Genomic DNA, 232,232 nt, shown 5'->3' with positions numbered 1-232,232 from the left:
TCGTGACTGGAGGACAAACAATGCTGAGTTGCATCCAAAGAACACCATACCTACTGTGAAGCATGGGGGTGGAAACATCATGCTTTGGGGCTGTTTTTCTGCAAAGGGACCAGGACGACTGATCCGTGTAAAGGAAAGAATGAATGGGGCCATGTATCGTGAGATTTTGAGTGAAAACCTCCTTCCATCAGCAAGGGCATTGAAGATGAAACGTGGCTGGGTCTTTCAGCATGACAATGATCCCAAACACACCGCCCGGGCAACAAAGGAGTGGCTTCCCAAACACACCGCCCGGGCAACTGGAGTGGCCTAGCCAGTCTCCAGATCTCAACCCCATAGAAAATCTTTGGAGGGAGTTGAAAGTCCATGTTGCCCAGCGACAGCCCCAAAACATCACTGCTCTAGAGGAGATCTGCATGGAGGAATGGGCCAAAATACCAGCAACAGTGTGTGAAAACCTTGTGAAGACTTACAGAAAACGTTTGACCTGTGTCATTGCCAACAAAGGGTATATAACAAAGTATTGAGAAACTTTTGTTATTGACCAAATACTTATTTTCCACCATAATTTGCAAATAAATTCATAAAAAATCCTACAATGTGATTTTCTGGATTTTTTTTTCTCATTTTGTACCCATGATGAAAATTACAGGCCTCATCTTTTTAAGTGGGAGAACTTGCACAATTGGTGGCTGACTAAATACTTTTTCCCCCCACTGTATATGGGACGGCTGTCAATCCTTTGGTCCTTAAATTAAACTGGAATACTTTGTTATTTATCACAGTTTTCTTTAACCAATTACGTTCTTTAATGCAAAGCTGACAGACATGTTCCTTACATTTTCCCCTTTCCACTTTCCTCTTACATTTTTGCGGTAATGCTGCAATTATTTGGTTGTAATTTTGGGTAGAGCAGACATTTCCATATGTTTTTGTTAGCTGCATGTGCGACACAACTCCACCAGTCCTACCAATGATATAATTTACGAAGATTATACCTTTTTTAAACATTTTGTCAAAAGAAAAATGTTTTTTATTAATTAGTATATTTGAGTTTAACCACAATATTTGTTGCATTATTTGTTCTGTCGTATCTGGAGGATTACATTGAAATTGCAACCAACTTTCGATGGCTTGTTTTAGAAATAGTGATATTTGGGAGATGATTTCCTTTTCAAATAACTGAAATTGTGAGGTTGTAATCTGAATAAAGAGAAAGGGGCCATTCTTGAATATTGGGTGAGACAATCTTACTAATTTGTTCGGATTTAAGTATAACTTTTGAATGACTGAAGCTTTTAGTGATAGGTCTAATGCTTTAATATTTAATCATTTCTGTCCTCCGAATTCATATTCATTATATAAATAGGCCCGATGAATTTTGTGTGGCTTGCCGTTCCAAATAAAATGGAATATTATTTTCTCATATAATTTAAGAAACTGTTCGCTAGGCGTAGGCAAGACCATAAGCAAATAGGTAAACTGGGATAATACTAAAGAGTTAATCAAGGTGATTTTTCCACAAATTGACAGGTATTTACCTTTCCATGGTAGCAAGATCTTATCTATATTTGCTAACTTTCTATTAAAATGTATTGGAGTGAGATCATTTATTTATTTTGGGATATGTATTCCGAGTATATCCACATCACCATCAGACCATTTTATTGGTAAACTACATGGTAATGTAACATTTTAATTTTTTAGTGATCCAATACGTAATATAGTACATTTATCATAATTTGGTTGTAATCCAGAGAGGTTAGAAAATGTATCTAGATCCTCTATGAGGCTGTGGAGGGATTCAAGTTGTGGATTTAAAAGAAAACATGAATCAATGACACTTTTGTTTTTAAGCCCTGGATTTCTAATCCTTTGATATTATTGTTGGATCTGTTTAAATAGCTAACATCTCGATGGCCATAATAAATAGATATGCCGATAGTGGACAACCTTGTTTCACTCATCTTGACAGTTTAAAACTTTGAGAAATAGCCATTATTTACTATTTTATACCAAGGGTAATTATAGATGAGTTTAACCCATTTCATAAGAGATACTCCAAAATTGAAATGCTCCAGGCATTTATATTTAAACCACAGTCGTACTTATCAAATGCCTTTTCGAAGTCATCTATGAATAGCAGGCCTGGTTTCCCAGATTTTTCTTAGTGTTCTATTGTTTCCAGTACTTGCCTTATATTATCTCCAATGTATCTTCCATGTAAAAAACCTGTCTGATTAGAATGAATAATGTCGGACAATACCTTTTAAATTCTATGAGCTATACATTTTGCTAGAATTTTTGCATCACAACACTGAAGTGTAAGGGGCCTCCAATTTTAAAAATGAACTGGATCTTTGTATTTTCCACTTGTATCCTGTTTCAGTAATAATGAAATCAGACCTTCTTCTTGAGTGTCTGATAATCTACCATTTACATAGGAGTGGTTAAAACATGCTAATAATGGTCCTCTGAGTATATCAAAAAAGGTTTGGTATACCTCGACTGGTATGCCATCCAACCCTGGAGTTTTCCCGGACTTTAATTGCATCCAGACGTTCCTCCTCTGTAATTTCACCATCACATGAGTCTTTCTGTATGGCTGTTAATTTGACATTATCAATAGAAAAAAATCTCTACAATTAGCTTCAGTTAGAGGAGATGGAGGCGACTGAAACGAAAACATATGCTTAAAGTACTTTGTTTCCTCCTTCAAAATATAATTTGTTGAATCATGGGTGACTCCGTCATTTGTAACCAGTTTCAGTCAATTCTTTTTGGTAGCATTCCTATGCTGTAGCATTTTCCCCCATATTCCATCCAGTTTGCTTTATTTTTATTATATATTACACTTGATCTTTCTTGAATAAGTTTCTCCATTTCTTTTGGTTTTTCCTCTAATTTATTCTGAGCCTCTATGTTACAGTTTTTATTGCTATCTATTAGTTCTGTTAGACCTTCTATTTCCTTAGTTAGTATGGACTCTTTTGACCTAAATTGCTTTTGTTGAGTACTGAATTGCATGGCCTCTAAAGGCACATTTAAAGGTGTCCCATACAATAAGGGGATTTGCTGTACCTATGTTATGTCGGAAAAAATCAGTTATAAATTCCTCTGTCCTAGTTAAAAACAAGTTATCATCCAATAGGCTTTGATTAAATTTCCAATATCCTCGCCCATGTGGAAATTCAGTAAGAGTAATGTATATGCCAATTATATGATGGTCCGACCACATTCTGTCCCCTATCAACACTTTTTTAAACTTTTGGTGCCAACGAGAATGACATAAGAAAGAAGTCAAGACGACTAGCTTGATTGAGTCCCCGCCATGTATATCTCACTAGATCAGGATATTTAAGCCTCCATATATTATTATTATTATGATTTATTTTTTTGTAATTTAGCAGACGCTCTTATCCAGAGTGACTTACAGGAGCAATTAGGGTTAAGTGCCTTGCTCAAGGGCACATCGACAGATTTTTCACCTAGTCAGCTCGGGGATTAGAACCAGCGACCTTTCGGTTACTGGCACAACGCTCTTAACCACTAAGCAACCTGCCGCCCCCATATATCTACTAGTTCTAATGTATCCATGACATTCATGATTTCCTTAAGAGCATGAGGTTGATTGTTTGTAGTGTGATTTCCTTTACGGTCCATTGAGCTATTTAAAACGGTATTATAATCTCCCACCATAATAATAGAGTCTTGAATTGCTTGCATGTCTGATAATTTATTATATATATTGTCAAAGAAGTGTGGATCATCATTACTTGGTCCGTAAAGGTTAATGAGCCATATCTGTTTATGGTCCAATAACATATTTAAAATAATCCATCTACCTAGCGTATTTGTTTGGACAATTTGCACATTCGGATCGAAATTACTGTTAATTAATATCATCACCCGTTTAGAGTTTCTTTGCCCATGGGAGAAGTATATTTCGCCCCCCCCCCCCCATTCCTTTTTCCACACAACTTCATCTAGAATTGTTGAATGAGTTTCCTGTAAACAATAGATATTATATTCCTTCTCTTTGAGCCATGTAAATATTGTTCTTCTTTTGTTATTATCTGCTAAGCCATTACAATTATAACTGGTTATACTTATTTCACCATATACCATAATGAGATACAAGTTTACATTTACATTTTAGTCATTTAGCAGACGCTCTTATCCAGAGCAACTTACAGTCAGTGAATACATATATATATATTTTTTTATACTGGCCCCCCGTGGGAATCGAACCCACAACCCTGGCGTTGCAAACGCCATGCTCTATCAACTTAGCTACATCCCTGCCGGCCATTCCCTCCCCTACCCTGGGCCAATTGTGCGCCGCCCATGAGTCTCCCGGTCGCGGCCGGCTGCGACAGAGCCTGGATTCGAACCAGGATCTCTAGTGGCACAGTTAGCACTGCGATGCAGTGCCTTAGACCACTGCGCCACTCAGGAGATAAGTTTCAAAACTATTTATCATTATATATGTTTGTAAATTTACCCATAAAAAATACCATAGTGATTGAGTGTCCATATAGCTGTAAAATGATATTTGCATTGCTACTAAGTAACCCTCCAATTGTTCTCCACTAATTCCCCCGCTAATGCCCCTCCCCGTCGGAGCCGTCATCCCAGTGATCGGCATACCACCCCCGTCCCTCCGGATTCCTAGGCCCCCGAGAGGCCAGGACCCATCCATCGAAAACAGCCCACAGTGCCACCCACAAAACAGAAGCAGGTCAACCGCCAAAACCATTTCCAATGCTCTCACCTCAATAAATATATATATATATATATAGCTATTTAAAAAAATATATCTATTCAAATATCTTGCATATCTTATTTTCCAGCATTATCAATTAATATGCGTAATAATGTCGGCAGTTCATGCGTAGGATTTTAACCTATAACCCGGATTGCCATTGTATTACATTTCATTTTTGACAAGCAATTATTATTTTTGCAAACAATTATTGTGGTTCATCCTATATTCTCCCTAACATCCTTACCCCCTTGCAACAGATGTGGGATAAACACACACGCACATACTCTAACACACTCAACCCCTTTCCTCCACAATCAACCATAAAATCAGATGCTCAACGGTTGATACATCCCAGAGCCCAACTCAAGAAAGGACCTGATTTACGAATGCATATACAGTTACAGCTGTTTGAGAAAGCATGCAAGATTGAGCAAAAATTAACAACAATGTGAGATTTTATTAATCTATTTAATCTATGTCAAGTCCTAGGTGATGGAGATCAGATCCACTCTCTTCACCTGAGACACAAACACTTGTAACCATTTTTCCCAAGCATCTCCGTGCAGTCAGACCTTTGATTATTTTGTGCCACCTGGGCCACAATGATAAGCCCCCTCTCTGATTGTCCGAGTGTGACCCCCTCCCCATGGATTACTGCAGCCAGTGTTGCCAGCACTGCCACTACCTGGGTGGGGGTACCCCACCGGAATCCCCACCGGCTAGGTACAAGTTCGTCAAGGTTCTCATTAGCAGCTTTGAGAATTTCCTTGTATATTATGCTCTCCCATCAGGGGGCTCTGGCTTTGTAGGACCAACCCTGCCAGGCAGGCTCAGAATCTTGAGGGGGCGGTGCTGCTCAAGTAGGTCTCTGACCGCATTTATTTTTCTGTTTTGGCTGCATATAGTCAACTCACAGCAGGTCCATAAAACAGATGGGGACTTCTCTTTGGTGTATGGGTCGCTCAGGTGGGTGTCTAGGATATAGGGTTGGGGATCGTTCCATCATGATAGGACAATAAAAAAATATATATATTACATCTTATGTATATCCCTCATCTGCACAAAATTGAAAGCTCTCTCACAACCCCTGCTCACAAACACACGTTGGTTCTAGGATATGCAACCATTTCCTTTCTCAATCACTTAAAGCCACACTTATTCAAACACAAAAACACACACCACACCTTCCATCACAATTCATCCACACATACCCACATACTGTGCCTTCTATGTCTTCTGTTTGCTATGTTTTTATCTCCACTATGTTGATTGAGTACTTGTGTTCTAATTTAGTTGCATTTGAAGATGTACAGTCGTGGTCAAAAGTTGAGAATGACACAAGTATTGGTCTTCACAAAGTTCGCTGCTTCAGTGTTATGAGATATTTTTGTCAGATGTTACTATGGTATACTGAAGTATAATTACAAGCATTCCATAAGTGTCAAAGGCTTTCATTGACAATTACATTAAGTTTATGCAAAGAGTCAATATTTACAATGTTGACCCTTCATTTTCAAGACCTCTGCAATCCGCCCTGGCATGCTGTCAACTAATTTCTGGGCCACATCCTGACTGATGGCAGCCCATTCTTGCATAATCAATGCTTGGAGCTTGTCAGAATTTGTGGGGTTTTGTTTGTCTACCTGCCTCTTGAGGATCGACCACAAGTTCTCAATGGGATTAAGGTCTGGGGAGTTTCCTGGCCATGGACCCAAAATGTTGATGCTTTGTTCCCCGAGCCACTTAGTTATCACTTTTGCCTTATGGCAAGGTGCTACATCATGCTGGAAAAGGCATTGGTCGTCACCAAACTGTTCTTGGATGGTTGGGAGAAGTTTCTCTCTGAGGATGTGTTGGTACCATTCTTTATTCATGGCTGTATTCTTAGGCAAAATTGTGAGTGAGCCCACTCTCTTGGCTGAGAAGCAACCCCACACATGAATGGTCTCAGGATGCTTTACTGTTGGCATGACACAGGACTGATGGTAGCGCTCACCTTGTCTTCTCCGGACAAGGTGTTTTCCGGATGCCCCAAACAATCGGAAAGGGGATTCATCTGAGAAAATGACTTTACCCCAGTCCTCAGCAGTCCAATACCTGTACCTTTTGCAGAATATCAGTCTGTCCCTGATGTTTTTCCTGGAGAGAAGTGGCTTCTTTGCTGCCCTTCTTGACACCAGGCCATCCTCCAAAAGTATTTGCCTCACTGTGCGTGCAGATGCACTCACACCTGCCTGCTGCCATTCCTGAGCAAGCTCTGCACTGGTGGTGCCCCGATCCCACTGCTGAATCAACTTTAGGAGACGGTCCTGGCACTTGCTGGACTTTCTTGGGCGCCCTGACGCCTTCTTCACAACAATTGAACCTCTCTCCTTGAAGTTCTTGATGATCCGAAAAATTGTTGATTTAGGTGCAATCTTACTAGCAGGAATATCTTTGCCTGTGAAGCCCTTTTTGTGCAAAGCAATGATGACTGCACGTGTTTCCTTGCAGGTAACCATGGTTAACAGAGGAAGAACAATGATTTCAAGCACCACCCTCCTTTTAAAGCTTCCAGTCTGTTATTTTAACTCAATCAGCATGACAGAGTGATCTCCAGCCTTGTCCTCGTCAACACTCTCACCTGTGTTAACAAGAGAATCACTGACATGATGGCAGCTGGTCCTTTTGTGGCAGGGCTGAAATGCAGTGGAAATGTTTTTTTGGGATTCAGTTCATTTTCATGGCAAAGAGGGACTTTGCAATTAATTTCAATTAATCTGATCACTCTTCATGACATTCTGGAGTATATGCAAATTGCCATAATCAAAACTGAGGCAGCAGACTTTGTGAAAATTAGTATTTGTGTCATTCTCAAAACTTTTGACCACGACTGTATTATTTAGCTTGTTATATTTTCTTGTAATACCGTCTTTTCCCTTTATAAAATACTATACCTACTATAAATGTGCTTTATTATTACAATCCCTACCATGGCTAGTATTGGTGTTCTATTATTCGACTCCTCTATTAGAACTTTCAGAATAGCCATGGAATAGTCTTGCTGCGACCAGTGTAACAGAACAATCTAAAGACACTACGCGAGATGGGAGACCACGACCAGTCCGTCACATCATTCCTTTTGATCTTTCCTGTGAGCAGTGGCAGTCTTTCTGAATTCATAAAGTACAATCTGGGTCGGCCATCGGTTAACGACCAATGCGCGAGACTGCTCTCTATACAAAAACAAAACTGAAACTATAGAACTGCAAATGAGCCGTCGTGAGGCAGTGTGCCCACAAAAGCCTGGGACTTGGTTGGAGGCAGTATAGGGTCGTATTCACTAGGCACCAAACAGAATGAAAACGGACTGAAACTGCCTAGGGACTACCTGAACTTTAGTTTTTCATTGCAAGGGAGTTTTGCTACGGTCCACACCAATAAATACGACCTAGTACTTACATAGGTTACAACAGAGCTACCTAACCCTCTTCCTGGAGATCTACCCTCCTGTGGGTATTCAGTCCAACCCGAACCTAACATACCTGATTCAGCTAGATGAGGATCATGTTCCAGGCCCTGACCAAATTGCATATAATGCAACCAATAGTTGCATAGCACGTCATTTGCATGCAATGTCATTGACTGCGCAGTCAGGAAATAGATTGCTATACCATATGGGTCGCATTCCTGCTTGACTATGTTGCAGACGGCTGCCAGATCTCGCAAAGCTTGGATAGGTGTTTAACATATCAGCTAATCACATAATATGATATAGCAGTGTAATGCCACACAGTCGATGACATGGCGCACAACCATTGGTTGATGCAATGCAACGTCTTCAACGTAATCAGGCAGGAACACCACCAATATGTGGTTGGTTGATATGTTCAACACTAGCCTTGTATGGCCATCCTTCCAAATCTTGTCTCGTTGAATTGTGTTGGAAATCTTGAGAAATCCAGTATAGGATTCTGGGTTTGATTGGGAGTGTAGGTTTTTCTTCAAACCCTTATCTAGCACACCTAACTAACTGGTTGATAAGCTGAATCACGTTAGTTACTACTGGGTTTGGAGCAAAAACCTACAGGATGGTAGCTGTACAGGAACAGTGGTAAGCTCTCCAATAGTGATTTGGGATTTGTAAAAAATTCAATAAAAGTAGAGGCCAATAAATCATCAAATAATCTGAACTAATTATGCTAATGTGTTATGTTAACTATCCAAACTTTGTAATACACCCATAAATTAAGAAGCAATGAAGTCCACCTGGAACGCACCCGTGTCGACCTGCAACCGCAGCCTAGCAATGAACGCGCCCGCGGGCTAGCAATGTGGTGATTGTTGTCTAATCGGGTAAACCAGAAGCCAGCTGGGCCACGAGTTGACGTTTTACGTTTGAAATGTTTTTATTAATTAAGGTACTGCAAATGCAATGCTCACTCATTATTTATTAATTACCATTTTGCTTCCTATGGCAGGCAAGCGAGGTCTGGTTTTCGGCCATGCTGGAAATGTGATCTCGCGTTATTGTGTCATTGTCAATACAGTACATGTACACAACGATTTGAACCTTCTGAACAACTAGTGGGTCAGGCGGCGCTCCACTGTCTGATTCATATCGCGTGATTTCTGAAGATTGTTCTCGATTATATCGACTGATTGGTTCTGTATGGGGTGTTATTAAAATGGCCCGGGTTAAACCGGCCTATTGCCCGTCACGTGACTGGGTGAGAGAGTAGCGCCCTGCTCAAATCGAACAAATCTGCACCGCTTCGTTATGTTATCAACAAGGCAGCATTATCCAGGCTTCAGAAACATGGCTCACAACCACGCCCGGGAATCGAATGCAATAAACTTTCAACCAGTGCAAAACACGCCTACATTGATATTAATCGAATCCCCGCATAGATACGAGTAAGAATTCAACCTAATTGGCTGACCTATATTCTGCCAGTCAATCTGACGATTCCCATTGGTCGTCGGGGATTTGTTTTGTAGCTGGTGACGTATTTGGTACCGCCTCCTTAACCAGCGTTGTAAACAAACCCCGAATAATATTGCAAGTTTGTCCCTGCACCACGAAAATATCCTATCTACAAAAAACTTAGTGGGAGTAGCTATAGTTCTTTTAATATTTTAACTACAACATACACGAAACTGTTTCATCTCAGAGAAAAACTTGTTCCTGTTGTCAAGTGTGAGAGACCGAGAGAGAACAGCTGCAAGGCAAATCTGCACCACGATTCTTCTTGTTTGTTTGGATCCATTCGTCCGATGGTTTCTTGCTGAAAAAGTGACCCAACAAGCTATCCCCTAGACGATTGAGCAATTTACTGATGCATCTCAGTTGACCTACCCAACGGTAGTTTGCTGGTCATATCTTCGTTAAAATTAGGTCTTCCACTGAAAATCCGATAACTACGTTAGGTGAGTCCAGTCCAGAGCTATTTTCTCTTGCGCTTGTATTTCCTTCCATGTTGCTAGCTGAGCCTGAAATGGCTGGTTTACAGTAAACATATTCAACGTCTCCTGTAAACCCAGATTATGGTTCAGTTGCTAGCTAGCAAGCTAACGTCACTCACGATAGCTAGCTAGAGTGGAAGACTGACGATGAATAATTCACTGTAGCAATCGTTTTGGGGAATTCTTGGCTAGCTACCTAAGTAGTTAGCTAACGTTAGCTGTTGTCTTTGTCAGAATGTGGAACGAGTCAGCTAACGTTAGCAGGTCAGCAAAATTACTGGCGTGCTAATTGCACATGGGCATTTAACCGTTTTAAATGACCCAAGACTTTTGAGTAAAAAATGAACTAATTGTCCCATCCATCTATGGAGCGCTACTGACTCTGACCATACATAGTCGGGTTTAGCTGGTACAGTTAAGTAGGTCAATGCATGTTGTGTTCTGTCTGGTGCAATGGTCAGCGTTATCGGGATCCTTGCGACGTCTCAACCCAAAATGTAACCCCTAACCTTAACCCTTACTTAAATCATTTAAAATGTAAACTTCAATGGGGTAGGGACGTTCCAATGATCGTGGATAGCACGGAGGATCGCTTGATGGCACGGACCCTGCTGTAATTGTACCAGGAAGTGAGCTGCGAATTAATAATAATAATAATATGCCATTTAGCAGACGCTTTTATCCAAAGCGATTTACAGTCATTAGACATGCATAAAATAAAGTCACTAATATGTGCCCAGACCTGTTTCCCACTCCTAATAATACAGTTAGTTCATTATTGTGTGATTCATATTCCTTCTGACATTTTTTGTGACACTCTTGTACTTGTACCATGACAAGGTGTGACCTGTCATGCCTAAATGGAGAGGAAATTAACATTTGAGTGCATACGTTTTCTACAATGCTGGCATTACTTTTATATAATGTTGGACAGACAGCCAAAAGTTATTGAACTTGTTTCTTACATTTGCATTTTATTTTTCCAGTTTTCATTTGAAAGCCATGGTAATCATATGTTGCTCTTTGTGTTTGTGTTGTTTACCCAACTTTGCCTAACCCTATTTGGCAAATACGCTTACAAAATGGCATTTTCTCATAGTTACTACACTACACAAATAGTGAAGTTTAGGGTTTACTACAATCACATTTAGGAGTAGCCTAGCATTATGAGCCCCTGTAATGCCCAATATCCTCTCTGTCTCCTCTCCTGTTTTCCTGTTAAACGCTAAGTCACTCTATTTTCCTCTATCTCCTCAGACATGGTGAAGCTGACGAAGGCTAAGACGTTCCAGGCGTACCTAGACTCGTGCCACCGCAGGTACAGCTGTGTTCACTGCCGAGCACACCTGGCCAACCATGATGACCTCATCTCCAAGGTGAGACTACAGGGACCATTTATGGCTAGTGGGTTAAATAAAATAAAATACAATTTTATTGGTCACATACACATATTTAGCAGATGTTATTGCGGCTGTAGCGAAATGCTTTTGTTCCTATCTCCAACAGTGCTGTAGTATCTAACCATTCACAACAATACACACAAATCTAAAAGTAAAAGAATGGAATTAAGAAATATATAAATATTAGATTGAGCAATGTAAATTCCATATAGTTGAATAATAAGCCTGTGTTGGCTGCAGGGGTTGGAACCGGTTCAGGGAACAGAACCGAAAACTGGAAAATAATGACATTTTTCAAGAAACGGAACCGGGAACGAAAGTGATCCATACTGTTCCAGAACAGAACCGTTATTTTAAAAGCATACATTTGTTTTACGTTCCAGGCATTTTTTTGAAGTCCCACAAAAAACGCAACAAAGCGCGTATGCAAAACCCTCTCTATCACTCAAACTTATTCCAGCGTCTGCCTGCAAGTTGAGAATCTTTGCCTGTGCGTGTTTAGGCTTCCTTTTTTTTGGTTTGAACCGGTTCAGAGCTTTATTTTGCTGGTTGGAACAATAACAGAACCAAACAAATAGTGATTTTGTTTAGAACAAAACTATTGGAAAATAATTTCGCTTCCTGATTGGCTGTGTGAAATGTAATTACATTTCAATAACAAGTAATAACATTGTAATAACAAGAGAAACAACAGCCACAACCCTCTGTTGCATTGTAAGCTGGGAAACGTTACCTCAATGTCCCACTTTCCTTAAAACTCCTGATTTGTATTTATTTGTTTTGCATTGTCTCTCTCTCTGTCTTCGTGGCACATTTGAGTTCATTCTCTCTTGTATATTTTTTTGTCAAGTCTTTTCAGGGTAGCCAGGGACGTGCCTACCTCTTCAACTCTGTGTGAGTATCTTTACTTGTCATCCGGTGTATGGCCATATAGCCTACACAGTGTACCCATAACTAATGAACAAAGTAGTATCCCTTTTAAGTCCCTAAAACACAGTGCTACCTTAGTTACCGCTCAAGCCTCAGTACACTGTAATTATCATGCATCTGCCAGGTTCTCCTTATGCCATTTCATTTTGTTTACACTAGTCCTGTGAGCCATACAATGCACCATGAAGCCAGTTCACTATCCTAACAGTGGAGGTCACATTCTAGTTGATTTATATTTACCTTCTGTTTGCTGTAGTTTGCATTTAATAGTTAGCATGTCGTTTCTCAACTGGTGCATAGCAAACTCCCCCTGATTTGGGGCTAAATATTAGGTTCTGGGTAGAATTATCACCTTTCTTGTTCAAAAAAAGAAATATACACTACCAGTCAAAAGTTTGGACACACCTACTCATTCAAGGGATTTTCTTTATGTTTTACTAGTTTTTTCATTGTAGAATAATAGTGAATATATCAAAACTATGAAATAACACATATGGATTCATGTAGTAACCCAAAAAAGTGCTACACAAATCAAAATATATTTTATATTTGAGATTCTTCAAATAACCACAATTTTCCTTGATGAGAGCTTTGCACACTCTTGGCATTCTCTCAACCAGCTTCATGAGGTAGTCACCTGGAATGTATTTCAATTAACAGGTGTGCCTTCTTAAAAGTTAATTTGTGGAATTTCTTTCTTTCTTAATGCGTTTGAGCCATTCAGTGGTGTTGTGACAAGGTAGGGGGGTATACAGAAGATAGCCCTATTTGGTAAAAGACCAAGTCCATATTATGGCAAGAACAGCTCAAATAAGCAAAGAGAAACGACAGTCCATCATTACTTTAAGACATGAAGGTCAGTCAATACGGAACATTTCAAGAACTTTGAAAGTTTCTTCTAGTGCAGTCGCAACAACCATCAAGCGCTATGATGAAACTGGCTCTCATGAGGACCGCCACAGGAATGGAAGACCCAGAGTTACCTCTGCTGCAGAGGATAAGTTCATTAGAATTACCAGCCTCCGAAATTGCAGCCCAAATAAATGCTTCACAGAGTTCAAGTTACAGACACATCTCAACATCAATTGTTCAGAAGGGACTGTGTGAATCAGGCCTTCATGGTCGAATTGCTGCAAAGAAACCACTAAAGGACACCAATAAGAAGAAGAGACCTGCTTGGGCCAAGAAACACGAGCAATGGATATTAGACCGGTGGAAATGTGTCCTTTGGTCTGGAGTCCAAATTTGAGATTTTTGGTTCCAACCGCCGTGTCTTTGAGAGACGCGGTGTGGGTGAACGGATGATCTCTGCATGTGTAGTTCCCACCGTAAAGCATGGAGGAGGTTGTGTTATGGTGTGGGGGTGCTTTGCTGGTGACACTGTCTGTGATTTATTTAGAATTCAAGGCACACTTAACCAGCATGGCTACCATAGCATTCTGCAGCGATACGCCATCCCATCTGGTTTGGGCTTAGTGGGACTATCATTTGTTTTTCAACAGGACAATGACCCCACACACCTCCAGGCTGTGTAAGGGCTATTTGACCAAGAAGGAGAGTGATGGAGTGCTGAATCAGATGACCTGGCCTCCACAATCCCCCAACCTCAACCCAATTGAGATGGTTTGGGATGAGTCAGACGGCAGAGTGAAGGAAAAGCAGCCAACATGTTCTCAGCATATGTGGGAACTCCTTCAAGACTGTTGGAAAAGCATTCCAGGTGAAGCTGGTTGAGAGAATGCCAAGAGTGTGCAAAGCTGTCATCAAGGCAAAGGGTGGCTATTTGAAGAATCTCAAATATAAAATATATTTTGATTTGTTTAACACTTTTTTGGTTACTACATGATTCCATATGTGTTATTTCATAGTTTTGATGTATTCACTATTATTCTACAATGTAGAAAATAGTAAGAATAAAGAAAAACCCTTGAATGAGTAGGTGTGTCCAAACTTTTGACTGGTACTATATGTGCGTATCTGGTGGGTCACCAGAAAATCTGATAAGTTTAGGTCAGGTCACAAAACAGACATTTGTGGCGGGGAACCATGGCGGTAATTGACCTGTGGTTTTTGTTCCTGGTGTTTTCAGGGTGAACGTGGGCTGTGGTCCTGCCGAGGAGAGGCTGCTACTCACCGGGCTCCACGCTGTGGCAGACATCTACTGTGAGAACTGCCACACCACACTGGGCTGGAAATACGTAAGCGCGCACACTGTAAAGAATGAAGAACTAAAAGAATATCCTAAATCCCCATCCTCAGACAATGTAGATGTGTTTTAAGCTTGTCCTACTACGCACTCCCGCCTCTTATCACCCCCCTCTCTCTCTACAGGAGCAGGCCTTTGAGTTGAGTCAGAAGTACAAGGAGGGAAAGTTCATCATTGAGCTGTCCCACATGATAAAGGACAACGGCTGGGACTGAGAGGTGAAGGGAGATGTTTTCATTGATTTTTCATCCCTCATCCGTTGTTCTTCCTGGCCTGGATGTGTGCCAGTGTGCCCCCTCACCCTGCGTAAGGGCCATCGGCTCTGCCACTCCGTCACTTCATACAGCTTTGCCAAGAATAGCATGTGATGTTTGTTTTTATATATATATATATATATATATATATATATACACACTGAGTATACCAAACATTAGGAACACCTTTCTAATATTGAGTTGCACCCCTCCCTTTTTCCCTCAGAACAGCCTCAGTTCGTCGGGGCATGGACTCTAGAAGGTGTCGAAAGCGTTCCACAGGGATGCTGGCCCATGTTGACTCCAATGCTTCCCACAGTTTTCAAGTTGGCTGGATGTCCTTTGGGTGGTGGACCATTCTTGATACACACAGGAAACTGTTGAGCATAAAAAATCCAGCAGCGTTGCAGTTCTTGACACAAACCAGTGCACCTGGTATCTACTACCATACCCTGTTCAAAGGCACTTAAATATTTTGTCTTGCCCATTCACCCTCTGAATAGCACACATACACAATCCATGTCTCAATTGTCTCGATGCTTAGAAGTCCTTCTTTAACCTGTCTACTCGTCTTCATCTACACTGATTGAACAAGTGACATCAATAAGGGATCATAGATTTCACCTGGTCAGTCTGTCATGGAAAGAGCAGGTGTTCTTAATGTTTTCGTGTACTCTGTGTGTGTGTGTGTGTGTGTGTGTGTGTGTGATCTACAGTACCAGTCAAAGGTTTGGACACACCTACTCATTCAAGGGTTTTTCTTAATTTTTTACTATTTTCTACATTGTAGAATAATAGTGAAGACATCAAAACTATGAAATAACACATATGGAATCATATAGTAGCCAATAAAGTGTTTAAAGAAAAATTTAAATATATTTTATATTTGAGATTCTTCAAAGTAGCCACCCTTTGCCTTGATGACAGCTTTGCACACTCTTGACATTCTCTCAACCAGCTTCACCTGGAATGCTTTTCCAACAGTCTTGAAGGAGTTCCCACATATGCTGAGCACATGTTGGCTGCTTTTCCTTCACTCTGCGGTCCAACACATCCCAAACCATCTCAATTGGGTTGAGGTTGGGTGATTGTGGAGGCCAGGTCATCTGATGCAGCACACCATCACTCTCCTTCTTGGTCAAATAGCCTTTACACAGCCTGAAGGTGTGTTGGGTCATTGTCCTGTTGAAAAACAAATGATAGTCCCACTAAGCCCAAACCAGATGGGATGGCGTATCACTGCAGAATGCTGTGGTAGCCATGCTGGTTAAGTGGGCCTTGAATTCTAAATAAATCACAGACAGTATGACCAGCAAAGCACCCCCACACTATTACACTTCCTCCTCCATGCTTTATGGTGAGAACTACACATGCGGAGATCATCCGTTCACCTACTCCGCGTCTCACAAGGACAGATCTAATGTCCATTGCTCGTGTTTCTTGGCCCAAGCAGGTCACTTCTTCTTATTGGTGTCCTTTAGTAGTGGTTTCTTTGCAGCAATTCGACCATGATGACCTGATTCACACAGTCTCCTCTGAACAGTTGATGTTGAGATGTGTCTGTTACTTGAACTCTGTGAAGCATTTATTTGGGCTGCAATTTCTAAGGCTGGTAACTCTAATGAACTTATCCTCTGCAGCAGAGGTAACCTTGGGTCTTCCTTTCCTGTGGCGGTCCTCATGAGCGCCAGTTTCATCATAGTGCTTGATGGTTTTTGCGACTGCACTTGAAGAAACTTTCAAAGTTCTTGAAATGTTCCGTATTGACTGACCTTCATGTTTTAAAGTATTGATGGGCTGTCGTTTTTCTGCTTATTTGAGCTCTTTCTTGCCATAATATGGACTTGGTCTTTTACCAAATAGGGCTACCTTGACCAACCCTACCTTGTCATAACACATCTGATTGGCTAAAACACATTAAGAAGGAAAGTATTTCCGCAAATTTACTTTTAACAAGGCACACCTGTTAATTGAAATGCATTCCAGGGACTTCCTCATGAAGCTGGTTGAGAGAATGCCAAGAGTGTGCAAAGCTGTCATCAAGGCAAAGGGTGGGTACTTTGAAGAGTCTCAAATATAAAATATTTTTGATTTGTTTAACACTTCTTTGGTTACTACATGATTCAATGTGTTATTTCATAGTTTTGATGTCTTCACTATTATTCTACAATGTAGAAAATAGTAAAAATAAAGAAAAACCCTTGAATGAGTAGGTGTGTCCAAACATTTGACTGGTACTGTATATATACACACACACTCGTAGGTTTTACGAGTTTTATATAAAACCTACCCCACTATTACGGGAGCACCTTTGTCAATATCGATATATCCCAATGTTTAGTTCTATCGAGGTAGAGTGAGCGAGTACAGGCTGTGTGAGTGAAAGTGAGTGTGTGTGTGTGTGTATACACTCAGGCATGTGTGAGTTGTGTGTTTTACGAGTGTGTGTGTGTGTGTTGCAGTGCGACAACATACTTAGCAACTTCACTATATCCTGCTCATGTAATCTGTGTGGGATTGTAGTCAACAAAAATCTAAATTATCTCTCATTAAGTGCAATTCACAGGGTTGAGACAATTAGACCTTTATGCAAAAACCTAGCGGCCCGAAGGCTGTGCCTGTTTTTTGAGTTTGTAGGTGAATGTGTGAAAAAGCAAGTTACCTTGCTTTGTGTGTGTGTGTTTTAAGACTTCATACTTAATGTTTGATGGTACAAGCAGAGTTGAAAAAAAGTAATATTATGTTTAGTACCGCTCCGTCATGTTAAGTGTGTGTATCTCAAATGGAGTATCAAGTGCAATACAGTAGGGTGTGTCTGCGTGAGTGCGCGTGGTTAAAGTTCACTTTAAAATGTCAGCAATATAACATTGGTCATGTTTTTTATCCTTTAAATGGCAATCAATGTATTTGGTTGTTAATTATGTCAAAGGCTGCAGCATTACACAGTTTGTAAGTGTTTCTGTGTGATTGGCCCGTGTGAGTTTGAATACTGTGTGTAAATGTTTGGCGTATGGGTGTTTTCTCTGTATGCTGCCTGTGGGTATGCATTTTATGGTTTGTGTGTGTGAGAGTTTGTGTGTGAGTGTTTATACTGTGTGTATGCAGTGCAAGTGTACAGTGTAAGATTGTATGATCAGATACAGTACTTGCTAGACAGTTAGCAAATGCTTTAGTTTGGGGGTCAAATCAATTGTTTCTGATGTTTAATTGGATATCCATTTTTACATTATTTCCTTTTGAGATCAATTTTGTAAATACAGCTTAACATTGAGCAGCATGTACATAAGCATTTATTTGATCATATTAGAGAGCAATGTGTAATATCAAAAAGGATTAATATATCTATAATTATGTAGCAGATGGTGACTTTATGTAAGATTTTCCATTAAAGTGTTTAATTTTAACCTGAACTCTCACATTAAAGTATGTGGTAAATATATCTGCCTGTTGTTTCTATTACAGTAGCTAGGTTTCCATCCAATTGGCGACAGATTTTCATGCGAATATTCCAAAATCTGCATAAACACAATATGCGCATTGTTCAAACAGTGGTGTGTTTCCACCAAATGGGCCTGTTACGGATAAAAAGCAGTGCGTGATGACGTAGTGCACATAAAATGTACTTTTTCACTTAAATTGTCATGTACCGAAAAAATCGAAAGTTCAATGTGTTTTAATCACACTTTCAACTCGCACTTTGAACTCTACCGATAGTTTTGCAAATGTGCCCACTCCGGTCTTGGCACGTGCGCTCTAGCCAACAGCTCGCAGATACAGTGCGGGTAGGCTTGCCTACATGATGAGATTATTATGGATAAGAGCGACAATATTTTTATTTGTCAAATGGCACCCAATCATCGATCATCATGTCACCAGAATAAGCCCTAGTTCAAACACCACTCCATCGACGCACCGAACTAAAAACTGTCACTTTCTCTTTGGAAGAGCGGGGATAGATTGCCGCCTTGTTGGACTTCTGAGGATAGTTCGGCAGCCTCTGCCACTCTTTCGGCATGGTGCGGGTGAAGCACGCCTCTGTTTCACGCAGCGCGTCAGAGCAGTTCCTCAACTGTCTGGAGAAATGGTAATGCATATTAATATATGTTAATTGCATGCAAATAAAGGTTGCTACGCTACCACACACAACTGAAGCGCAATCATGGCTTCGGATTCGCAGGTGTTAGAACAGACCAGAGGAGAACAACTGCCCACTCTCATTGAAGCCACGGAAGTTCTAGGCCGACTGCGGTACTGCAGGTATTGTTAGCAGAAAACAGTATCCCCCATTACAGTGAATGGAAAAATTGCAATCTTCGTGGTCAATCTTCGTGTAAATAAAGACACACCAGATGTATGTCCTTGAACCGATTATTTTAAAATCGAACACAGAACAAGTTATAAGGATAATGTAGTGGCTAATGGCAGCCTGCAGTACCCCGGTCAGCCTTAAAATGTAGTTCCTCAATGACAGGGGGCAGCACTGAGTTAGCCTGCAACGTCACTTCCTGGAGTAGATCAAACTATGCTTGTCTCCATGATATGCCTTCTTAATCTTAACCAACTTTTCTTGGCTTCAATGCGCTATTGAGTCTTCACATAAGAATGAATGCTGTCACGTGATCGATGGCTTTTGGCTTTCCATTCATATACAGTACCAGTCAAAAGTTTGGACACCTCCTCATTCAAGGGTTTTTCTTTATTTTTACTATTTTCTACATTGTAGAATAATAGTGAAGACATCAAAACGTTGAAATAACACATATGGAATCATGTAGTAACCAAAAAAGTGTTAAACAAATCAAAATATATATATATTTTTTGAGATTCTTCAAATAGCCACCCTTTGCCTTGAGACAGCTTTGCACACTCTTGGTATTCTCTCAACCAGCTTCACCTGGAATGCTTTTCCAACAGTCTTGAAGGAGTTCCCACATATGCTGAGCTCTTGTCGGCTGATTTTCCTTCACTCTGCCGTCCGACTCATCCCAAACCATCTCAATTGGGTTGAGGTTGGCGGATTGTGGAGGCCAGGTCATCTGATGCAGCACTCCATCACTCTCCTTCTTGGTAAAATATCCCTTACACAGCCTGGAGGTGTGTTGGGTCATTGTCCTGATGAAAAACAAATGATAGTCCCACTAAGCCCAAACCAGATGGGATGGCGTATCACTGCAGAATGCTGTGGTAGCCATGCTGGTTAAGTGTGCCTTGAATTCTAAATAAATCACTGACAGTGTCACCAGCAAAGCACCATCACACCACCTCCTCCATGCTTCACGGTGGGAACCACACATGCAGAGATTTAGACTCATCAGACCAAATGACAGATTTCCACCGGTCTAATGTCCTTTGCTTGTGTTTCTTGGCCCAAGCAGGTCTCTTCTTCTTATTGGTGTCCTTTAGTAGTGGTTTCTTTGCAGCAATTCGACCATGAAGGCCTGATTCACGCAGTCTCCTCTGAACAGTTGATGTTGAGATGTGTCTGTTACTTGAACTCTGTGAAGCATTTATTTGGGGTGCAATCTGAGGCTGGTAACTCTAATGAACGTATCCTCTGCAGCAGAGGTAACTCTGGGTCTTCCTTTCCTGTGGCGGTCCTCATGAGAGCCAGTTTCATCATAGCGCTTGATGGTTTTTGCAACTGCACTTGAAGAAACTTCAAAAAGTTATTGAAATGTTCCATATTGACTGACCTTCATGTCTTCAAGTAATGATGGACTGTCATTTCTCTTTTCTTATTTGAGCTGTTCTTGCCATAATATGGACTTGGTCTTTTACCAAATAGTGCTATCTTCTGTATAACACCCCTACCTTGTCACAACACAACTGATTGGCTCAAACGCATTAAGAAGGAAAGAAATTCCACAAATTAACTTTTAACAAGGCACATTGAAATGCATTCCAGGTGACTACCTCATGAAGCTGGTTGAGAGAATGCCAAGAGTGTGCAAAGCTGTCATCAAGGCAAAGGGTGGCTACTTTGAAGAATCTCAAATATAAAATATATTTTGATTTGTTTTACACTTTTTTGGTTACTACATGATTGCATATGTGTTATATGAGGAGGAATAATGGTCTGGGGCTGTTTTTCATGGTTCAGTCTAGGCCCCATGCACAAAGCGAGGTCCATACAGAAATGGTTTGTCGAGATCGGTGTGGAAGGACTTGACTGGCCTACACCGAGCCCTGACCTCAACCCCATCAAACACCTTTTGGATGAATTGGAACATCTATGCCCGACCTCACTAATGCTCTTGTGGCTGAATGGAAGCAAGTCCCCGCTGCAATCTAGTGGAAAGCCTTCCCAGAAGAGTGGAGGCCGTTATAGCAGCAAAGGGGGGACCAACTCCATATTTTGGAATGAGATGTTCGACGAGCAGTTTTCCACATACTTTTGGTAATGTAGTGTGTGTATATATACAGTGCCTTTGAAAATTATTCAGATCTCTTGACAAAGTAATGAGTAAAGGGTCTGAATACTTAAACCTTTTTTTGCTTTGGGGTATTGTGTGTAGATTGATGAGATTATAAAAAAAAAATTCATTTTAGAATAAGGCTGTAACTTACCAAAATGTGGAAAAAGTGAAGGGGTCTGAATACTTTTCGAATTACTTTAATGTATGACTGTTATTTATCGAATCACCTAACTATGTTTAATTGTCACTCGATGAAATTAATCATGTAACAATTAACTCATTAGGAATTTGGGGCACCATGGAAGAAGTTGTTTAACGAGTTACCATCTCCCGAATTAAACTCTTAGATATATATATGTTATATATCGATAACAGTCACTCATCAAATAATGACCTTTTATCAGTCTCATTCTGAACGTCGCATAATCCTTGAACCTGCAAGAACCCTAACCTTATTGATGAATCAGCAATACACAAATTGGCTTAATTAATGATTCACTAACTAACTAAATAATAACACAATACAAACACACACACACACACAGGTTATTGATTACTAACGTAATACAATGAAAACAGTTCCCTAGTGGACTGGACTAACAATAGCATGAATGCTTGGGTAGAAGGAGGGTCAGACTGGAAGGGAGAGACAGAGATTCAAACTATCGTGGTTACTTTGGAAACTACGCTCACGGAAATACAAATGCTTAAAACCCCACTAACCGCTCATTCGGATTAGAAATGCAACATGTTTTACGTGTAGCTGTCCTCGTTTTTGAGTTGATGATGTAGGACTCTGGTTTGCCCACCAGAGATCCCAATGTCCTGGGTAGAGTTTCTGGTCGTAGTGGTGGTTAGAATGGATACTTCAGCGTACCCTGTAGTTCATAGAGTTGATCTGTTAGAATAGATACTTCAGATGTACCAATGATTGTCGGAGAGGGATTGTCCTTCCCAACTCGTGTCTTTAGTGAAAGTTCTCTAGATGACTATACATGCCAGCTGCAGACTGGTAATGCTAAGGTCTAGTGCAATGTCTTCTTCTTCACCTCGTGTAGAGGTTGAGAGTTTCAGAGTTGAGGTTGAGAGTTTCAGAGTTTCACAATTTTTCCATATTCAGCTCGCGCTGCATGTCGGCTGGTCTGTAGAGTTTCAACCATTTTAAGCCGTGGGGCTTCCTGGTCTTCTTGATCTAACCATTTTAAGCCGTGTAGCTTCAGCTTCACGCTTCCTGGTCTGGTAGAAATTCAACAATTTGCAACAATATACCGTAATCTGCTTGGTCTGAGGTGAATTTCGTCACGAGGGGTTTTATACTTGAGTAGAAAAGGGGGCGTTTCATCATGTTTGTGCTCATCTGGGCGTGGCCACTGACTGAGAACAAATTAATATGGAAACAATCATCTCATCTAGAATGCTAAAATCACATTGTTATCTTCACAAAAGTATTATTATACTTAATCATTCGTTTTATACAACAATTAGATGCAAACCTCATAACTGGTAAATGTACACCCCCAGAGATACAGTTAATAACATTTCTGCAAGGAATTTACGACCGGTCATAAAACTGGCCCCCAGGAAAGGGGGTGTTCAAACCTTTGCCTAGCCGACATCATTGATCCTCAGCCCATGAGGGCAAGTCATGACAACTGAATCCATCTGTTAGTCACAGATACCGTATAAAAAATGTAGGGGCGTGGATCAGAAAACCAGTCAGTATCTAATGTGACCACCATTTGCCTCATGCAGCGCGACACATCTCCTTTGCATAGAGTTGATGAGGCTGTTGATTGTGGCCTGTGGAATGTTGTCCCACTCCTCTTCAATGGCTGTGCGAAGTTGCTGGACATAGGCAGGAACTGGAACACACTGTCATACACTTCGATCCAGAGCATCACAAACATGCCCAATGGGTGACAGGTCTGGTGAGTATGCAGGCCATGGAAGAACTGGGACATTTTCAACTTCCAGGAATTGTGTACAGATCCTTGCGACATGGGGCTGTGCATTATCATGCTGAAATATGAGGTGATGGCGGCGGATGAATGGCACGACAATGGGCCTCGGGATCTCATCACAGTATCTCTGTGCATTCAAATTGACATCGATAAAATGCAATTGTGTTTGTTCGTAGCTAATGCCTGCCCATACCATAACCCCACCGCCACCATGGGGCACTCTGTTCATAATGTTGACATCAGCAAATTGATCGCCCACATGACACCATACACGTGGTCTGTGGTTGTGAGGCCAGTTGGACGTACTGTCAAATTCTCTAAAATGACATGTGTAATGATCATGCTGTTTAATCAGCGTCTTGATATGCCACACCTGTCAGGTGGATGGATTATCTTGACAAAGGAGAAATGCTCATTAACAAGAATGGAAACAAATTTGTGCACACAATTAGAGAGAAATAAGCTTTTTGTGAATATGTGAAATTTCAGGGATTTTATTTCAGCTCATGAAACATGGGACCAAACCTACCTTGCGTTTATATTTGTGTTTTTTTATGCCATTATAGCGTCTGTGACAGCATAGACTTGTTGGACACGTGCAAAACCATGGGGCAAAACAGATGAGGTTGGCTTAGATTGTTGACAACATGTAAGCTGTATTTCGTCTTCAATGTTTATTGAAAACATAAATAAATTAGCACAATGACCACTTGTTGTTTCTCAAATACAGTGGGGAAAAAAAGTATTTAGTCAGCCACCAATTGTGCAAGTTCTCCCACTTAAAAAGATGAGAGAGGCCTGTAATTTTCATCATAGGTACATGTCAACTATGACAGACAAATTGAGAAAAAAAATCCAGAAAATCACATTGTAGTATTTTTAATGAATTTATTTGCAAATTATGGTGGAAAATAAGTATTTGGTCACCTACAAACAAGCAAGATTTATGGCTCTCACAGACCTGTAACTTCTTCTTTAAGAGGCTCCTCTGTCCTCCACTCGTTACCTGTATTAATGGCACCTGTTTCAACTTGTTATCAGTATAAAAGACACCTGTCCACAACCTCAAACAGTCACACTCCAAACTCCACTATGGCCAAGACCAAAGAGCTGTCAAAGGACACCAGAAACAAAATTGTAGACCTGCACCAGTCTGGGAAGACTGAATCTGCAATAGGTAAGCAGCTTGGTTTGAAGAAATCAACTGTGGGAGCAATTATTAGGAAATGGAAGACATACAAGACCACTGATAATCTCCCTCGATCTGGGGCTCCACGCAAGATCTCACCCCGTGGTGTCAAAATGATCACAAGAACGGTGAGCAAAAATCCCAGAACCACACGGGGGGACCTAGTGAATGACCTGCAGAGAGCTTGGACCAACGTAACAAAGCCTACCATCAGTAACACACTACGCCGCCAGGGACTCAAATCCTGCAGTGCCAGACGTGTCCCCCTGCTTAAGCCAGGACATGTCCAGGCCCGTCTGAAGTTTGCTAGAGTGCATTTGGATGATCCAGAAGAGGATTGGGAGAATGTCATATGGTCAGATGAAACCAAAATAGAACTTTTTGGTAAAAACTCAACTCGTCGTGTTTGGAGGACAAAGAATGCTGAGTTGCATCCAAAGAACACCATACCTACTGTGAAGCATGGGGGTGGAAACATCATGCTTTGGGGCTGTTTTTCTGCAAAGGGACCAGGACGACTGATCCGTGTAAAGGAAAGAATGAATGGGGCCATGTATCGTGAGATTTTGAGTGAAAACCTCCTTCCATCAGCAAGGGCATTGAAGATGAAACGTGGCTGGGTCTTTCAGCATGACAATGATCCCAAACACACCGCCCGGGCAACGAAGGAGTGGCTTCGTAAGAAGCATTTCAAGGTCCTGGAGTGGCCTAGCCAGTCTCCAGATCTCAACCCCATAGAAAATCTTTGGAGGGAGTTGAAAGTCCGTGTTGCCCAGCGACAGCCCCAAAACATCACTGCTCTAGAGGAGATCTGCATGGAGGAATGGGCCAAAATACCAGCAACAGTGTGTGAAAACCTTGTGAAGACTTACAGAAAACGTTTGACCTGTGTCATTGCCAACAAAGGGTATATAACAAAGTATTGAGAAACTTTTGTTATTGACCAAATACTTATTTTCCACCATAATTTGCAAATAAATTCATAAAAAATCCTACAATGTGAATTTCTGGATTTTTTCCCCTCATTTTGTCTGTCATAGTTGACGTGTACCTATGATGAAAATTACAGGCCTCTCTCATCTTTTTAAGTGGGAGAATTTGCACAATTGGTGGCTGACTAAATACTTTTTTTCCCCACTGTACATCGTTACAGTTGCTGGTTAGCTAGGTAGCGAATTTTAGCCATAATAGCATTGACATGAAATCAGTCAAAACACTTCAAAACAAGACATGGTATCAATAACAAGATGAAACAAGCTGAAACGAGCCACTTACGATTCCCCACATGGCAGTTTCTTGTCATTCTTGCTAGCAATTTGGCCATCCAGAATCACAACAACAGGCTGACTTCTGTCCCATGGAAGCACGCACATTGTTTTCGTGACATTGTTTGCCAAACCATCTATGGGCAGCGCCATTAAGGCTATCTCCATTTTAAAGTAGTCCATTTTCTTCTTCCATGCTAAAATGGGTTATATTCATAATGAGTCCTATTATCTATCTATGGATCAGTGACATAGCTTTTTTTCTGTTTTGATGTTAAGGTTATAAAACTGTCATAAATAATGCACTGTGCCAAATTGATGTAAATGTGCGTACTATGTACTAGTGCATAAAAAAAAAGTATGTTTCAATTTTGTAATTCATTCATTTATTTACAGTGAGGGAAAAAAGTATTTTATCCCCTGCTGATTTTGTACGTTTGCCCACTGACAAAGAAATTATCAGTCTATAATTTTAATGGTAGGTTTATTTGAACAGTGAGAGACAGAATAACAACAAAAAAATCCAGAAAAACGCATGTCAAAAATGTTATGAATTGATTTGCCTTTGAATGAGGGAAATAAGTATTTGACCCCCTCTCAATCAGAAAGATTTCTGGCTCCCAGGTGTCTTTTATAAAGGTAACGAGCTGAGATTAGGAGCACACTCTTAAAGGGAGTGCTCCTAATCTCAGCTTGTTACCTGTATAAAAGACACCTGTCCACAGAAGCAATCAATCAGTCAGATTCCAAACTTTCCACCATGGCCAAGACCAAAGAGCTCTCCAAGGATGTCAGGGACAAGATTGTAGACCTACACAAGGCTGGAATCGGCTACAAGACCATCGCCAAGCAGCTTGGTGAGAAGGTGACAACAGTTAGTGCGATTATTCGCAAATGGAAGAAACACAAAAGACTGTCAATCTCCCTCGGCCTGGGGCTCCATGCAAGATCTCACCTCGTGGAGTTACAATGATCATGAGAATGGTGAGGAATCAGCCCAGAACTACATAGGAGGATCTTGTCAATGATCTCAAGGCAGCTGGGACCATAGTCACCAAGAAAAGGAAGGACTGAAATCCTGCAGCGCCTGCAAGGTCCTCCTGCTCAAGAAAGCACATATACAGGGCCGTCTGAAGTTTGCCAACATCTGAATGATTCAGAGGAGAACTGGGTGAAAGTGTTGTGGTCAGATGAGACCAAAATCGAGCTCTTTGGCATCAACTCAACTCGCCGTGTTTGGAGGAGGAGGAATGCTGCCTATGACCCCAAGAACACCATCCCCACCGTCAAACATGGAGGTGGAAACATTATGCTTTGGGGGTGTTTTTCTGCTAAGGGGACAGGACAACTTCACCGCATCAAAGGGACGATGGACGGGGCCATGTACCGTCAAATCTTGGGTGAGAACCTCCTTCTCTCAGCCAGGGCATTGAAAATGGGTCGTGGATGGGTATTCCAGCATGACAATGACCCAAAACACACGGCCAAGGCAACAAAGGAGTGGCTAAAGAAGAAGCACATTAAGGTCCTGGAGTGGCCTAGCCAGTCTCCAGACCTTAATCCCATAGAAAATCTGTGGAGGGAGCTGAAGGTTCGAGTTGCCAAACGTCAGCCTCGAAACCTTAATGACTTGGAGAAGATCTGCAAAGAGGAGTGGAACAAAATCCCTCCTGAGATGTGTGCAAACCTGGTGGCCAACTACAAGAAACGTCTGACCTCTGTGATTGCCAACAAGGGTTTTGCCACCAAGTACTAAGTAATGTTTGCAGAGGGGTCAAATAGTTATTTCCCTCATTAAAATGCAAATCAATGTATAACATTTTTGACATGCGTTTTTCTGGATTTTTTTGTTGTTATTCTGTCTCTCACTGTTCAAATAAACCTACCATTAAAATTATAGACTGATCATGTCTTTGTCAGTGGGCAAACATACAAAATCAGCAGGGGATCAAATACTTTTTTCCCTCACTGTAGTTGTCCCACTTTACCAACCATAGCTAGCTAAAGTAGGACATCATGGAGTAGCTAAAGTGGGACAATCTTATAGGCTTTTCCAATAGAGGAAAGAGATCCAGTTTACATTAGGGACCCCCTGTACCTAGGTTAGGCAGGGCTCTGGTTCTTGTTGTACTATTTTCCTGTTTAATTTACATGTATTGCAGAGTACAATGGCACCTAACAGAAATATAGTAGGGTGAATTTAGAGAAAGTGAGACACTTCTTTCGACATCTATCCAAGATATTAGTCCAACACATGATACAGTTCTGAAATCCTCAATATTATCATCTATATTATTATCATATAACAACAAAGTGTGAATTGAATTTTCATTGGGGTACAATTTTATTAGGATCCCCATTAGCTGTTGCGAAAGCAGAAGCTACTCTTCCTGGGGTCCACACAAAACATGAAACATGACATAATACAGAACATTAATAGACAAGAACAGCTCAAGTACATAACTACATCAATTTTGAAAAAGGCACAGGTAGCCTACATATCACTACATACACATAAACTATCTAGGTAAAATAGGGGAGAGGCGTTGTGCCGTGAGGTGTTGCTTTATCTGTTTTTTTTAACCAGGTTTGTTGTTCGTTTGAGCAGTATGAGATGGAAGGGACTTCCATGTAAAAATAGCTCTATATAATACTGTACGCTTTCTTGAATTTGTTCTAGATTTGGGGATTGTGAAAAGACCCCTGGTGGCATGTCTTGTGAGGTAAGTGTGCGTGTCAGAGATGTGTGTAAGTTGACTATGTAAACTATTTGGAATTTTCAACACGTTAATGTTTCTTAGAAAAAGAAGAATAATGTTGTCCCACAAACTGAAAATATGGTTTTGACTCCTGTGAATATTAGATCAACATTTTGCCTTTTTGTGTGATTAGGAAACATCTTGAGGATTTCATAAATGTATCATATGTTGGGATATTATAGATAGATGTCGAAAGAGGTTACAGAAGACGGAAATGCATAGTGTCCCACTTTTTCTGAATTCACCCTATGTAGCCTACACAGCATTATCAAACAAGCAAGACACAGACAGGCAGTCAATAGTGATTTAATGTTATTTTTCCATCATCATTGCAACATTGGCTAAACAGGAGTCAGACTGCTGGCTATATGGCAGCATAACTATACAGATGACATCAATGGAATGTGTAGACTGTGTCTTGCTTGTGCTTTGGCAATATCAGTTTCAACAGACAGAGAAGGTTGTAGCCTTCATATATGTTTTTGGAACATTCGTTCAAATTGCAGCTGTTAAGAAATATGAGGCTGAGAGATAGACTACATCATCATATCGATCAAATTGGTTGAGGGTTCAGAAGAGGGTGAGTAAGGAGAGAAATGTGAACCCCATGAAGAATAGCTACTGTTTTGGCAAAAGCTAATCAGACCCACGGGGCGGGGGCAAAAACGTTGTATTCGTAGCCTCAGCCTTTTTTTATACAGTATGACTTTACTCTAATAAAAACTGTGGATGGAATTTGGGTTAACTACATTTTAGACACCGTTCTGGACAGGTAAAACCACAAATACATACTCTACAAATACAGCAATTCAAGTTAAAGTTCAAATTGTTATTGTCCATTCTATTTAGGAATGGAAATGTGTCTGGCTTACAGGCCTGTGGCTCATACACATAGCAAACACACAGACAGAAAACATAGAAACAGCAGTTTCACCATCCTTTCTACAAAATTAGCAAAATATTCATATTGTGTTAAGGCTTGTGACAAGCCTTAGCCTTGCAGATCCAGGGCCGTTCATGGTTGACACAGGACAGGTCATTCCAGCTCTCCAGGGGGTCTAAAGGATTGACCAAGATCTCCACAGAGTCCTCCGCCACCTCTTCTCAGTGGTGGAAAAAGTACCCAATTGTTATACTTGAGTAAAAGTAAAGATACCTAATAGAAAATGACTCAAAAAAAATTACCCAGTAAAATACTACTTGAGTAGAAGTCTAAAAGTATTTGGTTTTAAATATACTTAAGTATCAAAAGTTCATGTAATTGCTAAAATATACTTAAGTATCAAAAGTAAATGTATAAATAATTTCAAATGTCTTATATTAAGCAAACCAGACAGCACCATTTTTTTGTTTTTGTTTACAGATAGCCAGGGGCACACTCCAACACTCAGACATCATTTACAAACGAATCATTGGTGTTGAGTGAGTCTACCAGATCAGAGGCAGTAGGGATGACCAGGGATGTTCTCTTAATACTTTAAGTGCGTGAATTGAACAATCTTCCTGTACTTCTAAGCATTCAAAATGTAATGAATACTTTTGGGTGTCAGGGAAAATGTATGGAGTAAAAAGTACATTATTTTCTTTAGGAATGTAGTGGAGTAAAAGTAAAAGTTGTCAAAAATATAAATAGTAAAGTAAATTACAGATAACCCACTACTTAAGTAGTACTTTAAAGTATTTTTACTTAACTACATTAACACCACTGCCTCTTCGTAATTATCAGGAGCCCTCTCCCTCCAGTAGCTACAAACATCATAACAAATATCTGATGTTAAATAGGCCAATCCCAAATCGATCCCTAGATCCAAAAGGATTGGATAGGCAATATGGTAGTAGCTCCACCTTGTCCTTTGATAGGCTAGGTGGACAGAAACAAATATCTTACTCTGTGGTCAGTGGGGTTCCATCCACCCAGGTCCATTTGGTCAGGCTGGCGTCTTCAGCAGCCAGACCAATCTATGCCTTATTAAAAGCACTGAGAAATAACTAATGCAGCACAACACACATATAATGACAAAATGGTATGCATGCATTACTACACATATGTAACTAAGTCTTACATTTAAAAAAAAATAAAGAAGTCTGGGCCAATATATATTAAGCATGTCAGAGTAGAAGTGCTGATCTAGGATGAGGTCCATCCTGTCTATAATAATCAGATTCAGTATGAGCTAAAAGCCAAAACTGATCCTAGATCAGCACTCCTATTCTAAAAAGCTTGATACAGTGCAATGTGAAAGTCTACACACCCCTTGCACATTTTGCTGCTTTAAAATAAAATCTTAAAAGGGATTAAATTCGATTTTCCACCTACTGATCTACAAAACCTGCTCCACATTTTCAAAGTGAAAGAAAAAGTATAGAAAATGTTATTTAAAAAAATAAATAATAATAAAGATGTCTTGATTGCGTATGTCTTCACACACCAGAGTCAATACTTGGTGGAAGCACCTTTATCAGCAATTACAACTGTAAATCATTTTGAATAAGGTTCTACTAACTCTGCACAACTCTTAGTTCAATATACACTGAGTGTACAAAACATTAGGAACACTTACAGCATTCATATAAATTCATTTGTATCAGTTATTTTTATATTGAAAATGTGTCAATAAAACTCATGAATGCAACTGTTGATGTCAAATTGTTTTGTGTTCTACTTGTAGCCCTGGTTGTCCTGAAAATAAAATGGTAAAACACTTAATTGTGAGGCTAAATATAAGAGCTGGACATGCAGATAAATGAAAGTCAGATAAATGAAAATCAGAATTTTGCTGGGGTCTCGGGACTGATAGGGTTAATGATATTCTCTGCTGACAATTTGGCCTTTATCCCCAAATCTGTGACCTCATCGTGCCCATTAAAATAAAAAGAAATGTATGATCACTCATGATTTCAGCAGAGCTGAAAGTAAATTTGGATAGAGCATTGTACTTACACTGAGTGTACAAAACATTAGGATGACAGCAGACCAGGTGAATCCAGGTGAAAGCTATGATCCCTTATTGATGTCATTTGTTAAATCCACTTCAATCAGTGTATTTGAAGGGGAGGAGACAGGTTAAAGAAGGATTTTTAAGCTTTGAGACAATTGAGACATGGATTGTGTATGTGTGCCATTCAGAGGGTGAACAGAAGACAAAATATTTATGTGCCTTTGAACGGTGTATGGTAGTAGGTGCTAGGTGCACTGGTTGGAGTGTGTCAAGAACTGCAACCCTGCTGGGTTTTTTAGGCTCAACAGTTTCCCCTGTGTATAAAGAATTATCCACCACCCAAAGGACATCCAGCCAACTTGACACAACTGTGGGAGGCATTGGAGTCAACATGGGTCAGAATCCCTGTGGAAGGCTTTCGACACCTTGTATTGTCCATGCCCTGACAAATTAAGTCTGTTCTGAGGGCAAAAGCGGGTGCAACTCAATATTAGGCAGTTGTTCCTAATGTTTTGTGCACTCAGTGTATATCCATTGTTTTTGTAAAAAATATATATATATAATTTTAAGGCAGCATAATTTGACAGCTGTGCAAGGGGTGTGTAGACTTTCACCAGGCACTGTAAATATGGGCCCAGCTCTCATTTAATTTCCATCTATGACCAAGTCTTTCACCTGTTCCTATCTGCTGTTGATGATCACAAGGGCAGCTCCTTTCTCTAGGCAGCTCTGTCTGCTGGCTCTCCAGGACTTCTGCTCAATGGAAATAAAGTAAGAGCTGGAATCCATCGTCCACCATTCCTGGGTACAGGTTGGCCCTGTCAGAGAACACATTAGAACAGGGATCATTCATAGATGAATTTACACGCAACAAATACTAACCTGAACTGAGAGTGTTTTGACCTGTAACAGAGTGAATGAGAAAGACTCTAACAATCTAGTTTTAGTCAGGTTGCGACATGTTGTCATTGTTCAATCCTATACTTACAAATTGTGCTAAGTTAGGATGTTATACTGAATTGAATCAACCAGACTCGGAGGTAAACTTCAACATGTCTTTACTCTATCACTGTCCGTGTAACAAGCCCCGCATTCCTTTACTGACGTGGTGACGTCATATATCAGTACGCAACATCAATACACGACAGTCATACCATTGGTAAGGTTGTTGTAAGAGATCTGTGGTGGTTTGCTTTCTCCGTAACTGTAGACTTGAAGAAGAGATACGTTTTGGTTAGGGTAAAAAGGGGGTGAAAACTGTACCCAGCCACAAGCTCAGTGGAACACTTAGTCCATCTGTAGTGTTTAGACCACATGCGCTTGTGGTAGTTTTCTTTTGTCAGTGGTTAGTGTTGGGGAAGCTACTCTGAAAATATAGTTTACCAAGCTACCAATTACTTCACACTGGAAGAAGTTGAGCTACAACAATGCTACCCTTAAAAGTAATATAGTTTGTTTACCGATATCTAAAGTTACTTTTCAAAACTGTCTCGTGAAAAATTATCTATAAATCTGAAATGTCATTCAATACAAAGTTATGGAACATGACTGTAAAAACAGATCAATCTGGAGTCAGATGTTACTTTAACAGAATGCTTGTGCAAAAAAAAAAAAAAAAATGCTAAAAGAATTGTGGGTAAAAAAAGGTTATTAACCATGAAAACATAACGATTTGAATTTAGTTAAACTAGCACCAAGCTACTGCAAAATGTAGTACAATTACTAGTTGAATAACTTGTAGCGGAACTACTCCCCAACACTGTCAGTGGTGGCACTATTTTTTAAAAGGGTAACACTTTATAATGACCAAATAATAGGCCATTGCCACACTGTTTATAAAATGTGAATGAACAATTAGTGAATATTCCAGCATTTAAACATAAATTAGCATTACAGGCATTTGTAATAGATTATTAATAAAGGTCATTGCTACCAGGATTATACACTGCTCAAAAAAATAAAGGGAACACTTAAACAACACAATGTAACTCCAAGTCAATCACACTTCTGTGAAATCAAACTGTCCACTTAGGAAGCAACACTGATTGACAATACATTTCACATGCTGTTGTGCAAATGGAATAGACAACAGGTGGAAATTATAGGCAATTAGCAAGACACCCCCAATAAAGAAGTGGTTCTGCAGGTGGTGACCACAGACCACTTCTCAGTTCCTATGCTTCCTGGCTGATGTTCTGGTCAATTTTGAATGCTGGCGGTGCTTTCACTCTAGTGGTAGCATGAGACGGCGTCTACAACCCACACAAGTGGCTCAGGTAGTGCAGCTCATCCAGGATGGCACATCAATGCGAGCTGTGGCAAGAAGGTTTGCTGTGTCTGTCAGCGTAGTGTCCAGAGCATGGAGGCGCTACTAGGAGACAGGCCAGTACATCAGGAGACGTGGAGGAGACCGTAGGAGGGCAACAACCCAGCAGCAGGACCGCTACCTCCGCCTTTGTGCAAGTAGGAGCAGGAGGAGCACTGCCAGAGCCCTGCAAAATGACCTCCAGCAGGCCACAAATGTGCATGTGTCTGCTCAAACGGTCAGAAACAGACTCCATGAGGGTGGTATGAGGGCCCGACGTCCACAGGTGGGGGTTGTGCTTACAGCCCATCACCGTGCAGGACGTTTGGCATTTGCCAGAGAACACCAAGATTGGCAAATTCGCCACTGCGCCCTGTGCTCTTCACAGATGAAAGCAGGTTCACACTGAGCACATGTGACAGACGTGACAGAGTCTGGAGACGCCATGGAGAATGTTCTGCTGCCTGCAACATCCTGCATGACCGGTTTGGCGGTGGGTCAGTCATGGTGTGGGGTGGCATTTCTTTGGGGGGCCGCACAGCCCTCCATGTGCTCGCCAGAGGTAGCCTGACTGCCATTAGGTACAGAGATGAGATCCTCAGACCCCTTGTGAGACCATATGCTGGTGCGGTCGGCCCTGGGTTCCTCCTAATGCAAGACAATGCTAGACCTCATGTGGCTGGAGTGTGTCAGCAGTTCCTGCAAGAGGAAGGCATTGATGCTATGGACTGACCCGCCCGTTCCCCAGACCTGAATCCAATTGAGCACATCTGGGACATCATGTCTCGCTCCATCCACCAACGCCACGTTGCACCACAGACTGTCCAGGAGTTGGCGGATGCTTTAGTCCAGGTCTGGGAGGAGATCCCTCAGGAGACCATCCACCACCTCATCAGGAGCATGCCCAGGCGTTGTAGGGAGGTCATACAGGCACGTGGAGGCCACACACACTACTGAGCCTCATTTTGACTTGTTTTAAGGACATTACATCAAAGTTGGATCAGCCTGTAGTGTGGTTTTCCACTTTAATTTTGAGGGTGACTCCAAATCCAGACCTCCATGGGTTGATACATTTGATTTCCATTGATAATTTTTGTGTGATTTTGTTGTCAGCACATTCAACTATGTAAAGAAAAAAGTATTTAATAAGATTATTTCATTCATTCAGATCTAGGATGTGTTGTTTAAGTGTTCCCTTTATTTTTTTGAGCAGTGTATTTCTGAAAATGTTTTACTTTGTTTCTGCTGAGGTTATGATTAATAAACTCACAGTAGACAGGTAGGGAAACATTGAGAGTCACTTGTATAACACACAGCATTCCGAAGCATCCTCCCAGCACTGGCAGTTCCTGAAATCAACACATTTTACAGGTTTCCAAGTCAGATCACACCTTGTTGGGTAAGAATAAGTACATGCGTATGTATTCAACATAACACACACAAGGGCATCTGTGTCTGTACAGTATGGGGTTGTTGTGTTGTCTTACCTGAATGAAGAGCTGCCCCAGACTGGCCCTCTGTGTCGATGTTTGCACTGTTGGCATTGTCAGTCATCTCCAAGGAGGACTGGTGTTTATCATGAGTCCTCAGCATTTTCCTGATGTTTGAGATATTAATTGTACTGTGAAATGCGGATGTGATGTGAATAGCGTCATTGTTACCATTCCCTGGTATGTCCTGCTCTGTGTTTGAAACGTCCTATATGTGGACAGTGTTTAATAGTAACCAACCACCAGTAGACAGGAACCTGTGGTCCAAGGAGGACATTGAAGAGAACGTTTTATGAATAAATAAGTGGTTTGTATCGTAGACATGAAGGGGCTGTTTGCTTACAGAAATACTGCGTATTGCATGCACCTAAGGGTTTTCTAAGGGTTCTAGAATATTTTCTCTGTATGCTGCCTGTGGGTATGCGTTTTATGGTGTGTGAGAGAGTTTGTAACAGTTATACTGTGTGTGTGTATGCAGTGTGAGTGTACAGTGTAACAGTGTAATCATTTCTGATAAGATATAGTAAATGCTAAACAGTAAATGCTTTAAACAGTAAATGCTTTAAAAATGATGAATATATCTATATTATGTAGCAGAGGGTAACTTTATGTAAGCTTTTCCATCAAAGTGTATTATTTTAACCTGAACTCTCAGATTAAAGTATGTGGTAAATGTACAGTATCTGCCTGTTGTTTTGGTTACAATCCCACTCAATCAATGTCTATATTGTCCCATTTGGGAAATGTATGCAGTCAGAGTATGAAAAACAACAACATACAACATATACACACCAAACAAATACATACAAATGGTTATGTAAGATCCATGTGTTAAGCGCTATGTACATACTGTACATATGGTAAATACAGAAACAATATATAAGAAACTACAATTGCACCAACATAATATCAAGTTGTCACATTCTTAAAACATTTATTTAACCGATTGTCCCATTGAGGTCAAAATACATCTTTTTTTAAACACACCACATGAAGTTAGGGACCGCATAAGAGTGAGACTGTTGTTTGAGCGCCATCTTCTGGCGGCAAATTGGTAAATTACCATGGCTATATTACGGTTTTTAAATCAGTGAAAGAAATCAATTTAATTCAGTACAAAGAATATCAAATCCATCATTGTATCGGCACTCCCATAACAAATCAAAATACACTCATAAATTAAATCAAATCAAATCGCATTTTATTGGTCACACACGGTTAGCAGATGTTATTGTGGGTGTAGCGAAATGCTTGTGTTTCTAGCTCCAACAGTGCAGTAATATCTAACAATTCACAACAATACACATAATACACACAATCTAAAAGTAAAAGTATGGAATTAAGAAATATATAAATATTAGGACGAGCAATGTCGGAGTGGCATAGACTAAAAGAATAGAACACAGTATATACATATGAGATGAGTAAAGCAAAAATATGTAAACATTATTAAAGTGACTAATGTTCCATTATTAAAGTGGCCAGTGATTTCAAGTCTATGTATATAGGGCAGCAGCCTCTGAGGTTGCCCTGTATATTAACATGGGTAACCTTATAAGCATTTACATTATCAGTGTATTATTTATTTACAATTTCTAGTGTAATCCCATGATGTGTAACCTTGATAATAGCATTTCTTAATTGAGAGGAGAATGTTTCGTTTAGTTTGCTAAACTATAAATCTCCACGACACCAGGCTGGTCTGCAGGCTTGCCAAAGGAGAATCCTGTTTTAGATTCAGGCTTGCCAAAGAGGGATAAACCTGTGTTAGATTCAGGCTTGCCAAATGAGAATCCTGTGTTAGATTCAGGCTTGCCAAAGGAAATACCTGTATTAAATGCAAGCTTGCTAAAGGAGAAACCTGTGTTAGATTCAGGTTCGCCAAAGAGGGATGAACCTGTGTTAGATTCAGGCTTGCCAAAGAGGGATGAACCTGTTTTAGATTTCAGGCTTGCCAAAGAGGGATGCACCTGTGTTAGATTCAGGCTTGCCAAATGAGAATCCTGTGTTAGATTCAGGCTTGCCAAAGGAAAGACCTGTATTAAATGCAATCTTGCTAAAGGAGAAACCTGTGTTAGATTCAGGCAAGCCAAAGAGGGATGAACCTGTGTTAGATTCAGGCTTGCCAAAGAGGGATGAACCTGTGTTAAATTCAGGCTTGCCAAAGAGGGGTGAACCTGTGTTAGATTCAGGCTTGCCAAATAAGAAACCTGTGTTAAATTCAGGCTTGCCAAAGAGGGGTGAACCTGTGTTAGATTTAGGCTTGCCAAATAAGAAACCTGTGTTAGATTCAGGCTTGCTAAAGAGGGGTGAGCTTGTGTTAGATTTAGGTTTGCCAAAGGAGAAACCTGTTCAATGCAGCCTTACAAAAATCATCCATGTCAACTGCTGGCTTACCACAAACACCGACAGGCCAATTGGAAAGGCTGCTACTTGTAGTAGCAGGTGTGGTGTGAAGGACCGCTATACCAGCTCCAGATGCAGATTTGGTCAAGAAAAGGTTGTCAGTGGTGGACAAGGGTTTGGTGATGAGGGCCTCACCGCTAGCAGCAGGTTTAGTGACATTTGATGGCCCTTTTTGGTGAATAGGATCGCTTTGCCAGTTGGAGGTTTGCTCATGGAAGAGCCCTTCAAGATAAAGGACTTTGTACAGAGAGAAGGGGGAGTATCGCAAGTTACTGCAGGTTCCCCTGTTACCAGGGCGGGCTTGAAGGCTGGTGGGCTCCCATTGGCTTGACCAACTGTCTTTGGTGCTGAAACAAAAATAATTGCACAAACATTTTAGCTCACATAGGCTACTGTATTTTGTGTTTTTTCTTCTGGAAAAATTCTGCATGCTGAGATTATAAACACACTTACATTGGCTGGGCTTTGGTGACTGAAGCATATGGATGGCTTTTACTGTGGAAATGGACACCGATACATTTCTTACAAGCTTTTAATACCCACTCCCATGGACTCCCAATTCAAGGGTTTTCAAAAGATATACAGTAACCTAATTCACATCTCATATGCAGTCTTAGTCTGTGTGACTCTTGTTTTCATGAATAAGACATGACCCTCTGGGCACACACTGGTTGAATCAACGTTGTTTCCATGTCATTTTAATGAAATTACGTTGAACCAACGTGGAATAGACATTGAATTGACTGTGCCCAGTGGGGAACCTCTGAAATTCTACCTGTGTTCGATATCCTCTTCATTCCTCCATCGCAGAAGCATTCCAATTGCTCCTTGAAATGAGTGTAAGATCTCTTCACTGTCCCAAAATCACACAGCGGGTCAATGTTGACGCTCGGCAGGTCTTCAGATACAGGAGAGCTACTGGGGTCTTGGTAAAGCTGGAAAGATTGAAAAAAAAACGGCTTCACATATAGCTGAACTCCAGGGCAGCCGTGCTGCAAACTATGTCTGTTTATTTATAGATATCATTCTGCAAAACCAATTAGCCTCAAGATAATCCAGTTTTCTACTTCTACTACTACTACTACAAATACAGTATGTCCTGCAGAATGTGCTGTCCTTTGGTCTGATATGTGTTTGGAAACATGTGAGCGCAAGGCCAAGCTTCAGCGCCTGATCAAGACGGTGGGAAGGATCATTGATAGTATGGACCAAGAATCAGCTGCTACCAGCCTGTCCACAAAACTCATCCTCCAAAAACTTGACAACATTTTACAGGACAGTACACATCCCCTTCACCCAAAATTCAGTCATAGCAGTCATAGCCTGACTAGGGGAAGAATACTTCTTTAAAAGAAGCTCAGGACAAATAGATATAGGGACTCTTTAATTCCAACAGCCAGTAGGCTGTACAATGGATAGTCTATGGATAGTATAATTGGACTCTTGACTAGTTGACAGGTGTGTACAGTAAATATGTATTGAATTTTCACTGTAAATATGCAGCCTATTGTACTTTCATATAAAATGTATTGTGTATTATTCTGTGTTTTTATGTATTATATATTTTGTTTTTTAAGCAAATGACCTAAAAAATGTATACCCGGTGGGATAATAAAGTTGATCTAATCAAATCAATCTAATCTAATTAAAGGGGTGCTATTACTTTAGAAAGCTAATAAGATGGAGATAACAGATTCAATGCAGTACAACATGTGTACAGATAGAGTTATGGCAGATTAAGTTCACTTCAAACAACACCACCACCACTCCCTCTCTCTCTCTGACCTTGATTATCTACAGAAGCCTATCTGTTGAAAAACAACATCATAGCTCCCCTCAGCCACTCCACCTCCCCTTCCTTTTCCTTGACTTCCGGTCGACATGATCCTCGTTTGGCTTCTGTCTCTTTCTGTGAGCAGAGAGAAGCCCCACACAACTCAACATGAGCGTTCCACTTTCTTCACAAACAAATTCACTAATAACACCAAAGGAAATATGATAAGTAGAGCTGGACAGAGAGTGACACACATGATACTATACAGTGGCTTGCGAAAGTATTCACCCCCCTTAGCATTTTTCCTATTTTGTTGCCTTACAACTTGGAATTAAAATTGATTTTTGGGGGGTTTGTATCATTTGATTTACACAACATGCCTACCACTTTGAAGATGGAAAATATGTTTTATTGTGAAACAAACAAAAAAACAGAAAACTTGAGCATGCATAACTATTCACCCCCCCCCCCCCCCCCCCAAAGTCAATACTTTGTAGAGCCACCTTTTGCAGCAATTACAGTCGTGGTCAAAAGTTTTGAAAATGACACAAATAATAATTTTCACAAAGTCTGCTGCATCAGTTTTGATGATGGCAATTTGCATATACTCCAGAATGTCATGAAGAGTGATCAGATGAATTGCAATTAATTGCAAAGTCCCTCTTAGCCATGAAAATGAACTTAATCCCAAAAAAACATTTCCACTGCTTTTCAGCCCTGCCACAAAAGGACCAGCTGCCATCATGTCAGTGATTCTCTCGTTAACACAGGTGAAAGTGTTGACGAGGACAAGGCTGGAGATCACTCTGTCATGCTGATTGAGTTAAAATAACAGACTGGAAGCTTTAAAAGGAGGGTGGTGCTTGAAATCATTGTTCTTCCTCTGTTAACCATGGTTACCTGCAAGGAAACACGTGCCGTAATCATTGCTTTGCACAAAAAGGGATTCAAAGGCAAGGATATTGCTGATAGTAAGATTGCACTTAAATCAACCATTTATCGGATCATCAAGAACTTCAAGGAGAGAGGTTAAATTATTGTGAAGTAGGCGTCAGGGCGTCCAAGAAAGTCCAGCCAGCGCCAGGATGTCTCCTAAAGTTGATTCAGCTGCGGGATCGGGGCACCACCAGTGCAGAGCTTGCTCAGGAATGGCAGCAGGCAGGTGTGGGTGCATCTGCACGCACAGTGAGGCGAAGACTTTTGGAGGATGGCCTGGTGTCAAGAAGGGCAGCAAAGAAGCCACTTCTCACCAGGAAAAACATCAGGGACAGACTGATATTCTGCAAAAGGTACAGGGATTGGACTGCTGAGGACTGGGGTAAAGTCATTTTCTCTGATGAATCCCCTTTCCGATTGTTTAGGGCATCCGGAAATCACCTTGTCCGGAGAAGACAAGGTGAGCGCTACCATCAGTCCTGTGTCATGCCAACAGTAAAGCATCCTGAGACCATTCATGTGTGGGGTTGCTTCTCAGCCAAGGGAGTGGGCTCACTCACAATTTTGCCTAAGAACACAGCCATGAATAAAGAATGGTACCAACACATCCTCCGAGAGCAACTTCTCCCAACCATCCAAGAACAGTTTGGTGATGACCAATGCCTTTTCCAGCATGATGGAGCACCTTGCCATAAGGCAAAAGTGATAACTAAGTGGCTCGGGGAACAAAACATCAGAATTTTGGCTCCATGGCCAGGAAACTCCCCAGACCTTATTCCCATTGAGAACTTGTGGTCAATCCTCAAGAGGCGGGTGGACAAACAAAACCCCACAAATTCTGACAAGCTCCAAGCATTGATTATGCAAGAATGGGCTTCCATCAGTCAGGATGTGGCCCAGAAGTTAATTGACAGCATGCCAGGGCAGATTGCAGAGGTCTTGAAAAAGAAGGATCAACACTGCAAATATTGACTCTTTGCATAAACTTAATATAATTGTCAATAAAAGCCTTTGACACTTATGGAATGCTTGTAATTACAGTATACTTGGTATACATAGTAACATCTGACAAAAATATCTCATAACACTGAAGCAGCGAACTTTGTGAAGACCAATACTTGTGTCATTCTCAAAACTTTTGACCACGACTGTACAGCTGCAAGTCTCTTGGCGTATGTCTCTATAAGCTTGGCACATCTAGCCACTGGGATTTCTTCCCATTCTTCAAGGCAAAACTGCTCCAGCTCCTTCAAGTTGGATGGGTTCCGCTGGTGTACAGCAATCTTTAAGCCTTACCACCGATTCTCAATTGGATTGAGGGCTTTGACTAGGCCATTCCAAGGCATTTAAATGTTTCCCCTTAAACCACTTGAGTGTTGCTTTAGCAGTATGCTTAGGGTCATTGTCCTGCTGGAAGGTAAACCTCCGTCCCAGTCTCAAATCTCTGGAAGACTGACACAGGTTTCCCTCAAGAATGTCCCTGTATACAACTTTCCCGAAGCAGATCCTTTGTTTGCTCTCCCCAGGGCAACTGAACTGATTCCAGCGGCTGACACAAAACATCGCCGGCGGAGGAGAGGAACTTGGAGCGGCCTACTGGTTCGACTTAGGAGGCGCGCACACCACCCACCGCTTCCAAGTATACTACTCGCTAATGTTCAGTCTCTGGTTAACAAGGTCGATGAACTCCGGGCAAGGATTTCTTTCCAGAGTGTCATCAAGGCCTGTAACATACTTTGTTTCACAGAAACATGGCTCTCTTGGGATATTCTGTCGAAATCGGTCCAGCCAGATGGGTTCTCAGTTCATCGCGCAGACAGGAATAAATATCTCTCTGGGAAGCCGAAGGGCAGAGGTGTGTGTTTCATGATTAACGACTCATGGTGTAATTGTAGTAACATACAGGAACGAGTCCTTTTGTTCACCCGATCTAGAATATTTCACAATCAAATGTCGACCGTATTATCTCCCAAGATAATTTTATTTGGTTATAGTCACAGCCGTGTATATCCCCCCTCAAGCCGATACCATGACGGCCCTCAAAGAACTTCACTGGACTTTATGCAAACTGGAAACCACATATCCTGAGGCTGCATTTATTGTAGCCGGGAATTTTAACAAAGCAAATTTGAGGACTAGGCTGCCGAAGTTCTATCAACATATCGAGTGTTGTACTCGCGCTGCCAAAATCCTCGACCATTGCTATTCGAACTTCCGGGATGGTTATGAGGCCCTCCCCCGCCCTCCTTTCGGCAAATTTGACCATGACTCCATTTTGCTCCTCCCTTCCTATAGGCAGAAACTCAAACAGGAAATACCCGTGCTAAGGACTATTCAACGCTGGTCTGACCAATCGGAATACAGGCTTCAAGATTGTTTTGATCACGCGGACTGGGATATGTTCCGGGTAGCTTCCGAAAATAATTTAGACGAATACACTGAAACGGTGACTGAGTTTATCAGGAACTGTATAGGTGATGTTATGCCCACTGTGACTATTAAAACCTACCCTAACCAGAAACCGTGGATAGATGGCAGCATTCGCGCAAATCTGAAAGCGCGAACCATGGCGAGGTGACTGGGAATATGGCAGAATACAAGCAGTGTAGCTACTCACTCTGCAAGGCAATTAAACTGGCAAAATATCAGTATAAAGACAAAGTGGAGTCGCAATTCAACGGCTCAGACACGAGACGTATGTGGTAGGGTCTACAGACAATCACGGACTACAAAAGGAAAACCAGCCACATCGCCGACACCGACATGTGAGGATAACACAGTGCCACTGACGAGGCCCACTAACAAGGACTGTGGCCTCTCCTTCTCCGTGGCCGACGTGATTAAGACATTTAAGCATGTTAACCCCCGCAAGGCTGCCGGCCCAGACGGCATCCTTAGCCGCGTCCTCAGAGCATGCGCAGACCAGCTTGCTGGTGTGTTTATTGACATATTCAATCTCTCCCTTTCCCAGTCTGCTGTTCCCACATGCTTCAAGGTGGCCACCATTGTTCCTGTACCCAAGAAAGCAAAGGTAACTGAAATAAATGACTATCGCCCTGTAGCACTCACCTCTGTCATCATGAAGTTCTTTGAGAGACTAGTTAAGGATCATATCACCTCTACCTTACCTGTCACCCTAGACCCACTTCAATTTGCTTACCGCCCCAATAGATCCACATACGATGCAATCGCAATCACACTGCACACTGCCCTATCCCATCTGGACAAGAGGAATACCTATGTAAGAATGCTGTTAATTGACTATAGCTCAGTATTCAACACCATAGTACCCTCCAAGCTCATCATTAAGCTCGAGGCCCTGGGTCTGAACCCCACCCTGTGCAACTAGGTCCTGGACTTCCTGACAGGCCGCCCCCAGGTGGTGAAGGTAGGAAACAACATCTCCACTTCACTGATCCTCAACACTGGGGCCCCACAAGGGTGCGTGCTCAGCCCCCTCCTGTACTCCCTGTTCACCCATGACTGCGTGGCCAAGCACGCCTCCAACTCAATCATCAAGTTTGCAGACGACACAACAGTAGTAGGCTTGATTACTAACAATGACGAGACTGCCTACAGGAAGGAGGTGAGGGCTCTGGGAGTGTGGTGCCAGGAAAATAACCTCTCACTCAACATCAACAAAACAAAGGAGATGATCGTGGACTTCAGGAAACAGCAGAGGGTGCACCCCCCTATCCACATCGACGGGACCGCAGTGGAGAAGGTGAAAAGCTTCAAGTTCCTTGGCGTACACATCACCGACAAATTGAAATGGTCCACCCACGCAGACAGTGTGGTGAAGAAGGCGCAACAGAGACTCTTCAACCTCAGGAGGCTGAAGAAATTTGGCTTGGCACCTAAAACCCTCACAAACTTGTACAGATGCACAATTGAGAGCATCCTGTCGGGCTGTATCACCGCCTGGTACGGCAACTGCACCGCCCGCAACCGCAGGGCTCTCCAGAGGGTGGTGCGATCTGCCGAACGCATTACCGGGGGCAAACTACCCGCCCTCCAAGACACATACAGCACCGATGTCACAGGAAGGCCAAAAAGATCATCAAGGACATCACCCCCTGGAGCCACTGCCTGTTCACCCCGCTATCATCCAGAAGGCGAGGTCAGTACAGGTGCATCAAAGCTGGGACCAAGAGAATGAAAAACAGCTTCTATCTCAAGGCCATCACTGTTAAATAGCCATCACTAGCACATTAGAGGCTGATGCTGCCTATCGAAATCACTGGCCAATTTGATTTGATTTGATTTAGAGCCATCCATCATTCCAGTTTACCATTCCCTGCCGATGAAAAACATCCCCACAGCATGATGCTGCCACCACCATGCTTCACTGTGGGGGTGGTGTTCTAGGGGTGATGAGAAGTGTTTGGTTTGCCCCAGACATTGTGTTTTCCTTGATGGCCAAAAAGCTCAATTTTAGTCTCATCTGACCAGAGTACCTTCTTAAATATGTTTGGGGAGTCTCCCACATGCCTTTTGGCGAACACCAAATGTGTTTGCTTATTTTTTTCTTGAAGCAATGGCTTTTTTCTGCCCACTCTTCTGTAAAGCCCAGCTCTGTGGAGTGTATGGCTTAAAGTGGTCCTATAGACAGATACTCCAATCTCCGCTGTGGAGCTTTGCAGCTCCTTCAGGGTTGTCTTTGGTCTCTTTGTTGCCTCTCTGATTAATGCCCTCCTTGCCTGGTCTGTGAGTTTTGGTGGGAAGCCCTCTCTTGGCAGGTTTGTTGTGGTGCCATATTCTTTCAAATTTTTAATAATGGATTTAATGGTGCTCCGTGGGATGTTCAAAGTTTCTGATGTTTTTTTGTAACCCAACCCTGATCTGTACTTCTCCACAACTTTGTCCCTGACCTGTTTGGAGAGCTCCTTGGTCTTCATGGTGTCGCTTGCTTGGTGGTGCCCCTTGCTTAGTGGTGTTGCAGACTTTCAGAACAGGTGTGTATATACTGAGATCATGTGACAGATCATGTGACACTTAGATTGCACACAGGTGGACTTTATTAACTAATTATGTGACTTCTGAAGGTAATTGGTTGCACCAGATCTTATTTAGGGGCTTCATAGCAAAGGGGGTGAATAAATATGCATTCATCACTTTTCCGTTATTTATTTTTTAGAATTTTTTGAAACAAGTTTTGTTTTCCATTTCGCTTCACCAATTTTGACTATTTTCTGTATGTCCATTACATGAAATCCAAATAAAAATCCATTTAAATTACAGGTTGTAATGCAACGAAATAGGAAAAATGCCAAGGGGGATGAATACTTTTGCAAGGCACTCTATGTGATAACCAGTATAGATAATGGTGTGATTTATTAGATTTGGCTAATTGGCAGAACTAAATCACTGTGGCAGAGCACTTCAGATTACCTTTTACATAAAGCTAAATTATGTTCCCCCAATGAGTTTTAGCCAGGCCTGCGTAGTAACCTAGTGGTGCCCAAAGCCCTGGTCTGCTCTAGGGAAAGCCTATGTAAATTACAATCGCCAGAACAGCCAAACAAAACCAAATTATACGGCCGTTTTGGGCTCTAAAATTAGATAAATTAGATGAAGTTTGATCTCCACGATTAACTATTTTAAGTAGTGATCCATTCTGACTACTACATTTGTCGTCACACAGGACCGTGCAGCGTTGGGTTGACTCTCTCAGGCAGGATGAAAATGACTACATCGACCATGATCCTTTGCTAGTTACGGCCACTTTCACCATGATCCTTTTTTGGTGCCATTCAGCCCCATTCAGCAATATAGTGCGCTTAAAATTCTAATACTTCCAGCTTCATCTGCCATCGGGAGTTTTCCATAGGAAAACATGGATGACGTCAGCGCTACCACTATCTACTGGTTTTAATGTCTATGGTTTTAGCACCTACCTGCCTCTCCATTCTTGCAGCTGATGCAGGGACGGTGACATGGCCTTTGTGATCATACAGTGCACAACTCACACACACACACTGTGGCGCCGGAGAAGATGGCTGCCGTTTTACAGCCCTCTAACCAATTGTACTATTATGTGTGTTTCTTTGCGTTATTTGTAATTTATTCTGTACATAATGTTTCTGCCACTGTCTCTTATGACCAAAAAGAGCTTCTGGATATCAGGACAGCGATTACTCACCTCGTATTGGACGAAGATTTTTTCTTCAACGAGTCGGACGCAAAGGATATTCTACAGACACCCGACAAGGCCCAAATCCCCGTGATTCGCACGAGAAAGAGACAGAGATATCGTGGACGTAGGTCGGGGTGCCTTGTAAGGATCTGACGGAGAGCGAGTAAACTGCCTCTTCCATCCATCCTATTAGCCAATGTTCAATCATTTGAGAACCAATTGGAGGTTAACCTACCAACGGGACATTAAAAATCTAATAATAAGGAAGTCTCGAGGTTTTGCTCGCCTGAGGTAGAGTATCTCATGATAAGCTGTAGACCACACTATTTACCAAGAGAGTTTTCATCTATATTTTTTGTAGCTGTCTACCTACCCCCACAAACCGATATTGGCACTAAGATTGCACTCAATGAGCTGTATAAGGCCATAAGCAGAAAGGAAAACGTTCATCCAGAGGCAGCGCTCCTAGTGGCCGGGGACTTTAATGCAGAGAAACTTAAATCCGTTCTGCCTAATTTCTATCAGCATGTTAAATGTGAAACCAGAGGACAAAAAAACTCTAGACCACCTTTACTCCACACACAGAGATGCATACAAAGCTCTCCCTCGCCCTCCATTTGACAAATCTGACCATAACTCTATCCTCCTGATTCCTGCTTATACAGTGGGAAAAAAATTATTTTGTCAGCCAGAGAGGCCTGTAATTGTCATCATAGGTACACATCAACTATGACAGACAAATTGAGAAAAGAAAATCCAGAAAATCACATTGTAGAATTTGTAATGAATTTATTTGCAAATGATGGTGGAAAATAAGTATTTGGTCACCTACAAACAAGCAATATTTCTGGCTCTCACAGACCTGTAACTTCTTCTTTAAGAGGCTCCTCTGTCCTCCACTTGTTACCTGTATTAATGGCACCTGTTTGAACTTGTTATCAGTATAAAAGACACCTGTCCTCAACCTCAAACAGTCACACTCCAAACTCCACTATGGCCAAGACCAAAGAGCTGTCAAAGGACACCAGAAACAAAATTGTAGACCTGCACCAGTCTGGGAAGACTGAATCTGCAATAGGTAAGCAGCTTGGTTTGAAGAAATTAACTGTGGGAGCAATTATTAGGAAATGGAAGACATACAAGATCACTGATAATCTCCTTCGATCTGGGGCTCCACGCAAGATCTCACCCCGTGGGGTCAAAATGATCACAAGAACGGTGAGCAAAAATCCCAGAACCACACGGGGGGACCTAGTGAATGACCTGCAGAGAGCTGGGACCAAAGTAACAAAGCCTACCATCAGTAACACACTACGCCGCCAGGGACTCAAATCCTGCAGTGCCAGACGTGTCCCCCTGCTTAAGCCAGTACATGTCCAGGCCCGTCTGAAGTTTGCTAGAGTGCATTTGGATGATCCAGAAGAGGATTGGGAGAATGTCATATGGTCAGATGAAACCAAAATAGAACTTCTTGGTAAAAACTCAACTTGTCGTGTTTGGAGGTCAAAGAATGCTGAGTTGCATCCAAAGAACACCATACCTACTGTGAAGCATGGGGGTGGAAACATCATGCTTTGGGGCTGTTTTTCTGCAAAGGGACCAGGACGACTGATCCGTGTAAAGGAAAGAATGAATGGGGCCATGTATCGTGAGATTTTGAGTGAAAACCTCCTTCCATCAGCAAGGGCATTGAAGATGAAACGTGGCTGGGTCTTTCAGCATGACAATGATCCCAAACACACCACCCGGGCAACGAAGGAGTGGCTTCGTAAGAAGCATTTCAAGGTCCTGGAGTGGCTTAGCCAGTCTCCAGATCTCAACCCCATAGAAAATCTTTGGAGGGAGTTGAAAGTCCGTGTTGCCCAGCGACAGCCCCAAATCATCACTGCTCTAGAGGAGATCTGCATGGAGGAATGGGCCAAAATACCAGCAACAGTGTGTGAAAACCTTGTGAAGACTTACAGAAAACGTTTGACCTGTGTCATTGCCAACAAAGGGTATATAACAAAGTATTGAGAAACTTTTGTTATTGACCAAATACTTATTTTCCACCATAATTTGCAAATAAATTCATAAAAAATCCTACAATGTGATTTTCTGGAATTTTTTTCCTCAATTTGTCTGTCATAGTTGACGTGTACCTATGATGAAAATTACAGGCCACTCTCATCTTTTTAAGTGGGAGAACTTGCACAATTGGTGGCTGACTAAATACTTTTTTCCCCCACTATATCTGCATGTCCAGCTCTTATATATACATTTTTTAAGACAACCACGGCTACAAGTAGAACACAAAACAAATTTGGCATCAACAGTTGCATTCATCAGTTTTATTGACAAATTGGCAATATAAAAATAAGGTCTGCCAAAGAAAAAACCTGATAAAAATGAACTTATATGAATGCTGTAATTACAGAAATGGTTTGCTCAGTGGGAAATTAATATCCAACTAGTCAGTGACAACTGTGTGGTTCGGTGATTGTGACAGCAACTATGTGAGTTTATTACAGTATTATAGACACTATGTCCTGGGATGTCCTATGATCTTCTAACGACTCTTGAGTAGCTTTTGAGCGTCATAGAGCAAAACATATTAAATGTGCTTTTTATAGATTGCTTATAGATTGTAACTCAAACCATTCGTATCAACTTTTGTTTTGAAAGTTAAATTTCAACCACAGGATTATGTCATCATGTTAACCACATTTTTACATAGATAAACCTTGTATAAAATATGTTGAATTTGTACCTTTAAAACAATGTCAGATCTTCAACATTATATCCACTATAAGAAAAACAAAACAATAGGCAGCACCGTGATCTGGTATCCCATCCAGGGTTTTAACCAAGCCCAGCCCTGCTTAATTATGATATTTGTCAGTGACTATTGCCAATGTGCTATCGTGAGAATGATTATCGAAGCCATTCCAAAGGGTAGGTTTAACAAAGAAAATGAAATGTGACCATACTTTATAACTCAAATAATCAATGATGATATTTAGGCCTAGCATTTGCAAAGTCATCAACAGCTATTGTTTCAATTCAACCCAGATTTAAACTAAAAATAGAGAATACAACAGGCCTAGGGTTTCAAGATCTGGTTGATTTCAAATGTAATTATATTTAGTAGGGGTGTAACGCACAGCTCGGTATGTATTGCGGTTTTGGGATCACGGTTCGGGTACAGAGGGAAAATGAAATGCTAACAGTTACTGTAGTTATCTTTTGTTTATTTGGCAAAAGGCACAAAACTTAAAAGCACCCGATTTGCGGCCCATGTCCAGCTTCTGTGACATCATTCACAATGTTCCTGGCATTGTCCGTTGTGACAGGGATTGTTATGTTATGTCAAGTAGAGGTCTTAAGTAAAAATACATGAAAGTACTACTTAAGTCGTTTTTGGGGGTATCTGTACTTTACTTTACTATTTATATTTTGGACAACTTTTACTTTTACTTCACTACATTCCTAAAGAAAATAATGTACTTTTTACTCTATACATTTTTCCTGACACCCAAAAGTACATTTTGAATGCTTAGCAGAACAGGAGAATTGTCTAATTAATAATATTATAATAATATGCCATTTAGCAGACACTTTTATCCAAAGCGACTTACAGTCATGTGTGCATACATTTTTACGTATGGGTGGTCCCAGGGATCGAACACACTACCCTGGCGTTACAAGCGCCATGCTCTACCAATTGAGCTACAGAGGACCACACACTTATCAAGAGAACATCCCTGGTCATCCCTACTGCCTCTGATCTGGCGGACTCACTAAACACATGCTTCGTTTGTAAATTATGTCTGAGTGTTGGAGTGTGCCCCTGTCTATCCGTAAAAAATAAAAAGAGAAAAAAGAGAAAAAAGAAAATGGTGCTGTCTGGTTTGCTTAATATAAGGAATTTGAAAGGATTTATACTTTTACTTTTGATACATTTGAGCAATTACATGTACTTTTGATACTTAAGTATATTCAAAACCAAATACTTTTAGACTTTTACTCAAGTAGTATTTTACTGTGTGACTTTCACTTGAGTAATTTTCTGTTAAGGTGTCTTTACTTTTACTCAAGTATGACAATTGGTTACTTTTTCCACCACTGATTCTCATTGAGCAGTGGCGACATACTGTTAACGTTTTACCCACAACTCTCCGTCCATCACCATTGTAATCTACTGTGAAGCCAAAATGTTCCCAAACTGGAGATTTAAACGATGATGGAGGATCCTCCAATTCTTGTTTATTGACCACACCACTCGCCATCGTACAGAACTAGTTCCAGACTGTGCCTCACAAAAGGATAGTTTGAAATGCGCCAGTTAAGATTAGAATTTTGATTACAACGTGCGCATATGCTATAGCTCAGATTTACTCAAGAGGCAATGGTATATGCAGCGTAGGCATAGCCTATGCCTGTGATTTTACAGTACCAGTCAAATGTTTGGACACACCTACATTGTAGAATAATAGTGAAGTCATCAAAACTATGAAATAACACATATGGAATCATGTGGTAACCAGTGTTGCTTGCCTCGAAGCGAGCATAAAAGGCATTTAGCTTGTCTGGTAGGCTCGCGTCACTGGGCAGCTAGCGGCTGGGTTTCTCTTTTTAGTCCGTAATAGTTTGCAAGCCCTGCCACATCTGACGAGCGTCAGAGCAGGTGTAGTAGGATTCAATCTTAGTCCTGTATTGACGCTTTGCCTGTTTGATGGTTTGTCTGAGGGCATAGCGGGATTTCTTATAAGTGTCCCGCTCCTTGAAAGCGGCAGCTCTAGCCTTTAGCTCGGTACAGATGTTGCCTGTAATCCATGGCTTCTGGTTGGGATATGTACGTACGGTCACTGTGGGGTCGACGTCGTCGATGCACTTATTGATGAAGCCAGTGACTGAGGTGGTATACTGAATCCCGGAACATATTCCAGTCTGTGCTAGCAAAACAGTCCTGTAGCATAGCATCCGCGTCATCTGACCACTTTTGTATTGAGTGAATCACTGGTACTTCCTGCTTTAGTTTTTACTTGTAAGCAGGAATCAGGAGGATAGAATTATGGTCAGATTTGCCAAATGGAGGGCGAGGGAGAGCTTTGTATGCGTCTCTGTGTGTGGAGTAAAGGTGGTCTAGAGTTTTTTTCCTCTGGTTGCACATGTGGCATGCTGGTAGAAATTAGGTCAAACGGATTTAAGTTTGCCTGCCTTAAAGGTCCCGGCTACTAGGAGTGCCACTTCTGAATGAGCATTTTCTTGTTTGCTTATGGCCTTATACAGCTCATTGAGTGCAATCTTAGTGCCAGCATCGGTTTGTAGTGGTAAATAGACGGCATATAGATGAAAACTCTCTTGGTAGATAGCGTGGTCTACAGTTTACCAAGAGGTACTCTACCTCAGGCGAGCAATACCTCGAGACCTCCTTAATATTAGACATTACGCACCAGCTGTTATTGACAAATAGACACACACACACCTACCCCTCGTCTTACCAGACGTAGCTGTTCTGTCCTGATGATGTACAGAAAACCCAGCCAACTGAATATTATCTGTGTCGTCTTTCAGCCACGACATGAAACATAAGATATTACAGTTTTGAATGTCCCGTTGGTAGGATAGTCTCGAGCGGAGATCATCCAGCTTATTTTCCAGTGATTGCACGTTGGACCAATAGAACGGATGGTAGAGGCGGGTTACCCACTTGCCAACAAATTCTCACAAGGCACCCCGATCTCCGACCCCTGTATTTCCGTCTTTTCTTCACGCCACTGACAGGGATTTGGGCCTGGTCTCGGAGAAACAGTATATCCTTCGCGTTGGACTCATTAAAGAAAAAATATTCATCCAGTTCGAGGTGAGTAATCGCTGTTCTGATATCCAGAAGCTCTTTTCGGTCATAAGAGACGGTAGCAGCAACATTATGTACAAAATAAGTTACAAACAATGTGAAAAAACACACAAAATAGCACAGTTGGTTAGGAGGCCGTAAAACGGCAGTCATCACCTCCGGTGCCATTATATCAGTCTGGATCTGGATCCAGACTGGAACTCTTCATGTATACTCTCTTTGGGAAAAGCCGTATACCATCATCTTTGCTGTATCACACTTACTCGAATCCGTCCTGTTTGCGCTAGTAGGGGCTAACCAAGTCAAAAGTCCCTTTTCCATTGTTGCATTGCTGGCATCTACAGGTAACTGGCAAAATAAAGGAAACACCAACATGTAGACCTCTATTTGAACAAACCTAATGCAATGGTAAATCTAAGCGCTGGCGGTAGCGCTATAGATACACTCGGGTGTGCCAGAAATATTTTAGCTATTTCCACTGCAGGAATTATGGGCTCAGTAGCTGGTGGTGGCACGAAAGGGCTGGGTTTTGATGAATAAATAAGTTATAGGTGTTTCGAGGCTTGACCCCTCACTGGCCAATCAGAAAATGCTTCATGGCGAAATGTGGTTGCCTAAAGTTATGTATTTAGGGTATTTTATGTATTGCGTTGTCATCAACTCCAATTTGAATGTTAGTCTGTTATAGCCTACCCACTGGGCACAAACTGGTTGAATCAACATTGTTTCAGCATAATTTCTCAACGTAGTGTGAAGTGGAATCTACGTGTAAAACACATTTGGATTTGCAAAAAGTCATCAACCAGCACTGTTTTCATCTAATTTCAACCAGTGTCAGGGGCGGACTGGGACAAAAATTCTGCCCTTTTCATGACTTCCTCCAAAGCTGCCTCCTCTCCTTGTTCGGGCAGGCTTCGGCGTTCGTCGTCACCGCTCCTCATATCTTTATTCCATTTGTTTTGTCTTGTTTATTACATATCCCCTCATCAGTACCTGTATAAGTGTTCCCTCTGCCCCCTTGTCTTTGTGTGTGATTGCTTACTGTAGATGAGATTATAGCTCGGTGGAGCTTGATTATAATGTGTTTCGTCGGGTTATTCACCCGTGTGCCTTATTACCCCAGTGCGCCGTTTGTCCGTACTGGTGTGCATTACGCATTGCTGCGTACCTCTGTTTATTGATTAAACCATTTATTCCGTGATTTACTCTCCTGCGTCTGACTCCGTCCAACATCCCCCGCTACAGAATCACACACCCAAATACATGGAGTCAGCAGGAACAGGGAATATGTCTGGAGTCGTGGACCGCGTCCAGGAGCATTCGAATATGCTAGCCAGCTTGGGCGAAGCAATTGATCGGGTTATCCAGGTCGTCCAACGCCTGGAGAGGGGAGGACCCGACCCTTCGGGACCAGCTGAGCTACCGGATCCAGCCACCCACACCCCAGCACCCAGAGGGATTCACCTTTCCCGACCGAGGGAGTACGATGGGACAGCGGCCCGCAGCCAGGATTTCCTCCTGCAGCTGGACCTCTATTTCTCCACCATCAGCCCGGCTCCCTCAGAGCGGGAGAAGGTGTCCGCCCTCGTCTCCTGCCTCTCGGGCAAAGCCCTGGAGTGGGCCAACGCAGTCTGGAGTGAAGGAGGAGCCGCGTTGGACAACTACGGGGAGTTCGCTCGCCTCTTCCGGGCCGTCTTCGATCACCCTCCTGAAGGGAGAGAGGCAGGCTAGTCCATTTGAGGCAGGGGACGAGGACCGCGCAGGACTTTGCCCTGGAGTTCCAGACTCCAGCGGCTGGGTCCGGGTGGAACGAGCGGGCCCTCATCGACCACTTCCGGTGCCACCTGCGAGAGGACATCCGAAGGGAGCTAGCCTGTGGGACACCACGTTGTCCTTCAGTCAACTGGTGGACATGGCCATCCGGTTGGACAACCTGCTGGCTTCTAGAGGACGTCCTGGAAGGGGCCTGCCCGTTTCACCCCCCCCCCCTCCCCCCCCAACCCGGATCACGAGATGATGGAACTGGGTGGTGCGGCGATCTGGGAGAGCGGAGGATGACAGCGCCAGTGTCACTCTTGTGGCACGAGAGGACATTCTATTGCACGCTGTCATTGGCGTTCTTTTGGGTCTGGAGGCGACAGGCAGGGCACTCTCGCATCACCCCAGGTATCGAACACCCACACTCGTTCAGAGCCCTCTGCTGCACACTGTACCCTACACATCCACTTCCCTGATTACATGGGAGTTCCCCAGTGTAAGGCGCTGGTCGATTCAGGCGCAGCTGGGAACTTTATGGACAGGTCGTTAGCACATAGTCTAGGTATTACATTGGTTCCCTTATCCATTCCACTGCCCATCCAAGCACTTGACAGTCGACCATTAGGGTCAGGGTTAGTTAGAGAGGTTACAACACCAGTCACGATGGTTACACAATAGACCCATAGAGACCAAGTCATTTTTTTTGAGTCTCCTGATTTCCCTGTTGTGTTGGGTCTTACCTGGTTAGCACTACACAACCCCACTTTTTCATGGCTGCAAAGGGTTCACACGGGGTGGTCGCGAGAGTGTCAAGGTAGGTGTCTGGCTGTTTCCGTTGGTGCAACCACGGTGGAAAGTCCAGACACTACCTCCATTGTGCGCATTCCCACCGAATACCTCGATTTGGCGCACGCGTTTTCCAAAACGCAGGCGACCAAATTATCACCTCATCGGGCAGGGGATTGCGCGATAAACCTCTGGGTAGACGCTGTGCCTCCCAGGAGTCATGTATATCCCCTGTCGCAGGCTGAAATGGAGGCGATGGAGACATACGTCCCCGAGTCCCTGGGCCAGGGGTTTATACGTCCCTCCACTTCACCCGCCTCCTCAAGTTTCTTTTTTGTGAAGAAGAAAGACGGAGGTCTGCGCACTTGCATTGATTACCGAGCACTGAACAAGGGGACTATTTGTTATAGTTATCATCTACCCCTCATTCCATCTGTGATCAAGTCAATGCATGGGGCGCGCTTCTTCACAAAATTAGATATCCGGAGTGCGTACAACCTGGTGCGCGTCCGAGAGGGGGACGAGTGGAAGACAGCATTCAGCACAACCACGGGGCATTACAAATACCTGGTGATGCCGTACGGTTTGATGAATGCTCCATCAGTCTTCCAGTCCTTTGGAAACAAGGTGTTTCAGGACATGCTTGGTCGTGGTGTGATGGTCTACATCGATGACATTCTGGTGTATTCCGCTACATGCACCGAGCATCTGTCCCTGGTTCGCAAAGTGCTGGCCCGACTGTTGGAAAATGACCTTTATGCCAAGGCAGAAAAGTGTCTGTTTTTCCAGCAGTCCATCTCCTTCCTCGGATACCGCATTACCACCTCAGGTGTGGAGATGGAGGGAGATCGCATTTCAGCCGTGTGTGATTGGCCGACTCCAACCACGGTAAAGGAGGCGCAGCACTTTATTGGCTTTGCCAATTACTATCGGAGGTTTATCCGGGGCTTTGGCAAGGTCGCAGCTCCCATCACCTCTCTGTTGAAGGGTGGGCCGTCCCGGCTCCGCTGGTCTACTGAGGCTGACAGGGCTTTCAGTAACCTGAGTGCTCTGTTCACCTCAGTCCCGGTACTGGCCCATCCTGATCCATCACTACCGTTTATAGTCAGGGTGGATGCTGATGTGGAAAATTTCGTCCTTATACTAATCAAAGAATCAAAGTATTTCAGAGTTTTTGTAGAATTAAGATAGACTTTATTACAAATAGACAAAGCCTAGGTGATTTGCAAAGCATCTGCTTGTCCACCTCCCAGCTCTCAGTTTATATAGTAATTTTCACATACATCTCCGCTTAATGCCCCTCCCTCTTGGGTTCCCCCACCACCATCCTCAGTTTCCCCCTCTCGACTGCTCCGCCCACTTCTTCGTCTATGATAGCGGCTAAATTTGACTTCTATTCAGTTTAGAATCAATAGTAGTACAATCAATCAAGCCCTTGTCATTCAAAAATAATCATGTTCAGTTTAAACTCTGTTCAACCCCGGCTCACCCTGGCTTGACCTGAAGATTGATTGTTGGACATGTCAGGTCCACACTCAATCTCTCAAACATACCCAAACCAACTCCTCTCTTCCCTCCTGTCATGCTGTAATTACTCATGATTAGTCTGAACTCTGTTCAACTCTGGCTCCGCTCCCAAGACTTTGTTTGAGGAGAGAGGCAAAAGGCAGTCTGGTTTCAGTCTCTGATAAGGTAGGACAGTCATGGATTAGGTAAGAGTGAGGAATTCGTGGAATTTGTGGAAAAATCACCCTGATTAACTCTTTAGTATTATCCCAGTTTACCTATTTGCTTATGGTCTTGCCTACGCCTAGCGAACAGTTTTTTTAATTATATGAGAAAAAAATATTCCATTTTATTTGGAACGGCAAGCCAGACAAAATTAAACGGGCCTATTTATATAATGAATATGAATTAGGAGGACAGAAATGATTAAATATTAAAGCATTAGACCTATCACTAAAAGCTTCAGTCATACAAAAATTATACTTAAATTCGAACTGGTTCTCTAGCAAACTAGTAAGATTGTCTCACCCAATGTTCAAGAAGGGACTTTTTCCCTTTATTCAGATTACAACCCCTCACTTTCAGGTATTTGAAAAAGAAATCATCTCCCAAATATCACTATTTCTAAAACAAGCCATAGAAAGTTGGTTGCAATTTCAATTTAATCCTCCAGAAATGACAGAACAAATATTGCAACAAATTTTGTGGTTAAACTCAAATATACTAATTGATTAAAAAAAACGTTATTTTTTTAGGAAATGTTTAAAAAAGGTATAATCTTCGTAAATGATATTATCGGTAGGAATGGTGGAGTTATGTCACACATGCAGCTAACAAAAACATATGGAAATGTCTGCTCTACCCAAAATTACAACCAAATAATTGCAGCATTACCACAAAAATGGAAGAGGAAAGTGGAAGGAGGAAAAAGTAAGGAACTTGTCTGTCAGCCTTGCATTAAAGAACATAATTGGTTAAAGAAAATTGTGATAAATAAAAAAGTTTACCAGTTTCATTTAAGGACCAAAACATTGACAGCCATCCCATATAGATTGCAAAATAGTTGGGAAGAGATTTTTGACGTACCGATTCCATGGCATAGTGTTTATGAACTGATACGCAAAACAACGCCGGATTCAAAACTTAGAATTTTTAAATTATTATATAAAATTATTGCTACCAATAGAATGTTATTTGTATGGGGGATACAATCTTCCCAGCTCTGCAGATTTGGCTGTGAAGAGACAGAATCATTAGATCATTTGTTTTGGTACTGTCCATTTGTAGCTTGTTTCTGGACACAGGTCCTGGAATAATAATAATACGCCATTTAGCAGACGCTTTTATCCAAAGCGACTTACAGTCATGAGTACATACATTTTTGTGTATGGGTGGTCCCGGGGATCGAACCCACTACCTTGGCGTTACAAGCGCCGTGCTCTACCAGCTGAGCTACAGAGGACCACATGGCTGAAGGATTGCAATATTTGCATGGAGCTGACCCTGCAGATAGCACTACTGGGTGATCTGAAAAGTCATAGTCAATCGATCAATAATATAATAATACTTTTAGCAAAAATGTTTATTTTCATTTCACAAACTGTAGAAACAATGAGAATAGAAAGGTTCAGAACTTTTGTAAAACATCACAGTACAGTTGAAAAATATATGGCAAATAGAAATCCAATATTTCTATAATATGGATGGTGTTAAGAGATAAATGGGAGGTGTTGAATGGAGCTGAAGGATGGGACTAATAACAACAACTAATAACAACAAGATAACTAGTGTAAGACATGCTGTGTCCATAATAAGTATATAGGTTATATATTGTGAGCTTTTGTGAAAGAGCACAGTTAGAAAGATATGGCATATAGAAGCATACCAAATGGACATCATGAAAATGATCGGAGGAAGTTCAGGAGTAAAAACAAACAAAATATAATTATTGACTGTGTCCATAAAATGTATATAGTATGCATAAGCATGAAGTAGAGGCCTAAGCATTGTTGTTCACTAGTTTACTCCAATTAGGGAAGAGATGGTGGGGTTGGAAAGTAATAAAGGGAAATATATATATTTTTAAAGGATATGTACATTTTACATTTACAGTCATTTAGCAGACGCTCTTATCCAGAGCAACTTACAGTGCATACATTATTATTTTTTTTCATACCCCCTGTGGGAATCGAACCCACAACCCTGGCGTTGCAAACACCATGCTCTATCAACTGAGCTACATCCCTGCCGGCCATTCCCTCCCCTACCCTGGACGACGCTGGGCCAATTGCGCGCCGCCCCATGGGTCTCCCGGTCGCGGCCGGCTACGACAGAGCCTGGATTCGAACCAGGATCTCTAGTGGCACAGCTAGCACTGTGCTGCAGTGCCTTAGACCACTATATATATACATGTATGTATATGCGTATATGTATGTATGTGTATGTATATATACAGTGGGGAGAACAAGTATTTGATACACTGCCGATTTTGCAGGTTTTCCTACTTACAAAGCATGTAAGTAAAAATTACAGTGCTTTGCTTTATCTTGGCCAGGTCGCAGTTGTAAATGAGAACTTGTTCTCAACTGGTTTACCTGGTTAAATAAAGGTGAAATAAAAAATAAATAAATAAAAGTATCAATATATATACAGTGGGGAGAACAAGTATTTGATACACTGCCGATTTTGCAGGTTTTCCTACTTACAAAGCATGTAGAGGTCTGTAATTTTTATCATAGGTACACTTCAACTGTGAGAGATGGAATCTAGAACAAAAATCCAGAAAATCACATTGTATGATTTTTAAGTAATTAATTTGCATTTTATTGCATGACATAAGTATTTGATACATCAGAAAAACAGAACTTAATATTTGGTACAGAAACCTTTGTTTGCAATTACAGAGATCATACGTTTCCTGTAGGTCTTGACCAGGTTTGCACACACTGCAGCAGGGATTTTGGCCCACTCCTCCATACAGAACTTCTCCAGATCCTTCAGGTTTCGGGGCTGTCGCTGGGCAATACGGACTTTCAGCTCCCTCCAAAGATTTTCTATTGGGTTCAGGTCTGGAGACTGGCTAGGCCACTCCAGGACCTTGAGATGCTTCTTACGGAGCCACTCCTTAGTTGCCCTGGCTGTGTGTTTCAGGTCGTTGTCATGCTGGAAGACCCAGCCACGACCCATCTTCAATGCTCTTACTGAGGGAAGGAGGTTGTTGGCCAAGATCTCGCGATACATGGCCCCATCCATCCTCCCCTCAATACGGTGCAGTCGTCCTGTCCCCTTTGCAGAAAAGCATCCCCAAAGAATGATGTTTCCACCTCCATGCTTCACGGTTGGGATGGTGTTCTTGGGTTGTACTCATCCTTCTTCTTCCTCCAAACACGGCGAGTGGAGTTTAGACCAAAAAGCTCTATTTTTGTCTCATCAGACCACATGACCTTCTCCCATTCCTCCTCTGGATCATCCAGATGGTCATTGGCAAACTTCAGACGGGCCTGGACATGGGCTGGCTTGAGCAGGGGGACCTTGCGTGCGCTGCAGGATTTTAATCCATGACGGCGTAGTGTGTTACTAATGATTTTCTTTGAGACTGTGGTCCCAGCTCTCTTCAGGTCATTGACCAGGTCCTGCCGTGTAGTTCTGGGCTGATCCCTCACCTTCCTCATGTGTCACGGTTTCGGCCGAGGCTGCTCCTCCTCCTGGTTCGGGCAGGCTTCGGCGTTCGCCGTCCCCGGAGTACTAGCTGCCACCGCTCTATGTTTCTGTATTGGATTGCTTTTGTCTGTCTGTCACACCTGTGTCTGTTTGGGTGTTGATTACGTGTCTTATAAGTTCCTTGTTTTGCTCTAGGGTATTGTGTGTTGTTATTTTGTTGCCACTTTGTCGATGCTACGTGTTTGTATTCCGTTTTGTTTCATGTTTAGTGTTTTACGCGTGTGCGTAATTTTTCCTCGCCACTTCGTGTATTTTCGAGGTCGGGGTTTTCTAATCGTGTGTTTTAGACGATTAAAGTCTTGTTGGACTAAACCTCTGTTTCCTGCGCTTGACTCCTCCACCACATCCACGTCGGTTTAGTGACATCATGATCATTGATGCCCCACGAGGTGAGATCTTGCATGGAGCCCCAGACCGAGGGTGATTGACCGTCATCTTGAACTTCATCCAATTTCTAATAATTGCGCCAACAGTTGTTGCCTTCTCACCAAGCTGCTTACCTATTGTCCTGTAGCCCATCCCAGCCTTGTGCAGGTCTACAATTGTATCCCTGATGTCCTTACACAGCTCTCTGGTCTTGGCCATTGTGGAGAGGTTGGAGTCTGTTTGATTGAGTGTGTGGACAGGTGTCTTTTATACAGGTAACAAGTTCAAACAGGTGCAGTTAATACAGGTAATGAGTGGAGAACAGGAGGGCTTCTTAAAGAAAAACGAACAGGTCTGTGAGAGCCGGAATTCTTACTGGTTGGTAGGTGATCAAATACTTATGTCATGCAATAAAATGCAAATGAATTACTTAAAAATCATACAATGTGATTTTCTGGATTTTTGTTTTAGATTCAGTATCTCACAGTTCAAGTGTACCTATGATAAAAATGACAGACCTCTACATGCTTTGTAAGTAGGAAAACCTGCAAAATCGGCAGTGTATCAAATACTTGTTCTCCCCACTGTATATATACAGTGGGGGAAAAAAGTATTTAGTCAGCCACCAATTGTGCAAGTTCTCCCACTTAAAAAGATGAGAGAGGCCTGTAATTTTCATCATAGGTACACGTCAACTATGACAGACAAAATGAAAAAAAAAAATCCAGAAAATCACATTGTAGGATTTTTAAGGAATTTATTTGCAAATTATGGTGGAAAATAAGTACTTGGTCAATAACAAAAGTTTCTCAATACTTTGTTATATACCCTTTGTTGGCAATGACACAGGTCAAACGTTTTCTGTATGTCTTCACAAGGTTTTCACACACTGTTGTTGGTATTTTGGCCCATTCCTCCATGCAGATCTCCTCTAGAGCAGTGATGTTTTGGGGCTGTCGCTGGGCAACACGGACTTTCAACTCCCTCCAAAGATTTTCTATGGGGTTGAGATCTGGAGACTGGCTAGGCCACTCCAGGACCTTGAAATGCTTCTTACGAAGCCACTCCTTCGTTGCCCGGGCGGTGTGTTTGGGATCATTGTCATGCTGAAAGACCCAGCCACGTTTCATCTTCAATGCCCTTGCTGATGGAAGGAGGTTTTCACTCAAAATCTCACGATACATGGCCCCATTCATTCTTTCCTTTACACGGATCAGTCGTCCTGGTCCCTTTGCAGAAAAACAGCCCCAAAGCATGATGTTTCCACCCCCATGCTTCACAGTAGGTATGATGTTCTTTGGATGCAACTCAGCATTCTTTGTCCTCCAAACACGACGAGTTGAGTTTTTACCAAAAAGTTCTATTTTGGTTTCATCTGACCATATGACATTCTCCCAATCCTCTTCTGGATCATCCAAATGCACTCTAGCAAACTTCAGACGGGCCTGGACATGCACTGGCTTAAGCAGGGGGACATGTCTGGCACTGCAGGATTTGAGTCTCTGGCGGCGTAGTGTGTTACTGATGGTAGGCTTTGTTACTTTGGTCCCAGCTCTCTGCAGGTCATTCACTAGGTCCCCCCGTGTGGTTCTGGGATTTTTGCTCACCGTTCTTGTGATCATTTTGACCCCACGGGGTGAGATCTTGCGTGGAGCCCCAGATCGAGGGAGATTATCAGTGGTCTTGTATGTCTTCCATTTCCTAATAATTGCTCCCACAGTTGATTTCTTCAAACCAAGCTGCTTACCTATTGCAGATTCAGTCTTCCCAGCCTGGTGCAGGTCTACAATTTTGTTTCTGGTGTCCTTTGACAGCTCTTTGGTCTTGGCCATAGTGGAGTTTGGAGTGTGAATGTTTGAGGTTGTGGACAGGTGTCTTTTATACTGATAACAAGTTCAAACAGGTGCCATTAATACAGGTAACGAGTGGAGGACAGAGGAGCCTCTTAAAGAAGAAGTTACAGGTCTGTGAGAGCCAGAAATCTTGCTTGTTTGTAGGTGACCAAATACTTATTTTCCACCATCATTTGCAAATAAATTCATTAAAAATCCTACAATGTGATTTTCTGGAGAAGAAAAATCTAAATTTGTCTGTCATAGTTGATGTGTACCTATGATGAAAATTACAGGCCTCTCTCATCTTTTTAAGTGGGAGAACTTGCACAATTGGTGGCTGACTAAATAATTGTTTTCCCCACTGTATATATGTATATATATATATGCAGGAAAAAAACAACAAAAAAAACATATGGTGGATTGGAAGTGATGCAGACAATTACATTGATGGAAGTTACAATCTAGCTGCAATATTAAAGCTGATCTACTCCCTAAAAAGAAGATACAAAAAAAAAAAAAAAAGAAGAGTGTGGAATTCGACCCGAGGTCAGAACCCCATTTCACACACACACAAACCCAGTGAAAGGAACCAATTAAGTTCTTGCCCAGTGTCACGCTCGTCGGGAACAGAGGAGGACCAAGGCGCAGCGTTGAATGCGAACATATTTATTTAATTAATGATCACACGATCAAAAACAACAAAACGATGACGTGACAGTCAATGGTCAAACACCAACCAACACGAACAAGAAACCACACCCAATGAATGCCTAACGGCTACCTAAGTATGACTCCCAATCAGAGACAACGAGCTACAGCCGTCTCTGATTGGGAGCCACCCTGGCCAACATAGATATACAAAAAACTAGAATACCCAAAGGAAACTCACACCCTGGCTCAACATACAAGTGTCCCCAGAGCCAGGGCGTGACAGTACCCCCCCCTAAAGGCGCGGACTCCGGCCGCGCCAACCAAACACCACAGGGGAGGGACCGGGTGGGCACTCCACCTTGGCGGCGGATCCGGCTCCGGGCCTGATCCCCACTCCCTCTCCAACCCCCCAAAGTACCCCTGGTCCGGCGTGAAGCAGCTGACCGGTGCTGAACCAGGCACCAGTGGAACAGGCACGGGCTGTGCCGGACTGACGACGCACACCACTGGCTTGGTGTGGGGAGCAGGAACGGGCCGAGCCGGGCTGACGAAACGCACCCCTGACTTGGTGCGGGGAGCAGGAGCGGGCCGGACCGGGCTGACGAAGCGCACCACTGACTTGGTGCGGGGAGCAGGAGCGGGCCGAACCGGGCTGACGAAACGCACCACTGACTTGGTGCGGGGAGCAGGAACGGGCCGAGCCGGGCTGACGAAGCGCACCACTGACTTGGTGCGGGGAGCAGGAACGGGCCGAGCCGGGCTGACGAAGCGCACCACTGACTTGGTGCGGGGAGCAGGAACGGGCCGAGCCGGGCTGACGAAGCGCACCACTGACTTGGTGCGGGGAGCAGGAACGGGCCGAGCCGGGCTGACGAAGCGCACCACTGACTTGGTGCGGGGAGCAGGAACGGGCCGAGCCGGGCTGACGAAGCGCACCACTGACTTGGTGCGGGGAGCAGGAACGGGCCGAGCCGGGCTGACGAAGCGCACCATTGGCCTGGTGCGGGGAGCAGGAACAGGCCGGACCGTACTGGGGACACACACCACTGGTCCTACGCAGGGATCTGGAATGGGCCGGACCGGACTGGTAACACACCCCAGTACCTCTCACCGTGCCTCTACACCTTCCATCCCCTCTTCGACCAGTGGCCCCCGTAACCTGGCGGCCTCCTCTGCCAACCCGCTGGGCCGCTCTGCCGCGGTCTCCTGCTGGCCCGTCGTCCACGGCGTTAGCCCCCCCCTAAAAATTTTCTGGGCGTCTCTCCTACCCGTGGACCAGGTCTCCATGTCCCTCGTCAGCCTTTCGCCCTTCTGCTTCCATGTCAAGCCCTTCTCTTCCTCACCCGGCTTGACCCAGTCGAGGAGGCGAAGGAGATCTGCTAGAGATCTCCCTGGCGATGGCTCCTGGACACGCTGCTTGGTCCAGTCTTGGTGGTTTCTTCTGTCACGCTCGTCGGGAACAGAGGAGGACCAAGGCGCAGCGTTGAATGCGAACATATTTATTTAATTAATGATCACACGATCAAAAACAACAAAACGATGACGTGACAGTCAATGGTCAAACACCAACCAACACGAACAAGAAACCACACCCAATGAATGCCTAACGGCTACCTAAGTATGACTCCCAATCAGAGACAACGAGCTACAGCCGTCTCTGATTGGGAGCCACCCTGGCCAACATAGATATACAAAAAACTAGAATACCCAAAGGAAACTCACACCCTGGCTCAACATACAAGTGTCCCCAGAGCCAGGGCGTGACACCCAGCAACAGAGAGTACCCATGTTTAATTCTGACTCCATGTTCGTCATGTTTGTGATAAACTCTGTTTATCTCATAGTTTACAGAAAAATCTTCATCACATCCCCCCTCTGGGACTTCATTGGTCCCAAATCCTTACAAAAGTATATAATGATTAATATAGTAACTAACATAAGAATAATTATGTTTAGGATATCAAGCACAATCCTTGCATTTAAGGGTATACTCACAATAAAAAAAAAAAGCGTTTCTACTCAAAACAATACCAATATACGTGTTAGTATCCTAACACATTAAAACTAACGTAGCGTTGTTTAAACCATAATATCTAGGGCATGTTGAGAATAGTGTCAGCATCTTTAGCTCACATAACTTCTTTACCCATATCACAAGTAGTATAACAATCAAAATAATCAATATCAATATCTAATTATAATTGCAGTGTCAACATCTTTAGTTATTAACATATTAATAACTTATTCAAATCAATCAGTCAGCTTACAACTCATATTCATAATCAAATAATTACCCAAAACAAATTTAGAATGACAATTCTTAGTTATTCACCTTGGTCCCATCACTCAAAGTTAAAACCCTCACCTTAGCACCCATTGACACTGGCAGAATATATATTTATATTAACATACAGTATAATTATCCATAATTCCAGCATTAGCTTCCTCATAAGGAGAATAACTACAGATCAGTATCTCAATGCATTCTTAGTCTAAATTACCATAAATTTAGCAGTGTGTACACCTCCTTAATCAACATAATACCCCAAATAACAACCCCTTCCTCCCCCGGCACTCAATCTTCTGGCGTGTCTTCATTATGTTCTTCAAATAGCTTCATAGTTCAACTTGGATTGCCCATGACAATGTCCCAATTCCAATGTCTCACCTGAGCCGCCCCACCTCTACCCCCATTCTGTTTTGTCCATTTGCCAACCAGTATACCAGCACCATGAGATGTTGCATTTGAACAGATCTCTTTTCATTCCCACTCCACATGGACTTCTGTCACACTCTTGAGAGAAAAGGCATAAGAGAAAAGGCAGTTGCTCATCAGTAGCATTCCCATTGCCATCCTCCCCCATCTCCTGATTCTCGCCAGCTCCAGCATCCTCAGCTCCCTCATCTCTAGGTCATCGGTTTCCTCGTGGTACTCTGGTACAGCGGTTTAGAGGATACCAGGTCGATCTCCCCTCTATCCGTACAGCCGTTGGTGTAGCCTGGATGACGATGTATGGTCCCTTTAGGTCTTAACCTTCTTCCGTCACTAGGGTCTCTGGATCAGCCAGAGTCCCTCTCAATCCATCGACATCGGTCTGTGGAGAGTGTCCTTCTGGCAGCTTACCAATAGGGAAGCTCGGAGTCACTGCTGCAAAGACACATAAACACAGACTTCCTCTCCTGGGGTTGGAACACTCCTACAGTGGGACACATGGATCTAAGTATCTGTCTCTGCCACTTTCACCATCATTGAGGTAGCCAACAACACCTGGTATGGGCCCCTCCACCTAGGGTCTTTCCAGCTCTTTCTTCTGTAGTCTTTTACCGCCACATAGTCTCCAGGGCGCAGAAAATGCTCTGATTCTCCTGCTCAGCTGGGCAGAGTTGCCTTCACCCATGGGAAGAAAGTCTTAAGAACATTGTTAGGTTAGGTGAGACACAGGATGCTACTGTACCCTGTCTTCTTGTCAGTCAGGAGAAGCCTTGAGATTAGGAAGTGCACATTCTTGCAGCTTGCTGCAGTCCACTAGTTTCATAGACAGGCCTTGTCTACACCCTGCCTCCTACCACAAATACACTTACACATAAAACATTTAACCTAACCCATAACACATTAATTACTACTGATCATATACTTAATACAATTTGCATATTGACCAAAAAGCCCCATGCGACCAGTACTTCCCCCCTTTGGACTCACATCGTTATTAATGCGTTCAAAAAACAAAACAACAACATTGCCTGTTAAACTAAAATAATTAATGAAATTAAAATGACAACCTTTGATAATATCTTAACTTAATTGTATCCCATAAGATTATTAAAGGAATAGCAAAATTAGGTAGCGACAGGTATCCCTCATTCAGGACTAGCTCTTTCACTCTGTCTTTGTCATGGTTGGAATAATATATAGGACTATTGCCAAATTATAAACTTCTTCATAATTATCAGTATTATAAATGACCCTCAACTCGGGATAATAAATTACCTTAAACTCATCATCCTATGTCACTCGGTTTTCCAGTGTGGGTGATCAAATCACACTAGAAAGTCAGGTCAGAGGTCATTCAAACCCTTCAAATAAGTGTTTCATTCTATAGTAGACTAATCATTAACAACAGTCAAAACATTTCATAAATGTTGTATCCCAAGTGTACAGTAAGTCCTTAGTGCAGCTCTTTTCAAAATAAATCACATGTAATTACGTAAAACTCACTCAGTAAATAAAACCCTCAGAAAATTCCATGTGTGTGCCCCTTTAAGATATATCATTTCTAACCCGTGAAAATAACCCTAAAATCAAAATAAACACCATATACAACTAACGTTTCATAATAAGTGGGTTGTCTGTGGTTAATTGAAAAGCATATAGTAAAACAACAAACCAAAATGGCCAGGCCTTATTTATAGTCTCTGGAAACATTTCAAAGAAAGAGAAAATCACTCCCCCCTTTTTCCTGGAAGAAAAAGTGCACATTTCTTTAGTTTCCATTTTGATACCTCTTAATCAGTCCAAACAATTCAAATTCGAAATTCTCACTTTCCATTGAATTTACCAGTCCACATCTCCGCCTCCCCCAACTCAGAAAACCCTCAAGAACATCACTTGTGACTCCTCCCCTCCCCCGTCAATTCCACAATCCAGTGTAGATAAAACAAAATAAAGTCTCAAGAGATTAAACCCCTAGGCTTTTCCTGAGTCGCACTGCTCCCACTCGATCACGCCAAACATGCTTTGTGACTTCGAAAACTCAAATCCCCAAATATGCTATCTCTTGCCTCACTGGTTGTACTTTCCTGCATGCCTTGTTGCCCCTCTCTACCAAAATAGTTTACTAATGTGATGATGGTCTGGCCTATCAGTGTTCTCGTCATTCGACACCCATAACAATTTACTACAACACACAACCATAAAATTCACCCCCTTCAGCGATTGTTTAAATGCAGCGTGATACAACATTTGACTATTTGTAACCATCATTCGTGCTGTTGCCCATACATACTGCCAATTTACATGTCACCTTTCAGAATCCATTATCTTTGACTATCGGAAGGATTCTCTAACCCCACTAAATGTAATACTTTTCCCTGTCGCAAATACAGTAAATTTCTCAGTGTAAGGAATCAGTGATATTTGATCCCAAGCATTTATTAAAATGTTGTTTGAGACGTGGTCTCCTACATCTCCCTTAACATTCACACTGTAGGGGACTTCCATCAATCCTAGAAGACTCCCACTCAAGACACATCAGATATTACCACATTTCATTAAGTGGAATATACACCTATAAAATAACAAACACATAACTACTTTCCGGTAATCTAATCATTTCAACCTGTTGCATTGATTTAGTAAAATATAAATTTGTTGTTTAATCAATCCAGAACCTACAAAAAGTTGGTGCTGCCCTACCATCTTAATAGTCAAAACTACCTGCCATCCACTGTTCAAAGTAACAGAAACAGATTATCGTTTTAGAATTCATTAACTGTTTGCATAAATCACCAGTGTTACTCAAACTCTAGCACTGAGTAATAATAATTAGAAATTGTCAAATAACTTTTCAGATTCACCTATTCAGACCTCTGCTTCAAATATCCCACTGCGTACCTTACATCTCTACATAGCTCAGCGAGCACAACTCTCTTTCACACGCACACTAAATCATGGCATTAGTAAAGTCTATCCACAAACCACCAATAACTAATAACATATTTGCATTCACATTACTAGAAGGCATTATTTTAATTCCAGTCTACTCAAACACTTTGATTCGACACTTCTTATTTCCCAATTAACCTACTTTTCTTTTAACCCAGAAAGCCCTCTACAATCTATCATCCTCTACTTCTGTTTTTCAATTTAACGCTACTTTAGCAGGTGAACAGCTATTTTTCAATTATAGTCAAAACAAACAAAATATCTATTCACAGGGAGGCCACTAATTACTATGTTACCCTAGGCCGCCATGAGTTGGTAGGACAATCCCTTTCAGATAATCTGTCACGTTCGTTGTATAAAGGATCGGTCCAAGGTGCAGCGTGGTATGCGTACACAGTCGTTTATTTTAATAAACACCGACAAAATCCAACAGAACGTGAAGTTCATGAGGCTAAACATCAAACAAGCCAAACAGAAACAAGATCCCACAACATAGGTAGGTGATAAAGAAATGTGTGAGTAAGATATGACTAAAATGTCACACCCTCAGTTAAACTAATAATGTATGACTAATTAGTAGACTAGAGCTTAGAGAATTAATCAAATGTGTTTATATCCCAGCAACAGAGTATAGACTGGTTCCCAAAACACACAGGGAAAGGGGAGTGAAAGGCTTGCAGGATATTGTGAGGATGCGATAACTGAAGTATGCAGCCTGCCCGAGCAAGGAGTAGGAAATGATAAGAACATGTGTGTATGTGTGTATGTGTGACCTGATGGTCAGGAGAGCAGAGGAAAATCACATGAGCTGAACCCAGGTGTGTGCTTACAAGATGTGTACAGTGGAAAAATACAGCCCGCCTAGAGCGGGGTGGGATTTTTGTATGACGTGTGTGTATAAAATAATTGTACGACCATTTTGTTGCAGAACGTTCTCATGAATAAAGCCTGATGATTGTATGCTGGGCTACTTGGTCTGATTATTAGATATTTACAACCTCTGGGATACAGACTGAGTAATAAGTTCATTTTTGAAACATTGAGATAGAAATTCTCGTGACAGCTTGGTCCTTCGAGCCGGATCTCAACACCCGTTGTCTGTCGTCCCAGGGAACCCCGAAACCGTGCACGGGCAGATCTAGGATCCGTGGGACAAAGTCCTGACATCTAAGATTGAGGGTTAATCCAGGCCGGCGGTGAACTGGTTCACGGCAGGAACGGTGACGAGATCCAGCCAAATTGAGTCCCAGCTACAAGAATAAGGTCAGTAGTCTTTATTCATGGCTTTGGGGGAAATTATCTGAACTTGCAATAACGGTTGTAATTCTTGTAAAGGACAGAGAATGATTACCAAAATCCTCAAGGAAGTCTTGCCATCGTGTTTTTAGACACTTATCTAGAGAAAACCCAATGCGCCACTATTCTAGATAAGTAGAAAATACAAGTGGTGTAGCAAAGGGGGGGGGGGGGGGTCCGAAATAGACTCTGGGTAGAGAGGCCATTACCAAACATAAACTAGCCTTGTGTTGAGACAATCAAAGATTGTCAAAAGTATACAAGAAGGGAGTAAACCTTAGCGTTTTTTAGACGTTTATCTAGAGAAAACCATGCGCCAGTATTCTAAATAAATTGAAAAACGGGGGTGAAACTTCAAGGGAGTGGGAGTGTGATAGTGGTGATATTGAGACAGTCTGGGATCGTCAATAAATATCAAGTAAAGGGAATTTAAAATAGTATGTGTGAGAAATAGAATATTATAAGTCATAAACAACTGTAGATTAGCAGTAACTCTATCCGTTCCATGAAACTGGAGCCGTAATTTGTCTTAGTACAAACTCCAAGTCATGAAACTGGAGCCGTAATTTGTCTAAGTACTGTAACGACCCTGTATTGTGTTCTGTGTTCATGGGTGTGTTATCGTTCTCATGGGTGCTAGCAGGGGTTAAATATGCCAGGACAGATGGAAAGGTTGGGGGGGTATGATGGGTAATCCCGCGGGGTTTTGAAAGGCTTAAATAGGGGTTACGGTCTCATCTCTCTTCTCTTCTGTTCGGGACCCTTGATTTGACATGTTCTATTTGTGTATGTTCGAGGTTTAGCGGCGTGGGTTGTGGCCTGAACAATAGCCCATTCAGGAATAAACCTGTGTTCTGCCTGTACACCTGGTGCCCGTCTCTCTTTTACTTTATGACCCAGCAGGGTCATTACATTGGTGTCAGAAGTGCTTTCGAACGACGGGATAGATCGAGATTAGGCGAGTTAGCTGTTTCAGTATAGGCCGTGGTTAGCTTTAGCGTGACTCGCATCTACGGTCATGATGATCGGGGCGAGGCGGAAAGTTAAGGAAGAGTCGGACAAAGTGTCCGTTGTGGGCTCGGGTGTACCCGGTCGGGAGGGTCAGGCGATGACGGCTGTAGAAGAGCTGGAGAGCCACATGGCGGGAGTTAAATTGTCAGTCAGCAAGATGGCAGAACGGGCGGGTTTTCCTTCAAACCGCTCGACCAGAACAGACGTCACGGCGACGGAGATATCGACGTCACCGCGTGCGGAAATGGCTGGGCCCCCTTATGTAAACAGAGATGGCAGCGCCCTATTGCCATTAGCCACGGTAGCGGCTAAACTTCCAAAGTTCAATGGACAAGGTAAATGGGAAGTTTTTTTCACTCAATTCGAGTTGTTGGCTAGAGCCGGGAGGGGGTCTGACGAGACGAAAGGGTTACAGCTTGCCCTGAGCCTGTCAGAGGAGGCGTCGGAATGCCTGCTAACGCTAGCCCCGGACGAGAGGGGCGACTACGGTGCGCTAGTGGAGGCATTGGGGGGCCGTTTCGGCAGCGATGCACAGCCCAACATGCTGCGGATTGAACTGAATAACAAAAAGAGACTTCAGGGGGAATCATTAAAGGCGTTGGCAAGTGATATTCTGAGCCTGACCAGGCGGGCTTATGCAACTATGCCGATTGGGGTGCAAGACGAGCTGGCACGGGACAGTTTTATTAGAGCGCTCTCCCCCACCAAGCTGGGTAAGCATGTACAGATGTCGGACCCAGCATCTCTGCGGGCTGCAGTGGAGATAGCCAGGAAGAGGGAGCTGATCTGGGGTGAGGGAGTGAGAGTGGAGGTTGCCAGTCAACCAGAGGTGAGAGCAGCAGCGGCCGGGGTGCCGGGGGTCACCAAACCAGAGTGGGTCGACGAGTTGGGAGGGTTAGTCAAGACCGCTTCGCTTGTCATTGAGAGGGGCTCCAGACAACATCGCAGTGTCAGCTCAACTTCCATTGTCTGCTGGGGTTGTGGCCAGCCTGGCCACATTCAGCGGGAGTGTGGCAGATTCTCCAGTCAACAGGGAAACGACAGCGGGTTCTCGCGCAGGGGGCAGCGCGGGCCCATTCCTCCGCCCCCGAACCCACAGTAAGCAGAAGAGGTACCCAGCAGTGCAAGCAAGAGGGTGGGGACCTGCTTCCCCAGGGTGTAGCTGCCACCGTGTTTCCTAGTCCGGTAGTTGTGGTGGGACGTACCACCATTGGGGACTTCTGCAATGTCATCGTCAAGGTAGAGGGGGTGGAATGTTTGGCCCTGGTCGACACGGGCTCTACAGTAACCCTGGTGAGACCAGACATACTACCTGTTGGGGTGCGGGTGGAGCCGACCCTTGTCCAGCTACGGACTGTCACGGGGTAGCTAGCCCCCATGTTAGGGAAGTGTCGGTTGTCTGTGACTGTGGGGGGGAGAACTGTGGGGTGTCCGGTGTGGGTAGCAGCGGTACAGGACCCCTGTATACTGGGAATGGACTTTTTGAAAAACTGTGGGGCTCAGTTGGACTTAGCTTCGGGCACTTTGAGGCTGTCGGGGGGGCCCACAGTGGGAATGTCGCCTTCGGGAGGGCCAGCAGGGGGCAGGGCTGTCCCTCCGTCTTCCTCCAAGCTTGCCGAAACTCCACTGGTCGTCCCGGCTGCTCCCTTGGTCGTTGTGCCATCCCAGCAGCTGTCTCCGGCGGCAACGACCTTCACTCCCCATAATGGTGCAAGCACAGGCATCCCAGTAGCTCAAAACACACTGGCTCCTTCACCCCATCAGCCCGACGGGGGGAAGGAGGAAGTTATCGACGCCGTTGAGGCTGTGTGGCTGAAAAACTGTCAAGGTCTGGACGAGAGACAACAGAGACAGTTAAAGCAGCTGCTGTTTGACTTTAAAGATAGCTTCGCTTGGGGGGAAGATGAGGTAGGGCAAACGCACCTGGTTCAGCACGACATCGACACTGGGGACAACCAACCCATTAAAATTCGGCCCCGTCGCATTCCCCTTGCCAAGAGGGAAGCAGCAGCCACAGCTATTGCTGACATGTTGCGGGCTGATTTCATTGAGCCATCAGATAGCCCATGGTCCGCGCCGGTCGTCATGGTGCCTAAGAAAGGGGGTAAACTTAGGTTTTGTGCGGACTACAGGGGCCTAAATTCTGTCACCATTAAAGACTCTTACCCCATACCGAGGATCGATGAGTCGCTAGACCACGTCAGAGGGTCCTCGTGGTTCTCTTCCCTTGATCTGCGCAGTGGCTACTGGCAGGTGCCCCTCTCGCCTGGGGCACGTGAAAAAACGGCCTTCTCCACGGATAGGGGCCATTGGCAGTTCAAGGTGCTGTGCTTCGGGCTTTGTAATGCTCCTGCCACCTTTGAGAGGCTCATGGACAGAGTGCTGGTGGGGGTTCCGAGAGACGAGTGTGTCGTGTACCTAGACGACATATTGGTACACGGCACGTCGTTTGAGGGGGCACTGGGGGCACTTAGGCGAGTGCTGGAGAGGATCTCGGGGGCGGGGCTAAAATTACACCCGGAAAAGTGCCATTTCATGCAAAGGGAGTTGGCGTTCCTGGGTCATCAGCTGGGTGGTGAGGGTATCAGCACGATGCCAGACAAAGTGGAGGCTGTGAGGGGGTGGCCAATTCCAAGGGGAAAAAAAGAGGTTAAGAGCTTCCTGGGTCTGGCATCCTACTATCGTAGGTTTGTGAAAGGGTTTGTGGGGATAGCAGCTCCTTTGAACCACCTTCTCAAGAAGGACACTGTTTTTCAGTGGACCGAAGAGCACCAGCGGGCGTTTGAGGCCCTCAAACGTGCCCTGGTGGAGGCCCCTGTCCTGTCCTCACCAGACCCAAACCGTCCGTTTATCCTGGACACCGACGCAAGCAATGAGGGCTTGGGGGCCGTGCTGGCTCAGCGTGGTTCTGACGGGGAGCACGTAGTAGCTTATTACAGCAGAACTTTTGATAAGGCTGAAAAACGCTACTGCGTGACAAGGAGGGAGCTTTTGGCTGTCGTGGCAGCAGTACGCCATTTCAAGTACTACCTGGGGGGCCTGCCGTTTGTGGTGCGGACGGATCACTCCGCCCTGCAGTGGCTTCTCTCCTTCAAGGAGCCAGAGGGTCAGATCGCCCGCTGGTTGGAGGAGCTGCAACCCTACGACTTCCAGGTGGAGCACAGGGCCGGCCTTCGCCACAGCAATGCAGACGCCTTGTCCCGCCGCCCGTGTGCTGAGGACGGCTGTGGGTACTGCGCCAAACGGGTGGAGCGAGAGAGGGAACTGTGCATGGAGGAGGGAGTCACCGCCACGGTGAGTCAGCTGAGTGTGACAGAGTGCCGGGAGCTTGAGGCTGTGGACGTCGGGGAGTGGAGGCGTCGCCAGGAGGAGGACGCAGAGCTGCGTCCTGTGCTGGGGTGGGTGGAAGAGAGAAGACAACCGCCATGGGGGGAAGTAGCCCCTCTATCACCAGTCACCAAAGGACTCTGGGCTAAATTCTCAGTCCTTAGAGTGGCTGAGGGAGTGCTCCAGAGGGGGTGGAAAAAGCCAGCTACTGGAGAAATGACGTGGCAGGTAGTGGTTCCCAAAAGGCTGCAAGGGAGCGTGTTACAGCAGCTTCACGGGGGAGTAGGCGCAGGGCATTTTGGGGTCTCCAAAACGTTAAAGCGCGTACGTAAAGGCTTCTATTGGGCCAGGCACAGGAGGGATGTGGAGGACTTTTGCAGGCAGTGCGATGAGTGTGCTGCTAAGAAAGGACCTCCAGGTCAGTCACACGCCACGACTAGAACAGGCAGACATAGAAGTAGAAGACACTCTAGCAGAACATATGAGGAGACTGTTCATTAACCAAACACGTATGTCAAAGATTTTGTGCCCAACAGGAGAACTAAAGGAGAAGGTAACCCACTCAATCCAACCAGGTGACTGGGTGTGGATCCAATCCTTAAAGAAGAAAGACTGGAAGCAGCCCGTTGGGAAGGTCCATATCAGGTCCTGTTGGTGACGGCCTTCGCTGTAAGAATCGCCGAAAGATCCACCTGGGTGCATGTCACACACTGCAAAAAGGTAAACCCAGCTACAGCTGACGAACAAACACAGAGTTAGGAGAAAGAACCGATCACCACTAGGGCTCGGTGGTTGGCTCCTTAACGAAGATTCCCCTACCCTGTCTGATCATCCCTGTGTGAGTTCAATAGAAGGTAAAGGAATGGGTTGGCCTCTGGCATCTGACATGTTCGCAGGGCGAGTGTGGGGATTCACAGGTATTCTGACGGTAGGTGGCTGTCTGATTGTGGGGGCCATACTCCTAGCACACTCAAACCCGCCCGACCAGCCAGAAGTGGTAGTTAATCTAACTCAAGTCAGTAAGGACAGGCCCGAGAAAGGTAAGAGCAGGCAGAGAAGTCAGCTTGACGTAGGGAAAGGGGAAGTACTAGTGACTGTAGGAAAGGACATCACCTTTGAGGTCTTTGCAGACCAGTTGGGGAGTTGGGGACTACTGGCTGGTAATATTGTAGGGGATGGTAGGTATATATGTATGTCACCATGTACCTCTTGGGATCATGTAGTTGCTCTAGAGCGGGGTGTGATTTTTGTATGACGTGTGTGTATAAAAGTATTGTACGACCATTTTGTTGCAGAACGTTCTCATGAATAAAGCCTGATGATTGTATGCTGGGCTACTTGGTCTGATTATTATAGATTTACAACCTCTGGGAGACAGATTGAGTAATAAGTTCATTTTTGAAACATTGAGATAGAAATTCTCGTGACAGTAGGCAAAATGGCTGCCTAAGTATGATCCCCAATCAGAGACAGCGATCGACAGCTGCCTCTGATTGGGAACCACACCCGGCCAACAATAGATACACTAGAATGTATCCAAATCATACCCTGACCTAACCAAACAGAGAATACAGGTGATCTCTAAGGTCAGGGCATGACAGTACCCCCCCCCCCCCCAAAGATGCGGACTCCGGCCGCAAAAACCTGACTCATTAGGGGAGGGTTCGGTTGGGCATCTAACCTCAGTGGCGGCTCCGGCTTCGGACGTGACGTAGGCAGTAAACTTTTCTCCCATCCTGCCTCCCCTTTGCACGCCCGGTCCGGTCTGGACCCCGGCGCAATGCTCCCCCTCTCAGTCCTCCCACAATGCACCAAGTCCTGTCTGGACCCTGGTGTGGGAGCCCTCGACCCTGGAGAGGGGCTGACGTCTGGTCCCGGCCCAGCAGTCCTCCCGCGATGCACCAAGTCCTGTCTGGACCCTGGTGTAGGAGCCCTCGACCCTGGAGAGGGGCTGACGTCTGGTCCCGGCCCAGCTGTCTTCCTGTGATGCGCCAAGTCCTGTCTGGACCCTGGTGTGGAAGACCCCGACCCTGGAGAGGGGTTGAGGTCTGGCTCCGGCTTGGACCCCGGTGGAGCGGATGGCTCCGGCATGGGGGAAGAGTAGGCGACCGGACCCGGACTGGGCACCGGTGAAGCGGACTGCCCCGGCTCTGGTAGGGAGCAGATAACCGGAGATGGACTAGGCACCGGTGGAGCAGACTGCTCTGGCACAGGAGTGGAGCAGCTGACCGGAGCTGGACTAGGCTCCGGTGGAGCGGACTGCTCTGGCACTGGATTAAAGCAGCTGACCGGAGCTGGAGACTCTGGACTGCAGACCTTCACAGAAGGCTCTGGACTGCAGACCGTCGCAGGAGGCTCCGGGCCATGGACCATCACTGGAGCCTTCGTGCCATGAATCATCACAGGAGGCTTTGTGCCATGGATCATCACTGGAGGCTTCGTGCCATGGATCATCACTGGAGCCCGGCAAGTGCGGGGCGCTGGCCCATGACGCACTGGGCTGTGGACACGCACCACTGGTTTGGTGCGAGGAGCAGGTACGGGGCGCACCGGGCTGGCGACACGCACCACTGGTTTGGTGCGAGGAGCAGGTACGGGGCTTACCGGGCTGGCGACACGCACCACTGGTTTAGTGCGAGGAGCAGGCACGGGCCGTACCGGGCTGGGGACACGCACCACTGGTTTGGTGCGAGGAGCAAGTACGGGGCGCACCGGGCTGGCGACACGCACCACTGGTTTGGTGCGAGGAACAGGTACGGGGCGCACCGGGCTGGCGACACGCAGCACTGGTTTAGTGCGAGGAGCAGGCACGGGCCGTACACGACTGGAGACACGCACCACTGATTTGGTGCGAGGAGCAGGTACGGGGCGTACCGGGCTGGCGACACGCACCACTGGTTTGGTGCGAAGAGCAGGTACGGGCCGTACAGGACTGGAGACACGCACCACTGGTTTGGTGCGAGGAGCAGGTACGGGGCATACCGTGCTGGCGACACGCACCACTGGTTTAGTGCGAGGAGCAGGTACGGGGCGTACCGGGCTGGCGACACACACCACTAGTTTAGTGCGAGGAGCAGGCACGGGCCGTACAGGACTGGAGACACGCACCACTGGTTTGGTGCGAGGAGCAGGCACGGGCCGTACCGGTCTGTAAAGGTGCACTGGCGGCACAGTCGTAAAGCCGGCGCATAGCCTGGTGCCTGCACGGTCACACGCTCCTCAAAGCGAATGCGGGGAGTTGGCTCTCTTCTGAAACCTGGCTCCACCAGCCTCTGCTCTAAGGACTGAGCTCTCTGCTGCTGGAGGGTTAACTCCTCTCTCAGCTTCTCCTGTTGTCTGGCCAGCTCCTCTCTCAGTACACTGAAACTTGCCTCCTCCAGCCTCTGCTCTAAGGACTGAGTTCTCTGTTGCTGGAGGGTTAACTCCTCTCTCAGCTCCTCCTGTTGTCTGGCCAGCTCCTCTCTCCGTGCATCCACTGACTCCTTCTCCCTGTGGGCCTCCTGCAGTGCCTCCCTCTGAAGGGAGCTCTCCTGCTCTCTCTTACCTAACAGCCCCCGTAAGGTAGTCATCTCCTCTCTCAGAGTGCTGAGCTGCATGTCTTGGAGGGCCTCTATAATAGCGGCCTCTTCTTCCTCCACAGTCAGCCCTTTCAGGGCCTCCTTCTGCTCCGTGTGAATCAGGCCTTCATGGTCGAATTGCTGCAAAGAAACCACTACTAAAGGACACCAATAAGAAGAAGAGACTTGCTTTGGCCAAGAAACACGAGCAATGGACATTAAACCGGTGGAAATGTGTCCTTTGGTCTGGAGTCCAAATTGTTTTTAGTAACGAATATTGAGCTGATAAGCCAGCACCAACTTTTTGAAGGACCTAGCAGAAGTGTTAAACAACAGGTTTCATATTTTGACTAGTTGATGTCACAGGGACAGTCAGTGCAGGACATATGTCAATGCAACTTGTCAAAATGATAAGATTACAAGAAAGGGGCTCTGGGATTGTTTACTTTAGAGGGTGCCTATTCCGCTTAATGGGACACTGTATCATCTGATGTGTCTGAAGTATGATTCTGTATACGCATGGTTTTATAAAAAGTAATGTCAACCATTTACCAGTCCCCTGGGGCCCTTTGGTAAATATGCAAATAATTTTTTTCACATACCTGCCTGTAAAAGGAAATAATATTAGTAATGGTTGACAGTTACTCCAAATGAATTGACGTTTTCCCCGGGTCAAACACTTTCTTACAAATAGCTAGTAATGTCTCTGTACTACAGAATGTATCAGATTGTTGGGTTTGTGGATCATAACCAGACAGTGCTGAGAATTTGCCATGTGGACCAAAGCAAGTAACCTTACAGACAGAGCGCTTGATTGGGTAAAGGATAAGGTGTTTTATATTTGTATTTGTATTTATTATGGATCCCCATTCCTATGAAGAAGTGTATTGCTGTTGTTGTTTTGTTTGTTTTGTTTTTGTGTTGTTGTTTTGTTTGTTTTGTTTTTGTCTTGCTTCAACACAAAATCTCACCAGATTGGGTCTGCTGGATGGTCGGGATTTCTCCCTAAGGATTAGCCTTCAACTGCCTGACCCTGTAACTCTGTGGTGAGGTCACCAATGTGATAGGGGAGTATAAGCCAAATGGTTTCAAGAGTGTGTTGTTATTCTCTTTGACATTTGTCTTAGAAATGTGTATTAAGAATATTGGTAGTAGTAATAATTTGTCATACAGTAAATAGTTTGACTGGATTTCCTGAATCAGAAATTCTCTAAACTGTTGTTCAAGTCTGTCCTCTCTCGAGGTTATGGCGAAGGTGACTACAGATGGTATCTAGACGCATGGAAGGGATATTTTGACCGAGAACAGTGTGAGCCTCACCCCCTCTAACCGGCCTCAGCCCCTCCTTCACCACTTATACCTGAGACTTGAGTCCGAGCCAGCAACCTGTACACAGCATCCAGTCGAAGCTATCAACTGCCTTTTCTCTCATGCCTTTTCTCTCAGGAGTGCGACATGAGTCCGCGTGAAGTGAGCATGGAGAGAGATCCCATCCAAACTTCTCTCATGCTGCTTGTGTACTGGTCGGAAAATGGACAAGACATAATGGACCGTAAAGAATGGTGGTGGCGGCTCAGGTGAGAGATTCGTCTGCTTGGGAAAATCAGATTATTCCCCAGATATTGAAATCGGGACATTATCAAGGGCCATCCACGTTGAACATGTGCCATTGGGAGGACGAACTGAAACACTTTAACAGAAGTATTTTGATATAGTTTAAGCCATAATCTAATGCTTACCATAAAATGTAACGATGATTATCACAGAGTGATAAAAGGAGGGAATCAGAGGCATTGGTCTGTCACGTGCAGAAACCAAAGTTAATGATGAATAATTAATAATGTAAATCATGCTTATATGATTTTTTTGTATAGCCGTATACAAGAGAACTAACAGGACTGCCCCTGCAGAGCTCCCGACCGACGTGTACTATGGTGCGTTAAGTTTGTTGGAACCTCTCCAGCTTGCTTATAATAAAGAATTATTCATTTAATATTGACTTCAGGTGTCCCTGGATAGTGGTAATTTCCACGACAAACTGATGTCACGTCTAGGCTAATATGGCTCAAATTCGCTATCTAGCTAATCAACAACTGTAATTATGTATTTGAGAGACAACAAGTGCTCATTGTGCAAATGTATTTATGTTTTCAATAAACATTGTCTGTTTTGCTGTTTTGCTACACACTTTGGTTTTGTTGCTAAACAATGCAGGCAAAGATATTAATAACTAACTTAAGATGAATTGCATAGTGGACAGTGAATTGTGAATTGCATAGTGGGCAGAACACGCAAGAAGGTGGGAAAGCCAAGCACTAGCTAGCAAGATCCTATTGGCATGCATTTGCATATTTCCGTTAGGGAACGCCTCTTCTGTGAAGTGCGTGTGTGTGCAAACTCAATTCAACCTTGCACTCCTTATAAACAATGCAATTTTTGAAAACTTTGGCAAAGCATCAAGTCTATAAAACGTAGTGCACTGGGCTCGTAATAGATTCTAGTTTTGTGAACAGAAACATTTATTGAGATCAGATGTTTCATCGATGATAAAATTAGCAGCATGTCAGAATGTCAGCCCAGTTTCACCTAGTTCCATCCTCTCCCACTACCCGCGACTGGACTTCCTCTCACTACCATATTTGGTAGTGAAAAAACCTTCTAAATGGATGCTTCAGCTTCATAGCCCCTGTGATGTGTCTGGATTACCCCATCTGTCTGTTATGCAGGGGTGTCTAACATATGGCCCGCGGGCCAGATCCATAGACATTAAAACCAGGCCGGATCCGGCCCACTAGTGGGTCCAGAGATATTAGAGAAAGGAGGAGATAGAAATCCCATCGGGCAATGAATGGAGAAACGTATAATGCCCCGCCCAGTAGACTCTTGACCAATCGCATTCACATTGTCATGCACGTTAATACCATTCCAATGGAGTTTCCCATCTCCTCAACAACAACAAAAATATGTATACTTTCAAATGACTAAAACCAAATCGAAACTGTGTAGAAATGATAATGGACCTATATTCATACAGTTTCTTGACTGTCCAGCTCGCTAATAATCACTAGACAGTTAGGGAAAATGTGATTAGTCCTATTTAGATAACTCTTTGCTGCTACTATTTTTTTAAAAATGGTTGGCTAGGAGGTTTGCTAGCAAGCTATCAATGTGCATGATACCTAACAATGTCGAGTGAGAAGGAAAAAAAACATTGCTCAAAAAAGCGTCCTTTTCAGAAATAGATTCTAAGGTTTCTAAAGCATATACAAGCACCTACAAACTCTCAAAAATAAGTGCATGGACTATGTTTCAATATATCACTTTTGTCCCGCGACACTAGAGTTGTTTGGGAAAAATATTATTTATATTTTATTCTGTTATATTCCAATATATTCTTATTATAAAATATATGTGTGTTGACTGTTATCAGGGCAGGGGAATGTAAGTGTGTCTTGTCTATTAAATTAACAAAATAACAAACTATTGATTGCATTTGCATGGCACAGCCATGTAGCCTATAGGCTGCACAGACCAGTAACATAATTAAACTCAAAATTACTATTATATTATTTTGAAATACATTTTCTCAGTTTCATAATGTTTCTTTCTGCCTAAACAAATGTATAATGGGTTTCTTTGTGATGGTGTATAGTCAATGGATTTATTAAAATAGATGCCCACCCACATCGGCAAACCCCTACACCAACCCCTCACCAGTGCTGGCTAATCACCTTGATGTATAAATGTGACTGTTTAAATGTGACTGTTTAAATGTGACTGTTTAAATGGGACTGTTTGAGAAGGGATCATATAAACGTTGCCAGATTTTTAAAAAGGCAAAATACTGTGAATTCTGAGTCAATTAGTTATTATATGGATAATCATGTTGAGCTCATGGACTGTCAGTAATATGCAAATAGTTGTCTACTTATGAAATTGACAGTATAGGTTTAATTTCCCCAGCCCCATCATTTACCTTATTGCAAACAAGGTGGCAGGAATGCTGAAATTACAGATTGTGCCTTTAAATGAACTATACTGAACAAAAATATAAATGCAACATGTAAAGTGTTGGTCCCAATCCATCCACCTGACAGTTGTGGCATATCAAGAAGCTGATTAAACAGCATGATCATTACACAGGTGCACCTTGTGCTGAGGACAATAAAAGGCCACTCTAAAATGTGCAGTTTTGTCACACAACACAATGCCACAGATGTCTCAAGTTTTGAGGGAGCGTGCACTTGGCATGCTGACTGCAGGAATGTCCAACAGAGCGGTTGCCAGAGAATTGAATGTTCATTTCTCGACCATAAGCCGCCTCCAATGTTGTTTTAGAGAATTTGGCAGTACATCCAACCGGCCTCACAACCGCAGACCACATGTAACCACGCCAGCCCAGGACCTCCACATCCGGCTTCTTCACCTGTGCTGAGGAGTATTTCTGTCTGTAATAATGCCCTTTTGTGGGGGGAAAAATCATTCTGATTGGCTGCGCCTGGCTCCCAAGTGGGTGGACCTGGTTCCCAACTGGGTGGGCCTACAGTATGCCCTCCCAGGCCCACCCATGGCTGCGTCCCTGCCCAGTCATGTGAAATCCACAGAGAGGACCTAATTCATTTATTTCAATTGCTTCACATTACATTTTTTTTTACATTTTAGTCATTTAGCAGACACTCTCATCCAGAGCGACTTACAGTTAGTGAGTGCATACATTTTTCATACTGGCCCCCCGTGGGAATCGAACCCACAACCCTGGCGTTGCAAGCGCCATGCTCTAAGAACTGAGCTACAGGAGGCTACTCATACAGCAGATAAACTCATACTAAGGGTTGTTGTTACTTGTGGCATCAAGTCAACAAGGTGAAAAGTGTTTACACCAATAGGTGTAGTCTGCCATAAAACTTTGAAGAAGAAGAAGAAGAAAAGTGTTCATGGGAAACGTAGTTTAGACGCGGAGTCTGGGGTCGCCATCATCATCACGCGTGGTTTCCCCCCGATGTTTAACCAGTGACGATATCCGCAGGCACTAGGTGTTTGCTTTACGAAGAAGTACTTGAATTAGATTTTCTTTTGTTTCGATTGTCGTTTTATTTAGGCTTTTGCCCGTGTATTTGCTCCCTTCATTGTCTCCGTTCGCGGGGAACTCAGAGGTAACGCTAGCTAAACGTTGGCTATCTGGTTAGCATGCTAAATTGGCTTGCTAGTTGTGAAACATTGTACGTTAACTTAGCTAGCTAACGTAACGGTAGTTGCTAGCGACCATGCGGGGTTGAAATATTTCGAGTTCGATATCTAGTTAACAAAAAAAAATGACCTGACTGCTGTCCAAATAACGTTAACTACCTATATTGTTTTGATGCATTCCACAAGTATGCATTGCTCGGTAGTTAGCTTGTTGCTAGCCTAGATCGAAGGCCGCTTTTGGGCCAAAGTTTGGCCCGTAATGGCAGGGGGCTCGTTCCAAGCCTCGGGTTCTTTCCTTTTTCTGGTCACTGAGGGAGATGGCGCGCATAAAAGTAGTCTGTGCGTCAAAACGTTATCTTTATAAGTGCACCTAGCTAGTTAGTTAACAGTTAATTTCGACATAATGCCTGCTGGTTCGCTAACGTTAGTTATTTCGCTAGCTAGCTATGCACGGTTCATTGTAGACCGAACTAGCCGGTCATTTGTCCCTACTAGTTTAGTGCGTAGCTAGTTAGCTTCTTTAGCAATCTCAGCGTCTGACCAATCTCCTACTACTAGCTAGCTAGGCTTGTTCGTCTATTTCCTGCTGCGTAGTGTTGTGGCCTGGTATAGTAGCTAGCTAGTTGGTTACCTAGATAGTGGTGTGTTCAAAAGCTAGCTATCGGTATCTATATTCTGCTCTACTAAGCTAACTGTTGTAGGTAGCTAGCTATATGTTTTATTCAGCAAGTAAACTGAATTCCAAATGTTGATCATAGATAAATACTTCCTGAATAAAAACATTATTGACCCAAACTTGCCAACTAGGTGTTTGGGGTTTTTGGACTGATAAACTGAGTTTATCATCAATGTGGTGTATAGGGGAGGGTTGTTATAATTAACTATTTGTGCATTGTACATACCCAATTCACTCCCATTTAGTATTTATTGACATGCCTAACTCCATAGTGCAGAGTGGATGGCTTAAGATACAATTGCCAAACATGTTTTACAACAGGGTTGTGGGAATTGAAATGGAATTGACCCCATCCCAGGTCTGCCAGCCCAATGTGATTGACTTTTGTGACCTGGTTGTAGGCTGTCAATTCTGGTCTGTTCGGGACTGACAAATAGGCCTGCCCTCTACCAGTCCAGGCCCAATTGCTGTAATACTCACACTTATCTGACCTTTGTCCTTTTCCCTCCCTGTCTGTCTCCACAGAGGAGCCATGTACAACGGCATCGGTCTGACCACGCCGCGAGGCAGCGGCACCAACGGCTATGTGCAGCGCAACCTGTCGAGCGTGCGGGCCAAGCGTCCGCGGGACGAGCGTGGCGGCGAGCGTGACGAGAAGGACCGTGAGAGGCTGGAGAGCCAGCTGAACCGTCAGCCCAACGCAGAGATCCTGGAGCACCAGAGGAAGAGGCAGCTGGAGGTCAAGTGTGCAGAGCTGCAGGACATGATGGAGGAGCAGGGGTAAGAGAGAGAGGGGGATGGATGAAAGGAGCAGGTGTAAGAGAGGGGGATGAGGGATGGGTAAGAGAGAGGAGGAAAGAGTAGGGGGTAAGAGCGGGGATTTGATTAAGCTGGCCCGGGTTGCACTGGGCTATGGCCCCTCACGTGACCGGATGAAGCCGGTGAGGAAGGCGTGCCCTGCTCAAATCAGTAATCTGCACCGGTCTGTCATATTGTCAACAATGCAGCATGTTGCGTTATTTAGAAACATACATCGCTTTTCCATAAAATATATATGAAATACATTTTCAAACTAGTTTCCATTAGGAAGGCAGATTTAAGCATTTTTTATCAAAACCAATCATTTTCGTATGTGAACACAGAATCCTACTCATTACAGCACATGCTTAACCAACTTAACTTGGGGCACCCGGCTCCAAAACAAATGCAATCACTTTTCACCCGGTGCAAACTCCAGGCAGCCGGGCCATCTTAATCGAATCCTCTCTGAGGGGGATGGGATGGGAGGGTGAAAACATGGGGTGCAGAAGGAGAGAGTTAGGTGTCTTAACTGTTGATCTAACTAACAGGTACTCAGCTGAGGAGATTGAAGAGAAGGTGAACAGCTTCCGCATGATGCTGCAGGAGAAGCAGGAGCCGCCTTCAGCCCCCACCGAGAGACCATCGTAAGTACACACCACCACAGATCACTATAGAGTAATGAAACTAGTGAAACCACCCCAGATCTAGTGATCACTACAGACTAGTGACATTTCTACTACAGACCACCACAAACTAATACAGACCAGCATGGCTGCACAAACCTTTTACATCAAATCAAGCTTAATTTATACAGCACATTTCAGACATGGAATGCAACACAATGTGCTTTACAGGAAAAAACTAATAAAAACAATGAAATATTTACAAAAATAAAAACATGAAAAAAATATATCAATAAATAGAATATCAATAAAAACTGAACCACTAAAAAGCACTCTTAAGGAAAAGCAAAGCTAAAAAGGTGTGTTTTAAGAAAACATGTCCACAGTTTAGGCCCCCCTCAGGTTCTCTGGCAGGCTATTCCAGAGGCTGGGGGCATAGTAACTAAAGGATGCCTCTTGCTCCTAGGCTTTGGGATAGTTAAAAGGCCAGTGCCAGATGACCTGAGGGACCTACTGGGTACATAACTTAAAAGCATGTCTGACATGTTGGGGTGCACAATCGTGGATTGATTTAAAAACCAATAGAAGAATCTTAAAATTAATTCTAAAACTCACAGTCAACCAGTGCAGAGACCTTAAAACCAGTGTAATGTGTGCTGTCTGGTCTTGGTCAGTACCCGTGCTGCAGCATTCTATATGTTTTGCAGTTGACCAATCGCTTTCTTGGGTAGACCAGACACGAGCGCATTACAATTGTCAAGCCTGCTTGTAATAAAAGCATGGATGAGTCTCTCTGTATCAGCCTGAGAGAGAAACGGCCGCACCTTGGAAATGCTCCTCAGGTGGTAAAAAGCTAGTTTGGTCACATTCCTGATGTGTGATTCGAAATTGAGTTCATAATCTTAAATAACGCCTACGTTTTTTACCTGGTATTTTATCTTTATTGACAATTAAAATGTGCAGCCAGATTCTCGCTCTGTGCTTTGGCTCCAACAATATGTACCTCGGTCTTGTCTTGATTTAGCTGGAGGAAGTTGTGAGCCATCCAAGTATTTAAATCACTAATACAGTCTAATAATTTATCCGTGGAGCTAAAATCCTCTGGTGACACAGAAATGTAAAGTTGTGTATCGTCTGCGTAGCAGTGAAAATCAATGCTGTGGTTTCTGATAACGCTATATCAACTGAACAGTACCGGACCCAAAATCTAACCTTGTGGAATGCCACGTAATATGTATTTTCTGAGTTATGTTCACCAAGGGTGACTAAAAACTCTCGACCGGTTAAATATGTCCTAAACCAGAAGGACATCATGGTCAACAGTGTCGAATGCAGCACTTAAATCCAAGAGTACAAGGACAGAGCTGTTTGGCATCTGTGTTGGCTCACCAAGATAATTTACCACATTAACTAAGGCTATCTCTGTGCTGAAAACCAGATTGAAATCTTTCAAAAATACAGTTGAAAACCAATTTCTCCAGAATTTTGTTTAAAAATGGAAGGTTGGAGATTGGCTGAAAATTACTAAGAGCTGAAGAATCTAGATTACTTTTCTTCAGAAGGGGTTTCACCATAGTAGCTTTTAGTGCAGTTTGGAAAGTGCCTGTGAACAGGGAGTGATTAACAATAGCTTGCACTTCTTCAGATATGCAATTAAAAACTGTTTTGAAGAAGGTGGTGGGTATAGGATCGAGAAAACAGGTAGAAGGCTCTGATACCACTTTCCTGAGCATGTCTGTGTCAACCAGGGAAAGTAAATCCATAGTGCCTTTGCATGGTAGGCTAGGGCACATATCATCAAACTTCTCATCAGGTCTTGCTTGACTGATACCCAGCCTAATGTTTGTTATCTCTGAAATATGCTGCAAACTCATTACATTTTGATGTGGAGGAAAGTTCACAGGTTTGCGGGGTATGATTTATCAGGCCATCAGTGGTTGAGAACAGCAGTCTCAAATTATTCTGATTATTAGTGATCAACTTAGAAAAATGAGCCCGTCTGGCATTTCTAATTGCCTTGTTATATATGCCAAGTTGCTCTCTCAGAATATCATAATGGACCTGCAACTTTGACTTTCTCCACTTCCGCTCTGGCTTTTTTTCAATTTCTCTTTAATTTATTAGTTTCCTCACGTCTCTCTCCGTTTGGATGTGGCCTTTTAGAACTTTACTGGAGCTATGGCATCAATGGTTGCCCTTAATTTGCTTTTAAAGTTATCAACTAAATCATCACAAGAGGAAGGCAGAATAGGTGATGGAGTATTGTTCATACACTCAATAAAATCTGTAGGAACTTCAGAGAGGTAAGATAGTATTTCTTAATGTCTTCAGTATTACCCTGTGCTATGGGCAACAAGGTAGTAAAAAATACACTGGTGATCAGATAAAGCAACATCAACAATGGAGGATATGTCAATAGAAGGCTCCTTGGTAATAATCAGGTCCAGAGTATGGCCGTGGTTATGGGTGGGCCCAGTAATATGTTGGATGAAGTCCATAGAGCTCAAAATATTCAGAAATTCAATGGCCTTGGAGTCGGTATCTGTGTCAACATGAATATTAAAATCACCCAACACATTGATTTTTATCATAGTTCTCAAGGACAATATAGAACTCGGTAAAGAAAGTGGGGCAATGCTTTGGTGTCCTATACAGGGTTATGGCCAGCACTGGTGGCTGACATTTCAACCGTATAGCATGATTCTCAAAAGACCCAAAGTCACCAAATGAAATGTCCTTACAGCTGAGAGCATTATTAAAAATAGAGGCTGTCCCTCCACCCTTTTTCCCTATGAAAAGCTGTAGTCCGGGGGGAGGCTTCAATAAGAGCGGCACTACAGTCTGAAGACAGCCATGTTTCAGTGAGAAACATGCAATCAACTTTGCGCTCAGTAATTAGGTAATTCACAAGAGGTTTTACTAGTGATTGTGCTAACATTTAAGAGTGCCGTATTCAATGAGTGTGGACCACTCTTCCCCTGGGGCATCTGCCTAGAGGTAACCAATGGAATAACAACCAAATTATTAACATTAGAACCGTGTTTTCTGACACTCCAATCTATCAGAATGGTAGGAGATGACAGTTTGTATAAACTCACTAGAAGGCAGAGTCAAAATAACATAAATTAGTTTACAATAACTAAGGTGCCATTTCTATAGGAGTTGATATGGTTTCCAAGTCCTCTGTTGCTTATTCTGACAGGGAGAACTGGAGCACTACCAGACCCTACCTGTCAGTCTCTAAAACAGTTTGGAAATTGGAAACCCTGCGATTAGGGTGAATCCCGTCTCTTTTAAAAAGTGCTGGTTGCGCCCACAGCAAATCAAAGTTGTCACAGAGACATTTCTGCCGTTGCAAAGTTTTTTCAGTTACTCGTTTAAGGCAGCATCGGCTGAAACGGTCCAAGCCCCTTCGGTAGCACGGGAGGGGGCCAGAGATAATTATTATCTTCCCTGTGCTAACGAGGGTCTTTAAAAAAAAAATGTCTAGTCCTCCCTCAGATCGCCTAAAACGAAGGTCGTTAAAACCTACGTGAGTGACGGTGTCAATATTGGAGTAGTTGGCCAGAACCGTGGGCAGGAGAGCGTTGACGTCATGGACACTGGCTCCTCGGTAACAGTGGACCTTAGTCGGTCCACAGACCATAGGCAGGCCAAACTCTCTCACCATCGAGCTGCCCACAATGATTGTGGTAGTGATGGAATCCGATGGGGAAACGACCTGCTGAACTGTGATTGCTGTGGGGGAGGGCTGTTAGTATACACCCAGGATCCGTGCTGACTCCCGGGGCTGCTAGGTCCGTCTCAAGCGAGGCAAAGCTGTTTGATAGCTGGATCAGGTCTTTTTGGACAGATGGGTGGCCAGACTGCCTCCCCGATCTCATACGCCTGTGTCCAGTCTCCCATGGGCTGCGGAGTTGAGCTTAACATCTGTCCGTTGGATTGGGACAGATCAACGCCGCCCGACTCATCAACAGCTTTGCTATAGGAGGCATTTAAAACAGAGATTTGGTTTGTCTGGGTTACAGCAAGGTTGGTGTACTTACAAAGCAGGTTTTTATTATCTCGGAGCCGAGCTAACAGCCGGAGGATCTCATCCCTAATATGCTTGATGGTGGTGCATTTAGGGCAGACAAATCCCTGTCCGTTTTCCAGTTCCACCTTATCTTCATCTTGTGATTGTGTTGAAATCCTTTCACACCAGAAGCATTTGTAGCCGTGGATGAAAACACTGGTGGGCTAGCACTGCTAATGTTCGCCTGTTCCATTTTCATGATGGCTAGCAGCTAACTGGAATCAGTGACACAAACTTGCGGTCCCAGCCGTGAAGGCTGACGCGTCGCGGAATCAATAGCAATACAAACTTCAGCTATGACTTAAAACATATTTAATTAAAACGATCTCATAAAAATAAGTGTAGGCAGTACACTATTCTGTTGCGTGCTCTGATGACGTCTGTTGCGTGATGACGTGGCTCTTCCCACAGTTGCTGGCTATTGAACAAGGTGGTGAAACACCACTGTTCCACTCTTTGGGGAGTAACCCAGCGTGACAATAATAGAACCTATTGAACAATGCCCCCCCCTCCCTCCCTCCCTCAGGGCGACAGAGACTCACGCCCTGGCTGCAGCCAATCAGCAGAAGAACGACCGGCTAAGGGCGGCGTTCGGCATCGCCACGGACTACGTAGACGGCTCCTCCTTCCACCCGGAGCGCAAGGAGCGAGAGAAGGAGAAGAGGGAGCAGGAGAGGCTGGAGAGGGAGAAGCAACAGCAGCAGAAATACGTGTGAGTCAAGGGGGGAAAAGTGTGTGTGTGTGTGTGTGGTTCTCCTAGCTAGCCTTACTCATAGAACTCTGGTTTTCCTTTGTTTATCCCCTCTGTTACTTACCTTCTCGCTCTTCCTCTCCGTCTCTCTCTCAGGCTGGTAGAAGAGTCAGAGGGCTCGGACTCCCCGGCCCGAAAACAGAGCCGCAAGAAGAAAAGGAAGAAAAACAAGAACAGAGACAGGTGAGAGAAGAGGGAGAAAGAATGAAGGAATGAGACACTCCTATTTTGTGTGCGTGCGTAAAAAGAATGCATAGCTTATTTGATTGACAGATCACTTTACTCTCCTCAGCTCAGAGAGCCCCTCCCCCTCTCCTAGACGGGTGAAGAAAACTAAGAAGAAGAAAAAGAAAAGGTTTCCATTTGTTTTTCATTTTGCTGTCAGTTAATGGACTTCATGTCCAGCGTAGTGTCATAACATTGATATTGTTATTTCAGAACATCTAACTTGTAGTGGATTAGAACCTCTTGTTTGAAGGATGTGCATGCTTACAGCTTGATGATCACCTGTGCTAGCGAGGACTCCTTGGGGCTCAGATACACCAATAGAGTTTGCTGGCCCAGAGTACTTAGCAACTCTGAACGTAATTTGCGAACCGAGTGTGCACCGATTTTACATGTAGAATCATGTGAAAAATTACATCTACAGCGGGTGTGAACGATCGACAGACAAACGCTAAATTCACGATCGGTGTGATTTGTGCGAGCCTTTACCTTTTTTCAGCTTAATGAACATAGACTCTGTGTTCTCTGTTCTAGGGACGGGTCAGAAGAAAAGGATGACAAAGAGAGGTGGGTCCTACATAACGTGGTTCATTGTGTGTGTGTGTGAGTGTGTGTGTATGTGTTTACTGAAAGACTTTGTTTGTTCCCCCTCTCAGCTCCTCAGACGAGAAGCAGGCATCCAAGAAGAAACGCAAGAGAAGTGAAAATGAGACTCCGCCCCAGAGTAAGACACGGCGCCACAGGACTGGGTCCTCCAGCTCTGCTCACAGGTACTTCCGGGTCACCAGAGGTCATGACTCACAATTTAGACTCGTAACTTACCCTAAATTCCCAGGTTTTCCACAAATCCTCTTCGAAGTTACAGAAAATGTGCAACCCTACTCGCGTAGTTACTCAATTCTAGTCATTCAATTCAGTAACTTCAAAGTCAAGGCAGAGTTTTAAGTTGCACCCCATGCTGTTATTCCATCTCTCATGCAATATCTCCATTTGATCAGCCAATCCCCTGCCCTGCTGAAAGAGAGGCAGCAGAACCAGCCAGTCAAGAGAGCAGAGGAGGGAAGAAAGGGGCTGTCTCCTGACAGGAGGGGGCGTGGTCGCGAGGATGGGAGTCCACAGCGTCCGGGAGGCAGAGCGGTAAGACCACCTGTGATTGGTCCGGTGATCAGCTCCCTCTACCATTTCAAAACCTTCTATCCTGTTTTGTGTCAATTGGGCATAATCAATAGCCTCCAGCACTCTCGCTCATTCTCCTTTTCCCTCTCACCTCACTCTCCTTACCTCCTTTTTCCTTCTCTCCCTCTCAGAGATCTCCCAGGTATCCCAGCTCCCCTGAACGTCGACCGAGGGCAGACAGGGAACGGGAAAAGGAGCGACTGAAGGACAAAGAGAAAGAAAGAGAGAAGGAGCGTGAGAAAGTGAAGCCTACGAGAAAGAGACACGACTCCTCGTCCCCCTCTCCTCCTCCTCGAACGGAACGAGAGAAAGCCAGGCGCTCCAGAAGTGGAGAGAGGGAGCGAGAGAAGGAGAGAGGAAAGGAGAGAACAATGCTGCAGAGGAGCAGACACGACTCTTCTTCATCCCCCTCTCCACCCCCGAAACAACCCGACACCAGGAAACAGAGGAGCGGAAAGAAGGACAAACCAGAAAGACACGACGACTCCTTGTCTCCATCTCCAGAAAGAGAGGGGGCAAGGAGAGGAAGGAGTGGAGAGGGGGAGCGAGGAAAGGAAAGAAATGTGTCTCCCCGAGCCCCAGCTGACAGAGAGAGGGGGAGAGGGAAGGAGAAAGAAGGATCTCCCCCTAGTTGGAAAAGCGATGGAGGCAAGGGTAGAAACTCATCCCGTGACTCCACATCCCCTGTCCCTCAATCACCTCTCACCAACGGACGGCAGAAAGAAAGGGAGCGCGAGGCAAGGAGGGAGAAAGAGAGGAAACCGGAGGAAAGGGGTAAAGAGAGGCAGAGGGAATTGAACAAAGAGAGGGAGAAACAAGAGGAGCGGAGGAAGCGGGAGAGCGAAAGGGAAAAGGAGAGGGAGCGAGACCGAGATGGAGGGAGAGCGCGAGAGAGGTCCGGCAGACTGTCTTCTTCTACTCAACAACATCCGTCTATCGGTTTGTCTGAAGACCTCCGCGCGGAGCGAGAGTGTGAGGGGGAGAGGAGGGACAGAGAGAGGGGGGCAGTAGAGAGGGAAAGAAAAAGACAAACGGAGGAGGACAACAGGCGGGAGAACAGAGACCGTAGCCTGCTGGAAAAGGAGCGAGAGAAGGAGTTGGAGAGGGCAAAGGAAAGAGAGAAGGAGAAAGCGAAGGAGAGCAGCAGTAGCAGCGGGAGTGACAGCAACAGCTCTTCCTCATCTTCCTCATCCTCCTCCGGCTCATCATCATCCTCCTCTTCTTCCTCATCCTCCGATGACGAGGGAGAGAAGAAAAAGGGAACCGTGGCGAAGAGCGGCCCAGCGAAAAAAGCCCTCCCCTCTCTCATCTCCCCTCCCGCTGTAGGCGCCGCCTTCCAGAGGTATCTGGCTAATGGGAGCAGAGAGAGCGCTTCAGAGAGTGACGGACAGGGAGCTATAGGGAGAGAGAAGGAATGCGAGAGAACGGGAGGAGGAGGGGACAGGATCACGCTCTCTGAAAGGGAAAACCCGCCCCCTGCTCCCCAAAAAGCAGCTGCCTCCCACCGGCCCCCTGCTGCCAAGCACAACCCCCCCACAGACGGAGAGAAGGAGCGAGGGAGGGGACAGGAGAGGTACAGCCCCACGGAGGTAGAGAGCTCCAGCCCTCCACCCTCTCCTCCCAGAAGAGGAGCCCCCCAAGGCGGAGGTGAGAGGTACTCCCCCACTGAAGTGGAAAGAGAGAGAGAGGGAGGGGTGAAGAGCCAGGCCAGGAGGGCAGAGAGGTACAGCCCCTCTGAACAGGAGAGAGAGTGGGAGAGGAGGAGGGCGCCTTCTCCGAAAGCCCCCGCAGCAGTTGTCCCACGGCCCTCCCCCCCTCGCCGCACCCCCCCACGGCAGTACCAGGACCCCCCCACTCGCTCCTCCAGCCCCCGACGACAAGCCGCCACCCGGAGAGCCTCCCCTCTGTCCCGCTCCCCGACTCGCCACTACGCCCCACGGCGGAGCCGCAGCCGGGAGCCAGAGCACAACCGAGAGAGGCAGAGAGCGAGGGATAGAGGAGGGAGGGATCGCTCCAGAGACAGAGGAGCCAGGAGGAGCAGGTCGAGGAGCCCCAGAAGACGCAGCCCCCTCTACAGGTAGGAACCCGGACCTATTCACACCAAATCAAACGCAACTCAACTATACACACATCAATCAAACATCACACACAGTGGGACAACTTCCTGTGTACATGAATCAAAAATAACTCAATTGAAATCTGCGAAGACCTCAGAATGCCAAACCAGATTCTGAATTGTTTATTTAATTGGTGTATTTTTCTCGTCCCTCAGGTCCCGGCGATCCCACTCTCCCATTCGACAAAGGAGAAGCAGCCACTCGCTATCCAGAGAAAGGCAGAGAGACCAGGAGAGAGAGAAGAATAGAGAGCTGGAGAGAGCGAGGGGAAAAGAGCGGGAACGTGAAAAAGAGCAAGATAGGCGAGAGCGCCAACCTCTTAAAGAGGTCCCCCCGCCCCGTCGCTCTGCCTCGTCCTCTTCCGGTTCTTCTTCCTCATCCCCCTCTCCGGCCCGAGAGAGGAAGGAGACGACTGCAGAAAAAGGGATGAAACCAACGGCAGAGAAAGATGGAAGAAGTGATAGAGAGGAGCGAGAGAAAGGGGGAGACAGAGGAAGGAAGGCTCGTTCCATCCCCTCACCGCTCCCCTCCAAGGAGACCAGTCCCCTTCCCAGCCAATCAGAAATCAGAGCCCACCCCAAAGAAATACAGCACTCTGACCCTCCCCGCTCCAGGTCGCCCCAGGCCCTCAGTCATTCAGAGACCAGAGTCTCTCTACGAGGCACCTCGAGGACCCAATCACCTGCGGTGCTCCCCTCGCGCGGCGCTGCCCACCCCACAGACCGACCAGTCAGGACTGAGAACTGTGTGAGCGAGAAGGGAGCCAAAGAGAACAAGAAAGGAAAGATGGGTAGCCCCAGCTCTTCATCATCTTCCTCCTCCTCGTCAACTTCCTCCTCGTCTTCATCAGACAGTTCTGACTCTGAGACAGAGCAGGGAAAAGGGTAAGGAGGAGTGTTAAATGATTGACATGTGTTTTACATTTGGATCACCATATATTGAACATTGCGGATAGAAATGCCCTAAATAGAGCTCTCTTTACAATGTCCCCCTGCTCTCTCTCTCTCTCTCCCAGAGATGCCAGGATAGCGGCTGCCCATAGCTCTTCCTCCTCCTCCTCATCCTCTTCTGAAAGCGAGAAGGAAGACAAGAAAAAGAGGTAACCAAAAAGACTAGGACCACCAGAATTGATGCTGACATAATGTTAACAATTTGTTACAGATCTATTATTTCCATTGATTCGTGACCCAGAACTCCAATACTGTAATGCTTCTCGTTATGATGTACATCTAATTGAAGTAATGTTATTACAGAAGTCTGGAATATTTCTGTAACATACAGGAACCAGTTGATCTTTGACATTGGACACCTCTGTCATTGTCTCTTCCAGCCTGGCGCGACCTCACAGAGTGCCAGCTGATTCGCTGAGAGACTCTCGTTCCCTCAGCTACTCTCCACCCAGACAGAGGCGACCTGCACATTCCCCACCCACCCGCAGGTCAGTAGCCAACTAGGCAATTTGAAGGCAAAATATGTTTGTGTTCCTATAGGACAAATCAGCTCATCTTTAAAATGATTGACTCCAACAGAAGGTACAGGTTTTGAGAAATAAGTACATGTTAATGTTTAATTGAGGGAAAATATACTTGCTACAACTGATTCTCACCTAGCCATCTTAAAATGAATACACTAATTGTCAGTCGCTCTGTATAAGAACATCTGCTAAATGACTAAAATGTAAACAAACTATTCTAGCAACTACTGTATGTCAATCATGATTGTGGCGTTGTCTGTACCGATTTATTTGGTTATTTTCCCTCTCTCTTTTCTAGGAGTGGCAGCAGACAGTCCCCAAGCCGATCTCCAAGCAGTAGGAGAAGAAAATGATCCTTCACTCTGAAATGTAACTGCCACTTTCCCTCCCCCTCGATCCTCAGGTTTTTCCCAAACACTTCTGGCCTGGTTTGAACTGGACTGTACCATTTGGATATTAAAGGGAGGGGTAGTTGAGGACATTTGATCTGTGAATGACTGAGTGAATTAAGCTTTGTTGTTGATTCTGTGGCATGAGGATAGCGCCACAGGAAAAGAAGGTAGGCAGAATTTGAAACCCAACAGAGACCACGAGGTCTGCTTTTAGTCAAGGGTTTCTGTACATTTTGTTTTATGCTGTACTGTAAGGAAGAAATGTAACTAAATGGTTGGTGAAGGAGAGTCCGTTACAGAAAAGTTAAGCACAGTAACATCTGTGCAGACCCATACAGACTGGAGCGAAGCATTACAGACTCAAAACACACACAGCGTGTGCACACGCACACAGTCCTATTAAATTATCTAAAAACAACAAAGTAACGTTCACTGCGCTTTTTCTGCCCCTCTGTATTTGCGCGTTATTCTACATGTAGATATGACCCATCTGTATTTTGGTTATCGCCGAATGGATTACGTGCTGTTTCCATGTATGTTGATTAGAAACTGCAACTCTTGGTTTGTTTCTCTTTGTGAAAATAATGAATGATAATAAAAAGTTGTATCTTCATTTGTGTTGGTTGTGATTTGATTTTCAACCATGCAATCATTTGTAAGTCATCTCCGCAACCTAGATCTAAAATCTCGTGCCAGTTACCGTTTTGTTTTTATGCGGATTTTAGAACATTCTCATAAAAATCTGTTGCCAATTGGATGTAAACCTAGCTACTGATGGTTCAAGAGTAAATGCAACTTCTTTCTTATAGTATTTCTGGTGCGACCACAGCCTCTACAAAGATTTTTTATAACTAACCCAAGATAGACCAGAGCCTGTCGTTTCCAATGGGAGCAAATCAATCATAGTGGGCAGAACAAGCAAGGAGGCAGAGCCAAGCACGAGCTAATGAGAGCCTATTGGCGTGTTTTAGCATTTATTTGCATATTTCCGTTAGGGAACGTGTTTCTGTTGGGCAGAGGGAGAAGGCACTCAGAGTTTAACAAATGGGGGAAAGAATTGTGAATTGTTTCGCTCTCAAGAAAAGGGCGCCATTGAAAGGAGTGATTACTGGGGAAGCAGTAAATGTAAAAGTGGACCAACTGAAGGGGAAGTTTCCCGGTGTTTGTGATGCTCGTCGCTTGGTGTGACGCAAACAGGGTGGCTAGAGTGGGGAAACAAGTCATAGTCTGTTCTTTTGAGTTTTGAAGTTAAGTCTTTGCCTGAAAAAGTGAAGTTAGGATATATAAGTTATCCTGTACGAGCTTATGTGCTGAATACATTACGATGTTGCAGGTGTCAAACTTATGGGCATGTGGCAGCAGTATGTAGGAGGGAGGTTCCAAGGTGTGAGAAGTGTGTAGAAGGGCATGAGACAAAGAAATGTGTAGCATTGGGGAAAGTAGTGGTATAAAGCCAACTGAGATATATTCCTGATTATTATTTGACCATGCTTGTCACTTATGAACATTTTTGAACATCTTGGCATGGTTCTGTTATAATCTCCACCCGGCACAGCCAGAAGAGGACTGGCCACCCCTCATAGCCTGGTTCCTCTCTAGGTTTCTTCCTAGGTTTTCGCCTTTCTAGGGAGTTTTTCCTAGCCACCGTGCTTCTACACCTGCATTACTAGCTGTTTGGGGTTTTAGGCTGGGTTTCTGTACAGCACTTCGAGATATTAGCTGATGTAAGAAGGGCTATATAAAATAAAATTGATTGATGATTGATGTGCTAATTGTAGGGGTGGCCATGGGGCTGGGGATCAGAAATGTCCCGTGCGAGAGAAGCAGGTTGAGGTTTCCAGGGTAAGAGTAGTGAAGTTGTCATATGCGAAGGCAGTGAAGAAAGTAGAGGAAGAGGGGTCAAAGGGGGGGGGGGGAGGAGGAGGAGTGGTGAGAGTAGTAGATATGTACCAGTACAGAGGGATAGGCCAACAAGTGTTTCAGTAAGATTGGATTTTTAGCGTTTATAGCAATGGTTATTAATTGTACTGCAGGGATGGAACGTAAGTCAAAGAAAATTGAGGTTGTGGTGGCAGCTGCAGAGAGGTATTTGGGTGTGCGAGACTTGACATCAGAAGAGTTACAGGGAGTGTTAAGCGGTGATGTCCCATCATTTCAGGTTGAGGGCATGAGGTAGGAATGAATATATTTAAATAGTGGAGAAGGGTGGTGTTAATTATGAATAATAATTTTGAATTTGTGAGTGTAGTGTTAGATGGTAGGGTATTTTTTTATTGTATTTTTCAAGCAAAATATGAGGGAGTTGTACTCCAATGTAGTAGGTGGCGGTAATGCAACAAATTGGATGCCAACCGCCGTTAAACCTCATTGAAGAAGAAGGGAACGTCTACTATGTGAAGTGCATGTGTGGAATAACTCAATTCGCCCTTGCACTCCTAAACAAAGCAATTTTTAGAAACTTTGGCTAAGGGTAAAGTCTACAAAACGCAGTCCACTTTGTTTGTTACATATTCTAGTTTTGGAAACAGAAAACTGATTAAATGTTTAACCGATAAGAAAATTAGCAGAATGTCGACCAAAATCCATCTCGCTCTATCTTCTCCCACTGCCGGCCACTGGGCTTCCTCTCATCACCATATTTGGTAGTGAGTGGAAACGCCAACGGGATGCTTCACATTTATACATCCGGTGAAAGATCTGTCTCATTGTTCTATCTGTGGATTCAGTGACGTCATGTCCCAGAATGCTTGTAAAATGTGCTCTGACGTCATATTCTGGCGACTGTTTGGTTTAAATGGGAAACACAAATTCGCGAACAGAAGTTGAGCTCAACAATATTTATATTTTCTAACGCTTAAAACTGTATATTCGTCTGCACAATGGGTCCTGTCGAGGTAACAGTTTCTACCAACTATGCATTTACACTATTCTCTTCTGAACATATCAGGAATAGTAATGTAATCAACGGTAATCAAGACGCCTGCTCAGATAGCGAAGTAACACGATTGCTAGCAATGTGATCGTAGCTAGTTAGTTCGTTTGCACTAGTTACATGAACGCTTACATACATATGTTATTAGTCATCTGTCTAGCTACATTTGTTAGTTAATGTTACTGTAACGTTAAACATCTAGCTAGCTGTATCATGCCCATTCAATATGTTTTAAAATGCTGCTATTGCTTTTATAAGTCTGATATCTTAATTACATTAGCTATGTGTCACTGTGTTCTTCGTCCAGCAACTCCACATGACCGTGTTCTCCCAGAGTTTCTCTCCCTGTGGTCGCTTCCTAGCCGCCGGCAACAACTACGGCGAGATAGCGGTGTTCAGGTGAGACCAGACATGCAGTTTACTGGCTGCTTGCACTTTGACTAGTGCCAAATACAATGATGTAAACAGAGATGATGTAATCAGCCTGTCCTGCAATAAATATTGGTCATTTAAATGTTTGAATGGATAAAGCACATTTTTATCTGAGGCGCACAAGTCCCATGTATCTTATTTACGTTGGTTCTTTACAGTAAAATGCTATTCTGTTCATGTTATCATTTTCCCCAGTCTCTCCTCAGCACTTAGCCCAGATGCTACAGATCTGAGCCAGAAACCCATCCTCACATTTACTGGTCAGTCTCTTGCCGTTGATGTGTTCAAACCTTCTCTATTTGCTTCTTTATGGTAGAACACCAGTGTGAAATAGCTTTCAAGACATGCTGTATCTCATCCTTCATCCCTAGATTAAGTGGGACACCTGTCTCTCCCAGGCTGCCCCTCTTAACCCTCTTCTATTGTTTAACTTTCTCTGTCTTTCTTCCCCTCACGCGTTTATTCTCTCTCAGCTCATGAGGGGCCCGTCTTCTCTCTCTTCTCCACGGACTCTCACCTCCTGAGTGCCGGCAATGGCGAGATCAGCGCCTGGAGCTGGGCGGAGCTTATCAAGCGGGTAAGGCCGTTACAAGATAAAGCAAGCATACCAAAATGAATGGCTGTTTATTGTGAACAGTATGTATTTCTATACAGTCTATGACGGTATGTGACATGGACCAAGTCTTTGTGTCTCTCTCCCAGAATACCAAGGCTGCTTGGACAAGGAGGCCAAATTACAAGTAAGGCACCAATCAGCCGTAAGTTTGTTTTGAGAAAACACAAGAAAGTGTGTCTGTGTGTGGACTGTGTACATGTGTGTTGGTTATTTTATCTCCAGATGTTTGTCTTTGCTGTCTGATGCTTGTAGCCAACAAGTGTGTTTCATAAATGCTCCTCTTTGCAGATCCAGCCTGGAGATCCCAGAGATCAATGCCATGACCGTCAATCCCACAGTGAGTACAAAGACACTTTCATTAAGTACCTCACTCCACTGAGACAAGTTCTCTATTAAATTAATGTCATGAGTCATATGAGTAATATCTCTCTCTCTCTCTCTCTCTCTCTCTCTCTCTCTCTCTCTCTCTCTCTCTCTCTCTCTCTCTCTCTCTCTCAGGAGAACAGTCTAGTGATTGGTGGAGGGGACAATAACATCCACATAATGGATCTGGAAAGTGGCGTCTTTAAGGTTTGAGAAATATTAATCGCTGCGATTCTGTCTCAAGATTTAGCCATGTGATGTTGAACATTGATATAAATATTATTTGTTGTTACATCTCTTTTAATTTCTCTTCCTCTCTTTCTTCCAATTCTCTTTCTCTCTTCATCCCTCCCTCTCTCGCTATCCCACACTTAACCTTTATGTTCAATCTCTTTATTGCTCTCTCTCCCTCCCTCCCCCAGTCAGTTCTTCAGGGTCATACAGACTACATTCACTGTCTGAGTGTGAGAGAGAGGGAGGGAGAGATCCTCTCTGGGGGTGAGGACGGCGCTGTCAGGATATGGGGTGAGTGACGGATGTATCAACCCATCACTGCCTCAGGTTCCGCTGTCAGTGACTGACACATTTGGAATCAATGCATGGCTGTATTACATTATACTGTAGTGTTGTCATGTATCTCACTCTCTGAACGCTTCCTCCAGACTGCAGGACCGGCCAATCCGTGCACTGCATTGAGGTCTACAAATATGAGGTAAGGTATTGGGATGGGTGGGTGCCTGCCCCTACCCTCCATATGTACAGAAGTTATAATGTAGCATCTTTCATAAATGCAAAAGTCATTTTGTTTCACCAAAAACATGTTTATATGTAGGCAGGGCAAACCTGTTTTGGTGATTTCTGTTATCATCAAAATAAATACATCACAGCATATTTTTGTACTCATGAAGGAGTTGTTACCTGATTTAAGTACAATACCAATGGAAATTAATGTTGAAAGTTCAATTGATATATTCCTAAAATTTAAGTTGAAAATGATGCTGTTGTTGCTTCCTGTTGACAAGACATATTAATAAATAGCACAATGTCAAAAGTTTTAAATTGTCAAAATCAATAATCAATATGCAGAAACAGTGATCTATTGAAAACTTAAACAAAAAATGTACTATCTACAGATACATGTGCAACAATGGTAATCATATTACTTGGGGGGGGGGGGGGGGGGGGATGCGCTGTTGAAACTACCAAGGCTCAAAAACCACATGGAAACTGGATATATTTTTACATCACTGGTTAGAGGAAAACCTGCAGAACACAGTCGGCTACATTTTGGAATGTTGCATTTTGGTACATGGGTCACCAAAACAGACAGACAAACTACAGTCGTGGTCAACATTTTTAAGAATGACACATATTAATTTTCACAAAGTGTGCTGCCTCAGTTTTCATGATGGCAATTTGCATTCCAGAATGTTATGAAGAGTGATCAGATGAATTGCAATTAATTGCAAAGTCCCTCTTTGCCATGAAAATGAACTTAATCCCCAAAAAAACATTTCCAACGCATTTCAGCCCTGCCACAAAAGGACCAGCTGACATGTCAGTGATTCTCTCGTTAACACAGGTGAGTGTTGATGAGGACAAGAATGGAGATCACTCTGTCATGCTGATTGAGTTAGAATAACAGACTGGAAGCTTTAAAAGGAGGGTGGTGCTTGAAATCATTGTCCTTCCTCTGTTAACCATGGTTACCTGCAAGGAAACACGTGCCGTCATCATTGCTTTGCACAAAAAGGGCTTCACAGGCAAGGATATTGCTGCTAGTAAGATTGCACCTAAATCAACCATTTATCGGATCATCGAGAACTTCAAGGAGAGTGGTTCAATTGTTGTGAAGAAGGCTTCAGGGCGCCCAAGAAAGTCCAGCAAGCGCCAGGACCGTCTCCTAAAGTTGATTCAGCTGCGGGATCGGGGCACCACCAGTGCAGAGCTTGCTCAGGAATGGCAGCAGGCAGGTGTGAGTGCATCTGCACGCACAGTGAGGCAAAGACATTTGGAGGATGGCCTGGTGTCAAGAAGGGCAGCAAAGAAGCCACTTCTCTCCAGGAAAAACATCAGGGACAGACTGATATTCTGCAAAAGGTACAGGGATTGGACTGCTGAGGACTGAGGTAAAGTCATTTTCTCTGATGAATCCCCTTTCCGATTGTTTGGGGCATCTGGAAAACACCTTGTCCGACGAAGACAAGGTGAGCGCTACCATCAGTCCTGTGTCATGCCAACAGTAAAGCATCCTGAGACCATTCATGTGTGGGGTTGCTTCTCAGCCAAGGGAGTGGACTCACTCACAATTTTGCCTAAGAACACAGCCATGAATAAATAATGGTACCTCCCCCGAGAGCAACTTCTCCCAACCATCCAAGAACAGTTTGGTGACAAACAATGCCTTTTCCAGCATGATGGAGCACCTTGCCATAAGGCAAAAGTGATAACTAAGTGGCTCGAGGAACAAAGCATCGACATTTTGGGTCCATGGCCAGGAAACTCCCCAGACCTTAATCCCATTGAGAACTTGTGGTCAATCCTCAAGAGGCGGGTGGACAAACAAACAACCCAGAAATTCTGACAAACTCCAAGCATTGATTATGCAAGAATGGGCTGCCATCAGTCAGGATGTGGCCCAGAAGTTAATTGACAGCATGCCAGGGCGGATTGCAGAGGTCTTGAAAAAGAAGGGTCAACACTGCAAATATTGACTCTTTGCATAAACTTCATGTAATTGTCAATAAAAGCCTTTGACACTTATGGAATGCTTGTAATTATACTTCAGTATACCATAGTAACATCTGACAAAAATATCTAAAAACACTGAAGCAGCAAACTTTGTGAAGACCAATACTTGTGTCATTCTCAAAACTTTTGACCACGACTGTACAATGTTTTGTCAATCACTCCTATCGATTATCACGTTGAAATGAATTGCGCGAGAGGAGGGAGATGAGGTTGTTGGTAGAGCATAGCGCTTCCAACGCCAGGGTTGTGGGCTCAATTCCCATGGGGGACCAGTACGAAAATGTTTGCACACACTACTGTAAGTCACTCTGGATAAGAGCGTCTGCTCTTGATGACTAAAATGTAATAGTAATGCTGAATGTCCTGTTAAAACTAACACAGCTCAAAAACCACACGGAATCTGGAAATAATGTGTGCATCACTGGTTAGAGGACAATTTGTAGAATACTGCTACATTTTGAAGTTGTATTTTGATGCAAGTGAGTCGCCAACGTGATAAGTGTAATGCAATACTTTTTTGTTAATCACTTCCATCGATATCACGCTGAAATCAATAGAAAACGTTGGGTGTAGCGCTGTTTAAACTAACACTTCAAAGGCCACATGGAAACTTGGAATAACCTATACGTTGTTGGTTAGATGAGAATTTGTAGATGGCTTCTATATATATTTCGGGAGGCTGCCATCATGGAGAAGGGGAAAAAACACTTTCAACTAATCACGACCCTCCATAGGATATCAACAGTGACAACGGTTGGTTGCTATTTAAGTCTGTGTATTGGTGTGCTGCTAGCGTCTTTTATAGAGAGAACCCCCAAATTATCCATGACATTTGAGAAAGAAAATGATGGCTGCCTTCTAAATCCTGCGACCCTGATGATATAATCTACAGTACAAAACTGCAATTGAACTTTTGTCATCGTGTTGAATATAAACTTTTATACTAACATCACCAATCTGAGGTAAAAGGATAGGTAATTCCCCCCCCCAATTCGATGTGGTCAAAACGTTAGCTTGTGTAATGTAGTAACACACATACTGTCCATATCATGGAAATTGTATAATAGACTTTAATTAGAGATGGCAAAATAATTATCTTAATTTAAGATGATAGTAAATTTAAGCAAACTAACAGATTTTTTCAATTATCACACATTTCTCACTAGTTTAACCATTTAGAGATTAAAAAATGCTCCTAAACACAATTTAACCAGACAGGCGGTCTAAACTAGAGTGTTCATAGGGCCTGTGCAGCAGGCTGAACATTTGACATCCCTATTATATGGCACCTTTCTGCAGGTTGCGGAACAAAATACACATGAAACTACTCTCTCACTTCTGTCTCACGCCCTCTCTCTCTTCCTAGGACTGTGCCCGCCCCCAATATGGCAAGTGGATCAGCTGCCTGACAACCGACTCTGATTGGATGGTGAGGAAAGGGCAGCCCTTGTGTTTAGTTGTTTTTTCCTTCTCCATTAACAGTCCCTTCCCCATAGGATGAGCTCTATCTTTCTAGACATTGTCCAGACTTGTTCAGTACCTCAGCCTGAAATGCGGCACTTATGTTGTTATCAGTGTGGTTGCCGTGGCGTTATATTAGAGCAGTCGCCAAGGTCGACTCCACCTGTGGAATGTCTCGCGCTGTTATCTTTTACTCCTTCAGGAAGAAAAGTCGAGATGCCTGAAATGTTTTTTCCCCCAATGCAGATACTGTAACATTACTCAGCATTTCCTCCTGCAATTTGATCTCCTTTAATGTAATTAAATAATTCTCCCTAACCCCTGTCCCTTATTCTTCCCCACCAGCTCTGTGGAGGAGGCCCATCCCTCTCTCTGTGGCACCTCCGCTCCATGTCACCCACCTCCATCTTCCCTCTCTCCGGATGCCAGCGACAAGCCAACTTTTACCAGGACATGGTGAGACAAGAGTGTTGGTGGGTCAGACTGTGTGTAGGAAGGGAGAAAGAGAGTTTATGGGTTTTTCTTCCTCTCAGTGTGTGTATTTGTGACCTCTCCCCCCCGCCTGTAGATCTTGTCGGTGGGTGAAGGCCAGTGTGTGTCCCACTGTCTCCTGGGGGGAGAGGTAAAGGCTCAGATCCCCTGCACCCCCCACTCCCTCAACACGCTGGCACTGAACCTCAACAGCACTGAACACAGGGTGAGAGTCGTTAGACAGACCATCTGAACACTCTATATTACTCATCCAACCCCTCAGGTTAAATGTCCTCCTTCGCTCATCGCCCTTGTTGTCTTCCTGTTCTCGTTCATAAATCCTGTGTGGCTCAGTTGGTAGAGCGTGGCCCTTGCAACGCCAGGTTTGTAGGTTCGATTACCAAGGGATACCAGTACGAAAAAAGTATACTAATGACTAAAATGTAATAAATTGTTTTGTCCACATCACATCGACGCCTCAGTACATGTTGTCTTCTGTTGTCTTTGCTGTTCCAGGTGCTGACAGTAGGTGGAAGCAGTCACCAGATAGACGTATTCACCAACCTGTCCTACAGAACCTTCTCGCTGTCTTTCTGAGGACACACATATAACCCGATTTTAAGCTCATAATGTGGTATGTCTTGATTAATTGTACTACACAATTCTGTACATAAAACGCATGCCTCTCTTGTCCAAAGGACGCCCATTCCAGGATTCATCCTGATGTTTTTTATGATAATAAAATATTTTGATCACTTTTCCATATCTGTGCATCAGTCTTGATGATAAACTAACCCCAGCCTTATGCTCTGAAGGAAAAAGTTGTCTGAAATATCTGTATGTCTTGTCTACATAAAGTCTTGGCTTGATCAATTTAGATTTCTAGAATATTGGGTTACCTCCCCCAGTGTTTCTATTATATATTTGTAGAGATAGTGTAAGTAACCCAGCCTACTACTATAATAATCCCATTAAACAAGTATAGTACAAACAGCCCTATTTATTTAGTTTTGTGTATGTATTGATGAGACAAGATAAAGCATTGGGGGAGATGGGGTGAACAGAGAGGAGGGAGAAGCACATGATTTGGATGTGACTCAACAACACTCAGGTGAGGCCTGAAGACGTCGGACCGTTGACCAGTCTCAGGCTCCGAACTTTCCTGAGTCATCCCCCCGGAACCAAGACGTCTGTAACGGTCAGCAGATCCTCGTATTTCTCCTTCCGACTGACCAAGTGCACAAGTCATTGTTTTGGTGATCGCTATTGATCATTTTGTAGCACGACGCGTTTCAAATACGCATAGAAACTTAGTTACTCTCGATGAATTATTCCTATACCGTTATCTAGCTGAGTTGTGTTTTGCGTTTATCACATTTTTATGAGAAAGTAACTTAACTTCGTCTGTGGGCGAGCTGCTAGCTAATATAGCAATCCCCGAAGATCCCGGATACAAACGAATCTAGCCTCCGCTAAGGCAGTCACTGCAGATCCTAGCGGGTGATAATGTCCCCTGGTTACATGGGAGGTAAGTGTGTTCAACCCACATTTCTATGGTTTAAACTAAATCAAACGTTGTGGTTTGTGTCATCAACTGTTTTTGAGTAGTTTGCGATTGTAGCTAATTTATTGTTGCGACCTAGCCAGCTTGTTTTTCTCACAGACAACTGACGATTGTAGGTTTGGGTAGGGACTAGGGAGGGACACTCCCAGGGTTTTCAGTAATGTTTTAACTTAATGTAATCTTTTAACTTTGTACCAATGTGTCAGCATTCAATTTCAAGAACTAGCTTGCCCGCCTCATGTACTCTTTCCTGTTTTTATTATGGAACAAAAAACAGTCCTCAGTTCTTTTCATTCTTTCGCCTTAAATCGGTGACGCGGACAGATTTGAGTGATTATTGAGCTGGCCCTGAAAATACTTTGGTAACTTAGTCAATATCAAATAAAAATTATGTTCCTATGTTACCTATACCCTATAACCTTTCCCCCAACGTTTGTTTTAACCTCTTCCCAATCCATTTCACCTTCAACCATATATATGCAGGCTGATGTTTCATATAGGTGTGGTTCATATAGGCCTGTATTTAATGAGTGTGTGGAGAGAGGGCAAACTGTTGGAAACGTTACATTTAGAGACACAGCTGTTCTAGTGAACAGGGAGGGGAGGGTGCATACAGGGACTGGGTTGGCATATGGTCAGGGAATTTATGACAATGACAGACTACAGGTTAATGTCTCCTCACTCTGTCCCTGTATATTGTCATTGATAAATGTGCCATACAGACTTTCTTTTTCAGGGTAAGGTCCAAACAAGGGAACTGAGGAAAGTCTGAAACAAACCAAAAACTGTGAGGTGCCCACCATTTCTCCTCCCATAGCTCAGAGAGGAAGTGAAACCAAGGGATTGAGACCGAAGCAGTTCAATGGATGAAAACGTTGTATGGACTGTAGATTGAAAGAGGAAGAACCCTCTCAGATTTTTTCGATCTCTGCTTGTCCAACCCTTAAGGCCCCTCTACTTGTTATTTTGTTCCTTGTAAGAGGTGTGTGATAACTTGACGCAGAGATGACAGCGAGACTGTGGGAAAAGCAAGAGCGGTAACTGAGAAGAGCAGTGACGTGAATCCTTACATCCATAGGCTACCCACTGGAATATACTAAGTATTAGCTAATCAAGCAACAACAATCAGTCTACCTTGGACACATAGACCAACAACTATGAGCACTTTCAGACGCTCATGGAGGAAGTGACTGACTGCCAGACCGCAATGTGATGAGGATAGTCTCTTTGCCCTTGTGTAGAGTTTCAAGTGTCAGAAGTCCTTCACGTCTGTCACTACAGCCCAACTTTAAGCGGGGAAAAACACATTTCTGCACTGGACTGGTGGAAAGAACTTAGGTGAACCTGTGATGAGTCGGAATGTGGTGCTGCAATGAACTGGGAATCCCCTACTGGAGTTAGTGGGAGGAACTGGAACTGAGGTGGAACCAGAACCAACAGAGGCCTTAGCATGACAATGGAATTCCATGTACTAAACTGGAAATACGTTTTGAAATAACTGGTAATTATTGCACTTTGGCGGTAACAGGAATAGTTTGTAATATTGAATACGAATTCTGGAGTGGACTGGATCTGATCTGGGAAATCAACTGGAAATAAAATTGCAATGCAAGTGTTATTGAGGATGTTTTCTGTACAAAATCTTCTTCCATTCTGAACTGGTAGCATTGGGGGGGGGGAAATACTGTTTCATCCTGGGATTTGGGAACACTGGAATCTGTTCCTGTGGAACTGCATTTATTGGGAGAGGATTACTGAAACCAACAGAGTACTGTCTGCAGAAATGGCGGGGCCGGGAAAGGACTACAACCATCTCTTCAAACTGCTCATCATTGGAGACTCCAGTCAGTGCATCTTAACTTCCTTCTTCATACAAAGTTCCTGTGGTCCCTTAGTGCTTACTCTGTCTGTGTTAAAATAGTAGTGTAATTCAAGTGTAGCTGGTAGCTGTGCTGTGACACTGATGTTTAGCAGGCAACTCATATTGTGTGATTTGTGATTTAAAGGATTAGGCTAATATTACTGCTTACGCTCCTTAGTAACACAGCAAATATCAGTCAATCTGCTTATCATTGGGTGATTATGATGAACATGCCTCACTTACTCACCAAGCTTACAGCTCTGATGACTGATGACTAAAACATTTACCCATGATGTAGTAATATGGCTTTCCGTATGTAGGCTACTAGTAATGGGACAATAAGTAGCCTGATACTCAGAAGTGAATGAAGAGAGGCCTAATCACCTTACCTCTCATCCCTGTCTGACCTCTGTTCTAGATGTAGGGAAAAGCAGTCTACTATTACGATTTGCAGATAACTCCTTCTCTGGTGAGTTGCCGTTCTCTATCTGGTCAATATATACTATTAAACGATGTAAATGTGTGAGTGGTTAGGAACTGTGTTTCCTATATTTTCTTCAAGAGTGTGTTTCTAACCTCTCTGCTTTGGCCTGCAGGTAGCTACATCACTACGATCGGCGTGGACTTTAAGATCCGTACGGTGGACATCGACGGGGAGCGAGTCAAACTGCAGATCTGGGACACGGCGGGCCAGGAGCGCTTCAGGACCATCACCTCAACGTAATCCATAATCTATATCAATAATCTATCTACATGTATAGAAGCTAGACATCAATATGTCAATACAAACGCTGTTTATCACCACAGTTGGTTCTGAAACCCACTGTCAGATTTAGGCTCAATTTCAGTTTCTTTCTTTCAGTTTTATAGTCATTAACTCAGTTAAGTGCTATTGATACCAGCCCTGGACAGAGTGCCAGCCAACGATAACTGTCCCCCGAAAAACAATGCAGCGATTTCCTGTTTTTATACAGTACTCTTTACAATCCTTAGCTATTTTCCCCTTTCTCCCTCTCCCTGTTTCTCCTACCAGGTATTACAGAAATACCCACGGTGTGATTATTGTTTACGACGTCACTAACCCAGAGTCGTTTGTGAACGTGAAGAGGTGGCTTAATGAGATCACTCAGAACTGTGACAACGTCTGTAAGATCCTGGGTGAGTTTGGTGTGCTGAGGTGATGGATGAAGAGAAAAATAGATTGCTAGATGGAGTAGATTTGATGAATGGATAGAAAATTAGGAATGAGGAAAATTCACTGAGGAATGACTGATTTACAGTCCAATGTGCTAGTGTTATGCCTGATTGTGAACTGATATACATACACTATATATCCAAAAGTATGTGGACACCCTTTCAAATTAGTGGATTCGGCTATTTCAGCCACACCCCTGTTGCTGACAGGTGTATAAAATCGAGCACACCACCATGCAATCTCCATAGACAAACATTGGCAGTAGAATGGCCTTACGGAAGAGCTCAGTGACTTTCAACGTGGCACCGTCATAGGATGCCACCTTTCCAACAAGTCAGTTCGTCAAATTTCTGCCCTGCTAGAGCTTCCCCGGTCAACTGTAAGTGCTGTTATTGTGAAGTGGAAACATCTAGGAGCAACAACGGCTCAGCCGTGAAGTGGTAGGCCACACAAGCTCACAGAATGGGACTGCCTAGTTCTGAAGCGCGTAATAATCATCTGTCCTCGGTTGCAACACTCACTACCGAGTTCCAAACTGCCTCTGGAAGCAACGTCAGCACAATAACTGTTAGTTGGGAGCTTTATGAAATGGGTTTCCATGGCCGAGCAGCCTCACACAAGCCTAAGATCACCATGCGCAATGCCATGTGGTGTAAAGCTCCCAGCCATTGGACTGGAGCAGTGGAAATGGGTTTTCTGGAGTGATTAATCACGCTTCACCATCTGGCAGTCCGACAGAATAATTTTATCATGGTTTGGGCTAGGCCCCTTAGTTCCAGTGAAGGGAAATGTTAACGCTACAGCATACAATGACATTCTAGACGATTTTGTGCTTCCAACTTTGTGGCAACAGTTTGGGGAAGGCCCTTTCCTGTTTCAGCATGACAATGCACCCATGCACAAAGCGAGGTCCATACAGAAATGGTTTGTCAAGATCGGTGTGGAAGAACTTTACTGGCCTGCACAGAGCCCTGACCTCAACCCCATCGAACACCTTTGGGATGAATTGGAACGCCGACTGCGAGTCAGGCCTAATCGCCCAACATCAGTGCCCGACCTCACTAATGCTCATGGCTGAATGGATGCAATGTTCCAACATCTAGTGGAAAGCCTTCCCAGAAGAGTGGAGGCTGTTATAGCAGCAAAAGGGGGACCAACTCCATATTAATGCCCATGATTTTGGAATGAGATGTTCGACAAGCAGGTGTCCACATACTTTTGGTCTGTAGTGTACTATGCTGTCCAAAACATATTTAATTCATCCCCACTTGTCTCTCTTGCCATCCCTCAGTGGGGAACAAGAATGACGACCCCTCCAAGAAGCAGGTGGACTCCCAGGATGCAATGTGTTTCGGGGAGTCGGTAGGCGTCCGGGTGTTTGAGACGAGCGCCAAAGAAAACATCAACGTGGAAGAGGTGAGCCTAGCAGCCATGTTCTAAACCCAGGGTGCACCTCAGTCACTTCCTCCTAGTAATAATAATAAAATAAAAATAGTCCGCTCCATCAAAATAAAACTAAAGCCTCAAATCTCCCGGATGTCTTTGGGAAAGCTGAGCTCGGGACCTGATATGTCACAGAATTTCTAATTACTGTTGTGTGTGTCCTTTTATAAAATGGTTATCTTATTTCACCTTAGTCATGGCGGTCACTCCCTTTCCAAGGAATAGCACTTCTGTGTGTACTGTTATGTATCAAGGTGTGTATGTATTTTACAGTCATTGCCCTGTCTCTCCTTTGCCTTCTACCTCTCCCGCTCCCCCTCTCTCTCTCCCTCTACCCATCTCTCCTTCCTTCTTTCAGATGTTTATGGCGTTCACTCACATGGTCCTTCGGACAAAGAAGCAGAGTCAGAGTCGTGCAGAGAGAGAGCGGGAACGAGAGAAGGAAACGGTCGACATCAACTCTCACAGACACAGAGAGAGGAGGAAGAGGGGGAAGAAGTGTTGCTGAGGGAGAGAGGGAGAGAAAGGGAGGAGCTTTTCTAAGAACAGGACAGACCAATGGAGAGTTGAGCAACCAATGTCTGTCTGCACTCATGGGGAAAGAGCCAGGACATTACATGTTGACATTGCACTGAGGCAAGATTCCAAGATGTTAAGGACAGAGAACCACTGTTACGTGCTGAATTTTTACCTTAGCAGTTATTTTTTATGAATGTATATTAATGTCATTTTATAATTAAAAGGGAAATTGGATCCCCAAAGTGTCAAACTGTCATTAAAACCCCTAATTTAGGAAATACACTAATGACTTCAAAAGTGACTAGAGTGATGTATCTATCTTATTTGTAATGAAAAATATAACATGTATAAAATAAACAGTGAGCAATAAAGTCAATCTGTGTGTGCCTTTATATGCAATCTGCCATTGCTAACACATTGAAAGTGTGACATCATTTTCATGATGTCCATCCGGTTTGCTTCTATATGCCATATCTCTCCAACTGCTCCTTCACAAAAGCTCTCAACCTATAACCTATATACATTTTAGTCATTTAGCAGACGCTCTTATCCAGAGCGACTCACAGTTAGTGAGTGCATATATTTTCATACTGGCCCCCCGTGGGAAACGAACCCACAACCCTGGCATTGCAAGCGCCATACTCTACCAACTGAGCTACAGGGGACTACTATTTATAGATATGTGTTTGGGTAAAATATACTAATTATGGACACAGCATTCCCTACATTAGTTATCTTGCTGTTATTAGTCCCATCCTTCAGCTCCATTCAACACCTCCCATCTATCTCTTAACACCATCCATATTGGATTTCTATTTGCCATATATTTTTCAACTGTACTGTGATGTTTCACAAAAGTTCTGAACCCTTCTGTTCTCATTGTTTCTACAGATTGTAAATTGAAAATAAACATTTTTGCTAAAAGTATTATTATATTATTGATCGATTGACTATGACTTTTCAGATCACCCAGTAGTGCTATCTGCAGGGTTAGCTCCAGGTAAATATTGCAATCCTTTAGCCATTCCTGGACCTGTGTCCAAAAACAAGCACCAAAACAAATGATCTAAGGATTCTGTCTCCTCGCAGCAAAATCTGCAGAGCTAATCGGCAATAATTAAATTGAAAAATCCTAAATTTTGAATCCGGCGTCGTTTTGCGTATCAGTACATAAACACTATGCCATGGAATCGGTACATCAAAAATCTCTTCCCAACTATTTTGCAATCTATATGGGACGGCTGTCAAACCTTTGGTCCTTAAATGAAACTGGTATATATTTTTATTTATCACCATTTTCTTTAACCAATTATATTCTTTAATGCAGGGCCGACAGACAAGTTCCTTACTTTTTCCCCCTTCCACTTTCCTCTTCCATTTTTGCGGTAATGCTGCAATTATTTGGTTGTAATTTTGGGTAGAGCAGACATTTCCATATGTTTTTGTTAGCTGCATGTGCGACATAACTCCACCAGTCCTACCTATGATATCATTTACGAAGATTATACCTTTTTTAAGTCAAACTGTGTGTGCCTTTATATGCAATATGCCATTGCTACCACATTGAAAGTGTTGAGAAGATGAAGAAGAATAAAAAAAAAACAGTATTTAAATGCTGAACCCCATTACACACTTGTTTACCTTTCTTTTTTGTTGTGTGGTAAATTAACACAAGATTCCCTAGTGTGTATAATACACATTATCCAGTATATCCATCACTTAAAGTCAGTTTTTGCCAGTGCTTCAATGTTGACAATTAGGGCACTTGCCTACAGCCCACTTAAGGAAAAGAAGAGGCATAAAGCCATGTGAAGACAAATTTGGGTTATGTTCAAGATCACAACACTTTGAATTAGTGTTATATATTGAATATTCCATGGGAGAGGCTTAGCTCCAGAAAGATAAATGTATTATTACTTTTGAATCTCCAAACCTATGCTCCAAACTTAATGTATTTAAGACCTCAACATTCACTATACCAGGCCGGCAGATGGCGATATTGAGTCGTTTCATCTCACTGTCCAAAGGGTATGTATGCAGTCGGCTATGTACTTCTATCCCCGTGGACCGGTTCATACATAAAACATTCTGCATTCAGGCTGCAAAGACGTCGATAACCTCCTTAACTCAATTTAATGGCAACAGGGGGGAAATATGCGTACTTTATGAAACACCATAACAAAATGCTAGTCCCCGATGTTGCATATCGCATTTAGCCAATAAAGTTGCAGCAGTCTGTTATTTACCCTTGGTCTGAATGCTGTACGCAATGTCAGGAAGTAGCATTAGCAACCCTAGAATGGTGGTGGAAAATGGTGTTTCATAAAGAAAGTATGCATATTTTCCCTGTTTTTTTCAGCCTTCTCGCCATTAAATCGAGTTAAGGAGGAAGTCCACACTTTTGCAGCCTGAATACATTCCCTTTGGACGGTAAGATGAAACGACTCAATATCGTTATCTGCTGGCCTTTGGGCAACTATACCAGTTGTTTATTTGCAAAGCCATAGGTGATGCAAAATATGAAAATGCAAAATAGACAGATCTATTGTAATGCAAGACTATGGTAATTTATTTCTTTTTTTACACAACTATGCATCTTGTGCCTCTGTAACACCAATGTTCAGTAACTATTTACTAAATTATCTTGAATGCATTCCTGGCTGCTCAAGCGGTTTGAGAAACACTCTTTTCACGCCACTTTGATACGGAAATGACTTTTACACAGCAGGTCATGAGAATTAACATGCAGGTTAGGAGGCTGAGGATTAGGTCAGGAAAAGGGTTGGGGTTAGCGAAAATGCTCTCCTAATCTGCTACGAAGGTTTTGCGAGCATGGAGAGGCCAGAGATAGCCAGACTAGTAAAATGGGCTAGGGGCGGACTGGCATTTTATCCACACCAGCCCACATCACTGCGAGCGCCGCCAACTTACCCCCCATACACACCCTACTAAGACAGGCAGTAGTGCTGACACAACATTGGCAGTACAGTACAGCGTTTCTCAACCATTTCTGTACCAGTGACTGACGAGACATGGTCCTCCTCCTCTTTTTTAACCAGCTCATGTTTAAAACAAATACAATATATAAAAGCACCACTGGAGATACAACTCACCACTATAACTGTGCCTTTGCTCTAGCCCAGGGGTGTCAAACTCATTTTAGCTCAGGGGCCACATGGAGGAAAATCTATTCCCAAGTGGGCCGGACCGGAAAAATCATGGTATAAATAACTTAAAAACAACAACTTCAGATTGTTTTCTTTGTTTTAATACGATCAACATACAACATAAAGCTGGAGCCTGAGGACAGTGTGTCCAAAATAGTACAAGCACAACATCACTATTAATCATAAAACACGTCAAGTTTATTTGAAAATTCTAAAGAAAAAGAACACACAAACACACAATGCCTCAGTGATTAACAGAACTGTTTCACAGATCACAGAACTATATCAGGGTGTCATTTCTCAGGCAGAAATGTAGATAAAAATAATGAAATCCTGTTCCCCAAACAAGTGCAAGAACCACAGAGTCAAGAATAGGTTAAATATACAAATCAAATCAAATCAATTAAAAACAATAGCACATCAACATAAAAACATATAAACATAAATCTGAAAGCGTTGCTCAAACTCCCGTAACAGTCCCGTTATTTTATCTTTGAACCGCTTCATGTCTGCCACATGTTGGGTCGCGCACACATTTTTCAGACAGGGGTAGTGAGCTGCATCACCACCGGCAAGTTGCGTCTCCCACAATGACAGCTTCAACTTGAAAGAACGTATGCTGTCATAATACTGCGTGACAACTTTGTTGCGCCCTTGCAGCTGTTTGTTCAAGTTATTCAGGTGCTCTGTAACATCCACCATAAATGCAAGGTCCTGCATCCATTCTGCGGAATGAAATTCTAACACTGGTTTGCCCTTTTCTTCCATGAACTGTTCAATTTCTTCTCGTAAATCAAAGAAACGCCTCAGCACAGCACCTCGGCTTAACCATCTTACCTCAGTGTGGTATGGCAGGCCATAGATGTGGTCTTTCTCTCTGAGAAGGCTGTCAAACTGACGGTGATTCAGGCTTCTGGATCGGATGAAATTAACAGTTTGGATGACCACCTTCATGACGTTATCCATCTTTAATGACTTGCAACACAAAGCCTCCTGGTGCAAAATACAGTGAAAAGTCAAAAAATCACGTCCTCCATTTGCAGATTGCACTTTCTCTCTGAACTGTGTCACAACGCCTGCTTTTTTCCCGATCATTGAGGGCGCACCATCTGTAGCCAGGCTGACAGCGCGGGACCAGTCCACTCCGACCCTGTCCAGCGCGCCGACGAGTGCGGTAAAAATATCAGCTGCTGTCGTTGTATCTGTCATCGGCACCAACTCCACGAACTCCTCGGTGACGGTCAATGTGTCATCAACTCCGCGGATGAATATGGCCAGTTGTGCAACATCTGTAATGTCCGTGCTTTCATCAATTGCAACCGAAAACGCAATAAATGACTTTACTTTTTGCTTCAACTGGCTGTCCAAATCCACTGAAAGATCGGAAATCCTGTCTGCAACTGTGTTTCTTGTCAGGCTGATATTTGCAAAAGCCTGCCGCTTTTCAGGGCACACAATCTCCGCTGCCTTCATCATGCATGTTTTTACAAATTCACCCTCACTAAATGGTTTTGAAGCCACTGCGATTTCATTAGCAATGAGGTAGCTAGCTTTCACTGCAGCATCACTGATGTCTCGGCTGTGAGTAAACACAGACTGCTGTTTCTTCAGACCCGCCAACAGTTCATTCACCTTCTCTCATCTCCGCTGTCCTTGAAAGTTGTCATATTTGTCAGCATGAAGACTCACATAGTGGCGACAAAGGTTATATTCTTTCAGCACTGCAACATGCTCTGAACGCACCAAACATACAGCTTTCCCATTCAATTCCGTGAATAAATAGGATGACCATTTTTCTTGGAACACTCTGCACTCTGCGTCCACTTTTCTCTTTTTTGACAGAGACATATTGGGGCAATGAGGGTGCCAAAGCACATAATGTTAAAAGTAGAAGCCGTAATAAATATCGCGGGCAAAACAAAGTAGCTCATTGGCTGCACGTGCTTGACCTACTTGCTCTGCCCCAGTATAAACAGTTTGCTTGCTTAACACAATTGCTATTGCGCCATCCAGTGGACGCAATTGGAACAGCAGTTTATTTTATAGAAAAATTGCAGCGCATTTTTATACTTTACAAATTATTATTATTTTTTATTTTTTATTTTTTCAAAATCATCTCGCGGGCCGGATTAAACCCGTTTGCGGGCCTGATCCGGCCCGCGGGCCGGACGTTTGACACCCCTGCTCTAGCCATTTTGTTTGCCTCCCTGTTGTGCTGTCGATCTGTCTCAGCATCATCTCTGCTGTCAAGTCAAATCAAATCAAATGTTATTAGTCACATGCGCCGAATACAACAGGTGTAGACCTTACAGTGAAATGCTTACTTACAAGCCCTTAACCAACAATGCAGTTTTAAGAAAGAATACCAACAAAAAAAATCACACAAAAATGCAATATAAAATAATACGAAATAAAAGTAACAAATAATTAAAGAGCACAGTAAAAATAACAATAGCGAGACTATATACAGGGGGTACCGGTACTGAGTCAATGTGCGGAGCACCGGTTAGTCGAGGTAATTGGGGTAATATGTACATGTAGGTAGAGTTATTAAAGTGACTATGCATAGATAATAAACAGAGAGTAGCAGCAGCACTCTGCTTCTTCTTGTTCTCTGTATGTCTGTCTGCTTAAGCCTTATACGTTATAAAAGCCAAGCTAACAACTTAAGCTATATTGCAAATTCCCCTGTTAATTACTATCACAGGGCTCTACATTTTCCCCTGGCTCCACACTAACATTTCCCCCTGGTTTCACTGGTGCCACTAACTTTTACAGTTGGGTCGCACCAAATCATGAGTAATCATCTTAGAAAGTAATTTTGGATTGACAATTAGACTATAGTTCTTATTTTACTGTCAAAATAGGACCAGAATTTCCAGATATATGAATATATCTGAATTACATACATCTTTACATGCATCTAATATCATAGGCTAATTAATTTGGGGAAGAGGATGTGGAAAACTCAAAACACATTAACTACATCGTTAACTTTAACTACACAAAAAAATATATAAATGCAACATGCAACAATTTCAAACATTTTACTGAGTTACAGTTCATATAAGGAAATCAGTCAATTGAAATAATTGCATTAGGCCATAATCTATGGATTTCACATGTCTGGGAATACAGATATGCATCTGTTGGTCACAGATACCTTAAATTATGTAGAGGCGTGGATCAGAAAACCAGTCAGTATCTGGTGTGACCACCATTTGCCTCATGCAGCGCGATGCACGTTGCACGCTCCCTCAAAACTTGAGACATCTGTGGAATTGTGTTGTTTGACAAAACTGCACATTTTAGAGTGGCCTTTTATTGTCCCCAGCACAAGGTGCACCTGTGTAATGATCCTACTGTTTATTCTGCGATATGCCACACCTGTCAGGTGGATGGATTATCTTGGCAAAGGAGCAATGTTCACTAACAAGGACGTAAACAGATTTGTGCACAAAATTCTAGAGAAATAAGCTTTTTGTGCATATGGAACACTCTGGGATCTTTTATTTCAGCTCATGGGACCAATACTTTACATTGTGCGTTCATATTTTTGTGCAGTGCCTTGCAAAAGTATTCATCCCCTGTTGGCGTTTTTCATATTTTGTTGCATTACAACCTGTCATTTAAATTGATTTTTATTTGGATTTCATGTAATGTACATACACAAAATAGTTCAAATTGGTGAAGTTTAAAAACATTCTAAAAAATAAATAACTGAAAAGTTGTGTGTGCATATGTATTCACCCCCTTTGCTATGAAGCCCCTAAATAAGATCTGGTGCAACCAATTACCTTCAGAAGTAACATAATTAGTTAAATAAAGTCCACCTGTCTGCAATCTAAGTGTCACATGATCTCAGTATATATACACCTGTTCTGAAAGGCCCCAGAATGTGCAACACCACTAAGCAAGGGGCACCACCAAGCAAGCGGCACCATGAAGACCAAGGAGCTCTCCAAACAGGTCAGGGACAAAGTTGTGGAGAAGTACAGATCAGGGTTGGGTTATAAAAAAATATCAGAAACTTTGAACATCCCACTGAGCACCATTAAATCCATTATTTAAAAATGGAAAGAATATGGCACCACTACAAACCTGCCAAGAGAGGGCCGCCCACCAAAACTCACGGACCAGGCAAGGAGGGCATTAATCAGATAGGCAACAAAGAGACCAAAGATAACCCTGAAGGAGGTGCAAAGCTCCACAGCGCACCACTTTAAGCCATACACTCCACAGAGCTGGGCTTTACGGAAGAGTGGCCAGAAAAAAGCCATTGCTTTAAGAAAGAAATATGCAAACACGTTTGGTGTTCGCCAAAAGGCATGTGGGAGACTCCCCAAACATATGAAACAAGGTTCTCTGGTCAGATGAGACAAAAATTGAGCTTTTTGGCCATCAAGGAAAACGCTGTTTGGCGCAAACCCAACACCTCTCATCACCCCGAGAACACCACCCCCACAGTGCAGCATGGTGGTGGCAGCAGCATGCTGTGGGGATGTTTTTCATCGGCAGGGACTGGGAAACTGGTCAGAATTGAAGGAATGATGGTTGGCGCTAAATACAGGGAAATTCTTGAGGGAAACCTGTTTCAGTCTTTGGGAGATTTGAGACTGGGATGGTTCACCTTCCAGCAGGACAATGACCCTAAGCATACTGCTAAAGCAACACTCAAATGGTTTAAGGGGAAACATTTTAAATGTCTTGGAATGGCCTAGTCAAAGCCCAGACCTCAATCCAATTGAGAATATGTGGTATGACTTAAAGATTGCTGCACACCAGCAGAACCCATCCAACTTGAAGGAGCTGGAGCAGTTTTGCCTTGAAGAATGGGCAAATATCCCAGTGGCTAGATGTGCCAAGCTTATAGAGACATAACACCATGAGACTTGCAGCTGTAATTGCTACAAAAGGTGGCTCTACAAAGTATTGGGGTGGGGGGGGGTGAATAGTTATGCACGCTCAGGTTTTCTGTTTTATTTTCTTATTTCTTGTTTGTTTCACAAAAAAATATATTTTGCATCTTCAAAGTGTTGTGTAAATCAAATGATACAAACCCCCCAAAAATCAATTTTAATTCCAGGTTGTAAGGCAACAAAATAGGAAAAATGCCAAGGCGGGTGAATATTTTCGCAAGCCACAGTATAATACCCACTGCTAGTAGCCATTTCCTGGGTGACAGTAAATGTAAAGCCGTTGTAGGCTACTACTCATGAGACCTACAGTATACTGTAGGCCTATGCCCTCACAATGGCTGGTACCCATTTTGTGTGCACATCGCTCCATATCTCAAAGCCATGTCGAATATCTTGGCTGTAAAATAGTTGCTATTGAGCTGAATATTGAGAGTTCGACAGGGACAAGGGTCTGAAGCTTCCAAAGCTGTGTTTTTCCTGCAATTGCATTCTGAAATGTTATATAATGAGAACGCATTTCTCTCTTGAGTGCATGGGGGAGAGGAGAGTGGCTCGCTCATCACAGCAGCAGGCCCCAGCGAGGGGCACAGGCACAAGGCAGACACTTTCATTACAGGAATCATGAGGATCATGCACTTCACTGTTTGATCAAATCATGGTTTTAGCTGCCAAAAAAATAGGACGTTCTGAGGTGACAATGTAGAATGTGCTCTTTCTACGTTTATAGGCACCGTTTCTGTTTTTCTTATGAGCCATGATCTTGGCTGTCTAGCTGATGAAAGAGTGGGAGTCAGAGCAGGTCTATTTGCTGATGCTGCGTTTGACTTTGAATGTGAGTTTGCGTGACCTCAGCTCAGCCTATCAGAAAACTAGGCCAGCCCATCTTGGTAGGGGAGACGGCCGTAGCCCACTGATCAACTAAAGGATCATTATAGATTGGTATAACCAGAGAAATTGAGAAAATAAAAATTAACAGGCCCATGGGCCACCGGCTATGTCATCTTTTTCATTGTTTTATTTTTGTGTGTGTCAATTTTGACCAGCCCAACCAACAAAGAAATTGTCCAGCCCATCTGACATTTGCCAGAATTGCCAGATGGCCAATCTGCCCCTGAATTGGGCTAAGGAACATAAATTGGGTATTGAACAGTGCCTGTTCTGCAAACAATACAGCTGATGAAGGCGCGGCAGAGCGTGGTATACGTATAGACAGGTTTATGGACAGCAAGAAAGAACAGCTGAGTGCAGAGCACTGTGGTATAATAACATATGCAGAGGGAAGATGTGTGCTGAGGTGGGGTTGGGAGGCGCGAGCCTGAAGGCAAGAGGAAATTGTGACTGTGCTTCAATCTGAAAGTGCGGCAAGTGAAGTGTGTGACAATGAATGGAAAATAATGTAATCAAAGAATGGAACCAAACGAGCAAAAGTTGTAGTAGAAGACAAGGACCGGTCCAATAATGCATTTCTTATTGGACTGCGTTTTTTGGACAAGGAGATTCATTTGTGAAATCCATTTGTAATATAGAGAACTGTGAAGAAAGCAGTGGGAAAGGTGGATTCAATCAAGATGTTGTTGAAGAACAGAAGAAGCGTGCACTGGATCTGGGAAAAGAGTCCACGTCAGAAGTAACATGTATTGGTCTTCGGAGCAGGGCGCCTGCAACGGGAGTTATAGCTGGAGTATCGTTGGATATAGATGACGAGTACATTAGTTAGAAAATCCCAGGAGTTGTTAGTGCACACGTCGCCTGACCCATATGGTAAATGGAAGGAAGGCCTGTCGATACTATTGTTGTTTGAGGAGACTCTACCTGAATATGTGAAGCTTGGATATGTGAGGTATGCGGTGAGAGCATTTGTATCCAAACCATTACAGTGTGGGAATTGTAAAGGATATGGTCATGTGTGAAATGTTTGCAGACGGGAGAAGTATAGTATTGAAGAATATGTTAATGGGAAAATGTTGCAACTATGGTGGGGATCATACTCCGGACTTCCTTGAGTGCCCTGTTATGGTGAAGGAGGTCGAGGTGTCAAGGATCAGGGTTGTGCAGCAGATCTCCTATGTGGAGGCGGTGAAGAGAGTCGATGGGGCAAGAGGCAACAGTGTTGAAGATATGGCGGTGGATGCATTGTAACCAGTTGCTAGTGTTTTAAGTCAATCGAGTGATCTGGATACACTCGTGAAGAAAGTGGACTTTGTGGCATTTATAGCCACAGTGATTAATTGTACAGCACAAGTGTCCAAGAAGCTGGACATCATATCTGCAGCCGATAGGTTTTTGGGGCTCAAAGACCACGGCAGAAGCACTGCAAGGACAATTGTCGCTTATTAGGGACCTGATTAGAATTCGTTTTTTTTTTTTTTTTACAGAGAAGCAGGTTCATTTTGTTTTAGTTAATTTCTTTTTTGATCGTTTGTATGATATTTTATTTATTTTTGCCCACATTATTTATTTTTTGGGGATCCTTATTATTCACCCACACAGTAGGTGGCGGAATGCACATCACATTGTTGCGAACGCCATTATACCATAGAAGAAGAAAATATGCACGCTGAGGAAGTAGCAACGTGTATGCCCCGCCCACCTGAGGATCTCTCTTTTTCAGCCATCTGATAGGAAATCCTGTATGTGTTTAAGGGGTGCAAAATTCAGTTGTCACTTAAATCTCGCTGGATTGATTGCTTTCATTTTACTCCTGCGACTCTTTTATACTCTTACTTGTGCCTGTCGTTTTTTCCCCCTTAACTTTATGACCGTGGAAATGTTTGTAATGACCTGTCAAACACACCCCGGTAATGGCTGAAATGGGCTGAATGGAATACATTGGGCTCATTTGAGTGGTAAGGCAAAAGCAACTGACAGTAGACAAAAGTTAAGAATTGAAGTCGGGGAAGGTGCGTCTGTGACAGCCGAAAGATGGACACTTTGTGGTTTTACAACAGCTAATCTCAGTGCAACATGGCAGTGTTGGCATTGTTTATAAAGGTTTTACTTTATAATGTCAAAATAAACATTTCCCCAACCCCCATATCACTCGCAAACTGAAACTATATACAGTACCAGTCAAACGTTCGGACACACCTACTCATTCAAGGGTTTTTCTTTATTTGTTACTATTTTCTACATTGTAGAATAATTTTGAAGACATCAAAACTATGAAATAACACATATGGAATCATGTAGTAACCTAAAAAGTGTTAAACAAATCAAAATATATTTTATATTTGAGATTCTTCAAATAGCCACCCTTTGCCTTGATGACAGCTTTGCACACTCTTGGCATTCTCTCAACCAGCTTCACCTGGAATGCTTTTCCAACAGTCTTGAAGGAGTTCCCACATATGCTGAGCACTTGTTGGCTGCTTTTCCTTCACTCTGCAGTCCAACTCTTCCCAAACCATCTCAATTGGGTTGTGGTTGGGTGATTGTGGAGGCCAGGTCATCTGATGCAGCACTCCATCGCTCTCGTTCTTGGCCAAATATCCCTTGCACAGCCTGGAGGTGTGTTGGGTCATTGCCCTGTTGAAAAACAAATGATAGTCCCACTAAGCGCAAACCAGATGTGATGGCGTATCGCTGCAGAATGCTGTGGTAGCCATGCTGGTTAAGTGTGCCTTGAATTCTAAATAAATCACAGACAGCGTCACCAGCAAAGGACCCCCACACCATAACACCACCTCCTCCCTGCTTTACGGTGGGAACTACACATACAGAGTTAATCCGTTTACCCACACTGCATCTCATAAAGACATGGCGGTTGGAACCAAAAATCTCAAATTTGGACTTTGGACCAAAATACACATTTCCACCGGTCTAATGTCCATTGCTCGTGTTTCTTGACCCAAGCAGGTCTCTTCTTATTATTGGTGTCCTTTAGTAGTGGTTTCTTTGCAGCAATTCGACCATGAAGGGCTGATTCACACAGTCCCCTCTGAACAGTTGATGTTGCGATGTGTCTGTGACTTGAACTCTGTGTAGCATTTATTTGGGCTGCAATTTCTGAGGCTGGTAACTCTAATGAACTTATCCTCTGCAGCAGAGGTAAATCTGGGTCTTCCATTGCTGTGGCGGTCCTCATGAGAGCCAGTTTCATCATAGCGCTTGATGGTTTTTGCGACTGCACTTGAATAAACTTTCAAAGTTCTTGAACTGTTCTGTATTGACTGACCTTCATGTTTTAAAGTAATGATGGACTGTCATTTCTCTTTGCTTATTTGAGCTGTTCTTGCCATAATATGGACTTGGTCTTTTACCAAAATAGGGCTATCTTCTATCAAACGCATTAAGAAGGAAAGAAAATCCACAAATTAACTTTTTAAAAAAGGCACACCTGTTAATTGAAATGCATTCCAGGTGACTACCTCATGAAGCTGGTTGAGAGAATGCCAAGCGTGTGCAAAGCTGCTGTCGTGTATTGAGATTATGACGTTGTTAAATGTTTTTTAAGTGGAACTGAAAGAATGTTGATTTTAGTATCAAGAGGGAATGTTTTAGTGTAACGTCACATACAACAGACAGGAAGTGTGTTGTAGACAGGGGAGACTGGTGATTGGCCAGAAGAGGGAGCATCTTTTTGCATTGTTTATAAGTAGGGGGAAAACCGAAGGAGAAGGCAGAACGGCCATTGCAATCTGGGACGCCGTTCTCCAGACACCGCGGGTCTGTAACTTATGCTGTAACCTTGTGATATTAATAAAAGCCTCTAATCATTGTGCAGCATAAGCGGACTCTTGGTTGACAGCAATAATTGCCACCATTCACCCGATACGACACTGCCTTCAAGGCAAAGGGTGGATATTTGAATAATCTCAAATAGAAAATATATTTTGATTTGTTGAACACTTTTTTGGTTACTACATGATTCCATGTGTTATTTCATAGTTTTGATGTCTTCACTATTATTCTACAATGTAGAAAATAGTAAAATAAAGAAAAACCCTTGAATGAGTAGATGTGTCCAAACTTTTGGCTGGTACTCTATATGCTGGGAAAAGTGGAGTCTGACAGAGTGACCAGGAGTGGTCTTATTTTGATTAATTGTATTTCTGAAGAACAGAGGAAGATTGCAGTGAGCCTCAAAAGAATCCGAACAACGGAAGTTTTGTGTTTTGAACTTCGGAGTAGAGCACACGTCAAAGGAGTCATCTCAGGGGTGACGACGGATGTTCAGGTTGAATACCTGAAGAAAATTCCTGGTGTGGTTGGTGCCCGGCGTCTGACCCGCTGGGTGAATGGAGAAAAAGAAGAAAGTCTGTCGGTCCTGTTTTTTTTTGTTGAAAAAGAGCAAATACCTATGCATGTGAAGCTTGGTTATGTAAAATACGCTGTAAGAGATTTCATCCCCAAACCATTGCTGTGTAAGAATTGTAAAGGATTTGGCCATGTTTCAAGTGTGTGCAGACCGACAGAATATATTGAAGAACGGTGTGTAGAAGGACGATGGTGTTGCAGTTGTGGTGGGAATCATGTTCCCGAGTTCCTGTAGTGCCCTGTAAGGGTGAAGGAGATGTTTAGTTAAATTTTGGGTGATCCTGTTTACATCCCGCACAGTAGGTGGCGGGATGCACATTAAGTTGTGCGATCGCCAATATACCATTGAAGAAGATTAAGAAGTCCCGGTCGGTGGAACGAATATGGCCGCTGAAAACGAGTGAGTTTGTTGATGAGAGCGTGTAGGTGGAGAAAATGTTTCAAATGCCTGTACAATACGTTAATTCATATTCAATACGATTTCATTGAAAATGTATATTCGAATGATATGTACTTTGTAGATTGTGGTTAGCTATGTGTCGCTTGCTTGTGACGACACTTGGCTAGCTCCAGCAGCTAGCTTACTAGCTACACCAAGTTACCCAACAAGACCGCTGAGTGCAGGGGATGATGCAAGCCAGCTGTTTGTTCAACATTGTACATACAGTGCTAGTTAGATGACATCCATTTAGGAAAATACACAAAGCTTATATCTGCTTGAACCAGAATCTGGCCTTAAAGGAGGCGTTGAACATGGCGAGGAGAATCGCGATGTTCAACGTGTCCCGTAAGGTCCGATAATGAATAAGTGCTGGTTCGTTCCATGTCATTTCAGCAAGCCATGACACATTTACATTTTACATTTTTAATCATTTAGCAGACGCTCTTGTCCAGAGCTACTTACAGTTAGTGAGTGCATACATTTTTTCATACTGGCCCCCGTGGGAATCGAACCCACAACCCTGGCGTTGCAAACGCCATGCTCTACCAACTGAGCTACACCCACCATCTCAGATTGTTCTGAAATCATTTCTGTAGTTAGAAAACGATAAGATTAGCATTCCTGCCACATTATTTTGTTGAACAGTAATATGATCTCTGCGAAATTAATAAGCTAATTGATTGCACCCAAATTGGCAAATGTTTAATTTATAGAATTCTTAATATCCAATAAATATAGTACCTAACATCTGATTTTGACCAAATTTTTTTCTAACAATGAGGAAGGCATGAGGAATCCAAAGAAATTGTCAAAAGCCAGCCATGGACCACTCACACCAAACCCATCGCAACAACGAGTGACAAGTAGTATGGAGCTGCGGCGCTGAGTATTGTTTCTTCGTCCCCTCTAATGTATTCTCATTGAATTTGGTGACGTTTTTCCCCCCCCTGTTCAGAGAAGAGTCATTGAAGTTGTTAGGTTTATGTCCTATTCTTCACATTTTATTTTGTTACAAAGTAGGATTCAAATGGATTTAATTGTCAGTTTTTGTCAGCAATCTACGCAAAAATTCTAACATTTAAAAAAAGATGAATGGACAATAAAACATACCTTGATTAGATAGGTATTCACCCCCCTGAGTCAATGTTAGAAACAACTTTGGCGCTCTGTGGTCCGACTCATCCCAAACCATCTCAATTTGGTTTGTGGAGGCCAGGTCATCTGATGCAGCACTCCATCACTCTCCTTGGTCAAATAGCCCTTACACAGACTGGAGGTGTATTGGGTCATTGTCCTGTTGAAAAACAAATGATAGTCCCACCAAGCCCAAACCAGATGGGATGGCATATCGCTGCAGAATGCTGTGGTAGCCATGCTGGTTAAGTGTGCCTTGAATTCTAAATAAATCACAGACAGTGTCACCAGCAAAGCACCACCACACCATAACACCACCTCCTCCATGCTTTAAGGTGGGAACTACACATGCGGAGATCATCCGTTCACGCACACCGCGTCTCACAGACACGGCGGTTGGAACCCAAAATCTCAAATTTGGGCTCCAGACCAAAATACAAATTTCCACCCGTCTAATGTCCATTGCTTGTGTTTCTTGGCACAAGCAGGTCTCTTCTTCTTATTGGTGTCCTTCAGTAGTGGTTTCTTTGCAGCAATTCGACCATGGCCTGATTCACACAGTCCCCTCTGAACAGTTGATGTTGAGATGTGTCTGTGACTTGAACTCTGAAGCATTTATTTGGGCTGCAATTTCTGAGGCTGGTAACTAATGAACTTATCCTCTGCAGCAGAGGTAACTCTGGGTCTTCCATTGCTGTGGCGGTCCTCATGAGAGCCAGTTTCATCATAGCGCTTGATGGTTTTTGCGACTGCACTTGAAGAAACTTTCAAAGTTATTGAAATTGTCCGTGTTGACTGACCTTCATGTCTCAAAGTAACGATAGACTGTCGTTTCTCTTTGCTTACTTGAGTTGTTCTTGCCATAATATGGACATGGTCTTTTACCAAATAGGGCTATCCCCCCTACCTTGTCACAACACAACTGATTGGCTCAAACACATTAAGAAGGAAATAAATTCCACAAATTAACTTTTAAGAAAGCACACCTGTTAATTGAAATGCATTCCAGGTGACTACCTCATGAAGCTGGTTGAGAGAATGCCAAGGGTGTGCAAAGCTGTCATCAAGGCAAAGGGTGGCTATTTGAAGAATCTCAAATATAAAAAAAATTGATTTGTTAAACACTTTTTTTGGTTACTACATGATTCCATATGTGTTATTTCATAGTTTTGATGTCTTCACTATTATTCTACAATGTAAAAAATAGTCAAGATAAATAAAAACCCTTGAATGAGTAGGTGTGTCTACTTTTGACTGGTAGTGTATATCTACAGAAATAAGACAGATCCTGCTTCTGTTGCCTGTTTGAATGTTTGGTTGAGCACCAAGCCTGACTCAACAATTTCACAAATTCGGCTGTTCTTAATCTTTGCTATGCTGTAATAAAGGCTTGACACTTTTTTTCATTAGACCAGCCTCTCTGGTGGTATTTGTAATTTATTTAATGTACACTGTTCCAAATAGTCCGAAATTATATTTAGAATAATAATAACCCTCCTTTTTCCTTGATCTGCTTATTGGTATTATTATTATCGTCATTATAATAATAAGTAATATAATTAGTAGGCTTAGTATAACAACCTTGTATAACCACCATCGAGCTGTAGGCCTAAGGGCGCATCCTGTTTAGTCTTAATACTGTAACTTACTTAGGCCTATATTTCAATACTTACGTAGGCTACTGTATCAATCAATTATTTATTAGTTCATGTCATCACACAGCATACGAGTCATTCATGATGTGAAATGCAATCAATAATTGAATAATTAGCGTAAATAGGCCTAAACCGTTCTGTTTCGGAAATTGCATTCACAAATGAATGCGACGGTTTTTAGTCTTTGCTGTAATAAAGGCTTTACAAAAAAACATTACAACAGACTCTGGTACGCTTATAATTTATTTAGTGTTTACATTGTTCCAAACGGTCAGATTTTTTGTTGTTGTAATCTAACAGCACCTGTTTGGCACACATAGGCCTAATATGCACGCAGTGCTTGCGCCATTCAACATTTTTCTTCATCTCCAGTATTTTCCACAACTAGTCAAATTTATTCCACACATCTTACTTCCCCTTTACCTCCTGCGCAACCAGTAAACATTCCCCCGTTTCGAGTTTATTTGTCACGTTCTCTGCATCCATTTTGCTGTCACGTGTTAAGGTGTTCAGAGTTTGTTATAACCAATTTATTGATGTGATTATGATATGCTATAGGTCAGGCCCTATTGGTCATGTGTATGCGACACATACGTGTCACGTAAAGACAGCAAGGGTTGAGGGAATAAGGAATGTTTTTCCTAAACAAATGAGGGATTTTGGTAACAACATTTCAGTCAGAATTGGCTGTAATTATGTTGCAGCTTCAGCAACACGGACAGCGCTATACACACTGATGTTCTGTGGTGGTCGCTGCAGCAGGGAGGAGAGGGAGTCAACGGGTGCTTTTTTTAAAAACACAGCACAGCAAGTCTGAGCCAGGCGGCACAATCAAATCAATTGCGGTCGGTCTCCCTCTAGTCATTTGTGTCTAGTTATTTCATCAAACAGTTCGCTTAAAGCATCAGACAAGCTCAGTGCATATAGTTGATTTGATTAAAACACATAGGCTGTGTCTATATATGGAAAAAGACACGTTAAAATTTAAACCAATCAATTGGTCGAAAAAACAGGCTACTCTTAGTCGACCAATATTTTTTTTTGTCGGGGACAGCCCTAGTGGAGTCACTGCAATGTTCTTGATCCATCCTCAGTTTTCTCCCATCACATCCATTGAACTCTAGCTGTTTTAAAATCACCAATGGCTTCATGGTGACATCCCTAAGCAGTTTCCTTCCTGTCCTGCAGCTCAGTTCAGAAGGATGACTGCATCTTTGATGTGTCTGGGTGGTTTAATACATCATCCACAGCATAATTATTAACTTGACCATGCTTAAAGATGTGTTTGTCAGATTTGTTATTGTTACCCATCTACCAAACTGCCCTTCTTTATGAGGCTTTCGAAAAGCTCCCTGGTCTTTAGTTGAATCTGTGCTTGAAATTCAATAATTGACAGAGGGACCTTACAGATGTACAGTCGTGGTCAAAAGTTTTGAATGACACAAGTATTGGTCTTCACAAAGTTTGCTGCTTCAGTGTTTTTAGATATTCTTGTCAGATTTTATGGTATACTGAAGTATAATTACAAGCATTCCATAAGTGTCAAAGGCTTTTATTGACAATTACTTTAAGTTTATGCAAAGAGTCAATATTTGCAGTGTTGACCCTTCTTTTTCAAGACCTCTGCAATCCGCCCTGGCATGCTGTCAATTAACTTCTGGGCCACATCCTGACTGATGGCAGCCCATTCTTGCATAATCAATGCTTGGAGTTTGTCAGAATTTGTGGGGTTTTGTTTGTCCACCCACCTCTTGAGGATTGACCACAAGTTCTCAATGGGATTAAGGTCTGGGGAGTTTCCTGGCCATGGACCCAAAATGTCGATGCTTTGTTCCCCGAGCCACTTAGTTATCACTTTTGCCTTATGGCAAGGTGCTCCATCATGCTGGAAAAGCCATTGGTCGTCACCAAACTGTTCTTGGATGGTTGGGAGAAGTTGCTCTCGGAGGATGTGTTGGTACCATTCTTTATTCAAGGCTGTGTTCTTAGGCAAAATTGTGAGTGAGCCCACTCCCTTGGCTGAGAAGCAACCCCACACATGAATGGTCTCAGGATGCTTTACTGTTGGCATGACACAGTAGCGCTCACCTTGTCTTCTCCGGACAAGCTTTTTTCCGGATGCCCCAAACAATCAGAAAGGGGATTCATCCGAGAAAATGACTTTAGCCCAGTCCTCAGCAGTCCAATCCCTGTACCTTTTGCAGAATATCAGTCTGTCCCTGATGTTTTTCCTGGAGAGAAGTGGCTTCCTCGCTGCCCTTCTTGACACCAGGCCATCCTCCAAAAGTATTCGCCTCACTGTGCGTGCAGATGCACTCACACCTGCCTGCTGCCATTCCTGAGCAAGCTGCACCGGTGTTGCCCCGATCCTGCAGCTGAATCAACTTTAGGAGACGGTCCTGGTGCTTGCTGGACTTTCTTGGGCGCCCTGAAGCCTTCTTCACAACAATTGAACCTCTCTCCTTGAAGTGCTTGATGATCCGATAAATGGTTGATTTATGTGCAATCTTACAAGCAACAATATCCTTGCCTGTGAAGCCCTTTTTGTGCAAAGCAATGATGACGGCACGTGTTTCCCTGCAGGTAACCATGGTTAACAGAGGAAGAACAATGATTTCAAGCACCACCCTCCTTTTAAAGCTTCCAGTCTGTTATTCTAACTCAATCAGCATGAGAGTGATCTCCAGCCTTGTCCTCGTCAACACTTTCATCTGTGTTAATGAGAGAATCACTGACATGATGTCAGCTGGTCCTTTTGTGGCAGGGCTGAAATGCAGTGGAAATGTTTTTTGGGATTAAGTTCATTTTTATGGCAAAGAGGGACTTTGCAATTAATTGCAATTCATCTGATCACTCTTCATAACATTCAGGAGTATATGCAAATTGCCATCATAAAAACTGAGGCAGCAGACTTTGTGAAAATGTTATATTTGTGTCATTCTCAACTTTTGACCACGACTGTATGTATGGGGGACAGAGGAAGTGGTAGTCATTCAAAAATCATGTCAACCCCTATTATTTCACACACATTGAGTCCATATAACTTATGTGATTTGTTAAGCCAAATTTTACTTCTGAACTAATTTAAGCTTGCATACACAAATGGAGTGAATACTGATGCAACGACTTTATTTGAGTTATTACATTTGTATTAATTTGTGTAGATCAATGACAAAAATGTACAATAAATCTATTTCAATCACACTTTGTAACGCAACAATGTGAGAAAAGTTCAAGGGGGTGTAGACTTTCTATAGGCACTGTACCTATTATCATTTTCACGCTTCATATCCAAATCATATATAGTACACAATACATTTTTAGATACTTAAGGATGATTTGGACATGAAGCGTGAAAATTCTAATATATGCACCATTGACTTGCATTGGATTTGTCACAAATGCTAAAGAGTTAGTGGACAACAAAACCAAAGCATGGGGGGTTCTTAAAAAACACCTGGAACCACACCATCTAGTGGTCAGAACCTGGTAATATCAGGATGTAGGATGGGACATAAACCTAACAACTTTAATTACTAATTTCTCTGAACAGGGGGGTAAAATGAGATCCTCAAGCACATCAATGAAACTGGACATTGAAGAAATCCTTCACAAACCAGAGGCAATTTGTAGGCAGATCAGAAGTTGTAAGGATTTGCCTCATTTAATAATTGAGATCCTGGGATTCAACACAGAAAGCGAACTTCCTAGATTAGAAGGGCGGGTGTTTGGGACTCCTCTTGATTCTCCTCAGTCCCCCAGACCCACACAGAGACAGGAGGTCTTCTCTAATGGTCACAATAGACATTACAGAGAACCCCCTCATAACGGCTGCAAAGTCACTTTCATATCATAGTGAACAATATCATTCACACAAACAGTGACTTTGCAATGTCCACATACCAGAAAGAGTATTTTGGATTCAGTTATTGGATAAGTTGATAACTGAAGCCAGCATATCAAGGCCCTATAAGAAGAGAAAGTAATGTAAAAAGGATTTAATATTATTCAAATTTTATTATTTTTGTAATTTCTTTACCATATTGTATTTCATTGAAATAGTAAGTTGAATGCACCAATTTGTAAGTTGCTCTGGATAAGAGCGTCTGCTAAATGACTTAAATGTAAATGTAAAAACCATCACCAAATTCAATGGGAATACATTACTTAGGATGAAGAAACAGTACTTAGAACCGCAGCACCATACTACTTGTCAGACATAGAGAACGAATGCTATATACTCGTTGTTGGAGTGGGATTGGCATGGGGGTCCTGCCATTTCTTTGGATTCCTCATGTCTAACTCATTGTTGGAAAAAAGTTTTGTCCAAATCAGGTGTTCGGTACTATATTTATCTAATATTATATGAATCCTATCAATTAAAATAGCCAATTTGGGTGCAATCAATTACTTTAGTTTCTCAGAGATCAAATTATATCTAGACAAAATAATGTTGCAGGAATGCTAATCTTATCTGTTTCTAACAGAAACCGTTTCAGAACAATCTGAGATGGTGGGTGTCAAGCCTCTTTCTTGTGCTTTTTGAGGTTGAACAACCCTGCTGTCATTGATAGCTAGTTTGATAATTTGCCACACATGATTAACTGAGCTATGCAGATTCTACATTTTTACATTTGGTTTAGCTAGCTAATGATGCTGCTCTGCAGTAAATTAATAAGTTACAGTTCAAGCCATTTCTGCTGTAACATCAGATTGTTGCATCATTCATTGACATTGGCTACATCTCCTCTCTACAGTGTGCTGTCTGAGATTGAGGTTCTCCAGTCCATCTATCTGGAAGAGCTGCAGATTAACAGGAGAGATGATGGGTGAGCCACTCAGTTTGATGATAGCCCAGGCCCCAGAGCACCACTAAGACCTCACTTCTATGGCAACAGGAATTTGCTGACTCATGAATCTATATGAATACCAGCTGTAGCCTGGTTGCAGATCTGTTTGGGCTGGTGTGGCATAGCAACAAATGACAGTTTAAGCACATACAGTACAGATCTGTGACCAGACTAGAATACTATAGGCACACAAACACCACACACAGACACACACACCCACCATTGTATCAGAGGTGGAGTGTACTAGTTAGCTATGTTTTATGTAGCATCAGGAGGATGGGCCAGATAGAGGGAGATTACAGGTCTGTTGCATCATACTCAGCTGATTGTTGCGTTCCCTCCTCTGTATTCAACATCCTGTCCTCCCAACTGCTCTCTGAAGAGATCTATCAGCGTTCACACTTAAAAAAACATCTCTTTCTGCTCTCTTTTCTATCCCCGGTTGTTTTACTATAATGCATGACTGATTAGCCTGCCCTGGCCAATAGATAAGAGTAGATGAATAGCTGATAGACTTCGGGCTTTGAAGTGTGTGCGTGTGTTTAATTGACATTCTCTGTTGCTCTCTCTTATAGGGGATGGGAGGTGAGTCTGGTTCTATACCCCTCCACGGGGGAAGATTCTCTCTCTCAGTTTGTGCGACTCACCCTAACTTTGACTCTCGACTTGCAGGTATGCTCATATTCCCTTCTTCCTTGTCCTTTGCAATCTATTTGATTGGAAAAATAATTCCCCATCCCCTGGCTTAGAGCATGCATTTAGGTTACTTGTGTAAAAAAATATATAGTTTTGTGTACCCCACTAGATATACTGGCCTTCCCTGCTCCTGGAGAGCTACCTACAGGGTGTGTACACTTTTGTGTATTGGTGCAGGGATGTAACAAAAGCCTGCTTACCCAGTAGCTCTCCAGGACCGGAGTTGAGGGGTCCCTGTGTGAGTCTTGAGCTAACCCTCCATGTAGCAACAACACTTCCTGTCATATTGTTTCTCTCTGACTCATGTGAAAGTTTTTCCTCATGCTTTCATAATTTCCTGTCCTTAGAACCCTGCCCTGTCCCTTTCATTCTCAGGACATGCAACTTCCAAATGTTATACATTGATCTGTCTCTTTCTCTTCCTAAGTATCCCTCCTCTCCTCCCTCCATTTCCATCCACAACCCTCGGGGTCTTTCTGATGACAAGCTGTGCAGGTAACTAGAGTAAATCTGTTGTCCTCCATCTTAGGTTCATTGTATTCTTATCCACTGCTCTGATGAAGGGTAGTTTCATTTTGTATGTGTCCCCTGTTGCTTGTATTGCTCAAAGATGTCTCTCTCCCTCAGTGTGCAGAAATGTCTGCAGACAGAGGCAGAGTCCTGCCTGGGTTCCTCTGTGTTGTACCAGCTCATTGAGGCCAGTTCTCTCTCTTTCTCTCCCTTTATTTCCCCCTCCCTCTCTCCCTGTCCCTCATTTTCTCTTTCTCTCATTCTCTCTGTTCTTAATTGAAATATTTTAGTATTTAAGAACTGTATTTGTGATATTATAATTAGAACTGTGAATCGAGGATGCCCTTTGTCCTGATTTTTTAAATTTAGAAATGTATAAATAGAGATGAATATCAAGTACCTGACTCGGTCCCTCTTTTCTTTTCTCTGTCTCTCTCAGAAAGCCAAAGATATCCTGACGGAGAGCAATATTCCCCATGGGAACTGCGTCATCTGCCTTTACGGGTTTAAGGTGGGCTGTGTAATTAGTATTACCATTAGTCCACACAAGATGAAAGTTTAAACTAGTCTTCCTGTTTGAAACTCTCTGTAGCCCATGTTTACACCAATCCAATGCTTTTGAAAACCATGAGGGGGAGTGAGCAAGTGGACCCAAAATGGGACCGCAGCATTGTGTGATGTAAACCTTGTCCTCCCCTATGTCTTTCTGGTCTGTCCCAGGATGGGGAGGCGTTCACCAAGACCAGATGCTACCACTACTTCCACTCCCACTGCCTAGGCCGCTACATCACCCACTCTGAGACTGAGCTCCAAGAGAGGGAGAAGGAGCTGGAGCAGGACAAGACACGGGAGAGGATAGACGATGAGGTGAGATCAAGTATCCATATGCAGCGGCGGAATTGAGGGGGAGCGCCTGGGAGTTCCTGAAGTGAAACATACTTTTTTGGGGGGAGTCAATGTTTTTTGTTTTGTATATTCCTGGAGATTTTACAGTGATGATTCACTTTGTGGTCATTTTGACTGGCGGTTCTTTCTTTCTCCCTCCCCCTGTAGGAGCTAACGGTTGTGTGTCCCGTGTGTAGAGAACCTCTGATTTACAATGTTGACCAGCTCCTGTCTAATCCCGCCCCTAGCTTTCCAAAGGTAAAGACACAATTGCACACACTGACAACATACTGTACTCTTGTAGCTGTTCTTTTTTCTCTACAGCACTGTACTATATATTTTTTTCATGGCTTGCAATTTTATCTACACCACTTACTTGAGGGACACAAAACCCCTTAAATTGTAGTGGCTACTATTGCAAATAAATCCATGCAATTGTGCTGACCTCTACTTCACTCAGCTGGAGGGAGTGGTGATAGGGGTGGCGTTCCGGCAGAAGTGGGCTGAGCTCCAGAACCTTTTGGAGCGTCAGAAAGCAAAAGGCGGGATTATCAACACAGAGGCGGAGTCTAACCGCTTCCTCATACATATTAATGAGGTAAGGAAGCAAGGTGGGGCTTAGAAACAAATATTTGCTGAAGTGTGTGTGTGTGCGCACTTTCCTTATAATGTATCTTAATTAAACAACGTTGCGACTTGTTTTTCACAGCCGCCTCCCGACTCCGACAACGTCAGCGCTGACGGGGACGCCTCTCCCAGCCAATCACTGCCCTCCCTTCCCCCTGCCTCCACCAATCAGATCACAGCACCACAGCTGCAGCACGCTGGCCACTCGCATCGCAGGGGAGGGCCAGGTCACCAGTGCCGGCACCAGGGGCCGCAGGGCCACTTCAGGGGACCCAGGAGGGGAGGGAGAGGCAGGCCCCACACCCACCCAGGGAGACCTGTCCCCCCCACCGACCATCTGGACAAACTCTCTCTGTCCTCAGAGAAACATGACAAATTCCACAGCGCTCCTCCTGCCAACTCTCACGACGCAACAATCAAAGCCAGACTTCAGGAGAACTCTAGCCACCCGGAACTGGGACAAGCACAGTTAAGCCAATTGGAGAAGGAAGAAGGGGAGGGACGTACGGAGCTAGGCCAACAAGAGGCTCCAGTTCCTAAAGACGGTCAGCCAATAAGCAAATCAAGCCTGGACACTTCTAAAACGGACATCCCACCTAGCAACGGCATGGAAATGGAGGCTGGGCGAGGCCATAGGGAGAGGGGAAGGAGGGGCCCTCGCCGTTCAGCGCAACAGCCTGACCAATGGCAGGAGAGGCATTTCAGAGGAACGGACCAATGGGATGCTCGGGGGGGCGGGTACCATCGCTACTGGAACGGGCGAGGTCAGAGAAGCAGGGGAGGTGCCAACTGCCCCCGTAGCAGAGAAGGTGGGGCTCACATGGCTGGTGGGAGGGGCTTCCATCAGAGAGTGGTAGAGGGAGAGGTGGGGAGAGAGGGTGCTGCTCTATGACAAAGGGACAAAGGAGGAACTAAGAACAACTATGTCTGCACTTCCATTTACATTCTCGACACACCTAAAATAAAACTTTGCACTGTCTGGCACCTAAGTGAACCGGTGTGTCCTGCCTTCTTTCCTATTGCCGTTTGAATTGTTGTCAGTGGGCAGTTGTTTAGTTTATGCTGAAGCATTCTTTTTGCTGCATAAGATACTATGAAATGACGGGCCACATTTGTCTGAGGGAACATACAGTACATTTATTATTGACAGAAACACCTCAACAACATATTTTCCCCCATCCTCTTCCTTTTTTCCTCCTTCTTTCCGTCCACCTCTTATTTCTGCATACCTCCCCTCCCCCTGGGCGTCCAGCCTCACCCCCAGCCCAGCATCAGTAGGCTAGTCATTAGTAGTAGTAGGCCGGGCGAGAGAGCCCCCCTGCTGGAAGTCTGGCCATTGCTAATGCGGCCCAGTGGGGACACTGACACCCCGGGGGATGCGTAGACGTGGCGCCCGTTGAGGCGCTGCACTGGCCGGTAGATGTCTCTGTACTTCAGGGTTTTAGGAAACAGCTCCACCTGAGAGTGGGACAGGAGTATGAAAGGATTAGCTTAGGCACTGTACATTATTTATGAGGGATACCTGGAGAAAATCACACCTCTGAAATAAAAATGGATGGCCCTCCCTTTAGTAAAATAATATATTTTTACCTGACCCTCCCTGAACACTTGAAAAAAAGTGATCCTCCCCTATACCCCAAATAATAATTAAATGTGCACTATGCAGAAATCACTCTGGCATTTCCTGGTTGCAAAAATTCTAATAGTTCGCCTAATTTCAGTGACAAAAGCAATGTAGAGAATCATAGGACCATCTAAACCCCTGTGAAATATACTTTTGGTCATGTAGTGTATGTGGACACCTGCATGTCGAACATCTCATTCCAAAATCATGGGCATTAATATAGAGTTGGTCCCCTATTTGCTGCTTTAACTGCCTCCACTCTTCTAGGAAGGCTTTCTACTAGATGTTGGAACATTGATGAAGGGACTTGCTTCCATTCAGCCACGAGTATTACTGAGGTCGGGCACTGATGTTGGGCAATTAGGCCTGGCTCACAGTTGACATTCCAATTCATCCCAAAGGTATTCGATGGGGTTGAGGTCAGTCAAGTTCTTCCACACAGATCTCGACAAACCATTTCTGTATGGACCTCGCTTTGTGCAAGGGGGCATTGTCATGCTGAAACAGGAAAGGGCCTTCCCCAAACTGTTGCCACAAAGTTGGAAGCACAGAATTGTCTAGAATGTCATTGTATGCTGTAGTGTTAACATTTCCCTTCACTGGAACTAAGGGGCCTAGCCCAAACCATGAAAAATAGCCCCAGACCATTATTCCTCCTCCACCAAACTTTACAGTTGGCACTATGCATTGGGACAGGTAGCGTTGTCCTGGCATCCACCAAACCCAGATTTGTCCGTCGGACTGCCAAATGGTGAAGTGTGATTCATCACTCCAGAGAACTGCTCCAGAATTCAATTGTGGCGAGCTTTACACCACTCCAGCCGACACTTGGCATTGCGCATGGTGATCTTAGGCTTGTGTGCAGGCGGCTACTCGGCCATGGAAACCCATTTCATGAAGCTCCCGACGAACAGTTATTGTGCTGACGTTACTTCCAGAGGCAGTTTGGAACTCGGTAGTGAGTGTTGCAACCGAGGACAGACGATTTTTACGTGATACGCGTTTCAGCACTCGGTGGTCCCGTTCTATGAGCTTGTGTGGCCTACCACTTAGCGGCTGAGCCGTTGTTGCTCCTAGATGTTTACACTTCACAATAACAGCACTTACAGTTGACCAAGGCAGCTCTAGCAGGGCAGACATTTTATGAACTGACTTGATGGAAAGGTGGCATCCTATGACGGTGCCACGTCACTGAGCTCTTCAGTAAGGCCATTCTGCTGCTAATGTTTGTCTATGAAGGTTGCATGGCTGTGTGCTTGATTTTATACACGTCAGCAACGGGTGTGGCTGAAATAGCTGAATCCACTCATTTAAATGGGTGTTTGAAGCTGGTGTACAAAACCTAATGTAAAAGACGCAAAAATGAAACTTAAGATCAGGAAGCATAGAAATAGCGAACAGAACACATCTACCGCTTCTTAGACTTGCTTTCATTGAGAATGACAGATCTATAACTCACATTTCTATGTGAATTTGGTCAGTCGCCCAAAAGGTAAATATTGCAGCATTAAAACAAAGTGGATAGCAGAGAACATGTTTACCCTCACTCCTAGCACAGACCAGAGCCTTAGATATGCAGTTTTAGAAACTGTTCTTCGTTTTGTAAGCATTACATGGGAAAGTAGCCAGAAGGTTGTGGATTTGCAGACCACTGCAGACAAGGGTGAAAAGATCTCCATTATAATAAAAGCACTGCATGAATCCAGTATATCTTATTTGCGGTCTGAGAAAAAATTGCCTTTTATAAATGCATTTCATGCAGTTCTACGTCATTTTACATGACTGGAGACGAGCAGAATCTTTTTAAATTCCACAACAGAGCATGACAACGAATGAGTGCATGCTGCAGCACCTGAGATGTTTTGATTTCTATACAGGCTAATATTTAAAAAAAAATAGGATAGTCCAAGTTTGGAACAGTGCTAAAGTTATCTATCAACAGTAAAAATGTAGCGCAACAGAACCAGTTACAACTGAAGTATCTGATCATCAATGAATTTGAGAAAATTACAATTGTGTTTTAACACAACAGCCGCATATCATCAGGTAGGCCTATATGCACTTGTAACTTTCTGTTCATTTGGGAAACTATCATTTTTCTAATAATTGTATTCCATGATATTGTTACAAAATAATTTGTGTTGACTGATTAGGGCATGGGAATATAAGAGTAACTGCTAGGCTAATTTAACAAACTAGGCATGCATAGCTCACCGCATTATCAGATCCGGCGCCAGGATAAAGTGACTTTGTTTGAGGGAGTTCTTGCATCAGAATTATATTGAATTCTGCTTATATCACGCTATACCACAAACATAAAGTTCAAATACAGAGACAGACCACAGTGCTTTTGAAGTGACAGGTTGGTGTGAAATCTGTAGCCTATCTCCACTGTGCTGTATCAGTGTAAAATAGGGGCCTTCTAGCAGTCCTAAGGACAAAGATTCAGCAGGAGGCAGACAGTGTTGGATTTATTTACACAGCGCTGGTGTTCAAACGAAAAAGCCTCTCATCAGGCAAAACCTGTCTTAACCAATAAAGCACAGGTGGGGTCTACCAGGCTCAGATACAGCTTCCCCTTGAGTCAGTGGTGTAGTGGTGCCTGGAGAAGTGGGTATACTCTAATTTTGCCTGGAGAAGTGGGTATACTCTAATTTTGCCTGGAGAAGTGGGTATACTCTAATTTTGCCAAGAAATGTCCAAATGGCCCGCCCGGCGAAGGAAAGGCGCCCTGTGTGAAAAGTTCTATGAAAAACAGTGACATACACTCTGAATGAGTCAGAAATTCAAAGGTTTCAGATTTTCCCCCATTTTTTCAGGTTTTTGCTCTCACAGTTTTTTTTACAGAAGAAAATCACAATTGTATATTCTAAGTCCATAACAATGCTTGAACAACATCAGGAGACCACTTTTGAAGAAATTTTGATTTTTGAGTGTAGTTGTCCTTTAATTCAAGTGTGCAGGCACTTTTGTTTGGTTAGTGGTGTTTCTGTTGCACATGAGATGGAGTACGCAAAAAAAAAAAGGACACTAGATTGATACAAATAATCATCATATCATTCTGACAGGTAGGCATAGGCTACTTTGTAGCTAGTTAACATTTAATAAAGGAGATTTTTGGGAAAGCCTTTCCATCTACCAGAAGACAGTTAGACCTATCATTAGCAGTGCTATATTTTTCCTGTTCCTTAATTATTTGACACCTGAACGTTTTACTTCATTATGTGATGCATGTCTTACCTAGCTTCAAAGTAGTAGCCTATAGCCAAAATCCCACCATAGAAACGTGGAGGCAATTATTTTTATAAAGACATACTCATTATGCGTTCTCCTGTTCAACTTTCTTTCATTGTCTAGCAGCCAAAGGCATAGTCATATTAGCAACACATTACAGTTGTTGCATCTTTAAATCCCACCTCTTTCTACATTTCTAACGGATATTTCCATCTCTGTCCATGAAACCACTCGTATGTGCGGTGCGCATTTTTAGAACGGTGTTTATTCCGCAATCGCGTGTTAGAACGTTCACGCGTAGGCCTTCCGCCGTGTGCACATTGCTGCGCGTAAAATGTGGAGAAATAATAGTTTGTCAACATTTTAAGCTAAACATTCTGATCAGTTCCATCAGCCTTATTAATTGAGATGGCGTATACCTCCACCACACTACTTTGATACACATCAGTGGGGATTAAGAAGTGAGTGTACGAAATGCCCACTGAAAAATAAGTGGGCATACTGCGTATACCTGCGTATACCCTCCACTACACCACTGGGTATACGCAATGCTGACTGAAAAATAAGTAGGTATACGCCGTATACCAGCGTATACCCTGGACTACACCTCTGCCTTGAGTTACCCAAAAGTGAACTAACTAGAACATCCCCAAACCAGCACTTAAATACATTTGCCCCCACCTATTCTTGGCGCGCAGGCCAGGTATATCTATGCACGCTAAAGTGTGCGCGTTCACGCAAAATTAAACACATGCTCTCCAACCGAAGACAATTAAGAAATTGACAGTAAACTGGTAAATGCAATTAAATAAACCAAAAGTTATTTATCACAAGTGTTGCGCAGTTTGCAAGCACTCTAAACAACGTTTCCACTCAGGAGAATGAGAATGCTATGAATGTATATTATATTTAATGAATTATCAACAATTCCATAACCAAACATGTTAAATTAATGGGGGAATATTTTGGGATTAACAGTAACTTCACTGATGAATATATATTTCACGGGGCATTGATAAACATTGACACAATGAAACAAATAGTGTGCACGAATTGGCGGGAGTCGTGCCTATAGCACGTCTTCGCCACACACCCCTCCCCTTATCCTGGTTTTGAACTTTTTAATTATGCACGAAACACGTTCCTCACACATAAGCAGTAACCTCAAACATTTTCAGGACGTAGCAATGTTCATTTCCCCTTCAACTGAAATTCTTATAGTTCAGTATTTCTAACCACCCACCTTGAACGCACACACTACCCAAACTAATGGACATGTGACAGCAAGGCAGAATGGCACATTCCAAATGAGCACTGGGTACATGATACATATTGACCAATAAGGGTATGTCCATTTGGTGAATGTAGATTGGCCGAGCAAATAAAGGAACATCATAGCAGTTGCCCCGAGGCAGATTAACACTTTATAATAATAATAATATGCCATTTAGCAGACGCTTTTATCCAAAGCGACTTACAGTCATGCGTGCATACATATTTTTTTTTTGTGTATGGGTGGTCCCGGGGATCGAACCCACTACCTTGGCGTTACAAGCGCCGTGCTCTACCACCAGCTACAGAGGACTTTGCCCCTCAACGCTGTCCATTAACCTTTTGGCGATGAGGGGCCACAAACTTCCCTGCATGGGCCTTTGTTGAAGCAGGTAAGGGAGTATTCTCTCCCGAACTATGCACAATGGACACTGGGGTTGTCTCCAGACCCCCCCCAGCAGTGACACAACTTCCCTGCCACACACAGGAACATTTTGTGGTGGAGTCATTTTCTCTCCAAGCCTGGGGAAAGGGTCAGAGCACACCCTCTCCTCTTCAGGCTCCAGCTAGGTCATAATCAATTCAGTGTCAGTCAATGTCGGGATGAAAACCTCACACACCTCATCATAGGGCAGACACTCCTGCAGAGCGCCCCCCATAGGAACAGCAGAGGAGCAGGAAGGAGACAGTTCGGCCTCCAACACGTTGTCCTCACCAGGGCCCGACTGGTGAACTTGACCCCGCCCTTATAAATCTAAATAAACTATTACAGGTGGAGGAGTTTCATGTTATTCACTTAGCCTACCACAGAGATGAGAAGCGTTTTTTTCCTGCTTTTTATGGAAACCCAAAGGAGTCATACCTAATTGCCCAGTGACTTTCCATAGCCCCCCTACACACACCACGGGGCGCTCCGTCCATTGTGCTGACAAAAGCGCAGCGGAGATACAGATTTATTTTGCGGCACCTGTAACTCAATAATTTTAACTTTTTTGCTATTTTTATATAGCAACATAAAACTAAAACTGAGGGGGCACAAGTTTGAACTGAGGGGGCTAAGCCCCCTTTAGCCCCCTCGTGGAGCCGGGTAGGCTCATGATCATCAAACCAAAGACTTGCCAAACTCGTGTTTATAAAAGTGAATGACTGTGTGATGGAAATGTTCTTGTGTGTATGAACGTATGTTTAGCACAATGCTGCTTTTCTAATAACCAACTTGGTTGGGTTCATGCGAGTGACTGATTGATTGTACAAAGGAGGAATCCACACTATCACTGATAAGCAATTTGGCAGTACGCCCAGAACATCGCTCTGGGAACTAGAAGGAGTGATGATACAATATCTCAGTTTCAAGGTAAGAAGTCTATGGTATCAGTCAATCTCATGCAGGAACCAACCATGCTTATATGACTTGTTTGTGTAGCAGTATAAAGGGACTGAAAAGGGAATGGCCCTTTTCAGAGTTTCATCAGGCTTGTATTGAGTTTGTGAACCTCTCCGGTCGTGATGATAAAGATTGCTTCATTTACTTTGAATTTGAGTCCTTAGTGGTAAATTTCCACGACAACTGTATAGCCTAATAAGGCATTTTTCGTTTCATTATTATTTAATTCTAAGTAACAATTTTTTTACATTTCATTTTATACAGCCTAAATGCCTTATAGGCGTGTTGTTGAAATGCTGAACGCTCCTGCCAGCCTGTAGCTGTCACAAATACATCACAATTTATTTCTTTAAAAAAAAAAAAAAAATGGCAGGCTATAAAATGGCAGGCTATATATAATTAATCTATAATTAATTTCCTTCTACCTGACTTGCTCCTGCCTGATTTAGAGTTCGTACAGTGTTTAATAGCCTGTTGAAATGTTGAATGTAAAGTGATAGTCACAGAATCACACAATACTGAACTTCCCAAGCAAAGTACATTTTTTTGTCTCCTTGGCTATAGAAGTTTGTAGCGCAGCCTCTGAATATCATAGACACAAACCAAAGCTATCCCATATGTATCAGAGTCATGTCTTTCCTCTGCATTTTACAGCTTGTTTCTAGCATAAAGCATTGTGGACTAAAGCGTTGTTATAGATCACTTTATATAATCAGGTCCATTTAATTAAAAACAAATCTTCACCTAACAAGGGGTAGGGCCTATGATTTTAGCCATTTATCCTCATATACATACCCCCTCAATTCGAGCCCTGGTTTTAACTTAACACACAGAGCCCTTCACTGACACTGAGCTATTTAAGGAGTGCATGGTAACTGAAGGAATTGGCTGACAAAATCTATAGATAGTAGACTATAATTTAATCTGTCAAACAGGTAGGCATACCTCTTATTTCTTGAATAGGAAGAAATAGGCTCCAACACAAAGCCCTCTTGTTGCTAGTAGCCTAAAGTCAAATTAAAATGAAGACTGTTTAAATGAATTAGGCCTTCTCGAATTAGCCTACTTTCAGCACCAATGCGCTGTCCATCTCCGCAGCTGCCGCTTCATAGTAATGTAAGTTATGTAATTACTCGAATTGGCTTATTGTGAGGTCAATAACTCTGATAAATAGCTTCATTATGGGCAATGAAACATTGTGTTTTTATTAAAATAAATTATAGCATTAGCATGCGTACCCCCGGTCGTCCTTCTCATCATCGCGCTCCCTCTCTCAAACTGAACAGGACATCAGTAGGCCTAGTCCGCACGCAGATATTTAATTGTTTGGACAAATACTGTTTATTGCGGAAGAAGCCTTTGACTTGCTTCCTGAAGTGCCACCGTATACAGCACAGCCATTGGTTAGGCAGCACAAATTAATTTACATCAGCAAGAGCAGAGCAAGGCAGGCCAGGGCTCATTATTGGGGTAGCCTAGTTTTATATACACCATCCTGTTACAGGAGGGGGTCGCAGTTCCATAGCGACCCACTAGGTGTCATCCTCCGACAACCTTAGGCACCTCCTCACTCACAGTCTGGACTAATCATCATCCTATTGGTGTCGCCTGTGTCTACCTGTTCACCTATGTATTTATGCTCTCACTTCCCTGTGTTCCCTTGCTCAGTTTTCTCTGTTAGTTTCTCTATGTCAAGCAGTACTACTCAGTGTCTGATCAGAGACCTATGAACAGGTACTTGAGAAGTGTTCTCCCTGTTTCGTTTTTTGTTTCAGTCTTAGGGAGTATTTTGGCTGTCAGACGGTTTTTGGAGACTTATTTGCTCCGCCTTTTTTTTATCGTGATAAGTCCGTTATTTTGTATTCTGGCTTCGGGACCACCATTAAAGATCCTTGTTTCACCAGCTCTGCCTACTGCCTACTGTATATCCTGCAACGCACCTGGGTCACACCTCACACCAACCCTTCCACCATCCCAGTACATTTTCTTAGAAATATAACTTTGCCCTGTGCTTATCCGAGCATGCTCTTCGTATAGCCTAGGCCAGCGTTTCCCAAACTTGGTCCTGGGGACCCCAAGGGGTGCACGTTTTGGTTTTTGCCCTAGCACTACACAGCTGATTCAAATAATGAACTCTTCATCAAGTTTTGATTATTTGAATCAGTTGTGTAGTGCTAGGGCATTAACCAAAACATGCACCCCTTGAGGTCCACAGGCCTGAGTTTGGGAAACGCTGGCCTAGGCCTATAGCCTATAGTATAGGCTATGGATCACTTGATTGAGACCACACTAGGCGCACTTGATATTGCGCATCCAGCAGAGAATCAGGGATGAGGGGCAGCATCGGGCACACATCGAGATATAATAAGTAACTAATTCTAAAACACTGAGCAATATGACATTTAATCTATTACAAATTACATGACACTCCCCTGGACTAAATAAACAAATACTAAACACTCCCTCTGACTAAAATCGAAAAAGTACGACCCTCCCCCATTTTCCTCTGGGTAACTATTGTGTACATTTCGACCGCTCCCTTAGGGTTCTTCAATGACTCAGGAAAATATAATTTAGCTGCACACTCATCTTTCATTTGACATATATTTTACTCAGGAGAACGCTTGTTGGAGTGTAATCCAACCTAATGCATCAGTGTGGCAATCACACTCAACCAGTCGTCAAGTCAGCCCACCACCACTCACTCACCCTCAGCGGGGTTGTAAGAAACCGGAAGCATACGATTTTCAGGAAGGAGAGGTGAAGACTCAAACCGGATACTTCCTGTTTCTTCCAGCTCCGCTCAGGCTTTTCTTTAAACCTGCTATGTTAGGTTACCACTCACTAGATCTCTCCGTATTTTGATTGGCTCTTCAAACACGGTCCATACCACCGCTTCATCGCAGGTGGGGGTGGTCAGAGAACCCTGGTAGCGGTAGAACTTGGTGAGGTCCACACTTCCTAGCAGATCACTGATGGATAGTGGCTGCACTATGTCAACTGATGAACCTGAGACATAAGGAGAGGGGCTGTAGTATGAAAAATACTAGTAACATCACCATCAAGAGGAGAAGGCTCTCCCATTGTTAGTGCCCTAAAAGCAATGGAGGTTTCACTTTGCTCTTGCTCTCGCTGTCTCTATCTCTGCAAATTCAAATTAGCTACATTGGCATAAAAAGACCGAACATAAGTACTTTAAAGCTTGCTGGCACCACTGCTCCTCACCCCTCTCTGTTATATTTTGCAGATATGATGTCAAAGTCCTCCAGGATTCCACATGCCATGGGTCGCCTGTCACCTGGAATCCATGGAAAGTGTTGATGATAGCATGGATAACAAGCAATGAAGGCTGGTGGGAGGAGCTATAGGAGGACGGGCTCATTGTAATGGCTGGAATACATCAAACACATCAAACACATGGTAACAACGTGTTTGACTCTGTTCCATTGATTTCATTCCAGCCATTACAATGATCCCATCCTCCTATAGCTCCTCCCACCAGCCTCCTCTGATAACAAGGTATTCTGCCATAACTCCTATTAATAAGTCAAGAATCATAACTCTGTCATATTACTGTCATCATCAGTGTAGAACTGTTGTGACATAGAGACGTACATCTATGAAGAATCCAAACACTGCTATCCTCTCCGGGTCAGTCTTGGCATGCTCCATCGTCAAGCCTTCCTTCAGTGTGACAAGATGGATCTGAAACCCAACACAGGAGAAAGCTAAATTAGCCATGGATGGAGATAGGTATTTGGACTTGTGGTTTTACTTAATTCTCCATACTGGCCAATGATTATAACGGCGATCCAACCATTAATTCAAACATTGTTGTGCCCCTGGCCTGAGAGGATGGAAGTTCAATACGTAGCTAGATGTAGAAGGATAATGTTAACTAGCTAACGTTGCACATTAATGGAAGTTAGGCTAGAAATCAGAACCATGGGCAGCCACATCATATTTAGCTTACGTCGATTGGACTAAATTGGTTTTGGTATCTTTTAGTTGTCACTGTATTACACTAAGCAGAGGAGATTTGATGATGTTGAAATGTTGAAGTTGAAATGGTGCTGGAATAGTGGAGGCAGCTTCTGTTTTCTTTGCGACTTGCAGTAACTCTCTGTGGTTCGAATCCAGGCTCTGTCGTAGCCGGCCGCGACCGGGAGACCCATGGGGCGGCGCACAATTGGCCAAGCGTCGTCCAGGGTAGGGGAGGGAATGGCTGGCAGGGATGTAGCTCAGTTGGTAGAGCATGGCGTTTGCAACGCTAGGGTTGTGGGTTCGTTTCCCACGGGGGGGCAGTATGAAAACAAAAAATTAATAATGTATGCTCTGGATAAGAGCGTCTGCTAAATGACTAAAATGTAAATGTAAAATACATGCAATATGCTTTGTGGACTTCACTGGACAGAGGTTACTATCTGGTTTTGTGATAAAACAAAGGTGTGGTTGAATTTATTCTGCCACTGTGTCTTCTTATTGTCTCGGCTTTTAGGCCTATATATCACGGTCGCAAGGCATATGAATTAACAGGTTATACAGCAAACAACGCAATTATCACAACACATAGGTTGTAATATGGCTTTTTTAGGGGAGAGCTTGGCTTCCCCAGTGATTTTACCCACGCACCGCTACTGCACACTCACCCGCTCTCTCCTAGTACAGTATCTCACCTCCATGGGGTATCTGACTGAATCCACTGTGTGCTCAGAGCCTGGGTGGCACAGTGAGTCGCCTCCCCAGTGGAAATGCATCATGCCGGCCATGTAGGCATGAGAGAGCCCCCCTCCTCTCACCTCCATCAGGCCCTCCTCTAACACACAGCTCACTGGGAGGACGAAAATAAGTTGTGGTATTACCGTAATATAAGTTAATATGGTATTGTGTATTCTCTAACAACTGTTAATGAGAAAGTGATACCTGTGTCCTGAGCTACTGAGATTACTTTAAAGAAGGCTAGACAACACATGTCCTACAGACACACTATAAGGACAGGACCAAGGAGATTCAACACAATAGTACCTGTGTGTCCATTGTTGGTGAGGAACTTGATGCTGTGTGGATTAGTGATGTCACTGAAGGTGAGGTTGCGGAGACTGTGGTCAAAGGTCAGCTGGATAGTATCAATGTTGATCGGCGACTGTCTGGCCCCCCCACACTGAGAGTTGGGAAGGGAGGGCCAGAAAGAGGGGCTGTCCTCTAAAGGAGAGAAAAAGAAAGCCTCTGTCTGTTGAAATGTTTGCTAGTCTGGTGTTTGTGTGGGACAGCACAGCTATGAGATGACTGAAGAGTAATGGACTGAGGTGAAGTCAGAACTAGTGAAGTCTTACCACAACCATTGTGGCACCAGGGCTGGTCTGAAAGAAACACATTTGAAAATACATATAATTCATATAAAATATATTAATATTTATGAAACTTTTTTTAAAAGTTGTTTTTAAAGGCTACGCACCTGCTATGGCTAGTGAACAGAGAAAGAGCATAATACACACAGATGTCTGAAAAGCAAATATAAATAAAATGTAGCATAAAGATGCATGAAACTATCTTTGTTATCTCTACAATTAGATTTCTGTCAACATGTAGCCATATCAAGATCCCTAAGTGTATGACTTTAAAAATGATTGCTTACCCACTTGTACACCATCGTTTCATAAGTTGAATTAATAACCACATTAATAGTGAAAATACATGTTTTTATAGGCCTAGCTACAGTAGCCTGCATTGCCCAACCGCCAAAACGAGTTTTCCCGCCCAACGACTTTTCAAGGCTATGTGGAACGTAATAAACCGGGCGTAGTGCTGGGGGAGCACGAGCCTCACCTTTTTCAATTTGAGAATACATGGAAAATGTATTCTGATCAATTCTAAATAAATTATATTTAATTACCACAAAAATTCCATAAAAAACAATAGAATGACAAACAAATAAATATGTAGGCTACAGCAGCCTAGAGGTAGGTAAATTGTGGTTTCTTCCCTGTCTTCTCTCTGGCGGTGGAAAGAATGATGAAGAACTGTAGGCTACATGTGGGCATTGCCGAGGCACTTTGGAGGCTGGACAACTTTGGCCAATCAGAAGGTAAAAAATGTTTTATCTAAATTCACCATGTCTGCCTTGATGTTGATAAAACTTCACCGACTCCCTCTTGCGCAGTGGAACCTAAAACGATATGTGACAACTTGGTTACGGCGACGTTCTGCAGAGGACACCCAAACCAGAGTGGCCACGGCAAAAACCCAAGAGCCTGACCCTCTCTGGAAGTTGCTGTAGCCCTGCATGGGATATTTAGCCTACAGTATATTGGCTATTGGTTGAGACGCAGGGCCCGTTAGCTTGGTATGTCAGGATGGAAAATTGGAAATTGGGCCAAGTTGGAGGTAATAATGCATTTAGGTTATAGTTTATTGAGATGCATAAATACACCACACGAAAAGCTTGATTTTATGGCTGTTTTAAAACGAATTTCCTGCAGTTCTATGTAGGCTAGTAATGATGTATGTTCACTACTTGGTCAATTGATTTGATGATCAAATCTATGCAAATAAATTATATGAATTGATAGTATTATTATTATTACAAATGGAAGATTATCACTTCTCACAATGGTGCTCGTTTAGTAAAGTTAGATCAAAGCTGAATCAATGTCTCGCCACATCACATAACATTCATCAGTATTTTACATAACAGAACCTAATATAATAGCATAGCATAGTAGGCCTATAACGTTAATGTTCAACACTACTGTTACGCCAAAAACACCTACTTTCTAATATGATTTTAAGATGGTTAGCTGAAGCTGAATAGTCCCCAAAAAATGTTTTAGCATGCGCCAAAACTCAACAGAGCCACTAGGCAGGATATATGCTTTGACTGAAACAAAATACAAGAAAGGCTAATAGTTTGATAACACCATCTGCTCTAATTCCCTCACGAAACAGTAATTCAAGAAGATCAAAATGCATAGGTATTCCCATGAAACTGATTGAGATCAATTAAATGATTGGCATGCAGATGCAGTTTCACCGGTAAAACGTGAATAGGCCTAATTATCATTCACGATTGACAGTGATGATGGCCTATTTTGTAATTAGGTATGCCTAACTTGGTGTTTGAGGGTATTAAAAATAGAACATGTTCTTGAGACAATATGTGTGGGCATTGGCAGACGTTGCAATTGGAGTATGCACTTGATGCATATTCTATAACAAGGCTCTCCAACCCTGTTCCTGGAGAGCTAACATCCTGTAGGTTTTCATTTCAACCCTAATCTAGCGCACATGATTCTAATAATTTACATTTCTACATTACATTTGAGTCATTTAGCAGACGCTCTTATCCAGAGCGACTTACAGCTTGTTTATTAAATGAATCAGGTTAGTTACAACTGGGGTTGGAGTAAAAGCCTGCAGGAGGGTAGCGCGCCAGGAACAGGGTTGGAGAGCTCTGTAACATGCTGACCACACCGCAAGCGACGCGTGCGCGAGCGTTGCAAAATAAATGTACACATACATGTTATTCAATCATTGCACCCACACTGCTCGCGCGCGTCAACGAGCGTCTGCGTCGCCAGGCGCTAAAATAGAACTCGGTTCTATATGTGACGCTAAACGCGCTGCAAGTCCTGCCTCTCCCATCTCCTCATTGGGTTTTAGGAGCATCTATCCAAGTGGGCGATTGAAAGATACACTCCAGTCCAGTTGGTGGTGGTAATGCACCTTTTAAAGTTCGTTGCCAAATGCAATATAAATTCCAAAGAAGAAGAAGAAGCCTGAACGAGGAGAGATTACTAGAAAAACAAACTTTTACCGTTTTATCTGTGGATTAATTGTCGGTGTAGAGGACCTTGTGCAGTTCAGGTAAAATAACAACCCAGTGTTTATATCCCAGTACAAATTAGCTAGCTAAATTGCCATAAATGTTTAATGGTTTTCGACCTGTCCCCAAATTAATATAATTGTTTCAGAGTTTATTTTGATATTTCAACCTGCGTGTCCTGATCGCGTCTGGTGTGGGGGGACAAAATCAATTTATTTTATTTTTATAATTTATTTTCTGTCTACAAACTTTGACTGAGGAAATTATGACGTCAGTTACATAATCTTTTGCGCTCCCTCACCTAAAAAAAATAGCACTGCACAACTGGTTATAACGGTTTTCCCGAGAACGTTTCCCTCCTACACAAATAAAACATGTTTGTTTGATTGATTGAATGGTGGACTGATTGATTGAATGAATGAAATTGTTTGGCAAATTTGCCAGCACAGTGCACTTTTCCTCAATCTAAGCACTGATGTACGGCGAATGGGGGTAGATAATCTGATCCTAGATCTGTTAGAAGAGCAACTTGTTTAGATGAGTCGAGAACGCCCCCCTCTGCGCTGCGCTAACTCATATCGTCCCGGGCACGCAGTGTTTTGAAATAAGACAAGATGTCTGCCGGAACAGTGCTAACGACGAACGAGCGTCATATTCGAGATAATAACTACAACAACAATCTTCCAGAGGACCGAATGGACGTTGAAATCGACCCAGGACACAACGTAACGGACCGGGAAGACTTGGACACCGGAATACAAGCCCCTTGTTCATCTAACGGCAGTGGCGGGGAGGAGGACGAGTCGGAGGCCATTGATCGAGAAAGAGAAGCCAGGGGCTCGATTCCTCAGCGCAACGGGGAAGGAGTGTTGTCGGGCAGGGAGCAAGAGGTGTCAGTCGAAATCGGAGAGACGTATTTATGTCAGCGAGCCGACAAGACATGGCGTAAGTATTTGTTTATAAGCCAATAATAGTTAGCTACGTTTGAAAAGGCTGTGAGGCAGCGGCAGAACACTATTGTATTTATCAGTGAGTCCCGACTGGTTCTCCATCTTCAGACTGATAGAGATAACTTAGTCACGAAATGTTTAACTGTGCAGGTATTTTATCGACGTGTTGTTGGTGATCTCAAGTTCAAGTTTTTTTTATTGAACATTAGATTTGTGAAATTGTGGTTTTGTTTATTGTTTACATTCAAGGCCATCAAGCTATATGAGCTGTAAACTATAACTAGCTAGCTAGCTAACTAGATAGATGTGTTTTTTTTTACAGAGATGGCTACAGTTAATTCAGTAAAACTAAAGCTCATTCTTTCAGATTCTGCTGAAGTTATCCAGTCCAGGCTGAACGAACAGGAGGGCAGAGAGGAGTTCTACGTACACTATGTTGGATGTGAGTGGGACACACACACACACAGTACTTCCATGCTCCTCTAGCTTTTCATACACCTCTCCTTCTACTTTCCTCTACCTCCCTTTATCATTTCTTCCTTCTCCTCCTCCATCCCTCTCTCTCTACCTCTCCCCTGGCCCTGTAGTTAACAGACGTCTGGATGAGTGGGTGGGCAAGGCTCGCCTGGCACTGACCAAGACGGCGAAGGACGCAGTGACAAAAATCGCTGAGGGGGGAGGAGGGGGCGAGCTGGGGGAGCAGCCCGAGAGGAAGATCACCCGCAACCAGAAACGCAAACATGATGAGATCAACCATGTGCAGAAGGTAGGCTAGTGCAGGAGGTTCTAGTGGTGAACACAGCAGCCTGAGCCTCTGGACTACATACCCCCACGGCGGGGGATAAAATCCCCTTTGTCAATTTCTAAACTGTTCTTCTGTCAGTCAGATGAGTTAGATTCAGGTATTAAATGGGCTCCTCTCACCCTCCAGACGTACGCAGAGATGGACCCCACCACAGCTGCCCTGGAGAAGGAGCATGAGGCGGTAAGCGTGTGTAGTTCTAATGTTATACACCTTTTGATATATGTAGTACTAAAACAATACAATTCCTAGAGGGGGGAAAAGTATAAATGTGTCCTTGCCTCGCTCCCTCTCACCCAGATCACTAAAGTGAAGTACGTGGACAAGATCCAGATTGGTAACTTTGAGATTGACGCCTGGTACTTCTCCCCATTCCCAGAGGACTATGGCAAGCAGCCCAAGCTGTGGATCTGCGAGTATTGCCTCAAGTACATGAAGTACGAGAAGACCTTCAGATACCACCTGGTCAGTGACTGTCAGCTTCAACAGTTTAAAAGTACTGTTAGCTTCAGCATTGCTGTTGGCTTTCATTACCATCTAGCATTGGAGACTAGCACTTCTATTTTACCAATATGTAGTTGAAAAGCTTTGAACCACGTACTCATGTTTCATCCTTCTCCACCTCTACCTCTCTCTACCTTTCCTCACTCTATCTGTTGCTCCAGTCCCAATGTCAGTGGAGGCAGCCTCCTGGGAAAGAGATCTACAGGCGGAGCAACATCTCTGTGTATGAAGTGGACGGACGCGACCACAAGGTAAGAACACAGGAGGCAGGACCAGACCACAGAGAATGATCCCAAACTGTGGCCTGAAAGCAACTGGGAACAAGAACAACCTAGACCTCTCAACTTAGGTCTTGGGGGTACCCCTGGTTTGCATATGTTTGTTCCACCCCAGCACTAACAAACCTGACTCTACTTCATTGAGCATCTGCAAAATGTATTAAAATGAACAAACCCACTGATGGTAATACTTACCCTTGTCTCTTTCTGTAGATCTACTGTCAGAACCTGTGTCTACTGGCCAAGCTCTTCCTGGACCACAAGACCCTGTACTTTGATGTGGAGCCTTTTGTCTTTTACATCCTGACTGAAGTCAACAGGCAGGGAGCACACATAGTGGGATACTTCTCCAAAGTAAGCACTGGTCCCAGTACTGGGATGGGGTTATATGGGAGCACACATAGTGGGATACTTCTCCAAAGTAAGTACTGGTCCCAGTACTGGGATGGGGTTATATGGAAGCACACATAGTGGGATACTTCTCCAAAGTAAGCACTGGTCCCAGTACTGGGATGGGGTTATATGGGAGCACACATAGTGGGATACTTCTCCAAAGTAAGCACTGGTCCCAGTACTGGGATGGGGTTATATGGGAGCACACACAGTGGGATACTTCTCCAAAGTAAGCACTGGTCCCAGTACTGGGATGGGGTTATATGGGAGCACACACAGTGGGATACTTCTCCAAAGTAAGCACTGGTCCCAGTACTGGGATGGGGTTATATGGGAGCACACACAGTGGGATACTTCTCCAAAGTAAGCACTGGTCCCAGTACTGGGATGGGGTTATATGGGAGCACACACAGTGGGATACTTCTCCAAAGTAAGCACTGGTCCCAGTACTGGGATGGGGTTATATGGGAGCACACACAGTGGGATACTTCTCCAAAGTAAGCACTGGTCCCAGTACTGGGATGGGGTTATATGGGAGCACACACAGTGGGATACTTCTCCAAAGTAAGTACTGGTCCCTGTACAGGGATGGGGATATCTGTGGCTGCTTGTCCAAAGTAAAAACGGACATCTGTTATGTAGCTGTTTTTTAGGGGAGATTAGTAACAGATTTCATTAATGATTGTCATTCAAATATCTCATGTCTTGAGGAAAGTCCCAAATCTGAAGGAAATTGTTAATTGTTTTAGGTGAACAGGTAACTGGTATAGTATTGGCCTATAAAAGCTGAGCCTGTTTTGTGTGATCCACAGGAGAAAGAGTCACCAGATGGGAATAACGTGGCGTGTATCCTCACACTCCCGCCCTACCAGCGCAGAGGATACGGAAAGTTCCTCATAGCCTTCAGTGAGTGGGATATATACACACACACACACACTAGAGCTGGGCAATATGGACAAAAATCCATATTACGATAAATTGACTGAATTATAAGGTTAACGATAAATTGTACGATAAGTTAATACAATTATTAAGCACCAGTTATTTTATTTACCCTTTAAACTACTACTGCTACTTTGAATGTTAGCAATTGTCCCGTTAGCAATAGCTCATATTAGTAGGCTTAGGCCTATTCCATTTCAAACTTCACATTTCTCTAGTAAAGGCTACTTATCGTTATTATCAATATCAGTAAAATGTTGTTGATAAATGGTCGGTTTGGTTGGTGATGATAATTTTTGGTTTATCATCCCAGCTATAACACACACTATCACGTGCCCTCTCTCTCCCTCTAGGTTATGAGCTGTCTAAATTGGAGAGTACGGTGGGTTCTCCAGAAAAGCCCCTGTCAGACCTGGGCAAGCTGAGCTACAGGAGCTACTGGTCCTGGGTGCTGCTTGAGATCCTCAGGGACTTCAGGGGCACGCTCTCCATCAAGGACCTAAGGTAAACGCACACACACAAGTAACCTCTTTCACCTCACCATAAATACAATGCATTCGGAAAGTATTCAGACCCCTTGACTTTTTCCACATTTTGTTACGTTACAGCCTTATTCTAAAATGGATTAATAGTTTTTCCCCCCTCATCAATCTACACACAATACCCATAATGATAAAGCAAAAACAAGCTTGTAGAAACTTTAGCAAAAAAATAATAATTGTATCCCACGCTCAGTACTTTGTTGAAGCACCATTGGCAGCGATTACAGCCTCAAATCTTCTTGGGTGTGACGCTACAAGCTTGGCACACCTGTATTTGGGGAGTTTCTCCCATTCTTCTCTGCAGATCCTCTCAAGCTCTGTCAGGTTGGATGGAGAACGTCGCTGAACAGCTATTTTTAGGTCTCTCCAGAGAGGTTCGATCGGGTTCAAGTCCGGGTTCTGGCTGGGCCACTCAAGGACATTCAGAGACTTGTCCTGAAGCCACTCCTGCGTTGTCTTGGCTGTGTGCTTAGGGTCGTTGTCCTGTTGGAAGGTGAACCTTCGCCCCAGTCTGAGGTCCTGAGCACTCTGGAGCATGTTTTCATCAAGGGTCTCTCTGTACTTTGCTCCGTTCATCTTTCCCTCGATCCTGACTGGTCTCCCAGTCCCTGCCGCTGAAAAACATCCCCACAGCATGATGCTGCCACCACCATGCTTCACCGTAGGGATGGTGCCAGGGTTCCTCCAGACATGATGGTCGTCCTTCTGGAAGGTTCTCCCATCTCCACAGAGCAACTCTGACAGAGTGACCATCAGGTTCTTGGTCACCTCCCTGACCAAGGCCCTTCTCCCTTGATTGCTCAGTTTGGCCGGGCGGCCAGCTCTAGGAAGAGTCTTGGTGGTTCCAAACTTCTTCCATTTAAGAATGATGGAGGCCACTGTGTTCTTGGGGACCTTCAATGCTGCAGACATTTTTTGGTACCCTTCACCAGATCTGTGCCTCGACACAATCCTGTCTCGGAGCTCTACAGACAATTCCTTCGACCTCATGGCTTGGTTTTTGCTCTGACATGCACTGTCAACTGTGGGACCTTATATAGACAGGTGTGTGCCTTTCCAAATCATGTCCAATCAATAGAATTGATCACAGGTGGACTCCAATCAAGGTGTAGAAACATCTCAAGGATGATCAATGGAAACAGGATGCACCTGAGCTCAATTTCGAGTCTCATCGCAAAGGGTCTGAACACTTATGTAAATAAGGTATTTCTGTTTTGTATTTTTAATAACTTTGTAAAATTGTCTTAACCTGTTTTCGTTTTGTCATTATGGGGTATTGTGTAGATTTATTTAATCAATTTTAGAATAAGGTTGTAACGTAACGATGTGGGGAAGGGGTCTGAATACTTTCCGAATGCACTGTACATCCTCATGTATGTGAATATCCATCCACTTGCACATACACATCATAGGTACACCTGCATTCACTTGTACATATGCCAAGTACTTCCACATCATACCTGTACACATATGACCACACACACACACACACACACACACCCTGCTCACACACACTCAGCCCCAGATTCTCATTGCCCTTCCCCCTCCACAGTCAGATGACCAGTATCACCCAGGGTGACATCATCAGTACGCTGCAGTCCCTCAACATGGTGAAATACTGGAAGGGCCAGCACGTCATCTGTGTCACGCCCAAACTGGTTGAGGAACACCTCAAGAGTGCCCAGTACAAGAAGCCGCCAATCACAGGTAGACACGTTACCTTTTCACGTCTCATAGGCTCTGTCCTAAATGGCACCTTATTCCCTATATAGTGCACTACTGACCAGAGCCCGAATGGGCCCCCCCAGGGTGGCAGGTAGCCTAGCGGTTAAGAACGTTGGGCCAGTAATTGAAAGGTCGCTGGTTCGAATGCATAGTCACTTTACCCCAACCTACATTACATTTAACATTTTAGTCATTTAGCAGACGCTCTTATCCAAAGCGACAGTTAGTGAGTGCATACATTTTCATACTAACGAATTTGACATGATTGTTCTTTAAGTCCCCACCAACCATTTAAGTAGGAATATTGTTTCATTATCCACTTTTGGATGTTGGAGTCTTGGCGGGAAGACTTCTTTGTTAACAAAGGGGTCCTTTCTCCCAATACTTCATGTACAAATTACCTCGACTAACCTTGACTCGGTACCGGTACCCCCTGTATATAGCCTTGTTATTGTTATTTTTTACTTTAGTTTATTTAGTAAATATTTTCTTAACTCTTTCTAGATCTGCATTGTTAGTTAGGCTTGTAAGTAACTCATTTCACAGTAAGGTCTACACCTGTTGTATTCGGGCGCATGTGACAAATACAATTTTATTTGAATCCCTGAGCCGACAGGGTGAACAATCTGTTGATGTGCCCTTGAGCAAAGCACATAACCCTAATTGCTTCAGGGTCGCAGTCAATAATGGCTGATCCCTGGCTCTGACCCCACTCTCCGAGGGTGTCTCAGGGATATGCAAAAAAACAAATGTCCAATTCACAAGCGTATAATACACACTTGTACATGTGTGAAATAGAACAAATGTGTGAAATATAATAAATCTAAGCACCCACCTAATTATTATTATTCCCTATATAGTGCACTATATAGGGAATAGGGTGCCATTTGAGACAAACCCCCAGTCCTCTCCTTAGTGAGTACTTTTCTGAAAGGACTTGATAAGTGAAAGCAAGGAGGAAAACACATATTTTAAAGACTTGTGGGTCCCACCACAGCCACATCTCTCCTTCTTTCTCCCAGTCCTACTCTCTCCTGTTTCTCACTGTTCTCTTTGACTTGGCACAGCTGAAGGGCAGGTGTGTGTTTTGTGCATTAATGTGTATAAAGTAGTGCTGAGCTAATTGACAGATGACGGTTCAATTATTTGAATTTCATTTCGTTCGTTTTTTGTCTGTGAGGTCAATGCGCAGTTTCTCTAGAGATGATAAATCAGATCAAGCCCGAACTGTGCGATGTAGTAGGGAATTGTAGTTTCCAACAGGCCAATATTCTTCATAGTTTAGCGCAGAAAATGTGGTAATTAACTACAATGACCATAATTCATTGCGTGCCTACTTGTCCGGTCTATGTGGGGCAGACACGGAGAGGGAGGGAAGAGACAGACAGTTTTTTTTTCTCCATTTCCACTTCATATTAGCTAGGCTACTTTTCATTTAAGTTTCAATTCGCTAGTCCGTCGAGCCCTCTCCTGCTAGAATGAACGATATGCATCTTCTAGCGATCTCTTCTAGCGATGACAGGGAAATGCAAAAGAGAGGAAGCGAGAGGTTTCACTCTCGCCAAAATAAGCATGATGCTCGTGAATTTGCACGACCCATGTAATGTAAGTGGTAACTATGAGTTGAAATCCACGACTTAGCCTAACTATTGTTTTCTGACACAGTCATTTATTTTATTTCGCGTGTTTCACATAGCCAGCCACGCGGAGTCGTGGCGCATAGTAGATTATTTATTTTGCGTTGCTTGACAACTGAAGAGCAAGTGTTGACTAGTTTATAAAAGGTGTCGAACTGACTCAATAAAGGTGATCTCCTATGTCCTTTGGCCATAAATCATGCGACATGGTTATACAGTTGAAGTCAAAAGTTTACATACACTTAGGTTGGAGTCATTAAAACTCGTTTTTCAACCACTCCACAAATTTCTTGTTAACAAACTATAGTTTTGGCAAGTCGGTTAGAACATCTACTTTGTGCATGACACAAGTAATTTTTCCAACAATTGTTTACAGACAGATTATTTCACTTATAATTCACTGTATCACAATTCCAGTGGGTCAGAAGTTTACATACACTAAGTTGACTGTGCCTTTAAACAGCTTGGAAAATTCCAGAAAATGATGTCATGGCTTTAGAAGCTTCTGATAGGCTAATTGACATCATTTGAGTCAATTGGAGGTGTACCTGTGGATGTATTTAAAGGCCTACCTTCACACTCAGTGCCTCTTTGCTTGACATCATGGGAAAATCAAAAGAAATCAGAATTGTAGACCTCCACAAGTCTGGTTCATCCTTGGGAGTAATTTCCAAACGCCTGAAGGTACCACGTTCATCTGTACAAACAATAGTATGCAAGTATAAACACCATGGGACCACGCAGCCGTCATACCGCTCAGGAAGGAGATGCGTTCTGTCTCCTAGAGATGAACATACTTTGGTGCGAAAAGTGCAAATCAAACTCAAAACAACAGCAAATGACCTTGTGAAGATGCTGGAGGAAACATGTACAAAAGTATCTATATCCACAGTAAAACGAGTCCTATATCGACATAACCTGAAAGGCCGCTCAGCAAGGAAGAAGCCACTGCTCCAAAACCGCCATATAAAAGCCAGACTACGGTTTGTAACTGCACATGGGGACAAAGATCGTACTTTTTGGAGAAATGTCCTCTGGCCTGATGAAACAAAAATAGAACTGTTTGGCCATAATGACCATCGTTATGTTTGGATGAAAAGAGGGATGGCTTGCAAGCCGAAGCACACCATCCCAACCGTGAAGCACGGGGGTGGCAGCATCATGCTGTGGGGGTGCTTTGCTGCAGGAGGGACTTGTGCACTTCACAAAATAGATGGCATCATGAGGAAGGAAAATTATGTGGATATATTGAAGCAACATCTCAAGACATCAGTCAGGAAGTTAAAGCTTGGTCGCAAATTATTCTTCCAAATGGACAATGACCCCAAGCATACTTCCAAAGTTGTGGCAAAATGGCTTAAGGACAACAAAGTCAAGGTATTGGAGTGGCCATCACAAAGCCCTGACCTCAATCCTATAGAACATTTGTGGGCAGAACTGAAAAAGCGTGTGCGAGCAAGGAGGCCTACAAACCTGACTCAGTTACACCAGCTCTGTCAGGAGGAATGGGCCAAAATTCACCCAACTTATTGTGGGAAGCTTGTGGAAGGCTACCCGAAACATTTAACCCAAGTTAAACAATTTAAAGGCAATGCTACCAAATACTAATTGAGTGTATGTAAACTTCTGATCCACTGGGAATGTGATGAAAAAAATAAAAGCAGAAAATAAATCATTCTCTCTACTATTATTCTGACATTTCACATTCTTAAAATAAAGTGGTGATCCTAACTGACCTAAGACAGGACATTTTTACTAGGATGTAATGTCAGGAATTGTGAGAAACTGAGTTTAAATGTATTTGGCTAAGGTGTATGTAAACTTCCGACTTCAACTGTATGTCCATGGTATCACATCGGGACAAATAAACCAAAGGGTTTCCTTTCCTAGGATGTCGGGGCTTGCCAGACAGTGACGCTAAAGAGAGTGACTCTCGTCTCGTCAGTCACTGTAGCCTATCGAATTGGTGAGAAAGCCGTTTATTTGGCTCCCTAATTTGCATAGGCTACTGGTAGGCTTCTTGGCAATTATCTGCACATACATTATGAAAACATTTGATGAAGATGGTGAATCATCACTGTAGGAACAATAGGTAGTGGAGAGCCTAATTCTGGCCAAAATATGGAATCCAGGCATTAAAAAAGAATTCAACAATATTAAAACATGTATTGCCTTAATAGAGAATCAACTAAATGTATTAATTAATTGCCCAAGTTTATCATAAAACATGAACAGAATGCATCAGTGATTCGTATTTCTTGCAACTTTCTGAAGAAGCAACGAAAATTCCCCTGTATGTGCGGTGTGCGCATCTAACACTTTGTGTAGCTGTTAGCGATGATGCTAATAAAGTCTTCTAGTAGATGGAAAGGCTTTCCCAAAAACTAATTAAATGGTAACTAGAAAGTAGCCTATACTTACCTGGCAGAATGATATCATGATGATTTTCATCAATCCAGTGGGTATTTGTTTCTACCATCACGTGCGCTACAAAAACACAGCCAAACAACAGCCTCTTGCTAGGTGCACACTTGAATTAAAGGGTAACTACACTCAGAAATACAAATGGATCAGATTTTTTCCCAGACCTTAGAAGTGGTCTCCTGATGTGGTTTAAGCTTTGTAACATCCAATTTAGTTGTTTTTCTATTAACAAAGTGTGACTTTAAGAGCGAAAACCACTCAGGGAACCCGAGTGGCGCAGCGGTCTAAGGCACTGTATCGCAGTGTTAGAGGCGTCACTTCAGACCCGGGTTCGATCCCGGGCTGTATCACAACCGGCCGTGATCGGGAGTCCGATAGGGCGACACAATTGGCCCAGCGTCGTCCAGGTTAGAGGAGGGTTTGACCGGGGTAGGCCGTCATTGTAAATAAGAATTTGTTCTTAACTGACTTGCCTAGTTAAAAAAAAAATTAATAAAAATCTGTGGCAAAACTCAAATCTGGAAAAACAAACTTTTTATTTTTCAAGATAATGTGGGCTATTTACTTCATTTTTCTGTTTTAATAAAATACATAATTTGAAGAACAAACATCATTGTGGCAATTCATACAGTAAAACTGTAGATAACACTTTAATCTCGAGATGACAGGTAAAATGTTAAAGGCTAAATGTTATCTTACTTAGAAAATAGTCCTGATCATATAGGCCAAAACCTAGGCAATATCCAAAACAACTAATCTGGGAGGGAAACTCAAAGTTTTCAGTAATTTCGCTGTGTATTTCAGATGTAATCAAGGCATTAGAATGTACCGTAGGCCACCAAAATAGAGTTTCTTCTGCAATAAAAATCTTACCCAGGGGGGCAAGCCCCCACAGACCCCCCCCCCCCCCCCCCCTGCCTGGGAGGCTGTCTGGCTACTCTATGTACTTGTGGAAAACACTGGACAGAAGAATGCGCGATTGAGAGGGATAGAGAGAAGTTGCTTCAAGGTATCTCTACCTGAACATACATGATCTAAGTGATTGATAGTTGGTATTCAGCAGTCATAAAAGTATGCCTTATTTACTTTGAAGAACTACTAAAATAGTGATTTTGTCAGACAGCATAGGTAGCAGCTCTATAGAGATGGGATGATGAATTGGAATGAAATTCTAAAGTCATAAAACAAATGTAATATACACAACTGAAATATTTTAAAGTAAAGTAATGAGAATAAATTATGTACAGTGTATTCGGAAAGTATTCAGACCCCTTGACGTTTTCCCCATTTTGTTACATTACAGCCTTATTCTAAAATGGATTAAATTGTTTTTCCCCCCTCATCAATCAACACACAATACCCCATAATGACGAAGCGAAAACAGGGTTTTAGAAATGTTTGCAAATTTATAAAAAACAAATACATTTACATTTTTATTTACATAAGTATTCAGACCGTTTGCTATGAGACTTGAAATTGAGCTCAGGTGCATTCTGTTTCCATTGATCATCCTAGAGATGTTTCTACAACTTGATTTGAGTCCACTTGTGGTAAATTCAATTGATTGGACATGATTTGGAAAGGCACACACCTGTCTATATAAAGTCCCACAGTTGACAGTGCATGTCAGAGCAAAAACCAAGCCATGAGGTCGAAGGAATTGTTCGTAGAACTCAGAGATAGGATTGTGCCGAGGCACAGATCTGGTGAAGGGTACCAAAACATTTCTGCAGCATTGAAGGTCCCCAATAACACAGTGGCCTACATCATTCTTAAATAGAAGAAGTTTGGAACCACCAAGACTCTTCCTAGAGCTGGCCGCACGGCCAAACTAAGCAATCAGGGGAGAAGGGCCTTGGTCAGGGAGGTGACCAAGAAACTGATGGTCACTCTGACAGAGCTCCACAGTTCCTCTCGAGGGAAAGATGAACGGCGCAAAGTAAAGAGATCCTTGATGAAAACATGCTCCAGAGCGCTCAGGACTTCAGACTGGGGCAAAGGTTCACCTTCCAACAAGACAACGACCCTAAGCACACAGCCAAGACAACGCAGGAGTGGGTTGGGGATATATAAATATGATATTTCCATTTTATTTTATATACATTTGCTAACATTTCTAAAAACCTGTTTTCGCTTTGTAATTATGGGGTATTGTGTGTGGATTGATGAGGGGGTAAAAAAACTATTTGATCCATTTTAGAATAAGGCTGTAAAGGTAACAACATTTGGAAAAAGTGAAGGGGTCTGAACACGTTCCGAATGCACTGCATGTGATAAGCAGTAATGGGCCGTCACTACCATCATGGGACTTTTTATTAATTGTTTTATTCTGTGTTACAACATTCAACCCACATAATGCATAGTGCAATTAATGTAAAAAATTATTGTGCCGAAACCGAACTGACCTCAAAGCCGTAATCGCTCAGCACTAGTATACAGTATGCTATTGTCTCGTGAGGATAATGTCATAGTAATACTCTGTGTGTGTGAAGGGGCTCATCCATGTGCGTCACATGTATGTTCTCCTGTGTGTGTGTGTAAGCCTGACCAGAGTGTTTCTGTCTCCTCAGTTGACACGGTGTGTCTGAAGTGGGCCCCGCCCAAACATAAGCAAGCCAAGTTCTCCAAGAAGTGAGGGGAGGAGCTAGTGACATCATGCCAGACAACCCAACCAACCCACACACCCATGGTATTAATTCTCCAATTCCCTCCTTCCCTCCACTTGTTCTCTTTGTCCCCAGTTTAAACTATTTGTTGTAAAGAGGAACCAACATGTACATTACTAGTGTCTTTCAGTCTTTTCCATTTTTTTAATAAACAAGAATAGTGATATTCACTTGGGTGGTCTTTTCTCTTTCATTTAACTTGATTTGATTGACATGATTTCTAATCAACTCAATAGCAGTGTTTCTCCTAGATATATTTTCCCCTTGGTGGGGTGCAAAGGCACCTGAAGCAACTACTATGAAGACTGAGTGAAGACTACTCCTATACGCTTTGAAAATACCGGTAATAACAATCAGGGATGCAATAAATAAAAAATGTCTGAATTGTTAAATAACAATGGTATTATATGGCACACAGTTGTTACTCAATTGTGTGAAGTGATATATGACATGAAGTGAGAGAAAGCAGTTGGTATTAGATTTCACATGGAGGCGTTAGGTATTTTCTCAACACATTCCTGTGAGACACTTGTCTTAACGACTTTAGCTATATCGTCATGGTGATAATAAGAAGTTAAAGGAATTTAATGGGAAGGCAGGGGTGGACAACACTCCTCCTAGAGTGTTAGGTTTGCAGACTTTTGCTCTACCCCTGCTCTAACATACCTGAATACCGGTACACTTACTTTGCCTGGCTACTCATCCACATCGCTCCGGCCAACTAACGATTCTCCTCCACAATGAGTCTGGATTTGCCCCCTCGACAATTTCTAGAATGCGAACACATTCTGGCTGTTCTGATTGGTCCCAGAAACCAATGGGTTGGGCCAAAGCCGGCCTGCATGATGATGTTATCAACTTTGATACTCTGATTGGTTAGATTTGTTAGACGATCCAATAGCTGATGAATTTGTTTTGTACAACGCCCCTCATTTTGAAGTCACAGTTTCAGATTGACTGAATGTATGTAGCGATCTATAGAGCAGCATAATTAAAAGTCAGGGTGAGTCGTCAGACAAACACTTACTAGTCAGCTGAGCTGCACTGTTTCAGGACGATCTGAAAGGATAATTCGGGATTTTGGTAAGAAGGCCCTTTATCAACTTTCCCAAAGTCAGATGAACTCGTGTATACCATTTTTATGTCTCTGTGTCCAGTATGAAGGTAGTTAAGAGGCAGTTTTGCGAGCCAATGCTAACTACATTGCTATCAAAGTATTCATCCCCCTTGATTTATTCCACATTTTGTTGTTACAGGCCAAATAAAAAAGTATTAAAATCATTTTTATTTTACCCATTTACACACTACCCTTTTAATGACAAAGTGAAAACATGATTTTTTTTATCCAGAAATATCAAATTTACATACATTACCGTTAAAAAATGTGGGGTCACTTATACATTTCCTTGTTTTTGAAAGAAAAGCAATTTTTTTGTCCATTTAAAATAACATCAAATTGATCAGAAATACAGTGTAGACATTGTTCATGTTGTAAATGGCTATTGTAGCTGAAAACGGCTGATTTCTACATAGGCGTACAGAGGCCCATTATCAGCAACCATCAGTCCTGTGTTCCAATGGCACATTGTGTTTGCTAATCCAAGTTTATCATTTTAAAAGGCTAATTGATCATTAGAAAACCCTTTTGCAATTGTGTTAGCACAGCTGAAAACTCTTGCTGGTTAAAGAAGCAATAAAACTGGCCTTCTTGAGACTAGTTGAGTATCTGGAGCATCAGCAATTGTGGGTTCGATTACAGGCTCAAAATGGCCAGAAACAAATAACTTTCTTCTGAAGCTCGTCAGTCTATTCTTGTTCTGAGAAATGAAGGCTATTCCATGCGAGAAATTGCCAAGAAACTGAAGATCTCGTACAACGCTGTGTACTACTCCCTTCACAGAACAGCGCAAACTGGCTCAAACCAGAATAGAAAGAGGAGTGGGAGGCCCCGGTGCACAACTGAGCAAGAGGACGAATACATTAGTGTCTAGTTTGAGAAACAGGCGCCTCACAGGTCCTCAACTGGCAGCTTCATTAAATAGTACCAGCAAAACACCAGTCTCTCAATGTCAACAGTGAAGAGGCGACTCCGGGATGCTGACCTTCTAGGCAGAGTTGCAAAGAAAAAGCCATATCTCAGACTGCCCATCTTAATCTTTTATTTTTATTGGCCAGTCTGAGAAATTACTTTTTCTTTGCAACTCTGTCTAGAACAGGGGTGTCAAACTCATTTTAGCTCAGGGGCCACATGGAGGAAAATCTATTCCCAAGTGGGCCGGACCGGAAAAATCATGGTATATATAACTTAAAAACAACAACTTCAGATTGTTTTCTTTGTTTTAATACGATCAATATACAACATAAAGCTGGAGCCTGAGGACAGTGTGTCCAAAATAGTACAAGCACAACATCACTATTAATCATAAAACACGTCAAGTTTATTTGAAAATTCTAAAGAAAAAGAACACACAAACACACAATGCCTCAGTGATTAACAGAACTGTTTCACAGATCACAGAACTATATCAGGGTGTCATTTCTCAGGCAGAAATGTAGATAAAAATAATGAAATCCTGTTCCCCAAACAAGTGCAAGAACCACAGAGTCAAGCATAGGTTAAATATACAAATAAAATAAAATCAATTAAAAACAATAGCACATCAACATAAAAACATATAAACATAAATCTGAAAGCGTTGCTCAAACTCCCGTAACAGTCCCGTTATTTTATCTTTGAACCGCTTCATGTCTGCCACATGTTGGGTCGTGCACACATTTTTCAGACAGGGGAAGTGAGCTGCATCACCACCGGCAAGTTGCGTCTCCCACAATGACAGCTTCAACTTGAAAGAACGTATGCTGTCATAATACTGCGTGACAACTTTGTTGCGCCCTTGCAGCTGTTTGTTCAAGTTATTCAGGTGCTCTGTAACATCCGCCATAAATGCAAGGTCCGGCATCCAATCTGCGGAATGAAATTCTAACACTGGTTTGCCCTTTTCTTCCATGAACTGTTCAATTTCTTCTCGTAAATCAAAGAAACGCCTCAGCACAGCACCTCGGCTTAACCATCTTACCTCAGTGTGGTATGGCAGGCCATAGATGTGGTCTTTCTCTCTGAGAAGGCTGTCAAACTGACGGTGATTCAGGCTTCTGGATCGGATGAAATTAACAGTTTGGATGACCACCTTCATGACGTTATCCATCTTTAATGACTTGCAACACAAAGCCTCCTGGTGAAAAATACAGTGAAAAGTCAAAAAATCACGTCCTCCATTTGCAGATTGCACTTTCTCTCTGAACTTTGTCACAACGCCTGCTTTTTCCCGATCATTGAGGGCGCACCATCTGTAGCCAGGCTGACAGCGCGGGACCAGTCCACTCCGACCCTGTCCAGCGCGCCGACGAGTGCGGTAAAAATATCAGCTGCTGTCGTATCTGTCATCGGCATCAACTCCACGAACTCCTCGGTGACGGTCAATGTGTCATCAACTCCGCGGATGAAAAAATGGCCAGTTGTGCAACATCTGTAATGTCCGTGCTTTCATCAATTGCAACCGAAAACGCAATAAATGACTTTACTTTTTGCTTCAACTGGCTGTCCAAATCCACTGAAAGATCGGAAATCCTGTCTGCAACTGTGTTTCTTGTCAGGCTGATATTTGCAAAAGCCTGCCGCTTTTCAGGGCACACAATCTCCGCTGCCTTCATCATGCATGTTTTTACAAATTCACCCTCACTAAATGGTTTTGAAGCCACTGCGATTTCATTAGCAATGAGGTAGCTAGCTTTCACTGCAGCGTCACTGATGTCTCGGCTGTGAGTAAACACAGACTTCTGTTTCTTCAGACCCGCCAACAGTTCATTCACCTTCTCTCATCTCCACTGTCCTTGAAAGTTGTCATATTTGTCGGCATGAAGACTCACATAGTGGCGACGAAGGTTATATTCTTTCAGCACTGCAATATGCTCTGAACACACCAAACATACAGCTTTCCCATTCAATTCCGTGATTAAATAGGATGACCATTTTTCTTGGAACACTCTGCACTCTGCGTCCACTTTTCTCTTTTTTGACAGAGACATATTGGGGCAATGAGGGTGCCAAAGCACATAATGTTAAAAGTAGAAGCCGTAATAAATATCGCGGGCAAAACAAAGTAGCTCATTGGCTGCACGTGCTTGACCTACTTGCTCTGCCCCGGTATAAACAGTTTGCTTGCTTAACACAATTGCTATTGCGCCATCCAGTGGACGCAATTGGAACAGCAGTTTATTTTATTGGAAAATTGCATTTATACTTTACACTTTTTTTTTTTTTTTTAATCATCTCGCGGGCCGGATTAAACCCGTTTGCGGGCCTGATCCGGCCCGCAGGCCGTACTTTTGACACCCCTGGTCTAGAAGGTCAGCATGGACAAAACATTTGCTTTTCTTTTGAAAACAAGGACATTTCTAAGTCACCCCAAACTTTTGAACGGTAGTGTAAGTATTCACACTCCTGAGTCAATACATGTTAGAATCATCATTGGGAATAATTACAGCTGTGAGTCTTTCTGGGTAAGTCTCTAAGAGCTTTGCACACCTGGATTGTACAATTATTGTTTTATTCTTCAAGCTCTGTCATGTTGGCTGTTGCTAGCCATTTTCAAGTCTTGCCATAGATATTCACGCTGATTTAAGTCAACTGTAACTAGACCACTCAGGAACATTCAATGTCGTCTTGGTAAGCAACTCCAGTGTATATTTGGTATTGTGTTTTTAGGTTATTGTCCTGCTGAAAGGTGAATTTGTCTCCCAGTGTATGTTGGAAAGAAGACTGAACCAGGTTTTCCTCTACGATTTTTACTGTGCTTAGCTCTATTCCGTTTCTTTTTATCCCTAAAAAAAACTCCCTAGTCCTTGCCGATGACAAGCATACCAATAACATGATGCAGTCACCACCATGCTTGAAAATATGAAGAGTGGTACTAAGTGATGTGTTGTGTTGGATTTGCCCCAAACAAGGTTTTGTATTCCTGAGTGGCGCAGTGGTCTAAGGCACTGCATCGCAGTGCTAACTGTGCCACTAGAGATCCTGGTTCGAATCCAGGCTCTGTCGCAGCCGGCCGCGACCGAGAGACTCATGGGCGGCGCACAATTGGCCCAGAGTCGTCCAGGGTAGGGGAGGGAATGGCCGGCAGGGATGTAGCTCAGTTGATAGAGCATGGCGTTTGCAACGCCAGGGTTGTGGGTTCGATAATAATATATGTATTCACTAACTGTAAGTCGCTCTGGATAAGAGCGTCTGCTAAATGACTAAAATGTAATGTAAAATGTAATGTATTCAGGACACAAAGTTAATTTCTTTGCCACATTCTTTGCAGTTTTACTTTAGTGCCTTATTGCAAACAGGATGCATGTTTTGGAATATTTTATATTCTGTACAGGCTTCCTTCTTTTCACTCTGTCATATAGGTTAGTATTGTGGAGTAACTACAATGTTGTTGATCCATCCTCAGTTTTCTGCAATCACAGCCATTAAACTCTAACTGTTTTAAAGTCCCCATTGGTCTCGTGAAATCCCTGAGAGGTTTCCTTCCTCTCCGGCAACTTAAGTTAGGAAGGACACCTGTATCTTTTGTAGTGACTGGGTGTATTGATACACCATTCAAAGTGTAATTAATAACTTCACCATGCCTAGACCCACTCCAATTTGCATACCGCCCCAATAGATCCACAGACGATGCAATCGACTGCACACTGTCCTATCCCATCTGGACAGGAGGAATACCTATGTAAGAATGCTGTTCATTGACTATAGCTCAGCATTCAACACCATAGTACCCTCCAAGCTCATCATTAAGCTCGAGGCCCTGGGTCTGAACCCCGCCCTGTGCAACTGGGTCCTGGACTTCCTGACGGGCTGCCCCCAGCTGGTGTGAGGACTTTGCTCATCCTCACACTGGGGCCCCACAAGGGTGCGTGCTCAGCCCCCTCCTGTACTCCCTGTTCACCCATGACTGCGTGGCCAAGCATGCCTCCAACTCAATCATCAAGTTTGCAGACGACACAACAGTCGTAGGCTTGATTACCAACAATGACGAGACCGCCTACAGGGAGGTGGTGAGGGCTCTGGGAGTGTGGTGCCAGGAAAATAACCTCTCACTCAACATTTAACAAAACAAAGGAGATGATCGTGGACTTCAGGAAACAGCAGAGAGTGCACCCCCCTATCCTCATCGACGGGACCGCATTGGAGAAGGTGGAAAGCTTCAAGTTCCTTGGCGTACACATCCCCGACAAACTGAAATGGGCCACCCACGCAGACAGTGTGGTGAAGAAGACGCAACAGAGCCTCTTCAACCTCAGAAGGCTGAAGAAATTTGGCTTAGCACCTAAAACCCTCACAAACTTTTACAGATGCACAATTGAGAGCATCCTGTCGGGCTGTATCACCGCCTGGTACGGCAACTGCACCGCCCACAACCGCAGGGCTCTCCAGAGGGTGGTGCGGTCTGCCGAACGCATTACTGGGGGCAAACTACCCGCCCTCCAAGACACATACAGCACCCGATGTCACAGGAAGGCCAAAAAGATAATCAAGGACATCAACCACCCGAGCCACTGCCTGTTCACCCCGCTATCATCCAGAAGGTGAGGTCAGTACAGGTGCATCAAAGCTGGGACCGAGAGAATGGTAAAACAGCTTCTATCTCAAGGCCATCAGACTGTTAAATAGCCATCACTAGCACATTAGAGGCTGCTGCTGCCTGTTGAAATCACTGGCCACTTTAAGAAATGGAACACTAGTCACTTTAATAATGTTTACATATCTTGCACTACTCATCTCAAATGTATATACTGCATTCTATTCTATAATATTCTACTGTATCTTAGTCCATGCCGCTCTGTCATTGCTTGTCCATATATGTATATGGGGCTGTAGTGGAACAGGTTGAGAGCTTCAAGTTCCTTGGTGTCCACATCACCAACAAACTATCATGGTCCAAACACACCAAGACAGTCGTGAAGAGGGCACGACAAAGCCTATTCCCCCTCAGGAGACTAAAAAGATTTGGCATGGGTCCTCAGATCCTCAAAAAATTCTACAGCTGCACCATCGAGAGCATCCTGACTGGTTGCATCACCGCCTGGTATGGCAACTGCTTGGCCTCTGACCGCAAGGCACTACAGAGGGTAGTGCGTACGGCCCAGTACATCACTGGGGCAAAGCTTCCTGCCATCCAGGACCTCTATACCAGGCGGTGTCAGAGGAAGGCCCTCAAAATTGTCAAAGACTCCAGCCACCCTAGTCATAGACTGTTCTCTCTGCTACCGCACGGCAAGCGGTACCGGAGTGCCAAGTCTAGGTCCAAAAGACTTCTCAACAGCTTCTACCCCCAAGCCATAAGACTCCTGAACAGCTAATCATGGCTACCCGGACTATTTGCACTGCCCCCCCACCCCATCCTTTTTACGCTGCTGCTACTCTGTTAAGTATTTATGCATAGTCACTTTAACTCTACCCACATGTACATATTACCTCAACTACCTCAACTAGCCGGTGCCCCCGCACATTGACTCTGCAACGGTACCCCCCTGTATATATAGCCTCCCTACTGTCACTTTATTTTACTTCTGCTCTTTTTTTCTCAACACTTTTTTTGTTGTTGTTTTATTCTTACTTTTTTTGTTTAAAATAAATGCACTGTTGGTTAAGGGCTGTAAGTAAGCATTTCACTGTAATGTCTGCACCTGTTGTATTCGGCGCATGTGACCAATAAAATTTGATTTTATTTGAAATATTCTTAAATACCATTCCTTACTAGATCTGTGTGTATTGGGTATATGTTGTGAAATTGTTAGATATTACTTGTTAGATATTACTGCACTGTCGGAGCTAGAAGCACAAGCATTTCGCTACACCCGCTATAACATCTGCTAAACACGTGTATGTGACAAATAAAAATTGATTTGATGCTTCACATATTCAGTGTCAGTTTTTTTTTTTTTTTTTTTTTTTTTACCCATCTACCAATAGGTGCCCTTCTTTGCGAGGCATTGGAAAACCTCTCTGGTCTTTGTGGTTGAATCTGTTTGAAATTCACTGCTCAACTGAGGGACCTTAGAAGTATCTTTATGTGTGGGGTACAGAGATGAGGTAGTCATTCAAAAATAATGTTAAAAGTTAGTTGCAATGACCAAGTTTGAAATCCAGCATTGATTGGCTCAATGATGTCTGCTTCCAACTGCGACTGGAGATCTTTTGTGATATCATCAAGCAGTGCAAAGGGGATGCACCACAGGGGCTGCATGACTGGGTTCACTAGGGGCCTGTGAGTAAAGGCTGCAAGGCAGCCCAGTCCATCAAACAGAGCTGGCCAGTTCTGTTGCCATGTGCAGGTAACCTGGTGTATAGCTGATCCACTGTCATCTCTGTGTGAACCCCAAGCCTGTGAAGAGGTCGAGGCCCAGGAGGTTGGCACCCCGCTTCGCAACGTGAAATCTGAATGATGGTAGGTGCTTGGTGCAGTATTGCACTTGGTCCTGGAGGGTGCCTACAATGTCTATCTTGGAGCTACCGTAGTGGAGGGTTGTTGGAGTGGTAGGTGAGGGAAGAACTTGTTGTAGGTGGCCAGGTTGAGTAATGACACTGCAGCGCCTGTATCCAGTAGCAAAGGCAAATATGACCTCACCCAGCTGCACAGTGGATGTTTTGAATGACACATGGTTGGTGGACAGTTCAAATGTCAGTGCGTTCATGTTGAGAGTGAGAGGAGAATGAGGGCCTGACTGGAGCTAGTAAGGAGATGTCATGGCAATGTTGGCTAGCTAAAGTCAGAAACACATCACGGGGTTTAACGATCGTCTTGCGCCGAACTGCGCATGTGCAGGCCGTCAAATCCAAGGCAAATCAAGTTGTTTTTGACGAAAATGAAAACGTGTCAGTTTGTCACTTTCACAAGGTTGGAGTAATAATTTTGAGAAAATTAACAACTAAGGAGGAATGTTTCACTTCTCTCATTGACTTCTCTAACCTCAAACCCCGGCCTGCTCTGCTTTGCAAGAAGTCTCGCAATGTTGCGCCTCTGGGTTTACAAACTCTGTGGTAGAGCATTCAAATCAAATCAAATGTTATTGGTCAAATACACGTGTTTAGCAGATGTTATTGCGGGTGTAGCGAAATGCTTGTGCATCTTGCTCCGACAGTGCTGTAATATCTAACAAGTAATATATAACAATTTCACAACATATACCCAACACACGCACATCTAAGTAAGGAATTAATTATGAATATATACATATATGGACGAGCGATGTCAGAGCGGCATGGACTAAGATACAGTAGAATAGTATAGAATACAGTATATACATATGAGATGAGTAATGCAAGATATGTAAACATTATTCAAGTGGCTAGTGTTCCATTTCTTAAAGTGGCCAGTGATTTCTAGTCTATGTCTATAGGCAGCAGCCTCTAATGTGCTAGTGATGGCTGTTTAACAGTCTGATGGCCTTGAGATAGAAGCTGTTTTTCAGACTCTCGGTCCCAGCTTTGATGCACCTGTACAGACCTCGCTTTCTGGATGATAGCGGGGTGAACAGGCAGCCGCTTCAACCTGGAGTGCTATTTTAAAAGCTCCATCAAGTTGTAAATTGTCCGATTCCAAAAGCAGTTTCTACCTTGTCTTTTCGCATAATGTCACTTCTATCAGCTGGTCCCTGATGATCTCGTCCTGAAGTGCCCCGTAGTTACAAGAGCTAGCCAAATTCCTCAGATTAGCCAAGTAGTTTTGAATTGACTCACTCTTTTCCGTAGCGGGTAGAGTCGGAGGAGCACTCGGTGTTTCCGGGTGAAGTGGTTCCGTAGGAGGCTGACTGCAGCGGTGAATGTAGGAGCCGATCCAAGCACTCTGAAAATCCTCTGTCCCTCCGTACGGAGGCAGTCACAGAGCAGTGCTGTCCTCCGCTTGTCGGAGATTGTAGAAAAAGTCCTTAGCTTCGAGATAAGTGTTAACTTTGAAGCCAGTTATTCCACGGGACTGGTGGTTCGCCAGGCACAGCAAGGAATGGTGCCGGTGGACATCAATTTAATTCAGTCATCTTCGTTGCCAATGTCATATCTAGCTTAGCTGTAGAAGAATGCACGTCTGCACGGTTTCACATTTGTACATCACTCTGACGTTTAATGACGTGCCACTCATTCTGACAACATATTCATACGTAAAGCAGCACACTGTCATAAACCATAACAACCGCACAGTACGATGTAAAGTACATTACTAGGGCATTCTCGATTCCCAACTGAGCTAAACCTTTTTGGAAATGGCAAGTTCACTTTCTCATCCATAAACGCATTTCAAGTGCAAGTGCGCTGTTCAGCAGCTCACATCAGCAGGATGGAGGGCATTTTCATTAGGAAGGACGTCTACTGTCCACAGTACCGTGTAGCTCAGTTGGTAGAGCATGGCGCTTGCAACGTCAGGGTTGTGGGTTCGATTCCTACGGGGGAGCACTATGAAAAAAAATTAATAATTATGGACTCACGAACTGTAAGTCGTTCTGGATAAGAGCGTCTGCTAAATGACTAAAATGTAAATGTACTTTGGATCGCTAAAATAATGATTATTATCACACTTCCTCAATTCAAATATTATGGGGACACCTATGCAAGCAAAGTTGTCAGTGTAGCCTTTATCATCTAGATATGAAGTTGAAATATCATCAGCCTAGAATTTAAAAGAAAAACAGGCTTCCATGAAGGCTCAATTGAATGAAGAAACAAAGTAATTACAGGGGGCAGTTTGGAAAAACGAATCCTGTGCAAATCATCCTCTGGAATAACGCAATTTATCAATTAATTGGCACAATATCATCCCCTTAATCTTTTAACGTTGAAATAGGCACTGGGAAAGTTTATTATATGACAAACCAGATCATTCATCTGTAGGCTACGTGCATAGAACAAAGCCCTATTTTACTTGGGGAGGTTGGGTAATGTAATTATGTGCACGATCACTACATGCATAATTTGAGTCCGGTCCGAATCGATATCCCTGTGTTTTGAGGGATATAACAGAGTTTAAATCAAATCAAATCACATTTTATTTGTCACATACAAGTGTTTAGCAGATGGTATTGCGGGTGTAGCGAAATGCTTGTGCTTCTAGCTCCAACAGTGCAGTAATCTCTTAAAAGTAATATCAAACAATTTCACAACATATACCCAATACACACAGATCTAGTAAGGAATGGAATTTAAGAATATATACATATATGGAAAAGCAATGATAGCGAGGCATGGACTAAGATACAGTATAATATTATAGAATAGAATACAGTATATACATATGAGATGAGTAGTGCAAGATATGTAAACATTATTAAAGTGACTAGTGTTCCATTTCTTAAAGTGGCCAGTGATTTCAATAGGCAGCAGCAGCCTCTAATGTGCTAGTGATGGTTATTTAACAGTCTGATGGCCTTGAGATAGAAGCTGTTTTTCATTCTCTCGGTCCCAGCTATGATGCACCTGTACTGACCTCGCCTTCTGGATGATAGTGGGGTGAACAGGCAGTGGCTCGGGTGTTTGATGTCCTTTATGATCTTTTTGGCCTTCCTGTGACATCGGGTGCTGTAGGTGTCTTGGAGGGCGGGTAGTTTGCCCCCGGTAATGCGTTCGGCAGACCGCACCACCCTCTGGAGAGCCATGCGGTTGCGGGCGGTGCAGTTGCCGTTCCAGGCGGTGATACAGCCCGACAGGATGCTCTCAATTGTGCATCTGTAAAAGTTTGTGAGGGTTTTAGGTGCCAAGCCAAATTTCTTCAGCCTCCTGAGGTTGAAGAGGCTCTGTTGCGCTTTCTTCACCACACTGTCTGCGTGGGTGGACCATTTCAGTTTGTCAGTGATGTGTATGCCAAGGAACTTGAAGCTTTCCACCTTCTCCACTGCGGTCCCATCGATGTGGATAGGGGGGTGCACCCTCTGCTGTTTCCTGAAGTCAACGATCATCTCACAGGTGCTGCACTCAGTTTGGATAAGAACATGAGAACAAATTGATGCTTAAAGCTACAATATGTAACTGTTTGGGCGACCAGACCAAATTCTCATAGACATTTCGCTATTGCATCTTTTACTTTTGGTTTTGTACACCAACTTCAAACAGCTGAAAATACAATATTTTGGGTTATGGAAAATATATTTCACAGGACTTGGGTCCACGTTACCCACTGCAAAAAGGTAAGAACACATGCAAGCACCACTGAACACATGCAGAGTTAGAGAGAAGAACTGGACCAATAGGGTCTGGGGATCACCTCTGTTAACGAAGATCTCCTACCCTGACCTATCATCACTGTAGTGTGTTCTCAGGGTGTGAGTATGGGGTAGTACCAAGCAGAAAGACAGGTGAGGGTTGGCAGTTTTTGGGAATATGGATAACTTGAGTTGCATCATAGTCTCGGCAATGGTCTTGATATGTCAAGATCCACCACCAATTACGCTATGCCCTTACCATTGTTAAGAAGTAAAAGAGAAGAGAAGCGACCCGACATACTGACCGTCAAGGACGAGTGGCCTACAAAATGGGAGTCAGAGAAGGGCAGACTGTCAGATTCAAAATAAGGGTTAGGGACGTAGCCAATGGGTGGGGTACATGTCAATAAGCAATTTGGGATTATAAAATCCCATTATGTTCGTGTTCGGCCCCCACGGCGGATTGTTCCTAGACTCAAGTGTTTAAACACACTTGGGGACGGGGATATGAGACCGGGCGGGACTGATCATCCAGATGGGGGGTAAAGAGAAACTGGAATGGAGGGAAACGCATGGCTGGAATGGAGGGAAACGGACTGTTCTCCTGGTTGGGGGAGTGGTTTGGTAAGTATGCTGCACTGGTGGTTACTGGATTTCTGACCCTAATCGTTATGTTTTTAATTTTGATGTGCTGTGCTGCCTGTATTATCCCTTGTTTGAGAAAGTCTGTTACAGATGTCGTGCATTCTGCGGGAAATCGCTGATTTCATAAGAGCCATAGTCCCAGAGGCCCAGCTCATAGGTGGGGCCACACAGAGAGCAGCCAGTGGGGCTCTGGTACTAGGATACACCCTCGCTTCACTATTGCTGATGTTGGGATCTATTCTCTTACAACTAGATGTGATGCTTAGCTTAGAAAGAATACATTAATGATTAAACATAATAGGTTTGTGCTGTACTGATATAGATTGTTTAACATAACAAGCTGTGATTAATGTGAGGAACCGTTAGGGGGTAGGCTGAGAAACTTGTGACTCACACACACACTGCCTCTTTGTTAAACCGCTCAAGGACATGTGTACTGCAACAGAAACAACTAACACCTGGCAACAGTGAAGTGCCAAGAGGCTGGGACCAGCCTGTGCGCCATCGATAGGTTGGGTAAGTTTAAACCACACCCAGCCTCTACTCTGACAGGCCCAGCAGGGAGCGGGAACTATCTCTGTCAGAGTATTTAAAGAAGAATTTATAACAATAGCTCAGTTCTCTGTCTGCCCTGCATGGTGTTTCAGTGAGCCCGTATATACGAACATCATATTTACCATTCAAGTGTTTGCATTAATTAAAATACTAGTCTATTTTAGAAGACGTGTATTGACCTCTTTTTGTTCCTATACCAGATTTGAATTGACACAACTTAACTCTGGCAAAACATCCCAGCCTACAGAAACCTGCAAAGATGCAGTAAATATGTAGATGTCTGAAGTCTAGTGTATGTGGATACAACAGTGTTTGACAACCATAAAAATCACCTGTACAAGCACTAAACATCCAAATTGATATAAACAAGATGCACACCATATAGGAATAAGTGAAACTATGTATAAAACATTAAATGTTTGAAGTAGTATGTAATTTAGCCTTCCATAGTCTACTGTGTCATTATTGTGTCAAACAGCTCATAATATGAAAATGATTACATGAAGAAGCCATTAAGAAGCTCTCCATGTTCTGGTTCAGTGCCAATAGCCTAAATGTTGGTATTGTTAAACTACAATACCTGTTTAAACATGCCTGACAAACAATAACTAAAAGGCCAATACCTAAAATGGCAATTAGACTTGACCGACACACTGAAAATCCACCTGAAACATAATGTGAGAATTTATTTTTATCTGGATGTGTAAAACTTGTTTGTTTTGACTGAGATAATTTCAAACTCCTGGGGATCCTTTGACACCCCTCCATTCAGCAATGTGCACGACTCAAGAAAAACACCCTATTATGCCCCACCACAGCTATGGGCCTGCTCATCTCGACTGAAATATTTTGTATGTTACATGGTGGCTGTCTGTGATTGTGTGAGTCTTTTGAGTGTGTAAATGATTTTTCCTTGTTACCAAATCCATAGCATACACATATTGCCTTGAACTTTTTTTTCACCACATAACAGAAGTTTCATGATTCTGGACCTTTTCAAATAAAGGAGAAAATGTGTTTAATATAATTAGTGTTCTATAAAAATGTGTTTTTCCCAACTGTCTACTTTTGTGGCACCTCAAGTATTTGACACATGGACTCCTGAGCAGATGGAAATCCTAATTTCTTGCTTCATTGATATGTGAGAATTAAATCAGACAAACCTTGGGCTATGGATAAATGTGGTCATTGATGACGCTTATATTACGTCATGATGGAGTCGTCATCTGACATATGACTAGTGCAATATTGCTGCGTTTATGTACTAACTCGGACATTTCCGACTAAATAAATAGTTGAACGCAGAACGTGTATAACTACAACCAACCAGTTAGCAAGTCTGACATTCCCGAGTTTCTTATTTCCGAATAGTACGTGAATGCGGCATATGACTGGAGGCTGAGAGAACGGTTGCGACCTGCTGTGTTGAAGAAAAGGCTAACGAATCAACATCTGACAAGTTTGAACTCAGACTCGAAGGTTTTAAACGAGGAGATGGCGTCGAATGGTAAGAATACATTGGACAAGACAACGTTATATCTGAAATGGCCATTAAAAACAAGACGCTAGCTAACGTCAGATGAAAAGTAGCTAGCTTGCAAGCTAACGTCAGTCAGCTAACTGTGTAACGTTATATACATATTTTGTTTTAGATAGCTAGCTAGCAAAGGAAACATTTTAAAATGTACAATTGTTGGCAAGTTAACTTGTCAAGTCAAACAAAAGTTAGCTAGCCAAAGCAAAGACTGCTAGATAGTTAGATTTTCGACAACCAACATTTTGTTTAGCTAGCGTTACAACAACCAACTGAACCAAGCAAAGAGACCGATCTGTGCTACCTACTGACCTAGTTTTGTAGAGGTCATTTTATTAACTTGGTCGCTTATCTAACATATTCTGAATGGTCGGAATACGATTACTTTTAGGCAGGGGTGAAAGTAGATTTAATTTGTTATCGGTACGGGACACAAAGTGCGCGCACGCATTTTGTTGTATAGCCTAGGGGTGTAATCATAGACTTACATATAGAAGCCCTATTCATTTCATACAGTGCATTCGGAAAGTATTCAGACCCCTTGACTTTTCCACATTTTGTTACGTTACAGCCTTATTCTAAAATTGATTAAATAGTTTCTGCCCCTCAATCTACACACAATACCCCATAATGCAAATCACATTTACATAAGTATTCAGACCCTTTACTCAGTACTTTGTTGAAGCACCTTTGGCAGCGATTACAGCCTCGAGTCTTCTTGGGTATGAGGTTACAAGCTTGGCACACCTGTATTTGAGGAGTTTCTCCCATTCTTCTCTGCAGATCCGCTCTGTCAGGTTGGATGGGGAGCGTCGCGGCACAGCTATTTTCAGGTATCTCCAGAGATGTTAGATCATGTTCAAGTCTGGGCTCTGGCTGGGCCACTCAAGGACAATTAGTCCCGAAGCCACTCCTGCGTTGTCATGGCTGTGTGCTTAGGGTCGTTGTCCTGTTGGAAGGTGAACCTTCGCCCCAGTCCGAGGTCCTGAGCACTCTGGAGCAGGTTTTCATCAAGCATCTCTCTGTACTTTGCTCCGTTCATCTTTCCTTCGATTCTGACTAGTCTCTCAGTCCCTGCCACTAAAAAACATCCCTACAGCATGATGCTGCACCACCATGCTTCACCGTAGGGATGGTGCCAGGTTTCCTCCAGACGTGATGCTTGGCATTCAGGCCAAAGAGTTCAATCTTGGTTGCATCAGACCAGAGAATCGTGTTTCTCATGGTCTGAGAGTCCTTTAGGTGCCTTTTGGAAAACTCCAAGCGGGCTGTCATGTGCCTTTTACTGAGGAGTGGCTTCTGTCTGGCCACTCTACCATAAAGGCTTGATTGGTGGAGTGCTGCAGAGATGGTTGTCCTTCTGGAAGGTTCTCCCATCTCCACAGAGGAACTCTGGAGCTCTGTCAGAGTGACCATCAGGTTCTTGGTCACCTCCTTTACCAAGGCCCTTCTCCCCCGATTGCTCAGTTTGGCCGGGCGGCCAGCTCTAGGAAGAGTCTTGGTGGTTCCAAACTTCTTCCATTTAAGAATGATGGAAGCCACTGTGTTGGGGACCTTCAATGCTGCAGAAATGTTTTGGTACCCTTCCCCAGATCTGTGCCTCGACACAATCCTATCTCGGCGCTCTACGGACAATTCCTTGGACCTCATGGCTTGGTTTTTGCTCTGACATGTACTGTCAACTGTGGGACCTTATATAGACAGGTGTGTGCCTTTCCAAATCATGTCCAATCAATTGAATTTACCACAGGTGGACTCCAATTAAGTTGTAGAAACATCTCAAGGATTATCAATCTAAACAGGATGCACCTGAGCTAAATTTCGAGTCTCATAGCAAAGGGTCTGAATACTTTGGTAAATAAGATATTTCTGTTTTTTATTTTTAATAGATTTGCCAACATTTCTAAACTTGTTTTCGCTTTTTCATTTATTGGGTATTGTGCGTAGATTGAGGATTTTTATTTAATTCATTTTAGAATAAGGCTGTAACGTAACAAAATGTGGAAAAAGGGAACGGGTCTGAATACTTTCCAAATGCACTGTATATGATGTCTGTGGGCCTCGTAAATATTTGTCATATCACTTTTAACATGCAATACCTTTTAACATAGGCGGCGCGAAGGTAATTTTCACCATAAACATGGACCCTTATAATAAAGCACTCCATGCATCCTCGCATTCACAGACTTATGTAAGATAGCCTACTATTGCTAATGTGATGATTAGATTGGATAGTCATAATTTAGGCTAGTAATATAACTCAATCACTGTTCGCAAAAATACTAAAATGCAGCGCAGGCTATAGGCCTATGAGAAGTTTCTTGTTGGCCTTTTTATAAACACATTTCATGCAATTCTACTACACTTTATATGAATGGAGACATCAGTAGAATCTTTTTTTAATACTAAAAAAATTACAGGTTAACCTACTCTGCTGACACTGACAAACAGATCAATAAAAATGTTGTCTGATCCATATAATCGGCATAGGAAAAGGGGAGACACAAATACAATATGACGTCCATCTAACCTGGAGGAGGAAATTATTGTCCAAAAACAAACAAAAGTGGCACTGACCCAATGATAAAGAATATGCACACTCACCGGGGATATGGCCGATGTTCTCCGCTGGTGCCAATAAGATACTAGGCTACTGTTCGCTCAATGAAGTTTAGAATTTTGATGACTAAAAGACAGATTTGGATTATTTTCATTGTAATCTATTTACAGCAATAGCCATTTGCTTTCCATACTGTTTTTCCGTGATTGTATTTTTAAATATTGCGATATGCCTGGCTCTCTGCTTTTCAATGACAGTCGCAACTCAACAATCATCTAGTCCTATTTGGTATTTGCCTGGCGCGCTGCCCTAATTGCGGGCCCTTCCAACTTTAGGCTATGCGATTTAAAACAATCCACAGCAAAAAAAAAAAAAGAAGCTAATGATCCTCTGCCGCCAAATCATGCTTTCTGGTGTAGTAGCCTATTTTCAATGATTGTATTTATTTCTGTATAGACAGGAGTAAGCTACTTAGACTATATCATTTTGGCTATTTAATTCAATTTACCTGCAATTTGATGAATGGAAAGGGGCACCAACGTGTATTGTAATGACATTCTGCTATTGTCATTAGGCCTACACTTGTAGCCTGAATTTATCCATCAACTGTTGTCTGCATGCGCTTCGGTCTCGGCCACTCATCTCTGTGTGTCTGGTGCACGTCTCGGCCACTCATCTCTGTGTGTCTGGTGCACGTCTCGGCCACTCATCTCCGCCTTGACAAAATGTAAGTGTTCTCATTGAACCACAATGCAATTTGGGGAGTGTATACCCCCCAGTTTCCAGTCAATTCATACATTTTTCACGCGGCTGACATGCATTAGTGTTAAATTATTTTTTAATAGCCTATCGTTTCTATTAATTGTGATAGGCTCACGTTTTACCAGTACGGCCTACCCCCACTATTTATTTTGCAGGGACGCCATACCGCCTTACTTTCACCCCTGCTTTTAGGGAACAAATAGCTAGCTCCTAGGAACATACAGAGAAGGGATAGCCTGGAAGAAATGCTGCATTCAAAACCACTGGGAATTCGGAAAAATACATGGTCAAATCAGGTGATCTTCAGGTAAAAAAGTTAAGCTCTCGAAAGAGGCCTGAGATTCTGAGTTGGATGACCACTGAAATCGATTTATTTCCCAGTCGGAGCTCGTTTTTTTCAGAGTTCCCATTGGTTTTGAACGTGGCATTAAGCCGCACTGGATGCCACATTTTAAATGGAATACATTGAATACATGGAGCAGGGTGGAACAAAATCGCAGTAAAACACAATTTAAATGTATTTTCCGAAGGGCTGGTGTCACCATTCAATGAATACATTAAATAGAGTGCATTCGGAAAGTGTTCAGGCCCCTTCACTTTTTCCAAATTTTGTTACGTTACAAACTTATTCTAAAATGGATTAAATACATAAAAATCCTCATCAATCTACACCCCATAATGACAAAGCGAAAAAAACAGGTTTTTAGAACATTTTGCAAATGTATTAAAAATAAAAAACATACCTTATTTACATAAGTATTCAGACCCTTTGCTATGAGAGTCGAAATTGAGCTCAAACGCATCCTGTTTCCATTGATCATCCTTGAGATGTTTCTACACCTTGATTGGAGTCCACCTGTGATAAATTATATTGATTGGACATGATTTGGAAAGGTACACACCTGTCTATATAAGGTCCCACAGTTGACAGTGCATGTCAGAGCAAAAACCAAGCCATGAGGTCGAAGGAATAGTCCGTAGAGCTCCGAGACAGGATTGTGTCGAGGCACAGAAAGGGTACCAAAAAATGTCTGTAGCATTGAAGGTCCCCAAGAACACAGTGGCCTCCATCATTCTTAAATTGAAGAAGTTTGGAACCACCAAGACTCTTCCTAGAGCTGGCTGCCCAGCCAAACTGAGCAATCGGGGGAGAAGGGCCTTGGTCAGGGAGGTGACCAAGAACCCAATGGTCACTCTGACAGAGCTCCAGAGTTCCTCTGTGGAGATGGGAGAACCTTCCAGAAGGACAACCATCTCTGCAGCACTCCACCAATCAGGCCTTTATGGTAGAGTAGCCAGACGGAAGCCACTCCTCAGTAAAAGGCACATGACAGCCCGCTTGGAGTTAGCCAAAAGGCACCTAAAGGACTCTCAGACCATGAGAAACAAGATTATCTGGTCTGATGAAACCAAGATTGAACTCTTTGGCCTAAATGCCAAGGGTCACGTCTGGAGGAAACCTGGCACCATCCCTACGGTGAAGCATGGTGGTGGCAGCATCATGCTGGTGTGATGTTTTTCAGCGACAGGGACTGGGAGACTAGTCAGGATCGAGGGAAAGATTAACGGAGCAAAGTACAGAGAAAACCCTTGATGAAAACCTGCTCCAGAGCACTCAGTTCCTCAGACTGGGGTGACGGTTCACCTTCCAACAGGACAACGACCTTAAGCCCCCAGCCAAGACAACGCAGGAGCGGCTTCGGGTCAAGTCTCTGAATGTCCTTGAGTGGCCCAGCCAGAGGCCGGACTTGAACCCGATCTAACATCTCTGGAGAGACCTGAAAATAGCTGTGCAGCGACGCTCCCCATCCAACCTGACAGAGCTTGAGAGGATCTGCAGAGAAGAATGGGAGAAACTCCCCAAATACAGGTGTGCCAAGCTTGTAGTGTCATACCCAAGAAGACTCGGCTGTAATCGCTGCCAAAGGTGCTTCAACAAAGTACTGAGTAAAGGGTCTGAATACTTATGTAAATGTAATATTTCTGTTTCTTTTAAATACATTTGCAAAAATGTCTATACCTGTTTTTGCTTTGTCATTATGGGGCATTGTGTGTAGATTGACGAGGGGGAAAAAAATAATTTAATCCATTTTAGAATAAGGCTGTAAGGTAACAAAGTGGAAGAAGTAAAGGGATCTGAATACTTTCTGAATGCACTGTATATTTTTTAAAAAATAAATCATCTTTGAGAACTAACAAAAAATAAAAGCTAGACAGTCAGGGAGAATCTAAAACTCCTAATGATTCATTCAGAAGTATTTTTGTCATGGCATGGGGCCCCCATTTGATTTTGGTATAATGTTTAAGTCACTCAGATAGCATAAGCCATGGCAAAATGTTTAGAATTGCAGGAAACTCGCTTTAAAACTGAAAATGTTCTCTAAGCCCCATGGCAAGATCTGTAGAATTGCAGGAAATTAGCTTCAAAACTTCTAATTTTTCACTCACCCTCATGGCAAAATGTGAGAATTGCAGGAAATTTGCTTTGAAATTGCATAGTTGTATTTCCTCCACATGGCAAAATGTATAGAATTGCAGGATATCAGCTTTTAAAACCGCAACATTTTCACTGTAGCCAACAGGAAGGCCTAACTTCAGGTCTGTGACCACACAATTGGCCACACCCATGGCCCTGTCACACCCACCACTTAAGCCCCATTTTGATCCAGAAAAAACCCTGGCTGCATATGAGATGCCCTGACTCTAGCCACCTCATCCTCCTTCACCCTCGTCGGGCAGTCCAAAGACGTCGCTTCATGGTTCCCACCACAATTGCAACACTTCACATTCTCCTCACTTCTACAACACATTAGATTATCTCCACCACAACATGGATATCTTTTCCCTTCCGCAGACACTTTCCACATGCCCAAAAGCTTTACAGTGATTACACTGCATTACTCTTGGGTCAAAAGCTCTTAGATGAGAATTCACATATCCGAATCCGGAGGACATAAAACAATATAAAGGTAAGATAGATATCGATTTTGAGACATGACGTAGTATTTTCATATTTTAGTATACGATTTTCATATTAATGTGTAATTCCTGTTTTTTGAAGATTTTTCACAAACGGAGCACTGCGCGTACCGCAAACCTTTTTATTTTCAAAGCCTTTTACATTTAATTCAGTTCGTGTCATGCTTATTTAGCTTTTTACGACCCGCAGAAACGACCACAACATGTAAAATCCTCAAGTTACTGCGAGAAAAGCAGCACCGCTCTGTCAATTATGTATTAGGTTACGAAATCCTACTTTTTGGATATAGTGTTAATGATATGTTCGAGAGAGACCCCACTGAACGATTCGGAACATGAAAAATCATATTTGTCTTGGTAAAATGTGTTTTATAACGTTAAGTGAAATTTCAACACCAAAGCTCGTTTCCACCCGCTAGGCAGAGTGGATGGACCCCATACTATTAGGCTACCTCTACTGATCACATCCTTTTCTTATTCCTCAGATTACCCTCCGACTGCAGCCCAGGGGTGAGTCAAAATATGTGTGTGGTATCGTCTTATTAGTGGATGTTAACTTTATCCCAGATTGCTAAACTCCACCTAAAGTTAAATACATGGCTCTGGCTAAGCCCAGCCTACATTATTTTCTGCAAGCTTGATCAAGATGTGAAGTCCTATATAAGTTCAGTTTCTCACTAAAATTACTTGTCACACCAGTTTTGAAGTGACACATTTCTTATATTGAGATGAGATTGTATGTGCATGTTGTCACTCCATATAATATCTGTGTTTGCTGCTTTCAGCTATGGGTCCTATGGTGGTGGCCAGGCCAGCCAGAGTGGCTACAGTCAATCGTCCACCCAGCAGGGCTACGGCAGCGGTGGAAGCTGCGGCTACAACCAGAGCTCTGAGGGCAACTCTGCCTCCTATGGCCAGGGAGGCTACGGCTCTAACTACGGCCAGTCGCAGTCAGGTACGTGACCAACTGCACCATAATACATATTCATTCATCGTGCAGCTATAGGCATTGTGTTCCTCATGTAGTCTGGTCTCTAAGTATTGTCTCCTGTTGTCTTATCTAGCGATGGAGCTATTTATTGACAAACTGTTTTTTTGCTTCCATAATTGGTGCTTGGTAGCTTATGTCTGCAGATGCATATCCACCTCACGTCCCCTCTCTCTCTCCCTTGCTGTGACCTTCCTTCAGGAGGACGTGGTTCTCAGCCTCCATCCCAGGGCGGTCAGTCCTACAGCTCTGGGGGCTACAACAGTAGTAGTAGTAGTCAGCCACCACAGAGCGGCTACAACCAGCAGTCGTCCTACTCTGGATATGGACAACAGCAGTCTGCTGCTGCACAGTCTTCTACCAGGTGAGAGACTATGGAAGACTGTTTGTGAAGTTCTGCATTGTGGGATAACAATACAAAATGTGTTGGTAAACCATGAAATGTTGATGCATATGCATATTCTTAGTGTTCCTAAAATTTTAAAGCAGCTGGGCTTAAAATAACATTGCTCCTTTTTTGTCCCTTTTCCACAGTAGCTATGGCAACAACTCCCAGCCCTCTAGCTACGGGCAGCAGCCACCGCAGAGTGGGGGTGGGGGCAGCTACGGGAGCCAGAGCGGAGGTGGAGGTGGCTACGGGGGCAGTGGCGGTGGACAGAGTGGGGCTTGCGGAGGCCAGCAGCAGCCCGGGGGGGCTCCCTACAGCCAGGCCCCCAGCTACAGCTCACCCCCACCCCAGAGCTACGGCCAGCAGACCAAGTACAGCCAGGAGGGTGGAGGTAAGGAATCCCCTCTGATATTAGAGGTCCAGTTGACGTTCATTCAAATGCACCCACCCTTCTATTTTTGAGCACCCACCTAGAATCTCAACCTCCTCCATCTACTACCCCACAGGATACAGAGGCAACTCTCCACCAATGGGAGGAGGTGGCTCGGACGGAGGCTACGGAGATAGTGGAGGCCGTGGAGAAAGGGGAGGCGGCTTAAGAGGTCGCGGGGATGGTGACCGGGGATTCGACCGAGGTGGCGGACATAGAGGCACAGGCGGCATGGGGTAAGGACTCAATAGCTCTGCTCCTCCACACACACACACCCGCCTCAGTATTCACTTAGACGTCTTGCATCAGTCCCCCATAACATTTACCTGGACTCACCACAAAACAAAAGGACATACACACACTCAACTCTTGTATCTATGTTTGGATACATCCACACATCAGTCAAGTAAACACCTGTGTAGGGGGTTGATACTCAATACAAAGTGTCTGTGTTTGGGCTATTACAAGATAGGGAAGGGCATGATTATTTGAATATCTGAACAGATGCTAGTATTCCATTACTTGGGAGAGTATTAGGGCTGTCCCCGACCAAAAAAAAAAAAATCTTGGTAGACTGAAAGTTGTCTGTTCAATCGATTGGTCAAAATCTTTAAACTTATTTTTCCATAAATAGACATGGTTGTCAATAAATGTGTTTTAATAAAATCAACTATACGCATTGAGCTCACTGTTTGATGAAATAAGACAAATGCCTCGCGGAAGCCAGATCTAGATAACCAGAAGAAAAACACCTTAACCTGACCCATCTATTCTCCACCCGCTCCTGCTGGCTTTCACAGATTCTGCCATTTTGCTCCTGAAGTTGCCGGTAGTAGGCAACCTTTCATGTGGAATGCCAATTTATCTTACAATTTCTACCGATCTGCGTGCCAGTTATGGTTTTCATATGCACATTTTCGTGAAACTGTTTCATTTAATTTATAATAACGTCTTCATATCTTAAAATCATTTATGTGGTTAATCAAAATTCTATCTAAATGAAATGATACAAACCTAAAAAGTAACTTCTATTGCCATTGCCAACTATGCAAAAATGGCCTACATCAAGCCAACCAATAAAAACATTACAGCCTTCAGGTAGAAAATATCTGGATAAAAAAATAAATATCCTATAAATCACATTGGCTACACATGACCTGTCTGCAACGTACTTGAAACATTGTATCAACTATTAACTTGGGTCAGGTCTGAAGCCTGCGCTAGCGAATTTGCGACATTGTATAAAATATTCTGGGCGCTCAGTTTCCCGCACCAGTGAGCTCGGGACAGACATAGCTGTAGGCTATTTGTGCAAGGAATAAGAAGCAGTGGTTGACTTGGGCAGGAGCTCACCGGAGCTGAGTACAGGCACCTCAAATGTTCTACTGCTTGAGCTCCTGTTCCTCTTATAGAATATTAGCTCAAAAGTATTGTGGAGCTCCTGCACCTAAAATATAAACAGTACCAGCACCCAAAATGAGTACCGGAACCTATTTCAGTCCAAGTCAAGCACTGATAAGAAATAATCGGGTAGGCCTATTTTATGACGTTTCGACTGGATCCGAGCATGATATTTTTCCCTTTTCACTCTGAGTGGTTATTGAAAGGAAAGGTTTTTCAAATACATTGAGGAGCTATTGTAATTCTCAATGGATATAAAAACAGGCTTTGTTTGTTGCTGTTTGAGGTGAAGAAAACATTACTTTGAGAAGCTCCACAGGTCATTAGTGGTGGTGCGTTAAGCCAATCAGAAATGCTATCAGATCCCCAAATGGGCAAATGTTTTATGCCTACATTTACGCGCAGGCCAGGTAGCCTATAGGACTACTTCTGTGCGTGCGCGTCCTTACTCAACATTGACAGGAGCGCTCCAAACAAAAGACAATGTCTAAATTGACAAAACTCGTAAATGGAATGAAATAAACCAAAACTTGTTTCTCACATAGGTGTAACATAGGTTGTGCACTCTGCAAACAATGTGTCCACTGTGACAATGATAATGGGAAGACTGGAATAATAGCCTAATATTGAATGCATTAACAGAAATTACCGGAACCAAAGTAACAAACATTGTAGATTAGGAATTAACGGTAAATGTACTACTGGTGATATATGTAATTGGGAATTGATATACACTAACAATCAAATACAAACAATTCACACAATGAAGTTATGAAACAATGAATGTGCACAAATTGGCGCATGGTTCCGATGTCTGCATTGACCATGCAGCATTTACGGTGATACGGCCTCAGCAGAAGTCAGGGCATTCATACTTCTTGCGTTTCGTAGAGCAGTGCAGAGCTGTTGTCAAGGAAGTGAGTTTGTGTTTTCTACAGGATGTACCGCCTCCACCTACCATCAACCAATCATGTCAATTCGGAGTTATACAGAGCCCTCCGCATTGTTACAACATTTGGGAGGCGCATGGCAATGCAGTAAGGAGCTTGATTTGGCTTCTGCATACCTCTGGAGGCTCCGCAATTGCGTCACACCCTCCATATGGAGCCTCCGACCACATTTTCAGATCAAGCATCAGTTGGCTTTTAGTCTCCGCAATGGTTTAGTTCACTGAGATGGGGGCAAATATACACTACCGTTCAAAAGTTTGGGGTCACTTAGAAATGTCCTTGTTTTCGAAAGAAAAGCAATTATTTTGTCTATTAAAATAACATCAAATTGATCAGAAATACAGTGTAGACATTGTTAATGTTGTAAATGGCTATTGTAGCTGGAAACGGCTGATTTTAAAAATGTGAATATCTACATAGGCATACAGAGGCCCATTATCAGCAACCATCAGTCCTGTGTTCCAATGGCACATTGTGTTTGCTAATCCAAGTTTATCATTTTAAAAGGCAAATTGATCATTAGAAAACCCTTTTGCAATTATGTTAGCACAGCTGAAAACAGTTGTGCTGATTAAAGAAGCAATAAAACTGGCCTTCTTGAGACTAGTTGAGTATCTGGAGCATCAGCAATTGTGGGTTCGATTATATGCTCAAAATGGCCAGAAACAAATAACTTTCTTCTGAAACTCGTCAGTCTATTCTTGTTCTGAGAAATTAAGGCTATTCCATGCGAGAAATTGCCAAGAAACTGAAGATCTCGTACAACGCTGTGTACTACTCCCGTCACAGAACAGCGCAAACTGGCTCTAACCAGGGAGGCCCCGGTGCACAACTGAGCAAGAGGACAAATACATTAGTGTCTAGTTTGAGAAACGGACGCCTCACAGGTCATCAACTGGCAGCTTCATTAAATAGTACCCGCAAAACACCAGTCTCAACGTCAACAGTGAAGAGGCAACTCCGGGATGCTGACCTTCTAGGCAGAGAAAAAGCCATATCTCAGACTGGCCAATAAAAAGAAAAGATGGGCAGTCTGAGATATGGTTTTTTCTTTGCAACTCTGCCTAGAAGGTCAGCATCCCGGAGTCGTTATGTGACAACGCAAAACCAAATCCTTACAGGTCTCTGTTGTGTGTCTATTCAAACTGCCTTGTCTATCGCTCACTAATCAGACCTAGTAGCCTTGAACTTTTTCTTTGTTTTCTTCCCATCTACTAAATGTATTATGCAATATAGCAGGCTTTTTTTTTATGCTCATCTTGCCATGGCAGAAATGAAATCCCTGAAGGGCCTTGAGTGACTTTGAAAGATCCAGAAAACAAAGAAACACATTTTAGTTTCTGGCACTCATCCACCCCTGTTTTGCTTAGCTAAAGCACTATAGTCATTATCACATTTCATCAAGAGTTATCCTCTGCTTACATTGGCAGCCGTGTGATGATTTATTTATCTTAGTGAACTATTTGAAGGGTCTTACTGGCAAACTTTTTATGTGCACACTGACACTGTCCACACACAAACACACCACATGACCTTGCCACCCCCCCACTCCACCCTCCTCTTCACCTCTATAACACCACTTTCCCACCCACCCTTTTACTGTGTGATATGATGCTTTAATAAATCTCTGAATCTCCTCCTAGGCTCTCACCTCTCCATGGTGTGCTTCTGTTTTTCATTTTGTTTTTTCTCTTGAGGAAAGGGGGAATGGTAGAAAGAAGGAAGGACAGGCAGGAGAAATTCACTGAGAAGACTATAGGCAGGGGTTAAAGAATAAGAGTTGCAAGTGCAACATGGACACACTGACTGATCAGTTAGAAAGGATGTCAAAGACCTACATAGGAAGTGTGTTGTTAAGACAATGTCAAAGTCTCAAGACGGTCACCTATATAGAAAATATCAAGGAAGGTTTCATAAAACTCCTTTCTGTAGGTGCTTAATTTATGTTTACTTGGATTCCGCAGCTGTTCTTGCAGTGTTATAAAACAGTGTACAACACGACACAGCAGTTCCAGGAAACAATAACATTTGGTCTGAGTTGGTTTCAGGGTGTTAAATGATCTCTTGTACAAAGCAAGGAGAAGTGACTGTGGACAGTTTTGATCTTCGGATTAAAACCCACTTGCAAACAAGATGCGAAGGTCTGAGGACTAGCGTACCAAACAGACAAGGTCATCAAAACTGACCTCCGACTCCTCAGTTGTCAAGGAGAAGGGACACATCCTAGGGTGGTTCCAATGAAGAGATAGGGGTTGAACAAAGTAAGAGAGAAGTGAAAGAGAGTAAAGAGGGGATGGGGTAAAAAGGGGGTGGAAACCCCCCCTAGAGAGAAATGTGGCTCTGTCCACACCAGCCTTCAATGCGTGTCGCCTTTCTCTCCTCATCAGAATGGGCGATCGTGGAGGATTCAATAAGTTTGGTGGTAAGTGACAAAACTCTTTAAATAAGAGATTTGGTGGGTTTAAAGAGTCATGCTTAAAGGGAGGGGGGGAAACAAGATGTAAAAGGTTTAGATTATTGGCCCAAAAAGGATACTGGCCCCGGACATTAAAAATATTGTGATGTTTTTTGATCGTGGGAAGAGGGAATTGATGTCGGAAGAACAACCAATATGGGAAGTATCACACAAAGTTAACCAACTAGGAAAGATTGGTCTTGATTTTATCTTAGAAACAAAACTAACATTCAGGAGTTATGGGTAGAATAGAAAGAAAGCATAGCATATTGAGGTGGAAAAGGGTCATGATAGAAAAGTCAAACGTAATTAGGATTTAAGGTCTTTTATTATTCATTAGATGGGTTGCTTTCAACATATTTTGGTCCTATTTTGCTCAGTTGATAGAGCATGGCGCTTGCAACACTAGGATTGTGTGGTTCGATTCCCACTGGGCCCACACCCATACAATAAACGTAAGCACGCATGACTGTAAGGCTGGAGCTACATTGGGGCATTCAGCGTTGCGTTGACGCTGGAGAGGCGGGATAATTTATCTCGTTGTAATAAATGGAAGCAGCCACATTCCTGGCGTTGCGTTTCCCCCCCCAGCGTCGAGCTGAAAAAATACGATGGGTTCTATTTTCTACTGCTGACGCTCGGGTCAGAGCCGTAGAAACCTATTGTCATTGGTGGAAACATGACATACTTTTGGTCATGTAGTGTATGTGGACACCTGCTCGTCGAACATCTCATTCCAAAATCATTAATATGGAGTTGGTCCCCCCCTTTGCTGCTATAACAGCCTCCACTCTTCTGGGAAGGCTTTCCACTAGATGTTGGAACATTGCTGCGCTGACTTGCTTCCATTCATCCACAAGAGCATTAGTGAGGTCGGCCACTGATGTTAGGCGACTAGGCCTGGTTCGCAGTCGCCGTTCCAATTCATCCCAAAGGTGTTCAATGGGGTTGAGGTCAGGGCTCTGTGCAGGCCAGTCAAGTTCTGTCACACCGATCTCGACAAACCATTTCTGTATGGACCTCGCTTTGTGCACGGGGGGTTTGTCCTGCTGAAACAGAAAAGGGCCTTCCCCAAACTGTTGCCACAAAGTTCGAAGCACAGAATTGTCTAGAATGTCATTTAAGATTTCCCTTAACTAGGGGCCTAGCCCAAACAATGAATAACAGCCCTAGACCATTATTCCTCCTCCACCAAACTTTACAGTTGGCACTATTCATTGGGGCAGGTAGCGATCGCCTGGCATCCGCCAAACCCAGATTTGTCTGTCGGACTTCCAGATGGTGAAGCGTGATTCATCACTCCAGAGAACGCGTTTCCACTGCTCCAGAGTCCAATGGCGGCGAGCTTTACACCACTCCAGCCGACGCTTGGCATTGCGCATGGTGATCTTAGGCTTGTGTGCGGCTGCTAGGCCATGGAAACCCATTTCATGAAGCTCCTGACACAGTTTTTGTGCTGACGTTTTGAACTCTGTAGTGAGTGTTGCAACTGAGGACAGATTATTTTTACGCGCTTCAGCGCCTGGCGGTCTCGTTCTGTGAGCTTGTGTGGCCTACCACTTCGCGCCTGAGCCTTTGTAGCTCATAGATGTTTCCACTTCACAATAACAGCACTTATATTTGACCGGGGCAACTCTAGCAGGGCAGAAATGTTGGCACGGTTGCATCCTATGACGATGCCTCGTTGAAAGTCACTGAGCTCTTCAGTAAGGTCATTCTACTGCCAATGTTAGTTTATGGAGATTGCATGGCTGTGTGCTCGATCTTATACACCTGTCAGCAACGGTTGTGGCTGAAATAGCCGAATCCACTCCTTTCGATTTATAAAGTTGTTTTTGACATGAAAGTGTGTCAGTTTGTCACTTTCACAAGGTTGAAGTAATAACATGTTCAATGACTTAAGACATTGGCTCTAATCCTGGTTGTGCCTTTTAGATTTCGAGAAAATTAACAAATAAGGAAGAATTTTCTCAAACCCCAGCCTTGGCTGCTTGGTCTGTTTCGCCTGCTTTCCCGGAAGTCTTGCGACCTTGCGCCTCTGAGTTTAGAAACTCTGTGGTTGGCTTTCTTTGTTTACTTGATGCTTTTTCAGTTGTTGTAAATTAAAAGTATTAAATGGGCTACAAAGGAATTAGTTAAATGATACGTTTTTTGTTATATTTTTCCCTTTCCTATATGCAACCTCGAGGCGTACCCCTTTTCAGCGATGACTCAACTTTTATCTTTTGTTATTTGGGTCCGATTGTTATTTTTGTGAAGACTGTGGGTGCTTGTACTTACGCACTCATGATGAGTCCTTTCAAATTTCGATTTTGCATCCATGTGAGCTGATTTTAATTTACTGTATTGCTCTCTGTGAGTGTGTGTGTGTGTATGTAGCACCTTAAGGACACGGGCAAAATGACACTGACTCCATGCTTTAATGTAGCTCCAGAGTAAGTTGCCTTGGATAAAAACCTGCTATTGGGATTATAATATATCTTAGTTGTCTTGTTTTTTTCTTATGTAATACATCTATAACACCTCAATATGCTATGTAGCACATGATGTATGTACTGCATGTTGTCACCTCAACAGGTAAGAATAATCAGTGTGTATATTCCATATCAGAAATGTCACTGTCGTGTTTGGTACTGCGTAGGATTGAGTTTACTGCACTCCAAAATCCTTAGCAGCAGAGGGAGCTGTACAGTAACTTCAATCTCTGTTGATTTGAAGTTATCTTGCTTTAATCCTCTGAATTTGAGTCACTGGGCTCTAAGATGATTTGAGTTGAGACGGAAGGTCTTTCTAGGTGTCAAAGTTTGAATATGTCTACTTGGCTGATTGACTCTCAACAATGGATGTTGGGCCCCTCCCCCCAAAAGGTCAAATAAGGTATTTCTACTTGCTTGAGAAGATTTTGACAAAAGAGGAGTTGTGCCCAGATTAATGTTCAGGGCTGTTACTGTAAGGAAAGCAACTGACGTAGGGTGTTTGGTCATGTTTCTCCCTTTCCTTCTGTAATGCTATGCTCACTCTCACTGTTGGTGTGAGGAATTTGGCTCTCTGCACCTTCTGATTTCTAAATGCTGTCGAAGTGTACTGCCCAGACAGTCCACTTCAAAAATTATGGGTGGAAGTACTGATGATGGTAAAGTGTTCAATGGTGGTATTGATGATGGTACTGGTGGTTTTTTAGTTACCATCTTGGACTTACATGCTGACTACACCGGCGCCATCCACACCAGATGCGATCATGACATGCAGGTTAAAATATCAAAACCAACTGTGAACCATCTATATTAATTTGGGGGCAGGTCGAAACATGCATGAAACATTCATGGACATTGGGTTATTTTATCTGACATGCATATGGTCCTCTTTTTTTAGCTGGTTCTTTGTCGAATTTTGACCCAGAGTCATACAAAATGGTGTGTTTCTCTACTCCGACAGTTCATCCACAGATAACAAAAACCTAACTAGGTTTCCATTTTTATCTTTAATTAATCTCTCCTCTTTTGTCTTTCAAGCGTCGACGTGGGTTTGTATCTTCCTAATATCCAATAAGGAAGGAACTTGCACCACGTGAAGCATCTCAAATAGAACAAAGTTCTATTTTAGTGCTTGGCTACACAGACTTGTTCACTTGCGAAAATATTGAATAACATGTATGTGGACATTTTATTTTGCAATGCTTGCGCATGCAACAGCCAGTGTGGTTTGTATGTTAGTCATTCCTCTTTTGACAATGGAAGTCAAAAGTCAAGCATAGACAGATTTAATGCATCACCTGTCCTGTGTAATCTTACAGTATGTATCTAAAGAAAATACTTTTAACCCTTACTCTGGTTACGTAACGGCATCGATCGGAGGGAAGGGAACAGAATGGGAAATATGTATGAGGGAAAAAACTATTTGCTCCCAGATAGGTAGTGAAAGGGAGTGGAAAAAAGAAGAAGATATCCCTATTTGGTAAAAGACCAAGTTCATATTATGGCAAGAACAGCTCAAATAAGCAAAGAGAAATGACAGTCAGTCAATCTGGAAAATGTGAAGAACTTTGAAAGATTCAAAGTGCAGTCGCAAAAACCATCAAGCGCTATGATGAAACTCGCTCTCATGAGGACCGCCACATGAAAGGAAGACCCGGAGTTGCCTCTGCTGCAGAGGATAAGTTCATTAGAGTTACCAGCCTCAGAAATTGCAGTCCAAATAAATGCTTCACAGAGTTCAAGTAACGGACTCATCTCAACATCAACTGTTCAGAGGAGACTGCGTGAATCAGGCCTTCATGGTCGAATTGCTGCAAAGAAACCACTACTAAAGGACACCAATAAGAAGAAGAGACTTGCTTGGGCCAAGAAACACGAGCAATGGACATTAGAGCGGTGGAAATCAGTTATTTGGTCTGGAGTCTATTGGAGATTTTTGGTTCCAACCACTGTGTCTTTGTGAGACACAGTGTAGGTGAACGGATGATCTCTGCATGTGTAGTTCCCACTGTGAAGCATGGAGGAGGTGTTATGGTGTGGGGGTGCTTTGCTGGTGACACTGTCTGTGATTGATTTAGAATTCAAGGCACACTTAACCAGCATGGCTACCACAGCATTCTGCAGCGATACACTATCCCATCTGGTTTGGGCTTAGTGGGACAATCATTTGTTTTTCAACAGAACAATGACCCACCACACCTCCAGGCTGTGTACAGGCTATTTGATGGAGTGCTGCATCAGATGACCTGGCCTCAACCCAATTGAGATGGTTTGGGATGAGTTGGACCGCAGAGTGAAGGAAATGCAGCCAACAAGTGCTCAGCATATGTGGGAATTCCTTCAAGACTGTTGGAAAAGTACACACTACACAAAAGGCATGTAGAACGGTATACCAGTCGGTGTGTTTTGTGTGAGCGGTTTTGTAGGGATATGAGAATCGAAAGAATGCGTAGTTGTGAATGTGCAAAAGTTGTGGGACTGTAGAATAGTAGTATGTGTGGCAGCGCAAGCGGTGTCCACTTAAAAAACGTAAACTTAAATATGTATTTTTTCTTCCTGAAGGACCGAGAGACCAGGGACCTGGTGGGCCCAGCTCCAGTAAGTACGGACCTCTGACAGTTGATAGTGCTACAATTAGAACTGATTACATTTCTTGCCATCATGTTATTAAGTTCATTAGTTTGTGTCACTATATTGCTCTGGGATATCTAGATCAGCAGAAGTATGCATCCTGCTTTTCTGATCTGCTCCTACCTCTGCAAATTGTGTATATTAATTATGTTAAGAAGTATTTGTATTTTCTGGGATATACAGTGGGGGAAAAAAGTATTTAGTCAGCCACCAATTGTGCAAGTTCTCCCACTTAAAAAGATGAGAGAGGCCTGTAATTTTCATCATAGGTACACGTCAACTATGACAGACAAATTGAGAGAAAATCACATTGTAGGATTTTTAATGAATTTATTTGCAAATTATGGTGGAAAATAAGTATTTGGTCACCTACAAACAAGCAAGATTTCTGGCTCTCACAGACCTGTAACTTCTTCTTTAAGAGGCTCCTCTGTCCTCCACTCGTTACCTGTATTAATGGCACCTGTTTGAACTTGTTATCAGTATAAAAGACACCTGTCCACAACCTCAAACAGTCACACTCCAAACTCCACTATGGCCAAGACCAAAGAGCTGTCAAAGGACACCAGAAACAAAATTGTAGACCTGCACCAGGCTGGGAAGACTGAATCTGCAATAGGTAAGCAGCTTGGTTTGAAGAAATCAACTGTGGGAGCAATTATTAGGAAATGGAAGACATACAAGACCACTGATAATCTCCCTCGATCTGGGGCTCCACGCAAGATCTCACCCCGTGGGGTCAAAATGATCACAAGAACGGTGAGCAAAAATCCCAGAACCACACGGGGGGACCTAGTGAATGACCTGCAGAGAGCTGGGACCAAAGTAACAAAGCCTACCATCAGTAACACACTACGCCACCAGGGACTCAAATCCTACAGTGCCAGACGTGTCCCCCTGCTTAAGCCAGTACATGTCCAGGCCCGTCTGAAGTTTGCTAGAGTGCATTTGGATGATCCAGAAGAGGATTGGGAGAATGTCATATGGTCAGATGAAACCAAAATAGAACTTTTTGGTAAAAACTCAACTCGTCGTGTTTGGAGGACAAAGAATGCTGAGTTGCATCCAAAGAACACCATACCTACTGTGAAGCATGGGGGTGGAAACATCATGCTTTGGGGCTGTTTTTCTGCAAAGGGACCAGGACGACTGATCCGTGTAAAGGAAAGAATGAATGGGGTCATGTATCGAGAGATTTTGAGTGAAAACCTCCTTCCATCAGCAAGGGCATTGAAGATGAAACGTGGCTGGGTCTTTCAGCATGACAATGATCCCAAACACACCGCCCGGGCAACGAAGGAGTGGCTTCGTAAGAAGCATTTCAAGGTCCTGGAGTGGCCTAGCCAGTCTCCAGATCTCAACCCCATAAAAAATCTTTGGAGGGAGTTGAAAGTCTGTGTTGCCCAGCGACAGCCCCAAAACATCACTGCTCTAGAGGAGATCTGCATGGAGGAATGGGCCAAAATACCAGCAACAGTGTGTGAAAACCTTGTGAAGACTTACAGAAAACGTTTGACCTGTGTCATTGCCAACAAAGGGTATATAACAAAGTATTGAGAAACTTTTGTTATTGACCAAATACTTATTTTCCACCATAATTTGCAAATAAATTCATTAAAAATCCTACAATGTGATTTTCTGGATTTTTTTTCCCTCAATTTGTCTGTCATAGTTGACGTGTACCTATGATGAAAATTACAGGCCTCTCTCATCTTTTTAAGTGGGAGAACTTGCACAATTGGTGGCTGACTAAATACTTTTTTTCCCCCACTGTAGATCAGAACCACCTTACATAATGAATGAATGTAACTGTCACTGTGTATTAACCCTATGCTGACCTGACCACCTCCCTACAGTGGAAGATCAGGATAACTCTGACAACAACACGATTTTCGTGCAAGGCATGGGAGACGGCTACACTGTTGATTCTGTGGCTGACTTCTTCAAGCAGATCGGCATCATCAAGGTACCTACCTACCTTATTTATTTATTTATTTATTTAACTCTCTTAACACCTCCCTCCATTGAATTATACCTGCCACACCCATCCCTTCCCTGACTTTGGTGCATGGGTGGCATCCTTTCCTGAGGCTTTGCTGTAGATTACTTACAGGCTATGTTTTGAGTGGTAGGCTACTGCCATTGTGTGCAATGCTTACAACTAATGCATTTTCCTTCTGTATCTTAATGTTGCCTTTTTTTCTCATTCAATCTCTCGTTTCCTACTCGTTCTCTCTCACTCTCCCATTCTCCCTCTTTCTCTCTTTGTCACATTCTCCCTCTCTACCTCCCTTTCTCCATCTGTCAGATCAATAAGAAGACTGGTCTGCCCATGATCAACCTGTATACAGATAGAGAGACAGGGAAGCTGAAGGGCGAGGCCACCGTGTCCTTTGACGACCCCCCTTCTGCCAAAGCTGCCATCGACTGGTTTGATGGTGAGGGGATTACCTGTGGAGAAACTGCTGTTGACATTTTTTTGGGGGGGGGGAATACAATATTTTACTGAAACTTACAACATGAAATGGATGAGTGAAAATAGTAGCGTGGTGGGTCACTGCATTTCTCTTTAAGCGTAGTCTGAGCATTTTATTTTTCTTATGGGTTTGTTGAATCTTTTAGTCACTGAGGAGAATAGGTAGTCACTGATTTTCGCTTGTCCTTCATAATTGTGTTTTGTAAATATATTATAATCGATTGTTTTCTCCATTGCAGGGAAGGACTTCAAAGGGAACCCCATCAAGGTGTCCTTTGCGACCCGCAGGGCGGACTTCGGTGTAGGCCGGGGTGGGGGTGGCGGCATGAGAGGTGGCCGAGGACGAGGAGGTGAGGCAGAGTTTGGTGGTGAGTTGGTCATTATAGGGTTGGATCAATTGGGTTGGAGTCAATTCCACTTCATTTCAGTTCACGTTGGATATACATTTAGGGTTTTCCGATTCTTTAATTAGAATTTCATAGTTCATTTCCTAAATTGATTGAATTGAAACGGAACTGTTCCAGCAAACTGCTTGCTCCTCACCCCCCCCCCCCCCCCCCCCCCCCAATGGAAAGGGGCCCAAGTATCTCTATAATTTTGTATAGCCCATGGGAAGGAGGGCATGAGTGAGTGCACTATGATTTAGCCCTTATTCATGACTCAAATTGCATTACATTGAGACATTGGATGTCCCCTTTAGCCTTGTGAGGGAAATTCTCAGACGCTACTCAAATGCTCTAAATGCAGTTTTGTAAACATTTGGAACTTTCATATAAGCGAGAACATTTAGGAAAGTTGCACCCGGCTGTATTTTGAGAAACACATGCGATCCAGCAGGAAATGTGGAGTGGAATGGAATGGTGCAATGGAAATGCAAGCGCAAGGTAAGACGATGTGTCGCAGCCGAGGTGGTGTGTGAAAACAGCCGGGTGCAACTTTGCTAAACTGCGCACAGTAAGTGTATCTTTTGATTCTTTCTCGCTTATATGAAACTTACATTTCAAAGGTTTCCAAAACCGTATCGCTAGCGAGGATTAATAACGTTTCTAAATGTTAAAACAGAGCGTCGGGATTGTAGTTCATTGACCCAGCTGTGGTCTGTACCTTCAGTTGAGAACTCAAGGGGTGGGTATACCCACCTTGGGTTCTCGAGAGCTAAGTATGATTGTACTTGTCCTGTATATTCTAACCCTTTGTCTCTGTAGGGCCAATGGGTCGTGGCGGGTTCGGAGGCGGTAGAGGTGGTGGTGGTTTCTCTGGCGACAACGGTGGCCATGGCAATGGAGGACAGCAGAGAGCTGGAGACTGGAAGTGTTCCAACCCGTAAGTCAGGGCTGAGGTGTATATTTTGGGGGCGAGGATTGGGGTGAGCCGCTAGTTATCATGGTGTGTTTCTGAGATTCTCTGTCTCATTCCTTTCAGGGTGTGTGGGAACCTGAACTTTTCGTGGAGGAACGAGTGTAACCAGTGCAAGTCCTCCAAACCAGAGGGGGCCGAAGATGGAATGTCTCCTATGGATGGAGGCGGTAAGGCTGAAACCAATGTTCTGCACTGGCTTTTAGACTTCAGCCTAATGTTTTAGTCTTTAGTCTAGCATTTTAGCCTTTAGGCCAGCATTTTAGCCTAGTTTTTTAGCTCAGTGGCTGACTACTGCTCAGTGGCAACTTTGTTGTTAACTCGACTGATACATGCTCACACAAAGGGAGCAGCTTAATGGCTACAGGAAGTCTGTGTACAGATAATGATTTGCTTATGTGCTAACAAAGACTAATGGAGGAGGTGTAAACTGCCTTTTATACTAGGCTATGTTAGCCTAGTGGCCAAGGGCACAATGAAACTGGATGCAGCCCGTAGCTCTGTGTTAACTTGTTTTAATGAAATGTTCCCCCTTTTTTTTTCTGTCCCTCTATCTATCTATCTATCTCTCTGTATTTCTGTCTGTCAGGAGGTTTCGGTGGAGACAGAGGGGGTCGTGGGGGTTTTGACCGCGGGGGATTCCGGGGCCGAGGGGGTGACAGAGGTGGGTTCCGAGGCGGACGCGGAGGCGACCGGGGTGGATTCGGACCGGGCAAGATGGATGGAAGGTAAGAAGGTGCACGTGTCCCAAGATTGTACACACACTATGATTTATTAATATATACAAAAGTATGTGGACACCCCTTCAAATTAGTGGATTCGGCTATTTCAGCCACACCTGTTGCTGACAGGTCTAAAATCAAGCACACAGCCATGCAATCTCCATAGTCTAACATTGGCAGTAGAATGGCCTTACTGAAGAGCTCAGTGACTTTCAATGTGGCACCGTCATAGGATGCCACCTTTCCAACAAGTCAGTTCGTCAAATTTCTGCCCTGCTAGAGCTGCCCCGGTCAACTGTAAGTGCTGTTATTGTGAAGTGGAAACGTCTAGGAGCAACAACAGCTCAGCTGCGAAGTGGTAGGCCACACAAGCTCAAAGAACGGGACCGCCGAGTGCTGAAGTGCATAGCGCGTAAAAATCGTCTGTCCTCGGTTGCAACACTCACTACCGAGTTCCAAACTGCCTCTGGAAGCAACGTCAGCACAATAACTGTTAGTCGGGAGCTTCATGAAATGGGTTTCCATGGCCGATCAGCCGCACACAAGCCTAAGATCACCATGCGCAATGCCAAGCATCAGCTGGAGTAGTGTAAAGCTTGCGCCATTGGACTCTGGAGCAGTGGAAACGCATTCTCTGGAGTGATGAACCACGCTTCACCATCTGACAGGCCGACGGACGAATATGGGTTTGGTGGATGCCAGGAGAATGCTACCTGCCACAATGCATAGTGCCAACTGTAAAGTTTGGTGGAGGATGAATAATGTCCGCGGCTGTTTTTCATGGTTTGCGCTAGGCCCCTTAGTCCCAGTGAAGGGAAATCTTAACGCTCAGCATACAATGACATTCTTGACGATTCTGTTCTTCCAACTTTGTGGCAACAGTTTGGGGGAAGGCCTTTTCCCGTTTTAGCATGACAATGCCCCCGTGCACAAAGCGAGGTCCATACAGAAATGGTTTGTCGAGATTGGTGTGGTAGAACTTGATTGGCCTGCACGGAGCCCTGACCTCAACCCCATCGAACACCTTTGAGATGAATTGGAACGCCGGCTGCGAGCCAGGCCTAATCGCCCAACCTCACCTAATGCTCTATAGCTGAATGTAAGCAAGTCCCCAATATTCCAACATCTAGTGGAAAGCCTTCCCAGAAGTGGAGGCTGTTATAGCAGCAAAGGGGTGACCAACTCCATATGAATGCCTGTGATTTTGGAATGAGATGTTCGACGAGCAGGTGTCCACATACTTTTTGTATTTGCGTACAAACACTCAGGTCCATACACAACATACAAATACCAGACTCTCAATCAAGTGCACACCACTCCATTGTTTTTACGCATCTCACACACAACACATTTCAGAATACCCTACAATTGGACACATTAGTGCACGTGTCAAACTCATTCCATGGAGGGCTGAGTGTCTGCAGGTTTTTGCTCCTCCCTTGTACTTGATTGATGAATTAAGGTCACTAATTAGTAAAGGACGCCCCTCAACTGGTTGTCTAGGTCTTAATTGAAAAGAAAAACCAAAAACCCGCAGACAATAGGCCCTCCATGGAATGAGTTTGACACCGCTGCACTAGTGTCTTTGGTAAATGACCTCTTCCAAGAAGAATGTGCGTGTTTTTATAGTTTTTGTATTTTTGTTTCCTGTGCTCCTGCCTTGATTGATGTAGTTGTGTCACTAACTCCTTATTGTGTAATTTGTATTGCTTGCTGCTTTGTAATGCAGGGCCGCCTTGCAAAAGAGACCTTGGTCTCAATTGGAGTTCTCCTGCTTAAATAAAGAAATAAAAACAATGTAATTGTAAACAAGCACAGTATAGCCTCAAAACATGGTTAAAACTAGAATGTTGATATTATATCCTTGTAGCCATAGCATTGTCTGTGAATTTGAGTGATTACATTTCTCCAGCCCCATCCCTTCGATGTTTACCAAAACAGTGGCGGGGGTCCCCTTTGTTATTTTTTTTAACTGCAGGTTTTTTAAACTCCTTTTAACAATGTGACAAATATCTTTCTGTTGTAGGGGTGAACACAGACAGGACCGCAGAGACAGGCCCTACTAGGCCAAAGCCAATCCAAGATGGGACTAGTTCTCCATCCTCCTCCTCCTCTCCACACCCTCTCCTCTCCTACTTTCCTCTAGGACCCCCTCCCTGCCCAACTCCCTCCCAAACCCTCCTTTTATACAGTGTTACAAGTTGTTACTTTGACCATGTTTCTTGACTGTTTTGACAGACGTGACTCCCACATACACACACACTCTTGCACACTCCCCATATTCCCCACTCCCTCAAGTTTGGTTAACTTGGTTTTATTTGTTCTTGAAGAGCTATTGACATTTTTTGTTGCGGTCTTTTGAGTTGTTTTGGAATCTTAATGTTTTTGTTTTAAGATTAAAGTATTTATAAAACCAAACATTTTGTTTTGGATTTGAGTGGAGGTTCAGGCATCGAATAATATCTCAGCACAATGATGAAGGGATTATTTCAAATTTTTGGTCGTAAATTGATACACAAGATCTTACACCACTCAAACATGTATGTGGTAAGACAATGTCCCACCTGGGTTGTCATGTGGAGCTAGAACACCGCAGGGGGAAGAAGCTACCACTCACTTTGATGGTTTAATTATCAACCTTCGATGTGTCCCAAATGGCACCATATTTCCTTTATAGTGCACTACCACTATAGGCCTCTGGTCAAAAGTAGTACACTATAAAGAGAATATATATTCTATTTTTTTATCCAGAGCAACTTACAGGAGCAATTAGGGATAAGTGCCTTGCTTAAGGGCACATCGACAGGTTTTTCACCTAGTCGGCTCGGGGATTAGAACCAGCGACCTTTCGGTTACTGGCACAACGCTCTTAACCACTAAGCTAGAATAGGGTGCCATTTGGTACGCAACCCTTCTGAGTATTCTTCAGTTTATGCTTAAGAGTTTCTTTGCCCAGGCGAATGTTTGACACCATTATTATTATTATTATTATTATTATTATTATTATTATTATTATTATTATTATTATTAGTGAACATTTCCTGACAGGCATTCGAAGCGAGTTCAGCTACAGTAAACAAAGAAATTCTAAGAAGCCTGACCATTAGAAACTTAATGGGAACAGAGAAGTGGCTTAAGCACATTCCATCCTTATTGATGACAAACAGGTACCATTGTGAAACCGTGTAAAAACACAACTATGTGTTCTTTTATTTTGGTCGATGTTGCTGAAATGGCTTACGCCTTAGCCTACTATTAGGAATAAAGGGCTCTCTGGCTACACAGGTGTGTCCACTCTTCACAGTTGAACTTTGAATCCCTCATTTGTTTGTTACCCACAATTGAGGAAATAGGACAAGTTTCCCACCAACTCGAAGCTTGCTAGCAGAAATTAGCAAACTTATAAAATGATGCAACTATGAGGGGCTGAATCAGGATTATGAATGCAATATCTTAATCATCGTTGTAGTCATCTGTGACCTGAATGGCACACAAATCACCAAAACTGTCTTATCCATCTCCCCATTGTTACAGCCTGGATCAACTAAGATCACCAATGATGATGGGATGTATAGTGGAATGAGTATTATAACTGCAACAGGGTATTGTTTTGTAAACAGAAACTGACATTGAATGACATTTTAATGTTTAAAACCAATTTTGGACAGTTTGTTGTGGACCAAACTATATCCGTGCAGATTTACATAAACATTTTGGGTACGTTGGAAAGGCCGTGAATCATTTCTGATTAAATGTTTGTCAACACACATTCCATTATGTCGATCGCTTCAATTGTCTGTGGCAACTCAGTCTGTCGTTTCGTTTCGATGAGTTTGCACTTTCAGGCCCTAATGAGCCATAGTATTCTTATCCTGTGTGTGTGTGTTTCCGTGTCCCCTGGTGTGTATGTATGGATAATTATTAGAGACATGGGTAGATAAACAGGTATGGCCAGTTCACCAAGGCTACACAGGGTTAGCATTCCTTCCATTTTCACAGCTTTCGTGTGAATATACAGTACTGGATGGACTTGATTAATTTAACCAAGTGGTTTTGAGAGTTGATGAGAACATTACTCAGGAAGTGGGCCAGTATGACTTGATGAAGCCACAGGAAGGAGAAAATACAAATATACTAGCATGGTAACATGAAGGAGTTTGACCCCGGCCTAAAGGCCATGGGACTGTAGGGGTTAAAAGGTGAAAGGTGAATTATGGTTAATAAATCATGTTTGGTGATAAGGCCCCCATTAACTTTGTACCTTGGTTAGACATTGTGTACCATGGTTGTTGGTGGTGTTACCGCCTACTATCATTTCAAAATGGTCATTCTTCAAATGATATAGCTAGCGACTGTATTTTCACTTTTATTTTACACTAAACAAAAATATAAAAGCAACATGTAAAGTGTTGATCCCATATTTCATGAGCGGAAATAAAAGATCCCTGAAATATTTCATATGCACAAGAAGCTGATTAAACACCATGATCATTATACAGGTGCACCTTGTGCTGGGGACAATAAAAGGCCACAGTTTTGTCACACAACACAATGCCATAGATGTCTCAAGATTTGAGGGAGCGTGCAATTGGCATGCTGACTGCAGGAATGTCCACCAGAGTTGTTGCCAGAGAATTTCATGTTCATTTTGCTACTTTAAGCCGCCTCCATCATTGTTTTAGAGAATTTGGCAGTATGTCCAACCGGCCTCACAACCGCAGACCACGTGTAACCACGTGTGGACCTCCACATCCGGCTTCTTCACCGACGGGATCGTATGAGGGGGGGCATAAGCTACGGACAACGAACACAAATTCATTTGATCAATGCCAATTTCAATACACAGAGATACCGTGATGAGATTCTGAGGCCCATTGTCGTGCAATTCATCCGCCGCCATCACCTCATGTTTCAGCATGATAATGCACAGCCCCCATGTCGCAAGGATCTTTACACAATTCCTGGAAGCTGAAAATGTCCTAGTTCTTCCATGGCCTGCATACTCACCAGACATGTCACCAGTTGAGCATGTTTTCGACGTGTACGACAGCGTGTTCTAGTTCCCGCCAATATCCAGCAACTTCGCATAGCCATTGAAGAGGAGTAGGACAACATTCCACAGGCCACAATCAACAGCCTGATCAACTCTATGCGAAGGAGATGTGTCGCGCTGCATGAGGCAAATGGTGGTCACTCCAGATACTGACAGGTTTTCTGATCCACGCCCCTACCTTTTTTTAAAGGTATCTGACCAGCAGATGCATATCTGTATTCCCAGTCATGTGAAATCCATAGATTAGGACCTAATGAATGTAATCAATTGATTGATTTCCTTATATGAACTGTAACTCAGTAAAATCTTTGAAATTGTTGCATGTTGCGTTGATATTTTGTAGCAGAGGAAATGAGGGGTTGGGCTGTAAGTACTGGTGTGACTGAGGAATAGGGAGAAAATAGAGACATTTCTTCTAAAAAGTCTGACTAAAATATTGATAGTAAATGAGCAGAGGTAAAATCGTGTGTGTGGGAGTTATCTTCATGTTTTCTACAATGTAAATTGTGGGTCTAATTGTAACACAAGCTAGTGTACGTTTTAACACTTCACTTCAGGAGAAGAATAGTGGACAGAAGTGGTTCACTCCCAAACTGGTCATCTCATTCACTTCATGATTTGTTAAGTGATTAAAAAGGGATGGGTCATACAGCAACACATTCAGGTTGACTGGATTTGTGTGACACAAGGATGAGGGCCATCTCAATTCAATTCACTCACCATATTAAATCACTATATCCAATTAATTCCCTGAATAAAATGGCCCCAACCATGTAACATGTACAGTACACTTCATATGCGTAGAATGGTGACTGCCTGAAACTCAAATAATACTAAATACATTTGTCAGAAAGTACTTTGAGAGGGAAACAAAGTGGGTCAAAGAAAAACAATGTGTGTATATGGCTCAGCCACTAGAGAACATAATGGACTGACAGGAATGCTGCTGGTCCAGGTGCTTTTTCCTCCTTCAGGTTTCATCCCATCACAACCCTTAGGTAATGTCTTCTGTCAATACAGTGCCTTGCACAGTTGTCACATTTTGCTGCCTTATAATTAAATCTAAAAAGGGATTACATTTGATTTTGTTCCTACAGATCAACACAACCTGCTCCAACTTTTTCAAAGTGAAAGAAAATTAAAAACGAAGATAATTCCGTATGTCTTCACACCCCAGAGTTTTATTCTTGGTGGAAGCACCTTTGGCAGAAATTACAGCTGTCAATTATTTGTACTAATATTCTACCAACTCTTAGGGCAACATACACTACTTGACCAAATGTATGTGGACACCTGCTTGTTGAACATCTCATTCCAAAATCATGGGCATTCATATGGTGTTGGTCAGCCCTTTGCTGCTATAACAGCCTCCACTCTTCTGGGAAGGCTTTCCACTAGATGTTGGAACATTGCTGCGGGGACTTGCTTCCATTTAGCCACAACAGCATTAGTGTGGTTGGGTACTGATGTTGGGCGATTAGGCCTGGCTCGCAGTCGGAGTTCCAATTCATCCCAAAGGTGTTCGATGGGGTTGAGGTCATGGCTCTGTGCAGGCCAGTCATGTTCTTCCACACCGATCTTGACAAACCATTTCTGTATGGACCTCGCTTTGTGCACGGGGGCATTGTCATGCTAAAACAGGGAAGGGCCTTCCGCAAACTGTTGCCACAAAGTTGGAAGTACATAATCGTCTAGAATGCTGAGCGTTAAGATTTCCTTCACTGGAACTAATGGGCCTAGCCCGAACCATAAAAAACGTCCCCAGACCATTATTCCTCCTCCACCAAACTTTACAGTTGGCACTATGCATTGGGGCAGGTAGCGTTCTCCTGGCATCCACCAAACCCAGATTCGTCTGTCGGACTGCCAGATGGTGAACCGTGATTCATCACTCCAGAGAACGCGTTTCCACTACTCCTGAGTCCAATGGCGGCGAGCTTTACACTACTCCAGCCGATGCATGGGATTGCGCATGGTGATCTTAGGCTTGTGTGCGGCTGCTCGGCCATGGAAACCCATTTCATGAAGCTCCCGACTAACAGTTCTTGTGCTAACGTTGCTTCCAGAGGTCGTTTGGAACTCGGTAGTGAGTGTTGCAACCGAGGACAGACTATTTTTACGAGCTTCAGCACTCGGCGGTCCTGTTCTGTGAGCTTGTGTGGCCTACCACTTCGCGGCTGAGCCATTGTTGCTCCTAGATGTTTCCACTTCACAATAGGAGCACTTACAGTTGACTCTGGCAGCTCTGGCAGGGCAGAAATTTTACGAACTGACTTGTTGGAAAGGTGGCATCCTATGACGGTGCCACGTTGAAAGTCACTGAGCTCTTCAGTAAGGCCATTCTACTGCCAATGTTTGTCTATAGAGATTGCATGGCTGTGTGCTCGATTTTATACACCTGTCAGCAACGGGTGTGGCTGAAATAGCTGAATCAACTAATTTGAAGGGGTGTCCACATAGTTTTGTATATATAGTGTGTGAAGAGTTTCCAAAACGCAATACCCACATCTTTTTCACATTGTGTTCTTTCATCAGAAATCATTGCTTATGGGTACTTTCATGTGTGTGTAAAATATTACTGATCTCAGATTTTTAATTCATACATTTTAGATGTGTATGATTTTTGTTGTTGGTGCAAAACCTAGCCATCTTAAGATGAATGCACTCACTGTAAGTTGGTCTGGATAAATGTAAATGTTTTACATACAAATCTCATATTACTGTACTGAATACATAAAACAAATATTTTTATACATGGTTACTTGTCTCTCTGAAATGAATCCGTCAAGTGATAGATTTTAAACAAATACATGTCTGTCATTGAACAGGTCACGGTAAACTATTCTTCTTGTCACACACACAACTCACACACAACCCTTTGAACATAACGGTGCAACACACCCTCTCTTATACACAGGATAAATTACAGATTAGATAGATATCTATACCCATCTATAGATAGATAGACGGGTGAAATGATCACAGATTACAGCAATGGAAAACCAATGGTCTTGCCCTTGTGACAACCAAGACGTTCCTCAGCGGTTCTAAAGTGTTTGACTTGGAAAGAGGGAGGAGAGAAGGATGAGAGAGAACAGGTGTATCAGGGTGTGGGTGTGTCTCAGGTTTCTGTGTGAGAGAGAAAGATAGATAAAAGGGGAGGAGTGAAGGCAGGGTGGAATATAAAAATATAAACACTAAACAGGACGGGCTATTGTGGCGGGCATTGAAACGATGGAAGTCTACAAAGCACTCTGTTTGGTGACTCTACTAGTTGTCCTCCTTTCAAAAGGTAAGAGACGAGATTTCCATTATTCCACTGCTTTCCTTCTATTGACTGGTGACTGGAGTCAAGGAGTTGGTGAGGTTATGGAATGGTGTTGGTGGTGGTGGTGGGCCATATGGGCCGTATTGACTATTTATAGAATGCAGGCATAGCCAATAAAGACAGTCAATGTCAATATGTCACGTGCCTTGTGACACAGGAGAGAGACCTGTTAGACTGTTTTGGGCCTTGAGGGTGGTCCTGTGCCTAATTTAAGGCAGAACGTTTACATTTGTCAAATATTTGTCTAACACGCAGGTGTATTTTGTGTGAGCGAGGTATAACGTGTCTTTAAAAGACATGTATCGGTCTAAAGCGGAGCCTCATAGCAACAAAACATAACTTAATTACACTGCAAAAGGGACAGTGTGTGTATAGGGTTTGTGGACCAGTTGAAGTTATACATCTAATTTCAAAACAGTAAAGAAAGGGAAGTGGGGTTCGAACCCAAGTTGTGTCACAGCGAGCCGTGACCGGGAGCTCCCAAGGGCGGTGCACAATTGGCCCAGCGTCGTCAGGGCTAGGGGAGGGTATAGGCCGGCTGGGGTTCCTTGAACCAAGTCAAAATTGTCTATATAGTAAAAAATTATAAAAACAAAAATAACTTTTGGGGTTTTAATTTAAGGTTAGGGTTAGGCTTAAGGTTAGCAGTGTGATTAGGGTTAAGGTTAGGTTTGAAATTGTGGAAATAGGCAGGGTTTATGACTTTGTGGCTGTGTTAACTAGTGACGACCCGACATATTGGGGCGGCTGACTTCTGGGTTAGGGAGCAGTGTGGATAAGAAGCAGCGCGGCTTGGTGGGGGATGTCTCGGAGGATGCATGTCCTGATCTTCGCCTCTCCGAGTCCGTTGGGAAGTTGTCGCAATGAGACAAGGTCATAAATACACAATTGGATAACGAGAAAATGGGCTAAAATTAGATACAAATTACAAAAAAGGGAAGGGGACAGCATAATACAGTTTTTGAGATGAAAGGTGAATTGCACATGTGACTTAGTGACAGAAAAAATTACAAACCATGATTAACACAGATGACTTCCCTCTTGGCAAGCTTGGCCAGGGGTCTCATTTATAAACGTTGCGTAATGTCACATTAATATCTGCTTATGCCATTTCTGAAAATGGCCATTTCCTAAAACTGTGCACATTATAACTCCGCCTGGAAAACACACTTAATTCACCTTTAATGGTGAAAATGTATAATTGGAAGTATTGGGATTAGGCCACAGCAGTTTCTAAAAGAAAGAGCAATGGCAAATCTGATCAAATGTTTTTGGAGGTGTTGCCAGAATGTTTTAATATTTTGCAGTGACTTTTGCTGTATTTGGCAAAGGACTGTGATTGTTTCTAAAAGGGGAAAAAACACGACAAATTGTTGTGGACCTGTTAGCAGAAGGGTTTAATTCAACAATGTTTTGTATTGACTTTTCCCCCAATATGCTGCACTGCCTACCAATTCAGAATTATTGTCTACTCAAGAAATGTGAAATACAGTAGGCTATGTCAATGGAAAATATAAACTGTCTGTTCTCATTAAATTATACTGTAAACCGCGCTCCGGATCTCAGAGCAAAATACTTGAAATAGCTTATCTAATAACAGATGTGACGAATGGTATTCTAAACCATCACAGTCAGAAAAGCAATGATTATGGAAATAAAATAAATAGGAAATAAATTCCTATTTCTAATTAGTTCAGATGATCAAAGATAAAATAGATGTTTGCTCTTCTCATTAACGGCCTGCTTGCAATGCAATACTTCAACCACTAGAAATTGTGTGTACGCATGGTCTAAAGTTTACGTGGAGGTAAGCACATTTTCACGTCAAGTTCAGTTTTTATAAATGCCAATGTTTGCATGAAAACTGGCGCGTGCATGTTTTGGGGTATATTCTGTACATATGCAATGTTTATAAATGAGGCCCCAGGTTTCTTATAAACGGGGCGGCAGGTAGCTTAGTGGTTAAGAGCGTTTTGCCAGTAACCGAAAGGTCGCTGGTTCTAATCGCCAAGCCGACTAGGTGAAAAATCTGTCGATGTGCCCTTGAGCAAGGCACTTAACCCTAATTGCTCCTGTAAGTAGTTCTGGATAAGAGCGTCTGCTAAAATGACTAAAATGTAAATGTAAAAATGTTTCCCTCAAAAGTGCCCAGATAAATAAAGGTTCAATAAAAAAATGGCCCCCTGTAAAACATTTCAAAAGCATCCAAATTCCTCATTCAAGTAATGAGACTCATTAAACTACAATCTGCCATTAAGTAACATTTGAGAGAGAGAGCATAAAACCTCACTTTGATGATAGGGTGTCATGACAACATTTGATGACAACATAAAGGAGATGAGCAATTACTGAAATGAAAAAGACCACAGGCAATGTTCCTATGCATGTGATGTGTATACCTTTATACAAACTAGGCAGCCAGACAAATTCACTTTTTCCGGAACTATATTTTGCATGAGAATTTGCATTTGTTAACAGCCTGAGAAGAAAAGCTAAAGCACTGTCAAGAAGAGACGTCTCCATTCTACACTGCTCAAAAAAATAAAGGGAACACTAAAATAACACAACCTAGATCTGAATGAATGAAATAATCTTATTAAATACTTTTTTCTTTACATAGTTGAATGTGCTGACAACAAAATTACACAAAAATGATCAATGGAAATCAAATTTATCAACCCATGGAGGTCTGGATTTGGAGTCACCCTCAAAATTAATGTGGAAAACCACACTACAGGCTGATCCAACTTTGATGTAATGTCCTTAAAACAAGTCAAAATGAGGCTCAGTAGTGTGTGTGGCCTCCACGTGCCTGTATGACCTCCCTACAACGCCTGGGCATGCTCCTGATGAGGTGGCGGATGGTCTCCTGAGGGATCTCCTCCCAGACCTGGACTAAAGCATCCACCAACTCCTGGACAGTCTGTGGTGCAACGTGGCGTTGGTGGATGGAGCGAGACATGATGTCCCAGATGTGCTCAATTGGATTCAGGTCTGGGGAACGGGCGGGCCAGTCCATAGCATCAATGCCTTCCTCTTGCAGGAACTGCTGACACACTCCAGCCACATGAGGTCTAGCATTGTCTTGCATTAGGAGGAACCCAGGGCCAACCGCACCAGCATATGGTCTCACAAGGGGTCTGAGGATCTCATCTCGGTACCTAATGGCAGTCAGGCTACCTCTGGCGAGCACATGGAGGGCTGTGCGGCCCCCCAAAGAAATGCCACCCCACACCATGACTGACCCACCGCCAAACCGGTCATGCTGGAGGATGTTGCAGGCAGCAGAACGTTCTCCACGGCGTCTCCAGACTCTGTCACGTCTGTCACATGTGCTCAGTGTGAACCTGCTTTCATCTGTGAAGAGCACAGGGCGCCAGTGGCGAATTTGCCAATCTTGGTGTTCTCTGGCAAATGCCAAACGTCCTGCACGGTGTTGGGCTGTAAGCACAACATTTACATTTTACATTTAAGTCATTTAGCAGACGCTCTTATCCAGAGCGACTTACAGTTAGTGAATACATTTTTTTATTATTTTTTTATACTGGCCCCCCGTGGGAATCGAACCCACAACCCTGGCATTGCAAACGCCATGCTCTATCAACTGAGCTACATCCCTGCCGGCCATTCCCTCCCCTACACTGGACGACGCTGGGCCAATTGTGCGCCACCCATGAGTCTCCCGGTCGCGGCCGGCTGCGACAGAGCCTGGATTCGAACCAGGATCTAGTGGCACAGTTAGCACTGCGATGCAGTGCCTTAGACCACTGCGCCACCTGTGGACGTCGGGCCCTCATGGAGTCCGTTTCTGACCGTTTGAGCAGACACATGCACATTTGTGGCCTGCTGGAGGTCATTTTGCAGGGCTCTGGCAGTGCTCCTCCTACTCCTCCTTGCACAAAGGCGGAGGTAGCAGTCCTGCTGCTGGGTTGTTGCCCTCCTACGGCCTCCTCCACGTCTCCTGATGTACTGGCCTGTCTCCTGGTAGTGCCTCCATGCTCTGGACACTACGCTGACAGACACAGCAAACCTTCTTGCCACAGCTCGCATTGATGTGCCATCCTGGATGAGCTGCACTACCTGAGCCACTTGTGTGGGTTGTAGACTCCGTCTCATGCTACCACTAGAGTGAAAGCACCGCCAGCATTCAAAAGTGACCAAAACATCAGCCAGGAAGCATAGGAACTGAGAAGTGGTCTGTGGACACCACCTGTAAAACCAGTCCTTTATTGGGGGTGTCTTGCTAATTGCCTATATATTCCACCTGTTGTCTATTCCATTTGCACAACAACATGTTACATTTATTGTCAATCAGTGTTGCTTCCTAAGTGGACAGTTTGATTTCACAGAAGTGTGATTGACTTGGAGTTACATTGTGTTGTTTAAGTGTTCCCTTAATTTTTTTGAGCAGTGTAAATAAATACATATTTTTTAATTGACACATGCACCACATTTGCGGCCTATATGACTGTGATTTGTTCTTAGATCTAATACATCTGTAAAGCCAGTATTGATGCACCTGTAAAATGATTGACACTTGGTCTTCCTGTTTGTGCCACTGGACCTGACGTGAAAAATACATACCTTAATTAGGCCTATCAGTCTTTCACTGACGTGTGTGTGTGTGTGCGTGGGTGCGTGTGGGTGTGCGTGGGTGTGTGGGTGCGTGTGTGGGTGGGTACATGTGTGCGTGCCTTCTGAAGTGTTTGGAGAGTTGAGCAAGACCATTGAATGGCTTTTTAACACTAGTTCAATGAGCATGTAAAGGAAATGTTGTGCCTTCGGCTGACAATGACATTATCCATCTTAATGGAAAATTGTGTCACCAATGCAATGCTCATCTGTCCTTGTCTTAAGTGTATAATACAGGGGGGAAATTGAGGTTCCAAAGTGTATGAACATTGGTGGTGACTGGCAAGTTGTTTGTCCTCACACAAAACAGTTGGATGGAATAGAATATTTGATATGTTCATTATGTAATGCAATGAACTTGTAGAAACAAATATCAAGTCTGATTTGTCTGTTTGCTTCTTTATGTGTTGTATACATTAATTACAAAATATTACCTGATTTTAATTTAGTGGGTGAAGACTGAATGTGAAGCCAGCCAGCCAACCTGACAGTCACACCCACAGATTTCCCAGAAGTAGGGTGCTCCTTTAGCTGCACTAGTCTGAAAAGACAGAGTAGGTGAAAGTGTTATTATGACAGACGTTTAGCAGTAGGCTTAATTTCATCTGTCCAGTTCTTTTAGATTACTTCAAATAAGTAGGTAAGGAGAGGAAGCCTCTTTACACCATTGATTTGTCACATACTGAGAAGATTCAAAACAATAGTGGAGGCAAGAGAAGGGTGATTGGGGGATCTATCCTTTTTAGTCTTGTCAATCACATTTTTTCAATCAAATGTTATTTATAAAGCCCTTTTTACATCAGCCGATGTCACAAAGTGCTATACAGAAACCCAGCCTAAAACCCCAAACAGCAAGCAATGCAGATGTAGAAGCAATGCATTATAAAACATTACCAAGTATTCTTTCATGTGAAATCCCCTTACAGTCCTACAGCACTGATGACTGTTTGTTGTGACCACATTGCTTCCTTTGTAGGATGATTGTGCATTTCTTCTTATTATTTTTATTTTTGAGAATTTCTTTCCCGATGAGCCTGTTTTTCTTTAGCTCTTCTCTAAAGATACAGTATATATTTAATCATCCTCTTTATCTTATTCATAAGGCTTTGGTCCACAAATGATATTTATTTAGTGTTAGTTCATTAGTATTAGTATAAAATATACAAATGTCTTAGTAATTCTGAGAGTAATCTATTCTCATAGGTTGTTTTAATAGGTAATGTGCTAATTAGTGTTAAAGACACATTCTGGACAATGTTAAGTGCACGGTAGCATTAGGTAACATACACAGTGATGAAACTAGTTTTGACAGATGGCGTGTGTCACGGTTTTGGCCGAGGCTGCTCCTCCTCCTTGCTCGGGCAGGCTTCGGCGGTCGTCGTCCCCGGAGTACTAGCTGCCACCGTTGTATGTTATCGATGTTTGTTTGGTTTTGTCTTCTTTGTTCACCTGTTTCCTGTTAGTGTTAATTATGTTCCCTATATGTGTCTCGTTTTGTTTGTAGTGAGTTGTGTGTAATTGTTCCGCCTGTCCGTAGGTGCTGGTATTTTGCTCTATTGTGTTTTAGAGTCCAGACGCACTTTTGCGTATTGCTTGTGCATTGGAGTGTTTTTGCGCACTGTTGCGTAATCGCTCGCCTCCTTGTTTGTTGAGGCCATTTTCTTTGTATTTCGTGTCCTCGAGTAAAGTCTGTTGGAAGTAGCTTCTGTGTCCTGCGCCTGACTCCTACACCACATCCACATCAGCCACTGACAGCGTTTGGCTTAACAATCCACAGACTCATAACAAGAAAACAATTGCGACAGAGTTTGTTCACAGGAAAACTCTGTAGGGACACTAAATACACACATACTGTACAGTACCGTCAGAAAACACAATAATAATTCACAGCCAGCCACCTAGCCAGCCAGACAGACAAAGCTCCATGACTGTATGTAGCTACTATAAAACCAATGGGGTACTAAGAGTTATGAATTACATGTTTGCCCACAGTGTGCCAAAAATGTTCAACTATTTTCTGCTTCTCCTGTTTTACAGGGTCTCACTCTCAATTGGATGGTAAGTCCCATCCTTTTTCAATCAAATGTCCGTTCTTTTCCTAATTTAATGATATAACCATGCATCTATCCACTGACTAACTAGTGAGGTTTCAATCTCTTCACTTCCTGTGTGTGCTCTATTGTAATCCCTCGTCCATCTGTGTCTGTTAGTGTGTGGAATCTCTCCTCTCAACACTAGGATCGTGGGGGGTTAGGATGCTCCTCCAGGGAGTTGGCCATGGCAGGCCAGTCTGCAGAAATCTGGCAGACATTTTTGTGGGGGATCCCTTATCAACAAAGAGTGGGTGCTGACTGCTGCTCACTGCTTTCCCAGGTGAGGACCCATAAAAAACACAGGGCTCAAAAAAATCAGTATTGTAGTATTTCCACAAACTGTCACATAGTAATAATAATAATATGTATTTAGATTTTCATGTGATCACATAAAACCACTAAATTGTTTTTGGGACAGTAAAAATACTTTGTAAACAGACTTTCTTCTCCATGTTTTTCTTTACCCACCAAAATGAGATGTGGGAAGTAAAGGGAAGCAGTTCGTAAATACGATAATACTCAAATATTGCTGAGGTGGGTGCTACCGGCCCTTCAAACATTTAATACAATTCAAACTTGAAACTATTTTTCTCAGCACCAGTACATCAAATTTGGTGGTCTCCGTGGGTCGTCAGAGCCAGGAGGGCTCCAACCCCAATGAGGTGAGCCGGACAGTCACTCAGATCATCTGCCACCCCAACTACATTAGTAGTACCAGTGACAACGACATGTGTCTGCTGAAGCTCTCCTCCCCCGTGACTTTTACCAACCACATCCGGCCAGTCTGCCTGGCAGCACCAGGCAGCTCCTTCTATGCTGGCACTACTAGCTGGGGCACCGGCTGCGCCGGCACCATCAGCAGTGGAGGTAAGCGCACAGATATACTGTAGCTTGCATTAAGTACTACGGATGATGGATCAGAATACTGATAGATCTTGTCTTGTGTATGCTGAGGAATACCTTTTTTTATGGGTTGAATGTCTCTCCTCAGTGTCCCTGCCCTCACCACAGACCCCACAGGAGTTGTATGTGCCATTAGTGGGGAACAGGCAGTGTAACTAACTAACTATAGAGTTGGCTCCATCACTGACAACATAATCTGTGCTGGTCTATCAGCAGGAGGAAAGGATTCCTGTCAGGAAAATCTCTTTGCTATCTTGTTTGTTTATTACAATGTGGGTTAACTACACATTCCTAATCTGTGTCTGGTTTCTCAGACCCAGATTATACTGTACTGTTAAAAAGCACTTTCAATAGAGATTCTCCATTAAAAGTGCTTTTTAGTCCAAGACTAGGCTTAATCTGTGTCTGAATAACCTACCCATTATGTTTCATAAGAAAATCTAATCTCAGTGCTTGTGACCACCACTACGACCACAACTGCCGCTACTTCCACCACTACCACCACAGCTACCCCTACCACGCCGACTACCACCACAGCTTCCCCTGCGACCACCACTACAACCACAACTGCCCCTGTGACCACCACTACCACCAAAACTGCCCTTGAAACCACTCCTAAAGGTAATCGGATTTACCTTCCTCTGTGAAACAAACAAATTGGTGCCTCCTCTTAGAGCCACACCCAAACATGTCTGTTACTCCTGTTGTAGTTATAGACAACTTATCTATACCTCTCCATTTGACCACATCCAAACTTGAGTGTGTATCCCTCTCTTTACTACACTCAGCCAAAAGTCTCCCTCAGACAGTGTTACAGTCCTGACTTCTGTAGCTCTTCTCTCCCTGTTTCTGCAGCCGTGGTGTGTGGCAGTGTCTCTTTGAACTCCCTTACTGGTATGGACTCGGTGTCAATGGGCTCCTGGCCCCGGATAGCCAGTCTACAGACAAATGGAACACACGTCTGCGGGGGCACAACGGTATCAGAGGACTATGTCATGAGTGATGCTGGGTGCTTCTCCAGGTAACACACTCCACTTGTATGTAAACAGGGGTGAGTTGGTCAGATGCATATGGTCAGATCTCCATCGCTTGGTGCCTTGGTGTTCAAGTTGAACCAAGGAACTATTACATAGAAGCTAGGGCTGACCCCATTTAGTCGACTGGCCGATTGTTTGGTCGATAGGCTGTTGGTCGGCCGAGATTTTTTTAGTCAATAAATAAAAACATTTTATGGCACACGAGACACCCGTCTGATTCACGCCTGTCTGAGTGGACTAATCCATTGCAGAGGCCACGGGGATGGCATACTAGTATCGCCAGTAGTACATTTACCGTTAATTACCATCATTTCTAATCTACAATGTTGGTTTGTTTACAGTAATTTCTGTTTATGCATTCAATATATTATTATTACAGTCTTACTGTTGTCATTGTAGAAGTGGACACGTTGTTTGCAGAGTACACAACCTAGGCTACACTTGTGAGAAAAAGGTTTTGGTTTATTTCATTCCATTTACGAGTTGTCAATTTATTCATTGACTTTTGTTTGGAGCGCTCCTGTCAATCTTGAGTAAGGACACGCACCTGATTACGCATAGATTTAGGCCTCAAACAGCAAGTAAACAAAGTCTGTTTTTACATCCATTGAGAATGACAATAGTTCCTCAACATAGCCTGAAAAATCTTTCCAGCTCTCTCCCTTTCGATAACCACTTAGCATGAAAGGGAAATAAAATGTCATTCTCTGATCCGATGGAATCATGAAAGGGAGAAAAATATGTTGTGCTCTGATCCGATGGAAACGTCATAAAAAAAGCCTACCTGATTACTTCTTATCCCTTGCACAAATAGCCTACATGTCTGTCAGGAGCTCACTGGCTCCGAGGGCCCAGAATATTTCATACAATGTTGCAAGTTTACTAGCACGAGCTTCAGGAGCTATGTTAATAGTTGATCATGTTTCAAGTTCCTTGCAGACAGGCCATGCTTAGCCAATGTGATTTATCAGGATATTTTCTACCTGCGGGCTGCAATGTTTTTATTTTTTGGCTTTATGTAGGCCATTTTTACATAATGGCAATATAAGTTACTTTTAGATTTGTATCGTTTTCATTTAGATTTAATTTTGATTAACCACATGACATTGATTTTGAGATATGAAGACTTTAATATAAATTAAATGAATCTGTTCATATGAAAACCATAACTGGCACGCAGATCAGTAAAAATGATACGATAACTTGGCACTCCAAATGGAAAAGGTTGCCGACCGCTGTTTTTTTCTTCTGTTTAGGCTATATTGATCTCTGGCTCCCTCTTTAGTAATTTGTGTCTACATTTTTTATTGCAGTGCTTAAAACATCAGACAAACTCAGTAGCCTACATATAGGCCTAGTTGATTTTATTCAAACATAGGGTGTGTCTATATATGGAAAAATACACGTTTGAAAATTTCGACCAATCGATTGGTCGAAAGAACAAAAGATTCTCGGTCAACCAATATTTGTTTTTGTCGGGGACAGCCCTAATCTGGTGTGACCACCATTTGCCTCATGCTGCGCGACACATCTCCTTCGCATAGAGTTGATCGGGCTGTTGATTGTGGCCTGTGGAATGTTGTCCCACTCCTCTTCAATGGCTGTGTGAAGTTGCTGGATATTGTCTGGAGCTGGAACACGCTGTCGTACATGTTGATTCAGACAATCCAAAACATGCACTATGGGTGACATGTCAGGCCAGGGAAGAACTGGGAAATTCCAGGAATTGTGTACAGGTCCTTGCGACATGGGGCCCTGCATTATCATGCTGAAACATGACGTGATGGCGGCGGATGAATGGCACAACAATGGGCCTCAGGATCTTGTCACGGTATCTCGAATTGCCATATATCAAATGCAATTGTGTTCGTTGTCCGTAGCTTATGCCTGCCCATACCATAACCCCACCGCCACCATGGGGCACTCTGTTCACATTGTTGACATCAGCAAACCGCTCGCCCACACAACGCCATACACGTGGTCTGCAGTTGTGAGGCCGGTTGGACGTACTGCCAAATTCTCTAAAACGACGTTGGAGGCGGCTTATGGTAGAGAAATTAACATTTAATTATCTGGCAACAGCTCTGGTGGACATTCCTGCAGTCAGCATGCCAATTGCACGCTCCCTCAAAACTGGAGACATCTGTGGCATTGTGTTGTTTGACAAAACTGCATGTTAGTGGCCTTTTATTGTCCCCAGCACAAGGTGAACCTGTATAATGATCATGCTGTTTAATCAGCTTGCTGATATGCCACACCTGTCAGGTGGATGGATTATCTTGGCAAAGGAGAAATACTCATAAACAGGGATGTAAACAAAATTTGAGAGAAATAAGCTTTTTGTGCGTATGGACAATTTCTGGTATCTTTTATTTCAGCTCATGAAACATGGGACTAACAATTTACATGTTGCATTAACATTTTTGTTCAGTGTAGATGACATAGAGCCCCACAGTGGAGGTGTCATAATACCCATAAAACCTAGCGGTCAAACAGGGAAATTGTTCCAATCGTTTTTCCACCATTAATTTTTCCCAGGGGCGCAACATTCACTGGGGACCGCCATATAGTGGATTTTACATTTTTTTATTTAACCTTTATTTAACTAGGCAAGTCAGTTAAGAACAAACCCGGACGACGCTGGGCCAATTGTGCGCCGCCCTATGGGACTCCCAATCACGGCCGGTTGTGATACAGCCTGGAATCGAACCAGGGGGTCTGTAGTGACACCTCGAGCACTGAGATGCAGTGCCTTAGACCGGGAGCCCATTGCTTTGCAATGCTTGCAGTTAGCCACTGATTCCTTCCAAACCACTCATTGTTGAATTTGCAATTTCCAACTTGTTGTGTAATGTTTATGTCCAATGGCCGATATGCACAGATAGGTTTTATCTATCATTTCTCTTCATTATTTATCTTCATATGACAAGGATTGAAAAGGATTTGCCACATTCTGAAATTGCATTTTTGTCCCCCCCAGTTTTATCATTGGAATTTGAAACAAAACGAGGCAACGGTGTGCTTTAGGACCATGTGGACGCCTCCGAGCGGGTAGGCTGTTTGGCGTGTTTATCTGACTGGAAAATTAAATTAAAATAAAGAGTTATGTCCCACCCACTTCTAAAACCAAAGTTGCGCCCCTGATTTTTCCCATAGGGGATTTTAGAAACACTTAAAATAAAGGAAATTCCAGGAATTGTGTACAGGTCCTTGCGACATGGGTATTAGTGTAGGCTTACCCTGGCGTGACGTTTTTTATAACCATGTAAATCTCTCTCAGACAAGGTGACTTAGCAATATATTCGGCTCTATTTACTCTCAGATTTGAAAATGCTAATTCGTGTCAAAGTAGACTACAAATCCCTGCAAGTCATCTCTAGCTGACACCGTTGCTACCAGGTATTGTGTCAAATTAAAACTTGCACAAAACAGTTCACAGAATTGTCAATTTAAAGAAATGTAGCCAATTTATTAATTACTACATTTAGCTCACATTAGATAGTTAATCAAGAGATACTTACCTTTGCCTCGATTCAGCAGTCTCGTTCAGATCATCATGGCATTTTGCTATATTTCCTATTCAAACTCATTTCATGTATGTTTTCATGGAAAACAAGAAGTGACCCCAAACTTTTGAACGGTAGTGTATATACTGTATCTAAGAAAGTAATGCTAAGTGTATGTTGTGTAGTAAGCTGTTAGTAGCCCATGTGCCTCACCCTGGTCCCTTTTCCCCTCATAATTTAGCCTACTGTTCTGACTTGGTGGTGCACATGTAGCCTATAGCCTGTTTTAGAGAAATGTCATCATTTAATATTTTAAGAGCTTTCATTGTCTGCTTATATGCCCCCTTTATTTAACCTACGGTTCTGACTTGGTGTACAGGGAGAATACTGTAAGAACGGCCCATGTTCTGAATTCTGTCGCTGTACATTTCAAAAGCGCTGAACAAATAGTTATATTGACTACGTCCGTCCTAGCTTGCTCATTAATGTCTTAATCGAAATTACGGATTGCCTCTTATCCACTCGTTGTCCCCTTATGCCATAGTTTGTACATCTCAATTGTCAGTAGAGACCACATTTGTTTAAGCAAGTCAGCCATATCAGCTATGTTTTTTTTTAAAGGCAGTAAATGAGGCTGAATGAACTGTTTCACTGCCAGACAAGGCTCCGCTGATAGCCAGATGAAGCGGTGGTAAGGATTCACTCCATGGTGCTGAAAAGAAAGCTCTGCTGTTGGGACAGCTTTATGTAGGCCCTAACAGTTTGTGGGCACCGTTTGTCACCGTTAAAGTGCAATTAATTATTGTTTAGTGTTCTGTTGTGTAGTGGCTTTTCTGGCATGCATCTAAAAAATGTGTGGGGACTTTGCCCCACCAAGATTTACATGCTAAAATCATACATAATGTGTAACCTTATGTCCATGTAGATTTACCCAATATGTCATGAAACCTAAACCCTCCCACCCTCTCCAGATTCCTTCCATACAACTTATAATAAATAATAATAAATTGGTCATTTAGCAGACGCTCTTATCCAGAGCGACTTACAGGAGCAATAAGGGCACATCGACAGATTTTTCACTTAGTCGGCTCGGGGATTAGAACCAGCGACCTTTCGGTTACTGGCACAACGCTCTTAACCGCTAAGCTACCTGCCGCCCAGTAAATTTCCTCCCCAACTGAAAACTTGAAGCCCCACCTGAGTGACCACTGCTGTTACAGAAGGTTTTGCCGCCCAAAAACTTCAACATCCAACAATGAACACTGGGACAATATATTTCAACATCCGAATGTTGGGAATGATGAGAAATGGAATATGGAAAATGAATGTATATTTTGTGATGTCATTAAAAATGGTATAAAGGCGTTATAATGAAAACATTGTAACTTGAAGAGCTTTTACACTGTGTCTATCAGGTTTACATCCTTTACGTTGTGTAGAAAATATCAAGGAGGAAGACATGTTTTCGTGAAGATAGGAATGTGATTTTAGCTTTCTAACAAGACCATAGTGATGATGATATTTTGCCTCGTAACTAGCCACGCCCGAGGGAGCTCAGAGAGCATGTCAGTATGACGGAAACACCCCTTTTTACCCGAGGGTATAAAAGATTGAGTTAAGAATTAACATACCAGACCAGACGGACTCAAGCTGCAGCTTAGGTCTCCATTGATTACGACCCAGAAAATCAACACGAGGTGAAGACGACAAAGTCGCCTCTCTAACAATCAACGGTACGGCTGACTAGCTGTTCTAAGTACTGTATCTAAGAAGGTGAATTTAAGTGGGACCATCCCGTTACTCTCTTCAAACCAACATCTGTTACACTGCTCTCATTACCCCACTGGGGATCATCGACACTGATTAGCTGTCCTCAGAAGACCACTTCCAGAATGAGTGAAAGTAAACAGACAACTAACAGTATGAAAAATGTATGCACTCACTAACTGTAAGTCGCTCTGGATAAGAGCGTCTGCTAAATGACTAAAATGTAAAAAAAAAAAAAAAACTAAGAAGGACATTGTGACCTCTTGTGGACAATCAGAGCCTTACACCTGAGAATGAAGGAGAAGGCCCAATCGAACCCTTTCCACAAAGGCATGGGTCCAACAGAGATACACCAGGAAGACCTTCAACAAGTAAATACATGCATTACTTCTTACCCAAAAGGTCTGGCAGTTCAAATCAAATTGTATTTGTCACATGTGCCGAATACAACAGGTGTAGACCTTACAGTGAAATGCTTACTTACAAGCCCTTAACCAACAATGCAGTTTTAAGAAAGAACCATTATGAAAATTAACCAATATATGATTCCTGACCGGACTGATTCTCAATCTTATTGAGGTCATCCTGTACATTTTCCCATGTCAGTCCTGTGATCCAAGATACCGCACTGCCTTCTCCACTATGATCTGTATCTTCTTAGTCTTCGATTGTAATTTTTCTGTGCAAATGAGTGCTGTTGTCACAAATGTAACAACCTTCGTCATGTCTACTACCATTCTTGTGTTCTCCCCAATTCTGCTCCCTACATCATGCCCAACCTGCATCACGATCTGTCCTAGAATACCTGTTCTTCTAGGTGCCCCGATTGTTTCTGCGTGAACTACCTTCACTGCTTCTGCATACAAGATTTTTCCCCACAGTTACAGCACTTTAACTGGACCCCTTCTCCACATTCCCCATCTGCATGGTTCTCCCCCAGACTTCGCACATCTCCCTTTGCCTTTACACACCGCCACCACATGCCCAAACCTTTGACAGTTATACCAACGCAACGGTTTTGGAACATACAGTGCCTTCGGAAAGTATTCAGACCCCTTGACTTTTTCCACATTTTGTTACGTTACAGCCTTATTCTAAAATTGATTAAATCGTTTCCCCCCCCCCTCAATCTACACACAATACCCCATAATGACAAAGCAAAAACAGGTTTTTAGACATTTTTGCTACTTTACAAAAACAAAACCTACTGAAATATTACATTTACATAAGTATTCAGACCCTTTATTCTATACTTTGTTGAAACACCTTTGGCAGCGTTTACAGCCTCGAGTCTTCTTGGGTATGACGCTACAAGCTTGGCACACCTGTATTTGGGGAGTTTCTCCTATTCTACTCTGCAGATCCTCTCAAGCTCTGTCAGGTTGGATGGGGAGCATCGCTGCACAGCTATTTTCAGGTCTCTCCAGAGATGTTTGATCAGGTTCAAGTCCGGGCTCTGGCTGGACCACTCAAGGACATTCAGACTTGTCCCGAAGCCACTTCTGCGTTGTCTTGGCTGTGTGCTTAGGGTCGTTGTCCTGTTGGAAGGTGAATCTTCGCCCCAGTCTGACATCCTGAGCGTTCTGGAGCAGGTTTTCATCAAGGATCTCTCTGTACTTTGCTCCGTTCATCTTTCCCTCTATCCTGACTAGTCTCCCAGTCACTGCCGCTGAAAAACATCCCCACAGCATGATGCTGCCACCATCATACTTCACCGTAGGGATGGTGCCAGGTTTCAATCTTGGTTTCATCAGACCAGAGAATCTTGTTTCTCATGGTCTGAGAGTCCTTTAGGTGCCTTTTGGCAAACTCCAAGCGGGCTGTCATGTGCATTTTACTGAGGAGTGGCTTCCATCTGGCCACTCTACCATAAAGGCCTGATTGGTGGAGTGCTGCAGAGATGGTGGTCCTTCTGGAAGGTTCTCCCATCTCCACAGAGGAACTCTGGAGCTCTGTCATAGTGACCATCGGGTTCTTGGTCACCTCCCTGACCAAGGCCCTTCTCCACCGATTGCTCAGTTTGGCCGGGTGGCCAGCTCTAGGAAGAGTCTTGGTGGGTCCAAACTTCTTCCATTTAAGAATGGTGGAGGCCACTGTGTTCTTGGGGACCTTCAATGCTGCAGAAATGTGTTGGTATCCTTCCCCAGATCTGTGCCTCAACACAATCCTGTCTCGGAACTCTACGGACAATTCATTCGACCTCATGGCTTGGTTCTTGCTCTGACGTGCACTGTCAACTGTGGGACCTTAGACAGGTGTGTGCCTTTCCAAATCATGTCCAATCAATTGAATTTACCACAGGTGGACTCCAATCAAGTTGTAGAAACATCTCAATGATGATCAATGGAAACAGGATGCACCTGAGCTCAATTTCGAGTCTCATAGCAAAGGGTCTGAATACTTATGTAAATAAGGTATTTCTGTCTTCTATTTTTACGAAATGTGCAGAAATATTCTAAAAACCAGTTTTTGCTTTGTCATTATGGGGTATCGTGTGTAGATTGGTGAGGGAAAAAATTATTGAATTCATTTTAGAACATAGCTGTAAAGTAACAAAATGTGGACAAAGGGAAGAGGTCTGAATACTTTCCGAATGCACTGTATGCTCGCACATAGTAACTCATATACCCAATCCTAACTTTTCTGGCAGTACCAGATCATCAAAGTTTAGTAGCACTGACAAGCTATCCACCTTCTCCCCATCTGGTGTCATCTGGAGGCGCTTTGCCTCAATAAGAGAGCCTCCCTTCAAGTGGTCCTTTATTTCTTTCATGTTAACAATGTTTGGAACTCCTGTAATAACTCCCTTCACCCACTGCTGTCAAGTTTGATCCAGCAGGCTACTATCAACCACACGTTTATATACCTACTTGAGTTTGAGCGCCTTCTCATACTGTTTAGCATTGAAACACACCAACACCAAACTTCCATCACAAAGAACTTTAGCAGACACAACCACTCCTACTTTACTCTCCAAATCTGCGTTCGGACTCACCGCCGTGACTCCACCTTGTTCCTTAATTTTCACCAACACCTTGAACTCCACTTCTCTCAGTACAACACTGTGAACCGAACCTCCCTCATCATTACTCTAATCTGACAAGACCTGCAAAATGATATCTTGATAGAAAAACTGAAACTTGACTACGCTTGTGTCAGGTTGTTCTTAGCTACAAACGCACCACTGCAGTTATTCTGCAATTACTGCGTACAAAATACCACAGTCAACTGCAGTTACTGCACTTTTACTGCAGCTTCAAAACTTCTATCTTTTTTATAAGGGTATAAATTAATAACTGCTGACACTGATAAAATATAAACACTACCATGCAAATATCTGTAAAATAACATGCTATCCCAAAAGAAAGGCGTTTTAGCTTAACCATGGGTGTTACTCAATATGCATACTACCATGCTCCACACTCATGCTCCGAGTGCACTCAAAATATGTACAAACGGAGTAAGCGTTTGAGAAGTGCCCTCCGTGCTCTAATTTGCATACTTTCATTTGGACTCGTAATCTGATCCCCCGTGCTCCAATTTGCGTGATCGGAGCACGGTAGCACAGATAGAACAATGAGGGGGTTAGTTAAAAAAAAATTGTACGGTAGTATGCATTTTGAGAAACACCCCATGTGTTTCAGGTACCAGTACAGTTTGTCCCTCCCAAGGAGCCGTCTGTTTCTATGGCAACTTCAACAGCAATGTTTATAGCGTGTGAAGCTATGAAAGCTAACGCATAATTTAAAACGGTTTTTAGAATATGTTTTAAGAAAGCACACAAGCCAAATGTTAGGAAAGGCAATTCAGCATATAACATACCGGTAGAAGTTATGTATTCATATATCTCGTGGGATGAGGGTAAATTGTCTAGCTAACGAACGTTAGCAACGCGTCGCTAACTAGGCACGTCCGTTTACAAACTTGACTAGCCAGCTGTTCGACTTTGATAGCTAGCTAGCTAGTTACCAAAATTATACGATGTGTGAAATCGCTTAAGATACGTTACTAGCTTGGGTTCCTTTCTTTGCTAGCTAGATAACGTTAACACGATTGTATGCCAGCCATGTCCAATCCTGATTTAATTAACGCGTTAGCTAGCTAGTTAGATACAGTACGTTAGCTTGGTACAGTTAACGTGGCCTCTTTTCTGCTGGTTTCATCCACCAAACAGCCGACACAAATGAGAGTCCCTTAAACGCTCCAGGAGCAGGAAGGAGAAAATAGTGGAAGTGATGATGGTATGTATGTTTTACAGACGACTGTCGTCTTAGCTAGTTACCATATTATGGAACGCTGTTTGGGTGTTTGCTTTGCGTGATAAAAATACACACCTCAAATAAAAACTATTTTACGCATGAAATAACACTATTTGACACGTCAAATAAGCTTGTTGACCAATCAGGACCTGAATATGACTGCACATCACATAATAATTTAACACGTTCATAAAATGTTTACGTAGTTATTAAACATTGCTTACACTATCACTAGTATGTCATATGTTATAGCGATTCACCTATACGTAATATGATGCTAGTAAAGTTATCTCCTGCACCTGCCGCACGAGGCAGACACACTTCCCCAAGCTCTGGGACAGTGCTGGTCAGAAAAAAGCTAGCTAGGTGTTGGATGCAAACAATTTGTTTCCCTCAAAAACATAGCAACACGACCATCTGTTTCAGTAGCTATAGCTAGCTAACTATCTAGCTAGGTTTTATCATCTAAAATACCCCAAATTTATAAGACAGTTTTCGTATTTGGTTGATGATGGTCGGACTCGGTCCGGTCAAGCCACACTAGCCATGCTTATAACGTTAGCTTGAGGTAACAGTAGCTGGCTAGCTTGTTTAGTTCGTTATCTAGCTACAGTGAGGGAAAAAGGTATTTGATCCCCTGCTGATTTTGTACGTTTGCCCACTGACAAAGACATGATCAGTCTATAATTTTAATGGTAGGTTTATTTGAACAGTGAGAGACAGAATAACAACAAAAAAATCCAGAAAAACGCATGCCAAAAATGTTATAAATTGATTTGCATTTTAATGAGGGAAATAAGTATTTGACCCCTCTGCAAAACATGACTTAGTACTTGGTGGCAAAACCCTTGTTGGCAATCACAGAGGTCAGACGTTTCTTGTAGTTGGCCACCAGGTTTGCACACATCTCAGGAGGGATTTTGTCCCATTCCTCTTTGCAGATCTTCTCCAAGTCATTAAGGTTTCGAGCCTGACGTTTGGCAACTCAAACCTTCAGCTCCCCTGCACAGATTTTCTATGGGATTAAGGTCTGGAGACTGGCTAGGCCACTCCAGGACCTTAATGTGCTTCTTCTTGAGCCACTCCTTTGTTGCCTTGGCTGTGTGTTTTGGGTCATTGTCATGCTGGAATACCCATCCATTACCCATTTTCAATGCCCTGGCTGAGGGGAGGAGGTTCTCACCCAAGATTTGACGATACATGGCCCCGTCCATCGTCCCTTTGATGCGGTGAAGTTGTCCTGTCCCCTTAGCAGAAAAACACCCCCAAAGCATAATGTTTCCACCTCCATGTTTGACGGTGGGGATGGTGTTCTTGGGGTCATAGGCAGCATTCCTCCTCCTCCAAACACGGCGAGTTGAGTTGATGCCAAAGAGCTCGATTTTGGTCTCATCTGACCACAACACTTTCACCCAGTTCTCCTATGAATCATTCAGATGTTCATTGGCAAACTTCAGACGGGCCTGTATACAGTGGGGGAAAAAAGTATTTAGTCAGCCACCAATTGTGCATGTTCTCCCACTTAAAAAGATGAGAGAGGCCTGTAATTTTCATCATAGGTACACGTCAACTATGACAGACAAATTGAGAAAAACAAATCCAGAAAATCACATTGTAGGATTTTTAATGAATTAGCAAATTATGGTGGAAAATAAGTATTTGGTCACCTACAAACAAGCAAGATTTCTGGCTCTCACAGACCTGTAACTTCTTCTTTAAGAGGCTCCTCTGTCCTCCACTCGTTACCTGTATTAATGGCACCTGTTTGAACTTGTTATCAGTATAAAAGACACCTGTCCACAACCTCAAACAGTCACACTCCAAACTCCACTATGGCCAAGACCAAAGAGCTGTCAAAGGACACCAGAAACAAAATTGTAGACCTGCACCAGGCTGGGAAGACTGAATCTGCAATAGGTAAGCAGCTTGGTTTGAAGAAATCAACTGTGGGAGCAATTATTTGGAAATGGAAGACATACAAGACCACTGATAATCTCCCTCGATCTGGGGATCCACGCAAGATCTCACCCCGTGGGGTCAAAATGATCACAAGAACGGTGAGCAAAAATCCCAGAACCACACGGGGGGACCTAGTGAATGACCTGCAGAGAGCTGGGACCAAAGTAACAAAGCCTACCATCAGTAACACACTACGCCGCCAGGGACTCAAATCCTGCAGTGCCAGACGTGTCCCCCTGCTTAAGCCAGTACATGTCCAGGCCCGTCTGAAGTTTGCTACAGTGCATTTGGATGATCCAGAAAAGGATTGGGAGAATGTCATATGGTCAGATGAAACCAAAATATAACTTTTTGGTAAAAACTCAACTCGTCGTGTTTGGAGGACAAAGAATGCTGAGTTGCATCCAAAGAACACCATACCTACTGTGAAGCATGGGGGTGGAAACATCATGCTTTGGGGCTGTTTTTCTGCAAAGGGACCAGGACGACTGATCAGTGTAAAGGAAAGAATGAATGGGGCCATGTATCGTGAGATTTTGAGTGAAAACCTCCTTTCATCAGCAAGGGCATTGAAGATGAAACGTGGCTGGGTCTTTCAGCATGACAATGATCCCAAACACACCGCCCGGGCAACGAAGGAGTGGCTTCGTAAGAAGCATTTCAAGGTCCTGGAGTGGCCTAGCCAGTCTCCAGATTTCAACCCCATAGAAAATCTTTGGAGGGAGTTGAAAGTCCGTGTTGCCCAGCGACAGCCCCAAAACATCACTGCTCTAGAGGAGATCTGCATGGAGGAATGGGCCAAAATACCAGCAACAGTGTGTGAAAACCTTGTGAAGACTTACAGAAAACGTTTGACCTGTGTCATTGCCAACAAAGGGTATATAACAAAGTATTGAGAAACGTTTGTTATTGACCAAATACTTATTTTCCACCATAATTTGCAAATAAATTCATTAAAAATCCTACAATGTGATTTTCTGGATTTTTTCCCCTCATTTTGTCTGTCATAGTTGACGTGTACCTATGATGAAAATTACAGGCCTCTCTCATCTTTTTAAGTGGGAGAACTTGCACAATTGGTGGCTGACTAAATACTTTTTTCCCCCACTGTATGTGCTTTCTTGAGCAGGGGGACCTTGCGGGCGCTGCAGGATTTCAGTCCTTCACGGCGTAGTGTGTTACCAATTGTTTTCTTGGTGACTATGGTCCCAGCTGCCTTGAGATCATTGACAAGATCCTCCCATGTAGTTCTGGGCTGATTCCTCACCATTCTCATGATCATTGCAACTCCACGAGGTGAGATCTTGCATGGAGCCCCAGGCCGAGGGAGATTGACAGTTCTTTTGTGTTTCTTCCATTTGCGAATAATCGCACCAACTGTTGTCACCTTCTCACCAAGCTGCTTGGCGATGGTCTTGTAGCCCATTCCAGCCTTGTGTAGGTCTACAATCTTGTCCCTGACATCCTTGGAGAGCTCTTTGGTCTTGGCCATGGTGGAGAGTTTGGAATCTGATTGATTGATTGCTTATGTGGACAGGTGTCTTTTATACAGGTAACAAGCTGAGATTAGGAGCACTCCCTTTAAGAGTGTGCTCCTAATCTCAGCTCGTTACCTGTATAAAAGACACCTGGGAGCCAGAAATCTTTCTGATTGAGAGGGGGTCAAATACTTATTTCCCTCATTAAAATGCAAATCAATTTATAACATTTTTGACATGCGTTTTTCTGGATTCTTTTGTTGTTATTCTGTCTCTCACTGTTCAAATAAACCTACCATTGAAATTATAGACTGATCATTTCTTTGTCAGTGGGCAAACGTACAAAATCAACAGGGGATCAAATACTTTTTTCCCTCACTGTAGCTAGTTATTTTCATGAACTGAAGGTCGATTTCAATAGGAGAACAACAAGTGGCTGCCTAGCTAATACTTAGTCACATGGATTCCCAAATCATTGATAAGAATATTGAAAATGATTGCAGTTACTGGTTGCATTGGTGCTAGCTAGGTATCCCAGAAGTTGCTAAAACATTTATATCAAAGATATTTGTGAGTTTCATACTGCAAACCGAAGTCAACATAGTAGGGAAACGGCCTACCTCCAGTTTACAAACTGTCATCAATGTTGACAAAATGCTTGATTATATTTCTGTATTTTGACTAGGACACAGATAGAACAATACAAATATTGGGCTAGGATGAATCAGGTGCAACTGCTTGGGATACGGCAGGCAGCAGTAGCAGAATCAGGATCACCATCCTTTCTCCCCTGCCTCTGTGGTGGTTGCATGTAGGGGAGAATGTTGGACTACCGAGCTAACATTTTTGATCCTGCTCGTTTGATCCTGATCTTAATTCAAATGCTCACACAGACGTTTTTCAATTCGGTTGAACAAGATGGGTTGGTTGTTCAGCAACAGAAACGATGCGCGTGCAACCATGGGGCAAAACAGATGAGGTTGGCTTAGATGGTTGACAACGTGTAAGCTATATTTCGTCACCAATGTTTATTGAAAACATAAATACATGTGCACAATGACCATTTGTTGTCTCTTACATTGTTAAAGTTGTTGGTTAGCTAGCTAGCGAATTTTAGCCATATTAGCATTAACATTAAATCAGTCAAAATACCTCAAAACAAGACATGGTATCAATAACAAGCTGAAATTAGCCACACGATTCCCCACGTGGCAGTTTCTTGTCATTCTTGCTAGCAATCTGGCCATCCAGAATCACAACAACAGGCTGACTTCTGCCCAATGGATGCGCACATCATTTTCGTGACGTTGTCAGCCAACCCATCTATTACCAACGC

General features: G+C 43.2%; 8 protein-coding genes and 1 pseudogene across 11 annotated transcripts; 8 read left to right on the top strand and 1 right to left on the bottom strand.

Moving 5' to 3' along the window:
• The first annotated feature begins 9,816 nt into the window (after positions 1-9,816).
• LOC311105079 (protein yippee-like 3) lies at positions 9,817-15,135 on the top strand. Its single transcript, XM_084147075.1, has 5 exons — positions 9,817-10,177; positions 11,471-11,589; positions 12,464-12,507; positions 14,633-14,741; positions 14,875-15,135. Exons 2-5 carry the CDS (start codon positions 11,473-11,475, stop codon positions 14,962-14,964), a joined length of 360 nt encoding a protein of 119 aa, XP_084003201.1. The 5' UTR covers positions 9,817-10,177; positions 11,471-11,472; the 3' UTR covers positions 14,965-15,135.
• Positions 15,136-82,847: 67,712 nt separating this feature from the next.
• Positions 82,848-96,003, top strand: LOC311143366 (uncharacterized protein). Its single transcript, XM_084179207.1, has 14 exons — positions 82,848-83,046; positions 84,282-84,536; positions 85,106-85,201; positions 89,782-89,967; positions 90,103-90,189; positions 90,299-90,361; positions 90,766-90,798; positions 90,888-91,001; positions 91,230-91,368; positions 91,539-93,484; positions 93,680-94,408; positions 94,540-94,623; positions 94,855-94,962; positions 95,297-96,003. Exons 2-14 carry the CDS (start codon positions 84,289-84,291, stop codon positions 95,349-95,351), a joined length of 3,888 nt encoding a protein of 1,295 aa, XP_084035333.1. The 5' UTR covers positions 82,848-83,046; positions 84,282-84,288; the 3' UTR covers positions 95,352-96,003.
• Positions 96,004-98,148: 2,145 nt separating this feature from the next.
• On the top strand, positions 98,149-105,177 carry LOC311143511 (THO complex subunit 6 homolog). The gene is made up of 13 exons (XM_084179339.1): positions 98,149-98,284; positions 98,630-98,721; positions 98,950-99,014; positions 99,228-99,331; positions 99,457-99,494; positions 99,659-99,707; positions 99,869-99,940; positions 100,156-100,258; positions 100,396-100,445; positions 103,851-103,913; positions 104,291-104,401; positions 104,514-104,642; positions 104,933-105,177. Exons 1-13 carry the CDS (start codon positions 98,270-98,272, stop codon positions 105,011-105,013), a joined length of 972 nt encoding a protein of 323 aa, XP_084035465.1. The 5' UTR covers positions 98,149-98,269; the 3' UTR covers positions 105,014-105,177.
• A 165-nt stretch (positions 105,178-105,342) lies between these two features.
• On the top strand, positions 105,343-111,374 carry LOC311143551 (ras-related protein Rab-35-like). 2 transcript variants are annotated; one of them, XM_084179402.1, is made up of 7 exons: positions 105,343-105,944; positions 106,717-107,824; positions 108,260-108,310; positions 108,438-108,561; positions 108,875-108,999; positions 110,328-110,452; positions 110,838-111,374. In XM_084179402.1, the coding sequence occupies exons 2-7, from the start codon at positions 107,764-107,766 to the stop codon at positions 110,985-110,987; spliced, it is 636 nt and encodes a 211-aa protein (XP_084035528.1). In that variant the 5' UTR covers positions 105,343-105,944; positions 106,717-107,763; the 3' UTR covers positions 110,988-111,374. The 2 variants fall into 2 exon arrangements, with proteins under 2 accessions (XP_084035528.1, XP_084035527.1); XM_084179401.1 differs by having other exon boundaries at positions 105,485-105,944; positions 106,703-107,824.
• A 13,114-nt stretch (positions 111,375-124,488) lies between these two features.
• Positions 124,489-136,133, top strand: LOC311143429 (E3 ubiquitin-protein ligase RNF25-like). Its single transcript, XM_084179249.1, has 10 exons — positions 124,489-124,740; positions 132,329-132,400; positions 132,997-133,093; positions 133,545-133,612; positions 133,745-133,814; positions 134,067-134,138; positions 134,348-134,494; positions 134,681-134,770; positions 134,973-135,110; positions 135,222-136,133. The coding sequence occupies exons 1-10, from the start codon at positions 124,724-124,726 to the stop codon at positions 136,029-136,031; spliced, it is 1,581 nt and encodes a 526-aa protein (XP_084035375.1). The 5' UTR covers positions 124,489-124,723; the 3' UTR covers positions 136,032-136,133.
• A 128-nt stretch (positions 136,134-136,261) lies between these two features.
• Positions 136,262-148,303, bottom strand: LOC311138702 (putative carbonic anhydrase 3; the record flags this gene model as incomplete). Its single annotated transcript, XM_084173491.1, has 9 exons — positions 136,262-136,597; positions 145,499-145,662; positions 145,879-145,951; positions 146,269-146,358; positions 147,330-147,484; positions 147,679-147,855; positions 147,987-148,013; positions 148,109-148,154; positions 148,289-148,303. The coding sequence occupies 9 exons, from the start codon at positions 148,301-148,303 to the stop codon at positions 136,394-136,396; spliced, it is 951 nt and encodes a 316-aa protein (XP_084029617.1). The 3' UTR covers positions 136,262-136,393.
• Positions 148,304-151,039: 2,736 nt separating this feature from the next.
• On the top strand, positions 151,040-163,508 carry LOC311143440 (histone acetyltransferase KAT8-like). The gene is made up of 11 exons (XM_084179257.1): positions 151,040-151,420; positions 151,793-151,867; positions 152,013-152,191; positions 152,357-152,410; positions 152,528-152,692; positions 152,893-152,982; positions 153,223-153,363; positions 154,215-154,308; positions 154,698-154,848; positions 156,439-156,593; positions 163,243-163,508. Exons 1-11 carry the CDS (start codon positions 151,090-151,092, stop codon positions 163,305-163,307), a joined length of 1,500 nt encoding a protein of 499 aa, XP_084035383.1. The 5' UTR covers positions 151,040-151,089; the 3' UTR covers positions 163,308-163,508.
• Positions 163,509-177,990: 14,482 nt separating this feature from the next.
• Positions 177,991-203,261, top strand: LOC311143411 (uncharacterized protein). 2 transcript variants are annotated; one of them, XM_084179236.1, is made up of 15 exons: positions 177,991-178,282; positions 185,096-185,120; positions 185,396-185,565; positions 185,800-185,962; positions 186,133-186,377; positions 186,493-186,652; positions 191,155-191,189; positions 196,259-196,294; positions 198,184-198,293; positions 198,636-198,765; positions 199,043-199,171; positions 200,009-200,126; positions 200,226-200,329; positions 200,749-200,887; positions 202,908-203,261. In XM_084179236.1, the coding sequence occupies exons 1-15, from the start codon at positions 178,270-178,272 to the stop codon at positions 202,945-202,947; spliced, it is 1,617 nt and encodes a 538-aa protein (XP_084035362.1). In that variant the 5' UTR covers positions 177,991-178,269; the 3' UTR covers positions 202,948-203,261. The 2 variants fall into 2 exon arrangements, with proteins under 2 accessions (XP_084035362.1, XP_084035363.1); XM_084179237.1 differs by having other exon boundaries at positions 178,008-178,282; positions 186,136-186,377.
• A 12,602-nt stretch (positions 203,262-215,863) lies between these two features.
• Positions 215,864-217,915, top strand: LOC311138692 (trypsin-like; annotated as a pseudogene). The gene is made up of 6 exons: positions 215,864-215,885; positions 216,105-216,267; positions 216,583-216,854; positions 216,979-217,146; positions 217,326-217,465; positions 217,746-217,915. The product of its transcript is annotated as a trypsin-like (transcript).
• Positions 217,916-232,232: the final 14,317 nt, after the last annotated feature.

The sequence above is a fragment of the Coregonus lavaretus genome (assembly GCF_964263955.1).
Source record: "Coregonus lavaretus genome assembly, chromosome: 2".
In the NCBI taxonomy this organism is placed as follows: Eukaryota; Metazoa; Chordata; class Actinopteri; order Salmoniformes; family Salmonidae; genus Coregonus; species Coregonus lavaretus.
Note: the sequence above shows the minus strand (reverse complement) of the source record. Positions and strands in the feature narration are given on the sequence as shown.

Bases quoted from the DNA above. Each gene is read 5' to 3' on its own strand.
- LOC311143440 (XM_084179257.1), top strand. From the start codon at position 151,090: ATGTCTGCCGGAACAGTGCTAACGACGAACGAGCGTCATATTCGAGAT. The intron at 152,192-152,356 runs GTAGGCTAGTGC...CTCACCCTCCAG, and splicing joins AGATCAACCATGTGCAGAAG to ACGTACGCAGAGATGGACCC. The intron at 152,983-153,222 runs GTAAGAACACAG...CTCTTTCTGTAG, and splicing joins TGGACGGACGCGACCACAAG to ATCTACTGTCAGAACCTGTG.
- LOC311143411 (XM_084179236.1), top strand. The intron at 186,378-186,492 runs GTAAGGAATCCC...ACTACCCCACAG, and splicing joins GTACAGCCAGGAGGGTGGAG to GATACAGAGGCAACTCTCCA. The intron at 200,888-202,907 runs GTAAGAAGGTGC...TTTCTGTTGTAG, and splicing joins CCGGGCAAGATGGATGGAAG to GGGTGAACACAGACAGGACC.
- LOC311105079 (XM_084147075.1), top strand. From the start codon at position 11,473: ATGGTGAAGCTGACGAAGGCTAAGACGTTCCAGGCGTACCTAGACTCG. The intron at 12,508-14,632 runs GTGAGTATCTTT...TGGTGTTTTCAG, and splicing joins GCCTACCTCTTCAACTCTGT to GGTGAACGTGGGCTGTGGTC. The intron at 14,742-14,874 runs GTAAGCGCGCAC...CTCTCTCTACAG, and splicing joins CCACACTGGGCTGGAAATAC to GAGCAGGCCTTTGAGTTGAG.
- LOC311143366 (XM_084179207.1), top strand. From the start codon at position 84,289: ATGTACAACGGCATCGGTCTGACCACGCCGCGAGGCAGCGGCACCAAC. The intron at 84,537-85,105 runs GTAAGAGAGAGA...TCTAACTAACAG, and splicing joins GACATGATGGAGGAGCAGGG to GTACTCAGCTGAGGAGATTG. The intron at 89,968-90,102 runs GTGAGTCAAGGG...TCTCTCTCTCAG, and splicing joins CAACAGCAGCAGAAATACGT to GCTGGTAGAAGAGTCAGAGG.
- LOC311143429 (XM_084179249.1), top strand. The intron at 133,815-134,066 runs GCCAGTTCTCTC...TGTCTCTCTCAG, and splicing joins TGTTGTACCAGCTCATTGAG to AAAGCCAAAGATATCCTGAC. The intron at 134,495-134,680 runs GTGAGATCAAGT...CTCCCCCTGTAG, and splicing joins GGGAGAGGATAGACGATGAG to GAGCTAACGGTTGTGTGTCC.
- LOC311143551 (XM_084179402.1), top strand. From the start codon at position 107,764: ATGGCGGGGCCGGGAAAGGACTACAACCATCTCTTCAAACTGCTCATC. The intron at 108,311-108,437 runs GTGAGTTGCCGT...TTTGGCCTGCAG, and splicing joins TGCAGATAACTCCTTCTCTG to GTAGCTACATCACTACGATC. The intron at 109,000-110,327 runs GTGAGTTTGGTG...GCCATCCCTCAG, and splicing joins CAACGTCTGTAAGATCCTGG to TGGGGAACAAGAATGACGAC.
- LOC311143511 (XM_084179339.1), top strand. The intron at 99,015-99,227 runs GTCAGTCTCTTG...ATTCTCTCTCAG, and splicing joins ACCCATCCTCACATTTACTG to CTCATGAGGGGCCCGTCTTC. The intron at 104,402-104,513 runs GTGAGACAAGAG...CCCCGCCTGTAG, and splicing joins CCAACTTTTACCAGGACATG to ATCTTGTCGGTGGGTGAAGG.